The sequence below is a fragment of the Labrus bergylta genome, chromosome 8 (assembly GCF_963930695.1).
Source record: "Labrus bergylta chromosome 8, fLabBer1.1, whole genome shotgun sequence".
Classification (NCBI taxonomy): domain Eukaryota; kingdom Metazoa; phylum Chordata; class Actinopteri; order Labriformes; family Labridae; genus Labrus; species Labrus bergylta.
The window spans coordinates 28,123,084-28,411,441 of record NC_089202.1 but is presented as its reverse complement, the minus strand read 5'-3'; the positions used below and the strand labels follow the sequence as shown (position 1 = coordinate 28,411,441).

The 288,358-nt window shown below is 41.5% G+C and overlaps 1 protein-coding gene across 13 annotated transcripts; it reads right to left on the bottom strand.

Moving 5' to 3' along the window:
- Window positions 1-113,547: 113,547 nt before the first annotated feature.
- adgrb1a (adhesion G protein-coupled receptor B1a) lies at window positions 113,548-266,992 on the bottom strand. Of its 13 annotated transcripts, none has more exons than XM_020637016.3 (32): window positions 266,404-266,991; window positions 222,785-223,742; window positions 190,482-190,640; window positions 189,640-189,744; window positions 186,358-186,525; window positions 185,749-185,928; window positions 184,912-185,076; window positions 183,085-183,249; window positions 182,886-182,987; window positions 182,664-182,770; window positions 181,448-181,642; window positions 180,873-180,941; window positions 179,465-179,573; window positions 176,705-176,848; window positions 170,993-171,068; window positions 167,780-167,882; window positions 167,618-167,661; window positions 152,108-152,234; window positions 141,996-142,099; window positions 141,717-141,819; window positions 141,268-141,418; window positions 141,103-141,172; window positions 140,551-140,617; window positions 138,140-138,225; window positions 135,786-135,866; window positions 126,250-126,421; window positions 124,878-124,973; window positions 124,740-124,779; window positions 121,280-121,944; window positions 119,131-119,166; window positions 118,787-118,945; window positions 113,548-115,338 (listed from the first exon to the last, which is right to left on the bottom strand). In XM_020637016.3, the coding sequence occupies exons 2-32, from the start codon at window positions 223,515-223,517 to the stop codon at window positions 115,144-115,146; spliced, it is 4,776 nt and encodes a 1,591-aa protein (XP_020492672.1). In that variant the 5' UTR covers window positions 223,518-223,742; window positions 266,404-266,991; the 3' UTR covers window positions 113,548-115,143. The 13 variants fall into 13 exon arrangements, with proteins under 13 accessions (XP_020492672.1, XP_020492673.1, XP_020492669.1 ...); XM_020637017.3 differs by having other exon boundaries at window positions 135,786-135,845; XM_020637013.3 differs by lacking the exon at window positions 135,786-135,866 and adding an exon at window positions 130,973-131,071.
- Window positions 266,993-288,358: the final 21,366 nt, after the last annotated feature.

Sequence of the window (288,358 nt, the reverse complement as noted above, 5' to 3'; positions counted from 1 at the left end):
TCTTATTAGATAACCAATGTTTAATTGTTCCCACTAACAGCCAACGTAGCAAAAGTCAAAGAAACGACATTACAAAGCAGCAACATTTGTTTTTAGTGGATAACTTTTAACAAAAATAATGTTTGGTTCTCACAGTTGTGCTCGTACTCAGCTCAAGTTGAGTCTATTTTCAACGGCGCTCGCTGCAAGTAGTTTTGTAGAACTCAAAATCAGTCTTGGTCTCAAGACTGGTCTCAAAACCACCTTTGGAATGTCTCGGCCTCGTCTTGGAATCAAAAGCAATTTAAATCAGTCTTGTCTCAATCTCGGACTGGGCACACTCAGGAAATCAAGACCACCACTGACAGTCTATCTTTCAATGTCATCACTGTGGTTAGAAGGAAGCGCCCCTTTATAAAGAACAGATAACTTCAGTTCATTTGTAGTAAGATTTGTATTCCCTGGGTGACGGCCGCAAACTTAAAAAAAAAAGCTCTCCACGCCCGCTACACACAAGATGATGATTTTTCATTGATATTTATGGTCTTGATCCCTAAATGTCTTTGTCTATTATAACCAATCTTGACGATTACATACACTATAGTTTGTTTAATTTCTTCTTTCAAGTTATCTCTTCATAGAAGACAAAAGTGTGAATTGGTTTTGTCGTTTGCGTCTTACAGTATCTCATTTCTCAAAAGTAGGTCACATACTTGCACAACTCCATTATATGTATTCTTGTTGTTGAAAAAGCCAGGATTGAGGACTATATGTGGAGTTTCAACGCTCTTCTTCAAAACCACTGACATTAGACCGCATCAGGTCAATGCTCAACTTCATGAACGACTCTCCCTTCAATGTCTCACAGAAGATTTCACCCTCACACACAGGTGTGACAGAAAGTGAAAAAAACAAGGGAACCGAGTCGATGGCTGCTGAAACATCGTGTCCCTGTAAGCACCTTTGCTAAAAGCATCGGTTATTGAGTGTTCTGTGTCCTCGTGCAGCTGAAACAAATGAAGCCAGACCTGTGGAGCGGGTTCACTTTGTCCTGATTAATCAGTTCATTTGCCAGATGACTTTGCGCACCTTCATTACCAACAGACAGTCTTTAAAGATCTTGTTGATTTTCTCCTGCACAATCGAAGCTCTCCAGCCAACACCAACACGTCCTGGTTCTGTCTCTGGATTTGAATTTGGTTTGATATAAACGTTATATTTACTTGTAGATTGAATGACTGACATAAAGCCTAACATCAAGATCTAAAGAAAATCTACATGAATGTTAACTCTGAATAAAATGTCCATATTCAGTCTGTTTTGTTAGGCGTTGTATTTTGGGGCGGCAGTAGCTCAGTCCGTAGGGACTTTGTTTAGGAACCGGAGGGTCGCTGGCTCAAGTTCCGATGTGGACCAGCATATGGAAGTTGGTCTGATAGCTGGAGAGGTGCCATGGTACATCGTTAAAAATTAAGAGCATGAAATTGTAATGTTTACAATTTTCAACTATTTAAAAATGGTTTGTTTACTGACTTTCTATCCTACTCCCTGTTGTTTCCTGTTCTTCTCCTACTTTCAGTCCTCAGAGACCTGCCATCTGCAGTTCAGCTTGAGCTGGTTTATGTGTTTGAGTGTGTGGTTATGGATTAATGGAAACAAAAACCGCCACTTTACCTAAAAGCAAAGCCAACTTAAGACTGACGGGTAAATTGAGTTCTAAATCATCCTTGAATCTGAAATCTGACATTTTAAAAAGTCTGAAACTTTGGGTGCTTTGGGGTGCAGTGTCAGAAATGCAGTACTGTTATGCAAGGTTGACCGAGCTGTTTCTGAAGATTATTGTTGATGCTCAATGATGCATTCCATTTTGTTATCACAACGAGATTTTAACTATTTTAATTTTCAGGGGCTTTAAAAAGAAAAAAATCGATAAATGCTGACGTCAAACTGCTTTTTTAGCAAGGTCAGGACCAACAACCGCTTCGGTGGATTAATATAGTTATGTTGGTGAAATTCCCTCGTGTTTATGTCTGCAAACTGTTGCTGAAGAAGAAGTGAACTTACATTTACAATTAGAAGTTACATGCACACATACACACAAACAAAGCAATGCAATACATTCAACAATTTCACAAACACTGTCTCTCCTCCTACACATATCATCTCTGCGACACTGTCTCTCCCACACACACACACACACACACACACACACTTACATCTACTTAGTTTGCACACAACTTCTGTGGAAGGGCAGGGATGTCTCGGTGCAGGGGTTGTTGTGGGGAACGAGTGTATGCGGCCCAGTTTTGTGTGGGAGAGGCGAGCAAGCACGAACATCTGTTATGTTGCTGTATAATCAGCGGAGCGGCGTGGGCGGGCGGATATGAGAAAAACTTTCGCAGGGAGAGAACGATACCGAGATTCAGCGTGTTCCATCACATCCACGGGGCCCGTCGCTGAGTTTTTTTATGACTGTTATCACACAAATGGGGGTTTTTACGTGAGGAGGTGGGACTCCACTTTATGAGTGATAAGAGGGTGCCTGTTCACAGGGAGAAAAAAAAACAGCCGTTAACATCCTCCACTGTTTGCTTTTGTCATCGCAGCAGTGGGCTCCGCTGCTCGCTGTTTCTCACTTTGACTTAAGAATATCCCTGACAACACGGTGATGCATGACCTGCTCCGTGTTCCTATAGTCTCATGCAGCACAATGGCTCTCTGGAGAGACAAGGCAGACAGAGCATGGAAAAGGAGAGGAAAAGACGGAGAGGGTTAAGTCTGATGAGGATGACCCAAATTAGACGTTGAGTGATGCAAATATGTGTTTATGTGCTTGTCTGAAAGCATTTGATTTTGTGTTTGTCTCTTGATGTGTGTGTGTGTGTGTGTGTGTGTGTGTGTGTGTGTGTGTGTGTGTGTGTGTGCTTGTGCATGCTTGAGTGTAATGGCGCCAGGCCCTCGGGCTACAGGCTACAATCCAAATGAGATCTGAGAAACTGTATGTCAAGCCAGCTATTCATCAAACATAACAGCAGAAAAAAAGGCGTGATTGAATGGCGGCGATAGCAATCTTCAATCATCGAGTGTAGGAGGCCACTTTGTGGGGTTTTCATCCTCACAATATGTGACATACAGCTCTGTCGAGTGAATATGATGATGTGTGAATAGATCTTCAGAGAGGGGAGCTGCTGTAATGGTTGCAGTGTAATTGACAGTTCATAATGGCGTCCACGGAGGTGCAGCGGATATTGTAAAGTCTTCAGTATCAACAAAATGAAGCTGCGAGCTTCTAGAAACACAGCTGCTGACTGAAGAGGGTTCAAACAACTTTTCACGCCGGGCCAATCGCTGCCAACACAATCTGCAAATGAGCAATTATGTCAGCCAGAACTATCCCTGCTAAACAAATGTACAAAAGCAACAATAAGGCTACAACACTTCTATGTTCAGATCCAATGCAGGACGTATGAGTGAGGGTTACGTAAGTACAGTAAAGAATAAGCGTTTTGGAAAAGTTTTGGGGACGTCTGATTCTGGTTGTTTTTTTCCTGAGGGAACAAATGTGTTTTGTTTAAAGTCTTGATCCTCTACACAATAAAAAGGAAATGTCTGTTCACTCCAATCCCCCCCCCCCCCGAGACTGAAGATGACTGAGGGACTAAATCACAAAAGGATTGCACGGCCCTTCGTGCAAAATGAGACAAACATGCAGTCGTACACACAAAACAAAACGCAAAGACTTCCATTCTCCTCTGACAGCGCTGCGGAGCAAACAGCGAACTCTGTGCACCATTAAACGACACTTCACGTCCCTTTTAATGCACATCAGCTCAATGCAAAATAACTTCTTACCCTGCAGTCATGTAGTGTCCAACAATGTTTTTTGTATTGCACTTGAACATCATTAGCTCGATGTCTTTTGTCCATAAGACCTTGAGACACACAAATCCAAAACTAACATTTTAAAGGCTTAATATGCGATTGTTCACACTTAAATGTAGAAATCAAATATATCCTCTGAAAATAACTCTGTGAGTCATGACTGTCTACAATGGGTGTAACACCCGAGTCCCACTGTCTGTGATGTTTTCAGAGTTTTCAGAGTCCTATCTTCACTTTGTTTACATCGCCCGGACAGCCGGCTGACTCCTCCCCTCGTGTATAAAAGTTGTTTAATTGAGGGACTAGAGAAAAGAAGAATAACATACTGTACTCACTGCTTAACTGTGTTTCTAGATCACGCTCATTTCAGGTAAATTTACATGCAGTGTGAAGATACCAGCATAATAAAGATCGCTAGCATTAGCATGCTAACACAACAATGCACCGCGAGTTGTTTTGGTTTCATGCTGGTGCTCAAGGGCGACATCTGCTGGATCCAAAAAGCATATAAAGCCTTTAATAAGGAGTGTGTATGGGACCTTTCTGAGACAGCCTCAAGTGGACACTGGAGGAACTGCAGGGTTTTGCACTTTCATTTACCTTCAACCCCTTATTCATTTCATAATGGCGTCTTTAAAAACCCCTCACTTCAGTCCTGCCTGAAACGGTCAGTTTTGGCCGCTGTCTCTGAAAGGCCCTCATCCCCATGTGCCTGCTTGTAATTGGCCGGCTGTCTGGAAGCCTTCCGGGGCGCAGAATGCTGCAGGGTGTCCAGGGGAGGGTGGCTGTAAAATGTCCCAGTGGAGTGAGGTTGAGTGTGTGAACACAGCAGGACATTTTCAATGAGCAGGCGATGGTGATGAAGTTTTTATCACCTTTTTCTATATATATGTGAGACTCCTGTTATTTCTCATGCAAGCTCACAGTCACACTGGCATTACTCATGCAAGGCTCAGACTGCAGGAGTTGGGTTTCCTCAAGCAGATTAAACTCTCCAACAGCTCCCAGACTCATCGGGACCACCCTAATAATATCAAACTTCTTTTGATATTTTGGATTTAAATCCTCTATAAGCGGGACCACGTCAGAGGAGACTAAGCCGCTGATGGTGTTTACAAGGAAGCTTCCCCATTTTGTTTTCATCTGCCTCCTCCTGAGGTCACACAAGTTCAAATGGGAATCGAGTGAGGTAATACTTTGCTCCCTTGTGTGTATGATATGCCATAATGTTTTATCTATTATAGTGTGTGTGCATGTCTAAGATGAGGGACATATATTTGAAGTGTATTCTTATGTGCCTGATGCTCACTGATTATTAAAACTGATCAGAATTGCTTCACATTTTGAGTGTCAGCTCTTACTGTGACCCTTCAATAGAATAAAGCCATTGTTACAGTAACAGCACCATTTCTGCTCGTTGCCCTTAAAGAGGTTATAAGTCTGCAGTCAGAAGGCTTGTTGGTTTTTAAGCATGCACTGAGGAACCTTTGAACAGAGATCATTAAACCTTAGGAAGATGTGAATATATCAAAATGCATAACCTGAAAGAGCAAGGTGTTGTTTCTGTCTGGCAAGATTTAGGATTTTTGTCACCGTGCAGGCAAAAGTATCCCAAACCAGATTTTTTTTTTCATTATTGCTTATATGTTGCTCTATTCTGAATTTTTTTGACAGTTTGACAAACGGTCACATGGAATCTGATCCTCACGAATCAGATTTGAACCACCTCCACCTTCCTTACATGGTCTTAAATCAGATACAGGTCAGATCTTTTTTGTTGCGACCTCAGTCTCAACAGCCAGTTGTAAATGCATGCGATTTTGACGTCGCTCCTCCCTTCTCTTGCCTCGGGAGTCTCTGTAGTTGTCTCGGTACCACATTGAAAACGTAATGTGAACAGCCATGCCATAAAAACTTGCTTTGTAAACATAGTCTTGAGCTCATGGTTCAAGATAGTTCAGCTTTGATTGTCACTGCAGAGGGGACACTGAGGTAAAGATGTTTTCATTTCATATGAGCTTTAATTTCTTAAAGGAGCAATATGTAACTCTGACACCTATCGTTTAAAAAGGGTACTGCGGTCCAAATTCCAAACATTGAAGAGAACTGTCTCCCTCCTCCCTAGAGTCAATGAGCATGCAGGTTGCCATGTCATGGACACTGAAGCTTCACTTTATCCAGCTCTGCACCTTTCTGTATTCTAAACTCTCTCCATTTTTCAAAAGCATCTCCAATATTGATCCTAGTTTGAGCACGTTTCTGCTCGTGGAGCTTATTAGAAACATGCAGAGGCTTTTTAGGTCGGGTACAATCACTTCTATCTGAACCACTTCTCTTGACTCGCTTCCATCGCTGCAACACCTGTTGACCTGATAACTGCTCTCATATCTGGCAAACCGAGGGGGCGTCCAAAACGGCCGTGTGGGGGTGCCTTAAAACCTCCTACCTTCTCTGGTCTAAACAAATCCAGAGCATTCAGGAGCAGAATCTAAAGTTAGAAGGAGGACATACTGGCTGCTGCATCGTTGTCAGAGACATCAGATCTTCAGCATAGGGATGCGTGATGGTATAGGCAGCAGTAGAGCAGCAACTCCTGTGTTCTGCAAGGAAATTGTATTTCATCAATGGAGACCTGTGACTTTAAAGAGAGCTTATATCCCCTTACATAATGGCCTTTCTCTATAGGGATATTTTCTGTGATGGTGTAAGACACTTAGAAAAACAATCGGAACCTGTCAGTGGCAAAACAAACAAGAACATTTATCGGACGTATATTGTTCGGGTGCATTTCCCCCCAGGGATCATTTTGCAGCCATTTTCACGGCTGATAGCCGAAGCAATCTACTGGAAACATAAACAATACCGAAATTACCCCCGATGGTTCGGTTTGCATATTTCCTTTAAGTGTGATCAAGCTATGCTGCAGACTTACACATGAATGCATAGATTAGTGGAGCCCTGTTGTAAGTAACCATGCACCACAAGTGCCCTCTTTAATCATGTCCCAACCACAAAACAAACGCGTGTTTTCCTTTTCTCACATTTTATTTCACTGAAGTCTGAGCAGCCCTGACATATCTCTGCCGGTTCAGTCTGGAATCTGTTTATATTGTGCTCAAGAGTAAATGTAAGGCTTTATTAAAAAAAAAAAAAACATCGTCGCTCAGGAGAGCTGCTGCGTCTGTGGATCCTGTATTTCATAATAACAGCTGAAGTCTCTTTAATATTAAAGCTGAGTCACTCTGCGGCTCCCTTTTGCCTCCAAACCAGTCAGAGGTTAATGAGAAGTGTTCTCCCGCAGCCTCTCACATTTTCCTACCGATGATACTCTGCGGTCACATTATTGTGTTATTGTGCTGTTAGGATGCACGACGAGCCCGAGCAAGCGGAGTGCCTCTGCACAGCGCCGCCAATAATGTCAGTCCTGTCAGCGTGTGTTGTTTTTGTCCTCTGAGGTTCAGTGGGTGGTGTTTCTCACTTCTCTGGTTCAGTCTCTGAGGCAGCCGAGCCATAAAGTTGTGGATGTTTTCCCCTAAAAGACAAATTAGTCATCATCCTCATCTACAGCAAACCTGAAATAAATACATGTGGTTGAATCTTTGGTCAAAGAACGAGACCAACTTCATCAACCGGAGCGTTAAAGTGTGGAAGCGTTCTGACACATGGGCGCGTGTCGGACCTCATTACAGGGTCATTCAGCACATTAACCCTCATTAGATGCTGGTTCATTTGGTCTCATTAACCAGCAGGGGCAACTGAGGACACGGCAGAACAGGCTGGGTATGAATCCATCACTGACTCTGCAGATGTTAATCCTCAAACTTGACACCTTTATATGCAATTCCTTTGGAAGTACGTTGTTCTATTCAATAAACCTCTTTACATCCTGATAGAACAAATATCTGTGGCCTGTTGCACCAGCTGTGTATTAGTTCTGTCCTATTTTTTTTCTAGACCCTTTGATAAAACTGTAATTCACACATACTCCGTGCGCGCCGCAGTCCGTCAGCGCCACGGTTTTGCTCCGTCCATTCACGCTGGATCCGTTTCTGGGACGTCAGCACAGCGGAGCGCACCCATGACACATCACAGGACAACTACAAGATCCCGCGGGAATAAAGAGAAAAACATGCAACCAGCATGTTGCTTTGTCTTTCTGAAGATGCATTGTTGTTAATCCAGTTCCTGTTTTGACGTAATGTTGATAAAGTGATGAAAAATACGATCGCGAGTCCGTATATTGTGTTTTATTTTGAAATTGACCGGATGCTCTGTGCGTTTCCTCGTCTGACTTCCTGTCCGGGCTGTCATATTCTGTCCAGTTTGACGTGTTCCTGCAGTGTACTCCGGCGAAAATAGACTCGCTGCGTATTTGAAACGAACCAATCAGACGCCTCCCTGTCTCCCTGCTCGCTCTCTGACCCTTAGGTGAACTAGCCCACATGAGACAGAGTTTATACTGTGAATTTAATTACCACTGAATGAGACATGAGACGACGTAGTTTCTACACAATGCAAGAGATGAGCTGAGGTCCCCTTCTGGAGCGATGGCGCTTGTGTAAGTGAGGCGCCGTGGCTTTTAAGTAGCAAAGAGGGGAGGGGATGGTGTAGACGGAGCACTGACGGAATGCTACTTTCAAAATCATGCTAGTTTTCGAAAATTACCAACCCTGCCTTTAAGTTGTGTCCCGGGCTTGACATCACCACGCCATCCCGCCAAATGCTGGTGGATTTCAGCAGTGCCATGTACCAGATAACACTCAATAGCCACTTTGGGGATTTGGATTTTACACATGTATTTTAATTGTAGTCATCTCAAAAGGCATCTGAAATAATGAATGAATTGCTATGTCACACTACGGCACTACATCTCCCATGAGCACTACCTGCACACTGTGTTTGCTCATTAGTCCAGCCGTCTGCTTTGCTCTTGCCTCCCTAGTGTCCAACAACTCTGTAGCTCGTGTGGAGAACATGCTGCTGATGTAATCCAGAGGAGCTAAGTGGAAGCACATGAAAGGTGTAACAAAATCCAGAGAGCAGAAAACACACAAGAGACAAACCTGAGGATGAAACCGAAAAGAAGAAAAGATTCTTCAGCGAAAAAGTTGAAGTCCGGTCGAGAATGTGTCGTATCTGCTCCAGCCAAGATAATCATGTACAGTTCAAACCTGCAGCACTTTTATTATATGCAATAAGCTTTCTCTTTTTATGTCTTTGTCTTCATAGACTGCATGTTTCATAAAAAGACTCTTTACGCTCAACCTTCTCACAGCCAATTATTCGATAATGAACTGTTAGTGTTGTCTTGATTTGGATGTGTAGAGTGGTCATTTACAATTAAAAGGGTTGAACATCTAGTTGAGGTAATGTTTGGCACAGTGGCAGATGAGCATGTCAAGCCCTGGTGCAAAAAAAGAAGGCATTTACAAGTTATTTTTTTTTTCCTCTTTATGAAATATGTGTCTTATGTTGAGGTCAGACTACATACTTTACAAAACATTTATTGACAGATCTTGTGGATGATCTAAACCAATGAGAGCACAGAGCACTCTGCACAAGCAAAATGCATGAGATAAACAAACAAAATGGAGATGCATTAGAAGAATGAAGTTGGTGGAATATGGAATGAGACAGAGAAAAGTTTGTCGAGCTCTGGCAACAACAGTTTTTTTTCGATTTACAGTCTTTTTATAACATTTATTTAACCACAAAATAAACTTGTTGAGACTAAAAATCTCTTTTTTAAGAGTGTCCTGGCCACGACACAAGCAACGAGCAGCCACACATACAAATATAAAAAAAAGAAATCACCATTAGTCAATAAAATACGCAAATAACAAATTTAAACGGCAAATGTTTGAAGATCATCCACAAACACATCAAACATCCAGATGTGTCTGCCTCCAAGTCATTTAACATCCTCCAAAAAAGCATCCAATGAGAGCAGCTTGTTACATTTTCAGCTCTTTCAGTCTTCCTTTCTGGTGCCGTCTAGCCCCGCCCCTCTCACTTCGTCGGCCGTGATGATTGGTCAGGTACCACTGTTTCATCATAGACATAAAGATTGGGTAGGCCAACCTTGGGGTTAGGAATGTCTCAGTCATTTTTAAACTATATTTACAGACTAACATGTCAATCTACCTAACCCCCAAACCCTAAATCCGAACTCTGATTTGAGAGTTGAAGTCAATGAAGCCAGATTCATCATATTGATTTTTTTACAATTATTTGAAAGCAACAAAAATAATTTGTATGGTATGATAGTGCTTATGATTTAAATTGTAATGCATCATATTTAATGAATGTGGAAAATTGTTTCACAGAGAGAGATTACACAAAACGATGACACTGCATGTTTCTTCAAACACACAAGATATTTCTTTCTTTTTTTTTTTTAACTCCTGAAGTCGTGTTTGCACAGAATGGAAATGACATTTGTTTTACAACCTCGTGTTCATTATTTGGATGAATGGAAGCGCACTACAGGGGCTCTTTGGGGAATTTAGCACCTTAATTAACACTAATTGTCTCTGCTCTGAGTTTACAAATGAGCAGAGATGAATCTTTTATTTATCTGATGTACGAAGAGCTTAGACTATAATAATAAACAACAAATTGTCAGAATAAAGAATGACAACCATGCTTATGTTTCCATATCAGCATGGGCGTCTCCAATAGGACTGACAGGGGTGGCATTGGCCCCCCTAGAAACCGGATTTGCCACCCCAAAAATCCAAAACTGTGATTGGCCTTTTGCCCTGTCAGAGGCGGGACTTATGTTAAAAACAAACTATCAGGTCTTGCCTTTGCAAAGGCTGCTGGTTGGTTTCTTTACAAATCTATGTAGCATGTTTTCTTTTGTTTGAACTTCAAATTCTAAATTAAAACTGTGCACACATATTGAATATGGGAAAGTAATGCATATGATCTTACTTGCAATTAACCAACTGACAATGTGTCGGGATCAAAACATTGCACGTCAGACAGTTTCATAACAAATCTTCTTTTTGTGTCGAAAATTAAGCTAATATTGCCATTATCTCATGTTATAAAATAGATATGATTGGTGAGGTTAGAAAGAGTATTTGTGTGTGATTGTGTTTGAGTGCACATCACACTTCAGACACTTCATTTCCCCCCCCTGCAGAAGTTGGTGCCCCTGTTGGGCCACCCCAGTCATAAAAATCTGGACACGCCCCTGCATACCAGTAAGTAATTTACAGTTATTGGTGGACAAACAAACTTTTCTTCAACACGAACATCGTAAAGGGCTCTTTCTCAATATGTGTTCTCGTCTTGTGTTCTTGCATCCCCGTGAATCACCATCTCTTGCGGTTAAAGTAATCTCCCCGTACACAGGCTCGCAGTTTTCCCAAGACAGGTTCAAATTCAAGTGATCTTGACCGTAAGCTTGCGGAGTTCTTCAAAGAACGGACTCCACAAGAAGGAAAGTCTGTCCTTTGTGTTGGAAAAGGCCCAAGAATAAGAGTCTGAATAGAATGAAAAAGTAAATGGTAAATGGACTTGAGCTTATAAAGCGCTTTTCTAGTCTTCTGACTTAAAGCGCTTTTACACCATATGTCACACCCACCCATTCACACACTGATGGTAGTGATCGCTATGTAGTACCATCCATCAGAAGTAACTAATCCCATTCATACAACACCACTGAAGCAGCGGGAACATTTCAGGGTTAAGTGTCTTCCCCAAGGACACAATGGACATGTTGCTCAGCTGAGGTTTGAACCCTCAACCTTCCGGTTGAGTAGCGTCGACTCTACCAACTGAGCCACAGCCTCCCAGTGATGTATTTGCCTTTGGTCATTACTTAGACTATATGCTCTTGTTCTTAATGCATGCTGTTTTTCAAGTTGGCTAATTTTGGAGTCCTCCTCCCGATGAATGAATGAATGCATGCATTAGAGAAGTTAAGTAAGGGATGATAAGAGCACTCCAGAGAGCGTCATGCATGTGGATGTTTGACTAAAACATGAGGCAGAACTGAAGAACTCACATCAGTAAGAGAAGAGTAGCCCGGAGGTACACGTAAATACATCCTAATGACCTCAGTGTGTATCTTTCATGATGCTTTTATGTCAAAAGTGGGATTCAATTAGTGTGCTTCATTTCCTGAAGTGCTCTAATGGATATGACGCAGTTCTATAGATATCATCTAAAGACAGTGCACTCCATAAACCTCTTTCATGATTTGGTTTAAATAAAGTATCTCCATATATATATATATTTATGATATATGTGTGTGTGTGTGTGCAGACAGCAGCAGAGGTGTGATACGTAGTGTGTTTCAGGCCTCCTGTGTTGAGGTCACCCGTGATTCTCAGGTCTGATTTGACCCACAGAAGCGTGAAGGCGGCCAGAGAGAGCGGCCTGAAAGATTTATGAGACTCTGACAGAGAGAGCGTGTTCGCCTCTTGGAGCTGTGTATGTGTCTGAACTCTCACATGTGCACAGCTGTATGTGTGTGTATGTGTGTATCTGTTTGTCAGAAATACACACACGTTTGTTTACCACCATACGTCCTGACCTTACCTGTGATAATAAATGGGGGAGGAGAATCACATTATGGAGGGTGATCTATTTTTAGCACACTAACGCAACAAGCCTGCAGTACGTGAAGTTCTGATACTGCATTGGATTAAAATAAAGACTACGTCACTAACCTGAATGATTACCTGTCAGGGGTCCAGGGCTCTTTGTCATCACATTATTACAGGAAATAAAGAGTCTTTGCGCAGTACAGCAAAAAAGTCATGTAAATATTTCCAGAGGATAAAATGTGAACGGGTACATTCACTGTGATTTCAGGCAGAGGCTGCGTTAACTTGTACGCAATGTATCCTGGTATATGAGATTCTACAGCTTTATTTGACTTCATTTACCTTTAACACTGATTGGAGGACAATAAAGTTGGAGGTATTTTAGACATTTGGTCATGTAGTTTAGCTCCAGTGTCTAGGAAGGTGGTAGCTCAGCAGATGTCATTTCACCAAGAGGTGAGTGTTTTAATTACAGTGAAGAAAACCACAGGTGGTAAGATCACAAAAACAACAAAAGGGCAAAAGAAATAAGGCAAATTAACTTGTAATTAAATCAAACTTAGTGAGTGTTAAGGCAGCACAAGCCTCACCTCTCTCTCTGCAGGAGCAAACTTCTCCTGGCTTCATAGACATCCCCGTTAACAAATGTGCTGCAGCTGGGTGTAACGTAACTCAAAAGGGTGAGTATACACTTTTCTATTACACTAAATTACACTCCAAATAAAACTTAGCTCATTCACGCAACTAAATGAAATTCAAACAACTAAATTACCTTCTACAAAATAACTCAAATATGCGAGAAATTACATCAAAAAGAGCATTTCTCAGAAAAGAAAAACTCTGAAGTTAGTTTGCCTCAGTGATGTCAGCGATGACATCATCAGTCTTTTAAATATCCAGGAAGTGCAGTAGATGTAATGTGATTACAAATAACGAAGATTAAAGTTGACACGTGGTGGATAAGGGAAGAGTCTTACCCACTTAGTTGTAGTCATTTTTAATTTTAGTTTTAGTTTTTTCTGCAATAAAGGATAATTGTCAGTTGAGACCTAAAACAGCCAGACAAAATAAAACAATAAATAAGTTCAAATACTGAGAATAAACTATCACAACCATCCACAAAAGATATGCAGGTCCTTACATTAGGTTGGCCTTAAGTTTGGTTTTCGTTATGGACATTTTTTTTTTTACATTTGAGTAAAAAAACACTCATGTCCACAAAGTCCGCCCTGACCTGGAGTCATGACTGATGACCAGCTAACATTTATTCACATGGCCTGGATCACCCGTTCATGTCGATTTGCCCTGTACAACATCAGGAAGACCAGACCTTATCTGTCAGGGCAGGCTGCACAGCTCCTGCTACTGGCTCCCCGCATCAAATTTAAAACAGCGACAAAATCGTCTCCTTACCTAAACTCTATAATCCAGGTCTACACTCCGTCCCGCCCACTACGCTCTGCCAATGAAAGGCGTCTGAACCAACCTTCACAACAGGGTCTTAAGACGACAACTAGATTGCTCTCCTCTGTCGCCCCCCGGTGGTGGAACAAACTCCATTCGATCCACAGAGTCCCTCTGCACCTTTAAGAAAAAACTAAAGACCCAGCTCTTTCATTAACACCTACAGACTTCATATTATTTAAGCCAATAGAAATAGATGTTCCTCTACTTAATGCAGAGTTGTTTGTGTGTGTGTGTGTGTGTGTATGAGAGAGAGAGAGAGAGAGAGAGAGAGAGAGAGAGAGAGAACGAGAGAGAGAGCGAGCTACAGATAGAGAAAGAGAGCTACAGAGAGAGACACTTGTGTCAGGTGTGGCCAAAGAGTCTGTTAATTAAATTCTTCTGCACAAAGTCAAGGAGCAGAATAATTAAAGCTGGTTGGAAAGGAAGAAATCTGTTCCATTAAGGGTCAAAGCTTTATGACTAAACACACTCGGCTCTCCTCTGTCGTTACCGTTCTGTTGAGGATCCTGACGTCTACTGTTGCACCGTAAAACAGAATTTCAATATCAATAAAACTGACACTGTTTCATATACAAATACAGCTCTCATGTAGCTCTCAGCCATGTTTTAAAAATGATCCAGAGGTGAGTTTAATGTCCATCCGTGCAAGAGTAAAAGACCATTGCATGGGTTATATATTCATTACAGCCAGTAATAAGTACCTTTTTATTCCACAAAGTTAACTGCTACTCCCTTAAAAACCCATACGAGCCGAACCCGTACATGTGAGTACAGTTCTCCCCACACCCCACTTCTTATTATGTCTCCTGCCAGATGCCCCATATAAGACGACAGGGCCATTAGTTTTCCCATCATGCAGTGTGGTTGCGGGGGTTGGCATATGTCAGCAGCGGCACAAAGAGCCAGCAAAACGCCTGTCAAAGGCAGGGATGGCCTTCACCAAAGTGTCCCCAATTAATTTAAGGATGGTAGAAAATGCTGATTCTTGTCAGCGCCATCTGGAGTGTGTCCCCCCCTTCGGTACCTGCACAGTGTTAGATGATCACACGTAATGTAGAAGGGCGGAGGAGGGTTGAAATAAGAAAGGTAATAACAGAACACATGCTGGGTCAGAAACTATGAAAGCTATGACTACACGAGGATCCTAACAGCTTCAGAAATATAAACCTTTTTGATCGTGATCATTTTTTAAAGGATGTGGTCGCACATCCAACTATCTCATGAAGTAGGTGAGTAGGACGAAACTATCACCTGAAATGAAAAATTCCTGCACACTACTCTTGCTAAGTATCACTAATTATTAGAAAAAAATCATTTCGGACACTCTGTGAACACACTTGACAAAGGTTCAGAGGGAGCAAAACGGTGGGATTTTTTCTAATAAATTGGTGATACTCAGCAAAAGTAGTGTGCAGGATTTTTTTCTTTTCAAGTGATTATGATAATTTTAATGCAGTCTGACTTTGGCCAATGGTCACAATTGTATGCCCAGTTCATAAACAAAGACATTAAGTTAATGCACTACGATTCAAATCTAAATGTAAGTGTAAAGAAAAGTTTGTACAACTTAATTGTATTGAAAAATGACAATGGAATAAATAACACATTCACTGCAAAAAAAAAAAAACAACCCTGGACTAACGCTGGCTAACATAAAACACCACATCCCCCTCCTCATTTCTAAAATATGGTGCCCTATACCTGTAGCCATTTATGTATTTATATATATGAAACAGTATGTGGCATGTGTACATGTGTGCAGTGTGCTGGTGATTGTAGGAGAGTGTGTGTGTGTGTGTGTGTGTGTGTGTGTGTGTGTGTGTGTGTGTGTGTGTGTGTGTGTGTGTGTGTGTGTGTGTGTGTGTGTGTGTGTGTGTGTGTGTGTGTGTGTGTGTGTGTGTACGGATAGCTAAGCAAATGCTTGGGTAATTTGTTCATGGATAAGCTAATGTTTTGCACATTTGAATAACAGTTTTTATTTGTTTCATGTTTTGTATGTGCAGTAATTTCCCATTATCCGAGACGAATAAAGAAACCTTGACCTTGATGTGGAAAAATGAGTTACTGGACCAAATTGCAGACAAAAACTAAAAAATATATTTTGAACAAAAGATCAAAAAGGGAAAGCGAAGAGTCAACAAAAAAAATCCATGAAAGGGGAAGAACACAAGAACTCAGGCAGGTAGATGTAACACTACGTGTAGGTCTAGATCAGTGATACTCAACCCTCGGCTCTTGAGCCACATTGTGGCTCTTTTAGGTCCTATTTGGTAATCCAAAGTAATTATTTAAAAAAGGGAAACATTGTCATCAGAAATTATTATTCTTCGCAATTCATGTCACTGTGCTTCCCACACATATTTTAGGAAAGAAAGAGATTTTTTGATTGTGGCTCTTGCAGTCTAACAAGGCTGAGTACCACTGGACTAGATGAATGAACTGACCACAAGAGGGAAGGATCACACAGGGGAAATCAGACACAGGGGTAATCAGACACAGGTGAGACTAACGACACAGGTGAAGACAATCAGGACAATCAGAAGGGAGGGACACCAGACAAAGAGGGGAAGTAAGACAAGATAATAAACACAAGGATAAGAAATGACAAACTAAAACAGGAAACACTAAACTAGGGAAATGCACACAGGGAAAAGAGAAACATGAGGATACAAATGAGGAAATAAAACAGGAAATCACAACTAAGCAACAACAACAAGGAACAAACAAACTACACAAAGGTAAATCATGACGGCCCTGCCTCGGAATATGAAAATATTATGTATAATTCAAGAACAACATTAGAAGTTTTCAGAAATGTTGTCTATAATCTACTTTAAAAAGACAAACTCCCAATTTCCACACGTTCACTGCCACTCAAGTCAGAATAGAACAACCCGGACAGGAAGTCAGAACAGGAAACGCACAGAGCGTCTTCGGTCTTTTTCTAAATAAAACACAATATATGGACTCACGATCATATTTTCCATCACTTTATCAAAATTATGACAAAACAGGCACCAAATGTACAACAAAACATGTTGTTTGCATCTTTTTTCTCTTTATTTTTCTGCGTAATCTTGTAGTTCTCCTGTGATGTGTGTACAGCTGCTCATGTTCGAGAATTGGACCCATTGGGGTCGTCTGACCGAACAAATCCATGGGGCTGACCGACAGTGCGTGTTTGAGTGTGTGAAAATTGGGAATAACTGGCTGTAAGACTTAAAGGCTGTGGCTTATTACAGAAAGACATAGCTGGATATAATCCACAAAATGGTGTAAAGGGAATTTAAGCCTCTACTCTTTTCTAAAAATGTGTCTAATGGGCCTTAAAAAAATAAAAAATAAAAACCTCAAAACAAGATGGAAAGACAACAGTTTATCATACATAGGGGGTTGGCATTTACAATATCAGAGGCCTCTTTCAGTAGAAATCCTACAATCAGTTTAGTCATCTTGGGTTTCAGGTGACAAAACTTATTTTAAGAGTTTATTGAGAAGTGAAGCCGCAGTGTTGCTTGACGTCATGATACATTCAACAAGAAGGCTTCAGTCAGTAGTCTTTGTAATGTATCACTGTCACGTTTCTGTACATTATTTCAGTCCTGTTATAAATGTATCATGTAAAATAATGTCCGTATTGTTACTGGGGGTTCCTTGTTTGCTAAATGTGTCTGTATGGTGTAGTGCACAGTAATTATACTTGAGAGGGCATACTTACACTGGAAACTTCAGCTGTCAAACCTTGTTAATTAACACAGTGGATGAGGAGATTAAATCAATATGTTGGTGGCAGAAACAATTTAAAGTCTGTGATTGAATATCATCAGGGACAGTAAAAAGCTGTGGGATCTCCTGCTTAATTGAGCAGGAATAATTATAACTTTCTTCGTTTTCTTTGTTCCCTCAATTACTCAGCAGATGAGAGACAACTAGGAAAAAACATATTGGTGGTGAAAATTACAAATCCAGACATAGTTAACTTGTTTATACAGTTCACAGTTTTTCACTAAATTGACATGAACCTTTTCATAATTAAAGCTTTGCTGGAATTAAGCTGTGATGGAGGGTGTAGTGCAGTGTAACATTTGGTGATCTGGTTTGTTTTTGTAAATGAAAAAGATGCATCAGTACTTTAAAAGTGAGCAGGGAACACAAACAAAGTGTTCTTTAGTCATCTTAAAGGTTTATGTTTTACAGTGTAATACTTTACCAAGTTTACTGTAAAACATGTTCAAAGTCTGTGGCAACTAAAGCATCAGCACAACAAGTGGGAGGAGCATGAGGCACTGCAAAGTGCACATGAATTCTTAAAAACAGGTCAATTCTTCTGCATTCTAATCCATCCATCCATCCATCCAAACATCCATCCAGGTTACTGCCAGATATCCATCATCCAAGCAAAGTGTTCTTACTCCTCCAGACCATTAGGGATGCATAGTCCCTTCAGTGTGCTCTTGGAAGGATCCCAGAGTCTTAAAACTCAGGAGCCTGAAAACCAGGAGCCCGTCGGCCGTCCAGGCGATGTAAACAAAGTGAAGATAGGACTCTGAAAACTCTAAAAACATCACAGACAGTGGGACTCGAGTGTTACATCCATTGTAGACAGTCATGACTCACAGAGTTATTTTCAGAGGAGATACTTGATTTCTATTATATTTAAGTGTAAAAAATTGCATATTAAGCCTTTAAAGTGATGGCTGCATTTCTCAGGGAGCTGCTCCTGCACTGCTTGCTGCTCTTTGTAGAAGCCTGAAGCTCTCAGTGGGCACATATCAATTGCACTTAATCGAGACATTGTTCCTGAAGACTGCTAACTCTGTGCCAAACAAACCGTTCTCCGAATAGTTTGAGGGCAAGGGCTTTTTTTTTCCTTCTTTTGTTTTGTTCTTTTTTTTTTTTCATCTTCAGCCCTTGCCACGCTGATTACAGCCTCCCGTAGACTCACAGAAGAGCTTGGTGTGTTTGATTGAATTTAGAGAGCAATTTGTTCAGCAAGGAGAGACACAGTATAATCCAGTCCCTGCAGACCGCCTGAGTAACTGTTTGTTTTCTATTAATTAGCATGTGTTTGTGTGTATGTGTGTGCGTTATATCGGGATACTTTGGTTTCCTCATTTGCATGTTCTCCTTCGCTTTGGGGGCACTCATTTACAAATGTGTGTGTGTGTGTCTGCATGTGTGTGTGTGTGCATGCATTTCGTTCAGGTTACGAATGCACATACATTTGTCTGTGTTGATATTCTAATCCACTCCGCTCCGCTTCACGTCTTAACCAATCAGGTTCAGATGATTTTCCGCTTTAATTTGGAACTTTCAAAGAAGTGACCAGATGTCTGAGTGTGCTCTGTCACAGATGGGCTGGCTGCCCTCACAGTCTACACTTCATTTATGCCCTTGAGGAAGATCACAAATGCATACGAGGGATGTTTTTTAAACAGTATGTTGCCGTCGTTGCATCATGCACTCTGGATTTTATGTAAATACGTCCAATGAAAACTCTTTATACTCGTTTAACCTTTAAAACTCAGAGGAAAGTGGTCCGCCAGCCTCGGCGCTGTTGTGAATTCTTATTGTGACTTGATTTATTTAAATTATCTTAAGCATCAAATCCCTACGTCCTGGACATAATGACAGTAAATAAACAAAACACATTGACAAATGTTTTAAATCTGTCAAGTTTAATCAAATTAATCATACAAAGAACATTATTTGAAAAAAAAAATTGAGGTTGAACAGTTTTTTACACCCCAGATGTTCAAACTTCCAACGACTCATGAATTCTTACTTAACGCAACAATATGTAACTTTTCTTCTTCTAGGTAGTAGTTTAAATCTGATCTAAAAGTACAATAACTTTCAAAAGGGAGAATGGCGTCTATCCATTTCCCAGCATGAAGAGCTTTTGAAAGACATTGAATACTGGACTTGAACCAGCGACCCTCGGGTCCGTAGGGACTTGGGTTGGGAACTGGAGGGTCAACAGTTCAAGTCCCAATGCGGACCAAAAATATGGAAGTTGGTAGCAGTGTGTAGCAGCCCCACTCTGACATCTCTCCACTAATACATGTCCACAGGTCCTGTTTGTGCAGGTGTGTGGCTCGGGCCTCTGTACACTCTATAACAGAGTGTAAAACTAGAATTTTCCTCAGGGATAAAAAGTATGTAAAATAAAAAAATAAAAACAATAACTCTGTATCACAGTTACCTCCTTTTTTGAATAGTTGGATCATTATCGTTGGCTTTAACTGGTTCTTGCTCAATGCTGGTTCATGTTGGTTTTGTAGTTTGTGTGGTTCATCTGTCTCTTGTGATATTTGTACATCTGGTTTCCTTTTTGTCCGCTTTTCCGCTGACCTTTTTTCTGCATTTGAGCGCCATCTAGTATACTTTTTATTTTAGATCAATCCATGCAGAAAGATGCAAGGTCATTTTCACAGGATACAGAGAAAACAACGTAATTTTTGATTACGTTGAGCAACCAGTACAACTTATTTTATTCATTTTTCAGCTCATGGTGTGATGGGACTCTGTAACAGGTGTTATGAAACTCTTTGACCTCCATTAGTCAAATGCAAGTTAGACGCAACAGAGCGACAGAAGTTTCTCTTTGCAACAAATTGCCTTTAACCGTCCAATATCAGGAGCAGATGAAGGGAATGGACTGGCAGGTGGTCCAGCTAAAATGGAGCCATTGGGTCAAATGGGCCTACGTCCTCCAGGCTGTGTTATCAGCAAATGACTGTACTTTTTAAAAGTTGGTGGCATAATAGTCGTCACAGACATTGTTGAAAAAAACGTTCCTCTACATTACAAACCTAGTATTCAGATCAGGCAGAAGTCTATGTTTTTGCATACTGTATGGAAACCTCAGTTTTGGGAACCAGGGAACCCTTTGAAATAAAAAAAATAAAAAATAAATTGATTTTAAGCACACAGGTCCAGTTAATTATCCAGAACATTCAATGGGTAGAATAGAACAAGGGCTCTGCTGATAATTGCTCACAAGAAGGTCAACTACTTTTCTGATATTTTTTTGGGGCCTACTGACTTAATAATCACAGATTTTATATTCTCCTTTTAAACTGTCCTACCTGAAACGTCATCTGCAGGAGTTTCTGTTTGTGGTGGGTGGATGGAGTTCCAGAGTGAATCTGAAGTCTTGTTGATTTGATATCCCAAATCAGTAATGTTCATTATTAATAACAGTCTCCTGAACCTTCTAATAGGTACACTATAGCTGATTTCTATGGGGATGCTGGTAAATGGTAAATGGACTTGAGCTTGTATAGCACGTTTATAGTCCCCTGACTACACCAAGCGCTTTTTACACCACATGTCACACCTACCCATTCACACACTGATGTAAAGTGTCCATCAGAAGTGACTTATCTCATTCATACACACTCATACGCCGCCAACGAAGCAGTGGGAGTAATTCAAGGCTAAGTGTCTTGCCCAAGGACACATCGGTCATGTTGCTGCAGCAGCTGGGGATCGAAACTCCCAACCTTCTGGTAGAGAGATGACTGACTCTATCAACTGAGCCACAGCCGCATCCCCCCTCCCCGACAATGACCACTGATGAAGGTCATTCAATCTACTAACATTTGGAACAGGTGGCTGTGAAGTAGTGTTAACAGTACAGCGGCATGCTACATTTAAATATATGATGTACATTGTAAGATTCGGGCCATCTAATTGTGAAGAAGCCTGTCCTGGTGTATCAAAAATTATGGTAAAATGATGGCCTTTTTATTAAAAAAATCTTATATGCGTTTGTGATGTTTGTCTGGTACTTGAGTATCCCTAAAGCGTTTATTTATGTAGCACCGTTATTGAAAGTCCTTTATCCAACAGAATACGAATGACATTTAATTTAAAGGTCTAAAGAAAGTAAACACAGCTGAACTGTTTTATGTGATCTGTGTGTTATTAAATTATCTGTGACTGCAGCTGTTTGTGTTTGTCCATAGCATTTCTATAAAAATCCAGAGTATTGTCTGTGAAATGCAGACATGCTTGTTTACATGCTTGTGTTGCTGAGCTCGGGTAACGCGAGGCTCATAAAAATAAAAATAAAAAGCCTTGTGCCGAGAGCTTGTCATAACTTTAACAGTCGCCTTCATACTGGGAGCTGCTCAGCTGCTCGGCTGCTAGCCTGCTCCCTGCAGATCTGACATGCCAGCTTGTGTTACTGTGAAGTTCTAAGTGAGCAGGAGCAGTAAAGATTCGGAATTGACCCTGACAAGTCTTACCACTAGTGACCAGGGATTCAGACTGCCAAGTTTCACAAGCTTGTTTTTCCTTAATCTCCAGGCAACTGTCACCTCTAATAAGTTTCAGTGGGAAAATAAAACTCAATGTATTTTGTTGCTCTTTTTATTTTTATTTTTGAGCCACTAGCTAAGGATGCTGATGTCAGTTTGACTCATTAATTTGTCCGTCCAAAAGCACACAGCTTGACAGCTACTGTCCAGATTGCCAAGCTGTTTGATGAAATACTGGATATCCCAAAAATGATGATTTCTAATAACTGTGGTACTCTGATTTGTATTTGTAATTAAAGTTTACGACATTGACATGATGTTTGATGAGCACATTCATGCTGCCAGTAGAAGGAACTCCATACAGGTCACCTTAATGACAAGGTGACTACACTATACCTGTAATATCATGCTCAGGGTTGAGATCCAAATTAGATTTGTACTACTGTGTTTCTCAAACCCTTTGCAACAGTGCCATGATGAAGCTTTGCCGTCTTTACAGCTTTGTACTTACACATTGCATTCATAACCACTTACATTGCTGTCCAAGTTTGTGGCTTCACGTTGTAGCCGACAATGCGGTCCCTGTTGTGCAAGCGCGTGAGGCACAGCGTTTGAACACTGTGAACACTTGTGATTAGTTCTCAGGGCGGTTATTCTTCAAATTGGCTGAATTATGGCCCTTTCTGCATAGACCTACAGACTAGCCTTCATGCCGGCACTCCTACCTTTCTCAGTAAGGGGCCGAGCAGACTGACATCTCCCCTGGCTAATACCCTCAATACTGACAAGCAGCTCATTCAACCTGACTTCAAAAATACGGGAATATCCCTTTAATTATAAAGGGACACAAAAAGATGTATGTACTGGCTCCATGGCCATGACAAATATGAGAAAGAACTATTTAAATTGAGGTAACAATGATTTATTGGAATAACGCACCCACAACCATAGCACAAACAAACTTGGAATGAATGTCAGTGTTAGGCAAGAGAGAGAGAGAGAGAGAGGGAGAGCCACCCTGGGGTTGGGCTTTTATGCCCTGCAAGCAACAGGCCCAGGTGCTCTAGATTGGACCATCCAACTCCTCAAGAACTAGGGCGACAGAATCAATTGGTAATAGCTTGACTAAGGCAGTGACCGTCACTGTACAAAGTTACATTCAAAACCGCACAAGAGGAAATGTGCCACACTGACAAGGAAAGTCACTAGCAGCAACGCAGCCCAAATAGTTAACCTTGACATTATGTCCTGCCTCTAACAAGACAGGTAACCAATCATGGTTAAAAAATGTTGGGGTGGCCAATTAGATATCCTGTAGGGGCACCCCAAAGAGCTGCCTCTGGAATTATCCACTGTCGTTACAATTTCAGGTTGCACAATTGGCTACATGCAAACATAATTTTTCAAAATGTTAAGAAGTAAACCAACACACCAAGCTTGCTTTTAGCCTTCAGCCAACCTTACAGAAGCCTTCCAGGAAATCCTAACCAACGTGCTCTTTTTCTTTGAAGTTTCTGTTCTCTTTAAGGGTGACATGTTGGGAAGTTGTGACTCAGATTCTGAACAAGAGCCAAACATAATTCACCTTTGATTCTCCTTACAGGAAGTGGCGGTAGAAGCTCGCTGATGATATGCTGACTTCAATAATACCTGACAGCCCAGCTCTGCACCCGTTTGTGTCTGCTGCCTTCACAGACACTCTGAAGTATACGTAACATGTCACACAGAACGCCATTGGCAGTATACCTTCTAGTGTCAGCGCCGCCTGATTCAGACTTTTAGAGAAGAGAGACCACACGGCAGCTCTGGGACCAAGAGACGGGAGAATACACAGTGAAAAGCTTTAAAATATAAAACCCTCAAGTCTTTCTGTAGGTTTAAAGAGAGAAGTGTTTTTATTTGATAAAAACTGTGAATATAAAAAATAAATAATGTAACATGAGAATACTTCAAACTAAAAAAAAGTTCAGCGATGTAAAAGGCTCTAAATTTAAATCAGTAGAAGTACATTCAAATCTGATGCTGCTGTTAACAGGAGGTACTATCAAAGAGAAACAATCCTGAGTAATCAGCAGAGGCTGCTGTAATCCATAATGAATGGATGCAAAGGACCACTCAGACAACGGCTGAACAGGCATATGTTTAGCCTACCATTACTGCCTGATAATAAAGGACAATTTGTGGCTTACCTAACGCAACAAAAGGCTCCTCTGGTATCGATGGTCATTATCTTTTTGAGCGACAGATTTGAAGTCACATCACCACACAATGCATAAAGTCTGTCTCCACATGCTGTGAAAGACTCTGTTGGGAGATGTGAATTTATGACAGCAAGGTGAGGAGACCATCGTTTAATAACGGGGATCTCACTGATTTTTGTCTGTTTTGTTTACAGTGAGAAAAGACGTACTGCTGTCTGCAGTGCAGGTTTGACATCACTTCATCGCTTCAGTGAGTTAGGCAGAGGCGTTTCCAGACTTTTTGGACTGTGGTGATTCCAAAGCACTTTTACACTGCATGTCACACCTACACATTCACACCCTGATGGCAGAGGTTTCTATGTAAAGTGTCCACCAGAAGTAACTAATCCCATTCAGACACATACATGCACTGCTGACGAAGTGTCTTGGCCAAGGACACATCTCACATTTGGCTGCAGGAGCTGGGGATCAAACCCCCAACCTTCCTGTTGATTGACGACCGACTCTACCAACTGAGACACAGCCGCCCCAAGATTTTTCAAAGGGGGGCCCATACCACCCCTGGACAACACGCCCCTGCTGTTAGGACCCTGTCATTCATGTTTTGCTGCACACTTCATGAATCACAAACATGATACATCTCTCCTTAAGGCGTGCATTATATTTTGTATTAATTATATTTAACATTGAATTCATTTTACATTTTCTAATCAGGTGATGTTTATCGTTGCTGTGTTGATCTTTATTTTGCATCATTTTCTTTTCCTTTAGTGTTGAATATACCTCAGACTGAACCAACGACCACAGGAAGTTCTAAATAACACAAAATGTAATAAACTGAAACTGATACTCTCAGTTTAAATGAAATAGGACTTTTTCTGGGGCTTGTTCCTTTTGATCCGAACTTGTTCCAAACTGTGACCCCAGAACCGAGTTACAGACCGAACTGTGACCTCTGTGTACGGTTACAGCCCTTAAATTCAATACAATATGAGAAACAACTTCAGGTAGAGGTGGTGCTGAGTGATGGCAACGAGACATATTCAAATCTAATATTCATACCTTTGAAATCAGTTTACATCCACACCTCAGTGCACAAGTTCATGTCAGCCTGTTTTTTTTTTTCCTTTTCCTGTAGCAGAACAAATAATATAAAGAGAAGGTGACCTTTACTACTCACACACCCACACACACACACACACACACACACACACACACACACACACACACACACACACACACACAAACACAATACCCACAACACTCCAACCCTTCTGCAGCTGAACTGCTCATTAGACTCTTTACCTCTCAAACACCTGCCACCATTCTCAGGCAAGCAACACAAAACTTGCTGCACTCTCCACACCTCTGTCAACACACTTCCTGCTTACCTGCCAACCACGCCGACGCACACTCAGAGCACACGCTCACACACCTGACTGGAGATATTACTCTTATTGGTGTATGTGCACTGGCATGCTTGTGTGATGAGGGACGAGAATGACAGCTCCATTTGGTACATATCTATTTGCATACTGCGGCTGCTGAACACACTGTACAGACAGATGGTCAGTCAGGTGGGGTTTGGCGGGAGGTGGGGGGACTAAAAGGAAGTTTTTTTTTTCTATTTTCAGTGGCTAACAAAGGTGCAGCTTTCTATTGTACTCAGCTCTGTCACACGGTTTCATGTTTCAAAATGGGATCGTGAGATTTGTGTGTTTTATCCGATTTGGCTGTATATCAACCATACGTGCCATCACTCCCATTTTTCCCAAGTTTCTCTCTCTCCCCCTTAGTTTTTTTGTATTGCTCATGGAGAACTCCTGTGATATTTTACGACTATACAACCTTTTAATGTAGGCAGCCCCCCTCCCCCCGTATTGTCCCCAATACACTGATCCAAATGATTGTCTCTAGATACCAAAATTACCTGATTGTCAATTAATCACGATACACACAAAAACAAGCACCCATTCCACAACTGTATACATTTTAACCCCTTTGTCCCCACGGCTCGGCAACCCACAATGAGATTCAAAGGGTGTGTGGAGGGCTGCAGGGTGCACACGAGGGAAGGCGAGGTGAAAGCTTGATGAAGGAGCAAGCTGGCCGAAAATGTCAGGATGGGGGAAAAACCATTACACCTCCAAGTTGAAGCTGAGCTGGACCTTCACCGAACAATTTCAGTCTATAACCAGAATGTCACGTGGACAGAATCCATGCATGTGTGTGTGTGTGGATTTTATTAAAGGGCTCTGTGGTAAAAATGTCTGTGGCCCAGCATATCTGCTCCCAATGGCTCAAGTAGTGTATGGTGTTGAGACACAGAAGAGCACACCGACGATATCAACCTTAATAAATAAAGGACGGACACAGCAAATTTTATTTCTATAGCACTCAGTTAGTGCTTCACAAGTAAAAGCAATCAAACAATTAAAACAGGATAAATCACAATGTCAGGCATGCAGGCCAAAGATTTAGGTACATTAAATGGATATCTTATAGCAATAAGAAATTCCTGATTTTATTTTGTGACTACTTTATCGACTCATTTGATTTATGGAAAATCTCGCTCTCGCTGTTATTCAAACCAGGCTATAAAAACATTTATCCCTGCTGCAAAAATTAAGATTCTAACATGGGGCCTAATGAGTCTTCCATGGCTTTTTAATTAAGCCTCAAGTGGACACTTAAGTAACTGCAGTGTGTTGCCCTTTCACATTGGCTACAATCTTTAACACCAGAGGGTGCGCCTTGATAACACCATGTGCTTTGCGGCCAGAATAATGTCAAAGCGGGGTGCTGGTGGCGCAGTGGTTAGTGTGCGTACCCCATGTATGGAGACCATGGTCCTCCCAGTGGGCGGCCCAGGTTCCAAACCAGCCTGTCTCATTTCCCGCATGTCATTCCCTACTCTCTCTCTCTCCCAGCTCGATCCACTGTTCTGTCTCTCCATTAAAGGCATAAAAAGCCCAAAAATAAATCTTTAAAGTTAAATAATGTCAATAGTGGACTGTATAGATGTTTCTTTGTTGCATTCTATAATATACCAGTGATGAGTTTTCTATTCAGCAGCCAAACAGCAGCTCAAGGTGACCGTGTTCTTGATTGTCCATATGTAAGAGGAATAATTAGGTACCCCACATGCTGCTTAACAGCACACCCCAGTCTGATGAAGCTCCTGAAATACCTGCAGAATACCAATGACCATCTGCATTAATACGTGGCGTCTGTTTTCAGAACACTGTCCTATTTGTCACGGATACTGTTTCGACATCTTTACAGCGACACACAGGGATTGAAGGTTAGCATGTTACATCGTGGAAAAACCTAGCCTCGGTTTGAGTTGAACATGGAGACAGAAGAAGAAGAAGTAAGAAACAGACTGGAATAGAGACACAAACATGAGAGACAAGTGGTGCAAGGGACGCATCCGAGTCGAATTACATCACGTTAAATTCACTTTCATCTGACCACGCATTGTGTCCTCCTGCCTTGAGGCACAGAAAGTACCATTTTTGCATATGAATTTACAACCTATGAGCCAGGACCAGGGCTGTACCCCCGTGCACACAGGCCCACTCATTACGGCTCTTATGTATTACAAGGCACAACCTCTGGCATACTGTCACAACGATCTGCACAGCAAGACCACAAAATCAACTCAACTCATGTCAGTGAGCGCAGACGAGGCGTGGTCATCAAAGACTTTGGCATGAATGTATACAGAATTCATTGGAGATGTGGAGGCCAAACGAAAGGTTGAAGGGGGGTTTTTGCAGGACCACGGAGGCTGTTGCTCTAATTCACTTAATATGCATCGTCTTTATTTCCTTCAGCTCCCTCTCGCCCTCCTCTGCTTGGCCTAGTTCCACTGTAGCAGCAACATTGTTAACATCGCCCATCCCCGTCCAGTCCTCCCACTGCGCTGAACCTCGGGGTTACAGAAATAGGTCAAGTAGTTTATGGGAGTCTATGTCAAATTGAAGTGAAATGTGAAGCTTGAAGTATCGCAGGGCAGGGTACAGTCACTTCAGGGAGGAAACAGATTCAGATTTTTCATTGTCCCACAAGGGGAAATTTGCATTCCAACAGGAGACAAGAAACACAAGGACAACATTACCATGAAACATAAACCAAAACAAATTTAAAAAATCAGACAACACAGCAAAATATAAAACCAAATAAAAACAGCGCAATAAAATCAGTCAAGAGCCCGGACCAGAATGGAAATTCAAGTTATTAAAGTGCAAAGTGGAGGTGTGCAAATGTGCAATTCAAGTGCAAAAAGCGCAACAAATACCTAACAAACATGTTGTTTAACATATTAATTGCACTTGGTAAAAATGAGACCTGGAGTCTTTTAGTCTTCCTCGCAGGAGCTCTAAAACGATAACCTGAGGGTTAAAGGTCAAACTCACTGTGAAGTATGGCTCTAGCTTTAACAGAGGGACTGTTTGTAATGTATTGTGAGTATGTAAATGTAAAGCTGCCTTTTTGTCCCATTTAATAATTTCACTGCTCCAGGCTGGTCCAAACTTTCTTGGTTTGGTTCGAAATGGAAGCCGGGGTGTTTGATTAATGGCATGTCATCTCCCATCTTTATGGTTCAGTCCCATCCAGACGAGGCGAAACCAGAAAACATCACCTCAAATTAGCCGCATGCAACTAACACTAAAAGTCCTCATCGGGGGCCACAACCTATCCAGTCAGTGATGACCCACCTCATTGGTCATCATAGTGCTGCATCATTGGGCCTCAGCCAAGCAGGTGTCAGGGCGGCCTATGGGGGTGGGGGTGGAGGGTTCTGTTCATGGTCCAGCGGAACCCATCCATCTGCTCCAAATTGACAGGCCATGAGTGCTGTGTTGGTTTGTCGTATAAATCCCCATTAGGGGCTCCATGCTACCTGTCCAAGTCTTTTATCGAGTATTTACTGGCGCCACAACAATATCAATCTAAATTGGGGTTATGAGGACGGATATCAGCAGCAGGTACCTTAATGTTAGTCCAGGTCCATCTGCATTGGGGTGTTTCTAATACAGTTTGATCTCTTGTTGTCTGCAGTCGGAGAGCTTCTCTGTTCTGCAGCAGGCATGCCAGATGAAGACGTTAATCTATTTCTGCCACCATCCATCCCCTTATTACACCCATTACCATTAGTGTTACCCACTCAGCAGCTAGAGCCCCTGAATAACACTTACTGATGGTAAATTAGAGACAAAATGTTAAAGCCAATTAGATGCTCATTTCTTTGAGTGTGCACTATTTTTAGACTTAGCTCGGGTAAGTAACAGTTACAGATCGGCCAATTGAATGAAGGGTATTGTGCTTTATGGCTCTTGTAGGCTTTCTAACAATTATTAATTAAACCACAGATGTGCTCTTAATTATGTCTTGTCCTTTTATCTTCATGCACACACTGATTTTGGTTTCAGTGTGTCTTCCTTCCTAATGACCCCCCCCTCTTCAGATCTCAACTGTTAACCATCATGATCAAATATTCATTGACATCAACCTGGTAGGGCAATCAGGCATACATCATAAAGGCTTTATATGCGATTTTTTTGCCCTTGAGCACCAGCATGAAACCAAAACCACTCGCGGTGCATTGTTGTGTTAGCATGCTAATGCTAGCGATCTTTATTATGCTGGTATCTTCACACTGCATGTAAATGTACCTGAAATGAGCGTGATCTAGAAACACAGTTAAGCAGTGAGTACAGTATGTTATTCTTCTTTTCTCTAGTCCCTCAATTAAACAACTTTTATACACGAGGGGAGGAGTCAGCCGGCCGTCCTGGCGATGTAAACAAAGTGAAGATAGGACTCTGAAAACTCTGAAAACATCACAGACAGTGGGACTCAGGTGTTACACCCATTGTAGACAGTCATGACTCACAGAGTTATTTTCAGAGGATATACTTGATTTCTACATTTAAATGTGAACAATTACATATTAAGCCTTTAAAGTGAACTGGAGGAAGTCCAGTTTTTGGATCTGTTTGCTTTGCTATCGTTCTTGAGAAATTGCATATCCATTTTGAATTTGATGCCGGCAATACGTTGCCAAAAAAGTTAGGATAGGTTCATGTTTACCACTCTGTAAAATGTCAGACACTGGCATTCAAAGGTCACTGGAGCATGTCAGCACATTTGATCTGAGATTAACATACAGCACGGTCTCCAGTTGATGTGGAGCTGCAGGAGCGAGAGCACAATGTCAATCAAATATCTGACCTCTTTAACAGAGGCCTATCACAGAGAGCCCCCCGTCTGTCTAATGCGCTCACTTAGAAAATACCAAACCAAACAAAGCCTGAGGAGAATAGAAGAGAAGTACGGATGTTGTTGTGTAGACTTCACTTTTTATGTGCTCAGTATATTTGACTGGAGGTAAGACAGAGTGAAGCGAGTGCAGCTGTAACACCGTGTGGGTAATGTTGCACTCCCTGTGGAGCTTGGGTTTGAGCAGCTTTCACAGACAGATTTGCCTCAACTACTTAAACCCTGTTCTTGATGATCCCGCCTCACCTGGGACTGTTGGCCATCCCTGCAGGGAGTTATGGGCTTTTAAATGAGTTGTCTGGTTCCTCCCCTCAGCTGAGCTCAAAAGGAGTAGAGACCACACATGTTCAAAAGAAGAGAGGTTTGACAACGTTACAAAAAATGTGCATTCCTTTCCTTTAATAGCTGAATTATGTGACTGCAAAAAGAAAAAAAAGACACAACTGATTTTGCACAATTTGATCAGCACTGGGTTGTAGCAGCTTTGTATAATTTACAGACATGAACTAGTTTACACATTTGTAACATTTAAAGCCAAAATAAGTAGGAATTAGTGCAACAGAGTGACCGCGGAAGAGAGAGAACAGATTTTAAAATTTGACCGCGGCAGGATGATTGGTTGAGAGAGGTTGTAGCAGAATCTGTCACCAGAGCAGGGAGACGGAGGACGTAGTAGAGGGAGTGTCTTAGTTGAATGAAGAGATAAATGTGTAAGAGAATAAGCACAGTCTTCAACGCTGAGTTCCATTTATGTGTTATGTAAAGCACACTTTACATTTGTATGAAACGTGCTATACAAATAATATTGAATTGATTTGTATCACTCACTATAGCTAGATGCTGACTGGCTAGTGCCATGAAGCCGTGCATACAGTGAATCTGATGAGCTGAGAGGGCTGAATACTTTCATGAGGTTAAAGACTAATGAAAGGCTTACAAACCTGTTGAACACTTATCGTTAAGAATGGTGACTGCAAGTGTGAAAAATATTCTGAAACCCGACGATAACTTCATGTGCTCAGTAACAATTTGAGCACAGCTGAAAATGAGCCGAGGCTGTAACTAAAGTAGTTCTGCTGGGAGATGCTGACGCCTCCACAGTATTAGTTATGGACCAACAAACACCACAGCATCCATTCTGTGGCACTATAAAAATCCTCTGTATGTGAAGAAGTCAAAGTTTTATAAGAGCGACCTTTACTGGAACAATGAATTTAGAGGTCACACTGCGTTAGTGGAGCAGAAAAACGAGACAGAAACTCCCTCTCAAGCTGGATTTATGCTTCTCTGTCAGGTTGCAGAAAAAACACCCATAGTTGCACAAGTTCTTTTGTTGTTGTTGTTGTTTTTTTTTTTGCATCTGTGCACCTCTGGCCAAATGTGTGTCATTTTTTTCCCCAGATGGGAAATAGCACAAAAATAGCTAATAATGGCTGGCTAATTGTTTTTCTTAAATAATGATGAATGGATTATTTTCTTTGTGAAATAACATGCCATCTTACAAGGAATTTAATAGTGAATAGGTGAATGGTACCAGGGGCGTATCGCCAGGATCTCTGGGCCCCAATTAGAAGATATCCCATTGGGCCCATCCACCGCAGACTCAGTCAGCCCTGTGACATCATGACCACATCAGAAATATACAAAAGATCCTGTAAGGCCCTGTGTACACCTAGCATTCTTCCTCCTCCTTCCTCCGTGTCTGATCATCTGTCATGCAGTAATAAGAAACGGAGCAGTGTCGCTCATACAGCGGCCGTTGTCAGCAGACTGTTAGAGACAGGATCGACGTGCAGCGCTCAGGCAGTGTTTTTCTATCCGGAAAAACGCTAAGTGGACACGGGGCCTAAGAGCTTCATATTATGGTTAAGATTATCCACCGTCAATACTTTTTGATGCCACACATTCTTAAAGAATAAAGACTCTATTAGTTTAATAATCAACACGATAGAAAAGGACTGAAGATTAAAAACAAAAAAAAAACATGAATCCATCAAAATTATGGAACTCCTGAATACTGCTATCAATGCACAAATACTGTATATTGGCAATGTTTGGTACCAAAACGGTGCAAACTATTTTTTGCAATACAGACAGTCTGTAGGATTATTTACAATTTTGATGCTTGAAACCAAATATTACCCCATAATGGGATGTCTAAACGGCCTTTCAGAAAGGACGCAGAGTAGGGCCCGGAGCAGAAGGGGAGCACACACGCCCCAAAAAGCAACAACGCCCGTTGCTAGGTGACCGAAAACAGTCACGACAGCGTCACAAGCACGACACACATTTCTGCTGCTGTTTTAAACACACCTGGTACGCCCAGACTGTTGGACATTTATTTTCAAACTAGATATTTCTCTCTGATGTGCCAGTAGGTCGGTAAACTAGAGCTCAGGAAAGTGGGACACCGTTTGCTGTGATCTGACTTCCCTCCTATTGGACGAGCAAAGTTGACATCACAGACATGGCATTGCATGTATGATGTGTCTCCCCCCTCCTGTCACCTAAGATAGGAACGAGAATTACGTTGGCAGGAAATATTTGTGGTCCTCCAGCTACCAGGGAACATTTGCTGTGATTTAGCTTGCTTGCTAGCTTCTGTTTGCTGGTGATGCAGAGTGTGTGTTCATGCGAGAGAGAGAGAGAGAGAGAGAGAGAGAGAGAGGCTTATCGACTGTGCTTGCGTTTGCATATGAGGCAACTGAAATACATGAAGATCTGACTTCAACTTCCAAGTTTTCCATAGAAACTTTACTGACAACTGATGCTCAAAAAATTACTAAACTCGTACAGTGTGATAAATCGTGTGCCAAACAATCTGACCTGACAGCGTGAGCACATAAGTCGTGAGCTTTGGTCAATGTCATAAACGATTCACTCGTACAGTGTGAGCGGACATTCGAGCACAATATATTTTTTTTAATTCATCCAGTGTATGCCAGGCCTTAATCCCTGAAAAACTCACATTGTGGTTGCTGTCAAATGAGGGACCCTATAGAGACAACAAAAAAGGTCAAACATAGACACATTAATAAGTGGCTAAAAAAAGGGATATTTAATCTCCACTCTAGTTATGAGGTAGGAATATTTACTCAGAAGTAGACTGTGCAGAACCTGATCCCCCCCAAACCAACGTCAACATCATTCAAGACCCGTTTTTAGAACACATGAGCTCCAGCTGCTGGTGTTGAAACCTTCTGATATGAAATAGGAGTGTGTAATGGCTCCTAAAAGAGGCTCAGAAACACTGAGGTCAGATGAGTTTCCTGTAAAAAGGCAGAAATGACTGCTCTTAAAGCCTGTCATTATCTGCCAGACAAAGACAACCTTTATCTCAGCCACACACTCACCTCTGTGGAGAGGATCTATATTGAGTCTGCCTCTGCATCCTATAGCACCATTATCACGACACAAAGAGCATCTTCAACACATATTCATCATTCAGCCTCAGATCGATGAAATCAATTCGACGTGGGATGAGTGATTTGACTGCAGTTTTCTCTTTTCATACACAATGGGGCCAGATCCTCTAAGAATGGATTGCACCTGCTAATAGCACCACGAACTGCGCAGAAATAGCACCCGCTATCTCCTCCGTTTTAGCACCCTGTCCACAGCAGGAGTTTGCACTGCATATGTGACGGCGCTAACACGCTCATGCAGTTGTCCTGGTCTGTGCAGTTTGCTCTTGTTTTGCGCCTGAACGTGGAGAAAAGCTGTCTGCACCTTTGCTCTGTGCGGAGCTGCACTCTAGGCTGATGAAGCTGTTTCGCATACATAAAGATGATGAGCTAGGAGGGGGAACTTTTTCAGGGTTTATTTTGATGCCAGACTTAAATTACTTTGACTGTTGCAAACAAAGCTTCTTCTCTGAAAGGAGCAAGTGTGGGGAACTCGGGGTGAAAAAAACTCCTATCCTTGTGTATAAGTGCTCCTGACCTCTACACAGATGTGGATAAAGTTTCAAGACAGTGACAGCCCTGGGATGATTTAAGCCCTGGTTATATTACTAGTTCTGATGTCAAAGTAATACCTACAGACTTTAAACGCACAGTATGTCAATTCCCCCACCAGGGGACTCTCAATAACAAAAGATGACGTGATGGCATTCGGGGAATCATTGGAGTGATTCTCTCTGCTACAAGAAAACAAACTCAGAGTGGACCATAGTGAAGACGAACGGGCAAAACAGACCTGAGGAAGATTATATGTTTAACGTTGATGTATAATTCACTTGCAGTGTTTTCTCAGCAGCACATACAGTAACAGTATGGCACCTTTCAGGAGCAGTTCCTGTTTTCTTATGCAGCAGCCTTTGAAATAACATCCGGTGTTTCCATGGCAACGCCAAACAAGTCGTGTCTGTCATGGTGGCGGCCACGACAAGACACACGTCCCATTACAACTATGATCTGAAGGATTTATCTGGCTCTGATAAGTGCTGGAAATATTATAGGTAATGAAAGTACTCAACCAAAATAAAACAGTACATTTTGAATTAATTTAGATATTTTAGTGTAAATTTGACAAATTTTAAATTTAACAGATCTTTTTTATAATCAGAGGCAGAATTGTTTTTCTGATCAATGAAAAGTTTGCAGCGGCAATGGGACATTTTTGACCACATTTTTTAACATTCCCTAATTTAACATACATGCAAAATGAGACAGGCGCACCCCGGACGCTGTCTCCTTGGCAGTGCAGTTTGCACAGATTTCTACTTTCAGCGTGCTTAGTGGAATCCACGCTATCTTTTTCTCTCGTTTGCATGTAGCATTTCATTTGCTAAAGCTGTCCCCCGACCAAAGTTTTGTAAGTTAAACTGGAATTGTCAATTTGAGTATTTGTTTAGTTTTTATTCAGTTGTATTAACCTGGCATGAATCACAGAACCAAGCTGAGAACAAGTCAACGCATCTCGGGGGAATTACTGACTTTTTTAAATGAGAGTGCTCGTTTTCACTGCCCGATCTGTTTGTGTTGGAGAGGAGGGCACCTTTGTGTCTCATTTGGACCCTAATAAACATCTCATGGACAATGAACACTGGAGAAATCCTAACCTATAAACCAGCTGGGTACCTATACTGGTGATAAAACCAGAGTTTATCACCAGGTCTGTTTGTTTTGAAGAAGAGACCTCTGCACCACCTCTGCATTAATCTCATTCAATAAGAACATTAAAGGGACATTTTAACCCTGGGGTTTTAAAGTTTACAGCCTGCTATTCTCTTTGTCTTGAATTTCGCTGTGTTTGCTAGAAAACAATATTCCAGAGATTCAACTCAAGAAACAGTCTATATCCCTCCATCCATCCATCCATCAATCAATCTGTATTTTGTATCGTGCCAATCCACGACAGATGTGATGCAAAGACATCTTGTGGTTAAATATGGGCTTAAATTTCAAGGCTTCTTGCGACCCCCCCTTCTGGGCGTCCTACCACCCCCTGGGGGATCCATACTTCCACTTTGGGAACCACTGCTCAAGAGGAAATCCTTATGATATTTACCTTTCCTCCATCATTGTTCGGTTTGGAAATAAACATTTTAAAGCTGTTTTTCAAATGCGCCCCGGAAAAGTGCAAAATTTGTTTCCGCTCTTCACAGCGCTCAGGACCCCTCCCCTCCCTCCTCCCTGTTGGCCTGGAGGGGGTTTCAGTAGGCAGGACACGTGAAAACAACAGTGGAACAGTATGGAAAACAAGTGTTCAAACACAATTAAGGCGGTGGCTGTAAAACATGCTCAGTGAGCAAAAGATGCAGCTTATCTTGCAGTTATCTCTCTGAGCTTCCACACACTGTACAACTGTACGACATGCATACAACATCTCCGATGAGTCTGCTGCTAATAAAACCTGACTGGACATTTTATGGCTGTGTAAATCCCTGAAACATGCATGTGTCTGCACATCAGGTCCACATTTGCTTCTCACTGTTTCCAACGTAAGCGTTTAGATATCCTGTGCTACAAGTGTTGCATTATTTTTGCGGATCAATAGACAATCAGCAGAGCTCTGGTGAAGCACACACTCATTACTCATCCTCTCAGCCGTGAACAAGTGAGGATGTTATAAAATTAGAAACATTTACATGAGATGATGGACAACATCTCCCCTCATGTTTTGTCTGTGCTGCATATTCATGCAAATATTCCATTATCTGATGCCAGCCTCCGTTCATTAGAGCCCGTGGGACTGCACGGCAGCTTATTACTGTGGCAGCGCTCTTCTACTGAGCATTTACGGGATCTTTATGAGTCCATTTTTCTTCCACAACTCCTGCAGAGAATATGTTGTCTCAGATTGACCTGAAGGTCCTCCCTATAAATGCATGTACGGTTACATTTGATTGGAAGTATTGATCGGGGTGCTATTATTGTTGCACAACGTTGTAATGACGTTGCATTAAGCGTAGCCAGAATGACTGAGTGGTCGCATTGTGGCTGTCTTACCAACCAGAACAAAAGTCAAGCTAGTGGAAAATCCATAAGTAGCTCTTTCTCAGAACATCGACTCCGTACTACATGACGTGATTGATTAATCAGTAGAGATCGATATATTCTGACGCAGTGTTGACTTTCCTCATCATTTGCCATTGTTTTCAGGCTGGCTGTGTCATAGCCTCTGGTCAGTGAAAATGAAACAGCTGATCCAAGTGATTCAGGTCTTCCCTCATTTAGACTGAATCAGACTGAAGGGTCTGGCAAGTCAATCTATATGTTTCTGTCATTAATCAAGACGTGCTGAAGCTTTTTTGTGCCTTTTATTGTCGAAATAGGAGAGTGGATAGAGTTGGAAATCAGAGAGAGAGAGTGGGGAATGACATGCGGGAAAGGAGCCACAGTTCGGATTTGCTTGGAGGACTATAATCCATGTACATGGGGCGCCGAACTAACCACTGCACTATCCGGCGCCCCTGAAGCACAGATTTTCAACACTACAAACATCCACACCTACAGATTTGAAAAATAAAAAATGAAACCAGAAAATTCATGGTGCATAAAATGTACGTTGTATCAATTGTTTCACCTTGAAGTTCACTGTCAAACTCAAATAAACTCACTAATATGTCGTGTTAATGTGATGTGCTTTCTTTTCACCACAGGGCTACAACAAACTCAAAGAAGATAAAAGACGTGTAACCCATGAGTTTATGGACTACTGCTTTTGAAGCCTTGAGTTTGTCTTTGTGGTGGTCGCCATCTTTAAACAGAAGAGTCCATTATTCGACGAGAGGAGGGATTCACCTACTGGCCATTGGAAAGAATGCAGATTTGTGGCTCCATTGCAGTGGCTTCCCTTTTGAAACCAAGAGGCTTTATCCATTTATCTCATGGTTCTGTTATATCCAGGTTGTCCTTCTCCATTGCCTTTGTCAAAATATTAAATACTCACCATAACCTACTGTCCGTTGCATTTACGCCTTCCATCTGCTTTTTCTGTTTCTGTTCTTGCACATCTCTGTCACTGAACTTATGCCAGTAACTCACTCTTCTTCCTTGATAAAACTAACTTTAGAGCAAGTACCTCATACAACCCCCTCTTTGAAAATACCAAACTACCCCTTCAAGATTTGCATAGCCTTGTTCCTTCAGAGCCTGGTGTAAATAACCTTTGTGAAGTGTCGAGCACAGGTCTTCTACCGTCCTGTTTTGAGCTCTTTCTGTTTAATCCAGTGAAGGTCAATGTCAGGATGCTGTCTTTGGTGCAGGAGTAGAATTTCTTCTTTGTTTAAGAGGACGGCTAGAAATTCCACAAGTGTCTGATTGGAAGTAGTTTCTTCTTTACCTTTAGCTCCAATAAGGAGACCCGAGTCATGTTCCAGTCAGTTCCACCAACTCCTCTTTATCATGGACAACACAACCCTGGGAAAATGTAACCAGCTTTCATCTTGTCCATGCATGCAATCCTTCTTGTTAAGCAACTTTACCAACCTGACGGGTACTCACCGGCCAGCACCTTTCAGATGCTCTTCTCATAGCTAATTTAGTTTCAAAGTCTACCTCGTCACTTTGGAAAAACCTTTTTAATCCACCACTCGCCCTGCGACTTGGTAGGCCCATCCCCCCATAGGTTGAGCCATAAAGTATAACCAACAAAGAGATAGATTGCTGTGATGTCTTTCTTTTATTTCAGGAGATTATTGTTGTCTCAAACCGGAGAAAGAGTAGGGATACTTGAAGTATGTTAGTATGACAGTATGAAATATGGGCAGGTCGAAATTATTGTTCATGCTTGATGGGCTGAAAATAGTTAAAGGACCAGGCTGTTGGTTAAGCCATTCAAACCTCAGATGCATATACCCATCCCCTTAAACTCTGCGTCAGAGTGGTTTGTCCAACTCTTGACTCAAAAAGAGCATAAAGTTGTTTGACCTACTTGCCAGAGTTGGAAGTACATACATTTTCACTTCTGTTTGTAGATGGCTTTAAGGTTATTTTCAGCTGTTCAAAGACAACTGAGCATGTGAGGCAACACTGAAACAAGTAAGTTAAAATGTAATTTCTGTGACAATATTTTGGTTAAATTGTACATTCCCTTCAACAAAAATTAACTCAGGAAGGAAAAGTTTCAACATAGATTTTTTTGTTTAGACAGCTGGTGCAATAGGCCATTGGTGTCCAGACAGTAGCCTTAGGTTGTAGGTCTAAGTATACATTGTGGGATCCCAAATAATTTTGGTAATCGTTTTTGTTTCTAGTTTAAGAATGCCCAATCTGTAGTTTTGGGTATAGTTGTTCCTTATGTTTCGCAAATTTAACCCCCGGACTCATTTTAAATGTTGCAGTAATATAGTGCAGACTCCATGCATCCCACTGATTGGTGGAAAACCAATTTTGACCTCTTGTATCCCTGGGGGACGATGTCATATGTTTGCATAATTTAACCTTCAAAGTGGTGGCATGATTGTTTCCCCAAACTTTTTTAAGACTTCACCCTCACGAGGGGAAATCGGGTAAGATGTTAGAGAATAAAGTCTTTCTGTCCTTTAGCACGGGGATCCTCCTCTCACTCGGCACCCATCTATTAAACCTCTTTAAGCTCTTTGGCACCATTTTCTGGATGATGAGTTATAATCCTTAGCTTGGCTTGAATTTACAGGCAAACTTCCTGTCCTGCGGGGGCTCCATGACATTTATGTCACCCCTTGCACCTCCCTCCTCTCTTCTGCTGTAACTCAACACAAGTGATCAGGAACCCATTGATTTTTTCCCCCAAAACACTCTCTACCATGCTGGTGACAGTCAGCTTGCACTTTAGTTGATAGTGCAAATACATTCCCCTGATTGTATTTCTGTTAACACTTATCGCTAACTATTCTGCAGCACCTAAAACAAAGTCATGCCTCTGCTTCTTTGAATTCCAAACTCTTGGTTTTGTCAGAGACTTTTGCAAAAGATGAACAGTCATTTGTGTGCTGATTGGGTTTTATCAGTCACAGTGTGTCCTTCGCTGACCTGCCCTATCACAGACACTCTTCAAGATGAAAAACAGAGTCTTGATTGGCAGCAGCTAAATCAACATGGATAGCTTATAACAGCCACTGCCGACCTTGTTATCTGTGCAAGCTGCTGTTTTCCAGTTGAATACTTAATATTAGAATGCTACCACTGCCTGTGTGCAGAGAGCATGCTACATTTTAACACCATGAATGCTTCTGATTTCACTCAGTTTCCAGGTACCACCTTTCCACGGAGTTTGCTTTTAGAATTAGAAAAATATCAGCATTGGCCTTCAGAAAACATTCATCAGTCAGCTCTGAACACACTCAATCACATTCTCCGTGTCTGGCTGCAGAACCAAATATCTTCCAGTCCGATCACATGACACCTGTCTCCCCTTGAGGTGGCAGGTTGATGGGTGATTCATGCTCCCGCCCACAGGAGGCAGCGCTCTTGCAGGTGGGACTCATTTGTTATAGCTGTGTCCATCCCCACAAACAGGACCGAAATAGAACCGGGGACTCAGTTTAAAATAAAGTGTAAGGGGCCTTTTAAGAGACAGTTTGTACAGAATCTAATGTTAAGTCATTTTTTTTATCCTAGAATGTATTTTTATATCTCCACAGTACACACTATGAGGTAGGTCGAGAGCTATGACATTCATATGATCTGCTTTGCCCGTTGACAAGCGATAGTACGTTGCTTGCTAATTTTGTTTTAATATAAATTGAAGTAAATGTGGAGAGTGCAAATGCTATCTTCTCATCATGTTGTACATTTGTTGATGAACCATATGTAAAACATGGTGAGGAGGGGGGCGAGGCTGGGGTGGACTCATCCTGTTTAAATTAATCCAAAAAGGGTCATATCTTTTATAATTAAAAAAAACTCTTCAGTCCTCACAGGGTTTTTTATTTATGTGGAATATTAGAGAATTTTCCAAGAAATGAAATAAATACAGGAGAGAAAGCATTTCTGGTATTGTATCTCAATTTTGAAGACGTATGTGTTCATAGAAACAAACCTACAGAGTACCTTAGAGGAAGAATGTGCAGCTTTTTGATCCAGTAGATGTAACCCTTGAGCACCAGCATGAAACTCAAACCCAACAGCTCTGCCACACTGAAACCCCCCTTGTCTCCTCCAGCGACACACCCAATAGTCCTTGGCTCGAGCTGCAATTGCCCGTGGCTTGTACTGTTGTGTTAGCGGGCTAATGTAAACACTCTTTGGTTAGCTCGTAGCTTCACATTGCATTTAAATTGACACAGAATGACCGTGATCTGTAAGCAACACAACAAGGGGACTCATGCTTCTCAGTCATTGAGGACAGTCATGACCCAGAGAACAATTTACCCAGGATTCTTATTCTTATGTGTCATTTTTTGTGACTTCATTAACAAAATATATTTTATTTTATGACCTATCTTTGTTTCCTTAAAGCTTAGGTTGCATAGAAGGGTATGAAGCATCTGAAAACACACAGAGAAAACACATCAAACAAATAAGCAAAGATCCCACTGACTATTGCCGTCACACAGTTTAAATGTTACCTCACTTTGTGTCGGTGTGCCTATGCACTGTTCATTATTTTCAGACGTGTTATAAAATGGTGTGGCTGGAGGACAGATTTTCCATCTCCCTCCCAAACAATAAGTGTAAATCTTGGCTAATACTCTGCAGGTGCTGAGCAGAGGGAGATACCATCTTCTGCTGTTTGACGGGCAGTATTATCTGCCAGGCTCAGGATGGAGAGCCAGGCAGCAATCGAAGGAGGGAATTGTGTGGAGACAGATGAGGATGGGGCGGGTTGAGGAGGAAGGGGGGTGGGGGGGGAGTAGAGATGGAGGTTTGGGAAGGGGAGGGGGTTGGGGGTGGAGATGAGGTGGTAACACCATTTATGACACACACCATTAAGCCGCCAATGAGGCAGCAGATCTCAGGCTTTGGGGATTCTCTCCCCAGACTTGACTCTTTTTGTTGCACACATTCCTCTGTCTTCCTGGCTCCAGTCTGTTTCTTTGCTCTCTATCACAATGTTAGAATCACAGGAGGTTTGTCAGCATGTTGCACCTGGCAACACATTCACACTTTGCCTGTCTTTTCTTTTCCTTTTTTAGGGGTGGGCGAATAATGAAACACATCAAGAGATACACGACACGGGACTTTCACAATATGAACAGAGGGCTGCTGATCAGCTGTAGTAGCACAGTCAGTTTGTTTATAGGATGTTAACCCTTGGATTTTTAGCATTATTTATTGCTTTGATTCATGTGAGGTTCCCTTGAGGTGCACCTTTGCACCTCAAGGGAACCTCTGCAGTGCTCGGAAAGTGAGCTGCTACCTCTCCAGCTGCCAGACCAATTTCCAGACTTGGTCCGCACAGAGACTTGAACCAGAGTTCCCAAATCAAATCCCTACAGACTGAGCTACTGACACCTCTTAACGCGTTCCCTGACTGGGAATTGAACACAGGCCGCAGCAGCGAGAGCGCTAACCCCTAGACCACCAAGTAACCTGGAATTTATTGTGTTAGTATGACTAACTGGATCTGGCCTGGAGAACTGTATCCTCCAAACACTACACAACCAGCGCCCCCCAGCACTATTTATGAACCCTAGATAAGCTGATAATAATTATGATGAACTAGAGTTAACAGGCTAAAAATATTTGCTTTCATGGTTGATCAGAGTTTTTCAAACAAATGTAAACATACATAAATGATGACACCCTGACAAAGTTGAAGAGTAAGCAAGAAAGGGTCGTGAATTTTCTAAATGGTGTCATGCTGAAATGAAGCCATTTGTTTTTGCATAAAACAGCTGCATGCTGCTTTTTGAAACTTCACTGATGATGTCGGACGTCTTCAATCAGAGAAGCTGCATGTCGTAAAACCTGAACAATTTAATAAGAATTTAATAAGCTGCTGAGTCAGGTTCTAATTATCCCTGGTTTCATCATGATGAACATTAACCTTTGAGACTATAGGCGGCCGGTTCACCCATTGCCAATATTAATAAAGATAAAAGCGCTTTTAAGTGCAGAACTAAAGTAAGACGCTGTTCATCAGTGTGAACTTGACTTTCTTTACCTTACAGAGGTGGAGTGTCTGCCGTGTCTTGTTGTGCTTCGGAGAAAGTTTGATGAAGTTTGACGCACTGGTGTTTCACTGCAAACCCTGTTGAAGGTTTTCACCTTTGACAGAAGTGCTTGCATGGAGTGGCTCCAATTTCAGAGGGTCAGCGGCTTAACATCAGTTGTGTTTTTTCCAGTGTAACCCAGCTCTGAACCAGAAACAATGCGCATGTAGCTCTTGTCTCGCAAACATACTTCCTATATGCATATTGTGAACCCATGCCTAAACCCCGCACAAGATATACTTAACATTAGCTGAATTGGACATAACCAGATTAGCAATTTAAAATATAGGTACAGATCAAGTGGCAAACTCTGGTATAAAAAATGAAGGCCAATGCAGAAGCGCAATAAACTTTAGTTCCTTGAGTGCCCACTAGAGGCTGTCTGCAAAAGCCCCATATGTCCCGTTAACACACATGTTAAATGGCCATTTTTAAAGCAGAAAAAAACATGTTTACAGCCCGGGTTAAAAATGACTTTTGTCTGAATAGTTCATGTCTTTATGGACACACAGTACGTTAACATGCACAGTTGAAGTCAAGCTACAGCTCCACTAGGCCATTTAATTGGACTACTGTCCTTGTCCTATAGTATACAAGCACCGGGAGATCATCTATTTATTCATGGTAGTAGACTCTGCTACATCAGTTGGCGATTTGACCCCTTTCAGCTTGTTTTAACTAGACCTTCTTCTGGTTGACCTTTTAAATCACATAACAAACAGTCGAGGTTCAAGTTAGCAAGCGGCAACTGGTTGAATGACCATCAGTCAACTTAGTCCCTCAGATGACACAACATGAACGCTCTCCTTTTCTGTCCAAAAACAGACAATTCTCGCTCTTATACTCGCCATGTTGGTACCTTCCTCTTGTGAACACCTTTCACTACAGAATAAATCGCTTCCCAACTGCATTATCCATGTGTGTTTGTTTGATGATTACAGTCAGACAAAAATGTTTCCATGCATTTTAAAAGTCCATTTACCAAACGATATATATTTAGGAAGGAAACTTTTGCTATCTGCTATATTAACCTTTAATATATTGTTGCATGTCAAGGCCCTGACACACCAAGGCGATCGTCAGCCGTCAGTCCTTTTTGATTGGCTGTTCGGAAGGCTTCATCTATCTCCAGCTCTCGACCACAGGTTCAGTAAAGCCCCTTGAGCATGTCTCTGTAGTATCCATACTTTCACCCATTAAGTGCGGTTTCTCCTTATTTGTCTCCTCCGCCTCTTCTTTTCTTTTTCCACCAAAAAGACCAAGGGTTGACAACGCCAGCGCCATTTTCATCTTTTTATCAGACATTACTCTCGATTAGTAGGCTACCTATAAAACGGGTGGTGTGAAAATTGTCTTCTCGTATCATAACAACGGACTACCGCCGCCTGTTGGCTTGGAGAGTTATTTCCTCTCATGCATGCGCAGAACGTACGTGGTGGTTGGTCGTCGCCTGTAGTCTTTGCGGCGTGTTCAAGTGCAACTTTTTGGCCAAGACAAAAGGGGTCGTGAGGCGACGCCACAGGCGGCCTTCATCGCAACTAGTTCTTTGCCGTCTGCTTGGTGTGTCAGAGCCTTTATACCTTTAACTTAACTAATGTTGAACAAAATAGTTAATTTAAGGCCACAGTTACATTAGAAATACATGCAGGAACTTATACCATCTACACACATATATCTGTGTATATATAATTAGGTTTGTTTCCAGTATGGTGCTTCAGGAAACAATCCAATTCAGTAGCTGAAACTTTTTTTTCTTCCTCTCCACTTATCTTCACATCCATCTGTTTTGTCCGACCAGTCTAACTGTACTGTACCGTTCACAATCAGCTTCTCCAATGTTATTTTTCTCCCCACTTTCCTTTTGTCCCTGTCTCCATCTGCTCTGCTGAGCTGGCCGTTTTTGCAAGCATAAAATCCCTGATAAAGACAGCTGTAAAAAGCCTCACTTGCTTCTGGTGAGAGCAGGAGAAAAATATGCTTGCGCTGCTTGGTTTGAGTTAAATCTATTTAGCTGCTCAGAGTTTCTTCCATTGGCCTCTATATTACAGTGCATTTGATGATGTAGCGCTATTTTAACTTGATATATAGTTTGTCAGGAAACATATTTTTTACCACGTATCTTCCATGAGAACAATGTTGTCCCTTTTTGTCCATCATTTCAGACCAACCTACCCGTTTACCAGTCCTTCCTGCCTCTTGTACCCTTGCATTTTCACACTATTGTCACTTTGCTCCATGCCCTCCTCCCATCCTGACTCAACCGACCCTCCCCTCTTTGAACATTGGCCTTCCGCTCATTAAGCCCTTCACTTTTAATAAGGCTCCAATTTCAACCTGAACCAACTTTCCCATCAAATCAAACAAATGTAGGCCTACTTGTTTCATTGTCTCCAGTATGCTTGGTTGTAGTGCAGTTTGAAGAGCAAAACAGTTCTTTCTGCTATTTCCCACTCCTTCATCTCCTTCCACAACAGATCTTTTGTTGCTTACAAATCCACCAAACAGATTTCCATTCGTGGGAAGGCAAAGCTTTTCCTAGAAAGAGGCAGGCAGTAAATAAAGCACTCCTCACTGGCCTTTCATAGGTTTGACCTTTATTTACCTCTTCTGTGAATGAGACCTTTTCCTCGAGGCGTTACTCTCCAATTCATGGCCTGAATTAGGTGGAAAAGCAACAAGAATGCTCTAAGGTGAAGTAAGTTAAAGTTCAGGGACCATTTCTTTGAGATGCATCCTAAAGACGATGTCAATCAGTTTGTCAACAGCTATTCTAAAGATTGGATTCTTCAAAGAAAAAAAAATGTACCGACTGATTTAGTTGCTTGCTTAAAAAAACAACTCAGAAATAAGGGAAATGTTTAGTCCTGCTATAAGCCTGTCCTTCCTGGACCTTAGGACTTTCTTAGCGCTCGACCTCTGATTCAGCGACTACTTTGGTGGGAACAAAGTCATCATAGCACACAGAAATCCAAAATAAATCAATTAAGATGTGATGTAGATGGTCTGATGGTTAGGCCACACCCCATGTAAGGAAGCAATAGTCCCCCAAAAGGGCTGCTTGGCTCCAAGTCCAACCTGCAGCTCCTTTCCTGCATGTTCTCTCTCATGAATGGGAATGTCCTTTTACCTTTGATTGATACTGAATAATCTGTCTTAACATTGGCTAAGTTGCATTAAGTTAAGGGCTGCATATAGGCTGAGGACTGCGATGGATGTTTGTATTTTGTCATGAAGTACGGAGCAGTTTTGGATTGGTGGTGCTTAATGAAAATCCAAGATTCACCAGAGTTCAGAGGATTGATCAACTGGGCACCATGAATGTCTGTAATGTGTTTGTTTGTCCTCTAGATGTTAAGTGTTTCACAACGTAAGTGAAGACTTGACCTGCTGGTGATGCTAGGAAAGATTTTATTGACTGTTATTGACTTTATTGTCCCCGAGGGGAAATTCTTTTTCACAGCATCGTTACTGTCCAACAGACAAGTCCCACTAAAGAACATTTGTACACAGAAAAACAGAGAATAACACAAACAAACAGAGTTAGACAACAGTCAAGAGCTTCCATTTCTGGCCTGTTCAGCGAGGCCTTTTGTTCAGGACCGTTATTACAGCAGGGAATAGGAGACCAACTACGTCTTAAGCCTCCATCATCGTAGAACCATTAGTGAAAAAAATGAGAGTCTGGAGTGCTTGGAAGTTCAAACAAAGTGTAGTGAAGGTGCTCTTTGGTGGGCTACACCAACATTCAAAAATAAGAAAAAAACAAGGCATTTTTCTGATGAAAGGAAAAAGGCTTTTTTTAAATTGGCTACTTCATTGATGTAAGTCACCAAAACTCTGATTTATAACCCACATGTAGCAGCACAAACAGCCTTCTGCAGGGTGTACAGTCCTCAGCACACAATCAGCCAATTAAATACATAGCAGGTAATTTAGAGCACCTGAGCAGGAAGTGGTTAAAGTTCACAGGTGTGAATGTGAGGGCACAATCACCAATTAACCCCCAAACACTTCCAAAAACAGTAAAAAAAATGAACTTAGTAGGTAGAAAAATGAACACATAAGGAGACACTACTGCATATGATAGGGAAACAATGTAAAAAGGGAAAGAACAAAGAAACAGATCATAGAACCACAGATCATAAAACCACAGATCATGGTGCTGCCCTGCGGCGACAAGAACCCCAGTGAGCTCAACACCACCTAAGCTGTAAGGTGTGTGTGTGTGTGTGTAGATGTGTAGCCCTACCTGCAGTTTTCAACAATGTTCTTAATTCTAACATATTGATGTTTTTAGTTATTTACTATGTACAGAATTGAATGATTATTAAACAGGACTTGTTTTACTGATAAATGAATGTACTTTGATATTTTGTAACTGCAACAGAGCACTATGAAGTCCAAGGCAGATTTCCTACTGGGACAATAAAGGTCAACGTATGTTATACACATGAACAACTACAAAATGGACTGAAGTCAATTTCTTCATTTAACCCAGGAAATACTGTGGCCTTCAGTTAAAATATATATAGAACACTTGTCTATGTAACAATAGTTCCAGTCGGTTATATGCACTTTGAAAATGCCTTGCCATGAGGTAATCCAAATGAACTTTTCTGATGGCATTTTCTCAGGAGAGTAACACACCCATAAGGAGTTTTGTAATCCAAACTTTGAGGTTGGCCATATTAAAAATGGTATCGCAACATAAACTTTCAGGTAAAACTAGAAACAAAGCAAAGAGGTGACGTTATGGAAGGCCCTTAGCCTCCTGGTAAACAGCTTCAACGCACCCACCTGTCAGCCAGATCAGGTACACCCCAAATTATGCATAACTCTCAGCTGTAATATAATCAAAACAGATGTGTTGTTAAAAAATTCAGCCCCTGTAGAGTGTGAATCAATTAAGGCTGAAGCCATTCAGACCATTTGGTTTGTTGTACCAGGCTGTCAACATGTTTACTTCTGCAGTCGAAATGAGCGTTGTCACATGGGTTATTGATAGAACGTCTGGGGCTTTTGGAGCCAGCCTCTAGTGGACACTCTAATAACTGCACTTTGTTTGCATTTCTGCTCTGGCTTCATTTAATTTTTCCACATAGGAAGATGTCGCTTGGTCTCTATCCTCTCTTCAATGTCCATCCGTACTCACTCAGAATGCATTGAGACTTACAAAGCATGTCTGTGTTTCCATGACGACCTTAGTTTAATAGGCTATCATGCCTCTCTCTGACAGCTTCACGATCATTTTTACAGAGCTATAGTCCTCCTGCTGACAAACAACTGTAAAAGGTAAAAACGTATTAAGGTTGTCAAGTCCTTGTATCACATTCTCTTCGATGGAGAGATATCATGATTTAAATGGAGCCATCTTATGGAGATGAAACAGTTATCAGTATGAATCTCCTCGGTGTTATTCACAGTATTCAGACATCGGTATGTCAAAGGGCGCAGGAGATAATAAGAATGAGATAAGAGAAAGATGCAGCATGATACAAAAACGCATAATGTAATACACCATGTCCCTGATGAGATTTTGGCTTGGCTTGTTTGGCGATGCAAAGTGTTTTTATTGACTCATCAAAGACGCATCCTCAGCTCTGTGAGAAAGCTATTAGGCTGGTCAACAATGGCAGTCTGTACCGAAAGCTGAGGGCTGAATGAGAATGAGAGCGGGGCTGTCTGAATGCCAGCTAAGCGGCTGAGGCGCTGCGACCTCATTTGGAGGGTGAACCCCTTCAAAAAGCCCATTCTTGTCAGTATTCAGCACTTGTGTGAAGCAGCGTGGACCAGCCCATCACCGCTACCAGCCCCTCAACCCCCAAAGGCATGGACCTAGTTCCAACAGAAATGATGACTTTGGCCCTCAAGCAAACACACAGCCCTCTGGACACTCAAAGCAATACACTAACCCCAGAGAAGAGAGAGGCCAGACTGTGACAGAGAGGAAGGAAAGGAAATGACAGAATGAGCAGAGTATGACAAAAAGCATTGGATTAACGTGATTAAAAAACAACAGTTCAGATATGTTCACTAAACGAAAAGCTTCTGAAACCCTTGCCAGAACATCCTAAATATTCCAAAAGTGAATTGGCAAAACATAATTTTAATAGTCTATTAATGAATCTGAACTTGTGCTGTCAATAGATACAAAGAGTTAATCATCATTAATCACATTAGAGTGGTGGTTACCAACATTTTTCTGGCTCCTGACTCCATTTTGACATCTTAAACCCAAACAGCTTTTTTTGCTAAAATAAATTTCATAATTTTTACTGTTTTAAGTTCACATTTATTTTAGACTGAATTTTGGCTTTTTAGTGTCTTTTGTTGTGGACACAGGAAGAAAGGCTGGGATGACATTTCTGCACAATAGATGACAGACAGAAACTGGCATTGTCTATGGGACACAGTTGCCTGTGTTCATTATATTTTAAAATACAATATAATTTTTTAATTAATCAATAAATAAACATTTTATGCAACACCATTTGAATTCCATGCAATCCAATGTGGGATCAGGACCCCAAGGTTGGCAAAGCCTGCATGAGATGCTGGGATTTATCACTAGCTGTAAAAAAAAAAAAAACGTGTATTCACTAAGTCAAGTTTTTAAATTCTCAAAATTTGCTACATTGAAATGTAGGAAAAGCTTCTTGATCAGCTCCTGCCACCGAGGCTAAATCAGCCGAGTTCTGAATATTTACACAAAGGATGAGGACAAAAAGAAGCTCCCTTGTTTTTGGAGTCCATAAATCCATAAATGTCCAACAAAACAAACTAACAGAAAAACCAGAAGAAAGAGAACAAAGACAAAGCATAACACAGCTGTGCATCAGCTGGTAGAGTCGTCTGTCTCTCAACAGTAAGGTTGGGGGTTCGATCCCCAGCAACATGTCTGCGGTGTGCTTGGGGAAATCACTTAACCCAGAATAGCTCCCGCTGCTTTGTTGGCTGCGTATGCATGTGTATGAATTGGATAGTTACTTGTATTCACTTTAAAAACCTTTAAACCTCTACGGTCAGTGTGTGAGAGCAGGGTGTGAACTGGTAGGTGTGGGCAGGCTCTAAACGAGCACGACTTAACACATGGAACATTTGATATATGAAGAACTGTCAAGGAAGGGAAAGCACACAGACACTAAATAGACAAGAGGTGATTGGACACAGGTGTGACAAATAAGACACAGGTGAGACTGGTGAACACTATCAAATAGGGAGGGAAACACAAAGGGAGGAAGTAACGCGAGACAAAATAAATGACCTACAAAAATAAAAGACCTTCAAAATAAAACAGGGAACACTGAAAACATAAGCCTGGAATATGAACAGGAAAAGTACACATATAGGGATAAAACAACACGTGGGAGAAACCAGACAAAATAATAAAAGGAAAACATCCGAACATAACCGTGTTCGATTAAATATAAGAAAAGGTCACAGAACCTTTAATGTTCAAATTTAGATTCAAACACATATTCCTTAAAATTTGGGACTCAAATTAAATACTTTGAAAGCGAGTGTGTATTTTATTTTCCAGATGCTTTAAAAAAAAAGTCAAAAAAAGAGAGAGACTAATTCACAGATCATGAGGCTGAATATCTTTCTGGGAGAGCAGAGGTGTCTCTGCAGTACGCTCTGCCTTCCTGTGAGCTTGCAGCAGAAGTTAGTTCAATGATTGAGTCAGTACTGTTGAAGGACACACAGAAGTCAGCATGCAGGTTCCCCACTGCATTTCACCTCGCAGCTGCTTTCCTGATGGGACTTAAGAAGTCATTTCAGCGCGCAATTCATGTTTGATGACTTTATTGATTTTTCTTCCCACTCCTCTGTGCCTCTCTTTCCATCCCTCTCTTTTCATCTCCCTCGCCTCCTCTTCTCCTCTCCGGTCTGCCGTTCCCTATTGACTCACATGCACCGCCAGATGGACACTCCCTGTTGCCCTCTGCCATCTCTCCAGCCCCCTTCCCCGTGCTGATAGCGACAGGCGACCATTTTTCAGCACTGCAAATAAAAACGTCCAGAATTGGAGACCTTTTCTTTTCATTACTATTTATTGCATCATAGCGCCGTGTGTGAAATATGCTGCTTCTATTTGAGCGTCCAAAAAAAATGTTCCTCCGCTATGTAGAGGGCGAGGTCATGAAGTGCTGCTGTACATCCACTCAGCTGAAGTCGTTACATCAGGTCATGTCTTCTTCTACCGACAGCTGACACTTACGTTTTTTTTTATCCCAAATAAGCAGCTAGCTAATGGTGAATAATGTGACCTTAATTTAAACTGTTACAAAGCACATGATGATAACTCATGTACAACAACTTCCTAACCTACTATTGATGAGTGCAATATATTATATACATGTTTGCTTTTGCTACTGAGTTAGTTATGTATTCTTTGACTTTATTTTGAAAGACTGCAACAAGATACGTGATTGCAGTGTGGAACGTTTTGATCACAAATCTAATTCTCATTGCCATTTTAAAAGTTTGGCTTAATTTTGTTGATTGAATAATAAAGACAAAAAAAAAAAAAATTGCTCGTTGGCATAAAAGATGATTGCAAGGTGGAAAGTTTTGCATTTTTTTTGTCTGATTGCATAATAAAGACAAAAAACTACAGCGGTAACAAGCAGTGATATGTTATGCAAAACAAGTTCAAGGCCTTGCACCTTGAGTCCCATGGTGATTAAGCCACGTTGAGTAATGAGCCTCTCTGAATCTAATATAGCGTTATTCTGTTATTGAAATATTCTTCAAACAATGGAACAATTTGCATTTGAATAGGTGATACTTGAAGCACTGGATGCCAAAGGTGGGAGTCCATGTGAACAGGTATTTGTCTGTTTTGTTGTTGTTTTTTTAAAGGTGCAGAGAAACTGTTCCAGTGTGAGTCATACCACCCACTGCTGGTCAAAGATGAAGAGACAAAGGAGCAGACGAGTGCCCCGACCCTGCAGAGCCATGAAAACACTGAAATACAGTGAGCTTGCTCCGTCTGAATCGATGTCGAGGACACTTTGAACTGAAGCCGGAGGCAACTAATACATACTGAGCTAGAGATGAGTGCGGATGGACAAAGAGCTCTGTGTTGGCAGAGTGTAAAAGTATGTAGGTGTAAACAGGTATAGTGAAACAATATGTATATTGTGTTGTGTTGAAGTATGAAGAAAGCTATGGGCTTGAGGGCAACAGTGAACAATTTCATGGAAGAAGGAGGGCACCTTTCAGTTCATATTAAATCAAGTATGAAATAGAATTTCTAATTGTCTTTTTAAGGGGGCAGGGAGACTGGCATGGATTTAATCTGTGATATGAGGGCATCAAATCCCAAAACCCATCGGTCCATGGACTCGTGCCTAGAAGTTATGATTTTGACCTGTCAGCGGTTGGCATCTTGGTTTGGAGTCAGATGTTGGATTGGAATGTGGAATCGGAGAGATGAGAGGAAGCAAGTAAATGTTATCAAACTATTAAGGTTTTTTCAATTAAGCCGCTGAGAGGCAGAGGCTGGGCCTCTAGTACCTTGTCTGAAGCACTTACCCAAAAAAATCACTGTGATATACGAAAAATATTTAAATATATCAAACGTGCATTAACTCATTTTCAAAGTAATCACAGTGAGCCAAAATGTGTCTCTAAATAACAGTTGTTATGAATTGGCGATATACAAATAATAATTGATTGATTGATACTCAATATACTCCCACAATAAATCATATCATAAAAAATAACCCAAAACCCATTACATATCTGTGCACCTCACAGCCAAGATAATAATCTGTGCACACCAGATGTTATGTCTGGCAATTCCAGAATCAGAAGAGATTTAATTTGAATGTATTCAAACACTTTTGTAAAAGCATTATGCACTTTTCTAAACTCATCTCATTCTTAAAGGTGACATATCCTCCTCCTTTTCAACCAGTGTAAATAAGTCTCAGAGCTCCCCAAAACATGTGTGTGAAGTTTCTTGTTCTAAATCCACTCTGATCCTGTATTTGATCATGCCTATAAACCCCTCTATTTCAGCCCTGCTCAGAACAGGCTGTTTCTGTGTCTGTACTTTTAAATATGTAAATGAGCTGTGTCTGACCACGCCCCCTCTCTGGAAGGACTTGGGTGAGTGACTCTGACTTTTTCGCTCCATGTCCTATTGTTTACGGTGAGAAGGCAGACTCAGAGGGCAGAACAAACACCTAGCTGTGGGAGTGTCACCCACCTGGGGGAGGGGCTACTGCCCTTTGTGATGTCATGAAGGGAAAACCTCCAAACGGCCTGTTTGAGCACACATTTTCTGAAAAGTGGAGCAGGCAAAAGACGGAGAGGATGGACTTTTCTAATAATTGAGGGGTTTATAGATGGACTAGGGACACATATTAGTGTTAGTACAACATGGCTAAGTGTATTTTGTATAATAATAATAATAATAATAATAATAATAATAACTTTATTTGTATAGCACCTTTTAAAAACACAGGTTTACAAAGTGCTTTGACAAACAGCAAAAACAAGAACAAAGCAAACTAAACCAAACACAGAAGAACATAAACAACAGCAAGAACAAACAAATGCAAAATACTAAAAATAATTAAATACAATTCAACAGAAAAGAACCCATATAAAAGAACCCATATAATATAATGTGTGACCTTACAACAGACCTCTGCGTAGTATTAGTCATGTGACATTTTTCTTCAAGCTGTTGAATAAAAACATATTACATTACAGGCTTGGCTTACCTTTGAGTGCCTGTACATGTTTAACTCTCAGAATCTCAGATCCTCTTACCTCTGTGCTCATGTCCTTTGATAAACACTCTTTGAGTTTCACTTTGAGCTCAGAGAAACAAACAGTCTGTGGAGGGTTGAATCTGCAGCTCTGATACACGCGATCACAGCAGTGTGTGAGCTTCAGGGAGCTGAGATCAGTCAGTCAGAGGTTTTAAAAGCAGACAGACAGGTACGTCTCATATCCAGACAGCTGAGCAGTGTCATCCTGAAGGAGAGCAGAGCGCACACACTATGCTGACACTGTCTGCTGCAGGCAACACACAAAAGAACTTGTCAGTCATTTGTGACTTCAAAATTGATTTGAATAAAATGTAAAAACAGTTCCGGACTAACATTACAAAAAAAACAAAGAGTGGGAAATGAGTTTAAAAATAAAGCGTGCTTAACTACTGCTTCGTTGGTGGTGTATAAATGTCTATGGGTGGGATAGCTTATACTGATGGTCTCTTTACATAGCAGCCTTTACCATCAGTGTGTGAATGTGTAGGTGTGACATGGGGTGTAAAAGCCCCTCAAGTGGTCAGAAGACTAGAAAAGCGCTATACAAGCTCAAGTCCATTTACTGTGAGTGATCATTGAGTGGCAGTACTTTTGTCTATCTTTTATATTTTAGGAAAAAGCTCCTGACTAGTCCATATAGTCTTGCTGAACGATGGCATCAATATGAGTCTCTCAATATGAGAGAATTCATCACTAAAGGAACTGCACTGCTATTTCTGTAGTGGGGCGGCTTAGACCCACAAGGTAAAGGGGGTCATCCTTGGCTCCTTCAGTCTGTATGCTGAAGAGTCCTTGGTGAGGATATTGAATCCCAAAATGCTCCTGAAGACTTTTCCGTTGTTAATTATTTCAGAACAACAACATACTCCATTTCCAGAACTCATGGTCTGGTCTGTTGTGTCTGTAGTTTTGATTGATTGATTTGATTGGATGATTGAGTCATGCATAAACAACATGCCCAGCTCAAAACAGGCTTACAAGACACCATTATTAATACACAGAGACCAAAGACCAGAGACAAACATGGCCAGCAACATCGATGTTAAACAACCATTCCATCCTGTCGTCATCAAGGCACCAAAACATTTCATAAATCAAAGGTGTTCTTAACTCATCATAAAGAGGACAATAGAAAAGAACATTCTCAACTTCTCCTAAATCACTGAGTTCCTCCATGTTTCTAAACTTCAACTTCAACTTCCAACTTCAAGAGCCAGAGGAAGGATCCTGTTCCTGTTGGATTCCAACTGACTGAGTGACCAAAGATCCCTGACTTCATGATAAGTTTGCTTAAAGAGGACATATTACCCCCTTTTCTACCTTTTAAAACACTCCTCTGTGGTCTAAATGAAACATCTGTGCTGTGCTTTGGTTAAAATATAACATGAATAAAGCACCAGAGGAGGTTTGTGACCCTGTATAAACCAGCTCTCTCAGAACGCTCCGTTTTGGTGTGTCTGTTTAAATGCCATGAGCCCCCCCCCCCCAAGTTTTCCCGTAGACATCACTCCTCTGTAGTGACAATAAAAATGGCCGACCTGCGCAAAGCTTTTCTCTAGGCTGGGGGTGGAGTCCATGGGTGGAGATATCAGGGGAGGGGAGGGTGTTATTTTTACCAGAATCCCACTATGACATCACAAGGAGAGCAAATATGAAACAGAGCATTTTTCTCTGTGTTGTAAGACTTATTCAGACCACAAACAAAGGACTGGATGGGTTTATTTCACATTTTGTGGATCGGTAGACACTCAGGTTACCCAAATATATGTTCAAAAACACTGTAGAAGTGGATTGTTCATAATATGTCCCTTTTAAAGTAGGATTCAGTAACACTACATTTCAACATAAGTATGTCATTTTTGGTTTCAACAAGATCCCTGGTCTTTCCAGCTGCTCCTGGTATTACGAGGCGTTGGCAGATAAAATACATAATACCTGAGGGTTTGCATGGCCTACCCTCCTCCCAGTGAAACCTGGCATGAAAGCTCCATAAAAGAAGGCGCCAAGGACCCATGTTAATCTGATGCAGAAACCTCAGAGGGCTCCTTTTGACAGGGGAAGCAGCTGCTCGACTCTAAGCTTCCTCCAGATATCTGAGCTTCTGACTCGATCTGTTAGGGTGAGCCCAGCCATGCTAAGGACCTGATTATGCAGCTTCTATGATCTCATTCTGTTGGTCACTCCCCTAAGGCTGTGACTATCCAGAGTTGAAGGGCTGGTGAGAGGACTGGAGCTGATACCAACTGTCAGAGTGAGGGGGAGACAAGATACCGCCTGGACAGGTCACCAGTCAATCACAGGGCTACAGAAATCCAACTGCTCACACACGCATGCAAGGACGCACGCACACACACACACACACACACACACACACACAGACACCCATTGGACTGTGGCAGTTTCCAACAGGTTTGCATCCAAACAGGAAGTAAAGTAAAGTACCATTTGCCCAAAAATAAAAAGTATATAAAAATTGTTTAAATGCTAAATTACATTTCAGCCTTTAATTGCATATTACAATAATTAATGGTCTGACAGCCCTGGTAGAAATGTGAAGTTTGGTTTAGTTTTTATTAGTTTTAATGAACGCTTTCGTTTTTTTGGAGTATGGGACACTAGTCAGGGAGGACCCCTGAAAGGGCCAGAAAAAGTAAACGTCATACAATAAAATAAAACACAAATGTACATGTATACATGTATTCCAATACGACAGATAAACAACCACAACCATCCACAAAACAGTTCCCAACATGGATAGGCCTAAGGAGTCTGGGCCCACCCGCTTGTACAACTGGCCCCAATATAACTTGGAGAAAATGTACTCTTAACTGATTAAACACTCTGTGTCTTGATCAATCACAACCAGCCATTGAATTAAATATGAGTATTGCAGATATGTTGTAGAAAGTGTATGCATGCACAAACTCAGCAACTTTAGTCAACTATTCCACATTGATCCCTTTTTGTTTCCTCTCATCTGTCCTTCCCTCTGTGAGATCATCTCATAAAGCAATTAAAATGCAGCAAAAACAAGTGTGCAACATGTCCTAACAATAGTTAAGATCATTATGTATCATTTTAAAATCATTGTGTGCCCATAAAGAACTTAAAGAAATGCAATGCCAACAACAAATGAGATCATCATATAAAACATGCTTCGCAGCAACCGGTTTGGCAAGAAAGCATTGTCGTACAGTATCATAAAAACCTCACAGTGAAAAGTTACAGTTGCTTCAGTCTTTCACCGACTGATTTCGTTTTTTACTCTAGAGTGAAACAAACTGATTTTTAGATGTGAACACTGGATCTGTAGAGCTCTCAGGGCTGAGGATGCATCACAGTGTGAAGTGTCTGCAGGATGAACAGTGATCTCCCTCTGTGCAGTTACAGCTCACTGACAACAGGTGGCAGTCATGAGCTGCTAGAGCAGGTCGACAAATGAGCAAAAACAGCACTAAAACATCCACTGCACAAACATAACGCACACATACAAGGGAACCCATGCAACAACAACACACTTTAACACTCTATGCATGCATTAAAAATACACATGCATTCAAAAGCACACACTCAGGAATGAGTGAGTTCAATTGAGTCTAACCCTCACTCGTCTGATTTTGTTTCCTCTGCCTTGGCCCTCTCCAGCTGCCTCTGTCCAAGGAGCCTGCAGAGATTTAGAGGATTGTGGGCAAAGAAATAGACACAAGGCTCATTGAATTGGAAACAGGAGATCAGGGATGGAGGTGGTGGTGGTGGTGGGGGGGGGGGGGGTGGTGATCCTCCTTGACCCCCTCTGTTCCAGCTTCACCCTGCAAACACTTTGAGGGGCTGTTAACCGGGAGGATCCCCAGGCAACAATAAAGCCGCTGCTCATGTTTTTTATATCCGCTCTGCTCCGACACAGAAAAGGAAACATTTATGTCTCACGGCAAAGCCACAAATACTGACATGTCACTATGTGGGATAATGAATGTGTTGGAGGGCAGAGACACCTTTTTATATTTGAAAAACAAAGAGTTTAACACCTTTTCAGACTGAGATAGATCTCTGACAGTAAAAGCCTGCAGGCCCCCATGTCTAACACGGTCAGAGTTTCCAGCTGACGTTCAATCACTTGAGTCATCTGTCAGGGTTTACAACGGCGTTCACAATGGAAAATGTTACACTCACGTCTTTTAGTAGCAGTCTTACTGGTTCTCAAAGCCTGTCTTCCTTTTGAATTAGAAAATTCCCAATAAAGACTTCCTCAACTAAGAAACAAATCCTCTCCTGAACATTAAATTAAAATGTTGCATCAACTCCCAAGTGAGGAAATGACCAAGACCACACCTCAACCACGCCTCTTCTGACATTCCTATGAATTCAAAATCAAACCCTTTCCTCCACTTTCACTCTTGCTTTTCACACCCCTCCCTCCCACCCCTATCGCTCTCTGTCTTCCTATCGTAGAGTCCTGAGGGTGGTGCCCCGTTGTGCCTGGGTGCTACAGTGGATCCCCAACGAAGCTTCCCCGAAATGGCAGCATCAAACACAAAGTTGAGCATCATCAGTTGAAAGTTTATCCATAATCAAATTGGCAAACTTCATTCTGTTGTTAGTGCGATCATGGCGAGTGGACCTAAGGGGTTTGAAACAACTTTCTTACCAGATTTTTCTAGCTCAGATGTCATCACGTCTTTGTAAATTCATATTGATCCCGGGACAGTTTAATATTCTTGTCCCAGTCTGTGAATTCACATTGTGTTTTGGCATTGTGGATGCACAGCACAGCGGGAGCTCCACACACACACACACTCACACACACAGTACTGTACTCCCCCGGTGGCTCCACTCAAACCGTCTTGCCTCTGTAAAGTTACTTTCTGAGGGGGGTCGCTCTGTCCTCCAGTTACACCTTTGGGACTTTCATATTGAAGGCAAAGTGTCACAGGGGCGTAAAAATACAGTATGGCCATTTGTTAATATTAGGTCTACAACAGGTTTTAAAAAAAACTTGAGACAGGGTCATTTTGAGCAATCTATTTCTCAGGGTTCTGGGAGCTGAGGAGACCAAGTTTTGTCATTTTGGGAATGGATTGTTTTACGATTCTTTCTCAATGTAGAATTTCAGCTGCTCAGAAGTTCAAAGGGTCTCATTTGTCTTGTTTTACGTATCGTAATGCTTTAAACATTTTCAATGGGTGACAGGTCAGGACTGCAGGATGGCTGGTTTAGCACCAAAAATCTTTTACAACAGAGCCATGCTGTTTTAAAATGTTGTTTGGCATTGTCATTGTCTGACGTATGCAATGCCTTCCCTAAAACAGAAGTTGTCTATTTGGCAGCATATACCATAAAGCCTTCACTAATGTGTGGGCCACTCATGCCATTGGCATTAATACACCCCAAGATCATCAGAGATGCAGGTTTTTGGTTCCAATGTGTAGAAAATCTTAACATTCTGCTTTTATTTAAATGTAAACAATGCCCCAACCTTTGAGGTATTTGGGTTGTAATTAAGGAAGCAAAAGTCCATAGTCTGCTTTGACAGGAAGTCAGACTTGGAAAGAGCTAACCCAGCAGAATGAGTCTGTCATAAGTGTATTAAACTGAAAATAACTGTTTTGAAACTGTGTTTCTATGATAAAGTAGAATAAATGTGACTGTATGGATCATAAATTAAAGAGAACAGTTAACCACAAACCCAAAACACATTTCAGGAAGGACACTTCCTCAGCAGCCCTTTTGGCCTCTTTATATACTTGTGTTGCTTTGCTTCCACTACATTTACATTTCCAGACTTGCTTGGGGCTGATAAAATCATTGGCAGAGCTCATGTGGGGGAGTCGTGTTTGTGTTATTGACAAAAGTCAGCGAGGCGTGTAAGGGCTGAAGGACTCAGCTGGATGTGAGCCAGTGTCCATATGTCACTTCTATTGGTGCTTACATCACAGACCCAAGCTCCAGTTACTTCTCTGCTCAGGAAGACGTAACTCTTTCACTGGACTCCACAACGACATTAAAATATGACACTGTTTTATTCCTTTATTCATTTGATGTTTGTGGCGTTTCATTAGATGGTGTTTGGGTGCTTGAACTCTACTGGCACTTATATCATCTTTACAGTTATTTCTTCACCATGCCATTTTGCAAACCCTTTCTTTTAAAGATGTATCTTTATCTATCGGAGGGACAGGTCAGGATAGAGTTGGAAGTGGGCAAACCAACCGGATGTTGGTTACTCTGACATCTCACCCTCAGCTCACGCTGCAAATTGTATCAAGCCGCACATAATCCACCTTCTCAGCCAGGATTTCATCTGCACTGTTTTTCAAGTTTACCATTATTCGTTGAAAATACAGCACATAGCAGGACAAAAAGACGTTTTCAATCGTCCTCCAAATTGTTTTTTCTTCTGAAGTCACGTTCAATCACTTGACCTTCTGTGAGATCTCATGTCTGTGAAATCTTACAACAAACTGCAGGTGTGTGCGCTCACGATCTGGCTGAGTTGTCAAGTGTGTATGTTTGGAAAATTTGTAAAAATTGGTTGAGACTCTCGTTACATAAAAGTTTTTGAAATCGTTCAAGATGTGAAAATCGTCTAGTATGTGGCCAAACATTAAATATCGGTACTTCAATTAAAATTTTAGATTTTGTTTATTCCTGACACCGTAAAAAAATACTTTCAATACTTATTATGGATTATTGATTGACAGACTTTAAGGTCATTAGTCACTAATAGGAGACTTAAAAGGAAACTGTCTTCACATTTAATCCACGAGGTCAAACTTTTGCATATATAAAATACATATATTTTTCTCTGTCTTTTCTTTTCCCATCAACTCACTCATTCACTCTACCTTTTTAACAGATTAATGCCTGTTTCATTTAACTGATAGAGGGTTACATTTTCAGTCTTTCTATTCTATTTATGTGTCGAAGTGTGTGTGTATGAATACGTGTATAGGCTACTGTATATGTGTTTTGAAATTGTGTAATTCAATTTGCTTAGCTGTTTTATTGTCTCTTAAGAGGTGAGGTCCCTTGTATAAGCCTGTTGGCTTCTTGACCTCTCCTGACACACCTTTTATGTTTTTGTTAATCCTATTTTGATGTATTCTTATATGTGTGCTAATCAATAAAAAATAAATGAATAATTATTATAATGATCATATGAATCATAAAAAAAATAGTGTAATGACAGACATCACAGTAAGACGGACCATTTTTATAGCAGCACCCTAAGGGTTAAGTAATAAGTAGGGGTTCATATATTTCTTGAAGTTAATCTTTAATAATATAGAAAGAAAAAACTATGACAAGACTAAACCGTTAATTCTTCTTTACATCTTTTGTTTTTTTTGTTTCAGCTTTTGAAACATAACTTTTTGTAACTTAACAAATATACCACATGTGAAATATCCAGCATCCACATATATTTCTCTCCCCAGTTTAACAATGTCAGCATGTGTCTGAATGTGTTTTTCTTCCAGGCACTGGTTCAGCATGAAGTCTCTCTGTAGACAACCCTCAAAACAAAGTGCTTACCTTTGTACAAATACCCCGTACCCCCTCTGGCCCTACATCCTATTAATGTTTGGGGAAGGGAGTGGGAAGAGGTGTTTTAATATGTAGAAAGTTGAGCAGGGAGAACCTTTGTGCCTCCTTCTTAGCGAGGCCTTGAAGACTTGGACACAGAGGGAGAGATGAAGAAAAGCAGACAGTCAGGTGGAGGAGGGGAGGGGGGTGCAGGTTACAGCAGTGGGAGACGATTAGCATATTGCTACAGGGACTAAGATGTGTTTACACCTCACAAAGACTGTGTATGCTTTTTTTATTTATAAGTTTGGTTCCGGGAAACGCACTTTAATGCAGAGTTTAAATGGAAAAACATCAGCAGCGACAGTGTTTGGTCATGGGAATGTGCTCCAGGTTATGTTCTGTATGAGAAAACCTTTCTGGTAAACACTTACAGGCCATGGCCCACAGTTTAAAACCCTTTTACAAACTCAACTCCAGTACAGCGTTTCATTGATGAAAATCAATATTATATTTCACGCCTCCTCTTTATTGCTGTATAAATTAAACCTAATGGAGTTTGGCACATAGCACTTTGAATTATCCAAGAATTTACTGGATGTCAGGCCTCGGCAGTGCTGCAAAATGTTTTAGTGAAGAAAAATATCTATCACACAAACTTTGTTTGAACTGCAGAATGAACCAAGGATCTCAGGGGGTTTAGGCATGGTCGTATTCAAGATTCAAGATTCAAGATTCAATTTATCCTCACGTCCATAATATACTCGCGGCATACATGAGAGTGAAACGCCAGCCTCCTCAAATCAGGAAAATGTAGGAAATCAGAGACACATACATACATATAAAGAGAACAAGATGAATGACAGAGAAAGGACGCTACACGATCAACCACATGGCACGTGACAGTCAAAAACCAAGATCTGTTAAGAATGCTTAAAGGAAGAATGTGCAACTTTGTGATCCAGTAGATGTCGCCCTTCAGTACCAGCATGAAACCAAAACAAACTGCTGTTTGGCCACGCCTCCTCCACACTGAAGCCTCCGTTCTGCTCCAGCAGCACACCTCCAACCCCCCTCCACTCGCATGGGTACAAAGGAGTTATCAACGAGAACACACCATTAAATGCAAGCAGTAGACAAAATCGTCCTTTGCTCGAGCTGCAATTGCCAGTGTCCTGCATTGTTGTGTTAGCATGCTAATGTTAGCACACTTTGGTTAGCTCGTAGCTTCATATTGCACATAAATGAACACGATATGACCATGATCTAAAAACACTTGCGTGGCGAGGTTAATGTTAGCTATATTAATATTCAGAATGTTTTATATTATACCGTTAATGTTAGTTTGAAGTCATCTCCTGAATTGTCTTCATATATTTCACATCCATTCAATCTGAAGACCATGTAAGATATTAATGTTGTCCTCTAGTTTCTGTTTCTTTTACATTTCGACAGGATTATACAACTAATGACGTCCCGTGGCAAGTTTGCAAAAATGATGCTTTCTCACCCTTTTTTACACTGCATATGGTGTAACAAATTGACTTGATTTACACCAGTGGCTCTCAACTGGTCCAGCCTCATAAAACACCACCAACTCATTAATAAGAACTCGAGACCCAAATTTGAGATATTTGTTTAATGAAAAATTGTGCAGTTTGGCCCTCAGACTGTACAAAACATGTGCCAGAACAAAGAGATTAAACAAAACAAATATGTTTTAAAAGGGATTTTTAGACTTTTTCACCCTTTTTTTCACCCAGGCACACCTTCGGGAGCCACTGAAAAGGACTCCACGACCCACTTTTGGGTCCAGACCCACCTGAGAACCCATGATTTACACCATACAATGAAATGAAAGAAAATGACTATTATAATGTTTATTTTAGATCACTCAAAAAGTGTTGTATATTCTTCTATTTTTTCAAAGTGCAAAAATCTAGTTCGGCCAACATTATGACTGGCCTGAAGGATATCTAAGGTTAAGTAGTTAATTTGAGAAGAGTGGGGTTGAAAGTGTCAAGTGTGGAGTTCTATGAATGAACATGAGTTGCTGTTTTCTTATTGACTGCAAAGAATTTCAGTCGACCGTGAGATGCAGAAAAAAAAACAATGATGAGAACGCCATTTGTCATTTGTGATGAAGCGTAATGCAGCATGATAAAGAGCTGAGACGCTGAAGAGATGATGGGGCAGCATGACAGAGCAAAAATGTTTTCATAGTGAGACTCAGACATGAAGGTTGACTGCCCAATAGCTTTATGGTTGGAGGAAGAAAAGACTCCTCAATGTCTATACAAGAAGCTTGGTTTGATGTCTAGATTTGAGTTAAGTGTGGAAAATGAGGCTTGAAGAATCGTCTGCTGTCAATCCCAATTCTTTTGTTTCTGTAGCTGTCAGCGAGGGGTATATTTGTGTATTTCAATCGCAGTTTTGTCGCTGATTGAGCTTGAGGAGACAGTCGACATCATCTTTTTAGACTTCGGAACATCCATCTGTCCATCCATTCATCTTTCCATCCATCCAACCCGGCAAATCCATCCTCTCTGCTTATCTTACAAGTAATGGTTCAGTAGGCCAGCCCAGACGTCTCCCTCAAAGGCAATGCTTTCCAGCTCCTCCTACCATTTCTAGGCATTGGTGGATAAGATATGTAATACCTCAGAGTGTGCTGGGTCTACCTTGGGGTCTCCTCCCAGTTAAACTGGCGAGAAAACTTCTAAATGGAAAGGCTCTAATCTGGTGCATACACCTCGGAGAGCTTCATTTGAAGGGGAAGTAACTGCTGTGACTTTCTGCCTCATTTTTATCCAATCATTATGCAGCATGTTGTGCCTCGCCCCAAGCTAGGTTAGCCGTTTCCAGTTCCTGAAATCACAGTTCTCGGCCAGGTTGTTTTTAAGCTTCCCTTGTTTCCTCTTTCCAGATGGGGTCCAAGCCAAAGGAGCCATGAATGTTTGAGTTTCAGAACCATGTTGGAAGGAATATGATGGTGGTGAACAGTTAAATGATTAAACATTGGAGGCGTGAAGCCCAACTCTAGGCACATTGGATGAAAGCTGTAGGTCTTAACTTCACAACTATCAACGTTATCGTAGGCTGCTATACCAGTGCAACTCATATTCCCTGTTTTACAGGATCCTTTCTCGATCTGTTGTGAAATCCATTGATCTTTTTCATGTTACAAATGTTTAATTAACAGATAGTGACAATGCCATATTTACATGACACTTGCAAAAAGCCCTCAAGCAAATATTAACCCTTATTCTTCAAAGACAGGATGATAATGAGTCGTTTCCGAGGTTCACTTTAAATTTTCATTGCCTTCGGGGGACTTTTTTTTTGTCCACATCTCTTTTCTCTGTAAAGACTGAGCAGCTCAGAGAGCAGCCTTGTTTCTACCATGTTAGAGGAAGAAAACACAGAGAAGTGACAGACTGCGGCTGCAGACTCCTCCGAGCTCCAACACAGCGAGGAATCATCCATTTATGTTGAGAAATAGAGCGATCACACTGATTTCATTTCGACAAAAGCAGATCACATTTGGGTTGGGAAAGTGATACTCCCCGTTGCCTGGTGCTCTCACACATTTCCCTCCTCGTCTTACTCAGTGTGAGAGAGAGACAAGCCCTTTGGTAGAAACGCTGCTTCTGAACGAGCCACCAGAGAACATTTCCCCTGCTGTTACCGACCCATGCTCTATCACGTTTTTGTCATGGCCGACTGCATTTGTCAATATGTGCGATGGAAGCAGTCCCAGTTTCATTGTTTCTGCTGCGACATTTTGATGGACTGGTGTTATTTGCCTGCTGTGTTTCACTCATCATTTACTTTTATCAGCATTGATTTTTTTTTGCAACACCCTCCCTCGTAAACTCCCCCCAACCTCATTGGAGTCGAAGATCAAAGCGGAAGGTCTAATGTCTTATCAGTGTGAGGGATGTAATTGTTCACTGCTGATAAAAAAGGATGACTATTTGGTGCGAATCAGAAAGGGTAATGAAAAGAGTTTAAAAGGAATTAAAAGGCTCCAATCAGAAACTAAAGCTTCCTCTTCTTCCCGTGATTCCTGCGCCGTGCGGCTGATGGATGACTTTTACACCTTTCCAAAAAGGCTTTTTATTCATCTCTGCAGAAATTGAAGTGATGCTATAACATAAATACACATAAATGACACTTGATTCACCCCTATACCCACACCCTGCGCTCCTCTGTTCTGATCCAGGCGCAGGTCTTCTCTGGCTGTCTTGGTCCTCACAGGGATTGGCAGTTTAATTAACTTCATATCTCGGTGTACTGCAGGATGCGGCTACTTTTCTGTACAAGAGGATGTACGTGTGGGAGCTGTGATTGGCCATTCTTTTTCATGAAGAACCCCTGAAGCTATCGTCGGTTTAATGTTGCAGCACAGAGAGGTACTGAGGTAGGAGGTAGAGAAGATGGAGTGTTCCAGGTGCAGATGGTTTTTTAAACTTCAGTGTTTGGGAAAAGTAGTTTGGAGTGATGCGGTTACCAAATGTGGTGATTTTGAAATTGCATCATGTAGAAAAAACTTGTTTTCAACTGACTCAGGGGTTAGGGTTACATAACACAATTAGTTTTAACCTCCTAAGCTTTGCATTGAAGGGGGTAAGATTTGCGAAATTGCACCAACAATGATTGCCTGGTGTCATGGACTGCTGAAAGGCAAATAAAGGAAGAGACTCCAAAATAACACTTAGTTATGCTGATTTAATAACAAAAACATAAATTAAAATGCAAAAATGAATGTGGTTTGGATGTCAGTAGAGTCATAAATGAATAGGTGTGTGACACGACAGGTACACTCAGTTTACTGCACATTGCACATACTGCAGAAGTTCGCTTTGTCTTTAAATTTTATTGTATTTTATTTACTACCTTTTGCACAATTTAGAATTTATACCTTATGCACAATTTAGAATTTATTACTGTAAATACTATTTATCTTATTTTTACCTTATTGGTTGTATTGCACCGCGGGACGGAGACAAACAAAATTTCGATTCCACTGTATGTCTGGCATACTTTGAAATTGACAATAAAGTTGACTTTGAGAGCCATAACCAAAAAAAAAGGTGACTACAGAAAGTCTCTGTGAGCAGACTGAGGTGGCAGCTTTTATAGTGACTGTGTGCATTGTGCCCAGGTGCTCTCAGTCAGGCCGATTGGACAGCCACGCCTATACAAATTACATCCACCTGCAACACAAGAGAAGAGAAGGCACAACCTAAAAGGCCATAGGGTCGTCACACTGGTGATAAAAAAAAAAAAAGAAAGACCAGAAAATGTGAGTAGGATTACAAAGAACTTGTGGTCATCTGCTACACATCTCTTCTGAAGCCTCGCCATGTATAAATATACTACAATAAAAGAATGTAGACGAAGTATGGCATCATGTAGAACAAACTTACTTACTGATGTTTTATGTAGTAGATGGAAGCAATGGCCCAAACCACTGGGCGACAAAAGGATGATATTTTAGTTTTTAAAAAGTGGGGTTGTATGACGTTGTTACCTGTAATTTTATTACCTACAGTAACTTGATGTTTGCTCAACTCCTGTTTGATCCATTCATCACATCAAGAATTGTCTACTGCAATAGCCTTGTGTATGGATCATCAACCAAAGTCCTCAACAGATTTCAGTACATCCAATACTCTGCATGCCCGTTTGCTCACACACTCCGGCTCCTGTGACGACATTAACCCCTGTCCTGGAGAATCTCCACTGGCTCCCAGTTCACCAACGTTCTTTTCTCCTTACCTTCAAAGCCCTCAACAATCTGGCCCCCCACACTCCTACCCCACTGATCTGCTCCACCCCAACCCTCCTACCTGCTGTATGCACTCCCCTGAAGCCAACCTTCTTCTTTCCATCACTCAGGACCAATCACCGAACCTATAAACAAGTAATTGCCTGCATGTAGCATCCATAGCTCCATGGACTCACTGACAAATGGTCAGTCGGCTTAGAAAACCAAAGTGCAATAACAAAGTGGTTTTTGGCCTTTGTAATAATAGAAAAAGAAAAGTCAAACATATTCCTCTCAAATATTATCAGCAAAATATTTATTTAATTAGATAATTAGCTTGTCCTGATTGTTAACCAGTTTCTCTCCAAAGTTATGGACATGCTGATTGGCTGAGTCTCTGAGATAAAAGGTGTTCACACAGCAGCAGTGAGAGGTCAGAGAAGGAAAGAACAGATGGCAGCCTAGACCACGCTATGAAAACATTAGGTCACTATTCATTACCAAGACATTCCCTTATTTCGACAGATGCGCTTTTCCTTGGCCACAATTCTCCAAACTCTATCGTTATCAACAAAGGCAGAGAGAGAGAGAGAGAGAGAGGAGTAGAAGAAGAGAAGGAAGTGAGAAGGGGAAAAAAATCTTTGTAATTAAACGACACTGGCTCCTAATTAAATAATGTGTGGTTTAATTAGGAAAATTATCACCGAAGCTAAATCCATCTTTGCAGATGTTCCATCAGAGGCTTTGTCGAGGATTGGACGTGGTGGGAGAGAAGCAGTCGGGGAGGCGGAGGAGGGCCAAAGAGCCACTCGTCCTTTTTTCTCAAATGTAATTTCCTCCGATTGTCCAGAATCGTCATTTTCATTAAAGGGAATAATAAATTTGAGGTAATTAGAGGACAGGTCATTCTTCAGCTGACAGCCTGACAGAGTGTGTGTGACTGAGGGTGAGATGGAACACGGCCCGCTGAGGGATAAAGTGGGGAAGATTCAAAATCAATTAGGATCACCAGTATGAAATAGCAACAGGAGAAGGTTGGCATGGGGTGAGGGATTGACAGCAGGTAGAGAAGAAACATGCGACCTAAATGGTGAATGGTAAATGGACTTGATCTTGTATAGTTATTTTCTAGTCTTCTAAAGCACCTTTACACTGCAGGTCACACCTACCCATTCACACACTGATGGCAGAGGCTGCTGTGTAAAGTGACTATTAGAAGTAACTAATCTCATTAATTCATCAGCGTCTTGCCCAAGGACACATCGGACATGTTGCTACAGGTAGCTGGGGATCGGAACCCTCAACCGGAACTGATCCACAGCCACTCCAGGCCTACAGCTCTTGGAATAAGATGTATCTATTATGTTCTATATATTCATTGTTGTTGTTTAATAAAAGTTTGTTTCATTCTATTTTTGGTCCAGACTGAAGAACCATGTGATTGTACGTGGTTAATTATGTGCTTATAAAGCTTGTTTTCTCATCCAACTAGTCAAATAGCAACTTGGTCTGTGGCCCAAAGCTTTAAAAAATGTTTTTTGTAGGTGACCCTTTACTTTCTTTTCTGGATGCTGTACTCCATTTATACAGCTTTTAGCTGCAGGGTTGTATGAGGTATTAATCTGAGTGTCACAGGACATGTATCAGCTCAGCCCCTTTTTGAGAAACTGGTTTCAATCCACCTAATCGCACATGGCTGTCGACTAGAAATGTGTGAATGCAGTGGTGATTCTAGAGCCTGTCGGGGGGCCATGGCCAAAAATCAATTGGGGGGGCCCTCCAACCAGCGTTCATCACCATCATGTCTGCCATTGTCGTGACGCTTACTCCTGTTCCTCTCGTTTCCCCTTTTTCTCTCCTGTAGACAGATCATTCCTCTTCATTTGTCTTTGTGGACTTTCATCGACAATCTTTGGTTTCCACGGCAATAATGCATGCGACGATCAGCAGGGCGACGAGAGTGAGTGCTGTCAGATGGGGGGCCCCTTAGGGAGGTTTTCTATTGTCTTTGCAAAATTTGCACTTTTTGGGCTACCGCTTTGGTTTAAAGTTTGTGAGCCCTCAGGGGCCCCCTAGTGGTCTGGGGTCCTAAGCAGTTTCTTGACTTTCCTGTTGACAAGCAACGCCGAATTGCCTCCATTTTCAGAGATATGCCAGATTACACAACAATGGAGACGGTGCTGTCTCAAAACGTTGCATTTTCGTGCATCCAAGACGCCATTGTCGTGTAAATGAGCAGCCTAAACGCGACAACTGGTGACAAGTTTTTGTCTGACATTGTTGTCGTGCAAACACGACCAAAGTGAGTCCGAAAAAGTTTGAGAACTGATGCATTCTGAGCTGTTGACCTGGAGTGGAAAAAAAACCTCCTGCTGTAATGCCTGACTGCTCATGGCCTTACGCAGCACTTATACGAGGCTGTAGAATATGATGTGCATACAGTATAAAAGGGATTAAAAAAGTTGACAATGAGCAAAGATTTACCACATAGTTCCTTCAATTCCACAAAGATGAACATATGCAACTTCATATTCATCGTTAAGCATTAAAAACCAGAGATAGGAGCATTTGTTGCTACTCGAGCAAATTAAACAAAACATAAATATGGACAGAAAATAAACTGTAAATTGCTTTTTGATTGTCCTTGACAAATTCCTCTGCTAATACCTAATATACGCTTTTTTTATGCAGCCAAAGTTTTGATAGCATTCTGTTTAAGAAGCTAATTTAAATTCCGATTGGGAAAAGATTTGCTGCCTGTTCTGGACAAGATGAGCACAGAGAAGCAAAATTGCAACGGATTCAATCTGACTATTTTTTACAGGCCATGAACGAATGCAAATGAGATGATTATGGTCCAAAAAGTCAAGTCTGTGTAAAACGCTGCGAGTGCTCTGAGCAGCCTGATTAACAATGCACCTGAATCAGTGTAACAAACAATAAAAAGACATGTCTCCCTCTCCCCGAGGAAATCAAATGTGCACACAGTGTGTAACAGCATTATATAAATTTTATTACAGTGAGAGCTCCAGAAAACTAATTTCAGCCTGGAACTGGCAGCCCCTTTCATTGTATTTATGAGGTGAAACATGTCCTGTTAAATAAAAAGCTATATATTATTTCCTTTCCGTGCCTGACTGGGTTTGTGCTCCTCCTCGTCCTCCTCCTCCTCCCTTCATGTCGGCCGCTCTGTGAGCAACCGCAGTAATCCTGTTCGTTTTTACAAAGTGTGCAGAGACACTACACTGTTCTTCATCATGAAAGCTGTGTGAGTGTGTCACTCGTTGTCTTTTCTTCTCAGAGGGGGGGGCGGCTTAACCCGCCGCGGAGCATCTGAAATCCCAATAGGTTACATCTGACAAGCTGACCGACCATAGATTTTTCTCAGTCCCCTGATGGTAGCTTAAAAGTGCTTTTATTTTCCTCCTCATCATCAAAGAGAAACCAGAGAGGAGAGGAAACTACAGCGACGCCAGACAGACCTTTTTCTCGCCAACAAAGAAGGGTCAAACCTTGTCAAATTGGCGATTCTGTTTTCCTGTTGACTGACACGACCCCTAAGCCCTTTTGGTCAGAGCGTGTTGGATTTAGGAGGATGTTCTGAGCTCAGGTTAAAGCAACAGGAGAGGAAAAATGTCTAAGTGCTGACATGAAAGCAGAACACTTACTCCAGGTGTTTGATGGCAACTTTTTCCAGTTATGTTATTTCTTCTTTTAATTATCAAGTCTCCACTGCATGACCATGTGCCACAGATTAAATCTCATTAAAATCCCATAATATCATGGCAAACATTATATGAACTACACATATGCTGCTGTTGAATGAACCAAGACATGCACAGGAGTGAGCTGACCAGTGGAACCATGGAATTGACGCCACGCCCCTTCTGCTAACTGAAGCTCACCTTTAACCTGCAAAGATCCTTCAGGTCGGTACAGTCCACAACAGAAGAGATTCTTTCAGTCTGTCTTGAGCAGACACTCACAGGTATGGAAAGTTCAGTAACTGTATTAGAAGTTTTTGTCACGTTATATTCTGCTTTTCCTCCTCTACTCTGCTAATCTTTTTTTGAACACTGCAAGGGGGCGCCGGTAACGTTACTGCCACTTTCCACATAGTCCGTCAAGCTGGACAGGAAGTCAGACAAGGGAACGCACAGAGCGCCCGGTTAGTTTAAACAAAAACAATATACTGACTCATGATCGTATTTCCCCTCACTTTTTCAACATTTCGTCAAAACAGGCACCAAACGAACAACCAATCATCCAGCCTGTTGTCTGCACGTTGTTCTCTGTATTCCCGCGTGATCTTGGAGTTCTCATGTGATGTGTGTACAGCTGCATCATGGCTGCGCTCACGCTCCAGCGGGGCAGTCCAACAGAGCAAAACCGTGACGCTGACAGAACGCAGCTTACACGCACTGTGCATGTGGAAATTGGCAGTCAGTGCGTGTGCCCCGTGTGCAGAGGCTCCTCAAAGCGGGTTGCCCGGGTTCAAAACCGACCTGTTGCTCCCTCTAGCATGACATTACTCAGTCTTGCTCTCCCCCATTTCTGACTCTATCCTCTGTCATATCTCTAATCCAAAAAATAAAGGAACACTGCACGCTGATAAAACATTTTCTTTGTTTCATTCTGAACAAAGCTACAAAGTTCAAACATGACCCACAAAGTAAATCCACTGCACGACAGAAAGAGTCTTTACACAGAGGTTTATTACCGCTGTATTGACTTAACCAGCCAATCAGAGGCTCGTCCCCGAACAGGCCCACATCCCACAATGTGTTTGTTTTATTTTACCTGAAGGTCAGCGTCAAAGCCCCAAAGTTGTTGTTGTGTTTTCTCTTTTGCCTTTTTCTCATCAATGTTTCTTCATTGTTGAATTATGTTAGCTTTTAATGCAGATGTTTAACCTTTGTGAGGAGGTAGCCTTGCCCTATGCTGAGTATGAGCTAACCTTTAAGAGCCTCAGCGTCAGACTTCCTTCATTTCCACTTTCCTCCACACGCGCTGACATTTCCAAACAATAACAGTAATAATACGACCTGGTATCTGTTACAAACTTCAACCTTTAGTCTTCAAACGTTTCTTATTTTAGTTTGGTGGCTTTTTCTTTTTTTCTTTTTTGGAGTTAATATTTCCACGTTTCATATTGTGCTTTCTGTGAATGCATTATTTTTAAAACGAGTTGCGATTGCCAACGGGGAAATGTCTCTGTCCCTGTGAGATGCCTTCTGCTTTTAGATTTCATTATTTCTGCCGGCTGCTTCTCGGACGTGATGGAAATGCATGAAACAATAGCAGGGTCATTCAAGGAAGACCACTCACAGTACCACAGGTGATAACGTTTTCTTTACTCATGTCTTATTCAACCAACAACACTAGAAAAGTCTACAGAGGCTGGACAGCTGACCTTTGTATGTATTGGTTGATTATCTATCTGTCGTAAATTGTAAATTGTATCTGTTGTGAATTGTCTATGTCAGTTCGAGCAAACGATCAGCTTTGAGTCCGATTGGACACACAGGTGCTGACAGGAAGTGACCAGAGGCAAAGCACAACATTGAGGGCAGTTCTTGAGAGCTCTAATCAGTATAGAAACCATCTTATAAGTCGTCGTTATCAAACAAAAACCATCGTCATTACCAATATTAATGTTTGAAGCCTGAGTGACGTCAGCCGTCTGTTCCTGCAGGGGGCTCTGGAGTCTCATCTGCAGCAGCCGCCATGCTGGAAATCCTGTCTCAGCCTAACTTTCAGTCAACCTAACAACAGGCTGAGAGCTGGAGCTGAGGCGGGTTTTAAACCTCTTGACAAACCGTTACATCGCGCCCACCTGTCAATCATGTCAGCTACGCGCCTAACTATGGATAACACGTATCGTTTTCAAAATTAAAAGCCGTACAGTTTGTGCCAGTGATGACAATTAGACCTATTTCATTTTTTTGTACCAGGCTGTAAACATGTTTATGTCTGCCTGTTGTGTGTATGTGACTTCCTGTGTTCTTGGAGCAAAGCCTCAAGCGGATACTCTTCCACATTGGCTTCATTTTTTAAGACCGGAGGTTGCTGCTTGGATGTTACTCAGGTCGTCAGAAGACTGTGAACAACAACATGTGAAGTTCAGCTGCTTTCTGTTTTTAAACCAATCAACCAACCATGGTTTGATCATGATGACGACGACGATGATAATAATAATAATATCACTTTATTGAATTATGCAGATGGTTGTATAGGTTTATTATTGTTCTGTTTCTAGCTTCTTTATCTATTATTTTTCATTTGCACGTTTCAAAGTAAGATCTTTTTTAAGTTTTATTTTGGGGGCTTTTTATGCCTTTATTTGAGACAGAGGACAGAGTTAGACATCGGGGAGAGAGAGAGAGTGGGGAATGACGTGCAGGAAAGTAGATAAGGCCAGATTTGAACCCGGGCTGCCGGCTTGGAGTATAATGCAGCCATCGTACATGGGGCATGCACTTTAACCTCTTCGCTACTGGCACCCCTAGAAAATAAAGATATTACTCAACCAATAAAATGTTGTTTATATTTATGCACAAAAATGGTGTTGTTGTTCAGGTGTCAGTGATGATTGTTGATCCTGCAGGGTCAGTCAGGTGAATAACTCCATTTGTGGTGAACCTTTGTGAACCTACACACATATTCAAACTGCACTTTAGATATTAAAAAGCTGCAGACAAATGAATGTGTCTAGACAACCAAATATCACAGCTTACTGAATGTACATCCTCCATTTTCTGACTCTGCTGCTGTTTTTCTCACACATTAGAAGACACAAATTTGATTTACGTGTTAAAGCGTAATAAGCAAACATATTTAAGGCTTTATATGGAATATAAAACACCACATGGTGAGTCAGACTCGATGCTCAGCGGCACGGTGCTGCAGCCTGTACAACAATGTGCTCATAATTCTACTCATGCAATGTGAGAGCACTTTTTTATTTTCGCTGCCCTTTACAAAATCAGGACGAACTGCACAAGTCTTTTATGCGCATGAATACAATTAGTTTAATTAGTTCAACCACATTTAAGATGGCAGAGCATCTCACAGTGGAAATCCCATTACGACTCGTGAATGAGCGTCTCTTCTTTAAGATTCATTTTAGATGAGTCACTCTGATAATCGCTAAGTGATTAAGAGTTCACTGGGAGCAGAGAAGAACTCAGACACAGTAATGACACAAAAAGATGGAGTCTTACCAGAGAGGTGGATTAGAGTTTCTGCTCTGACTCATTTCAGAGACACGTATCAAGTGCAGTCAAACACATTCACAAACAATCTGCCTGAAAAACATTTGATGATAAATCGAACCTCAAACTTTACACACAAATATCATATCATTTCTTACATAACTTCTATAAATACTACATAAAAACACTAAATATATTTAAAGCATGCAAGCATATACAATCAATATTATTATAAATTAGCTAAATTATGTGTAATTTCACACACCTTGTCCATGTTGTTCATGACTCCTTGTACTTGTACTTGTTGTAATCCAGAACCATTGTCGGCTTCTGGTGGACTTGCTGAATAATCAAAATCAATTCACAAAATGAAACTGAAAAAAAAAAGATAGAGGCGGGCACAAGGGTTAAGCAAAAGCATGAGCATGAATCCATGGAAATGATGATGTATCGTAGCCTCTAAGTCCTCATTGTGTCACAAAACAGGTTATTAACCTCTTCTCTAATTGTTTTAAAGAGGGCTGTCAGCGCACATTGCAATTAAGGTCAGACAGTGATGCATTTTATTTTTACCGCTTTTATCGTATGCCTTTTTGTCCCTTTAGGTGCACCATATCTAAGCCAACTCACAGACAGCATTGTCTCCTGATACACTGACCAGCTCACCTTTGAATGTCTTATTTCACTTAAAAAACTAACCTCCCAGACGGCTCAGTTGGCAGGACAAAAGTAATAATCACCTCGTGAAATCTACATTGTTTTACCATCCTCTTTAGCTGTTTTCCTTCTGATCTGTAACAAGTTCCTTTCGTCAGTGGTTAAGTAAATGTTGTAACCTTCGGTCAAACCACAAGTTCCTTATTTCTTTAAAAAAAAAAAACAGCATGTTTGCATCCAAACAGGAAGTAAAGTATCCTTATCTTAAGACATTACGGAATACAACATTTAAATTGGCCTTCTATTTTGGTTGCCATGGTTATCGAAACAGGCATCAATATCCTTTGATATCATACTGAGGTTTAAAAATCAGGTCTCATAACGACCTTATTTATATTATATTTTAACATTTCAAAATAGTGGAATTTCAAACATGTGACAAAAAATGTCAGTAATCGCAATTAACTGTGGAGTTTCAGCTTTAATTGAAATTAAATGATATAATCGATTATCAGCCCTAACTTTAAGGTATATCTGGATTCATGTCGGGAATAATCACGTCCTTGAAGCCTGTTTCATGAATTTGTGTGTGTGTGTGTGTGTGTGTGTGTGTGTGTGTGTGTGCGTGTGTGTGTGTTCTTCACACTGATACCTCAAAAAAGCAGACCATGTTATTTCAAACTAGTGATGCACAGTATCATGAGGTCAAATATTTCTGTAAATGACACAGATACAAATAATTACACAAATTCTCTCCTTCAGATCTTTACGTAAAACATCAGATTTGATCACCTCCGCTGACTCCTCTCTGATGCCGTGCACGTTTTGTTTAGCTCGCATGAATCCAGACAGCTTAAAGTTTAATTGGGATTTTTATGTCACCTGCAGGTGACAGGAGACATATTATTCCCCCTCCAACACCTGTCGTCCACCAAGGTCATCCTCAATAAGTCCCCGCACACAGAACAAGAGGGCCGCCTGATTTGCATGCATAATACAGTGTTTCTATTAATGCCTTTTCAAAAAGACCCTTTCTTCAGAGGCATAGCTGGTTATGTGTTGTAAGCTGTTGCACTCTGGTGAGAGTGTTTCTACTACAGTTCAATACTTTCCATCGCATTAGGAGATGATAGCAGCCGGATTTTGAATATTCAAAAAGTAACTTTAAACAATATGTTAAAGATATGAAAGGTAGTTAAAGTATTAAATGGAAGGAGTGGGTTGCTCCAGGCAGCGTATTTTAAGAAGGGTACTGAAGTTTGGTCACTGTGTTGGAAGAGGGTGGAATGAAATGCCAGTGTAGCTCACTGAACGTGACATTTTTTTTCTTCCAGCTTCCCTCCCCGAACATCTCAGAGCGGAAGTCAGAGCTTGTGACCTTTTCCAGATTCCTTCAGGCGTTGCTTAGAACAAAACGCCTTTTTCGATATTTTGCTGTGCATGGGAGCTAATTGAATCCAAAAGATTGCGTGTGAACCCAGGCCTGTGGTAATGAGCGCAGAGCTGCCTCGCGCACCAAAGGTCTGTAAATTGATAGAAGAGGTGGGCGATCCCTCTGACAATTTGCCGCAGACAGAGCCTCCAAAGGGCAACCTACCATCCTGCCTGATTCTCCGCAGGAGCCAAAAGGGCACAGAGGGACGAGTGTGGAGTTATATCCCCCGACCCGTCCATCCAGCTGTCTCCTCCTTCCATCATTCTCATCCTCCAGCAGGAAATTTACCAGAAATTCACTAAACAATATGAGAGGATAGGCCATAACGTATAATTTTATATTATTGCTGCATGTGCTAATATTTATTTTGTGCATCTGACTAATTAAAACAGATGGAAGCTGTCTTAAAGAGGAAATATTATCCCCCTTCTCCACCTTTTCAAACACTCCTCTGTGGTCTAAATGAAACATCTGTGCTGTGCTTTGGTCAAAATATAACATGAATAAAGCACCAGAGGAGGTTTGTGACCCTGTATAAACCAGCTCTCTCAGAACGCTCCGTTTTGGTGAGTGTGTCTCTTTAAATGCAATGACACCCCCCCACCCCCCCGAGTTTTCTCATCACTCCTCTGTAGCGAGAATAAAAATGGTGGACCTGCACAAAAGTTTTGTTCTAGGCTGGTGGTGGAGTCTATGGATGGAGATTTTTTTAGCAGAATCCCACTGTGACATCACAAGGAGAGCACATTTGAAACAGAGCATTTTTCTCTGTGTTGTAAGACTTATGCAGACCACAAACAAAGGACTGGATGGATGTATTTCACATTTTGTGGGTCAGTAGACTCTCAGGTTACCCAGATATATGTGCACAAACACTGTAGAGTATATGGAAATTGGTTGTAACCCAGCAGTGATACCACGACTGATTATTCAGCTGTCAATCATTTGTTTTAGTCGAGTCACCAAATCTTAAGTCCGAGTTGAGTCTCGAGTGCTCAAGTCAGAGTCGAGTCCCCATTATCTGAGTCCAAGTCCTCCTCTGTGTTTCCCATGAAAAAAAGAAAAAAAGTGATTCAACACAACTGTTTCATAAAACCCATCTCACACACACACACACACACACACACACACACACACACACACACACACACACACACACACACACACACACACTCATTAGTAATTGTACCTTTTAACAGGCTGCCTTTCCTGTTAAACTGGAGCAAACTGTCATTATCTGCTGAAGCGGGTCATTATAAATGCATTATATGCAAACAGAAATTACAATAAAGAGTCAGGAGGTCACTCCATTTTGAAAAAATAGTGTCAAAAGTTGTACATTAATTATCCTCATGCAAGTACAATACAATTTTTCCTACTTGTTTATGTTTATATATGGCTCTCTCTCGGGACAATTCCTTTCAATGTGCTGTAGAAAGCTGTAAAAGTGGCCTTGATAAACCAGCCCACCAACACTTGACTATAAACAACTGCTACTGATCGTCTTCCTCGGTCATCACACTTTGCTTTGACATTGACAGGACGTAAAGTTCTGCACGCACAAAGTGAAAACCACTTTCACAAACTGTTTTTAATGGCAGAGCAGAGGCTGGGATACAGTATGTGGGAACATCTGTCCCTCCGGTGCTGTAGGTGAGTAATAATGAACTGACTTTGGAGAAACACTGCCCACTCCTGAATAAAGACATAAAAATCCTATTAACAGCAGACTGCTCTCACATACAGTAAAAGCTGTAATCAGGTAGAGGATCATTGACCTTCAACTGACCTTTGTTTTACCTGTCCTAACCAACCGTTTTCCTCTGCAGGACATTGTATGCACTTTCATCAGCCTGCACAAATACCCTGCTATGATAATGCTGATTAAAGCATTAGTACACAATAGAACTATGAGAGATTTTCACAGAGATATGACTTTAACATGATGGAGTCGTGAATGTAATGCTCCAATCCCACCTAGAATTAACTTGTCACCCTGATCTGGATAAACTATTTGCATTCATGTGTGGTATTATTAAGCTTTCATGTCAAAATGCAAATAAGGAAGGGTGATTTTTGACAAATAGAGCACGTCCTCTGCATGGACAATTTATGAAGAGTGGTTACCAATTTCCACATCAGCACTCATTCACTTGAATAAAAAAAAAACTGCTCGTCCAGTGCGTAGAATGGAAAATGTTTCTCTGTTCCTTTTCCAAACACTTTGACACCAGCCGTCAGAAAAACGAAATCAGAGACCTTAGTTTGAAGACATAATATGGAGAACGACATCTGTTAAACCCAAATTCAACTGTTTTTATGAAGGTTCTTTGAAGTCATTACTTGGGCAATTTTTCTCCTTCATCAGAAAGGATACAGGAAACGTTGGGAGAAGAGACATACAGCAAAGATTTAAACCCTGAGCCACTGTGGTCAGGTCTATAGCCTCTGTACAAAGCGGCAACATCTTGAAAAATGAAGCCAATGCGGAAGTGTAAAATCCTGCAGTTTGTCGAGTGTCCGCTTGAGGCTGGCTCCAAGAAATCACATACACACCACAGCCAAAAAAAACAGCCAGTTTTAACAGCATGAATTAACATGTGTACAGCCTGGTCCAATGATACGTGTTAACCATAGTTAGGGGCGTTGCTGACATGATTGACAGGTGGGAGCAGTCTAACAGTTCCTCAAGAGGATTAAAACTCGCCTCAGCTCCAGCTCTCATAAGGCGGCCCTATGGGGCTTATAACAAACCACACATTGACCCATTAAAAGACACTAAACACCTTAACAAAACTCAAAGCAAAGGGATTTATTACAATTTCTTAAACTTAATGATAACAAAGATTAAATTAGAAAGTAATTTAACAAAACATAACAGACACTCCCTGACTGACTGGCACAGTAGTCCCAACTCAAAATGTCTCTTCTTTCTGCAGCCAGCACTGGGCTTCACCTGGGCTGGAGACAACAGGAAATGAGAAGGGACAAACAGTACAGGGACACAAACAGCCGTAACAGTTAGGTTGACTGAAAGTTAAGTTGAGACAGAATTTCCAGCATGGAGGCTGCTGCCGATGATCCTCCAGAGCCCCCTGCAGGAAGATATTGCTGACTCCACTCAGGCTTTGTCCATTAACATTTACAACCTATGCTCTGTAAACTGTACGCTAATGCAGTTTGTTGGTTGTTTTTCTGTTTTGGATTCATCAAGGCTTTAACATGTGTGCGTCAGGTTTGGTTGTTGTATCTATTTTGGGTTATGGTATGTGTTTTTATTTTTGCATCATTCCTGAAGTTGTGTGATCTTATATTGGATTTTCTTTTCTTTGCACTTGTCGTTCACTATGCAACTGACATGTTTTCCACACTTTCATCCATTTAATAATATTCACATCTACTGACACACATTTACAGAGTAATTATGTTATTTAGTATTCTGCTATACTTAATAAAATACAGGTACACATTGGAGGTGTCTGTCAGTGGAGATCAGCATTTGCAGGCTTTAAAGATGGTTGCTAAGGAGACGTGTGCAGTAATTTGGCTGTTTACAAATAAAATTCCACTGATCCTTTAATTTCTGTCTCTTATGAGGGTACAACTGTCTCAAACAAGAACAGAAGTTTCTCGCCTCACCCACTCACATGCAAGCCATACACCCAGGAATAATAAAGGCAACTACAGCATTCCTGCTTCTGTCTGGACCAAATCCCACAGAAAGACATTTTCCGAGCATGCTCTCCGCTCGTAACAGGCAGCTCTGTGAGCCGGCAGTGATTAAAATGACATCAGCACCATGGAAACTGTGCATCGTGCCATTCCCTCCAGGAAAATCACCAGCCAATCTCCAGCTGTATTTCACCCCAGATAATTCAATATGAATTTTAGTGCCACAATTAAGACCTGAGATGTGTTCTGCTGAAGAGCGGAGAGGAGAAGGCACCGGAGTGGGCCACGCGTTTAGACAAACCTGTTTGAAAATGGAGGAAAGCTCCCATAAGGAGAAACTCTGAAGAAGAAACTTCATCTGTATCATCTGCCGAAGTCGTTTGAAGCAGAAACAATTTCCAGGACTGAGCAGATTTTATAGATCAGAAAAGTTGGCCTAGAACTGTTTCACTATTCACCCCAAAAGCCGAGCAAATTGTTATTGCATTCACATAAGACTCAATTTTGAAGAAGTGGCTCATTGACGTTATTACCTGAGCGTTGGTTTTGTTTCATGAACAGTGTGGATTATATAACCTTTCCTATAAAGTAGCTGCATGATGGGAACTTAATGTGGTTCCAGAGTCTTTAACAAGTAGGTGAAACCCGGGGAAGACCATCCTTACAAATGAAAGCCGCCACAGACATGGTGATTATCTTCCCCTTCTCAGATTCATGCTGGTCTTACAAACCTTTTCAATGGATTTCAAAGAAACAGACAAATATCCAAAGTCTGAGAAAAATCACGAGAGTTCAGGGGGAGTTGGGGGGGCGCTCCCGTGATCCTGGTCGTTTGGTGTAGGGTGGTCAAAACCATCAATCCAAGATGTTTACTGGAACTCCTTTGTTTCTGGCTTGGCATTACTGTAAAATCCAACATGTTATCACAGGTCTTTAGTCTTGTGTCATGCAAACTGTTTTATTAAATGATATGAACACTGTCAACAACCAATAGGAGCTAGTCTCGCCAGCACCAATCACGACAGTGCAAAGAAGATAACACAGCCGGGAGGTAAAGGAATGTGCGGCGCTCCTGGAGTATGGAAAAGGAGGACAAACTGGTAGAATTTTAGAGAAAGATGGACTGCCTCTTTGTACCACAAACAACTGCTGTGGCTCTTGTAATGCCTGTTCTCCAGTCCTGATCAGGGATTTCATCCGTTGAGATCCCCGATGACACCCCCTGTTCTAACCGGGAATATTAACTCAATCATGGGGGGGGTATCCATATCCTGCAGCCTGCCAAAACTCCCCTTCAGTGAAGAAATCAAGATGGGGTCCAGTCACCAGACATCACAAATGTATCATCCTTTCTCAATTTGTAAAACAAAATGTTGACTCATAGTGAAGTCTCCGCAGATTGAAGCACCAGTTGGCAAATTAACAATGCAGTCGTTGCGCTGGGCATGAATTCACATCGATGAATTGTCTTTTTTTGTAGTTGCACGGCATGAGGAAGCACTTCAACTTTTGTTTGAACACGGCTTTTAGACAAGTTCTTCCTGGGAATTGAAGTGAAATTGCATATCACACGTCTTCGACCTCTCTGAGGGAGGACAAATTACTGCTCAACAAAACCCCAAGTGTCGCTCCACAGCATGCTCATTTTCAAGCTGTCAAACACCTTTGTCTGCCAGACTACACCTTGGCTCTAGAATAAAAATAAAATAAACAAATCAAACAATGAAAAATATCTGTATCACTTGTTGGCCCTTAAAGCATCATTTTAAACACTTGAGCATATTTGTAAAGCTGATGCATGCAGCATGAGTGTTGGGAATTGTGTACTTTTGTGCATTCATCCTAACAAATTGGGAAGCATGAGTTAAGATAAATCATCTTTTTGGTCCCAAAGTAAACAACAAAAAAGTCTGAGATGTCCTCCCCTTAGTCGACAGCTCCAGATCAGAGCTGGGGTTACTCCGGGTATGTCTTGCTCCAGAGGTTTCCGCTGTTGCCCCCGGCTCTCTCCTCATGAGCTTCCCTTCACTCGGCAGCTGTCTGAGAGACGGACAGCTGCTCCTCACACGACACTCTGCAAAGCCCCGGAAAATATGTTTCACTCAGACTTAATATTCACCATTTATTTGTGGACTTTTGAAATGGTAAACGGACTTGAGCTTGAAGAGCACTTTTCTAGTCTTCTGACTACTCAAAGTGCTTTTACAATGCAGGTCACACCTAAATATTTACACACTTATGGCAGAGGCTGCTTTGTAAAGTGACCATCAGAAGTAAATAATGCCATTTATTCAAATTAACACCCTGCAGACGAAGCAGCGGGGCCAACTTGAAGTGAAGTGTCTTGCCCAAGAACACATTCACCCCAGCAAATGTATTAATATATAGGTTTAAAAATCACAAAGAATAAAGCATTGATTTCTGCTCTGGGATGCTGTGGGCGTGTCAGGTGATTATGCCGAAACAACGCCTACTCCCAAGGATAACACTCCTCCTTTAACTGTCAAAAACTGCAATTCCAATTATTGCCTCCAGTGAAGATGCACTATCAATATTTAAGTAGTGCTAAATAGCGAAACTGAGGACTGTTACCTTAAAACTTGTAATAACTGAGAACCGCAGACTATCAAACACTATCAAACACTTCAAATGGCATCAATAAGAGTATGGTGTACACACTCTCACTGTAAGTTACACATGCTCTCTCTCTCTCTCTCTCTCTCTCTCTCTCTCAAAACGGATTAAAACTGTTCGACTGGCCGTCCTGTGAGTGGAATGTGTCGGGGTCACTCATCATGTTTTGTCTCTGTTTCTACACGCCCGGAAACAAATCATGTTGTCCACTTCTTTCAGACTCTGAACAACTGATCTGCCAGGTGGAAGTGTTCACACTTACAAGCTTAACGAGCGTTTGCATGATTTGAAATGGATACTTTTTCTATCTCAACTCGCTTGGAGTCACACACCACTGTAAACAACTAGTCCAGGTTCCGCTTTCCAGCCGTGACAGGGGAGGGAACCGCTTTGATTCAGTACTGTTATGTAACTGCACTATCGTCATCATCCCAGCTGACCTTTCATCACACTTCACTGTCAGTAACGTGCTAACCTCAGGTCGCCACAGCAACATCTTGTTTTTACATCTTGAACTGATGTCTGAAAAAAAACATCTGCTCTGCATTGTATGTGCTGTAAGCTGTTTGTTACTAACAATAATATTCAGAGGCAGGCATGGAGGATCTGTCCTCAGGGGAAATTACGTGTTGGATATTGATAGAGTGTAACTCATTGATCCCTCTGTCTGTGAACAGTCATTGCTGTGAGTTTATCTTTCCTCTGAGGCCCACAGAGATGTAGGCCCACAGAGTGACCAGCAGGCAGACAGACTCATTACTTCACTTTACTGTTTGTCACTGTGCTGACAGCCACGGGGAACATACCTGACATGGGATTTACACCAAGGGAAGCAGGTGAGTAGCTTCATAAAAAACTAGATTATATCTGTCAGGTGTTGTTCTGGATGGCGGTTTCAATGAAAAAAAAAACAATTACGTTCACAGCTTGCACTTTTGTATGACATTGCAATTACAGACTCTTCATCATTAAAGCCTTTTTAATGAATAAACCTGTCCAGGAAATAAAGTGTGCTGTGATATTGGTGGATCGGCTTCTGATCTGATTGGGTTGTGAATAGCAGGGTGTTATTATATTTGAGGAGAGAGGCATGAAAGCCATTGAAATACCAACTTGAAGGTCATGACCTTTTGGTTGATCTGAGCAGATGGACTGGTTTGTGATCTGAACCTTTCAGAGGGAGAGGTCGATGAGCCTGAGTGATGCTATACGCTGCACATCCAAACAAACAAACTAACTAACAAACAAGGTCGAGTCAAAGACTGGTAATGCTCTTTGTATAAAAAACATCTGTGTAACAAATCAGCCCCATTATCCACCGGAGTCTTTCCAGAAGTTTTTAGTGCTGATTCTGAAGAGAGACTTCACAGGGTCAACGTAAATTAATTTGAAAAATTACATTTTAAATGAAGTTGTGAAAGTTTCTAACATAATAAGTGTTGGGACCCTAACCCAATTAAACAACACTGAGGCAGTCTCAATGTTACTTTTTTGCCATAAATCAAGAAAATAACATGAACCCTTTATTGTTATTGCACACTGTGAAGTGTCCTCTCATAGTGATAGTCTATATTTGAAGGAATAGCGTAGTAGCAGAGAGAACTCCCATGATTCCCAGCGAGCTTCGATGTCATCTTTTGTCATTGTTTTGATTGAGAGCCCCCTGGTGGTGGAACACTGTATCTTTAACTGATACTGCAGTCATTGAAAAGACTACAGGAAATGTTGAAACTGAGAGATGTCTTTGATTTTGGACAATGGCATGCCCTTTTCAAGTTTGAGACTAGTTGGGATGGGGCATGTTTACCACTCTGCTCAACAACTTCAAACTATTTGAGGAACTAAGGAGAGCAACTTCTGTTATTTTGGAAGTTAAATGTTTTTCCATTCTTTCTTAATGTAGGATTTAAAGCTGTTCAACAGCGTCTACTTTGTCCTGTTTTATGGTTCAAAATGCTCCAACCATTTTCAACTTTGTAGCTTGTTGGAGTTCTTCTTCTTTAGTTTACAAAGCATTCACTCCGAGATGGTCGGTTTGTCCTTTTCCTCTTCTAGCTCTATTTTCTTTATTTTTCCTAAAGTCGAATTGAAGGTTGCAGTAAATAGCGGTGATGTGTGGTGTTGCAGTACAGTAAACAGGGTAACAAACTGAAGCCAATAAAATCCCTGAACTGCCCCTCTCCACTGATGGAGTCGACTCAGTGGATCTCGTTTCAGCGTGTGCCATTACATGCTGTGACAGCCTTGATAAAACTTTTAATTGCATCCCTCTGAGCTTTTCTCTGATGCCTGAGACAAATTGACTTTGGGCTAAAAGTCAGATGGTATCAGAGATTTTTCTTTACTGCAGTCCCCAGCAAATAATCCTTTGTAAATTTGATCTGCAGCCCACCAACAGCAAGTGGCTCACACAGGGGAGCAGCTTAGACCCTTATCTGCCTGCAGCTCTTTATTTACACATGTTTTTTGTTGGGGAGGGAGCAGAGCACACTGCAATTGAAAACATGCTGCATATTGATTCAAAACATTCAAAATAGAACAAAGCAAATATCATTTAAAATATATATTTGAGGTGGAAATATTTGCTCATGATAGAAAAATCAGAAATGGTTACAAATCCCACCCAACACATTACAGGTTTACTTGGAGACACAATAACAAATAAACATGAATGAAAACTAAGAATAAAGTCAAATCTTTAAAATGTTCATCCTTTTTTAAAACATTTAACTAAATCCCAAACTATGTTTTTCATGGTTTAAGAAGATTGGAAAAGCTGCACAAGGATCGGTGTAGGTATACAAATTCAAATTATACAACAAAGACCAAAAACAATCATATATCAAATGATCAATCAAAGTATCAGTGGATTTACTAAAAGCTTAAACTCTGAGGAAAATGATTGCAAAACTGGCAGAAAACTCAGCATTTGGTGATAGTTGAGTAATCTTACGTTACCAAAGAGCAGCATAAGGTTGCTGCTAACTAGCACCCGCCAACTAGCTGTAGCAAACATTAGCCCGAGGCAGACAGCAATTTTAAGCGTAGCTTACGTCGGGTAATTCTCTAATGCAATCTCAGGCATCTAGAGATTCTCAACACTGAAATTCTTTCACCACACAGAGTCATCTGGCTTTTGAAAGAGCAACACACAGCTACTGCTAACCAGCACCTGCCAGCTAGACTGAACCAATGACATGTCGGTCGTCTCTCAGGGTTCGATCCCCGGCTCCTGCAGCAACATGTCTGATGTGTTCATTGGCAAAACACCCCAAATTGCTACCGCTGCTTCATATGAATGTGTATGAATGGGATTAGTTACTTTTAATAGCAGCCGTTGCCATCAGTGTGTGAATGTGAAGGTGTGACCTGCGGTGTGAAAGCACTTTGAGTAGCCAGAAGACTAGAAAAGATCTATACAAGCTCAAATCCATTTACCAAACCATTTAGCTGCAGCTTTAAAAACTGGAATGATAAACTTTCTAAAGGTAAGGTATGCAAGGTAGAATCATCTGTGTCACTTTTACTTGTGGAACAAATCTTACTTCAGACAAACACAAACATTTGTAAAAGACAAAAGCATCGAAGGTCATGACAGTGTTGGCAAAGTGTTTTAAAATTATGTTTGGCAATAAATGATAGGTATTTCTGTTCTGTCTAATTGACATCATATCCACAATGTACAATATCACGGTTCATATCATACCAGCTTGACAGCCTGAGGCCAGTTCGATGGTGAATGAGCATATGATACACTCTGGACACAGGACCCCCATTACTGTGGGTGTTTTCCAAAGTTAAAGTGCACTTGATGTTGTGAGGGACTCTATTGAGCTATCCAGCAGGGATTGGATTGAATTCCGGGAAATGATTGTTGGGACTTAACACCCTGAGTAGCATGGAATCCAAGTTCAAGCATCTATACCCCTAGGACCTCTGGAGAAAACAAGGAGACCATTAGCACCACTCCTCCAACCCTTACAACTGATGACGCACACAAAATCACTGTAAAAGTTTAACACTCTCGGTTAGTCATTAAACACTTACAAGGTTGATATGATTATGTTAATTTGGTAAAAATGTATGACTCATACTCTTTCTGGAAACGTCTTTGCAGCCTAAACTAGATCCATTTTCTCATTGTGTAGCGTCTGACAAGCTGTTGTGACGGTTTCTGTCAAAATCATACCCTCTAATAACAATGTGGCATTGAACAAAGCTGATCCATTAATCACTGAGCCTATTGACTTTCAGTAAAGTGCTCCTGAAACACACAATCTGTGGCTGCCTCTTTTTATTTAATCCACGATGCATGGGCAACTAAAATCTGACAGCTTCAGAGCGGAAACATTACTCAGCTGTCTGTTCACTGCTTTTCTCTGCAAACTTAAAAGTGTATACTTTGGTGATGTTGTAAGAGTAATGACAGATTCTTCACATAATATCGTGAATCATCGTGTTGAACCGCAGAACGGTGGTTTGGCTAAGTGGGGTCAGGTCGATGGATGGCTGAAGGGTCTTCACATTATGACATTTTGATGCCGTCTCATCTCAGACCGGCAATTAACGCTGGCCTTTATTTAAACCCTCACAACCCTGCAAGAGAAAAGGTCTACTGCTGCCTGTACTTTTATTCTGGTTTTATTTCTTGGACTATGTTTCAATGTTTCCTGTCCTTAAAGGCTTTATATGTGATTTTTCACACTTAAATGTAATATAAATCAAGTATATCCTCTGAAAATAACTCTGTGAATAATGACTGTCTACAATGGGTGTAACACCTGAGTCCCACTGTCTGTGATGTTTTCCAAGTTTATCTGCTGGATCAAAAAATCGCATATAAAGCCTTTAAGATCTCTTCAACCTGAGCTCAAAGGGGGCCAGGTGGAGGATGGACGGCCACAGGTGACGGAGGGGGGAGTGATGCTGACGTGAGGAGATGGTATGGAAAGCACAGAGGGGGTAGGGAGGAGGGGTTATTAGGAACAATGGAAGTGAAGAGAAGTGATGAGATTGATGAACCTGGCAGTGATGCATCGGTGAAAGCCAAGTTCTGGGAAGAGCCCTCGAGATAATGAAACGTGCTATCTCCCTTTGCTATGATAATGCCAGCAGCAGTAGAAGTACTCTGGAGGGGATGGGGATGGGGATGGGGGGGCAGGACTGCATTACTCCTGAGAAACAGAGGAGATGAAAATGCCAATTACTTCTTCTCTGTTTGATATAATGTTTAAAAAGCTAAAAAAAATATAGACTGAATACAGCACGGATAGAAGGGACTGTGTTGGATTGTGTAGGCACATTGCAATTTGGAAGCATTTTGTATTTTTGAATCACATGACTGATTTTGAAGTTGAGCTGATATTCAGCTTGATGGCTCATTGTTTGCGGTGTATGGTACGGAGGGGAAAGAGACCTATCAGAATTTATGGCATGTTGGAAATTGTGGTTGTATGCCTGCATACTGCTGCACAGTAAAAGCAAAGCCTTAAGCGGATTCCTCAACTTCAGGGGTCTTCTTTTTCCTGAGTGCACCGGGTACATGTCAGCCGACGTCTAGAAGCCCCAGGAGAACAGCAGGCATGCGTGATTGATGAGTCAGTGGTACAGTTTAGGCTTGCTTGTTATAATTTGATCCCTTCTTCTCAATTATATGGTTTTTACTTTTGAGTTATTATGGGACTCAAGGACTACTTCTACTCGAAGATGTAACTGCAAATAAGAAGGACTCTTTTCTACGATGAACAAGTTTGCTTGACTGTAGCCAGAGCTCTCTGTAAAGACATTCTTTAATTAAAGCCCCGCCTCTAAATGACAAACACAACAAGGCCTTGCACTTCTTTATATGAATGATTTATTGGTTCTGTAAAAATGTGCACACTCAATTGACAAAGAGAAAGAATTCTACTTTAGGAAAAAAAACAACTCCTTCATGCATGTGGAAATCACATACTGGGAAGATGTCCAGCCCACAGGATGGGTTAGGGTGATTATTGTCTTGTCACATCAAATATGGAGAGAATGAGATCAACATGTTAACATGCAAAGACGCAGTCTGAGACGTGCAAGTTCCACTAGGAGAGGAGCAATCACAGACACACATGATTTAGACACTGACAATACAATATAATGAATATAATGACATGTTTTAATTAATATATCTGATCTTGTGAATTCATGAAATCAGGTCACATGTTAACGTTCAAAATTGAGTGATGTGATTAGGAACAAATGCTCGTTTTTCTTTTAACTCATCACAGGCTAAAAAGAATAAAAAGGGACAGTAGACGAACTAAAAGGACACTTAAAACGACCAAAGGTGTACGTTAACTAAAGGCTGTAGGTAGCTGATAAATGTATTTTTTTTGTCTTTCTCGACTGTAGCCTCCATAAATTATTATGTATTGAAACTGCAGACAAGTTCTAGTTATTTAAAGTACCCATGATACCCAAAATGAATGAGTCAAAATCACATTATATTGACTGTGGCAACACAATAGAATACTTAAGCACCCAATACTGGCAAGGCATCCATCCATTATCTATACCGCTTTTTCCCTTTTGGGCTTGCGGAGGGCCGAAGACGATCCCAGCTGTCATTGGGCGAGAGGCGAGGTTACACCCTGGACTGTTTGTTTGTCCATCACAGGGCTGACATACAGAGACAGACAACCAGACACACTCACATTCACACATACTAATTCATCTAGAGACTCTGCTTTGGAGAGTGGGAAGAAGTTAGAGTACCTGGAGGGAGCCCACACACGCCCCAATCAATCAAGGATTCAAACCAGTGACCTTATCGCTCTGAGGTAACAGAGCTAACCACTGCAGCCCCAAGACAAGGCAAGTTTATTTCTACAACACATTCCAGCAACAAGGCTAATCAAAGAGCTTCACACAAGACAGGGGTGATTTATCGTTTTTAATTATAAAAAATTGCAGTTCAAACTCCTGCACTCTGTCTAAACTGCAGGCAACATTTTGGAACTGAAACCATGCCAATGTATTTTAGCAATTTAGACAGAGTGCAGGAGATCACTTTGATGGGACTCATTCTTCTCTAACACACCTGACTTATGAACAAAATGTTTTTATTAAGCTTAAGTACAAAATACATTTTATCCCTTTAAATGTGAGGTATCAAAAAGGGTTGAAGGAAGGGGAAAAAGGACAGTATAATGCTTTTAATGGCTCAGTTGTTTCATGGAGGTGTGATATAGCAATATCACAAGGTGGACTGAGACTGTGGGGGAGGGGCCTAATGTGATATATTTTCATGGGTCCCCCTTATTCCATATACAGGTCTTACTACAGACCCTTCTGCTTCACTGATTCGATACACAAGTTGACAGTTAAATTCTGCAGCTGCTTGAAATCCAAGTCGGGGCTGTTTCTGTGGAGAAGAGCTGAGCCTCACAAACAGACAGGCCCAGGAGTTGGACTTTTAAAAACGCAACAAACGGCCATGCATGTGTGATTCATGGTATTCACGCTCCCAAGCAGAGACGCTCCGCTTTGTACTCCACATACTGTCAATGTTTTATTCAGCAGCTCACGGTGAGTGGTTGCTATCTGAATGGCACTGAGAGGTCGATGGCTCATGGAGCACCATTAGCATCCCGACCCGGGGCCGGCTGTGTGTATGCAAGTGTGCATGTGTGTGTGTGTGTGTGTGTGTGTGAGAGAGACAGAGAGAGAAAGGCCTCAGCTAAAGTCAAACATAAACATTTTCCACTGGGAGATTTATTCCATTTCTTCAATTCCACCTTTATCCAAACAGCGACTTACTGAGGCAGCGTTCTCTTTCTCATGAGCGAACAAACACAAATATATGAAATATGTATTCTCTGGTGTACAGAAACAAAACTAAAGGTCTGAAACCAGCAGCAGACTCGAGGGGCTGCAGTGTTCCCCGTGTTAAAGTGTTTCATTGGCTGTACATTTGAGATATTTCTTAGGCAAGGTGCAACAGGAAACACATTGGAGTGATTCAAATTCAAAGAGTAGCATGCATGTAAATCTGTAGCCAGCTCCATGTAACACAAGGAACATTTGACAAATGATAAAGTTATAATTTTGCACCTGTAAGGCAGAGAAACAGAAAGCTTGTGAAAAAAAAGTGTGTTATATAACATTACAGGTTGTAATTCTACATGCAATGGATTATAGTGTGGAAGGTCTGCACTGGTGGTGAGTAAAAATATGTGGGAAAAGAATTGCTCAGGAGGTGGACATATTTGGTTCAGTGGTTGATTTATTAACCAAAAAGGAACAAAAGAGCAAAAAAAACCTGGTAAACTAAATAAGGAGCAACTAGACTAAATAAACAGAGAGAAAACAGCCTCAATGGAAGGTGCCACAAACAACAATTTCCCCCCCCCAAGACTATGGCTGAGTCTTCTTTTTATCCCTCTCTTGGCCCCGCCCTAATGAGAGCAAACTATGGCAGGAGGAAGTGAAACCAAAGAACAACATTCCCGCTGAAACAAAAGTAAATCATTCAACAGCAGCAACACGTCATGGCGATGTGTCAAAGTGGAAAGCAGAAGAAAAACGGACAATAATAAACATCAAACTTATTTTGTTCAGGCTAGTTAAGAAAAAACAAGAAACCCTACGAAGTGAAGGCTCCACTCTGTCCTATTAGGCACAGGTGGCCTCACTCAGCCTAATCACTCAATGGATGGAGGTATGAAGGATCCTTTTCACAGGTTCATCCCCAAGTGTGTACTGTACACAAATATTTATCGGGACAGTAAATATCTAAAAAGACTTAATTCATTAGAATGTTAAAACTTTTGTTCTGGACCACAGCTCACCTAGCTGACTTCACTCAGATGTACTTGTTTTACAAAGTCAAGTCTACATTACACATCAACCATCAACCATCAACCATTAAGAAGAGATTTATGCCTGGTCCACATATAATAAATATTCTTTTAAACTTAGCTTTTCTGTCCGTTTTTGGACCTTCATTCGCATGAAAACTGTGCACCATGCATGTTCAACCCCAATTGGACATGGAGCAAGAAAGCCCAAGCCAGTTCTTTGTTTCTCTAACTAATTTTTCATTTATTTTTCATTCATTTATGTTTTTGTTTGTTTCCTCGCTACTCCCCACTAAGTTTCGCACTTTAATGCATTACGCTGCCACGAACACATTCACACCTTTCTAACACACTACCTGAACATAAAAATCATTGCTTGACTCTCATCTCATTTCAATGTATTTTGTCTGTATTGTCGCTCTGTATCTTTGCTATTTTGTGTCTATTTTTATTTTTATTTTTTTGTCTTTGTTTGTTCTCGCTTCAGTTGTCATGTCGATATGTTCTTGTTTCATTTTGTTCACCTTATCACCAATAAAAAAGAAAAGAAAAAAGAAAGCCCAAGCCACCAAAACCCTTCCCACCCAGAGAGGGGGCGTGGTCAGACACAGCTCATTTACATATTTAAAGGTACAGACACAGAAACAGCCTGTTCTGAGCAGGGCTGAAATAGAGGGGTTTATAGGCATGATCAAATACAGGATCAGAGTGGATTTTTGTTAAGAAACAGATCTGTTTTGGGTATCTCTGAGATTTATTTACACTTGTTGAAAAGGAGGACTTGTGAGAAATATCATAAAGTAAACAACTAGACATGAAAATAGGATTATTTAGCTTTTAAAAGCTGAGCATGAACTGTAGTGAGGATAAAGAGCGAGCTGCATCTGAACAGAGAAACAACAGAGCAGATATACGGAGAATAACTACAGCCAAGGGCAACAACAACCCAGGAGCTTCTAAGTGGCTAACTGACTGTACTGCTATACACACACACACACACACACACACACACACACACACACACACACACACACTCGCTTACACTCACATTATCACCCTGTGGGGGGGGGGACACAGAGAGATTATCTCCTCTACCAGCCACGCACATCAGCACTGACCTCTACAGAGTCCTCGGGGGAGGGTTCTGCCACGGCTGTCATTGATCTCCCAACACACACACAGCGGCTTTGATTTCCAGTGAGGGGAGGGGATCGCAATCGATACAGTACAGTTCTCTGCAGCACACTAAAAATCAGAGATAAAAAAAGGATGGGCATCTGCATCATTCAGGGTCTTGAAAGTGTCTGTAAAAGCAAACTTTACCTTTCATTACTACCAACAAAAAAGTTTAAAGATGTGCTGTTTGGGTCGTTGATCTCAAATGTGTAGAAACGTCTCATTGTTGTGTTAACCACAATGTCCAGCATCTTTTTGTGCCACCATGTTTAGTTCAAGTTCCAGTCTAACTGTAGGATAAAATCATTCCATTGTCTTATCCTAACCAAGTACTTTTGGTCAACTAAACTAACCGATTGCATTTGTAAGGTTAAGAGAACAAAAATATTTATTTAGAATATATGTGATTTTTGCAGGTGCGTTTTTTTTTTTTTGACTCGGGTGGCTCAACTGTATTCACCCTTTCATTTCCCTCTTTTCTACTTTAACTACACACATATAAAGGTCCAATATGAGATATATAGAAACTGTGAAATAAACCAGGTGAAGTATTGGGTTTTCCACATCACTGAGCCATGTTTGAATTCCTCAAACATATGTCTTTTACAGATTAGGGAAACAAACTCCCTACCTACCTACCTACCTAAATACCTAGCTACATCCTAGCCTACATATCTTCCAGTATCATCTCCATCAGACCTGAGGATGTTTCCCCATCTCCAACTGTATGTAAATGAGAAACAATGAAATCCCTTATTCTTCACCTAAAAGATCAACAGACTTATTGTGTACCAGTAAAGCATTCATAGATATGATGTTAACACTGCATAACATACATACAAATTTGCATGTCACTTAACATAGCAGCCTCTGCCATCAGTGTGTGAGTGGGTATCAATGTGTAGGTGTGACCTGCGGTGTAAAAGCGCTTTGAGTAGTCAGAAGACGAGGAAAGCGCTCAAGTCTATTTAACACGAGTGTGCTAATGTTATTAGCTTGCTAGCTCAAAGTTAGAGTAGAGAAGTACATCCATAAACTCCATTATTTAAGTTCCACTAATGCTACAGCTGTTACTTCCTACGTCATTGTGTCAGAGTGACAGGTTCAGTTCATATTTAAATGGCTACAGGTGATGTATGAATATCCAGTTTCCCTCATTAAGCCCAAAAGTAAGAGGCTAAAGTGAGGTCTGGAAACCAAATGTATCAAAGTAGAATTGTTGTTGAGCATATGTTCAATCCCTGATATATCTGATTAACCAAAACCTGGTTCTTGAACTTTCACCCAGTGCATGCTGGGATAGCTTCCAGCAAGGTTTGATCCTGGATCCTGTACAGGTAAAATGGATGAGCAGAGAATAGAATAGACATTTTATTTTAAAATCAAATTATCGCCCCTTGAATGAAAGTCCAATGCGTCTGATCTGCACCAGATTTGCACGTCTGGTTGTCTTTGTATCAGACACTAGGCTGGCGTGGAGGCAGGAAATTATCCTTTTTTTTTTAAAGATGTGATGGATGAGGGAAAACAGGGAGATGAAAAGCATCTTTGCAACAATGTGTCACATTAATCTGAGCATCTGTGGGAGCAATAAAACCTGAGTGAAGAGGAGAGCTACATATGGACAGATATGCGTCCACATGTTTCTCGGTTACTGCCCACTATAGTGCAGACATGCTCATTAAAGGGGCTATATATAAGATTTTCCAATTAGTGCCTCATTTTTGCAAACGTATATAATGGACTACTTCACAACAATTATGTTTGACACCTTATGGCAAAGTGAAAACACAGCATCTCAGTCATTACCATGTTGTGAATGTGTTACCATAAATGCAAAGTAAACCTTCAAACCTATCTGCACATCCAGCAGATATGAAACAATATATTGAAGATGTTAATTAGACTTATTTTCATGTTTTATGTTGTCAGTGTGTAAAACATCGAAAGAAGCTTTGCATGATTTTCAGCTCAAAAAACTCTTTTTTTTTTTTTATCTCATACTGTCGTTAATAAAAGCACTAATTTCAGCCTCTGCCTGAAGCAACTCTTTTCAGCTACTGTCTCTTTAAGGTCCCCCTCCTCATGTGACAACTTTCTTCTGATTGGCCAGCTGTCTGCGAGTCTTCCAGGGTGCATAACACTGTAGGGCTGCCAGGGGAGGGCTGCTCTCCAGTGCTTATAAAAGCCTGTTTGATGAGTTCACCGGCCGACGTAGAGGCTTGAAGCTGTCCAGTGAAATTCTTTGTTTCATATGTAAGTGAACTACGGCGTGATTCTGTAATGGAAAAATTCTGTTTACTGTCGAGGACACATTTTACTTAAAGCTCCCTTGAGAAATGCTATGATAATTTAATACGTACGATTCTTGTTTTGACTTTACCCAAGGATGAAGGTTTCTCACAAATAGCTAAATATCAAACATACTCAGACTTGAAGTTTCCTTGACATTACTGTTGTGCGACGTGTTGAAATGTATGACAAATTGTCTCTGATATTTGACTGCGCCTGTATCTGCAATCCTTATATAGTCATGAAGGTTTTTCTGTCAAGCATGTGTATACAAACCCAAGCATATTGTGATTACTTCGAGCTTTTCCTTCAGACTGTATTGACCCTCTGAAGCTTTGTTCCTTCTACTTGCAAGAAGAATTAAACTAAACAAAGACATTGATTGACTCATGAGCCTTTCTTTTACATTGTTAACAGAAATTTCCAGCACAATTCCCAAGCTGTTTGTCTCCCTCTGAAGACTTACTCCAACATATGTTTACCTCATGAGCTAAGACTTTGCCCTTGTTTAGTATACAGCATTGTTCCACTATAGATTAATTTTTAATGGGGATAAGCATAATAGGTCGAATAAGAAGGATTTTAATCAACTGGTTTGTTTCTTTTTTCGACAATGGAAGTTAAGGCTGAGGGTGTGTGTGGCAGCGCTGCGGGAAACAATGGATTGATTATTAACAGAAGACACAAAGTATTATTCCTTTACGTTAATGTCCCTGTTCTTTTACAGCGTACATATACTTGACAGCTTCTCATAATGTAACCACGGTATGTCCATAAACTAGTTGAACTATGGAAGCCGTACGGTAAGGGAGCCCTCGTGCTCATCAGCCTGGAAGGAGCGCACGGCGCTGGGAATAGCCACAGGGTCGTTTGGATCTCATTAAGGGGGAACAAGAGTCATCTTCGCTCAGGCAGCACAGAAGCCTAGTGACTCGTATCACTTCTGTGACTCCTAATCAGCATTATTACTACGAAAGCTTTTCTGGCACAGCTCATTCTCAAAGGCTCAATCCTCCTTTAAACCCCCAGTGGAGGCTCACAGCTGTTAGGACGGGAACATGCAGGTCAGTGGAGAGTCGGACGGGTCATTAGTGGAAAGGTTTACCTCTTGGTTTTAATGTTGGCCCTTGAATGGTAATCTTAGTTACCACTTGTTTATATGAGTTCTAATTAATCATTGATTGAATTACAACAAAAAGTTGGGATGTTAGGGTGCTGGATAGCCTAGCGGTTATGTTGTGCACCTCGTGTACAGAGGCTAAAGTCCTCGTCGCAGTGGCCTTGGGTTGGAATCTGACCAATGTACATGGTCTCTGTTCAGCTGTCCTGTCTTATAAAGGCAAAAAATGCCCCAAAAATATCTTTGGGATGTTGCGACGTTGTGTAATATGTATGGGACGATTCTCCAAACATTGTAAACCCATATTTGATTAAAAAATAGCACATTCAGTTGAAAATGTTTTAACTGAGAAAGATTATCGTTTTGGGGAACTGATGAGCCCAATTTGAATTGAATGCCTAAACTAGATTAAAACAAAAAAAATGTTGGGCATAGTGGTAGCAAAAGACAAAAGACAGATACATTGTGTAATACTTGGATGGAACATCTCACGATTATGAAGAGGCTCTAACAGGAAACAGTTTAGTAACATGATTGAGTATGAAAAGAGTGAAACCTTGACAGAAATGTGTCTCATCAGTTCCTGAAACTCTTGTGATGTGATGTCACAGAGTGCTAAACATCTCCCTGTCCCGACTTTTTATGAACGTGTTGCTGATGGCATCAAATTCAAAACAGGCACATCTTTCCAAAGACAAAGACATTTCTTGGTTTCACGATTTAATATGCTGTGCTATTTCTAATTAAATTTCAATATGTTGAACATCACACTTTTTATTTGCATTTGTTGTAGTTGCCAACCAGGACATATTGTCATAGCTTCTCAGGATTCTCAGGCACACTGTATGATATTGTCAAGGGTGTAACCAGTGTAATGTCAGTTCCTCAGCATGCCCTGCTAAAGAGTGACTAAATGAGGAGCGAAAGTGATTTGTGTACCTGCAGGGGCGACGCAAACTTGCAGCTTTTGAGACTCCTAGTGGCAGATTCAAACAGCTGTAATTATCGACTTGTGTTTGTGCTAGAAAAATGTCTGAAAAAACAGAAGTATTGGTGAGAAAGTACTCTACAGGTGTGTGACTGTGTTTTGCACCATATTCACTGCAACAACTGTGAGCATACGAGTTTCCTAATTTGTGATTTGTAAAGATGGATTTGTGCTCCTGCAATGAAGAAACTTAAGAAGGTGTAACTGTTGTGTTCTACATTCTACAAGGTTTTAACTCTAAAAGACTTAGACTTAGACTTTCTTTATTGTCATTCAAACTTGTACTTTACAGTGCAGATAAGAACGAAAGCATTTTTCCATATGACTTCAAATTTGCTGATACACGTGTGACTATTTTCTACAAGTACAAATTCCACTGCCACAGGTGCTCAGGAGTTTTGCACCAATAATACCTTCATATCTAATTTGTCTGGAGAAAACTGTGCTAACGTTCTGTCTTTCATCTTCATTGGCTAGGTATACTAACTCACAATGAATTTGACTTTCTACTTCCTTCAGCCATCGTGTCTCAAAAGAACAGGCAACTGATGACGGAGCTATTATGACTGTAGAGCTAAGCACTGTAGTTGATTTATTTTTAATGACTTTTACAATTATGCAAACAATAATAGCGATTAGGAGTTATCTATGAGAGGGGCCTGTGCTGTACGACTTGTACTTTCAGCTGCGGCACCGTGAGACGACGAGTCCCAAACCAAACAACAGGCTTCAGGTGTGTATGAAAGCACATTCTGTTCTGCTATTAGCATATCATCGTTATCTGTTTTCACTGAGACAAAAGTTCAGTTTGGCTCCCAAGTGTGATTCAAGCTCTTTTAACATTTTTCAGAAAAGCTTTGAGTGAATGTGTGTGAGTCTGTCTGTCTGTCTGTGTGTGTGTGTGTGTGTGTGTCAGTTGAGTCCCGACAGGAACATTAATCATTGACTGTGGGCAGACACAGATCAATGTGGAAAGGTTTGCGTCCAGCCCCTGCTGGGAACATTTCTCAGTCAGAGTGCTGGAGTGACAAGCTGTAAATCAGGGTTTGTCTCGAGGATCAGTGACAGTTTTAGCAGCTGTTTGTGGCGGCTGATGTCATAAACACTCCAATACTGGGAGAGAAAAAAAATCCACAATTCTTCTCACAGCTGACTTTTACTGTCACTGATGTGCAGTGGAAACCTGCAGGCTGTCGGGGCAGGGAGTGGTTGGCTGCATGTTACTCTGTTCTTTAGACTGTGAACAGAAAACTCAAACCTGTTCACAACAAAACTGACTTACATAGACTAGAATATCCCAGTTGTGATCGTATTCAGGATATGGCGTTTACATGCCCACAGAAAGACCCGAATATTCATATCCCTGTGTACATGATAAATACTAATATCCTGGTGTCGGATCTTTTTTTTTTTTTCAGCACAAACTGCAGCTATTTTAAAATCGGAGAAAAATGAGACCACTAGTGATGTTACGTTTGACACCGAGGCTTTGAAGCGTGTGTCGAGTAGGAGGGGCATTTCTATCCGAGGCCCCGTGTCGAGGCTCGTGTCATTTTCAGAGAAGCGCGTCATCGATGACAAACGAGGCCTCACTTCGAGTAGAACTACGTCATTGATTTGTTTGTGTTTCGGGTTGTGGATAAAAGGAAGCGAAACCCACTTGTCACGTCTCCTTGTGAGTTTGCGTTAGTTGGTTGTTGAGAGTTGGAGTTTTGGTTCTATTTTTTTTGGAGAAATGGAGCCTGCGAGAAAGAGGAAAACGTTTCCTGTTTGGGAGCATTTTGAGTTATCATCTCCCAATAAGGTAAACATTAAAACAAAATATTTGTTCAGTGGTTCCAAGAACCGAACTCAAGCCTCTTTTTCAACACGGCGCTGCCATAACCATTATGCTACAATACTTTCATGTATTGTCATGTTGAATCGCTTCAATTAGTTGTTATCATTTCTGTCACTATCATCATTATCTGTGTTCATTATCGACGGCTTATTATTTTGATTTGAAGGTGAAGTGCTTGGTGTGCTTTAAGGATCTTTCTTTCAATCTTTCTTTTTTCCTGGACTTGTAGTTAACATAGATCCTCAAACTTGTAGAACAATAGATTTATATAAATTGTTGTTTCATAGGCTATATCTTGATAGGAAATCATAAAAAAACAAGATCACAGAATGATAATATGATTATATTAACTAAGGTATGTTATAAAGTAATATCATGTGAATCATTATTGGTTACTGCAGTAGTACAATTCGCTATAACATGTCAGTAATGCAATGGCATGTGATGTGATCAATAATATTTTGGCTGCTCTAAATTGTTTTGCCCAGTAGGTGTCACTAGTGTACACTGTGTTAAATGAGGCCTCAAGTAATTAATCTATTTGCGATACAATTGGCCGGAAAGCCTCATTTCGCCATCACTAGAGACCACTGAAGAACCCCGTTAGGACAAGGTACACGAGGGGGAACCCTACAAACTGGCGTCAGGAGAGAGCGCACACTGGGATTGAATACACAGCCAATCAGGGGATAACGAGAACCAGGTGTGGGTAATCAGGGCGGGGCTGACACAAAAGGCGGGAACATGAGGAGCAGGATCTGAAAGCAAAGACAAGGGTGAGTAAAAAAAAAACAACAAAATAAAACAGGAAATAAAGAAATATACATGAACATTTTTCGGCATCAAAAAAGTTGAAAATTTTCATTAAACATGAGCGAGTGTATTAGACAGAGCGAACCGTGTCAGTTACTGATCAAAGAGGTGAAGAGTAGTACTGGTGGTTATGTGTGTGTGTTTATTTAGACTGATCACTGCGCTTTTTTTTGCACATCTGCTTTGGCTTTTTTTTTTTTTTTTCAACACCGGAGGTTGCTTCTTGGTCAATGACCGAATGACCGCGCTTGTGCAGGTGGTAGCAGCTGTCAGAAACCGGGGCAAGCCACAGTATTTAGCTCCAGGTCCAGTTCTCCAGGTAGCAAAGTATTCTCTAAAGGTTTCTCTAAATCAGGATACTTTAAGGGCTTATCTGAGTTTCTGAAATCGGGCTGTACTGTTCAAACGCATCAAAAACGTGACACTCCACTCCGTGTCAAGGCATCAGAGGTTTTAAAGAAGCTCATGTAAACAACACTTTAAGATATATAAAAAGTATTTATTTTATCTTGACATATGGCTTCTTACTGACTTGGTAACCTCGTGTTATTAGATCATTTTCAGTCACCCCAGCTTTACATTTGAACACTTGTTTACTGTTGTAGCCCACACACTACACTCCTTCCACGAGACCGCTGGTTTGATTCCCTATTTTCCATTCCACATAGAAAACCAGGATTAAGGGCTGAAACACATATGAGATACAGATCCTTCTGTGCTTTGTTAACATCTCGGGGAACATTGACATTGGCCTTCTGATGACTTCACCGCCTGACCTCGGGGCTTCTACTCCCTTCCTTCCTTTTTCCCTCTACAACATGTATTTGTTGAATTTCCTCTTTTCATTATTTCCTTTTTTTGCGAGTCTAGAGGATGGTAAGAGAAGTGTCAGCGGGATCATATGGACAAAGACGTACGCTGCTATTTTCAGCTGTGTCTTATTGATTTTGTTTGCAGAACACACCCATGTAGGCCCTGCAATGAAAAAGGACGCACAGATGTGTGTGTGGGAGAATCAGAGCGGGAGATGAGGGCGTATTTGTCCGCTCATGCGCAATCAGAGTAACAGCACGGCAGAAACACACTGAGCCTTTATTTCCATGTAATTGGATATAGGCCTCTCTCTCCTGCAGATTAGATTTACAGTAATTAGTCTTCCTCGTGTGGAGCGAACACAGCCAGTGTTTCTTCATTAAGCACCCTCCTTATTAACTCTGGTATAAACAATAAGGAGAACCATAACACACACATTCACATACACTCCTCATGCAGCTAATGTTTCATTTATGAACAATGTGTGTTTTTTGTCTCCTCTTTGGTGTGTTTGGGGATTAAAACGGTGAGTGTTAAAGGAGACAATGGCAGCAGGTGTGCTCCTGGTTCGAGCTGTTCTCTGTCATTGTCGCAGAGATAAGCTTGTGGCTATTACAGCACAAGGCTGCGTCCAGCAGCCAGTGCAGCTACCTCCCTTATCTTCTCCTGCTGTAATAACCTAGCAACACCGTCAGCATGGACATGGATAAGGGTGTCAATGTACAAGTGTGTGTGTGTGTGTGTGTGTGTGTGTGTGTGTGTGTGTGTGTGTGTGTGTGTGTTGATGTTTGATCAAACTGAGACTGAAACTGAGGATAGCTTGAATGTCAGAATTTCAGGATATTTCTGGTCATTTCACTTTGGCCTCTATTTCTTCATATTTTATGGTCTTAAAGCAACAGTATGCAGCAATTCAGTTTTCGGTTTTCTTTGACGACCACCAAAGGTCTTACTCCCCATTTCCACATACTCCGTGCATCCTGCGGGTCGTCAGCGGCTCGCACTACGCCGTGGATCACTGCCACTCATTGATTGTGTTTCCACAGCGAGCGGTGCGGTCCGACTCCGGAACGTGGAATCGCACAGAGCGTCTAGTAAATTTCAAAATAAAACACACCCTCACGATCGTATTTTCCCTCACTTTATAAACATTACTTCAAGAAAGACACAAATGAACGACAAATCAAAGTGAGCCAGAGGAGCAGGACACATGGAGAATGTGGAAATGAGGAGTGAAAGTTCAACTCCACCTGTTCAAAACACACGGTGCTGTCATGGCTCCCTATCATATACGACATGCATTCAGAGGGGCGGTGTCGTTAGAAACCAATTACGCAATGTGGTGACTTAGAGTTATGTTGTTACTGAGACAAACTCAAAGTCAGAGGAGAAGGCAAAGGACTGCGACAAAAGACAGGCAGAGATCAAACACACGATGGCTATAAAGAAACCCGGCTAGGAAGCAGTAGACGAGGAGGGGGATCTTACAAACTGGCATCAGGAAGGAGCGCACACTGGGATTAAATAAACAGCCAATCAGGGGATAACGAGACACAGGTGTGGACAATCAGGGCGGGGCTGACACACAAGGCGGGAACATGAGGAGCAGGATCTGAAAGCAAAGAAAAGGGCGAGTAAAAAAACTACAAAATACAAAAAACTCTATTTTTGTTTTGTTTTCTAGCATAATAACATAAAGCGTGCATGTGTTGTATTACGACATTATGTACAAGAGGTAATCATGCCTTTAGGCACGGTTAGTCCGTGCCGGCCAGCGTGGGAATGGTGCAGTGGGGGGGCCAATCGTGCTTGAGTACAGCACGGTACAGATGGCCAGTGTGACCGCGCCCTTATAGTACGTTCATCAAAACATATTTTAAAACTCCTAAAACCAGCAGGTGAAATCATTTGTAGTACAGAATTGTAGCACAGCACCTGTCTTAGCAAAAAAGGGGAAGGGCCTCATATTTGTCTTATCCTGCAGGGCCCTCCAAATCACTAAAACCGCTACTGCGTATCCGCTACTGCGTATCCGCTACTGCGTATCAAGTCACACCACCTTAAGAAAAAACTCTCACCGACAGTTAACCGACTTCCTGCAAAGCTCTATCAACAGTCAAAATCAGTAATGTTACTCATTAAATGTTTTAGTACGCTGTTGGGAGCTTCAGCCCTCTAAAGATGACGATTCAGATTTAAACTTTTAGAGCTGTAAATTTTAGTATCCGGCCAGCATATGTCAGCATGCGCCTGTGTTTATGTGTTTATGTGCTTAAGTTTCCCTCTGCTTTATTTTCCATCAGAAGTCCCGCCTAATCACTTTGCAGCTGGAGCAGCTCACAACCGACGAACATGGGACTCATAAAATAGAGAGCTGCAAAAACAGATGTCCTCATGAATTAGTGAGGCACCCATGAAAAATTAACAGATGACCTAGGACATGAAGCCAGGGGGCTCATGCTCATTTAATTCTTCCTCGTACATGCAATATGCTGCCCGGAGTCATTGTTTTTCTCTGTGTGTCCCCGTCCAGCTGCAGCAGGCCTGTTTTTAGATGTGGCAAATTAATAGTGACAGAAATGCGTCTGTGGAATAAATAACAACATGTGCTCTGGGAAAATGGCTCCATCACAATCACAGCTTAACGGCTGAAAAGTGGCTTTGGATGTTTTTAAAAAAAAGAAAGTGTGTGTCACATCTCTCTCCTGTCTGAGGTTCAGACATGTCTGAAGAGGTTATTTAAGTTATCTCAGTTACTGGCATCCCCAGCTGTAGGTTTTTAATCCACCTGTACATAAAAGGTCAATCTGATCTTTTCCCCCCTTTGTCATGATGCTTTTGATGCACTTTGAATTGTCCTTCTGCTGAAAGGTGGAGAATCCTGTAAATAAACTTACAGCTTGACACATCTGATACAAATACTTGGGACAGTCACAATTATTTGTGAAACTTCAAATTGATATGATATAATATTGTATCCACCACATAGACATTACTTGGACGGGCCTCTCTCTCTTCCAAAGTCTATTTGAAATGCCATCGCAAGCTCGAGCGCCCAAAAGAGAGTGAGAGAGAGAGAGGTCTGCAGATGCATCCCTCCCGTAAAACCAACAAACTGAGGTCAAGGTAGAGGTCAAGGTAAACTTACGTATCCCCGAGGGGCAATTTGCTTTACAGCCAGCAGTTAATAAAAGAAGAAAAGTTTGACGACCCCTGCAGAAAACTGAAGAGCATTATGATCAACAAGCCTCCACACACAGGAATCCTGAAACATCAAGTCATTTTAATTGAGTGTCTTAACCAAACCGCTGATGAAAACTGTCAAAAGAGCAGAAATATACAAAAAATAAAGCTAGAGTATGACGCTAAGTGGGACAAGCTCCGAGGAGAGGTTTAAGTATGTGTGAGAGTGATAGGATATAATAGGATATGCTATAGGATAGGATATAGGATACGATAGGGTAGGAAAGGAAAGGATACAATAGGATATGATATAGGATACAATAGGTTAGGAAAGGAAAAGATACAATAGGATATGATAAAGGACACGATATAGGATACGATAGGGTAGGAAAGGAAAGGATACAATAGGATATGATAAAGGATACGATATAGGATACAATAGGGTAGGAAAGGAAAGGATACAATAGGATATGATAAAGGATACGATATAGGATAGGGTAGGAAAGGAAAGGATACAATAGGATATGATAAAGGATACGATATAGGATACAATAGGGTAGGAAAGGAAAGGATACAATAGGATATGATAAAGGATACGATATAGGATAGGGTAGGAAAGGAAAGGATACAATAGGATATGATAAAGGATACGATACCATATCCTATCCTTTCCTATATGGTATCCTATATCCTATCCTATTGTATCCTTTCCTTTCCTACCCTATCGTATCCTATATCCTATCCTATTGTATCTGTTCCTTTCCTACCCTATTGTATCCTATTTCGTATCCTATATCATATCCTATTGTATCCTTTCCTTTCCTTTCCTATATCATATCCTATATTGTATTGTATTTATTTGATTTGGTTTAAAGGTTTTTTTTTAGCTTCATCCTTAACATGATAAAACAAAGCTTGTTTCTGAGGTGTAATAATTATCCATTTTTACTATCCAAATAAAGACAGAGCTCCAGGCAAGAAGAGAGGAAGCTGAGTCACAACACATTTTCAACCCCGCAGGCTGAAAGCCTCGCTTTGCAGCCAAAACAGAAGAACAAGCTTTAATACATTTGTTGACACATTTACCTCTGCTCTTCATGTTTCTGGTGAGTGTCTGCTCTAATTATCTGGTTAACATCTCTTTGTTTGTTGGTTCATCTGTGAGGCTACAGGGATAGTCAGAGTCCGCTCATATCGAGTGGAGGAACAAAAACTGGTATTTCATTACCCACATAGGAACACGTTGACTCATGTTTCTGCTTTCCAAAATCATACAAACCCTGAGCTTCAACTCTTACACACACAGACTTCTTATCTCAGGTAATTTAAAAAATTACTGGAAATCAAGATGGTCTTTGGTCACCTTGTACACATCCACACTACTCCCACATTTGTCAAGTGAACATGGGATTCTCACACCACAGGCCCTGAGATCCTGCAGTCTTGACCTCTGAGGGTTTCCAGTAGATTTTGGAACCAACTGTGAAGACTTCCTCCAATTAGTAAAAAAACAACGCTTTATATCAATGCTCCGTGTAGTCCCAACAACATACACAAAAGAGTGGAGAACAACATATTGACAAACAAAAAACATAATGCAGCAGTTTAATTACTTGATTGGAGATCGTAGTGGTCGCATGTATACACTCTATGCACCGTGCAGCAGTCACAGTATACAAACGTCACTCCCCCCTCCTATTGGCTCGAGGTGAATTCTCCGGAGAATATCCCACTGCTTTCTCACATCAGCTCACTCGGACTTGCTGCGGAAAAAATACTGAGGGTCCGGCAGGAGAAACTCCGGGTGAAGTCAGAGCGAAAAAATTTGGTTGTGTGCGTTGACATACACAGTACCTCCGGGAAATATCAGGAGTTTTCACTTTATCAGACCAGGCTTTCCACAGAAAGGCATTGTTTTGATGGAACAGGAAGATACAAACAAACCTTTGACACCAACTTCGAAGCACAACATTTTCAATCATATAAGTTTGTGCTAATCTCCCCTTGTTGAAACTAAGGGGCCTCAACTAAAGAACAAAAAAGAAAGATCGCAGAAAACAAAAGCAAAGCCTTCTCCTATATGTAGAACAGAAAAAGTAACGCCTGACAGACAGAATTTAAGAAGCGAAGTCTGACCTTAGCATTTCAAAAAATAAAACAGCATGGAGAGAGTCATCACCCAGACAACAAACAACTGATGTCATCAGCAAAAAGCAAAACTTGCTCTCAAACTATCATTACACAAAAAAAGAGTGTGTGCTTCAGGATATGCTGACAGCAAGTTGGTGCGCAAAATGCATGACAGCTTCGCTCCTCCTACCTACTGTATACCACACAGGACCAACAACAACGCATGTATGGATACACACTAATGCAGAGCGCACACAGCCAACCAAGCAACACACACTTCAGGACAATGTAGTGAACAATCATGGCATTTTTAGAACCCACCACCAAAAACAAGTAACATTGTTCATAAATACCATTATTAGACGTTTATTTGTAAAAACAGCCACTATGCAGAATGAGTTCATAATGATCACTGACTTAAGTGTATTTACTGACTGACCAGCAGCTCTATGCGATTCCCCAAATAAATCTGAACAACAGAGCAGCAGCACAGCGGCCTCATAGATTTTAAATCACTTACCCTCTGATCACCGCATTACATGTAAACAAAGCCCACGACGTGTATGGCTAGTTGTTGGAGCAGATGCTTCTGCTACAAATTAAGCTATGGTGTAGGTCTTCCTTTGCCGATTAACTCCAACTTTTTATTAAAAGTGAATCTATAAAAATAACTCCCATGTCCTCCACAGTAGAAGTAACATTACGTATGGCTTCCACTATGGGGAAAAAAAGCTAGCAAGCTAATTTGTGTAGCTTTAAGCAAGCTTGTGAACAGAGCTCGACATTGATCGCCCATTTTTTTTGGGCAGCTCTGGTTCCAGAAGTAAATTTCCCCATTCAAATCCTCCAATGACATTTCAGAAAATCCTCATATCAAGAGATTGACGCCTGGAACCAAGACACCAATAGAAAGGGGCAAAGGTACAAGACTTTGTACATATTTATTTCCAGAGTCAGTTACTCAGGCCATCAAGCTTCTGAACTCCAATGACGACCCTGATGACTGATAATGGGTTTTTTATTCTGGTTTTGATGATGGTTTTATGGACATTTTTTAAACATTCTCAGTCTTCTGTTGTTTCTTGATGAAGTCCTGTATTTCTGTATTTAATTCCTCTCACGATGTCTGTTGTTTCTATCGTCTGATTCTATGTGCCTGTGTTCTATGTGGTTGCTGTTTGTTTGTTTTTTTCTTCTCAAAGTGGTTCTCACCTGGCTGCGAAAAACAATTTTCCCTCGGGGACAATGAAGTAAAGTTGAAAGTTGAAGTTGAAAATTGAAAGAGTCGAGGAACTACGCATCCCACAATCCACTGCGAATGATATCCCTTCTTCTTGAATGTGACTTTTGTCGTTACAGTGTTTGCACGTGAAACATTTCCACAGCTACAGCAAACACCACCTGTTGGAGACATCACTGTGACACCCTAGGATTTTGGGTAGTGTAGTTAAATTCCCTGAGATCACAGATAAACCATGTTCTTAAATCAAGGTTGATTTCATACAAACTTGTGTGCTACAGGAGCATATACAATCCCTTCACACTCAGGAAGCTTGAGGTAAGTCTAACTGGGATGGTCAGGACATTATGGCTAATAATGAAAATGAATGGGATTTTCACTTCTGGAATCACACTGTTGTACTCTATAGTGTGCCGACGGCGGACGGGACTCGTTGAAAACATCCGCTGTGTGGGCTCAGATTGGTGACTGAACAGCTGCTTCTGGCCATCACGTCTCTTCCCCCGCAGCCTGCAGCCACATAAACACCTCGACTCACTGAAGAGATCAGCGACAAGTGTCAGGAAATGTCATCAGAGCGTCAGTCCATTAATAGCTATTGTCAGGCCTTTGTAGGACAGGGGACATGTGGAGGCTAATGCCCGCTGATGGTCTAATTAATGACGTGAGGTTAATGCGTCTGGATGGATTCTAATGATGTTACAGGCCACTTTTCTCTTACGCTACATCACCAGGCCACTGAGGGCAGTGTGACCCAAAATTAGCCTCTGAGGTGGGGAAAAATCAAGTGAAGTCATCGCAGTTCAAACTGTTATTACAGCATGACTCAGCGTGTGACGGGAGAGTCTGTGGGTGTGTTTGACACGCTCGTCATGACAGGCGTTGCTGTTCCGAACCAAAGTGCTGTGAAATCTCCAAAGGTCAGTCAGCCTTCATTTTCCAGCAGAGTCAGACGTGAACACATGGTGAGGTGAGGGCCAAAAAGTGTGTCACGTAAAAAGTTAAGTGGAAATCTATCTTTGTCATCCACAGCGACTTTTTCATCGTTGTTTTTGAGAGCTGTCTGACAGCATCTGTCTCATGTTTTGTTTGGGTCTGATTTCCAAATTTAAAGCATAGTAGGTGTATTAATGGTAAATGGACAATTTATTTAGTCTTCTGACTACTCGGAGCACTTTTACAAAGGTCACACCTAGACATTCACACCCATACAGTCGAAGTCACTCAGGCTCCATCCATGTTTATTCAGTGTATTGTTTATGCACCAAAATACAAAATAAAAAGATTGTTCATGAGTCAAATATCGAGTCTGAGTTGATTTCTGTCTGGCAACAGACAAATAAGTTGTGCAAAATTACATCAAACGGGCTTCTTCATTCACCCATATTTCATAACCATGGCCTACAAATAGGAGGGCGACCAATATCACTCTCCACCTGGAGTAATAAGGGTGTACACACTTAATGATATTTTTGGAGTAGGGGGCCTTAGTGCATTCCAAGACATTCAGGTGTACATACTGTACAAGGGATTATATGTATATACAGTATATGATTCCTCTCTCCTGTATATTTGTGGGATGTTGATGAAACCACAACATTTAGTTTTTTCCTTATTGTAAATGACAAAGTTTTAAAAATTGATCACAAAAATGAAATTGAGTCTGCGTAGAGTCTCATGGTAACATTTGTGTGTCTCATGTTCAAGCCTGTAACAGACATCTTGTTTTTGCAGATTAGTGTGTACTATACTGTGATTAAAGTGACTAAAGACAACAGTAAAAAACACATAAGAACAAAGTGATAGCACATCCAAAATGAAATGCCCCCATCTGACTCAGGGTTGCACGATGACTTTTGACTCCACCACCTACTAATTTATCACGTTAGCTATAATAATATTAGATGAATTTCTTTATGTCAAGACCTGAAGACCAAATCTCTGTGAGACGAGGGATCAATTCAATCAAGTCTTCACATGATTGACTGTTTAATATTGTTTGTAAAACTAAAGGGACTGAATGTCACTACAGGACGTAATTTATGACCGTCATCAATAAAACACCGCCCTGTAGAGGAACTGATTTTGTAGCCACAGTTTTTTGATTGACCCTTTTTTAATCAGCTCACGAAGAAATCCAAGCAGCCACATTGTTTACTTAGCAAAATAAGACATTTCATGTAGATAATGTGCACTTCGTCGAGGTATTTTGCTCAGTTATTGCTTCCATAACGTTGCTTATTGGGACTGCAGCTCTTTTGTCAGTGATGTATTATTAAAATCTGGCTTGCATTTGTCTGACGAGTTATTGCTGCTTAAATCTTTATTAGCCGTCTGCCGTCATCTTGTTGTCCAGATTGCTTCTCACTTGAGGGATGGGAAGTAATTCACAGGCCATTATAAATGTATTTATAGACACTCATATCCAATCATACACACTGCCTAAAATAATAAAAAAATGCAAGCACATCCCTAACGTTATAAACTGTGTTTCTTTCTGTGTCTCACAGATTTGGCTGTTGTTACTCTTGAATTGTCTCTGAAAGAACGTTTAAATAGGTTTTATAACAGCGCAGTATTTTACATTTCAGCCCCGCAGCGTTAGTCCCACAGGGAGAGAACTGCTTTGACCTCTGACATTACAGACCTGCTCTCAGCGGAGGATTTCAATAAAAACGGACAAATGACAACTGGCTCGACGTGTGTTTTCACAACGAGGCAGAGACGAGCACAGAGACTGACTGAGTTCATAAATATAGGACTATGGTTTCAGATTTGTTTTAGCTTAAAGGTTGTGTTCAAACTGTGTCAGAAGTTGAATTTGCCTTCAGTTAAAGTTGATTAAACCTGCACTCATTCTAAAGACCAGAAGGTGGCGACTCCACTGTTTACAAAGTGTAGCTTGATTGCATAGAAAATAAGCCTATACTTCTCATTACTTACACAGTCCACTGTGTAAGTAAAGAAGCGTCGACCTGCAGGCGCACCTTGGCATTTAGAGGCAATGAGAGCTGACACTCTTACCGGTTTAAATCATGTTACTCCAAAAACACACCGATGCATTAATCAAGCCATTCAAACCAACCTCTTTGTCCCCTGCGCCTAACTTAGCACCCAGATTGTGGGCTACACAATAAGCAAAATGTTCTCGGACACACCCCTAACCACTGTGTCCTACAGTACGTGCTTTTGACTTTGATTTGTGCCATTAAAATAGGGCCTTAGTCTTCAGAATGTGGCTAGCTTGGGTTTGAAAAACTACTACTACAATTAGCTGTCACGGCCAAACTGAAAACACTCTAAGGTGTCAGCTTTTACTTTTTTTCCAGGGAGAACATTTTGTTGAAAAGTAGCATTTAAATGAATATCAGTTACCATGAGTTTCAGACAGACTTTGCTAACAAAGCTAGCGCCATCGTTAACTGATAATATAGCATTTGTCAACCAATAACTCTTTTCTACGGATCCCCTGAGGTCCCAAAAAGTAAGGAAAATCATTATTGTGCGCACAAGATTATTAAACATTTTGGCAATTTAGGGGCTTAGTACTTTTTCAGCTGCCCCCTCTTATCCAGACATGTTCGCTCCTGTCTCCAAAAAACAAGATCACTTTACTACATGTCTTCAAACAATGATAAGAAAATAAGCAACACACTCTCACCCATGTCATGGTATTTCTGAGTTAATCCAAGGACAAACCCCTACATCCGTCTGCACTATCTTCCTTTTTCATCCTCTATACCAAAGTGGAGCAGTGACAGATCCACAGTAAAGTCAGAAAAGGAGCCAAGCTGTGAATCAGCGTTGATGACGCCCACTGACAGATTCATGACAACAGCACACCCACCATCATTCTGCATAACTGTGCCATTTAAAAGCTGCACCATTAATGACCATGACAGTGACTTCATTAGCTCAGTGTTGTAAAGTTGTAATTTGCTATTTATTGACCAGTGTTACAGGACAGCGTATGACTACTTGTCAACTGAATCATAGCTTCCTGATTGGACCCTTTTAGTAATGCAGGTTTGGCCTCCTTCAATCTACTTAAAGCTCCCATGAGGAGTTTTGAGACGGTCATGAAACTAAATAAGGTTAATGCCAACGTCTTCGTATGAGCTTGAAATCGAAATGAGATAATCAACACAAAGATTGATTACTTTTATGTGTCTGTCAGTCATGCTGTCAGACGAGGCGATTATTATCAAGCTGTCAAAACAGCCTTTTTAAAATGTGTTCACACCAAATATTCATTGTGAGTTACGAGTTAGACAATAAAAGTTGACCCCCATTTAAAAACACACTGATGCCCATACTAAACATGGACAAAGTTTCAGCTAATGAGGTAACTGTATGTTGGGGTAATCTCAGGATAAGTCTGCTAAAGGGTTTGTTCTTCCAATCACGTTCTCAGCACTGGAGAGCAGCACTCCCCCGGCAGCCTTGCAGCGTTGTGCGTGATTTCAAGTTGAATTTGAAAGGAAAAGAAATACCAGAATCCCCCTGAAGAGAATATGAAATGTAAGCAAACAATGACTGAATTTTATATCCTTTTTTAATCATACATACCGCTGTGTATCAAAATCATTGAGCGAGTTTGCTGACTTTATGGCTCTTCTTATGTCACTGCTTAAGTATGTGATACTCTAGCATCAGGGGCGTGTCCAGAGGAGTGGTCAGGGGTGACATGGGCCCCCCTTACAATCTAAGATGCCGCCCCAAAACCTCAAACTATGATTGGCTATTTTTCTTACCGGAGGAAGGACAAGTCTGTGTTGCAAGTCACTGCTTGTAGTTTTCTTTGTTAGTGTAGTGTAGATTTTGTTTTGTCAGTACTTTAAGTTGTAAATATTTACTTTGCAGACCTATTTTCACGAGAGACGTTCTTAGGAAAGGAAGGAGTCCACAAAAAACTGAACGCTAACCCCTATAGAAACTGAAGCATGAAAAACAATATTTAGCTATACACAATGTCAAGTGTTTCTAATTTCTTTCTACTCCAGAATGTGCAACATTTTACACATAAATACAGCAGAAATCAAGTATATCCTGTAAATGTCTCTCTGAGTCATGACTGTCTACAATGAGTGAGACGCCCGAGTCCCGCCAACTGTATTGTTGTCAGAGCCGTGTTTACATCATGTTTACATAGACGGGACGGCCTTGAGTATAAAGCTGTTTGAGTCCAGGACTAGAGGAAAGAACAACATAATCACTGCTTATTTGGATGTCACTTAAGTGTCTTTCAATCATTGTCATTCTGTGTCAATGTAAGTGCAATATGAAGCTACGAGCTAACAAAAGCGTGCTAACATTAGCCTGCTAACACAACAATGCAAGACTCTCGAGAACCAAGGAAAATTTCGTCCCCAGCGTGCGCTTAATAGTTCTTAATTCTGGTGCGTTCTTATTGATAACTCCTTCATGTGCACACGAGTGGAGAGGGGTTGGAGGTGTGTCGCTGGAGGAGAGCGGAGGCTTCAGGACAGTGGAGCTGTCGCCATACAGAAGTTTGTTTTGGTTTCATGCTGGTACTGGGCGACATCTACTGGATCAAAAAGTCAACATTCTTCCTATAAAATACTAAGGAGAGGTGAAAAATATGAAGCCATGAAGGTTGCAGTAGCAACAGCAATCATTTTAATCTACTTTCATCCCTGCTTAAAAGTAATTTTGATTACTGTTAAGACACAAAGGAGAAATAAATTAACTTCAGTCAGTGCTCCAGTTGGGTCACCCCATTCAAAAAAGTCTGGACACGCCCCTGACTATCATACCTGAAGCATACATTACATTGTTGTAATAACACATTCAATACAAGCAACAGACTCTACCTTGTTTTACCTCAAATAGAAAGTTAAATTTTCTAATACTGTCATTCCTACCTGTGGCCACAGGGGGCACTGTTCAGTCAAAGTGACTCGGTCTTATTTTAAAGCTCTAGTGATGAGTTTTAGCTGGATATTCAAACAGACCGAAATAAAATTTAAATACTCTAAAATAAACTAAACCACCAGAGAGATCATCAAAGCCTCGATGCCTTTGTGTGGTTTGCTAAACAGGTGCAGATTAACAGTGCCTTCCCAACTCCACAGGGGGCGCCAAAAGTTACAAAATAAACACGTCTCTGCATCCGGCTGCGATCACCATGATGAAAAAACATTTTGCGCAAACAAATCTGAGAAAAACAAGAAGAGGGAGGTTGTTTTTTTTTTTTATTGTATGCTTATATGCTTTTATTAGAAATAAGACACATTCATTTTGTGCTCTGAAAACTGTACATTAACAAAGAGGCGACCCCAGTAAAATAAAAAGGGGAGTGAGGAGGAGGTGGAGGGGGCATGTGTGGCAGGGTGGGAGTGGGTTTAAGAGGGGTCCGAGGTCAGGGTTTTTTTGACAAATACAGATCTGAGGGAGTGACTGGCGGTGATATCAAAACACACACTGTTACATTGCGATACAGAACACTCGTATAGTCCAGTACCCTGAAAGGACAGGGGAGGGGGAGGGGTCAGTATCAGAATAATCATGTTCATATTAATAATAATGAGAACAACTATCCCCAAGCACAGTAAGAAAGATATTTATAGGCTAAAATCCATTCTGTAGAACTCTGTTGAAATAATTACAATGCTGTACATCAGGACTCTGAGTGAGCCTTTGTGCTTTCTCTGTGTGCAACCCTCCAATGAACCCGAGCGCCATTAACCCAGATCATCTTCATACCATATATATTTATAGATCTACTCATATATTCATCTCCCATGACACACACATACATACACAAGTACCCTTTTCCTTTTGCATCTTCGACCATTCATTTTGCATTCACTGCACCCGGCCTGCTTGTTCGTCCAAAACAGCGTGGATGCACCGACGCCGACGTCCACGTTTTTTTTGCGGCATTGAGGTTGAGAGTGCAAAGCCCGCCGGCCCGCTCTCTGGCGTCTCTGAGGTGTCCGTCGGTTGCCATTTGGGCTCGTGTCGACACCCTTCCTTGTCACCGCAGGGCTGATTTTGCCCTCCCCCTCCCCTAGGGTCACAGAGGTTCTAGAGCCAGCAGGGTTTTCAGGAGGGGTTGTAACGTTGGGGGGGAGGGAAAACGGCATTTTAGGGGGCACATGGGTGTCTGTTTTGGTAGTCTGCCTCCTGAAACGCTTGTTGTTGTTTTCCCTTTTGAAGATAAGAATGAAAGAAAATATGTCCAGAGGCGTCTTTTCAACATCGGCGTTCATCAGGAGAAAGAGAGAGCAAGAACAGAGAGGCAACGATACTCTCAAAAGTGAAAAAAAAACAAACAAAAAACAAAACATGATCATGATTATTACGTTGTACTCGTTTAATTCAGGGGTAAACATCGCATGGTTACCGTTGCTATGCTGTTTTATTACATTACTATATGATGCACATATAGTTGCAGAATCCCGTCTCCCATGTGGGCCGTCAAGGTATCTGAGATCATACACAAAAAGATGACCAGCAGACAAAAAAACAAAACAAAAAACACCATCCAAACGTCAAAAGAAAAGAACACAGAAAGAGACGCCATGTTCCCGCCTCTTTTTTGAATCAGTTTTTCATGAATTTTTCTGATATTTCAACTTCTTCTCTCTCCTCCCTCCTCCTCCTCCTCCTCCTCCTTCTCCCCTCACGTTCTCACGGTGGGCTTCATCCAGCCCTTCGGGTAGAAGAACAGAGCAGGGCAGTGTGTGTGTGTGTGGGGGGGGTGTCTGCTTGTTTGTCTGGAAAAACAAATAGGAGACTTGTGGGGTATGAATCCGGACAGTTTTGGGTCACACCTCCGTCTGGAGGTCCATGATCTCCTGGCCCACCAGAGGGATGGTGGCGCTGTTCTTCTCCCACTCCACCGTCTGCAGCTCCAGAGGGGAGGCCGCCACCGTCTCCAGGTCCTTCCTCACCCAGGACGGGGGGGAGTGGGTCTTCCTGATGCCCTCCCACGCCCTCTTACTTGGGGTCTGCTGCTTGTCCTGAGGGGAAGAAGAAAGAGAAGAAAAAAAACTCTTGTTTTCTGAGAGAGCCACATTTATGATATAATTCAGAAGTTATATTGTGAGTTCTTCAGAAGGACCTACTTGACCTCATCTGTTTTTTTATTTTATCTTTCTGCCTTTACTACCATTCATATACAGAATGTTTCTACTCTTAAGAAAGTCTGGAGCATTTTGTCATTCAATTCAGGGCTGAAGTCAGATTTCCTGAGGTTAAAGCTGACCTAGACCCCCACCAGAAATCGCTGCAGGGAGAACTCTTACCCATAACTGTGTCTTTCCAATAGACGTGTCATTCTTCTGGAATAATCTCAAACATATTGCGTGACCTTTCCTGTGGTAATGGAAAGGATAGTCCTCTCGTTTAGTATCTTGAAAATCAGTAAGCAGGTCTCTTGTCCTCACCTTCACTATGAACTCAAATATTAGCATACTAATTGAATTTCTCTTCTTTCTAGTAAAACCACATATTACACTTTCAGCTGACACGTCCAGATGAGCATCTTATTTTAAGATATAAAAGCACAAGAACAAAAGGCTTGAATTGCTTTTAATAAGTAAATATATCTTTCCGATAGCAATTTGAATTTACTTTGTCTTGTTATCCATATTATAGGGCTTTCACACTTGCAGAAAACTCCTGAAACACTCAGGATATTTCTGTGTATGTGAACGCAAACAGCCACATTTTTCACACTGACTTCACCCGGAGTTTCACCTGCCAGACCCCCTAGGACTTTTGTTTCTGCAGCAAGTCCGACTGTACTGATGTGAGAACGCAGCAGGATATTCTCCGGAGACTTCACCTCGATCCAATAGGAAGGGGGAGTGACGTTTCTAAACTGTAACTGCTGGAACTTTGCTTGCTGCATTGGCAGATTATATAAACTTAATTACAAGCTTCTTTTTGGACCGGTCTGGTGAATGTTGCTTGTAATATGCTTCAAGAGTTGGGGTGTTTTTTTTACAATAAATTGACAAATACTCTTGCTTATTTTTTTGTTTTTTGCAGTGAAGCCAGGAGACAATGTAAAGACAAACTGTTAATGGAGTAGGGGCTTCATATACAATATTTACACCAGAGAAGTTGATATTTACAGTCAAAGGGTCTCCAGGACTATTCACATTATTTGGCTTTTTTCTTTTTTTTAACTTTATTGAACATATGGAAGCTGACAGCATGACGGTGTGACCTACGGTTGCATCATTTCAATGTAAACTAAAACTCCATCATTTCAGTTGACTTGAAATGACAACATGACGGTTGGATGCGATGTGATATAATGTGACAATTATGAAATCAAAACACCTGGAAACACCAAGCTCATTTTCTATCAAAAGCTTGGAAAGAAGATATTCTGTTTAGTTAGTGTTTGTCTTGCTTCTGCTTTCTCTTTTTGTTTCATGACAATGAATAGACCGACTGCACTCTGATCCTGGAACGTCTAAATTCATGGTGTCATGTGATCCCATCTAAGCTGGGCATAGAAATGTATGTATGACACAATAATACAAATAAAAACTTTGAAACTGTATTTCAAAAGTTATTTCTTCAGAGAGATTCAAATCTGCCTTCTCTGTAAACTTCCCGGAGTAAACTCCAGTGGTTCTTTTAATTTGCTTTATAAATAAAAGTGACCTGACTGAAGCTATGCTAAACTATGCTAAACATTTATAACCTCCAGCTTCAAAATGAGCAGTTTTCAAATCCAAATGTATAACCATTTCGAAGTACTCCTATTACCATCAACAAATCTCAGTATAATGGATGGTTGATTTCTTATTCAGCCCAAAGTTGGTTCGTGCACATAGAACTGCACAGCATGCTAACATGGGTTTAAACATGAATGTGGCTGAGACACATTCTCAAAGACACATCTTGTATCCAGCGTGGTAGGAGTTGATCTCTCTGCCTCTTCAACTTGTGCTAACACTGTGTGATTCACTCTCATTTCTGCTTCTGTATCAGCGTCAAGTTGCTGTTACCCTGACCTGAGAGGCTCCAATCTAGAGACAGTTTGACTCCAAAGCTGTTAAACAAGTGGCGATCGAAGTTTCTGCAGCAGAAGGAAATGACAACCATCTGCTGCCAAGACGGCGTTAGCGTATCAGAGTTAAAGAGAGATGGGCAAAGTCAAAGTCAAGGCCAGACTCGAGTAGATGTCGAACTGGCTTTCAGTCCAAGGTGAGAGAGGGGGATTTTATTTGGTAACTGTAAAGATTTTTTTTATTTTGAAGGGGCAAGGAGGATATCATACAAGAAAACGCAAAGGGGGTAATGGGGGTCTCTTCAATCCTTCATTAATCTGCTGTGCTGAACAACAAAAAGCACCTTATCAGGACCACCGGACTAAAGTCGTCTCTGTACGTCATCCATTTCTGACTGTAGGTTTTGTTAATTTAATGCAGCAAACTAAGGGCTTGAATCCACAAAGGATGGTGAGGCTTTACGGTGGCTTTTGAGAAAAGATTTTTAAAAAGTAGTGCAGCCAGCCAGTTGTGTATGGCTATGTATCCCAGAACATATTGCAATCAGCTTGCATTACACAATGAATGGGGATGAATTTTCAAAAGCATCACCTCACGTTCAGTGTGTGATTTCAGCAGCTGCACTCTTGGGGGAGACCGTTTGTCTGCGTTTTATATTGGTATATTGATGTATAAGACGCAGCCAACGTTTTAGAGGAAAGAATGGGTATTAAAAAAGTGTCTTTAGACTGAGAGGACTGAGGTCCAGATAGACTAGCTCCTCTCGACATTCAGATAAAAAAAACAAACAAGAGCAAACAACTTCTGGGCGTGTTTGTCGCCTGAATATCATTGGCGCTCTCTGCAGTCTGAATTAGACCTTGAGGTGAAGCAGATAGCGGGAGCAAAGTGTTGAACCGGCCGCAATCCATTCTTAGTGTATCCGGCCTTTAGAGTGCACTTAGTATTGCATGTCTATTTCAATATTAAGACACGCTGAGAATAACTGGCCAAGGCAATGAAAGAAGAGAGACATTTCTAAATAAATAACTAATGAATGAATACGCTTACAGGAACAGGAAAGCTCACCAACGACAACTTGATATCTCGACTGCCTTGTCACTTGTAAACTATAGTAAGTTACATGATTTGATAAAACCTTTAAAAATGTGTCACATTTGGAGGGACCAAGTGTGCCAGGCCTACTTTGTACATGTAGTTTGTATTCCCACCCCACAATTACGCCCCCTTGATGCCCCCCCACAGCTAATTCCTTCTGGCACTGACATTGTAAGAAGATTAAAAATGCAATCTATTTCAACGGCTGCACTCATAATTAAACAGTCAACTCCACCAAAGCGTGGCGATTTGTGTTAATGATAAGAGAAAAGGAGAACAACATTAGATATAAGGGGAGGGGAGGGGGGGGGTGGGGACAGAATAAAGTTAAACTCTTTACACTCATGTTGGTCTTGTCGCTGCTGGCAGAGGACACGCTCCATCGTTTGGCAGCTTTGGCATCAACAGGTGGAGACTCTCTATCCTTGTCTGCACTGTGAATCTTCCTGTTCAGGTCCTGAAACATGTCCTGGTGGCGTTTCCGGGTGTGCATTATCTTCTACACAGGGATATTGCATTGTTATGTATGAGGCAAACAGCACAGGCTGAAGTCACACCCAAACTTTGAATAGATCTAATAAAATGTTTGCACACATGTAGAGGTCTGAATATCTAACCAAGAGACATCAGCTGTTTTTGCTCTTAAGTCTAGAAAACTCTGGAATCAAAGAGACTAAAAATTACCTCAAAGTCAAGCTCTGCATAGCGTGATTTTCGTCTCTGGGGGGGGGAGATGAGACAGAGAGATTAAAGATGTGTTTTGACACGGCGTGCCATGTGAGCAGACAGAATGCTCCAGCGTTTAACTGTTTGAACGTGTGTCTCCACGTCAGCCAGTCAAGACAGGAAAAAGTGGTGAGTCATGAGGGAGGGAAAAAGAAAGGTTTTTCTGCTGGTCTCTTTCCTCACCCTGTTGGCGCGAGTTTGCTGCGAAACAGATTGTGACCGAATGACCTTTTTGTCACTCCATCACCGAGTGGCGAACGAGGAAGCCTGACCTTCAGGGCTCCTCGGGCTGCTGTGGCAGCTGCAGCCTCGCACGGCATTATGGAAGCGTGTTTTTTTTTTTTTTTGCCCCGGAGTGAAACGACACACCAGCAGGCAGATGTCCAGGGTGGCGAGCTGTGAGCTGAACACTGTGTCATCTCGTCCTATCACTGCTGTCTGCACCAGGAGCGAGGAGTGAAAACTAACCCTAAGAAGAGGCGGTCCCTACTTGGGGCCAGATGAGATACTTCTTGTGATGCAGTGTTTGTGTTATGAATGCGATAAAGTGGGCTTGTTGCTGTTTATTTAGTATCAAAGGGCCTACAAGAAATAAAGCTCAGTGATGCTCGGGGAAAGGGGGGAGGAGGGACTAATTAATAATCTTGATATTAATAACTGTGAATACATATTTAGTTGATTATTGTCCGGCTCCCAAGTTGACCATTTTCACACTGGGCCAACGCTGCGTCGGTCAAACACAGCTTGTGGCCAAAAAACATGCAAAACACATGAGGGTGGAGAAAGAAAAGACGACTTGTGGCTGTTGTTGACTTGATGGCTGTATTAAAAAGGAAATCAACAGATGAGGAAACGAAACAGAAAAACCGTCATGATGTGAAGTAGAACAAACATTGATATATGGATGCGGTAAGAGAAGAACGGCAGCGTAATGGCATGAACACATACAGGCAGGTTTGCTTATGATCAATATGCACAGTGAGGATGTGGAGAAGCACCAGAACTCTCATGGTAAACTCATTAACATGTCTCTTTTCAAAGCAATCATTTCAATTCATACAACAGTCACGTCGTACTCACCATTCTGCATCTCCTTTTGATATATGTACACAGTTTTATTCTCAAATGTATTCAAATCACATGTTTCATGTTTCCCCAGTCCTCTTCCAAAGATCTCTCTGTAGACTTTCTTTGTGTTTTTCCATTTTCTGTTGTGTTCTCTTTGCCGTTCTTTTTTGGAATATTTGCTTTCTGGTTTTGGGGATAAGCTAGGTAGAGGTGTTCCAACTTGACAACCATAAGAGAGGTCTTGGCTCTCTTGCTGCCCATCTGTCTACAACATTGGGTTCTGGCGGCCAATAGGGGCCAATTGGTAATCTAACTAATATCAGCGTTGTCAAAACCTGGAACTGGAATGAATGAAGACTAGGCCTTTTTGAGGCTGGTTATGATGTTTGGGCTGTGATGGCAATGTGATAAGGAAGGTGAAGGTAAAGAAGTTCTGTGTGTGAATAGGTTGGGTGGTAAGAGCTGGCGTGGACGGAGAAGGAGCTCAGGGCTGCTGGAGCTCACTGTCAGCTGTCATATGACTAACTGGACGAAACAACTGGGAAGCCATGTTCTCACTTGACAACCACAGAGAGGTCTTGGCTCTCTTGCTGCCAATCTGTCCACAAAACTGGGTTCTGGGGGGCCAATAGGGGCCAAGTGGTACGCTAGGTAGTATCAACTTTGTGTGTGTGGGAGGGGCATTGCATATCATAAATGCATTGCCTAAATCTTGCAAATACACAGCATTACAATCTACCATCTGTACAGAAAGTGTTGGCATAAGATTTAAAGTGTTTAAAGTAGGAACGTAATACTTTTGTCTAACAGTCAACAAGATCAACTGAGATCGACAGAATTTTAAGTATGGCGTGACTGTTGTAATCCTGAATTTACCGTAAAACACACATTAACAAAGGTTGGGGTGTTGAAGGGCGGTCCTGAGAATTAAGCATCAAAAGAGCAAAACAAAACTTAACATGCATGTCTGGTTTTAAGGGTGTCAGCTGTGAGTGCAGAGAGAATGAATAACTTTTGACGAGATCTTCGGTCGTCTTACCTCCAGTGAGCTCATGGACAACGTGGAGACGGTCTCACTCTTGGACATCACACCACAGTTTCCGGGGTCTCCTCCGTCACCCATACTGTTGGCCACCTGTGGGTCTCTGGGCATGCTCTGCAGGTTGTGAGCGGGCGAGTCTCTGTCAGAGCACGACACGCTGATCTGGTCGGCAGGAAGGGTCTTCAGCCCGAATCCAGGCATTGGTTCCCCGCTGACCGGGTTCACCAGGTGGACGAGTCTGGTCTGCGGCAGCTGCTCGATGCCGATGTTGTACTTGGCCGCCTGATCTTCTTTCCCCGCTTTGGACGCTTTCATCGTGCCCGTGTTGTTCGTCGGTAGGATGACGTAACCCTGGCCTTTGCCGGGACCCTCGGAGCTGCTGCCCTCGCCGTTCCCCCGCGGCAGCTCTCCGTCCAGCTGCTTGAAGAGCTCCCCGTCACAGATGTAGATGGATTTGGCCCCGGGGAGCTCGGTGCTGATTCCCTTGGCGGCGCCCTTCTCCCTGCGCAGTGTGAGGGTGTGACTGGTGTAATCGGCCACGTTCTGGAGGTGGACCTTGGCCATGCTGGCCGGCATGGTGTTGAAGTTGGAACCCTTCTGAAGGGTGAGGGTCCCAGCGGAGGCTTTCTCTTCGCCCTGAAGAGAGGAGCGCTTCACAGTGCCTGGAGGCGACAGAAAGACAAGAGACGGTCTGAGACAGAAAGCTGGAAAAAGAGAAAGTAAAGGACGGGAGGAGGGAGGAGGGCGCAGTGGCGCGCTCCATGTATCCTCCATGTAGTCCTCCAAGCAGGCGGCCCAGGTTCCACTTTCCTATCTCTCAATTAAAGGCACAAAAAGCCCAAAAATAAATCTTAAATTAAAAAAAAAAAGGAAAAGGAGAGGAGAGGGGAGTTTGAAAGTTGAAAAGTGTAGCCAACGCTGAAGAGATTTCAAACCTGCGCTCTTTCTAATAGCTAGCAAGGGATGACTCGTATTTTGCAAAGGGAAGTCAGATTGTAAGTCTGATTTTATTACCTCAGCAAACATGTTCCTAATGAGTTGATGGTCTCAATCACAAGTTTCAACACATGTCATTAAGAGTATAACAGATGATAAACCATGTTATTCTTTAGGGCTTTTCTGCATTTCACTAGATCTAATTTGGAGGAATAGGCTTACAATGTGTGTGTCTCGTTTGTCAAAATATGGACTTTTGGGCCCCAACCACCGGGGAAAAAAACCAAAAAAAAAAACCCAGGATAAACAACCAGATGGTGACGACCAAAATGCAAATCTCAAGGCTTTAAAAAGAAAGTCCTTAAGCTAAATACTTAATGGTAATTTATCGCAGTGAGCTTCTGCAGAGCGGAGCTGCAGAGTTCTTCAACCTTTTAGTGGAATTATAGAATAAACAGAGATACATCGCAGCCTTTTATGCTGTTTGACTTTATAGTTTTTACTAAATGTGTGTTTTTTTTTTAATAGGGAAAACATGGTTCATGAAGTTTGCTTTACACCACAGATTAAAAAAAACAACCCTATTAAAAATCGTTTTTGAGCATCGTAGCCAGAAGGTTACACGCTGCGTGTCCTTAAAGCTGCTGCCAGACTTCCTCAGTCAATGAGCCCGACCCAGGTTTGGACAGAGACTGGACCAACCTTCGACCAAAACTCAAGTCTGGTTCAATCAGAATCGTAAAAATGTTCATTTTCTGATGTCATATAAACATTCAAACACTGATGTTAGACCTTAGAAATCATGCTGCTGCTTCTAGTGGTAATGTCCTCTTGCCCCTTTAATATCATATATTTTGTTTTCTTGATGGCGTAATGTGTCATCATGTGTACCTCTGATGGTTTTGTGTGGGTGCTGTGGCTTTCCAGGAGGAATATGTGGGCGGATGGGTGTGTGAGAACCCTAATGTGTGTATGTTGTGCGTGTTGTGTTTTTTGTGTTGGACCCCGTCAAAAAACGAGATGTTTCACCCATCAATAAACAGAATTTCTTCTCTTCTCAATGTAAATGGGACTTTCTGGACTTTTGGAGACCCGAGGAAAGGCCGTTTTTTTTTTTTTGCACTTTTCCACATTATCTTTGTGTCTCAACCCCGGACGTGCAGCATGATTAATTCACTCCAATTTGGTTTCTCAAACAGGAGATAAAATTGGAGAAATTTTTCATATTGAACCATAGTCGGGCCGAACAGAGACAAATTACTTATGCAGACATTTCAATCCGTCTATGACTTTCGTCGGTGCAAAGTGAGACATGCATGTTGAGTTTCTCGACGCGAGGTGACCTCCACAGGTGAATCCAATCACTAATTAAGACTCTTGACCTGCTGTTGTAACGATCCTCATGCTGCACAAGTGGACATGGGATTTCAAACATCTTGTCGGCTATATACTTTTAAAGTGCAGAGATGTTAATTTCATAGTGTTCATGATTACATAATAAGCTTTTGGAACCTCGAGGAACAGCAGGTTTTTCTTTTTAACCTCCACATTACTTTTGTTTCTCAACCCCCGGAGGTGCGGCGTGATTAATTCACTCCAACTTGGCGTCAGTCTCCCCTCTTATGAAGCGTCATGTCTTAATTGTTTTCATCATTTATTATTATTATTTTTTTGTAATCCAGATGTCAACTTCTTGGGCCAAAGAACATCTGTCCACACCACCCTCATTAATGTCACCACCACGAGGAGGCGTGACGTAGTGATGCGGCGAGTGGAAATGTCAGGGAAATCTGAGCGCTGTATTTTCTGTTCAATTGAAAGAAAAAGAAAAAAATCTATATTTGTCACCGGTAATTTGTTAATTGAATCACGAGTCAGGACAACAATACATTGCCATATTGATATTTCGTCCAACCGCTACTCAACACAATCACTCTTGTGTTGCCTCCTCCTATTTGACATGAGGGAAGAAAAAAAAGACAATCATCTCACGCTGCTCTTTTTTTTTTTCCATCGGGCTTGACTGTGTCTCAATAGCTTTTATGCTCCAGATGCTTTTTCTTGATATCCTGTCTCCAGAGATAATCAGATTTTTCACTCCCAGCGGATATCAGAGCACAGCCAGTATCTGATGCGGCACTGTCGGGAGGGGACTTAATTATAGAGCAGCCGTGTAGGAGAGGCTCACACAGCACTATTCATCTGCATAGAAACTGCTCGGCACACACGTTCATCCCACTCCTATCATCCCGGGCTAAACTGCCTTATGCAGCTGTAACGTTCTGTAACTCCTTGTCAAAACAGCTCCTCGGTGAAGGGGAGGCGGCTGTGATGTTGATTGTAAGACACAGGAGCAGAACTGAGGAGGGGGGAACACGCCGCACATCTGTTCTGACAACGCTGAGAATGTTGAATCAGTCAGAATACACAAAGAGACATCTGTAGCTTTTCAATAGCATTCCCCCCAAAGTCAAATCACACGCACAAAAACAACATCAAACACACTCAACCCGGAACTTACCTGATCTGCAAGCAATATCCACGTCTTTCTCAAAGTCAGTCTGAGGACAGAGAACCATAAATGATGTATTAAAGTGTGCCGATATGTCACAATAAATCCTGAAAAAGGCGAACAAAACAAACATGAACATATTCATACCATGAGCTGAGCGTGGCCGTTCTGGAAGGATCCTCCTGAGTCTCCGTTAGCGTCCTCCTGGCGGTCCACCACTCGGCACTTGACTGCTTCCTGAACCTGAGAGGACAAGAACAGAACATGGACGTAATGCAGGTAGACACATTGTGTTCACAAATACCGACTTAAGTGGTCGTTAATAATGAAGGCTGAAAAGTCTGACGTCCTGGAAGCGGTCCCTTGAGGCTGCAACATTCATGAAAAAAAATAAAATAATACTTGAATTTTTTGACTTGTGGTTGGATGCCTCCAAAAAGCAGTCGAGATGCAGTTTACCTCTACTAATTGGTTTCCCAAAAAAGAACTGACAGCTGTAGCTGTGTCAGGGATCTAATACATTTGAAATTGTATGTTTCCTTAGACATAAAACAACGGCACGTGAACAGTAAGGGCTGTGCAAAAAATGGAGTATCTAAGATATACAGATATATATTCAAACGGGATATAAGGTAAGACAATATCGCTTACAAGTCTACATCTTTTATGTTGTGTTAAAATAAGGTTATCATTTTCTTCCGCAGAATTGCCTGTCTCTCCTCTCCCAGTCTGCTCCCCCTCTCTCTCTCAGAGCATTTTTATTTAAAACTATGTTTTGTTGTATTTCACAAACTTACTTTGACACTTTGTTATTGAGACATGCTACACACAAATATGCAGAAACAGGAACGAATGGATGTGCACTGATGGACAGACGTCAGGGTGAGGGGGCTGCACGTGGAAGAGCGCCCGAGCAGCTGGGCGTTTGCCTTGTGCTCAGGAAGTGAACTGGCACCTCCCCTCTCCAGCTACCAGACCCATTTCCATGCACCGGGACTTGAACCAGTGACACTCCAGTTCCCAACCCAGGTCCATACAGACTGAGCTGCTACAAGACTTGTGTAAATCAGTGCACTTCTAGTGATGAAGAAAAAACAGAAAACTCAAAGTTCTTGGTCTTTTTCAATTTTCTGATTACTTTTGTGCAAATTTTCTAATGGCTTGCTCTCGAATAGATTATTATTGAGATAATCATTATTATTGAGCATGGCATAAACCTTAGGGGTCCTGGAAAACTGTGGGATTCCTCCTCTGGGGATCCTTTCAGTTTGTCCAGCAGTTGTCATGGTTACGCTTTGATTGGAAGAATGGACAGAGCTACTGATGAACCAACACAGCCATTAATAAACTGCAGGTTCAAAACGTTCTGCACAAGTAATTCTTCCTGCACTTGATTCGAGAAATTCTAAAAACTCAACATCTATCAAAGCAGGACGTCAACTCGCCCTGGAGCGTTTCCAGCCTCAGATGAAAATTCAAGAAGAATGCACGTTTAAGAGCCGGTGGTCATGTGACATACCTCTCTGCGCAGGATGCAGTGCACCATGACGATGACGAAGCCTTCCAGCGAGTCAAAGACGGCAAAGAGGATCTGGAAGAGTGCAGAGCGCCGGTCTGTGATGGCGAGGACGGCCGACATCCACGTGAGGGCCAGGAGGGGCAGAACCACACAGGAGCTCCACAGCGACGCCCTGCAGGACCGGAACAGGAACGGCAGTCAGTGACGGCACCGCTTAAACAACGGCCATAGAAAGCGTTCTAAAACATTCTCTGACGATTATGCTCAAAAAGAAATTTCACATTAGCTGGTTTGTTCTGATTCTTGACACATAAGGGCAGGCTTCCATACAAAACAGTTCCAGGAGATAACCTCGATTTCTCTTTCATCCGTAAAGGCAGCAATGCTTAACACAATCTTAAAACCAAATCTCCTAATAGTTCTCTTGTTAGCATAGTGTTAGCAGCCTTCATCTCTGTCCATGCATAAATACATCACAACGGGTAATCATGTAACTATCACACACAAAAACATACATCCATAATCTGTAGATATATATGTTTATACTTCACATATATTACATGCATGTATGTTTAAGATGGCTCAGTCAAACAATATAGGGTCTATTGCCACAGGAAAGAGAGGGGAGGGAGCAAGGTGAGCAGTGGGGGGGAAACAAGTGTAATGAGGCTGAAACAGAATGCAAAGACAAACAGAGGAGGCAGAGCAGCAGAGAGAGAGAGAGAGAGAGAAAGAGAGAGAGAGAGAGAGAGGGGCAACTTTCCCGCTTGCAATATTCTGCTCCTACTGTACTCTCCGTCTTTTTAAATGGACTGGTTGCATTTGCTAAATGAATAAATCAATTACTTATCTGTGTGTGAGTTGTTTCATTCTTATTTTTTAATGTTGAGATCATTTCTGTTCAGTTGAAGACTATCCCAGAGGTGGAAAACTAGTTAAGACCTTTTTTAAGGTTTATTTTCATGGTACATGAAGCAGTGGAGAAATACCAATTAAGCCATTATTTATAAAAGGGCCACGTAATACAATTTAGCATGATATGTGGTTCTGCACTACATCACGTCATCCAGTACAGATGTGATTTTGATCAACATTATGTTAGTGCTACGATTTAACGCAACATCATGGAGGGATTCGGGTTCGGTTTGATTTGGCGCCCACCAAAGGTCTTTAAGCGTAATTGCACTTCCACTCGTCATAAAAAAAACACACGGTGTAGTGACATAGCCGGCTCGGCGTCAGACTTCCTGCCTGGACTGTTAAGCCAAGCTCTCGTTAACGTGGAAAAAGCCTGTCCAGTATTCTCTCTAGTCCGGCTTCTTGCTTGGTCACTCTCTTTTTTTTCTCTTCTTAGCTTCATCCGTCACCGTCTTTTTCCGTCTCATAGCTTCAGCCATCATATCAAACAGTACTGAGACGGGCTAACTGGCCGGCTGCCAAAGTTACATAGTGCTGAAAGCAGACGACTGAGGCGCTCTGTGGAGATGGGATGGACACCATTCTCCCTGTTGAAAGTTATTGTACAACTAGATCAACTTTGAAACTACAGCTTTAAAGCTATGTTTGACTTTTGGTACAAATCTAATGCACACCATCCCTCTTGCTTATGGTGGTATAAAAGAGGCATGAGCAACTTCTGCTATGCTACACATATATGCTGTTTGACTGCTGGGTCATGGCATGGCATGGCATGAACGCCTAGGTCAGTTTGGGTCCAATTGAGGCGAATATATGCAAGAGTAAATCGATCCCCAACAGCATAATCTACGAGTGTTGGTCCTACTTTGAGAAATGTGTACAATTTCAGTTGTACTAACATGTTTACATGTATTTTAAAAGTCCAGTTTGAGAAGGACTTATACAATAAATCTATTTTTTTTAGAGTGAGAGGATTGTCTTTTAAATTTTTGATTGTTGTTAAGATTTTAAACAGATTGGCGCCTTCTCCTGCAGTTTTACCATCCAGTCAGAGCACTTGGGTCCACCAACCACCACCCCTTTGAAATCCGGAGATCAAGACTCTAAAATAGAGGGGATGAAGCTTTCTTGGCGGCTTCTCTTAACTTATGGAACAGGTTACCTATCCACAAAAGAACCACTCAGTCCCTCGACACTTTCAAATTACTGCCGAGGAACAGTCTTTTCTTGACGGCCATTGATCCAATTTCATCTTGATTTACATTGTCCAGCAATTAATTTATTATCAATCTGTTTATGGTTTACCTACTCTTATATGTTTTAATCAAATAAATTCAACATGCACTGATTTTAAATGTTTTTTGGTTCCAATAGTGGCCAGCCCTCATTTCCACAGCATAAATATCACATTTTAACAATATGTAATGCTAACCAATGACGACAAAGTTACATTTAATTTTGTCCTATCAAAATGTGTTTTGTTTAATACGTTTTTAGTTTATTTCCACCTCTGGTATTAAATAGGGCAACAATGCTAAACTGAAGGGCTTCTTAATGTCAACCAATCAGACCACTGATCCTGTCTAAAATGTGCTGAGCTGATGTTAATCTATTGAGGGGCCTTTCCTCCCTGCCCGCAGTAACACTATGGAGATACATCTCTAACCGGTCAGAGTTAACGATGCTAAAACTGGCTAAATATGGCAGTCTTTAAATGGCTTAATGGCTGGAATCCCCCTTTTGGGCCAGTTAAGATTATTTTCAGTCTGGACCTTATTTTACATAATCATTGTTAATGACTAATACTAAAATGAGTCACTGTAGACATACCGCTACTCCATTTGCAGGGAGTACCAATCTCTGAACCCGGCAATCCATAGTTAGCAAGACAAATTCAAAGACCTAGGCTGCAATTTCACATAATTTGCATTCTTGACTGACGTGCTTAAGATTTGACACCAAAAAGCTACGTCAGGCAGCTGTAGCAAGATGGGCCAAATCTAAAAACAGTCCACTTAAAGTGCTCCTTAGCCACTGACATACTAGATCATTGAAGCTGTCTGACAACATTTGTGAAAGTATGACTTCAACAGCTGTTGCATCACTCTCTTCAGAGCCACCAGGCTCAATTGACAAAAAAAAACAGTATTTTACTGGTCTACATATGGGAGTTGCTGGTCTACCACAAGGGGAAACCTCCATGTTGGGAATGAAGTTAAAAACTATTTTGAAATGTGTATATTTGGGGGCAGGGATCGTTGACTCAAACTTGGACGCACAGTTTGCAGGGAGTCATGCCATAGCTCCATCTCTTTGTCTGCTGCTAAACTGATCGTAAGTTAGATAGAGATAACGTTTTCAACATGGCCACCGCCTTCAATGAGTTTCAAAACGCCTCTTCAGAGAGAGACTACGTCTATGTTTTATACAGTCTGTGTTCTACCACTGCTTTGATGGATTTACTGTTTGTGTTATTGTGTGACTTTGGCATTTTTAATGACACACTCAAACCATCAGGTCTTAAATAACACATAAACAAACAGGTAAAACGTAACAGTACATCAGCTCCATCAGTTCTGAGTGGTGAAATTACATTTTTTGTCAATGGAGTCGGGTTGCTTTGAACGGAGTAAAGTGGCTTACGGTTCATTCTGGTAGAAATCCTTACCTTAAGTTCTATATACAGAGAGAGATACCCAACATAGAAGTGTGATAATCAGGGTACATGTTTATTTCTATACTGTATACATATGTCTTTGTATTCCTTGAACCATTTGGCGCTTCTACAGCCCCGTCTCCACCAAGCGGTCCGGTTTGTTTCAGTACAGTTCGGTACGGTAAACCCTGAACTTGCTTGCATTTCCACAGCCAAACGTAGCCGTGTCGGCTATGTAATAGTGTGACATCACAGCAGCCCAACACAGTGTAGCCCGCTATCAATTAAGTTAAATGTTCAAGGAGAATAGGCAAACAGTAAACAAGGGACCCTTTGGAGTCGGATCTGTACCCTTTGGCACCCCAACAAAAAAGGGTACCAAAAAAGTAGGACGGTACAGATCCCTTATTTTGGTACCATTCCCAATTTTGGCGGTGGAAACGCCAATGAATGGGTACCATAGCATACCGAACTGAACCGGACCGCTTGGTGGAAACAGGGAGTAATTGCAGCCAATAGCCAGACTATCAAACATCTGTCTGGTCTGTGATGTATGTCAAAATACAGACTATTTAGAGAAATGATGAGTAACTCTTCAGTCACGGCTATTTAAAGCAAAGAGCAGCTATTTGAGGGTTGTATTTTTGGATTGCAGCGGAGAGAAAGGCTCCCTACAAAAACGAGACGGATTACTCCAGATCGTAGGAGACAACTACAAAAATGAAGGTCAAGATTGATAATGTTGGAGATGATCTACCTACAGGCACTCCTGGATATCAAAGAAAAAAACACACAAGCTGAGACGATTAAACTGTATTAACGCCCTCCGCATTCATTCCATCAGCTTTGTGACTCTGGTGATCTCTTAGGGACACGTAACATACACACACTGACACACACACACGAACACATTCTTTCCCTTCCTCATTCATGTATGCAGAATCATTTACATATACAGTTAACACACATAAGTTTTCAGGAGCCTTTCATATTGAGTGAACTCCTCCCTGCCAGGGCAAGAAAAAAAAATGACAGAGCGATAAAAAAAGGACAGAGAACCAATCAGGTGAGTGGAGAAGAGAGGAGGCATTCAGCAGAGGAGAGAACAGAGGGAAGAAGAGTTAAGGAAAAATAATTAGCGGGACTAACATGGCGTTACTGGTAGCTGTGGTGGAAACGTCAGCCGAAGAGATAACTCCGCACTTGGCACATTTGAGCGTCATATTGTACAGTGGCACTGTCATCTGACTGCAAAGTCAAATTAACACGCTGTAACATACACAAACAGATACAAATGCACCGACACACAGACTCGCACTGGTGCGTGTGCGCCACTCACAAAACAGTCACGCAAACAGTGAGTCACAGTGTTCTCGCACAATCTCTCTCTCAGGGCTACAGTCCAGCGTGGCGTTTGGCGTGTGTGCGATTTGGGGTTTTTACCTGAATGTGACTCATGGGGGTGGGGGGGAGGCAGGGACAGAGAAAAAAATCCATTGTTGGATAATAAATGTGACAAAGGATGACTTCACTCATGACTTGTTTGACGACCTGAAGGAACTCCTCTCTGTATTCCCAGTACTTCACTCACTCAGCCGTTTATTCGGCTTCCTCCAAAAGCCGTCTGTATCTCGTACCGTTCTTTAGATTTACATCTCTGTTGCTCTGATTAATGATATGCTGGATGTGGCTCACCCCAAGATCATCCCAATCTGTGCAAACTGCTTATTACGGAGCTCAAACAAACACACAAACACATCCCAAAACTCGACAACCACACATGCAAGCAACATCAGGATACATCAATATTTGTAACTAACTAAAAGAACGGAAAAAAAAAAACACGACCACAGCGGTGATGAAATACTGACTTATTACAAGCGGTAAATTATGAAAGGCAATTAAGTCATTAAAACACTGTGCCTTCTCTGAAACAGCCATTCTTTTTGGCAGAGAGCTGCAAAGTGGAGGCTGCTCTTTCGTCTATTAATGTTATGAACAATGTTCAGTGACTGGAAGTGGAAAAACGGAGTGTTTTGTGGAATCACAAGTAGAAAAGACGAGCTTTTTTTAAAATAAATGATCCGACTCTTTGACTGAAAAGAAAAAGCCAACATAATAAGACTAAACTAAACTAGTTAAGACCTTCTAATATGTCACATTTTTTTCACAAAGCAACAAAGGACGTGACTGAAAGCTTAAAAATGAATTGAACAAAAAGAAAGGCTTTTCTCAAGGTTTGATTTATGGTTTCATGAGCACCAGCATTAAACCAAAACCAAAACAAACTGCTGTTTGGCGACACCTCCGCTATTCTGAAGCCTCCGCTCTCCTCCAGCGGCACACCTCCAACCCCTCTCGAGTTGTCAATTAGAACGCACCATGATTAAGCAACATTAAGCTCAAGCGGTTGACAAAATTGTCCTGGACCCCCTGCAGTTAGCCTACAGAGCTAACAGGTCTGTAGATGATGCTGTCAACCTGGCTCTCCACTTCATCCTCAAGGTATCCGTTCTCAGCAGGAACCTACACCAAGATCCTGTTTGTGGATTTCAGCTGATTTTAACACAACAAAACGTGCCTGAGTCCACCTGCAGGTGGATCACAGACTTAGCAGGCTAATGCTAGCACACTTTGGTTAGCTCGTAGTGCATAAAGACACTCATGTGACGTCCACATAAGCAGTGAGTATGTTCTTCTTCTTTTCTCTAGTCCTTGACTAAATCAGCTTTATACAAAAGGTCGTCCCGTCCATGTAAACAAGACGTAAACACAGCTCTGACAACAATAAAGCTGGCAGGACTCGGGCGTCTCACTCATTGTAGACAGTCATGACTCAGAGAGACATTTACGGAGGATATACTTGATTTCTGCTGTATTGATGTGTAAAATATCACACATTCTGCCTTTAAGGTTCTACAGATGATCAGAAGAAGAATTTGAAGATGCTCCAAAAAAAAAAGACAATGCAGCATTGGTGAAAAAAATCCACTGTATGCAACAGAATACCTTTTCTGTTGTTAAGTTGACTGAAGAATAAAAACAGTATTGATTTTCTTAGTATCAGGCAAAAAGAAGATTCCTAGACTGTACTCTGAGCCTCCTTAAATCCCCACTTTTCTATCTATGATTTGGTAAACATGTTTCTGCAGTGTCTATGTGAGTTAAGGACTGACTACAATTCTGGAAATATTGACCGGTCATAACAAATATATATATATTTTTAACAATATGGCCTCCTGCTAAACAACAATTAAAGTTCAAGAGCTGAGAGAGAATCGATTTTTGTAGCCTCTGGACGTCTGGATTAAAAAAAAAATCACATAATAGAAGAAATTCAATTTCAAGTAAAAAGGGCAATACAGCCTCTAAATGTGGTCCTGAGGCAGTGATATTAAAAAGCAATCAAGTCCTTTGGAAATACAAGACGGTTTTTCCCTGGACTGAAGGATCGAGGGGCAAAATGTGGGTGGCTGGGTGGGTGGGTTGAGATGCATTAGGCGGAAAGAAATTAAGATCAAACGTAGAAAAACATCGTCTTGATCTGGTCCTTAAGTGAAACATTACTTCTGTACAAGATGTTCTGACAGTTTGCATCAAATTGGACTTGATGGGAAAGCTGCAGAAACCCTTTCATCTAAAAACGCTTCATTTGATTTACACGCTACCCAAACCTGTAAATGTAAGAATCAAAGCCTTTGTTAAGGAGGCAACAAACTCCAGTGTGGGTTGGAAGTTATGCCTCTGCTGTCTGTTTTAATTTTCACAGAGAATTAGCCTCTAATTTGTGGAGGAAGGAGACTCAGCAGCGAGGCCCGTCTCCAAGGTGTGTGAGCAGACCTGCCTGCTGCAGACGCTGCCGTGCTCTTAATTAGATGCTGCAGCAAATTCATTAGCTTCATTAAACATGTTTTTTATAATTTGAACCTGGAGAAACACATGCAGGGGAGGCGAGTGGGTGGAGGCATGGTCAACAAACAGAAGAAAAGTCCTTTGTCTTTTCTTTTACAGACAGCCTGAAGACCAAAAAGTCTGCACAAACATGACATTTCAAAAACCCTGTCATGCATTATTTCACTTGTTTGATTTTTTTGTCCCTCAGAGGCTGATTGGTCACAATTGGACAATTTTCAATCACAACCCTAGCTTAGTTTGAACATGATTTCTAATTTAACATTTTTTTTTGTTTTATTCTTCGTGTTTTTAACTTCAATGTAAAGCACACTGAGCTTATCTGTCATGAAATGTGTAGGCGGCAGAAGCTTAGTCTGTACGGACTTGGGTTTGGAAGCGAAGGGTCACCGGTTCAAGTCCCGGTTGCGGACCAAGTCTGGAAATTGGTCTGGTAGCTGGAAAAGTGCCAGTTGACTTCCTTTGCTTCCAAATTGTTTCTGCGTTTACAAGGATGTTAGGTGATGTGTCCCCCCCCCCCCGTCACCAGCGCCACAGGTACACCTTCATTCTGTTGGAAACACTGTAAAGAGAGTAGTGTCTAAACCCTCCCCTACATTTTTTACTTTAATTTCCATGTATACTGACCCCAATGACGGTCAAGAAGTTGCTTACAAAATTCTCAAGTCGAATTAGTTGTCGAACTCGAAATCGGTCTCGGTCCCTCAAGGCCGGTCTCAAGACCACTTTCTGAAGGTCTCGTCTCAGAATCAAAAGCATTTTTACTCTGTCTTGTCTCTGTCTCAGACTGGGCAGACTCTGGATTTTAAATCAAGACCGGTCAAGACCACCACTGATCAGCTTTTTTCAAGTCCTCGTTACTGTTTTGATAAGGAAATTATACTTTCTAAAAGAACAAATAACCCCAATTATAGTTTGATTTCTATCCTCGGGTCACGGCCGCAACCTTCCTGCTGCACACAAGATGATGATTTTTTATTGATATTTATGGTCTTGGTCTTGTCTTGTTCTGTCCCCATCTTGGTCTCGACTCGGTCTCGACCCCTAACCCTAACCCTCGACCCCTAACCCTAAATGTCTTGGTCTTGACTTGGTCTCTAAGAACTCTGGTCTCGGGTCTTGACTCTGTCTTGAGCTCGGTTAGTGTGTTTCTTGACTACAACACTAGCTCAGTTCAATCTTCTCTCATTGGCTCATGTGATTCTAACAACAAAGTCATGTGACCTTCAACACTCACCATTACTATTTAAAGCTACCAGGGGGATACTTTCATTTTGTCTTTATCTTTAGGACCTCTACATATATAGCAGTCCAACTTTTCTTCGCTGAAGTACCGCAGGTCTCACTCCCTCATGAATTATCTCATGTAAAATGTAACTGCAGTCTTACAGTGACCCACAGGAAACAGCAACAGGCATTGAAAATAACTACATAGAAAGACCCCAGTGTTCTTTCTGACACTCTGGTTTGTTATGGTAGGACAGTTACATGTAACAGTATCATTTTCAGTCCGTTTGGTGACCAGCTAAAAAGTCCCCAAAGCAGCTTCAAGCTAAGATTACAAAACCAGGACGTTACACAGTCTGCAGTGGCATTCAGACAAAATCGACCGGGCTACTCACCAGGCCTCACTGTCACACAAAGTTACTATTTTAGACGCAGGAAAAAGACTCTGATTATATCATTACCATTCTATACTTGCGCACACACACACACACACACACACACCTACAAACACATACACACACATGCACACCCACACTAGTCAAGTAAATAGCAAATATTAATATTGCTGCACTGCAACTAGAGAGTGTTATTGTAAAAAAAGAGTCTCAGTTTCTCTAAAAGCAGAGTGTGTTAAGTTCCATCAGCTAACAGGAGCTAGTATACGTTAAAAGGTCGATATTAGAGTGGGGAGATAATTATGCGGGAAGTACTAGGAAGCCAATCAGAGGTGCTTTGCTAGAGGATTCAGCAGGTTTGTTGATGGGCGGGGCTGCTACGGCTCTACGTTAAGGAGAGGAGGTGCGATGGCCAGGTCTTTTATTACCCAATCACTGACGACATGGGAGGGGGCTTCTGAGACTGATGTGTTCCTGATTGGAGAGCCCTGAGTGAGAGAGAGGGGATTCTGTGCAAAACGCAAGACAATTCAGACAGCAAAAAATAAAAACAGGTACAGTAGAACAAAGAGAATCATTGAAGAAAGAAAACATTTTTCAGAAGAGAGAAAGAAAATAACATCTGTGAATGCACCAACGATGCCAATGGAGACAGAACAGCCTGCGAGGGGTAAAGGGGAGCAAGGGTGCGAGTGGGCTCTGGGGTTTAACGGGCAAAATGTCCTATTTGTCAGCCAATTCACTCTGACGGAAATATTTTAACGTGTATGGGCTAAAAAAAAATTGTAATTAAAAGTGTATTCACAGATCTGCACATCAATTTGACTGGGGTTAAAAAAAAGTCTAAAAAAATTACGACTGGCTGAGATGAACGCTAAAAGGGTCTTTATAATTAAGACATGAGTGGTGGCAACAATATGTCCTTTCAGCGCAGCCCGGGTGTTGACGTATTTAGAGATCCAACGTTAAAAAGGAGCACTCCAACATTTTTGAAGATAATCTGCAAAACCAGAAGTCAGATGGGGCTGAGACAACGTGAAGACGGGGTCAACAGAAACTTTCCAAAGGTGTTATAATGTATTATATGGCAAGCAAGAGAGTAATATTACATCCATTGGTCTGCAGCCTCTAGGCTCAGATGTAGAAGTGCGGTGTAACAGTTTCAATTAGCGCTGACCTATTTTGAATAATTATCCCTCTCATTGCAATTATGATATAATTTGTGATATCAGGGGGAAAATGCTGTAGAAGGGTTATTTCTGAGTGTTGCAACCAAACAAAGGCTGTTTCTGAAACCACATTTGTTCATAGTCGATGATGTTATGAATTCATAGAATGCAATTTGCTGTATGCGAGAAGGGTCCGGATGTGTGCTAGATTGGCCAGAATCCTTCAGTATGATGCACGAGCTCGCTCAGCTGCCATATCGTGCATTAAGGCTCTTCAGATTTATCCACTGGCGCAGCTTTCCAGTCGGCTGACAAACGTCATAGAGTTAAAAAGTATAGGTGCACATTCAGTCATCCATGCAAGCAACTGAGCACTAGAATTCTTCTTTGCGTACTTTAATACCCCGCTGGCTGCCAATTCAACGGTACTGGAAAACTTAATTAGACAGCCAATGTTTATTTTATGCATAAGTGACTTGATTTAAACGACTTGACTCGAGATGTAACAAATCGTTAAAGGACCCACGAGATGCAAAGAGCAGTATTGATAAACTCACACGTTACAGATTTTTTCAGGGTTGCATAATTGCAGAACCGGGTCCTTAATGGGATTGGGTTTGGGTCCCTGTTTCTTACCTATAATTCAGCAGGGACCTCTCTCTATCGCACCAATCAAGTTGGGGCGGTGGGAAAATCACCTATTTGGAGTTTCCTGCCAATGTGGACCAGTCTGTAATGCCAAAGAAAAACTGAAAAATACCAGGGATGTGAGAGTCTATGCAGACTTTCTCTAAAAATGTTGGAGTGTTCCTTTAATTAAACTTCATGACTTGAAGTTACAAATCATTTTTCCACTTGAATCTCTCTTTTAAACTCTGTTATACCGAATAGCAAGACGAAGAAATGCAATTTAAAGGGACACTATGGTTTATAAAAACCATAAAAAAACCAAAAATTTTTGCAGCTTTGGCCACTGGTTCTGTTCGTAATGCCAACTTTGCATTTACCAAAGAACTTCTTTCAGCACCGTTTGTTTCAATGTGTGTGGTACAATGTCACGTACAGAACTTGGTGGTCAGAGCTACAGAAATCAAACAGGAAGTGCGTTCTTCACGGGGTCTTGCTGCTTTTAAAGCCCTGCTTCCCTTTACTCGAAAACAACCAAACAGGAGAAGAAGAAGAGAAATTAAAAAAAAAGAAGACGTGGATGGATTTACACAACTTTAACATCAATAGCAACACCTGCAAAAACAAAGAGCAGCTGGAGGAAAATGTGACATGTTGGAAACTCAAAAGAGAAAGCAATGGGATGAGTCATCATATCGCTCAGCCTGAGCAGGACCAATAACCAGACAGCCTTCCCCACATTTCTCTTCTTCTCTTTCCCTTTTTTTATTCAATGCACTGTTTAACTCTCATTCTTTATGGTCTCAGCTTGATGAGAAAACACATTCTCATCTCTTTTTTTTTTTCTTTTTTTCTTGCCTTTATCCCCATTTCCAATGTTCAGACATAAAAAAAAAAAAAATGACTGTGCAAGTCCCTCCCCCTAGCTGAGCTACCAGGCTGGTTATAGGTCGCTGTGTAAAATGGATGTGTGGTATAAGGCATACCCCGCCCTCTCCTTTAGTTTCATATCTGTAATGCCGTCTTTGGACACCAGTTTGTTAAATACGAGAATCCCAATAACCATGTTAACCTGCCAAAGAGAAGAGGCACAGGATTAAAGCAGAGCAAAGACACTTCCATTTACTTCAGAACATGCAGCTCTATCCTGATGGGAGATGGAGATGATGAAGTTCTACATAACAGCATGCTCATGAAAGTCCTCACACAAACACACACACACATATGCATGCTGTACTTACTGTAAGCTCTGATCTGTACAAATACTAGACTGTAGCACTTGAAGTGTTAGTCAAAGCAAACTCTCAAGCACTCAATGAAGGATGAGAGCTTAAATATAGATGACACTGTGCATGGCTAATATGTTACACTTTTTAAAAAGAGACAGCATGCTCGAGGAAGAAAAAAAAAACATATACATAAAATATGAGCAGTGTGGAAGCAAAGAGAAGGAGGGGGGGGGAGGGATGTCTGTGCCTGTAGTAGTTCCTACAATTTGACTGCTTTGAGGATTCCCTGTGTGTGTAAGAAAAATCTGTAGTACAAATCGCTGTGAAGTTTTTTCTGAGTGGGCCGATGCCAACTGGAGCCGTAGCTCTTTTCTAAGTGAGGCAGAAGCACTAAACAAGCTGTGCACGTGTAGGTGTAAAGGTAAGAAAGAAGACGTTGGGAAGTGATTCACTCCGACTGTCACTAATGGATTTTGATGAATCGAAACAAGGACGTCGTGTTGCCGCAGGATTTAAGGCACGGATTTAGTGCTGGTGTGTGTTAAACATCAAAGGAGTGCAGGCAGCGTTTTTATTTTTCCATTTTTGTTCCAGTATCTACGGTGGCCCTGGAGGTCAACGGCATTTCAAATGTTTTATGATTGCAAAAAAAAAATGTCACCAGATGCCAAAATATTTCATGAAACACAAAATCAAAAAAAAAAACATGAAACTAATTTTTTACTTTTTTTTTTTCAAATGTTGGATTTTTTTTTTCAATAAGTAAAATGTTTCTGATATTTTTCATGTCATATTTTCACTTTATTTATATTTATATTTGTGTTTCATGCAATATTTTTTACATTTGAAATGTTTTTTTTGTTGCATTCATGAAATATTTGTGCAATTGTCCATCAGGGCCACCGTAGTGATCTATATCAGGGACGTTCACTTTTGTTTTATTCTGACTGCAGCATGGCCAAACTGTTACAAATGTGAGGATACTCTATATGAGATGATCAGAACTACTCATATGTAGCCTGTATTAGAAAGTATTAAACCAAAACTCTGATGTAAACAGTAACTCTTAATGTAAGGAGCCAAACACAGAATTAAAGATAAACCATCAATGCAGCGATCTGAGTATTTACTTACAATTGTATTTTATTTTTTATTTTTTTAGTAATGCTTCATAAAAGAGTTTGACAGAAACAATTAGTCAATGATAATTTATTTCAAATAACATTTAACTCTTAGCAAAGATGATTATGGAAATAATAATATTTTTCATGTGCTAATCGATTTGCTTTTTGTGCATTGTGTCGCATTAAAAACTCAGGTCTAAATCCTAAACCACAGATTAATGACATTTTTCCGTCATGTTTACAGTCTGTTGATATTTGATATTGAGGTTTGGGTTGCATTGAGTTAGGAGGGGGGGGTCGCTTGTTGCCCACCCCGGATCTACATGTTTGATGAGTTCTTCCTAAAGAGCAGCATTAAGTTTGTGGAATCCTCATTACATCACAGCTGTATACTTAATCACCTCGGTTTATTTAGTCTAAATGGTCATTATGTCCTGCGTTTATTTAACAGATAAGAAGCCATTATAACAAATAAATAAAAGGAAAATAAGCTGTAAATAATAATATTTAAGGGGCAAAGATAAGCAAGGAAAGATGCAGAGAAGGACAAAGGGAAGGAAATGAGGACGGAGGGGGGGAAAGGAGGGGGGGAAAGGAGGAAGGTGACGAGGAAAGATGGAGGTGGGGAAGAAGAGGAGGGGCAAAGGAAGCGAGGTGAGAAGGATCGAGGGAAGGAAATCAGGATGTGAGCTGAGGCAGGGGCAGAGAAGAGGATAAAGTAAACCGAAAAAATATCTCATTTATATTCCTGCTAAAGTTTTTAATATTTTTTAGGCATATTTATAAAAAGCCTGACTCGCTATAGTGCATTATTTAAATTATTGTTTTTATTTTTATTTTTGAATAGAAACACAATTTTTGTTTTTGCAAGATGGTTTGGTTTTTTTAACGTCCCTAGATGGATGTTTTTTTTTATTATTATTTTAAGTATTGGTTTAGAAGCTTTGACATCATATTATATCGGTCAACATTTTTCGATGTTAGTGTCGAGGTGAAAAGGCGAAAAAAAGACACAGAAACTGGAAAGAGGAAGAGAGGAAATACCAAGACAACAGCTGCAGCAGGTCCAACAAATGCATAGAGGAGGCCTCCTTCCAGAGACAGCCAGCAGCTAAAAGATAGAGAGAGAGAGAGAGAGAGAGAGAGAGAGAGAGAGAGAGAGAGAGAGAGAGAGAGAGAGAGAGAGAGAGAGAGAAGCAGGAAGATCGAGATGTAGAAAGACGTGATTGGAGGATTTGGAGATGAAGGAGGAAGGAGGAGAGAAAGAGGGGGGGGGCAGACATGAAGGGGTTGTAAAGAGGAAGGGACAGAATGAGGTGAAAAGCAGAGAGAGAGAGAGAAAGAGAGAGAGAGAGAGCGATCGTGTGACGTGGATGAGGATGGTATGAGATAGATGAGGCAGAGAAAGGCAGAGGTTAATTTCACTGCAGATTTAAACACCAACAATGTTTTAATACCATCACCACCTAAAAAAAAAGAACGAAAAGGAGGTACATGAAGGCAGGAAGGAGGAGCCTGAGCCAACATGACGGGGTAAAACACCACAGCCATTACATATACACAGTACAAAGAAGAGGAGATCGTAGGTTGGCTTACTAGCTTGGCGTTCCATATCCCTTTGCTTTGGTGAATCCCACTGAGATCGCCACCACTAGTGCAGGGAGACCTGGTTCAGAGGGTGTAAGAAAATGGACGTCAACACACAGGAGAAGAAAGACAGAGTGCGACTGAATGATTCGCAGCAGGAAGACGGCCCCCTACCCCAGCCGAGACACAGGAAGCGCTTGCGTATGATTCGATTCCTGAGGCGGCCCGTCACCGCCATGTACGACTGCCACGCCTCCGTCAGGACCCAACAGAACGACGACAGGAAGAAGAAATGAAGAAACGCGGCGATCAGAGTGCATAGGACCTGAAACACAGAGAAGGGAGAGGAGAAGTAAGTCGCTGTCATCCAGTATGTGCTACAACGGGGGCGCAGTGGTTAGTGCGCGCGCCCCATGTATGGAGGCTGTGCTCCTCCAAGCGGGCGGCCCAGGTTCAAATCCCACCTGAGGCTCCTTCTTCTGCATGTCGTTCCCTACTCTCTCCCTCCTTGATTTCCGACTCTATCCACTGTCCTATCTCTCCATTAAAGGTAGAAAAAGCCCCAAAATAAATCTTTAAAAGAAGTATATGCTACAATGCTAAATGCTAATACTGATCCTTACCTTATTCCGTGTCTGAGTCTGTCCTATCAGAATAAGGGCGTTGGACGAGATGATGGAGAGGCAGAAGTTAATGAGGATGACCGAGCGCTCAGAACGAATGTACCTGCAGGGAAGAGATTCAAAAATAAAAAATGAATTATCACCATGTAGTTGAAGTAACACCACTGAGAAGAGTTTTTCTGTTGTAGTTCATAGTGCGATGCAGAACCAGATTTCTATTGGTCCAATGTTCAAATCAAAGTGTTGCATTGTGTCCACAGCCACGACGCTTCATCTCACCTCCACACGGACACATAGATGATGATGAGCAGCAACAATGTCAGCGAAGAAACCCCGCAGCCCACGATGAGCGTCACAGACGGCAGCTGTGTCTTATCCATGTTCTGAAAAGACAAAAAAAAAGAGGACACGGCGAGTGAGAAAAGTGTCGCGCTCACGTCTGCAGATCTCATTGACGTGATCGTGATTCAGCAGAGCTTCCTGTTTACCTGAGCTCAAAATGTCAACTTATTATGCACAAGTGTCTCAGAGTCCACACACTGACAGCGTGATGAATAGAAATGTAGCTCCTAGAACCGTCGCTGAAAACAAAGTCGGGGGGGAGAGAGAAACTTCCAGATCTGTGGCGTGTGTGCAGACATTTGACAGGAGCTGTCAGCACATGAATACAAAAAGCAGAAGAAAAAAAAAAAAGTCCCCTGCTGGCTCCATTTGTTGAGAGCTCACCTCCTAACTGGGTCACTCATGGTTCAAATGCAGTGGACTGCATTTTTCCTTACCATCACTTCAGTCTCTGTCATGCTTTTTTTTTGAGGAGGAGGAGGAGGCCACAGCGTGCAGAGTACACTGCCACGAAAGCTTTCAAGAAGCGGAAAATGAAATCCTGTATCGAACTGGAAAACACTGATTCACTAAATCTAAAAAAAAAGAAAATGTCGCAGATGTACAGAAACAAGCCGGAGAGATTTCCACCCATTGTTGCCAAATAAAGACAAAAAACATATTGATCATAAACAAATACTGTAAAATTCAGTGTATAAGACACATTCTATTTTCTCATCTCACAGGTGACATGCGCCCGGAGTAACCATCAGACCATCACCCACTGCACTGCAGCGACATGATGCATTTGGAGATTCACCCACTTTAAATTGTGGATTTCAAACGACTGCTTCTTTGTGGAAAGCGTGCAAAGAGACATAGCAGGGTTGACCAGACTAGACCAGACATGAAGTGACCACAGAAGGCAGGCAGCACGACTCTCAAGAGGTAAATCGTTTGTGTGCTTTGGGTGTTTCACAAGAACGGACATTAGCGTAGGCTGAGAGCTATCAGAAACCAGGATACTAGTACTGATCATGGATACAGGGATATGACAGGTTTCTCTGTGTGCATGTAAACGCCGTATCTGGAATACGATCAAAACCGGGATACTCAAGTCCATGTAAACACAATGTGGACTTTCGGAATGCAATTGAATCCGTCATGCAGGAAGACACTGAAAAACGTTTTTTTATTACCTTTTGGGAGAGACCATGAAAATCAGACTGTGTCTTATATAGTGGTGCAACCCATATACCAGATTTGACTGTATGAATTTAGAATGGTGAACAAAATGTTGCCAATGTGTATTTTAGACAGTTTTGCAGGAGTGAGCCTGCCATTTTTGGAAATGAAAGACGAGACGTTACCCTTTATTTGGTGCGTAGGACTTCTATTTGTGTTGCTGTCGTCTGGAAACGGGGGGTCGATGTTGTTTGATTTCCACTTAAATTACTCTGAATTTGAAAAACCTGGTTCCATGACATTCCTAGTTCAGACCCTACGAGTTATTTACGGCTACAAAAAGAGCCTGAGTCGAAGAGTGAATATAGAAGTGCTTCATAAATGCAGTTGAGGAAGCATCGTGTGATGTCACTGTGACTACAGTCATTGTTTTTTAGTCTACGGTGTAAACATGTTTGACCAATGATTTACAGCCGCACAAAGCATGGTTCTGTTTCAGGGGGAGTCATGATCCACCTCAGTAAGTAATATGCTGGAGTGACTGTGTGCTAGAATCCCAATGTGGTTGCCATGGTAATTGATTAAATACAATTATTGACCAAACACTCTTCCACTGGGTAAAAGAAGTGATTCAAGCAGACACCGGTATGAAACAGGGACTGCCGAGGGACTCGGAGCAACATACTTCTGGTCTGCTGACTGTACAGAAGGGTGATTATGGTGCTAAGTGGAGTTCACACACACACACACACACACACACACACACACTAAACACACACAAAGAGAAACACAGCAGAGAAGACCCAGCACTACAGCCTCAGAGATGCCGTGAACTCGACTAAAAGAATTTCACCGGTACAGCTTTCAGTGAGAGGCTTTTCTACCCTGACACGAATACAATTATGTGAGGAATCCAGCATGCAGACACACACACACACACACACACACACACACGATCATGCACATACGCACACACAGACAATGCACACACAGGTATCTGGTATCTACAGCTGGAGAGAAGTCAGCAAGCTGTCAGCTTTTAGTGCCTCGGCTGCAGACCAAGGTGACTTCAAGGTGAATCATGAATAAACCACGATACTGCAAATCAGCACAAATACACACATACACACACGCACACATACACCTGCCTACTGAAAATTACCTTTGAATAGTAAAAACACACACTATAGACACGACTGAAATAAAATAATAACCTGACAGCTCGACACCACTCCCCATGCTACAGCAGACATTGTCTTGGTTGCCATGGCTACATTGCAACAAGGCAGCAGAAGCAGCAGCAGCCGGGTGTATTGGTGTTTGCATAAGTCTGTTTGCTTACCCTTTTACAGCTTGTGATATTTCAGTTTGCCAATATTGATCTCTAAATATAGACACAATCATCGAAAAAGGAACGTTGATTCTCTTCTTTTCTCCAGGAACACTTTCAGGAGCTTCGCAGGAAAGAGAGAAAAAACATCCTCAGAGCTAACGTATGAACATTACATCATTACATCAGAAATATATTTAATGATCCATTTAAACAAGGTCCACATGGAGCATGTTGGCAACTTGGACCAAAGTGCCGGATCTCATCTAGTGATGATTAACTCTAGATCTTATTCTCTGAGACATTTTCACTGTTGTTGAGATTTTTCTTCTCGGGGGGGGGGGGGGGGGGGAGTTATCCACCGACTAACCAAGGCCCACTGACCGAGCATCAGTTCAATCTGATGTGGCTGTTAAAAAAAAAAGCCACCAACGTGTGTCCTTTTTCACCTTTTCAGCATCAATCAGTTTTCGATACAGAATTAAAAACAGACTTTTAATTAGCTTTAGTCACATCATTAGTGTTTTAAAGGTAAAAATGTAGAATTGTAAAACAATGTTTACACTAAAATATTTAAATTAATAAAAATTGGACTTAACCTATGTTATATATCTAGATTTTGTTGTTGTATTACAAAAAAATAATAAAAAATCAAATATTTCCAACAGTTATCAAAGACAGAGAAATCTGTAATTTCAAAGTTGAAAAGGGATGTGTCTTGTCGAGGCGGCCGCCATGACAGAGCTTCCATGACAGAAACGACATGTTTATTATTGCCAAGGAAACACGGGATGTAACGTCAAAGACCGCTGCATAAGGAAGCGGGAAATTGCTCCAGAAAGCTGCCGTGCTGTTGCTGTATGTGCTGTTATAAAAACGTCATGTAAATGATACTGTGATACATCGTCTGTAAACACATTCTCTTTTGCCCGTTCGTCTCCACTGTGATCAACTCAGAGTTGGTTTTCATCGGATATGGGGGGATGGGAGGTGGGAGGGGGGAGTAGCAGAGAGAACTCCCATGATTCCCCTCCAGCCTCAATGTCATCTTTGTGTTATTGTTTAGATTGAGAGATCGCTGCTCTGATCCTGATTAGTACGGCATTCTTTAACGTTAACTATTATGGGATTTTTTTTTTTTTTATAGGAGGAAAACTCTGAAAGCAATTCAGCTCCTGTTAAAACAATAAACAGTGTACGTGTAAGTTTAAAGCAGAGCTATGACGCCGATACATATCAGTGCTGTCACTTTTGAAAACAATCGACTTTAAGCGAATGTAGAACATGACACCTAACGTTCGAACGCATTCAAATATTATCCCAATATTCAAATGTCAAATATTGGGTTTCCATGTTTTGTTTCCTGACTTGTTAGGAGAGGAGGTTGTAAATATCTCCATCTGCAGGAGCCTGTTCAAGAAAGAACTGATGTCACCTGTGCTCAAGCTTTTTAGCACACTAATCATCAAACCCTGTTTGTCCTCATGCTAATGTAAGGTCTTAAGGCCAAGTAAAGCAAAGGGACATATAAATAGAATGAGCTGGGCTGTGGTCAGAGGGGGGACAGAAGGGCACTCTGGTAAGAGTGATTCTAACCCCCCCCCACCCTCTAGCAGGAGATAATTGGCCGAGTTTATAGCCTGTCCTGTGTCCAGGTTTTGATGCGTGTGGAGGGGCCAAGTTAATTAAATCCCTCTGATTAATCTGCACTGCAGTGAGTTCCTCCTCGAGAAAGCAAAAGGAGGGGAGAAAAGGATTACGAGTGCACTGGAATGGAAAGGATGTCTGCTGAGACGGGCAAACTTTTGCTTCCTCCTCAGCCAATGACGGCGCTCGTCTGGGTGTCTCACGCTGCGTCCAATAGGAGGAGCGCTCCGATTCCAAAATAAAGTGACCAGATTGCATTATTCCACATGAGCAGAGACGGATACGCTCCAGCTATCTCCACTTAGGAGGTCCACTGGAAGTCATTTCCTCCAGAAATCTACCAGAGGAAGCCGCTGTGAATATTAACAGTAAACAAATATGATTCTTAAAAAAGAAGATGTAGTGTTGTCAGTTACACAGACTGCGTGATCGAAACACTCATCAGAGAAATGTCACACTCACCCAGAGCTCATCCAAAAACCAGACTGATGATTTCTGACTTTACTTGTTGACTTAACATGATCTCACTAAGCTGCAATGGTCAATAAGTTGTTTTTTATCATTTAGCAACAACATTGATGATTGATTAAATATCATAATTTGACCAAAATACCAAATATTGACTGTTTATACTTTGTCTAAAATTAGTGTCCTTGCTTTTTGACATTAAACATCCATGATGAAGGGACATTTCTACTCCACAGAGAGACTAAAACAAGCACATTCATCAGCTAGGACTCTAAAGAAGGGCAACATTTTAAATCCATGGAATTAACCAATGATCAAAACAATGGTTAGTTCCATATTTTTGTATTTGCATCAAATATTAGGAGGTTCGGTAGACCCAGGACTTAAGGGCAAAGCATACATGACCTTCCTTGGGATCTTCTGAAGAACAGATTCAAGAAATAAACGTATGGAGATGTTGGTGAATGAGGCCGTTTGTCTCATGTGAAACCTACTCTCAATACTGACTTACTCCAAAACAGAATCATTTCTTTAATCTAACAAAGTTTTGGTTGGGTAAACCATAATGTTTGAAGCCTGATTGATGTCAGCCATCTGTTACTACAGAGGGCTCTGGAGGCTCATCTGCAGCAGCCGCCATGTTGGAAATCCTGTCTCAGTCTAGCTGTCAGTCTACCTCACTACAGACTGAGAGCTTCCCTTGGCTCTGAGCCTGTCATTTTTTTTTTCAAAATGTTGTGCAGGACTGTCATGGAGGTTTTTTTGTGAAACAAAATCCAAGAACTGGGGGCGCCAGTTTGTGTGCTCCATGTACAGAGGTTACATGTACCCGGGTTTGAATCCGACCTGTGGCTCCTTCTGTATGTCATTCCCAACTCTCTTTATCTTTGAAGATTCCAGACTCTATCCAATGTCCTGTCTCGCCAATAAAGGTAAAAAGGCGGGCAGAGCAAGGTAACTTGGATAGGTTTATAAAGATTCTAAATACAGTGTATGTCCGGTTCATTATAATCTATAATCACATGCTTCAGTAGACTGCAGCCCTGCAGACTTCAGTCAATCATGTTAAGTAATACTTTGTTCTTAAATTGAGATCTAATTGGACAAAGAAGCTTGTCACTCTACACACTCCTGACCGATAACCCCCCCCCCCTCCCCCCCCTTCCACAACAACAACACACAGGTCTAGCAGTGGCAGTAAAACTGGGCTCATGTTTTGGGGCTTTTGTCTTTAACTGCTGCACATCGTTTTCTCTGTTTCTCCTTCTGAAAAGCCTGCAGCGGTGTTGGACTGAGCAAAACGGACACAAGAGGTGGCAGCAAGAGAGTAAATGATGTGGGCAAGTGGAGGGGGGGGGGGAGAAGGAGAGCTAAAATATAATGCAGCATCAGAGCATGAAAAATGGTGTGATGAAATGACTAAGGGGCAGAGGGGAGGAGGGATGAGAGGAAGAGAGGAGTGAAGGGGGGGGGGAGGGATGGGGAAAAAAAAAAAAAAGGAGGCTGGGGTGTTTATCATGCCGGGGCTGTAGCAGGCTAGCTGCAGACAGAGCGGCTGGGGCCATTTAGAAGCTATGTGTTGCATTGGGAATAATTAGCATGGCAGCCATGGCTGTCACACATAATAATGGAATGTGTAGAAAGAGATGGCAGCACGAGGAGAGGAGAGGAGAGGAGAGGAGAGGAGAGGAGAGGAGAGGAGAGGAGTCGCCGTTCCTTCATGTTCTGGCAAAAGAGTTGCCACAATTTAGCTTCCTCGCTGTGCTAAACCTGCGGGCTGCAGCAGAGCTGTGAACAGGCTGTCGACTGCACAGGTGGAGACATCCTGCAGGGGGGACAGCAAACCAAGAACACCCCCACTATGCATTCCCTGATAATTATCAGCTGATGATAACATGTCACAGATGTACCAGTAGCTGAGAAAGACTTAAGCTACAGCCATGCTAACAGCTCTGCCAGGCTGTGTGCACAGTAGTACTAAAAGCCAATTGATAACCCCAATGTAGCAACATGCACTCGACGCTAACGATATGATGTTAGCGGGGGGGTAGGGGCTAAAATATGTTTCATGCTGAATGACTGAAGCCCTTCATGAAAAGCCAGGGGGTTCAGCTGCATCTCAACCACCAAGTCCTGCACTCTCTTTCATGGCAACCTCTCAATATTTTCATTGATAAAGACAAAGACATGAACAACGACCGACACCATGAACTGCTTGTGAAACATGCTTTCAGTAAACTCAATCTTTCCTAAGCATGCACTGCACAACTGTAGCGGTGGAACTGCATGCATGAAGACAAACCTTCATATCAGTTTATCTGAACATTGAGTATACCCGGCCCGCCCACTAGCACCTAATGACCGCCGCCTCAAACTGTTTGCCTTAATACCACTTTTTGGTGTATCAAGTCATCATTGCTGACATGTCCTCCTCCTCCAGCTTTTCCACACTTTTCCTTTGAACCACCTTTACCCAACCTGAGTAGTTTGGGATTCAGACAAAATCCACGAGCGAGGTACTGGACACAGTCCTAAATTATACATTTGTAATTATTCTGAAGGAAGACCAAATAAAGCCATCAGTGGGATGTTGGAAATGAATATGCAGTTATGAATTCATTAAACCACAGCTGAAAACAATAGTTTTTTTTATTTTTTTTTTATTAAAGCTTCAACTGGTGAAATTATATTTGTCAAAAAGATGTCATAGTTAAGTGTTTTTCTTTGTCCTAACTCTTCTAATAGACACATTTGATCACTAACAGCGGGACATTCACTTCTCCACCATTCTTCAAAGGTTCGACATAAAAAGACAATTTCCACTTTAATGTATATTCAATCAGTATGAAGCTGAAGATGGAGACACGACATGTGAGACTATCTTAGAAATGATCTTCAGCTGGACAACAAGTGAAGGAAAAGGTAAAACTATAATTCCAGCAAACATCTCGCCACTGCCAGCTCAGATTAAAACCCAGACGTGAAAAAAACTATTTTTGGTTTCAGGGGTTTCAAGCAAGCGGCAAAGCAGTGGTTCTCAAAAGGTGGGTCAACACCCCATAAGCAGGTCGTGGAGCCGTTTCCAGCGGGTCGTGAATGTGTGCCTGAAAAAAAAAAAAAAAGTATCAAAAAGTCTATGATGTGCTTTTTTGATGTTGACCGTCTGAGGTCCAAACAGCACTATCTGTGCAGATGTAACAACAGGACACAAAAAAGAGGACTTGCAAAAACCATGGAGTCATTGGATCAACTGGCAGAAAAAAATTTTTTTTTTGCAAATATGCTCAGAGTCAAACTAATTGGATAAAAAGTATACTACATCCCAAACACAGGATGATCATCGTCAACATGTTTGAATCACAACTAACGCCTGGCCCACACTAAAACATCTGTAAAATCTGCAAGACAACCAGTTATCATAGATGCAACCTTTGTGTTCCGATGGTGTGTGGAGAACCCTGAGATATTTCAGAACATCACACCACAAACTAATAGACTCCAACAACCAGACTCCTGACTCCAAAAAACTGGACATCTTGCAGAAATCTTACGCAACTCTAGAGCAAACAAACGCGACAGACAGGAAGGATTTGCGACCGTTTTGGAAGAAAAGGAAACAATGGAGAAAGACGTGGAGAGGGCGTGAACATCGTCTGTATGGAGATGTTACAGAGCGAGCGGGTAGGTGAGTACAAACTGATTTGCTGCTGTCGTTGTACTTCCTTCTTCAGTAAACTTGCTACCCGATTGGCTATCGTTTCGTTCACATGACAACCTCACCCCACCTCCACACACACAACAAGAGACTGGATCGTAAATATTAAACATGTATGTTATTTTTATCCTTCAGAGGTTACATACGATCACTCTCAGCCCAGGAAGATAAATCCTGACAAATCAGGACTTTTCTTCAGAATGGAAGGGGGGGGGGGTGGGGGGGGATCAGACCTGATAGTGCATTTGTACCCCCCCAGGATACATCAAATGAAGCTTTCTTGACATTCTTGGGCCGGAAACAGGCATATCGGTGTAGATCATGGGAAGTGTACACATATGAGCTTTTGTCATTTTAAATTTAATTTCCTGCGTCCACTCTATTCACAATTCTAGTGCTGAAAACACAAACAGATCACACGTCAGCCTGTTAGCATGTATCGATCCAGGCATATACCGTGTATACATATATGAAGCCATCAAAGCGTACTCACGGCCCTCCCTCCTGGTCGTCTTCTTCAAACAAAGCCACGGCTCTCTTGAACAGACGGCAACAGATCAAATATGCCTCAATCAAACCCCCGAGCAGCTATAGATCCCTGAAATCCTACGGCTTCCGCGGCCTAGCCTCCCTTGTAGGCCGTGCAGCAGCAGCAGCAGCAGGAGCAGCAGCAGCAGCGTGATCAGCACGCCGCCTCCTATGTCTTTAAGACATCCATGGTGCCCATACTGTTACCAGGGCAACTAGTGAACGAACTGCTACTGAGGCAATTTCCAGTCTAATAATAACTAATCGCAGTGAATGAAAAATTCCCAACAAAGACACACTGGCCCTTTTCCCCAAAGAAAGTGGGGCACGTTTGACTCACAGGGATGGGAAGAGGTTTTAACAGACAATTCATAACCCCCCCCCCCCCACACACACACACACACACACACACGCACACACACACACACACACACACACACAGCTGGCTCACTGTGCACAGCTGCAGAGCCGTAATGTAAAGGAAATGTGTCCTGTAGGTTACTGTAGCTAATTTGAATGTGCCTTTCTTTTCACGTTATTGGATTGCAATGCAGCACCTTCTCCACAGGGCCTTGTTACCATGGAGACACCACTGACAGTGTAATATGTTAAAATATGCTAATATGAGGAAGCCATTGTTGAAAGATCAGGAAAAATGAAGGAAAGGGGGAGTGGAGGGGGGGGGTGCATGCAGGTAAGATCCATCAGCTGAAACATGATGTTAAATCCCACTCACAATGCCATGTATGGATTCCAGTCTGTGTGTGTGTGTGTGTGTGTGTGTGTGTGTGTGTGTGTGTGAGCACCATCTTAATGCACAGGTTAGCCCATTCTGTGAGCATCCCCTCCTTTAGCACATAAATAGCCTTCCTCCTTGTCATGAAAAAAAAAAAAAAAAAAGAAGATCATTTCCTTTCGCGAGACAACATTTAGCAGCATGGCTTTGGCATGTCGAGACGGAGACAGGGGAGGAGGGGGAGGAGGGGGGGGGGGGGGAGATGGAGAGAGGGGAGGATCTGTTGATATGTAATGACAATGACGCCCTTTGGAGAGAGAAAAAAAAATAAAACAGCTGATGCATTCACACAAAATCCTCTCTGTAAAAACACACACACACACACACACACACACACACACACACACACCGTCAGCGGTAGCTCTAACGTCAACGAAGTGAAGGGAGGTTGTCGGACTTACCATTTCGGGATTTAGCCGTGCTAAAATGGCGAAGGTGGACAGTCTGTCACACACGCATTTGGTTCTGAACGAGTCGACTAGCACGGCTTTGCAGCCCCTGGCAGACCAGGATCCCAGCAGAGAGGAGCTGCACGGGAGAAAACACACACACACACACACACACAGACAGACAGACACGATCACACACACACAGGGAGAGAGAAGCGATGCGGTGAATATAAAGGCAGCTCCATAAAAAAAAAAAAAAAACACGAAAGCAGAAGAAAGCGGGTTTTAAATCCAACACAGGCTATTTAGTCCACTTTACATCTCCGCTGAGCGCACGAGAGCCGCAGAGAGAGGAGTGCACGCGGTGATGAAGAGGCTGCGAGGCGGCGTGCTGCAGCTCTGAGCCCGGACACATTTCAGCAGCACACTGCTTCCACAGCCACACATATATCCATACATCTATCTATTCATTATTATTATTATTATTATTAAGAGCATATTATTATTATTATTAGCCTGTTATTATTATTTTTATTATTATTACGTGTTAACTGGGTTTAAAATATTCCTACATCTAGTTTATAAATAACCGCCACCCATAAATAGCCTTACACCTTTTTTTTTTTATTATAACAAAACCCCCTGTGCATTCATATTTAATAAAAGGAAATTCTCTTTAACTTGTCACGCAGCGATGATGGACTCAACAAATTGGTCTAGTGGACTCTATAAGGAGTACATTCATTATTTATAGCGGCAGACAAAGTACATTTTGTGATTAATTGAGTCCAAGTATCCTAGTGTAGACACTCCTGGTCAGACATGACTACAATAGTGAGAGAAAGTTGCACAGTCAAATTATGACCTGAGTTGGAGAACTTAGTCTGACTGAAGTATTCAAACTTTAACAAAACTCTTGTTGTATTTCCACTGTGCATGATGAGTACATGATGTCGACATTCTGCTTTATGTTTAACACATGAGTCAGATTTCCAGCTCTGCAGCTCCAAAATCAAGTGAATGACAGGAACAACCAAAAAAATACCTGACGAGCAGGGGAAATGTCAGCCAGGGGTTTACACATTCACATTTTATTACACAGACATTTCAGTCTCTGCCTCTTGAACTCTGCAGCTCATTCTCATTCCAGCCGCTTCTGTGCAGCGCTGTTAGCACCCAACATGAACTGAAAACATGTCAAAAGGAAAAAGGGGCCTCTGTGACTATACTTAACTATGCCACTTAATTCAATTCAATTCAATTTATTTTGTATAGCATCAACTCATAACAAGTGTTATCTCAAGACACTTTACAAAAAGCAGGTAAAATACCTTACTCATTGTCTGTTAACATTACAAAAAGCAGGTAAAAAGACCTTACTCATTGTTATGTTACAAAAAGCAGGTAAAAGACCTTACTCATTGTTATGTTACAAAAAGCAGGTAAAAGACCTTACTTATTGCTATATTACAAAGACCCGGCCTATCCATCATGAGCACTTTAGCAAAGCAGCAAAAGTTACAGTGGTAAGAAAAAACTGCCTTATTGAACAACCCCGATCTGAGTGATGTCTGCTCTGCGTTTGATCGACGTTCAACCAAGGAGACGCACAGCTACGGCAACACCATTTAGACAAATCACACGCATAACTACACGCAGCTTATCGTCTTTTAGGATCGGATTGTGGAAAAGAAAATCCAACAGGTGACTTCAGTGAGTAACGAGAACATTCATAGAATTCAAAAGTAGATTTGAAAGTACCATATTTCTCCTTTAAATGTGGTTGTGTATACAGTTGGTGAGCATGTGTCGGCTAATGGTGGCTAAGTGATGAACAAACATGGAATTAAAACTTATTTTATGATTCAATAACACCTGTGCTGTATGCTTATATCAGTCGGCTGAAAAAATCTCTGTGCACATAAGCAAACAGCTGTGTAATGTTTTCTGTTCTCCAGTGTGTTCTTCTTCACTCTTTAGCTGATAATGTCATTCCATCCAACTAAACATAGCATTAATAGAAAGGCCAATATTCTCACTACAGCATCTTGTTGTTCTTTTTATGTCATGTCCTGCCTCAGGAGACCCCCCCCCCCCCCCCCCCGCTCCCGTTCAACAGGGAAAGGAAACATCCAGATCAGGAGGATTTGAGGGGCAGACATTTTCAGGAGTGCATATGTGAACTCTGCTCATGACAAAGGTTCTTCATGAGTGATTTATTTGACTGTTAAATAAAAGCAGGATGATATATATATATTTTTTTGAAAACAAAACTTACATACTGGACAAAATCAGTGAAGAGATATGAGGTTCTGCTTTGTCCACAGGGGGCGCCAAAGTTGAAAAATCAGCCAATCAGATTTCTAGGTGGGCCACCCCTCTGGACACGCCCCTGATATTAGTGCTTGACAAATGTTTGATTTGCAATCTCAGAACTTTTTCTTGAATTGTCGACACAAAGCTTTCTAAAAATGTAACTTTGAAAGTAACTTTAACGATAAATGATGAATTTGTCTTATAATAATAATTATTACTATTATTATTATTTTGAATTCTCTTTTCGAGCACTCCTCTAGTTTCACAAGTAGAAATTGTTTTTAAAATTCTAAGTCAGAGCATCGTGTTTTGATTTATCGTGCCATCACTAATGACTGTAAACTTTTACTTGACAACATGTACAGAGTAACTTTCAGCAGTAAATCCAGAAAAACTGAAACATGATTTAGTTTAAAGCCAGAACAACAAAACATAAAGAAAGACATGGGACTTTTCAGGTCATCGAGGTCAAAGTTTGAAGATGTTCATGAGAGCGGTTTGACATGATGCTGCTGCAGGGTTCAATTATTTGACATGTCTCGTAATTAGACAGAAAACAAAGCTTGCGACATAGAGCGGCCTGTCATTGCTCTGCTTCAGTGCACACAGAGGTTCAGCAAATAAGTCCAATCGATGAAAAAAAGCATCAAGATAACCAATTAAACACAGGAAGCAACAGGCGGCCGACTTAGAGTCCCCTCAAACAAATTTATATCCACTTGATTGACTTTGAATTTACATCGGCTTGATGAGCAGCACGTCGGTTTTTGACTCAAACTTGGAATCTAAATTAGTTTGTCAGGCTGTGGCAGACACTTGGAATGTCAATCATCCCGCAGCTCTTTTGGAAAAAGCTTCCGAGAAATCTAGAGACTGAATTCAGGCCTCAAAATACAGTTATCGATTAAGAACAGTGAGACACTTATTGAAGCATTTTTGGTTCTTTAACGAGTCATATATCACCTGCTAGCTTTAGTCACACTTCAGAGCAGAAGTGATATTACTTACAGTGCTTTCACACTTGCGCCAAACTGCAACTTCCTGAAGTTTTCAGGAGCTGTTTTCACATATGCACTCCTGATTATCTAGATAATGTCAGGATGACTACTCCAGATGACCAACAGAAAACAGTCCGTCGTCACGTTTGGGAGAAGGGGGTGGTGAAGTTTTTATGCAACCGCTGCACGACTATAGACTGTATGCACAGCCGAGGAATCTCTGAGCATGTAATAAAGTGCTTCGTTCTGTTTACTGTTCACTGTTAACATGTTCCTCTCCACTTTTTGTTGGCATAGTGATTGTGTCAAACTACACATAGCATTGATAAAAAGGCAGAAATGATCATTACAGCATCCTATAGCAGACTCTGTTACTTCACCCACCACTTTCTTGTTCATCTTCTACGTCATGTCTTGCCTCCTGAGACCCCCCACCCCTCCCGTCCAACAGGGAGAGTCTCCCTCTGTGAGGGACATATGTGGACAACCAACTAGGGACATTTCAGAGGCAGTCAGTCTGAACATGTTCTCAATATTGTTACACCCCACCATAAGGCGGCCCTACGGGGCTAACAGCAAACCATACACTGACCCATTAAAAGATACTAACCACCTTAACAAAAGTCAAAACAAAGGGATTTATTACAATATGACACACTAAATGATAACAAAGATCAAAAGAGAAACAAAAGACAATCCCTGACTGGGCAGCACAGCAGTCCCAACTCAAAATGCCTCTCTTCTCTGCAGCCAGCACTGAGGCCAGGTGTACCTCGTTGTGCAATTAGTAGCTTCACGTGGGCTGGAGACAACAGAAGGGGAGAAGGGACACAGGGCAAAGGGAAACATACAGCCGTAGCTATATTAACAAGATCATTTGGAAGGCTTAAGTTCATCTAATTTAATTGAGTTATACAACTCAAACATACTCAAAGAAGTTGATAGCAATATAATTTCATTAGCGGTCAAAATGCTTAGTCATTTTGGGTCCATCTTGATGATGGATATGTTAAATGGACTTGAGCTTGTATATTTATTTTCTTGTCTTCTGACTACTCAAAGCGCTTTTACACGACAGGTCACACCTTCACATTCACACACTGGTGGAAGTGCTGCTCTGTAAAGTCACCATCAGAAGTAACGAATCCCATTCATGCACATTCAGGCGCCACCGCCGACGCAGCGGGAGCAATTCATTTTGAAGTGTCTTGCCCAAGGACATATCGGACATGTGGCTGCAGGAGCTGGGGATCGAACCCCCAACCTTCCGGTTGAGAGATGACAGCCTCTATCACTGGGCCACAGCCGCCCCATGTATTTGTTAATTTGTTCTCAATTCATGTACATTCATGTGTTTAAGTTATGAGTTAATATTCTTAAATGGTTTAAGACAATACATCAATACATCAGACAATGTAACAGTCTTCACCCTCGCACATCCATCGGTTGCATGACTGGACAGAAATAGAAGCTACAGATTGTGTTTGTCTGCTTGTGAATGTGTTTGGTAGCGTGTTTCTGTGATGTGTTTGTGTGGATTAGCAGCACGAGGTGACTCAGTGTTGACATTAGAACATCACCTCTAACAGAAATCCAATATATTAGGACTCGGTGCAGTTCTGTGTATGGCTGATGTGATCAGGCGTGTGTGTGTGTGTGTGTGTGTGTGTGTGTGTGTGTGTGTGTGTGTGTGTGTGTGTGTGTGTGTGGCAAATTGTGGCCTGCAGACAGCCTCACCCCATCGTCTAATTGGATAATTTAGGTGCTGCTCCAGCAGCCCTGCATGGAAGAATGTCCTCCGCCAAGAACAGGCCACATGGATGAAAAGCCGGCTGCCAGATCAGCACAGAGGAAATATAGAAACATAAAGCTATGAGGAGGAGGGCTCCTGCTTAATGTTCACACGTCCGTTTTTTAAAAGCATACAAGCAGGTATAATCTGTTGTGCAGCAAAATTCAAAAATTGGAAAAAAGATAAATTTAAGCAAATATCTGAAGTTTGAAACTCCCATAATGCTCTAAAATGACATCAGCTTTATTTAGTACCGTTTATTATTCATCAAGTGAGTCATGACTTCTGATAGAAATGTACACTTAATGTGACAGTGAACAGCACTGATTTTACATGAGATATAATCATAGTCAGTATGACGCAGCCTGTGAAAATATGTGTGTCATGATGTCATCGAGGATGTCTGAGTTTATCAGAAAAACTCAGAATTACATACTGCAGAAAATGTCAAGTTGCATTATGGGAATTGTAGGATGCCGAGTGTTTGAAAGTTGACCCATATACAAGGGGCTTTAAGTCAGAATGTCTCAGCCTCTGCTGCTTCATTTTTGACTGTTTGGTCTTTTGCAAAAATAGTGGACTGCAATTTTTATTGAGCCTTTTTAATCTTCCAGCCACTTAAAAAAAAAAAAAAGCTTTGCACTACATTCAGCTCACCCGCTCTCTCAAACATCCATATGCAGAGGGCTTAAGTTTTCCTGAAGGATGCCAAAAGCTCATCACAAGCTACTTTGTGCAGCTGGAAGTTTTCAGGGGATTGAACAGTTGACTTCCAAGCTACTGGACGCCCCCGCTTGACCTCCTGAACCGCAGCTACGTCATCAGCTCACAGGTCTCCAAACTTGTCAATCCCTTTGGATTGAGATTTGAACATTACAGGATATGAGTGGTCATCATCTGTACCAAAGAAATCTCCAGTCTCGACTCCCTGCTGATAAAGCTATTCTCACTTCTATCCTTTGAAATTTATTTAAGATTCATTTAAAGGCTGCAAAATCAATTTTAATATATATTTCATAGAATAGTGCGAGTATTTATTAAGTGCAGTACAGTGACAGACCCGGAGAGGTTTATTTCCTTCAGTTTTATGCAGCATTTAATCATATTTAAGCTCACAGTAGACCCTCCGCCAGATATTTATTCAAAGAGTAGGTGGAGATAAAAACAGAGCTGAAAGGATATATGACACTGACATTTTTAGGATGGACACAAATATAACTCCAGTTAGATGCAAATGTTTGGCTCTTTATCTGCAGTCTATTTAAATCTGCTGTGAGAAGTTTTGTGCGGGTTAAGAAACACACAGATATTAATATCAATGCCTCTTTATGACCTACAGGAGCAAACAAGACTTTTTCAAATGCCCGAAGCTGCTGACAGCTGGAGGTAGGCCTCGGTGTTAAGAATGTAGCCGATGTGGAAGAGCAAAACCCTGCAGTACCTTAAGTGTCCACTTGAGACTGGCTGCAAAAGCCCCAGAAGTCACATACACACCCATGTTAAAACGCCCATTTTGACAGCAAGAATAAAAAACATGTTCACAGCCTGGTTCAAAAAGGCCAATAGAGACTTTGGTCAGTATCTACTGGTGTACACTGTACGGGGGGTTACTGTTTTTAATAAGTCATCTGTTATGATTGTATTAGGGCTCAATATGCATCATTTGGGTCCTGACTGATATGACTAAAAGCAGATGGCTTGTAGGTATTTGATGCTTCAGGCCCGCCTCAGCTGGCCGTCTTTGCCTGTTTCAAGGCGAAGGCCATCTTTGGGTTAGGGGGTTAGTTTTGGGACGAGGTTAATGCTTGGAGCATTAGGTACACAGGCTCTGGTTATTTGGGTTAGCGGTTGGTTAGGGTTGCATTGCAGCAGGCGGAGAGGAAGCACGAGTAGCACGGCGTGTGAGCGCACAACAGGTGCTCCACATACACACAAACTGAGGCATGCACACACAGAGCACTGTTCCACGCTTCCAGCTTCAATGTCACAAGACTTTGTCCATTTTTCCTTGCCGCTGTCTCGCTTAGTGCTGCGCTCATGATGGATTAACGTTAGGTCTTTGTAAATTATTCAACAAAGAGCAAGGTCTAGACCTGCTCTTCAGTAAAGTGTCTTGAGATAACATTTGTTATGAATTGGGCACTCTTCAAATAAAGATTGATTGATTGTGTATTTAACAATACATCCGATGGTGGATTGGGGGTGGACATCGTGCATTGCACATTGCAGAGCCGGTGTGAGTGGCAGCTTCTAAGCGCCATTTGGATGACATCACTGCGACTATGTTCATGTTTAAAACAGTCTATGTGTCAGACATATTGATTAAAGGCACGCTGCAGAAACAGACATTATTTGTGTTAAATAAAATACTACTAACACATGTACAGGACAAAAATCCCCAAAAAGATAAAATACTGCTTTGTCCACAGGGGGCGCCAAAATCGACACAAACTGAAAAGTTCCTCACAAGAGCTTGAAGGAAAACGCAGCACAGGACAGGGAGCATAAGAGTGGTTGGAAGACTGACCCCAGAGCCTAGCCTTTGGCTTTATTGTTAGAGAGAGGCCAAACATTCAGAACAAAGTGGGAACATTTCAAACAAAAGCAGTTTAAGGTACGATATGAATTCAGCCCATGTTTTCAAATCCTAGCTGTAGCAAAGGGTGGATACATCATAGATCAGCGAACCCTTGTCAGTCAAAAGGAGTGTAATGACTGGGTCAGTGGGTTCAGAATGTGATGAGGTAAACACTTTGAAAATTAAATATCTTGGTATCCTGTCAGACACAGGTAAGCGTTTTATTCATTCATCACCGTCCTGTGCTCTGAAAACAGCTGGTGAGCTGTCTGCCACATGAGCAAGGATGGATTAGCATGATTTGAATGTAAATGCAGCACTATGAGAGCAGTCTGTTCTCTGCACTGCAGCCCCTTTTCTGCTCTGAAGTAAACAAACATGCCCCCCTGCCCACTGAACCTCACCCTCTCTGCAATAATTGCATTACAGTAATTGATTGAAACTCAAGTGCGCCGCGTTCGGCTCAAACGTCTTTGATGAACTGAAGCAGCTCGTCAGCATCAGCGCTGACTCAAACTAACAGCGACATCGTGGTGGATTTGTTTTTATGATCAGAAGCAAAGGCTGGTTAGTGACTGCAGCCTGCTCAACAATGATTAGTCTGTGAAAAAAATAAATATCCCTTCTCCTCTGAATGTGTGCAAAAAAAAAAATCCCTGCTGTTCTACTCTGTTGTGACTGTTTGAAATGATACACGTTTTGTCTTTTGTAACGCATCTAGAGCAACCCCAACCTGAATATGAATTATTTAAAGTAACTAGCCTGCTTTGATCACTGATAGAATGAACACAGTGCTGTAGTCTGAAAGCAGCGCTGACAGCAGTGTGTAGAGGATAAGTGGAAGTGGCAACACGAGTTAATTATACAGAAACTGTAATGCAGAAAATTAAAATACAGAGGCCTTATATAGGCTATATGATGCAAAGACTTAAAGGGGACATGTTATGAAAAATCATTACATTTAAAGAGACACACACACCAAAACGGAGCGTTCTGAGAGAGCTGGTTACAGGGTCACAAACCTCCTCTGGTGCTTGATTCATGTTATATTTTGATGTATTTAGACCACAAGGGACTGTTTGAAAAGGTGGAGAAGGGGGATAATATGTCCTCTTTAAAGTTATTGCATATCAATATTGTTCTCCTTTTTCTACACAGCTGTTTCTTTTTCAGTGTGTATCAGCTGAAGTACAAAACAATGCAGTTCCTCAAGTATCCACCTGGGGCTATAGCTCCAAAATCCATGGAAAAATTAAAACGTCACAGCCTAGTTTAAAAACACATTTGGTCTAACTATATCATGTCTCTATTGGTTTAGCCTGTCCTGGGTACAGTATATATCCATGCTAAGGTTGAAGCATAGTTACAGGCATGGCCAAAAGTTTGATTGCTATATTTGCATGATGTTGCCCATCTCTCCCTTTGCTAATCTCCTTTTACGGACTCTACATATAAAATGTAGAAACTGTATACTAGGGTTCTGTTATTTCAGCATGTGAAGTGGTCTGGTTTCCATTTGTAGTACATTTGTAGTCTGAGTTGTATTGACCAATTACGTTTCAGCAAGCTGTGGTGAAAGCAGAAAAAAACAAAGAAGGAAAAGGAAGTATTGCCTGGAAGACATTTAACCCTAACCACTGGCTTTATCTGAATTACTGAGACATTGTTCCCAGAAGACGTACGTCATCTTCGGACGATGATTGCCGATGGGTTCAGATATTGCTCTCTTCTCTTTTGAAGCCAACAGAACAATTGGACAAATCCTCTATTCTTTTGGAGTGTTAGATTTATGAGATCTTCTCTGAGACTGCACTCACAATCTTCAGGGCAGCAGCAGACTGATGTCAGAACAGATTTAGTGATAAAGGTATTTATACATCAGGGGAGACACACTGTAAACTAAACTAAGTAATAATGTCAGAGTGAGTGAGAGGGAGGGAGACAGAAAGAAGCTGTTGAGGAATCGTGTTATTGATTTCAGGAGATTGAAGCGTGGTGGAAGTGAAGGGCCAGAGCTGCTTCACGGCTCTTATCAACATGACAAGGACGCTCCCTCAGATTCCAATTTCTCTCTGAAATATTAACTCATTAATCATCGCGGCTGTCCAAGGTGGATTTTAATTTTGCGAAGAACACCCACCTTACCCCTCCCCACCTACCCCGGCATTAAACCCAAACACACTGAAATTAGATTTCTTATGTCCTTTCTATGTTTCTTTCACTTTCTGTCCTCCATTTCCTCCCATGCACGACTTTGGTGGGGACATCACAGAGGTCATGAGGGTCAACTTCATCAGAATCCCATATTATGGTTGTAATGTATCATGGTAACATGTTCCATTTAAACTGCTTTCTAAAGGGCCCGCATTGGTAGGTTGCAGTAGCAGCTGGTGCTCCCAGGGTGCAATAGTACACCTGAGTCTGTTAGCATGATGCAAACACATCATGGGAAAATAATCTATAGAAATGTATTTTGATATGAACCAGTCTGTGCAGTTTTGCAAATGAATAAATGCGCTCTAGAGACTTTTTTATGTCTCTTGTAACTGGCTGAAAAAAAAACACATTTATTCTGCTTAATTAATTTGCATGTAGCCCTAAAGGGGATTCCTTCCCTTTGGGAGCAAGTAGCACACTTGAGTAGGGCCCTGTGTCCACATAGCGTTTTTTTTCCGGGCAGAAAAGCGCTGGCTGTGCACTCGGGAGTGTTTGCATAAAGCCTTTTATTCACTGAGAGGAAAAGCGCTGTACATCCGTCCGTCCGTCCGTCCGACACATGCTCCGTTACTTTTTACTGCATGTTTTGTGATGAGACACGAAGCAAAGAGGATGTGGGTACCAGACACAAGCCTTAGGTGGCAAAAATACACCGGTGACGTCAACAGCACCTTTCTGATTTTCAACTTGAGTGCTCGGAGTGGCCGCACAAAAAAGGCGGAGAGCTTGAAAGAAAGGGAGCTGGGTGCTGAGTTTCACCTCCAGGCAGCCGCTTTGCTCTTCGAACGCTCTCTACTCATTGAAAAAAGACGTTGGTGCTGGACCTGGGGCCTTACTGCAGTCGACAGCGTTGGTTTCATTTTGCAACACTTGGTGAAGAAACAGCAATCGTACATTTTTAAAATAGTGTTGTTGGGTAATTATAAAGGAAGTGATGAGTTTTCACTTTAAACACTGAAACAGAAGCATTTCAGAGATTATAGGATTGACTTATAAGGAAACCCCAGCACTTAAAAAAAATGTTTTCAGCCAACAATACAGCCTGTTTCCTAAATTTTAAAATTCTGTTTTCATCTTCACTGTTCTGCTGCTCCAACTTATTATTCTTGTATTTTTCAGCCATGAAAGCTAAACTAAAAAAAAAAACAAGAAAGACTACAAGGAAGTGAGGAAGAGACAAACCTCCTAAACCAATAAAACTGTGATATGCAAAGTGTGTGCTGCTGAACTTTAGTGTACTTTGAGGTACGTCAAGAGTTGCCAAAACTTTATCAATATCATTCCATCACTGTGGGTTATTTTTCAAAAACAACTCACCACAAATGACTGCAGCAGCATTAGATTTTTTCTGTTAGATATTCATCAGGAAAAAAAACCAAAACAGCTCCATAAAATGACATAAGAACTTTTTGTTGCTTGTCAGAGGAGAAAATGGAGCTAACCATTCAGAAAAAGTGACAGCTATGAAAAGATTTGACAAAGTAAACAGAGCAGAAAGAAGTCATCGGCGCCCTGAGCAAAGTCTGACAGGACTGAATCTGACAAAAGAAACATTGGACTTGGCTTAATATGGCTTAAAAGATGTTAGTGCTTCTGGATGTAAAATATCCATCACAGTCACTGATGTACTGGGCATCCCCGGTATTTGTATAATCTCTGTTATACATAAGAGACAACAGGAAAGAGCTATAAACAATATCAGACCTCTCAATAGTGCTTCAACAGATTGGCTTAAATTGTCTATCATGATATCTGCAGCAATTCCATCGCCAGGGGGCTTTCATTCCAAACAATAACAAAAGATGACATCGAGGCTTGTGGGGAATCATGGGAGTTCTCTCCGCTACTCCACCCCTCCACCCTCGATGAAAACAAACTCTGAGTTGAGCATCGTCAAGACGACAGGGCAAAACCGACCTGAGGAAGAGAATATGTTTACCAACGAGCTAATGTATCCGAGTATAATTTACATGACGATTTTATCACAGCAGCTCATAAAGCAACATTACGGCAGCATGTTAGATGACTTTCTGCACCTGGTAAAGCTGCTAAACATGAGACAACGATGCACCGATAACAACAAAACCCAATGTCATGTCCAGTCTGCTATGAATGACATCTGCAGGGATGGATTGTACACTCCCCTTCTTGCTCCGTCACCCTCTCCTCTTCTGTTTCTCAAACAAACAAACAAATAATTAATCAATCTTTGAGGAAAATTGTGTTCATTGATTATTTTAATATTGTATGCCTCAACACAAATAAACAACCTCCTCTATTAGAAACTGTAGAACCGCTCTGTGATCAGGAAAGCCACCCTGATCACAGAGGACCCCTCTCACCCCCCCCTTACATAGATAAATATTAATGTTTGAAGCCTGAGTGACGTCACCCATCTGTTCCTGCAGGGGGCTCTGGAGGCTCATCGGCAGCAGCCGCCATGCTGGAAATCCTGTCTCAGTCTAACTTTTAGTGAACCTAACGACAGGCTGAGAGCTGGAGATGAGGCGGGTTTTAAGCCTCTTGTTACATCACGCCCACCTGTCCATCATGTCAGCTACACGCCTGACTATGGACAACACTTATCGTTCATAATATGAAAAAGGGATGCGTTCTAAAAAAAAACTCACCCCCGTACAGTGTGTACCGATGAAGACAATAACTAATCAGACCTATTTCCTTTTTTTGTACCAGGCTGTAAAACGGTCTATTTTGCCTGTTGTGTGTATGTGACTTCTGCGGCCTGAAGTGGACCATCGATGAACTGCAGGATTTTGCACTTCAGCATTGGCTTCATTTTCATTCAACACCTGAGGTTGGCAGCTTGTGATGTAGTCATTGCCAAAGTGTGGCAACCAATCTGTGCAGTTTGTGACACTGATGAAAACAACCGCAGAGTAGAACTAACTGCAAATATCAAGTGGATGAAACATTTCTTGTTCATGTTAATAAATGGCTTCTAACAAAGGCCTCTTTCTGTTTGTATAAGTCATAAAAGCCTTCATTCAGGGTTAACAGTGGCTCAGAGGTTGACATAATACTGCTTGTAGCAATTAAATACGAGGGGTTGTGGCCTGCGTCATCTGTCATTCTTCAGACTATATTTAGAGCAGGCTGTCACATGGACATCCATTCAGTTTTTTTTTTTTCTTCATTTAGTCAGACTTTCTTACCAAATGGACTCAGGCTCTACGTTTTCACTCTTCATCTCGCTCCAGGTCTTTTATGTGCCACGTCAAACTTCTTCTAATCCCTTCACCGAGACCTTGGATGTTTCGCTCTACATCTACATAACACAAGTGTACACATCCATCTAAATGCAAATACCCAAACCCTGCATTGCCATAATGCTGAAAAATGTTTGCCTCTTTCTTTCTCTCTCTCCCTCACTCAGAGTTTACTCTACACCGTGCCTCAGACTATTTTCTTGTCCAAAACAAATAGAACACTTAGGCGAGCAAATGAGTCGTGCTTGAATCTGGCCGCGGATGTTGTAAAACTTAAACGTTTTTACTTTTCTTTTCTTCTATTCTATCACGCTTTCCTCTCTCTCCTTCTCTTTACACTCTCTGTTTAACATGTGTGAGCATAGGCAGGAAGGAAGCTTTGAGCGACACTTTTAATTTTACACATTCTGGATCCGTGTCGTAGCAGTGATAGTGTGAGGTGGGCCCGCCCGCCCCCCTCCCCCCCCCCCCCCCGACAGGAGCTGCAGAGCTGTCCGACACACTCAGCACCTTTCACTGGAGAGCAGTGCACTGACTCTGTAGAGATAAAAAAAAAAAAAAAGATAAACACTTTGGGATGGAACTTTTAAACTAATCTAAATCTGCGACTCTAACTGCTATAACTACTCATACTTATTCAGAGAACCAGTCATACACATAGCAGCAGCACTCTGCACCGCTCTGCCTGTATGCTGTTGAATAATTAAAGATGGAATCTGGACCACTCAGTGTCAGCTCAGCTCCCTACAATGATACAGTCTGACCGGATGTCTGTGGGGAGAGGGGAACTGATATGAGACAATTTAACCCTTACAAATCTGTCATGGAAACCATCTGCAAGTTGTTTTGCTTGTTGTGATAATTATTTTTGGGGCATTTTCAAATTCTTCATATCACTCAGCATCTTTACAACCTAAGCTAAAAAAAAAAGAAGAAGGAAAACAACAAACCCAGCTTACTGAAGGGAGCCGTGAAGTTCATTCATTATCGATCTCATGTATTTAGAGTCACCAGTTGATCGAACGAGTATGTTTATGTGGGAAGAAGCTGCACTGCCCAGAGTGACCTATGCATGCACACACAGAAAACGCAAACTCTGCACAGAAAGGTTGACTTTCCGGCCAGGGGATTCCAAACCAGGACGATCTTCTGTGAGGTGATGGTGTTAACATGGCCTGCAGGAAATTAGCAAGTATGTGCTGGGTGATAGCATTGTTAAAAAAATTAAAATCAATGTTACTTAAAGGCACTTTAAAAAAAAAAAGCAGATCTGGACCTTACTCTTTGTAACTTAAGGGGGCGGCAGTAGTTCAGTCTGTAGGGACTTGGGTTGGGAACCGGAGAGTCGATGGCTCAAGTCTCGGTGCAGACCACATCTGGAAATTGCATGTGTGTGTGTATTTCAGCCTGTGTGTGTAGCATGTTTAATAACAGAGTGTAGAACTGAATTTACCCTCGCAGACTCCACACAAAGTATTTCTTCTTCTTTTCTTGCTTTTTCATTATTTACAGAGAGCCTAAATGAGTCCACCATAAACAAAGTAACCAGGGCAACGAAATACATCCTTTAAACAGGCAGAAACTTTACATTTGTGTGACGCTTAGATTGGGATAATAGTGTCCTCATATTTTAGAATAATTTAAAGAATAGATTATACAATACATTGTTGCCCCTGGCAAGATTCGGGGGAAACCCCTTTTAAATTGTAAAATGAAACCTAAAGGAATAATCAACAAACCTAGAACGAAATTAAACAAATAAATGAAAAGGTTATCTTTCCACCGCTAAAATAATGAAATCTATAAGTGTTAAAGTCGATATTTTAGATCAGTTTCATCGCGAAAATAAAGACATCAATCTACCGAGGCGGCCCACAGGAGAACCCTATTTCACAAAGTTAAACACACCATGTTTGTTAAACGTTAGACAAAAAATTAAAATGGATGGCAAGGGGAATTTGCTGCCATTTCAATAATTCTAACTAGTCTGAAGCTCATTTTGAAGTATACAGTTTGCATTGCATTGGTCCCCATATAGGCCAAAACTTCCAGACAATCAACGGGGAAAAATGCAGGTAAAGTTTCCATCCACTGCTTTTTGCACAAAGTTATGAGTATAACAAAGTAATTAAATCATTTAAAGTAATTAAAGTAATTAAATCATTGATGAATAAAGGAATCAATGAAATTGTTCCATTAAAGAGTAGCCGTTTGATTTTAAACCACAGAACATTTTGATAGAAATACATATTAGTTCCATGTACCTAACTGGAGACAGGTACAGTCTCCTCATTGCTCAACCATCTGATGATTTCATCTCTCACAGGTCCGAACATTAGAGCTTCAGGGTGTTTGCGTGGTCACTTGACAAAACAACAATGTAGAAGATCTTACCTGTCGCTCTCATCCCAGGATATACAGGTCTGGTTGGCTGTTCCCTGGAGGACGGGGAAGAGATGAAAAAGCAAATGATGAACATAAAAATGGTAAATTTGCCATCAACATTTAAAAAATAATAATAATACTGAATAATAGTGAATGTTTTCGGTGACTTACGTTGTACAGGTGAGAAAACTCGACCACAACAGGAGCAGAGAGGGAAGCAGGGGTGGGCTTGATGGTCACTGACAACACCTTGGAGTTCATGACTGTGCTGTTTCTGAGAGGACAAAGAAAACAGATGGTCAGTCACTAATCTAATCCTAGCCACAGTGGTGCTGTGAGCTAAACGCTAAGAGTATTTAGACACAATAATGAAAAGGCTAAAGCAAAGCTGTTGATGAGCAATTATTTGAGTACAGGAAGCATTCTGCTGCAAAGCATGCTGCCTTTTCACTGGCCCGCTGTGACTCATGGCGTAGATTGTCCTTTAGTTTGGTAAAGGTCACACGAGAGTCCATTTCAGCAGAGTCACTTTAACCAGGAACAATATCTACTCGGCCAATGAATAAGGTTCAAAGAGAAATGAGCTTCAGTTACTTAAAGAGCAACAAAACATGTGACTGCATAGTGACTCTTATTTCTCTAACATACCTTGTGCTTTTTAGAATGAACCAAAGACTTGGCTGCAACAGTGAAGCAAATACAGGTGTGCCTTTTTTTGTGGGGGGTTAGGGGGGGCCTGCCTTGTCATTGGATGATGTACTGATTTGCATATCCAAGAATTATCATATAAGTATCTAGAGAGAGACATCAGGCCATATTTCAAGTAAAATATGATATATCATTAGCTACTACCAGAAAACAGCTAACATCAGCATTCAGCCGCTTCAAGTTAAACATTTCTGTGTCACATGAATCACGCAGAAATACAATGTCTATGAAGCGACCACCATCAGCACAGTACCATAAACATTGTATTTTTTAGCTAGCCAACATGAAGTAAACCACTAGCTAGCACGACTGCGGTCTAATTCTGAAAAGAAAACCTTCTTGTATGTCACTTGGGCTCAAAATCGAGATGGCTCAAATGCTAACTCAAGGCTACTAAGCAGTGCTCCACAAACCAATGGCTGTGGCTATGTGATGCTTATATTAAATGAATGGATTAAACATGTAATTGTTCTCGAGAATCTATAAGTCATTTATTTAAATCAGGTCTTTAGCCTAGCACTAACATTTTTTCATTAGCATTTTTTTTGAGGTATTGTGTTTGAGTGTCTCCCTGCCTGTTTAGTATGCATTGCATTTTTTTGCTTTTCATAGGCACTATCAATCATGTGGAATGAGACAATAAGAGAAAAAGTGAATTGCCGTTGGATGACGAAAGCTTCCACTCGGCCAAACGTGTTCAACAGCCTATGCCCCGTTTTCCGGTTCCTTGCACTATCACTGTATCCTCTATGCACAATCACCCTCTCAACACTCCAAAACACAATCAGTCAGCCTAAATGTTTGTGTCATCCAGTCTCTTGCCTCAAACTCATCTTTTTTTTTTGTCCCTTGAGGGTGGGAATCAAATGCAGAAAAAGGAGAGGAGGAAGAAAAAAAAGAAGAATGAGAAGAGGAGCTGAGAAATATGGAGAGCAGCAGTAATCCAAAGATTCAGAACAAACATGTGGGAGGACTGAAAAGAGCGAGCGTCTGCTTCATTTCCCTGTTTCCGTATTGTACCAGTTCATTTTGTGACTTTACCGTATTACCATAATGGAGAGCTCCTCAACGCTCTCTCTTCTCTCTACACACATTCTATACCCCACACACACACACACACACACAACTATACAGACCTACACATCCACTGCTGTGTTACAATGTATGTTAATAATCATGCAAGCAGCAACTTCCTCAAAGAAATCCCTTTACTCATGGAGATAAAAGACATTCATGGGGCCACCCACTGCTACAGTGCTGCATCCAATCCTTGTTTCCTGTTTAAGTGGAACCATCCGCTGCAGCCCGGATGATGTAAAATTCTCTGACAACCAAAAGCTTTTTAATGTGCGCCTGGTTTATTCATGCACGTTTTAAAAAATTCCAACATTGCGTAATCAGTGTTGGTAAATGTGTGTAATCTTAATACTTAAATGATGACTGTGTCGTACCCTAAACCACCGCTGTCCTCATCCATGCACGGCCTTCCCCCGGCCTCCACCTCGGTGGCAAGGAAGTGTGGACAACAGGAACGCGAGGAATACAAAGGAGAAATCCTCCCTGCATATTATCCCTTTTGAAAAGCGTCTTGAGATAACAGTTGTTATGAATTGGCGCTATACAAATAATGATTGATTGATTATTTTTCATCACTTCCTCACTTCACTCCCATGTCCACTTTTAGTAACGATGCTTCTGAGTTCAGTTTCAGGGAGCATTCTGGACTCAAGAAAATCTTAGCTACATTGACCATATCTCCATGCTGGCCATTCACCTCTGAGGATACGCTCATGGACCGAGCGTCACAGCTGATAAAGGAGTTATGTTGTACTGCTGTGGCTGCAAGTCATGTAAATGGGAAAAGGTAATCTGATAAATCCAGTGTTTCCCACACATATGTGATACCTGGACTGGCAGCCAAAGTGCACTTGCAGCAATTTTATGCATTTATTTATTTATCCATGTACAAGATTGCCATCCACCATTTCTAAACTCCAGTCGCTCTCTGCTTTGCATCTAATAACCTGCAGTGCCTGACACATGTTCTGCAGGTGATTCAACAAAAAGAGAGAGAGAGATGACTTCTTGTACGTCCCTCCTGTCGATGAATTGATTTAGTTGTGATGTCTCATGTAAAATACGACCCTCGATCTTATTCAGTCATTTTAATAGTGTTGAGCTTTTTAAGATTTCCAGCACGTTCAGTTTTACTTCTTCTAAGGCATCCTCGGACAAAAAGGAAAAAAAAATACATCTCTCTGTAAGAGTCCTGTAAATTATTCCTTGTGTCATGGGGTACTGATGGCCTAGCGGTTAGGTAGCACCCCATTAAGGAACTCTACAGTCCTGCAAGCGGGCAGCCTGTGTTTGAGTCTGACCGGCTGCTCCTTTCCCGCATGTCTTTCCCCACTCTGATTTACTACACTGCACTGCCCTTTCAAAAAAAAGGCCCAAAAGTGAACCTGAGGGAAAATAAAAAAATGTGAAAACCTTAGGGCTTGTGTTCCCTGAACCAAATTGTAAAATTGATTTGTTTAAATTCTTGTTACCCCATTAATCACACTCTCTGGTTGACTTAAACTAAACTCCCCTCTCCAAGTCTCCCAAATGTTTATGGTGTGTTGTGACGAAAGAAAACATTCCAGTTGCAGATTCCAGAGCAGCGAGCAGCCTTACCTCTGCAGATTCAGAATACTGCCCAGGTTTCTGTACAGAACGATGCCGGTCACAAATGTCGAGGACTCATCTGCATCTGTGTGGGGAGAGAAAACAGAGGAACACACAGAGAGAGCAGGGAGGTCAGAGGCAGATATGACAGGAGGAGTGTTTAGAAGAGTGACACTGGATGGGTTTGTCTCTGGTCAGCTACAGAGGAGAATGCAGGTCAGCCTGACTGCCGTCACTCCTCCAGCCCCCAAGAGCTCTTTAAACTGGAACTGGCCTACATGACTAGTCAGCTATAAAAACTGTCTATGACACTGCTTTGCAGTCTCTCTCTCTCTCCCCACATACACACACACACACACTCACATGCATGCACACACACTCAAAAACAGATGTATAACTAACACTGCTAATTTCTCTAATCTCCACAGCGGCAGATTGTAGCAGCAAAGCCCGACACTGTCCTCACCCCGGAAAGAGAAACCAAACAAACTGAAAGCTATAGTCTGACTACTATAAGTCTCTCTTTCAGTGGAGGAGATGAAAAAGATTGTGTGGGCTGAGAAGCCTCAGATGAAATATGAGAACATGTTGTGTGGGTGTGTGTGTTTATGTAGGGGACTCTCCTATAAGAAGCTGGGAACTATTTCTGTTTTCAACTGAATTGGGGGATGTATTACTTGACGATCTGAATTACAATGTTCGTGATTGTGCTGGAGTTAAGCGTATATGGGACGGCTGTGGTTCAGTTGGTAGAGTCGGTTGGGGGGGGGGGGGGTCAGGGGGTCAGGGGGTTGGATCTCCAGCTCCTGCAGCCACGTGCCCAATGTGTCTTTGGGCAAGACACTTAAAACCACAAGTTGCCCCCAAATGACTCGTCTGCGGTGTATGAAATGAATGTGTAGGTGTGACATGCCGTGTAAAAGTGCTTTGAGCAGGGGCGCTGGTGGTGCAGTGGTTAGTGCGCACGCCCCATGTATGGAAGCTGTAGTCTTCTAAGCGGGCGGCTCAGGTTCCAATCCAACCTGTGGCTCCTTTCCCGCATGTCATGTCATTCCCCACTCTCTGTCTCCCTGGTTTCCAACTCTATCCACTGTCCTATCTCTCAAATAAAGGCACAAAAAGCCCAAAAATAAATCTTAAAAAAAAGAAAGTAGTCGAGTAGTCAGATCCAGTAGCAGATCCATACATCCATGGGGGGGAGCCTCCTACACTTCGTAGCACCAGCATCGGAGGACATTTGTCAAACTTGAGTTGCTGGACTACATGAAGGTGCAGACAGGCCCCGGGGGGGGGGGCGAGGGGGAGGTCTTCTCTTTCCCACTGCAGTGTCAACGATGAAGAAAAAAATCCACACAAACACACACACAGCTCCATCTGGGCCATGTGAAGACATCCAGCTCTTCTGCTCCAGCTCACTACACGGCAGCCCGAGAGCAAGCTGAGCTGTGCCAGACAGCAGGCAGAGGCTGTAGCTCCCAGGCAACAGCTGAGCTCCCGTGGGCATCAGGGGAGAACCGAACAAGATGTGTGTGTGAGTGTGTTTGCGTCTGTGTATGTGTGTGTGTGTGAGAGAGAGAGAGAGGGGGGTTGAAGTATAATGTGTCCTGCTCATCCACTCTTTGGCTGGCCCATCCAATATGCTCAGCCAGATTGTCTGTGCCCTACAAGAGCGAGCCTGGAGGGACTCTAACCAGTGATTCAATAAGTCATGTGTCTGTGTGCAAGAAACAGAAAAGTTCAGAGCGGAATTTCTGCCTCTTTACATTTTGTGTGATGTACGTACTGCATAGTTGTTTGCATGTGTGAATCTGCCCATGCATCGTGTATAAGCTTCCTCACTTACATGGCTTCAAGTATGTTACAAGCAGGCAAAACTAAACTCCCCGACCCAAAGCACAAACTCTGAAACACGTTGTCCGGCTCAGTCTAAATTCCTGCTCCAAACTCGTCACTTTGCAAGGGGATGGTCAGTCATACTTCAACACTTCAGCACCAGTCAGTGTTGGGAGGAAGTGGACTAGAAAACCCGCGAGTGCACTTGTTCCCAACTAATACACTCCATTACCTCTGAACCAGAACACACATGCCAGAAACGGAGTAAACATCATACAAGTTTAACTTCTCTCTGTCGGCTTTCATTTTGATCAAGCGCAGAAAGCCTCTCCCTGCAGTTAAATCGAGTCTTAAAGACAAAAACAAAAGAGCCTGAGGTGAAGTTCCAGCAAAAAGAAAAGGAAAAGATCACTTTGTTTTAGGTTTATTTAACCCATATCGTTCCACTGTAAATAATCATACACAGTTTATTTCATGAGTGTCTTTACTTCTGCATGGGGCGGCAGTAGCTCAGTCTTTACAGACTGAGGTTTTGGAACTGGAGGGTTCCCCGGGTTTCCAGTCCCGATGGGGACCAAGTCTGAAAACTGGTAGCTGAAGAGGTGCCAGTTCACTTCCTGAGCACTGTCTTTGTGCCGTCGAGCAAGGCACCAAACACCCTAACTGCTCAGGTGCTCTTTCATGTGCAGACACTCACTCTGACATCTTGTCATTAGTTCATCCTGTTTGTGCATGTGTGTGTATTTCAGCCTGTGTGTGTGTGTGTAGCATGGCTCAATAACAAAGTGTCCACTTGTGTGATTATTAAAGAACCTACTAAAGAAGGTGGGTACTGTTGTCACCTCTGTGGAACTTTAACTTGAACTTAATGCAGACTCAATATTCCCTGCGATGGATTACGACTGGGCCTCAAGAGGCTCTCATTGCATAACGTACAAATCCTTAAAAAAAACAATGGTTAACAATTTGATATAACAAATCCAAACATCTACAACTGCGTAGCCTTCACTGAAAGTATTTGAAAAGAGGCATTCATGATTTGTTGTTTGGGAGCTGAGACGTTAAGCTTTAGATCATGCATTGTTTTTTTCTCAGAGCACAGACAACCAAATCGTCGCTTGGAGACATCGTTAGAAAGTGACAAGTTAAATGTCTTAAAGCTTCTACATTAGCACGTCCAATAAATAGATTCATGTGATTAACATTTCCAATTGATCTGGATTACTTTTTTCTCCTACCTCTGAGTGAGTTTCATTTAAAGCAGTTGTTTTCTTTGTTGAATGTTTCCACATTGCACTGAGGAGGCAAATCTAATTTTCCCAGTAGCACTTCCAACACGTTTTTTATTTAATGTTCAGGAGCATCAAAGAAGCCACATTTCCCGCCTTCCCTTTGTAGCCAGCAAAGTATGCAATTTGTTTGTTGTTGGTTTTTTGACATTCTAATTAAAACAAAAAAAAAAAGGGCTTATTTCAGAACATGTCTGAAGGCGTGAGAAGGGCCGGCGATCGATCAGTGTAAACAAGGCATCAGAGAGCCATTTTAATCCTTGTAAGCAGGTCCAAGCTGTGTGCACAAAGAGGGGGCCGGCTGCTGCTGTGACATTTCCACTGTGGAGACACATCTCCCAGCTGGGGAGGAAATTGTCTCTAATTGCTACTGATTGGCTCCTGTTGACTCCTGATTAGGAGTGACGGCCTCATTAGCATGCGAGCAGTACAGCGTTGTCTTAAATGGCCAAAAACCATCTAGACTGACAAATAACCCTGTACTGCTGCTGAAGACCGTGTACCCATCACCCGCCTGCGATGAGGAGTGCAGATCAGTCTCTGATGACCAAATGTACCTCTCTATTCATTAAAATGAACGTTGGTGTTGGATGATACTGAAACTTGAAGACCTACAGTGTGTAGCTTGCAATTTTTTTTTAAATCACAACACAGGACATGAACTCCCTCCCGTGTAATATGAAATCACAGCATCTATTATGTCAACTCTAATGTTGCGCGAATGTAATAGATGAAATTGTGGAATGTACCTTTAAGACATACTGTGTTGCTAAGTTACTAGAAGAGCGACTTCACTAGAAGGTGCTTTGTTTTTATCCTTGACGTTAATTTGTGCGGCGCTTCTGATGCCTGAGCTCAGAGCTCCTACTTTTCTTTTGCCTCTCAACTCAACAGTGACGCGAGGGTTTGTGTGGACACTGTTTTGCTCTGATATAATAGTAGTTGAACAACAGGGCTTTGTAGGGTTGATGTGCAGTGTAGTAAACGACGAGCATTGTGGAAAACCCCAAACTCGTGTGGTTGTGCACTTCTGTCAGCCTTATTGTCTCAGGTGAGAATTCCCTAATAATGTATCGCTGCCTCTGATGGCAACATGAATTGAGCGTCACTTGTCACCACTATCTGCTCAGACATACGGTTTGATCCATGTAGCATTTTGAGCTAATTTTGTTCAAGCCCTAATGGTCATAAAGTTTTGTTGTTGAGTTCAATATGCTTCTGTTTTGCATCTAATTGAGTAGAAGAGCAAGGGCAGCAAATTGTTCACCTCGTCCCCCTTATCAATGGAACAGTGCACTTTAAGTTATGTGAGCTAGGTTAGCTAATGGTATGAAGGCTACAGAGTTAAATGGTGCCTTAGGATCGTGCTCTGACTGTAGATTCAGCAGCAAATATTACTTTTTCATTTGTGACACTTAACAATTCTTGTATTCTCCATTTTCTTTTGCTGTTGTAAAACCACAGAGTTCTACGATTATAAAAATATAAGAATGGAAATGCTCCAGTTTGAAAAAATCAGTGCCATCAAATAGCTGAGGAAAATGTGCTTTTTATTAACATTTTATGAAATAGTTCTGTCCTCATTGAAGACGACGTGCCTTTTTAGTTGCACAGCTGCTGAACAGCGGGGGGAGGAGAAATGATTTTCTTTTTTCTTTTGCATGCTTTATTTTCAACATTAAACACAGCCGTCTCTGCGTGCGTTTGTCTGAGCGGTGCTTTGCTTTGCAGATTAATGGCAGTAAACACTGTTTTATAAATCAACTGCAGCTCCCTTTTTTCTGCTCTTGCTGTCTTGGTGCCCCCCCCCCAACCAAACACACACACATGCACAGATTGAAGCACACACGTTCTTGAATAGTCGCACAGATTGCAGACAGGCATGCTGTAATCAGTATTTGGGGAACATGTTTTGCTCTAAAAGATAAATTAATAAATCAACCGACAGACTTATTATATTGTCGGATATTAAATTAATTTTGAGGTGCTCTGAACAAGCTGTCACTTTTTTTTCAGGAGTTAAAAGCAGTTTCTGCATAATGTCACTTGTCTTTGTTCTCTCTGGTTTTAGTTGTGTTTGTCAGGCATTAAGTCAAATTCCTTTGACACATTGAAAAGAACATGAGCTTAACAAATTGCTTCATGAACAACCAAACAGATAAAGCAAATAGCACACCATAGACCAATCCCCCCCAAGGTTATTGGCAAAAAGCAGACCAAGTTTAATACGAATAAAGATGGGGGAGTCAAGGCGTAAACAAAACACTTTAGTTTTTTGTTCATTTAGTTTGAGGACGTTTTGGTCCATCCAGTCTTTTGATATAAAGTCTAATCATGGTGGTGATGACTGAGGGCTGTAGCATTTGTAAGGGAAATATATCAAGGTTTCATCTGCAAAACAGTCAAATGAGCTTCTGTGCTTTACTGATAAGGAAGGAGAGAAGAAGAGGCACCAGTACAGAGCCCTGAGGAACCCCACAAGTAAATGTTTCAGGTTGGACTTAAAGAAATGTACTGCTCTTCCCTGGATCCCTTCATCAAGTCTACTGGGAGATAAATTGTCATCTGCTGTGTCAAATGTGTGTGTTACACATCTCACCTGGCTTTCCTGTGGACAGGATGTTCTTGGCGATTGTGACTCGGTCCTCAGAGCTGCGAGCCCAGTCCACCATGCCCCTCCAGCCCTTCATCGGGAAGCTGATGTCTGCGTGACCAACCACTGGACGCTTGTGGATGCTCAAAACTGTAAAACAGAAAAGGTGAAACTTCAAATACCTTTTGAACCAAAAGTTGAATCCACAATGACATTCTGTTCCAGCACATTTTTTATTCTACCCCTGCCCTGTAATTCTCATTGTCTTACTGCCACAACACTATGATGTTTATTTATACTTGACGTGTGGTTTGGTCAATTTGCACATTGGTCTTCTTTCATTCTTGTATATTATTTTTCTTCCTTTTTTAATCCTCCTTTCTTTTTCTTTTTTTTGATCTCTATCCTTTGTTTCTTTACCTCTTTTCTATCTGTATTATTATCTGTCTATATATGTGTCTCACATGCCTCTTGTTGCTGTGCAGTCGGGCTAACACGTGTGGGCTAACAAGACGATGGAAGCAGGTGTTTTGAGGCTTTCAATCAACTGCAGATGTTTCTGTGAGTAGTCCGTTGAGTTAATGTGCATAAAGTGATCGTCTATGTGTTAGTTTACATACGCCTACGAGGTAATCAATTGTTTCGTAGTCCATTTATAGTGTCGATTATAAATCTTGCAGGCAGTTCACCTTTAAAGATCTGTAAAAAAAAAGATGTTACAAAATTACTCTATTGACTTAGATGCCACTCTTTTAAAGTATAAAAAGCTTTCATAAAGTCATAAAAAAAGACAAAAATAACCGGGAAACAGTCCGAGTTCACGTCTGGTGAATCCCTACATCCTGACTACTTTGATAAGTTGGAGGAGGAAACTCTGATGTAACTATATGCTGGGAGATGACGGAGCATTCCTGTGTGTGTTCTTATGTTCGAGGTGTGGGAGGGAGGAGGAGGTCAGCCGACCCTGGGGAGGAAACTCTGCCAGTGTGGGCGGCTGTTTGGCTCCAGACAGCGAGGTGGCATCGCTATAAACAGGACCTCTCATTTGGCCTCAATTCCCACGTACTCTCCCTCGACTCAGCTCAAACTCTGCCTGGGTTTTATCTGCAGGTCACAGAGAGCAGCACAGCCTCTGTGATGACTACATAACATCAACCCCCCAACCTCCCCCCCATTGTTTTTGAGAAGACAGAGCATTTACACTTGCCTGGCCTGTGGGAGGAGACAGCAGGTGGGTCTGAATGTGGATTTATATTCCCATGACACATATGTAAAGACCAACTGCCATGGGGAGTGATACTTTTCATCCATGGGTTTTAACATAAAGATAGAGCTACAGGAAGAGAGATTGTGAAGTGCATGGACAACAATATCTAATTATTAAAAACGGGGGGTGGTCTCTAACCTTAACACAACAAGGTAAAACAGGTAAAGGAACAACATATTATGTGTGTGTGTGTGTGTGTGTGTGTGTGTGTACCTGCGAGGGACATTTCATGTGCAATTCAATACTATTTGTTACATGATGTTTGATGTTTTTACATATGTTGTATTTGTTACCTTCCAAAAGTTAGCCTAAAGCTAACTCTGGTGCAATGCATCTAATGGTTACATTTATTTTTTAATTGCACATGGTCCCTTACAAATAAAGTTGAATTGAATTGAATATGCTATGATCCCAAAGAAACATTTTCAGTGTGAAGGATACGTGTTACTCTGAGAAACTTTGAGTTCAAGTTGAAGCTGTACAACAAAATGTGGGAGGAAGATGCTGCAGCAGCATTACTACAGTGTGTCCAAAGGAAAAAAAATAGCTAGGGAGGTAATTATAAAAAGTAATTAAGTTAATTATCGCATGTTGTATTGGATACTTTACAAAAATAAATATTCATCCCAAAAGGAAAGAAAAGAAAAGAAAGATAAAAATACGTAAAACACATTCCACCAAGGAACAGGAACTACAGCGGGAAAAAAAATAATCATAAAATCTACCTCATGGGCTTATGAGAAAAACTTTAGTATGTATGCAGTATGGGGAGTGCAGGATTAATATAAGAGACTACAGTTATGATCTCAACCTCTTCATCTTAGATTTTGACGAGTGATGACCTTCTTAATCTGTGGAGAACAAGTCCCTCATATGTGTGGCAGTTATTCTGCTCAGTTATAGGATATTAAATGCGTCATGACTCTTTGACTGGCAATAAAGCAAAAAATCATCAAAAACACCCTGTAAAAATACACTTTTGAGTGATGACTTTGAGGGAGTTGTTCTCTTTCTTTAGCATGAACCCCTCTCTCTCTCTTAAATGTGTAGCCCTGCCACCACTTGGAGGAAGATCACCGAATCCACTTTGAGATGTGTCACTTGAAATTGATGGCAGAATCTTGTTTTTTAGATATTTCTCATCACTTGTCTGCTCTCCTTCTCAGGGACACAAGCAGAGAGGGATGAGGGAAGTGGAGGCAGGAGGGGAGGGGCTGAGGGATGAAGGAAGTGTGTCAAAAGAGAGCAGTTGTTTTGATCTGAAATCTGCTCTGTAAGTGATTTTATCTGAAGGTTATCATTTATTATGTATTTTTATGACCCCTTTGTTTCTATCCGTGCCGTAAAGAGCCTTTAGCCTCCTGCCCTCCGTCGGCAGTCAGCCATTGTAGTTTGAAGACGCATCTTCAGAGTCGGAGGAAATCAAATGTGTGATAAGAGTGTATGTTTTGATGAGAAGAGATAGCTGTGAAGATCTCCTGGATGGACATAAGGCTGACCTAGGTTATCTGTGACTTCATACGTGTCTTGAAAATCTTTCATCCTCAGGCCGATGACGTCCACAAAGTCCTCGACCAGACGAAACAGCTCTTTGATGTTCGGCCCCAGCTGAGAACAAAACAGAGAAACACATGGAGGTAGAATGAAAGAGAGAGGATTATAGATTTGAGGCGGACGCTCTCTTCTATTGCTGATGCACTTTACACACAAACACTGTGCGTTTGGCAAACATGACACCACGTCGCTTATTCCAAATAACTTTTTCATTACATCTTGTCTACCGCTGTCTTACTTTTCATCACATCAGAGTTTGAAGTTAATAAAAATAAGACACCAAAAAAACATTAACCCTCAGCAAAACATGATGAGTGTTTGAGACATTAAAGGAGCAATATGTAACTCTGACATCTAGTGTTTAAAAAGGGTACTGCAGGCTAAATTCAAAACATTTGAGAGAGCCGTCTCCCCCGTCCCCTCCTCCCCAGATCTGATGTGAAGTAGGTTATCCAGCTCTGCGTCGGTCTGTAAACCTTTCTGTGTTCTAACCTCTCTCCATTATGTCCTTGTGTGTTTGGGGGGTGCGGGGGGGACCCCGAGGACAGCCGATTGGGAAGCAAGTTGACTAAAAAGAAAGCACAAATACAGCAGCACGTCTCCTGATCACCCTGTTTAAAATCTGTGGCCCATGTTCATGCCGACTCCACAACTTTATCCACAGTTTATTTTACATTTTGTTAATTTTTTTGTATACAATTGTCCAAAATTTGCAGATTTTCGTCTTCTGCCGTGTTTGTTTGATCTAAAGTTACAAATCCATCGATGTGTGGTGTGCTGATTTAGCCATACCCTTGCTCTCCACACACTATAGGAACAAAACTGTTTAATCTATCATCATGTGTGGGGTCTCTCGTATTTTCAGCATCTGTTAATTTTTTAAAAATCTTTAAGTGTGCCAGACTTTAACTTTAATAATTATAGTAATAACTGGAAGAACAAACTTATTCTATCTGGTGCAATAAGAAAAACAATCCTCTGTCCTCTATCCTAATTTAAGGGTGCCAATGTTCTGTAGCCTGCACGGTGACACTCCTGAGCAATGGTGGGGCGGCTGGATGGAAGCAAAGATAGCGACGCACAAGTGGCTGAGTGCAGCAGATGGATGAGTGGGTGCTTGTGTTGACTCGCCTTCTCATTAGCTGTAGCTATTTCTGTCCTCTCTTCTCTGCCTCTACCACTGTCAGTCCACAAAAAGACACAGGTGGGCTGTTACCCCAACTGTGTCTTTGTCATGCTGTCAAACTCATCAATGCTGCAGGCTCCGGTGGACGTTATTATTACTGTAGTTACTAGAAAAAGATGTAATTACAGATGAAGAGACAATGGTACAAAGAGAGGTTTGATACTGACCAGTTGTGCTTCCTCCCATCGCTCTCTGTTCTCCTCCATCAACAGATTGCTGACTGACTGCACAAAGTTCTGGAAAAATAATGGGAAAGGTTTCTCATCAAACAAGAAAAATCTCAAGTTATGCGTTTGATCCACCAAGATATTTCACACCATCCGCTTGGAATTCACTTCAAAGCACTTTAAAGATTAAGATGGTATCTTTTGGCCATTTTAGATCCTTAATTATGGACTTCTTAACCTCTGATTGCACATATTTTAATTGATTTTGATGTCAACATTGCTTATTAATTTTACGTCTTTTTTTACTATTCTTTTTTTTCTCCATGTAATATTTATCTTTTCATTTTTTATCTTGCATTCTAATATTTTTATCTGCTCGACTTCGTTGTAAACGAGGGTCATGCTCTCAATGATTTTCAAGGATGAATTAAAATTGAATCAACATTAACAATGTTAAGACTGTGAATAAAAAATAAAATATCTTAGCTTTTTACCGACACAGTGATATTTCTTGGGGCAAAGAATAATGGCAACAAAGCAGTAAACTACAAGTAAACAAATGTGTTTTTATTCACCCTCATGTCTGCTCCGCTGGGACTGTAGTACGCCCTCCTGAAGATCTCGGTCATATTCTTCAGAACGTCCACGATGGCCAACAGATCGCCACTGTAGCTGGTCCCGTCGCTGGACGTCACCCGCAGCTTGGTCATCACCTCTGAAACTCCATCTCCCACAAGGCCACGCTGTGCTTTGGATAAGTGCTCTCGTGTCTAAGAAAGAGAGAGAGAGTGGTTTATGTTAGGTTCTGTTGATGATTACAATTTGAGAATGAAGCATTCCTTTTTTTTTTAATAATTCACAACAGTTTGAGCGCTGAGTCTCTCACGTAGCAGCTTCATGGTGCAGGACTGGTGGTGAACACGTTGGCAATATAACAGAGCCTGCAGGCTTTTCCACCTAATATAATAAACAGACGTCTGTGTCGTTCATTATCAGCGTGTCTGAAAACCCCCAAACTATGTCTACATATTAATATTTTGCATGGAAGAGGAATCCTAATGGGCTTTCTAAGTAACATGTTTTCATTTTTAAATTACCTCACAGTTTGGACTTCATGTACAGGGGTGTGTCCAGAGTGATGACATGGACTCAATTGAAATCTGATTGGCCACCCCGGTGCCACTCCAAAATCAACTATCGGTTCTTTGCCTTCACAGAGACGGCACTGATGTCAAAATAGATTTTTTTGGGATGTTGTGTAACAGGCTGATAATAGCTTCCTTTGCATTTCTTTTAATCTGAAGTGTAAGAATTGTGCTTTTGCTCTTATAGAAGGAGCTGCTCCATCTCGTCTGAACGTCGTCATGGAGACGATTTGTGGACACTTCTTACAGTTCAGTCTGAACGTCCACGAAATGTGAGACTGTTCAAGCTGAGAAAGTTTAAAGTGCCCAACCATATTTCTTGATCAGTGATGTGGATCTGCACTATCAATCTGACATCCAATAAGTAAATTACTTCAATCGATTTAAGATCGGATCTTTCCCCTCTCTATTCCTTTCTCTGATGCTGTAGGACATACAATATTAATCGGAGCCTGTCACTAGCAAACTCATGAACATAGTGGACCTATTTAATAATGGTGCAATAGCAGAGGGGGGGATTAGCAGAAATCTACTGGAATAGCTAAACAATTAAGAAGTTAAGATATGATTTATTTAGCAAGATATATACAAAAAAAACAAGATTAAAGGACCAGAATTCTTCTTTAAGGCTATTGTGAGTACTCACCAAAGTTTGTATACTGCGATAGTCATTGGATATACATTTCATATAGGTAGGATTCTCCCAGTAGGCCACACCCTCGTCATCCAGGGAGCAGCGGCGAAGGATAAGCCCTGCAAGGAGACACATTAACACGGGATTCATATCACTACATCTGTTTGTAATCTAACTTTTGAAATGAGCTGCATCCCCTGCTGACTTCAGAATAAGGTAAGGTTGTGAGCTCACCCACGGCATTGGGAGGACAGCGTACTGCCGCTGTGTCCCCTGCTGGCGTCATCTTCCACACTACATTGGAGAAGTTGTCCTCGCCACATATTTCATGAGGTTCTGCTCCGAGAAAAGACGAGATGAGCCTCACAGAAATGTTTGTTGTGATGTGATGTTGGTTACAGTAGAAGAAGAGCTGTTTTTCCTTTTCACTGACCTGGACATCTCTTCTCGTTGCAGCGTCGGACCTCTTCTCGATCTCCAGGGCAAGGCTGACCCCCAGAAAAGGGCCCATAACAAATCCTGTTCCTCTGCTGGCTGCCCCCTCCACAGGTTTTAGAACAGCCCGACCACAGAGACCACGGCTGCCACTTCCCATCCACTGACAGAATGCATACAACATGTGAGTGTTAGAAAGGACAGGAGAGATCACACTGAAACACACAATATTAAAAAAATAAAGCAAAGGGGCGCCGGGAGCCAAGGGGTTCGTGCGCACACCCTATATACAGAGGCTGTAGTCCTCTAAGCGGAGGGCCCGGGTTCAAATCTGACCTGTGGCTCCTTTCTCCACTCTCTCTCTCTCTCCCCAGTTTCTAACTCTATCCACGGTCCTGTTCTAAAATAAAGGCATTAGAAGCCCAAAAATAAACCTTAAATAAATTAAATATAAAGTCGGTGTTTTCATGATTTGTAGCTCATTGAGTCAGTTATTGTAGATCATGTATTTATTTCCCTGGAGCATTAATATTAACTGGCACAGATCTTAGGCGTCATTGATTATTCAAAGCGTTCTAAAATTAATGAAAGCTGTTGGCAGATTTGAAGGCAGGGAAGCACGTTTATTTATTTATACCCCTGTGAAACACTTTTAAAGAAAGTATAAATAATACAGGATTTTATAGTTGAAATGCTTAAAATGATTACAATCACAGAACTTTTATCAAATCAAACACAAACAGTAAAACGTCTCGTTCATTTTTCTGTAGTGTGCTTCATGCCTTGACACATATGGACTATGTGAGCTTTTGAATGCTGCTCTAATGTACAGTAGTTGGTCATTACACACTGCCCACACTAAATCAGCACCATGGACAGCACCCACTGGTGTGTTCAATACAATCATCAGATTTTACATTTGTCCAGAGGACTTTTAGGCCATGCATGATTTGTGATTTATTTCTGCCTCTGCAGAGGGATTCTTATCTGATTGTTTTTGAGGTAAACGGTAAACCAACCAGGTGTTGAAGAGAAGGATGAGGTTAAGCAAACTGGTTCAGGTGCAACTGATTCTACTCGACCTAAAAAGCCTCTGCATGGGGGGGGCTGGTGGTACATTAGTTAGTGCGCTTGCCCCGTGTGTGGAGGCTGTAGGCCTCCAAGCGGGCGGCCCAGGTTTGAGTCCAACCTGTGACTCCTTTCCAGCATGTCAATACTCACTCGCTCTCTCCCTGATTTCTGGTTCCATCCACTGCTGTCATATCTCTCCAATAAAGGCACAAAAAGCCAAAAAGAAAAATCTTAAAAAAAAAAAAAAAAAAAAAAGCCTCTGCATTTTTCTAACAGAAACGTGCTCAAACTAGGATCAATATTGGAGATGCTTTAGAATAAATGGAGAGAGGTTATAACTCAGAAAGGTTTAAGACGGATGCAGAGCTGGATAAACACTGAAGCTTCAGGGTCCACCACATGACAACCTGCATGCACATCCACTCTAGAGAGGAGGGTGTTGGGGGAGACAGCTCTTTCCAATGATTTGAATTTGGACTGCAGTACCAATTTGAAACGCTAGGTGTCAGAGTTCAATATTGGTCCGTTTAGTAAAGCCTGGAAATACTGGAAAGACAGCAGGGCCTCCTTCACATTTCAAGACCCCCAAAACCGCACATCGCTTTCAACTTCATTGAACTACATTACCTCATATCATATCAAGCAGTGATTGTATTTGGCTGAACTTGACTTTCACTTGGAGTGACAGTGGGAGGAAAGACTTCTAAACAGAAGCAAATATTCAGGTTTTGCTTTGTCTGTGTGACTTTCTTACCTGGACAATCCCCGAGGAAGCAGTCAACAGTCTCCAGCCACTCTCCTCTGCACTCCGAGCCTCCGTACGAGGGTCCGTTACACTCCCTGGTTCTCTGCATGGTCCCATTGGAGCAGGAGGCTGAACATGAGCTCCAGCTGGACCACTCGTTCCAAACTCCATCCACTGAGACAGCCAAAGTCACCAAGACAAGACAACACAAAAAATAGATTTGATATGTTAGATTCTTTGTATACAACAGCTTACATACCACCTAATGTGTAGCATTTCATAAGAACACCTTCTTTTGGCACATGGTGTACACTGTTTAATAAACCTCCGTTAAGTATGTTCATAAGGGTTCAGAAGGCTTCAAAATTTGATAATACATTTTCACCCAAAATACAGATTCAAACTATTTTAGCCTCTAAGGATCAGCTGTAACTTTTAGATATAGGGATAGTTCCTTCATATGAACCCTTGAGTTCTTCATGAGTCCATCTTTTCACTTGAAGTATAAAAAGTATAGCTGAAGAGAGATGTTGATTTCTGCCCACTCTCTCATCTCCCCACCACATTTGGCTAATTCCTGCACAAAGTGGGTGTGATTTTTTTCTTGGCCTTGGAAAGTTACAACATTTACTGGATCCAACCTCCCACTACAGTGCAAGGGGGTGGGAGGGGTTTGAAGCGCTATTAGCAAAATGCAACAGTTTGCTGAGGCACACTTAAGATCCTTTTTTACAGTATTTGCATTGAGGGATTGTTTTGTGCTTTGTTTTTTATGGAAGCATTTGGCATGCAATGTAAGATTTACTGAAGGTAACTTATATTTAGTGTCATTTGTGTGTTGCTCACCTGGACAGACCGCTATGTTGCAGAATTTGGTTTGTTTCTCGGGGCCCTCACAGACATCTCCCCCAAACTGGGGGGGCGTGCAGGTCCGTGTTCGAGACCTGTAACCTCGGCCACAGGTCGACGAACACAAACTCCACGGCGACCACTCGTCCCAAGCGCCGTGCACTGCAATCAGAGCAGCTAGGGTATGATTTATAGACAGACAAACACAAGCCCACTTAACACCACCAAAAACACAAGAGAACGTCATTTAGTCACTGAACTGTGTTGACTTTTATAAACGACTCTGCTGTATGGCTTAACTAGGATTTTCTATACATTGCTCATCTATAATACTGCTCTCTAAGTTGAGGAGTCTCCCTGCCTGTCTGCATGAAGGAGTGCCTGATGACACAATTAAGTCTCTGCTATTCTATCATTCTAACATGCGGGGAAAAGGTTTTTCTGTAAGGTGAGAGTCCAGGTCTTCCCCATGGGGCAATGGATGTGCTAAGTGGCTGAGGAAGAGAGTCAGATGTGGCTTGTATGGGTGAGGTAGGGTCCAGGGAGAGGGCTGGGCGAGAGCGCAGGAATGTTGGCTGTAGACCCGGGGTTGGTGTGAGAGCTTACCTGGACAGACAGCAGAGTTGTTGCAAGGTCTCTGCTCTCGCAGTGGCCCGCTACACTGGGTGCTGTAGGAGGAGGACACACAGAAACGAGTGCGACTCTGCCAGCCCTCCCCACACGTGGCAGAACACACACTCCACGCTGACCACTCCTCACCTGAAGCTGAGTCTACTGAGGAGGTATAGGGCGGGTAAAGGAAAGCAGGATAGAGGGAGAAAAAGGAAGGAAAAGGAAAGGAGAGGGCCATAACTAATTATCATGCAGGATGCAGCCTCTGAGGCCAAAAGAGGAAGGGTTGTGGTGTGATCAAGGGTAGATTCTAGCTGTGAGACATTTTAGGGGCCGCCTCCTTCAAAAGCCTCATACTCACAAACCGGTGGATGAAGCCGTCCTGTTCTAAAGGTCATACAAATCATTTTGAGAAATTAAGTCTTATTTGGAGACTGGTTGTCAATTTTTGACGTTCAGATTCAAAACTTTTAAAAGACATTAATAGGACCTTGAAAGATGACCTAAATACTCTGAGGACCAGCTCATGGAATGGAGATGTCAGTCAATCGAAGTAATCTTTAAAGCCTTCCTACATAGGGTCCTTCAAATGAGGCGGACCCTGCAATGCACTCCAGCTTTCTTCTGCTTGTCCTTCTTCATCTGTAGGGCTCTGATGTCATATCCTTTGCATTGACTTCCGAAGGGAAGTGAATGCCACTGGCTGAGGATATGTCAGTCGTCTTTTCAATGTGCCACGACTGCTGATTGGATGGGTTGGTTGACCCATTAATGGGGATACTGAGCAGCAGTCACAGCTGGGAAAGCAGGGAGTAGAGAACTTAACAGGATGTGGGGAATCAATTAGCAAGTTAAAGTGATACTCCACACAAAGTGGACCTTTTTGTACAAAAACCTGCCCCTGTAGACTTGAAATGTTTGTCTTTTACTTCAGTGTATATCCAATACATTGTATTTTCCCTGTAAAACCCTAATTTAACTGAACAGCAAAGAATATTTGTTCATGTATTCCATTTTTATTAACTCTAATAATACTGAGTGCCATGCATTTTAAAACACAAATATTTTTTTTAGGAAAATAAAATGAGATTATTTTGCATTTTGCATGTCAGTATTGTTCGAGATGTCATGTTTGAGAACACTCCCTGAACTCAGGCCTACTCGTGGTACCTACAGTCTCTAAATGTACTATGGGAGGTAGAGCCTTCAGTTATCAGGTCTCTCTCCTCTGGAATCAAATACCAGTCAGGGTCCAGGAGGAAGACACATTCTGTATTTTTAAGAATAGACTTAAAACATTCCTTAATGATAAATCTTATAGTTAGGACTGGCTCAGGTATAGACCAGCTCCTAGTTATGCTGCTTTACGCTTAGACTACCAGGGGAACTGGCACCTTGAGCTCCTATCTCTCCCTCTATCTATCTCTCTCTCTCTTTGTCTCCCCCTCTCTTTGTGCTCACAAATAGTATAACTGCATGTGGCTTTCTGTAAATCTTCGTAATTAACCCCATATTTTCCTGGGAGATCCTGAGCTCTCATGCCTTGTAGGATCCTTGGATTGTTTCCCCCTCCCCTCTGTTTGTCCCTATTGTAACATAACAATGAGTAAGGTCTTCTACCTGCTTTACGTAAAGTGTCTCCAGATTACATTTGTTATGGCGCTATACAAATAAAGATTGAGTATCATATAGTTGCTAGCATCATTGGGGTTTTCCGCATGTTAACCTGCCACCCACAGATCAGTGATAACAGTGCTGAACATAATAAAGTATGCCTACATCAATTAACCATTTTTGAAAAACTAGTAACCTTAATCAAGTAGTACACTGCCCCTGCTATTTCAGAGGTTCTACGATAGAGTGTTCCCCTATAGGTGTCTAAAATTGCCCAAGGTCTTAGCTAGTGTCGTAGAGCTGGACACACTTCTTGGGAGAGAACTGTGGCTCGCTGTAAACATTACATAGTGCGGAAAGCAGGTAAATCTGGGTGCTCTGTGGAAAGGGAATAGATGCTTTGTACCTGTTGAAAGTTTTTTTTTTTTCTTTTACAATTTATTCACTTGAAACTACAATTTATGCTGTAAAATGTACATATTGCTGCTTTAAACACCCCAATCATTTACAGAAGGGAAACATATCGGAGAGCATTATCTCTCCCGCTCTATTTCTCTGCAGCAGTGCATCTGATCGTCAGTAACTCGATTTGTGGAAGCGAAAAGGAAAGGTACATGAGGTGACGGTCAAGAGAAAATTCTTCACCAAAGGTTCCCATTGGAAATAATTCTCTCACACCGATGATTAAAACACATAAAAGGAACAGCTAGGATCAGATAATCATTCAGGAAAATAGGACAGACGTGAGATACTAGTGACTTCTGACCCTCAACCACCAAATTCAGTTCATCAAAGCTGGTTAGGATTGGCTGCACCAAGAACACAACAAGATACTTGAAAATGTTCAGTCCATGTGATCCTGAGATATCCTGTTCACTTAATTCACATTATCAAAATGTCAAAAAAGGGATTTTCCAGGGTTTTACATCGTTTATTTTTACCCTTTCAGATAAAACTATTAATAATGTTGAGTCACTCTTAGGGTGTGCAATTTTAAGTGAAGATTTTTTGAAGGAGTCATGGGGAACTTAACTTTTAATTTTTTATACTCTCAATCTGCCTAATTCTTCCTTGACTCAAAGTGAATGGTTTTACCAAATGTGAAGGTGTTTCCTTCAGGAGTTCTTAAGATATCGCTTTCACATGAATGGTCTGGAAGGACAGATGGATTGACAGACAACCTAGAAACCACCAGCCGCAGTATTCACTCCTTAGTTATTCTGCTAAAGTAGGCTAAACACATCCCGATTGTCATTTCATGCGACATAGACCGGTATCTTAGAAAATAAACTTTCTGGCCCAACGTTATCTTCAAGTCTACAGAGGCATATGCTTGCTACTTCTTATTTTGGGTGGGGTATCACTTTAACGGAAAGGGAAGACTCCATTGAATAAAGTGTTTAACAGACAGGGCACAGTGTCCTGTGATGACCTCACATAAAGTACAGTTGCACTATGTCCAGTCAGGGTCCATGTTGGAATCAGTCCACTGCGGACGAGGCACCACTTTGGGAGATTTTGATAGATGTGTACATAGCTACTGAGTGCACCTCTCTCTACTGGTACTGGTATCAGTATGTGTATATTGTGTACAAGTGTGGTGGTCACCCAAGCTGCCACAGTGACTGATGCATGGGATCCCTCTGCGTCCCGTTGTCTTACCTGTCTGAGGGCTCTGCGGTCCGCTGCGGGGCTTGTCTACGTCGTCGCGCTTGCGGCTGTCCACCGAGCGAAGCGATTGGCTGCGAGAGAGATGGCGACCTTTGCCTAAAGGGGGGATGAGGCAAGGCCAGGGGGGAGGAGGGGGGCGGGGGGTTAGCAAACCAGACCTCCTTCATTTTTAATGGCTCATATTTTGGGACACAACCGTGACGTGATTGGTCACCCAGAACAGCATCAGCCAAACTTGGGACTTTTGTTTGTGCTGTTGGTCTAAGTGTGCTGTAAGTGTGTGAATTGATGTGTCAGCTTGGTGTGTGATAATTTTTGTGAGTTTACAAATCTCTCTGATGGCGCGACTCGCAGGAAAAAACACATCAACACAATCTACAGTAATGACAACCTGCAGTTTGAACTATTTGAGAGAAAGAAACATACTGTTAGTTCTGCGCAAAAGAAAGAAAGCTTCAACAATCAAGTGAAAAGCTCCAACACTTCTTGGTTAATAACGCCTCCAATGTAATTTCCTGTGTCTTTTAGCCATTTTCTGAGAGTTATAATTTTTGACATTCTGTGCATGCATGGTCTTCAGAACCATGTCATTATTTCTTTTCATCGATCAAAGTCCCCTTTCCAACATGCACTCCTTAAGTCAAAGCACTGACTTATAGAGGACGGACACACAAGCAGATGTACACGGTGTAAGACAGAAAATAGCTGCAAACACACACTTTTGCACACACACTCAAGATTTAACCACAAAAGCGTGAAAGTGGCACTCGCTGGCTGACATGGATGTGAGGTACAACGTGGACCACAAACACGCAGAAGAATGAGGAGCTCACCCGTGCAGGCCTGAGAGTTGCAGGGTCGGCCCTCCTCGACAACCCCCTCGCACAGGTACGAGTCCTCTGGGGGAGACTGGCAGGACCGAGTCCGGATTTGAATCCCGCCTCCGCACTCGCTGCTGCAATGTGCCCACTGACCCCATACGCTCCAGCCACCTAGAAATACAAAAAAGCAGTGGTCATTCATGAAGCACAAAGTAGAGATTGTAAAAAAGATGGACTGAACAGCAGCAGGATATGTTTGATCGTTGGAATAGTTGAAGTAATTCAGCAGCACTTCTTCTCAATAATATGGTGTCTGTTTTGGATTAATTGAAAATAGGTAATACAAACACTGATCTTGCATGGTTGCCTCCTGCAACAAGGCCATATTAACTTGTCCTATGTTCTATAATGCATTTATCTGACGCTTTTATCCAAAGCGACACATCAGAGAATAAGTACAATACAAGCAAGGATCTAGAAAGGAGAAAACAACGTCAGTAAGTGCAAACAAACAGCTTTAAGTCCAATTGGGACACACAGGTGCTGACAGGAAGTGACCAGAGGCAAATCACAACATCGACATTATCAGCATTATCAATATCATTAATGATATAATATCATGACTGTAAGTGCATAGGTTTGCATGCTGGATCTTTAGCTTTTTCTTAAAGGTGCAAAGGGACTCTACAGATCCATTTGACTTTGGTAGTTCATTCCACCACCGGGGGGCGATAGAGGAGAAGAGTCTAGTGAGAGACTTGGGAGGTTTTTTAATTTGATACGAGCAGTGACTGGGAGCCAGCTGAGGGAGATGAACAGCACAGTGGACAGGTGCTGTTTTAAGTTGTGCTGCTGCATTTTGGATCACCTGCAGGGGTTTGATTGTGCATGCAGGAAGTAAGGAGTTGCAATTGTCAATATATGTGTTATGTAACACATGACCTCAATAATTATACAAATTTGTATAATTGCTGCAAGAATGGAAAAATGGTCCACATTACAAGTTTACAAAAATGAATTTTTTAAATGCTTCTAAAGGTTTAAACCAAAAAAAATGAATTAACAGTTTTTTTTAAACATGTTGCAGCATCAAATTCAAATTTGGTAAAAATGCCTTTACCGCAATATCCCAAATATTTAGGAAAAGGACATCTACTTCAGAAGAGGATTAAAAAAACACATTCCAACCGAGATTAGTCCCTTTTATTATCGAAGGGTTTAAAAGGTTTAAAATGACATCCTGAGAACTGTTCTTTTATTGCTCTGCCTAAATCTAAATGTATTCTTTAACATTTTTTTTTAAATGTTGCTTTATCTGTTTTTGATCATCAGCTGGAGTTAGGAAGGTTTGCTCCTCCCACAGGAAGGCATTTCAAGCAGAGCAGCCAGAGTTCAGCCTTTGTGAACAAATATCTTATCGCTTCATCGTACAGTACATACAGGATCAGTGCAGGTAAACTTTAAAGGTTGAGGCTGAGTAAAAGAGTGCAAATAGATGCCCGAGTGCCCTATAATGAATATTCGAAACATGTCTACATGAATGGGGAAAAGAACATCAAAATGTTACAGGAAAAAGATGAACTTGACAGAATCAAGCTTAAGAAAAACCCTCCAAATACTACTTCAACTCTTGTGACCCTAAGGGCGCAATCGCATGCTTTGAAGTGTGGCGCACATGTCTTTGTTATTCTCCACCGGATGCAGTAGGCGCGGTATTTTCCTGCTATTTAAAAACATTTGTGAAGTGGGCACATAAAGGTTAGTTCACAACGTATTAAGGCTGAGCCTTAAACACACACATCAGCATTCCCATTTCTCCCACTGATGAGGAGACACACACGAGTTCATAACAGACCTCCAGTCTGCCCGTTGGACACACAAGGAAGCAACGCTCCCTCTGCTCAGTTCAATATCGTCGCGTTTGCTGATACATTCAAAATGACTTTCTGGAGGGTAAGAGGTGCTGGGAGACGGCAAACTTTTGTTTCCCTTGTCTCCCATCTTCCTTTCGGGCATGAGGCTTATCTGTTGATGTCAGAACCAAAAGACACCAACACCACTACCACTTTAGACGCCGGCTTCACCTCAAGTACAATCCTGCTCGAGCTGCACATGACAAAAAACTGCAGCTAAGGCCGACACCAGGCGTTCCACTCCCTCCAACGCTGTTTTCTGTGTAATGAGTTCCACCGACAATCATGACCTCATATATTAATACAGACTGACCAGTGTCCATTAGAGAATGGAGCCAAGGACTCCAGCAGAGAAAAAAAAAAGAAAGACATGTTTATTTGATGTTGAGCACACAGAACATTAGTTAACTGATAGCATGTCTGCATGAATGAGGATTCACTTTTATGTACTTTGTGTGCACTTCAATAAAGACTGATAACCTCTGTGACAATTGCAACGCGCCAGCTTGCAGGCACCCCAGGGAAACAGAGCTGACACTCTGATTGGTTTGATTCATGTTACACCCAAAACACACCTATGTACAATCAAGCAACTTCATCCGACCTCTTTGCTCTCTGTGCCTCACTTTGCACCCAGATTGTGCGCTGTGTTACGAGCAAAATATACTTGGACATGCCTTAAATCACTTTGCATCAAGCGTTTTTTTTTTACTTGCCAATGGGGTGTAGACCGTTAAAATCAGGCCCCAAATCTGCAACCTGTTGGCTAGCTGGTTTTATTGCAAACACGTAGATAGCTGTAAACATGCAATGTGCTACATGTGAATACAAACCTGAGAATTTGTGTTTTAATCTGATAACGCTACATTTATCTGCCCAATTTGGGATCCAAATGGCATATTCTGTTTAAATGGCAGGTATTAAAATTGTCTGATTTTTTACAGATAATCTCTCACAAACCATCCATTTAAGATCAAATTTAACTGAAATTTGTTGAAAAGTGGCGCCTCTACATCTGGGATAAAAAGAGCTCTCCAACAACAGTCCACTGCACTGAACACCGCAGACTGCTGCAACCTGAATCCAGACAGGAGATATGCGGGAAAGTTGTTTCCCCCGTTAGAACAGGCGTGATGAATGTCACTGTCATTGTCAAATTCCCTGTTTGACCATTTCTGATTTAACGCGCTCCATTAAGATGTGTGCCGATATGAGGAGGAGCGGGTAAAAAAGCTGCCCAATGGCTCTTTCTTTCTGTGTCCTGCATGCTCATGAATGTTTAATGGAACAGACAGCTGCCTTTCAGCCCCCACAGGCGACGACAAATATGTATTAATCTGCATGAATAGAACATGAAGCTGGCCGGCATCCAGACACACACCATTTTAATTACTCGCAAGTCAATTTCCTTTGGGGTGAGGGCCAGTACGAGGGAGGGCGTCGCGGAGGGCACTTGATTTAGTCGAAGGAGTCAGATGTGCAAACACGCGCACACACCCACACACACACACACACACACACACACACATTCCTCCACAGCTGTGTCTAATTCCACCAAGTCAGCGTGATGAGTCAAGCCTTTCAGATTAAAAGCGACAGATTCCAATGAAAAAAAAAGTTCACATGTGTAAACAATGTCCTTTCCCTTCAGAAATGAAATTAGCAGGCACCAGTGATCACAGTCAATATCGGTTTGTTTACAGATGACTGATCGAGGGTGGGTTGAGTGTTTACTTGTGGCCGTGAGATTGGATTTACTCAGGTTTCTGTGTCCACACTCAATCAGTGCGTCACCACAAATTGACAATATTATCCACTGGAAAAGCAAACCGGCAACAAAACAAGCACAAACTAACAAACAGCACCTGATTGGAGCGTTAACATGGTTATTTTAACCGCCAGTACAAACATGAAGCCGCTTTCAGTTAACAGACCAAATCAATAACTCCACAAATCAATACCACAAGTCTCTATGAGTACAATAGGCTATCGGGCTCTCTAAGCATGTTGCTATGGCGATCGAAGCAACATGTGCATCCAGAGACTACAAAGTAATACATGGGGTTATTTTCAGGGTTTGAGGTCAAGGGTTCACTTCTTACCAGGTTAAATCCACTAACAAGCACCTGAGCAGGTAAAGGTCACAGGTCAACGTATCATAACGAAACGCCCACTTATAATTTCATTCTCCTGATCCCACAGCTTCCAAGGACAGAAAGTGTTCAGTTTGTTGTCTTCCTCTGCCGTTTTCTCGACAAGAGCTGAGCTTTCTCAATACATTATTTAGGAACGCTTCCTTAGTCAAAACACAAGTGTTCTGTTGTTAAAATATGAATATGAACTTGTTCTTTCAGCTGCATCGTACATCTGTGGTCGTTTTCTCCCAAAAAAAGACCTAAATGAGATAATTCTATTTTGAAGATGGGAATGTTGGGAGAAATGTTCTATACATTCAAACACATACGTTTTTCTTTTTTACTCAATCACAAACGTTGCAGAACCAGATTCTAACTTTCTTTTGTGCAGTAGTCTATTCATTTTTTTTTCTGGAGTCGATTTTGGACCAAGTGGCAAACTGTAGTGTTGCAAATTGAAACGCAAAACAAAATGTAGTTCCTTGAGTAGTCCACTTGAGGCTGGCTCTGAAAGCTCCGCAATTCACATTCGCACCCATTCAAAAATGCCCATTTTGACAGCAGAAATAAACATGTTCACGGCCTGGTAAAAAACAAACATTTTTCTTTAGCGGCACACACTGCAGAGCGGGTAATTTTTGTTATACCTCATGTATTTCAATTTCACAACCAATCAGAGTTATGTATAATTAGGGGCGTGACTTATCTTTGTCAGGAAGCTTAAAGCCCGCCTCAGCTGCATCTCTGAGCCTGTTACCAGTTCGACCAAGGTTTGGTTGCAACAGCATTTACAATAAAGCTTCAAAACAACATTTAGGAAAACATCGGGTGATGTCACTGAGCATGCGTCCATATGTTATACACTCTATTTTTTTGGACACTATATCACTGAATTTAATCCACAGACTGGACAGGTTGGACAGTAAGTACAATGATAGAGAGACTTGTGTCTGTTTTAATTGGGTCTGATTTATACTGCTGCTGTTGTCCTTGTGTATGTTGTCCTTCGCTGTGCTTCTGCTGCAAAACAATTTCCCCTTGTAGGACAATAACAACAATCTGCATCTATACTATTTTTGTAGGCAGTATTTAGCACTAAATAAGAATTTTCTCTGACTATATTAATCATGTTGGGGTCATTTTTTTAATGGCTTGATTACTTGTCGTCCAAGCTAGTTTGTTTTTTATTGAGATTGTTCATATGTGTTCTTAGTGACAAATGTCTTTGCAGAAATCCTCCATTTACACATAACGATGAATAAAATAGTGAATGAATACAATAGTAACGCATATATAGACTGTCACTGAATGTAAAGATTACTTTAAGGCTCCAAGAGGAACCGTTAAAACATTTTTACATTTGTATGACCTCACAACTTTCTTTGATCTGCAAAAGATTGATTTAATGAAACCTGGATCATTTCTCCTGTGTTATGTGGAGACATGTTTTTTTTTATTTATAGTACTCTTGTGTGGACTTGTCACATGTATTATAGATTGTAAGGCTACAGGACGCCTTCTTTGAGTGCATGCATCCCAGTCCACTCACCAGAAGCATAAGGCCATTACCATGACAACAAGTTCCCTGTGTCATTCAGTGACGTACAAAGTTTTTCCCTAGCGCGTGAAGCAACATGTCAAAAGGGAAGAAATGAAAAGATGAACGGACCTGACAGGCTCGAGCTCCATGTTCAGTTTTGTACGTCTATCGTTTTAATTAAAGAGTCAACAGGTGTCATTAGACGGCGTCAAGAACTATGAATGAGTTTATTCTTCTAACAACGATTGTGTGAACAAAACCTAACACACATTTTTCTCCCAAAACTATTAAAAGCAAACTAACCATCTGTAGTCTTTCACCAGGCGACACGTTCATCCATCACCATGAACAAGCACACTGTCCCGCTGACCCAAATACTCATGACAGCTCCAAATGTTCATCTATCCGCCACAGAAAGTAGATCCTAATAAAATCACCAACGTCTGCGGTTAGAGGGACTTGTTTATGACTACAGATGCCACCCATTGTGGGAGACTTCCTTTTAAATGCAGCTACATGCTGTTCATACTCTATATGCCTTCAAGGTATTGTACGGTCTGGGTCATTGGTTCTCAACAGGGGGTCGGGGTCCTCTTAGGTGGGAGTGTCGGAGATCTCGGGGTGAGCGCCAGGCTCTGTCTGCTCTGAGGTTGTAAAAATTGGAATTTTTAGAAGTTTTTAATTAAATCTTATCAAAACATTGAATTTACACAAAGGTATGCAAGTGTTTACACATATTCTGATGGGATTTTATCATAATTATAGTATTTGATGTTGATTTTTAAAAGCAGTGGGCCACTGTTTTTCATAAGTGTTTTTTTTTCTTAAGAGGAAAAGAACGTAAGGAATTCCCTCACAACACATTTTTAACTTCAGATCAATAGAAATCGGAGAAAACCGACTACTTTTCAAATCTTACAGCCACCCCAACCCCTCTGATGACTCGCTCTGTTACATTGCAGGTGTTCACGATTGCAGGTGCAGATCTTCGTCTGTGTCGAGGTGGCATATTATGATTCTGCCTATGCGGTTATACTCGTTCACTGTTTCCAGATTTTGTCATGACTCTTCAAAGACCACCAGGTGCCTGTGACTTAGGGAACCTGCTGAGCATATGACGTACAGTAGGTGTCAAGGTTCTCCTTTAACTCAGTCAGTACTGTCCCATAAAATAAACAAAGACATGGCATGAACAATTCACTGTTTCAGGATTCCCTAAAACCATCATTGATACGGGTCAGATTTGACCCAATGTATACAACGCAGATCACACTTACCCATTCACACACTGATATCAGAGGCTGCTATGTAAAAAAATGACCTTCAGAAGTAACAACTCCCATTCACACACAATCATACGACACCGACGAGGCAGCAGAAGCCATTTGTTAAGTGTCTCAGCAAAGGACACATCAGACTTATGGCTGCAGGAGCTGGGGATCGAACCCCCAACCTTCAATTCTGAGGGACGACTGACTCTACCAACTGAGCCACAGCCACCCGACTTAAAAATGACACTTAGGGTGTTTTATCAAAGGTCAAATGGATCACATGACCCCAACAGTATGTAAGAGTTCAGTACCAAAGAGGGAATGGAAAAGTCAGGTGTTTTGTTGACTTTCAAGACAGAAAATAATCTATTGATTTATTAACTCTAGCCCTAAAATGTTATTACATGATGCCCAAATGAATTTATGAAGTCATTCTAACACTTGGATAAGTTATTGGACGCTCATGGGAGAAACGGACAGATGATGTATAGCCAGATGTGCAAAATGTCATAGCACAGAAAAATACAAACGAAACACAGTCAATGTATTTCACCACTAGAAGAAGGAAACATCAGAACAAACAATGCACGCTAGCACTGCCCAACAGTAAGACATTTATTGTGTGTAGGTCTACTTGTCTCTGAATGACTCAATCATTGGAAACAGTTTAAATTCTGACAGGTACGCCTGCTAAATGTATCAATTTCAGTGCTAAAAAGAAAATGTGTAATTGCCTTGTAGCTACCAACGTTGGACATCACCAATAATAGAGCTTCCTATTTGCTCTCTCATCACAGAGCAGCCAGTCTGCGCAGCGTGAATCAAAAGCATTTTTGGGGGGAACAAAGGGGAGCCTGATGCAGCAGAATAACCTTCATCTGCTCTCTTCAATCATCCCTGAGTTTATTGTGGACAAATATGCTTTATGAATACCGGGGGAGATTAACTGCCGTTTAGAGCAAAGGACAGAAGCTCCTTCTGTCAAATGATGGCTCTGGCAAGGCGAGAGAGAGAGAGAGAGAGAGAGAGAGAGAGAGAGAGAGAGAGAGAGAGAGAGAGAGAGAGAGAGAGAGAAAGAGGGGGTGGGGTCCATTTACAGATAAGACAAAATGGCAAGAATTAACTTTTTTCCTCTTTCCTGCCCCATAATCAGACTCCAGGAGAGGGAGCGAAAATGGGAGGCGAATAATGCAGTGTTGTCTTTCTCCCTCTGCAAGGACGTTTCATTATGTTCTCAATAATTCAGAAGGGGGGGGGGGGGGGGGGGGGTCTTTTGTCCCCTGGTAGCAGGAAGTGGCTGCAGAGTCCAAGTCACCTCAATAATCCTTCAACTCATCTTCAGACTTCACTTTAAAAAAAAAAGTTGGCTTTAGTTTGACCTCTCAGCTTTTCCAAAAACACACTTATTCCCCTTTTATTATTCCATGTCTGCACTGTGTGGATTTACGGTTCACTGGGTGCATGCATTGTGAGTTTTTTTTTGTGAACTTTCTCAAAGTCACCTTCGCCTCCTGTTTGGAGAGGTGGCACACAGAGTGGACGGGCATCTCCTCTTACAGCTCCAGTTTCTGCAGCTTTGAAATCATCAATAGCTGCCACTAAACCCCCGTCCCAGACCCCACACACACAGTCACATACCGAGAGAGAGAGAGAGAGAGAGAGAGAGAGAGAGAGAGAGAGAGAGAGAGAGAGAGAGAGAGAGAGAGAGAGAGAGAGAGAGAGAAAGAAAGAGAGAGAGAGCTCTAGGGTTAGGGTTACTGCAGATTTATTGATTGAGAAGTGTGCCGCGATGGGAGAAAGGATGCAGGGAAATATGACGTTGAAGATGTCAACTGTTGCGACGACGAGCCGGGGGGAGCTGTGGGGGGGGAACAGAGGAGGGGGTCGAGGAAGAATGTAATAAAAAGACAGAGACAAGAGGGCAGAGGGAGAAAATAATCATGAAAACATGAAATGCAGGCGAGGGAACGGGGCGATTGGTTCACACAGAGCTGCTGGGCTGAATGAAGGATAAGGCGAGTGCTGACACCCAGAGGACAGAAGCAGTCAACTGCACGGTGGAGATAACAGGCGGTGAAAGGAGAGAGCGCGCGGTGGGGTGGGGATGGGGGAAGAGGAGAGAGAGAGAGAGAGCGAGATGAAGGGAGACAGGAGCAGAGAGGGGGAAAAAAATGTTGGGACAGATAAGAGGAGAGGTGGAAATGAAAAGAGCAGTCAGCTTATGTCAGAGCGAACAGAAGGCGACATGAATGAAAATGCTCACGTGTGAGCGTTTTCATGAAAGACAGAGAATCGTCTTTTGTCATTTCCTTTATTTTATCTACCTATTTTCTGCAGGGCGAGTTGGCATTCACTGTTTATTCTTTCTTAGAGATTAAAAAGCTGTTGAATTCAAGCAGCTCTGAATAGCAGCGGCAACAAATGCAATTATAAAGCAAACACCTTTATTTGATTTTGTTCTTATGCCTGCATTTTTTACTTAATTAATTTTTTAATTGTCTTGTTGCATGTTCACTGATTTTTTCTGGCGGATAAAAAACGATTGCCTGCAGTTCCATCGGAGTCAACTGTTGGGATGGGATGCAATAGAAGAATGTAAATATATAAAATCCAGATCGATGCACTTTCAGCCTGCCGAGGACTTGTTCAGTTGTCACCATTTACAGAGTCTCCAGGCTGCAGTGAAGATCTGAGAAACAAACCTGAGAGTTATACGCAGTTACCTCAGTCTCCATCATCAAATGAGCAGCTTTTGTTTCAATCAATTCTTTTTGAAATTGTATAGTGCCAACTCATGAATATGATCACTTGACATTCTCTATCATTATTAACTGAGAGCCAACACCAGTCCAAAATACCTTACACTATTATATTATGTTACAAAAGAGCAGGTTAAAAGACCTTGCTCTTTGTTATGTGATCTACAAACACTCGACATTACATCCATCATGAGCACTAAGCAACATTTAGGAAAGTGACAGTGGCAAAGGAAGAGGCAGAAACCTCGAGCAGGCGTCTGCTGAGACTGTGCTGGGGTTGGAAAGTGGGATAGATGGAGATGCGGAATCATAATTAAAAAAAAAAATGACAGAGGAAGAAGATATACTTTATTAACCCGCGAGGGGAAATCAATTTTACACTCTGTTATTGAGATATGCTACACACAGGCTGAAGGCCACACAAACAGGATGGACATGCACTGATGTCAGAGTGAGGGGGCTGCCCACAGCGAGCACTTCTGAACTGGTGGAACGCGGGTTTGGTGCCTTGCTCAAGAGCAATGCTGCAGTGCTTTGTAATTCTAGCACCTCTACAGCTACTTCCAGATTTGGTCCACACCGGGACTTGAACCAATGACCCTCCGGTTCCCAGCCCAAGACCCCACAGATTGAGCTACTTCCACCCTAAAGATCAATGGATCAACAAAGAAAAATGCCGTTTTCAACAAAACAAGATGCACTAAAAATCTAATGAATGCAAGATAGAAAACGTTCTGTGAAATTTCCTGTAGAGGAGCCAAATATCCCCAGTCACAGATTCCCAGTGTTGCTGTTTGTTTTCCATCTTCTATAGAAATGCAAACTGTATTATTGTATATTTTCAGTTTAAAATACCTCTTGCTTTCCATCCAGTGTGCTGAAATAAACTAAACCAGATTGATGGAAGGCTCACTGCTCTGTCTCTCAGGCAACCCGTGTTTTCAGTGTGACGTTTTTTTATGGAAAGCATACTCTTTGGTTTTGCAGAAACATCGTCCCTGAGTTTGCAGACTGTATCCTTAAAAAAAATATATAAAAGGGCAAATAAAAACAAGGGCATCCCATCCCATCCCATCGATCAGTCTCCTCCTCCTGTGGAGCGAGAAAGCTTAACCTGTGGGTGAACTCACCAAAGAGCACCCAGCACCCAATCAGCTCCCCCGAAGGGTCATTGGTGACATTAAGACAGCAGCCACCAACAAATCAGGCCCTCACTCGGCCCCAGGATGTAATCTCTGTCACACCTGATTCTCTCAGTGCTTTATACGAGCTTACCTCCTGCTTCTATTTGTCTTAAACTACTGCTTTGAGATTAAAGTCGCTGATCTTTCACAACAAATGAAATTGGCACAAATGAGCAAATTTAGTGAAGCATCAGTATTCTTTAATAAGAATTTTTTTTGGAGGGGGATAGTCTCTCACAGATGGTCCAGGATGCGCATCTTGGTGTGTTAGCTTGATGCTTACATTGAATGAAACTCTGTTTTAAATGGATCACTGTAAAGTTCACACAGGAAATTGTTTATTCTATTTTACTAAATGGGAGTATGAGAGATCATTTGTTAAGTCGAGAGATGCTTAGTCATCCACAGCTGTACACATTCAGAGAAAATGAATCATCATTTGAGGAATCTACTGAGGAGTTTTGGTGCCCAAATGATACCTTCAAATGCAACCCAAGCCATGCATCCATCCGACATCCAGCCCACAACTGACACACATACTTCCTGTGAGTAAAGTGATAAAAAATGATTTGCGGATCTCGCGCAAAGTTTTTTTTTTTTTTCACAACGAGGCGATGTTTGAATGTTGTTAAGGCGGCTACCTTAACTATGACGCACAGCGAGAAACACAGAAGCAGTCGGCTTTGACTTCTTAACACTGTATGAGAATTTTCATACAGTGTTGGAATGGATGGAAGTAAAAGCCATCTAGTGCTTCGTATATTGATCGGTAACAATTTTTGCTGTCTTGTTTTTTAAAAGATTACCGAGTACCAGACTTCGCTGACCTCATAGCTGGCAGCATGGGTAGGATGAATGAATTCAACCCAAATGAGCTGCAAATCAAGGCGGCGTGTCACGACTCCTGTCACTCATTTAGACTAGAAAGTGAACAGGATGGGATGCTACAGTGTTTAGGCTTTTTAAAAAAAGCCCGTTTTGAAATCATATGTTTATCTTGTAACTATTTGGTTCAGTTGCTACACTCACACTTGAAAGTGTAAAGTGTTGACATATTGCGCTATTATTCACATTGCTGTTTTCCTTCCTCGAGTGGCTGACATGTCAAACTGTCAGAAGGCATTTACTGACGCGTGCACCACCAAAGTTCTTCATACTTTAACCTGCGTGTCAGTCAAATCCATGCTGTGTAAAAAAAAGATAAACAGAGGAAAAAACAAGGAACAAAGCGCTTTAATTCCAGTCCTTATCCATTCACAAAACCAATCTAACTATTAATCCCACAATCTCCAGCAGAATGTCGACTCAGCGCTCCCGCTTCGCCGTCTCCTTAACCACATCAGCCGGGGAACACAAACCATTCCACCCCTCACCTTCCACGGCAGCAACCATCTCTAAAACTCTCTGCCCCAAAACCCATTGTCTCTAAATACATATCATGTGGGCCGCTCTTTGGGTTTCAGGTGAGGGTCAGCCAACCAGACATTTCAATTCCGAAGATGGATGCCCCATTTCAGAGGGAACGATAAGAAAAGGCTCAAAAGGTCTTTCACCGCAGGGATCAGATGCTTTTCTTACTTTTCCTCCAGCCTGACTGACAGCTCGCAGAAAATAGGGTTTTTATCCTTCTTAATACACATCCATCTTTGGCTGAGATGACGCCTGATAAAAACCTGCCTGCTCTGAAGCCATGACTCCACGAGCTTGTCAAACAAGTCACTGCAATTATTCTGGAAGTCTCTGCTGGCTCGGCTCCAAATTCAGCTATTTTTTTTTTTTTTTTATCTCTCTTGATTTCCCCAGAAGAGGCCGTTTACAGGTTGCCCTTCTCTCAGTACCCCGATGCACTGGTATCAGGTTAAAAATGTTCCTATGGGAACTGTCAGAGTCCCTGTGTCTATTCCTCCATTGAATTGAGTGGATTCCCCAACACTCCTGAACCCTCCCCCATATGGCTATTAAGACTGAAAATCGCCCCCGCTGTGCTCTGCTGTGTCCATAGCACTCTGCCTCTTCTTCATTTACTCCGCAGATGATGCATGCGTCATTGTTTTTCTTCTCAGCGTTTCTCCAAGTAACTTTGGGAGCACACGTAACTGCATCCATTTAAAAACCCGTACGGCATGCTACAGTATGTGAAATATATTCAGAGGCATTCAGGGGATCGCTAACCTGTAAGCCTCGTCTTCACTGGCACGCATACAAACAGATGCAAGCGTGCACAACACACACACACATTCACACACACAGATCTCTGAGCAATGCGGTTTAGTCTTCCCACGCTTTATAACACTCTCATACATCAGAAGCCCTTGTCTCCCCACACAGTGTGGGATGGTGACTGCATTGTGACTCAGAGACAAAGACACGGAGCGAGAGGAACAGAGAGAGAGGAGTGGATGAGGAGGTGGCAGGGGGGCTGCAGGGGGCTCATCCCGGTGGGCTGTAGAGGAAGAACCGCACAGTCCACTGTGGGTGATGTGCATACCGCTGCAGAATAATACAGACAGAGGCACACAGCTCCAAACTCCACTTTGGTAAATGTATGAACCGCCCTTATTTGTCCAGACGCTAAGTTGATATTCTAACTTCTTCATTACAGACTTGTCATTTTGGGGCCCTGAACACTTTTAGAAGTAGAACCATCACAAAAGAACCTCTCGGCGACTGAAATCAAACGTGTGTTTCTTAAACACTTTTTAAAAGTACCACTATGGTCCAAAGGTAATATTCAAGTTAATTCATATGAAATAAAGATCCACAGTTCAGTCTTTGGTCTTTCTCCAAATAAATGCCTTTAAAAGATGGGGGTCGTCTCATAATAAGAAGGGCTCGACCAATATGGGATTTTTGGCAACGATACCGATATCTTTCTTAGATCTTATCCTCGATCTTTCAAGATCAATTGATATAGATATAGATATACAGACACATTTATAGCCATGATCCGTCGAATGTCATATGTCATATGTTATTGTTATATCGGCTGATATAATCGGCCGGTCGATTAATCGGTCGGGCTCTAATAATTAGCGTCTTCTCATATTCGGAAAACAAAACGGTAAATCCTTGAGCACAACTTATTTTTTCTAAGCTATAGGTTTCTGAGGTCTGATTGACTATGGTTCTACTTTGTAACTTTCACTGTATCTTCAAAGTAAATTCACTCTCAACCTGAAAGCAACATAAAAAAATGTCATAAAATAAAGTCAATATATCTTTTGTCATATACTTTTAGTTCCTATTTTACAATCTCACTGACAACCTGTTGCCATTTCCAAGTTGTCAAAAGTTACAGTTTGCCGTCCTAACATGCATCTCCAAACAACTGATTCAATAAGAAAAAAATTGTTAAGATGTTATTTTTATATGTATTGCTTTCTAGCTGCTTGCTGACTGATGCAATATTGTCTTAATGTTAGTGCCACAGACAAAGCGGCAAGGAAAAACTCAATTTTAACAAACAGAAACCTTGAGCAGAATCAGACCAGACAGAGAGATTAAGAGTGATTTGATGGCAGCATTTCTAAAGAAATCTTCAGTGTCTGGATAGTTAAACATGTTTTAAATATCACCTGGACACTCTGACAATATGAGTAGTATGAGTTCCAAGTTTTCATCAAGACACATGCCAAAAGTTTAATAGCACTCCTGTCTACATAATTGTACTTTGTGTTTACGCCCAAAGCAGTGAAATACAAAGCCTGTCTTTTTTCCATTAAGTTTGCACTTATGTCTGATCCAAGTCTGACTCACCAGACTCAAGTAAAAGTTGTCCATTGTTCATTTCAATTTGATAAATACCACCTCTTCTTGACGAGACTCACGTTTGTGATATTTAATCATCAGAACAAGTCATGCTGCCAAATTACAACACATTAATAAATAAATAAATCTCTTCAGATCCATTTGTTTTTGAGTTTCATTCAAAATAGCGCCAAGAAAATACTACACAGTGTGAAAGTAATCATACAAAAACAGAAACTTATTTGGCAGCATGGCAACTGGTGTAACAAATAAAAAACGAAACAACTGATTGAACCTTTAAAAGAAGATTCAGCATCATTCAGCAAACTACTGAATGGTTTGACATTGCATGTACAAAAGAGATTTTTTGTCACTGAATAATGTCCTTGACTTTGATGGGGGGGTAGTCAAGGTAATCTGAGAGTCTTAGAGATGTGTTACTACCATTAAAAACTTTCAAACACTGGTGCTAGACATTTAATTTAATATCTACTGCAGCCCGACCAATATGGGAATTTTGGGGCCGATAGCGATACCAGTATTTGGGAGAGAAAATGTCAATACCGATATATCTTTCTTAGGTCTATCGTCTTTTTATTTTTTTTATTTTTTTTTTATACAAAAAGCAAGCAAGCACACAAAGATATTAAAACTGGCATTTTTGAATGTGGTTTATATGTGACTTTCGGGACTCTTGGATCCAGCCTCAAGTAGACCCTCAACGGACTACAGGATTTTGCAATTCCTTATTTGCTTCATTTTTTAACACAGGAGGTTGCTGCTTGGTAAAAAACCATATGCCCACCCAGGTGCATGCTGGACCTCTACCGTCCTACCTGTCGATATATGGGGTAACCTCAGGTGAACCCAAGGTAACACAAATACCAAACAAAACAATAACGCTAATTATTATGCTAAAATTAAATATAAGTTATTTGCTAAAGTATGTTTTCTAAATACAGAAATAGTCCATTCTTTTTTTAAAAAACATTAATTATTAGTTAAGGAAATACACAACAACAAAGCAGAGTGAGAGAGACGTAGCTTTCTTACAGTCACAAACTCTTTTTGCATTTTGTTTTTCTGTTAAATAAACAACCAATCAGATTCCACCACAAATACTTTCTTTATGTAGGAAACACTGACATTACATTTAATTACAGCAGCGTAGGGTCAGCCAAACTGTCTAAATCTGATAACGTGGTGTTCCCTAACTCCTTACTGCTCTCAAACTCCACCCTTTTGTAAAAACAGAATCAATCCGAACTAAAAAATAAATAAATAAAGGAAGCCATAAAAAAAACAGACTCTAGGCTTAATACATTCTAACATGAATAGAACATGGACCTTAAAGCTCCATCACAGTCGCTGTGTCCACCTCTTATATACATGCAATGGTCACCAGTTTGTAACTGTTCCTAAATTATTCCAGAGGATACTTACATGAAGTACAAAGCCAGCTCCAATTCAAAATGGTTTGCTTGTCTGGGGTGGAAAAACCTGACTGGGCAATGTGCCCTGACTTAAACCTTTCCAACACCTTTGGGTGAAACTGGAACGCTGACTAAGAATGAGGCATTTTCAGCCATGCAGCATTTTGGACCTTAGTAACACTATTGTGGCTGAATGGGAACAAAAAACCCTGCAGCAAGGTTCCCCCATTGATTTCTAAATTGGCTGAAATTATTATATATGTGTGCAGGAGCCAGTCTTGATTCCATAAATACTCATTATTGCACTAAATGTTTGGCCGAACAAATTATCAACAAATCATCTCCATTAGGTGTGAATGGGCTTCAAGCTATTTTTTTATACCAGTGTTCAGTGGAAGAAACTTCCAACTGTAGCGCCAAAGTGGAGCGGACAAAAAGCTGAAAACACTTCATCTATATTTATGTGAATGTTTTCCGACATAAGCGGAGGCTTGTGTGTGAAAATATTGGCTCGACTTCACACCTCAGAGTGTAAAAACCAATGCAAAGCTTTGTTTTGTCTGTATGTGGAACATTTCCTTCATTTGCAAAGAATTTAAATATGCACAGCAAGTCCGCTTCCATATTGGGCACAGCAGAACTGTGGCAGTACTGAACATAAGCCTTGAAATGCACAACAAGACTGAGAAATTAGAGGAGGCTTTTCAAAAGACATTTGGTAAAAGCTGAATGATCTGTTATAAGTCAGTGTAGTCTTGAGTCATTCGATTCTCTATGTAGCACCTGGATGAACCCTCCTGTCTGCATGAACAATACTTCCCATGTTTTGCTGTGTCTGTCATGAACTGTTATTCTGTTAGCAGCAGCTGAAGCGACAAGGCATGTGTTTTTAAAGAGCTTTCTAAAACAGACAAACTGCTATTCTGCCTTCTTCTTCTCAAGACTCTAGTGGGACAAAAAAAAAACACCACAATTGATGGAAAGGAATCGTATATGAAAGGGTGGAACCTGATGAAAGGCCTTCTAAATTCAACTGTTCATTCTGTTGGAGACAAACTGCGTTCTGTAACGACACAATTTTATGCTTTTGTCCAAAATAAGAATAAAAAAAGAGTTTACACGAAAGTGCTCTGAAGACTGAACACGTCTTGGATGACATTTTGAATGTTTGGATTTGATTTCAGTTTCCTTTCTTCAAATAAATCATTATCTTTTATTTTCACTGGCTGAAAAATAGCAACAACATGGAATAAGGAAAAGCAGGCAGAGACCCTGTCTGTCTGTTTTGTGACAGGAAATCAACACTTTAGATTTTGACACTCAACAGAATCAACAAAAATAGAAAAAGAGAATAATGTACGACAAAAGCCTTGAAGTCACAATGAAATCCATTCAGGAAATGCTCCTACCAAAAGATACAGTAAATGGTAGAAATGTGGGAAATGATTAAAAAGGGTTGTGCCATTATAGTGTCCACAAGCTATAACCAATATGGCAGTCTGGGTTGTCACAATACCATAATTTAAGCATCAATACAATAGAAGAAATTCTAAAAATTGTCCGAAACTGAACCTCGTTATACCTTCTAGGAGCTAGGTTTGAGATGCATCTCGTAATGTATGCCTACGTTGGAACTATCTCAGCTCGTGCAACATTAACTCTTGGAGACTGTAAGAAAAAAAGTTACCTTAAACACCTTTGTGACAAAAAATGGCCTCATGTTTCTCCAAGGGTTAAATGTGAGTAGTGTGTAAACTTTGTCCTAAACTGCCATGGATATCATCATGATAGAGGCAAGTGATATATGAGACACAAAGTCAGAGAGTTCATAGTATGAGTTTAATGGCAACAATGCCTACAGTGTATTTAATGGGACAAATGACCTAAGATAACTCTTTGATTTGGCCCTCCTAGAGTAAGTTTACCTCCTCCCTGTTGGCAGAAGAATCAACTCTGCATGAAGAAAGTGGGGAAGGTCTTCCAAGGTGGCCTTTTGCCTGCTAGGCAGCTCTTATTTGAAAAACATGGCCAAGACATTCAAGACAATGCCAACAATTAGGAGTCATTGCACCATTTAATAAATTGGTATTCCTGCTTATAGATTGTTTTTATACAATCGTTTCTGTGTTGTAGTTTTACTTAAAGGAGCGATATGCGACATTTGACACATCAATATATCAGAAATTAAGTTTACCTCCGTAAATGTCTCTCTGAGTCATGGATGTCTACAATGAGTGAGAAGCGCAAGTCTCGCTGGCTGTGCTGTTGTTTATGTCATGTTCACATGGACGGGACGGCCTTGCGTATAAAAACTGTTTTAGTCAAGGACTAGAGAGAAGAAGAAGAACATACTCACTGCTTATTTGGATGTCACATATGCGTTTTGAAATCATGGTCATTCTGTGTCAATTTTCATACAATGTGAAGCTGCAAGCTAACAAAAGTGTGCTAACATGAGCCTGCTAACACAACAATGCAGGTCTCAGGCAATTTGCAGCTCGAGTAAAGGACAATTTTGTCCGCTGCTTGCGCTTAATGGAGCTTAATTATGATGGGTTCTAATTGATAACTCCTTAGTGCCAACGTGAGTGGAGAGGGGTTGGAGGTGTGCTGCTGGAGGAGAGCGGAGGATTCACAATAGCGGCGGTGTTTCCTCAAGGGCGACATCTTCTAGATTAAAAAAGTCGCAAAAGTCGTTAAAAAGTCCTTTAACTATTAAGTTAGGTACTTAAGTAATAATTATTGATGTGGTTGTGTCAATACTTTCCTAGTTTGTGAACAATGAAGTACATCTATATATCAATCTATTGATCTGTGTACTACCATCACTGGCTTTGACCCTCCTGTAAAGAACCTGTATGTGACATCTTTAATTCAACCTGTAGAATAAAGCATGAATCTGCTTCATTATTTGCAAGAAAAAAATGTTTTTTGGTGGATTTAAATAGCAGAGAAGAACAGATTAAGATCATTTATTAGTAATCTTTGTGTTTTTTCACATTATGCAGAGAGAAGAACTAAAGTCTAGAGGGGAGAAACAATTTAATTTAGCCAAAGCATCTGAACAGATTTACTCTCCGTGGAGCCTCTGGGCTTTTGAGCTGAAATAAGAGATTTTGTTCTTAGGGATGCCTGAAATTAATTGATTGTAATTTTTTGCTTGAGATTGGACTGAGCAGTATAATCTGTAGCAGATATGAAAGCAGTAAAAAGATAAGGAGTCTATCAAGCGCGTAAATGAGAAACTGTGAAATGGCAGCCTAATCATGTTGTGATGCTCTGATGAGAAATAAATGAGGGTAAATAAATCAATCCAAGCTGAGAGGGGGGGGGGGACGCAACTCCTAGAAGTTGATTATAAAGTCATTGAATTAAACACAGAGTGAAATGAGATACATGAATAACTTTTATCATAGTGATCATGCTCTCTTTTGGTTACCTCTGACTTGGAGGTTACGTTTTCAACATTTGACTGAAGAAGAACCCATGACATTTGGTCTGGATTTCAATAAAACTCACAAGAATGTCCATCCAGCCATTATCTATAATACTGCTTTTCACGTTCAAGTCGCAGGGGGGGCTGGAGCCGATCCCAGCTGTCATTGGGCGAGAGGCGGGGTTACACTCTGGACTGTTTGCCAGCCAATCACAGAGCTGACATATAGAGACAGACAGCCAGCCACACTCACATTCACACCTACAGGCAAGTGAGAGTCACCAATTAACCTAACGAGCATGTGTTTGGACTGTGGGAGGAAGTCTGAGTACCCGCAGAGAACCCACGCATGCACATGGAGAACACGCAAACTCCACACGGAGAGACTTCTGTCCAACGGGGATAAAATGTTTACAGGAATCTGTCAGCCATCATGTGAGTTTGTGTAGAAAAGCAGCTTCTCCCCTCTGTTTTCATCAGCCCTGGACTCTTAACATAAAGGAATGTTTTATTTGTGTTTGAAGGTGTTTCCAACAGCATCTTTATTTTATATGAGGGCTTATAGGCTTGTAAAACCTAACTAAGGCTTACACTTGCAGAGCAGATTGTCAAACCAAAACAAACGCTCTCCACAGACACACCTCCTTCTTTAGTCCACAGTCACGTCAGTGAAATAATTACTTCAAATTTGCCAACAGATGGTCGCCTGTCACATGACATTACATGTGTGATCTGTAACAGGAGGTCAAACGTTGCCGGAAATCTCACCTGGAAGAATCCACTACAGAACTGTTAAAAACTGTGTGAGGCGCAAAGGTGAGAAGGGAAATGGAAAAGTGGCAAGACCGCAAACAGGATGAGAGTTCTTTCTTCTAAAAGTGAATGTTACCACATGTTTTTGACTGGCATTCAGAGCCAGATACGTACCTGCTAAGTATCTCTGGTGCATTTACGATGCATTGACACATCTAAGATTTTGTCCTTAAAAATGTCATGTATAACGGTTGCCAATAAAAGGAGCGAGTGCATCGGCCTCTTGTGTGGAGTTATTGTCTTCCAACTCTAGGGAAAGTCAGGACGAAAATCTTGTATTATAAATCCCTAACAAAAAAGGTACTGAGTCACTGAGTCGTCACGCTGACTGCGGTTACACTCACTGACAATAACTGGGCACAGAGCTGAGAAAGGCCAGATAGGACAAACAAAAAAGCTTTGGTACAGCAAGATACATTTCACATTTGATTTTGACACGAGAAATTTAAGATGAACTTTTAGCTTCAGAAAAAAAAGGTCTGACTGTTTTGTTCTTCAGATTTCTTCCTCTTGTGTGTTGTAAGAGGAGCACATGGAAACGTGTCTGCTCTGATGAGCTCTTCTCGTGTGTGTGTGTGTGTCTGTGTGTCTGTGTGTGTGTGTGTGTCTGTGTGTGTCCTATGTCTTGTGGGTGAGAGCTGTGACAGTGTGTCACCTCTGGGTGTCATTCCAGGATACCGCCAAGGAGAGCAGCCTTTACAGCCTTTCCTGCAGAGCCACCGCCTGCTCTTAACAAGGACACACAGATGCACTAACACACACACACACACACACACTCACACCAATAAGGCAGTTTTTTTCCCATCCTGCTCCGGCCGCACAGCAGCAGTAAACTTGTACATTTAAGAGTGCTCTGAGTCATTTGTCTTCATTGTCCGAGTCATCACATCTGAGCAATGACAGTGAGACAGTTGGACCGGCTTTGAAATGTCCTCGCAGCCTGCAAGGAGACCGGCAACGTGAAACACACACAGTCTCCATTGTCTCACTCTCACACACACACACACACACACACACACACACACACACACACACACAATTTCACCCTTGGAAGGCATGACACAGGTCCCTCAATAATAGAGCACTTTTCTGAAGGGGAAAAATGGTTTCAAATCTCTCAGAATCTACCCAATCCTTCCCCCCCAAAAAAAAGCGTGTGATGGAGTGTAGAATAGAGAGAGGAAAAAGAAAGCGAGCAAAGGAAACAGTGATGAGCTGCCTGTTAGAAAACAGAGGTATCACAATCCCCTGAATTACTGTCGACCATTCTCCTCCTGCAGACACACATGACTGATGAGGGAGGGGAAAAAAAAAGTTCAACTTGCTTTTTCTTTAATCCTCACTTTTCTTTACGACTGGAAATTAATGGTCTCTCACATCGGACAATGTTACACACACACACACCTATACATTTGTCAGCTGGCCGTGCTCATCCTAGAGCAGTGCTTTTTATCATCAGCCGGTAAGTAGCGGCAGTAAAATTGCTTAATTAAAGCATGAATGTTTAATAAACCCCTCGGGGCCGCGTGCAGAGGGGAGCTGAGATATCGGCCGTCCGTTGATTGGCGGCCTGGAGGAAGGAGACGGACCATCCCTCAACTCGCTCCGCACTGACTTTTAAGTTCAAGTGAGTACTTTGACAGGGAACAGGTTGAAGTCGGCAAAGGCCAGAAACTTAATGAGCGGGGAGGTCGCTGCCTTGAACTTCTTTTTAAATGTTAAGTTGTTCACTTCTGTGGTGGCGGTGGAGTGTCAGCGTCTGAGCTAATAGAGTGACCTTTTAGCCCAAGCTGCTTCTCCTTTGATCTTCATTACTTTTTATATACAGGCTCACTCACAAGTCCTGGCTGTGTATGCTAATGTCAATAAGAAGACAATCCCAGAGAATGCAATCAGCTATAGCATGACATGGGGGGAAATCTGATTTAAAACTAATAAATAAAAACAAGACAAAAAGTCGACAGCCATGCTAGTATCTGTGAGGCTGTACTCAAAGCAGACCACACTGCTTCATCCTGATATTTAACCCTCATTTTTAAGAAACATTTTATATTAACCGAGTAGATCTAACAACGAGTGGGACTATAGGAAATATAGAGTTGAAAATTTAACAGTAACATCCATTGTTGTAAGGCTTATCTTTTTGCATATTCTTAAAGTCTTGTTTTTAACAGTGTGAAGCACTTTGAGTTACTCTTTGTGTGAATGGTGCTTTATAAATGAACTTGCCTTGCAACTCTCCAATAGAAATGGTCTGATAATGCCCCTGTTTTTTTACTCATTGAAACATATTTTCATATCATATCATAAATCGTAAACGATACAGGAACTTGAGCTTGTGTACCGCTTGTCTGGTCTTCTTTAGGTCACAGTTAACCATTCACACACTGACGGCAGAGGCTCTTAAGTAAAGAGTCCATCACTAATCATTTATACGCCAAGGACGTAGCAGTGAGAGCAATTTGAGGTTAAGTGTCTTGCCCAAGGACACATCGATAAAGTCGGTCGTCTCTCAACCGAGAGGTTGGGGGTTCCCCAACTCCTGCAGCAACATGTCCTTGAGCAAGATACTTAACTCCAGTGTGTATGAATGGGATTAGTTACTTCTGATGGTCACTTAACATTCGCAGCCTCTGCCATCAGTGTGTCAATGTGTAGGTGTGACCTGCGGTGTAAAAGCAGTTTGAGTAGTCAGAAGACTAGAAAAGAACTACACAAGCTCAAGTACATTTACCATTCACATGTGGCAGCAAGTGTTGGGGATCTTTAAAAATAAAGAAAACAGAATGAAAATATATCTTTCTCAAACATGGCACCTGCCATCATAGAAACGTAAACTTAACTCATTAACGATCTACGGTTCAATTTTCTGAAAATAGGCGATTCCTCAATTCCACTGCTGGAGAATCCAGATCCCTACACCCGTTTGTGGGTATTTTTTACAACAGAGAAGATGGAGACGCATTGTCCATATTTATATATAGTCTAAGTTTCAGTCATACAGGACCAAAACGCTGGGCTGACCAATAAATCAGCATTGCTGATCCAAGAACTGTGCCATTCCCACTGGTACATTATTGGTACGTAATGGATACGATTCAGGATTGTAAGTTTTTCAAAAAAGCTGCTTCCTCGCTACATTTGAGAATAATTATGAGTTAATCTCAGGATTCTAATTTAGCTATGAAATAACCATCCTGAGCTGAGACCGATTGACAACACAATGAGGTGAGGTAAGCAGATTAACAGAAACAATAGCGATGCTCGTAATCACATCCAGAAATGTCTAATAATTACACTCGTCACTAATGGGGTGAACAGAAAATAAGATCATGCTCATTTGATAATTATTTCCTGTGCTGCATCCCACACCTCCAAATAAAAACTTCCCAAACAGGCTACGATGCCCCCTGTAGGCGGAGTGACCTCTACACCAGCATGGAGCATCTCGCTGCCATCGCCCTTCAGTTTATTCCTGCCCACATGGCGCCCCATGTGGTGAACACCACGACGCGCTCCCTCTACACACACACACACACACACACACACACACACACACACACACACGCAGGAACACCTACATACAGAATCAGCTCTATTCCCTCCCTCAGTCAGCCACCCACATGTAGTCACGAGGGACCTGTGCGTGGTTACACCGGTATGTGCACTACTCTCTGGTGTGACATTTCACCATGTGTGTGTGTGTGTGTGTGCGTCACTGCTGCATACTAGTGTGTGTATGCAGGTGCTTGGGTCCACGCATATGATTGTGTGGAGGAGCCAATGCATCAGTTTCGCTTTAGGACTCCTCAGTGCTCCTTATGGAGGCGTGTTGGAAATCCCTTAGTTTAGCAACATTACGGCCCAGCCGGGCGGAGGCTCGCAGGGAGAGACGCAGCACTAACATCCATCTTCCTCAAGACGCAGCTGGCTGCCAGCTACTGGGGAAAAGAAGTGCAAGTCAGGAGGGTTTTATGAGTATTTTTCCTTCTTCTTCTCTCCCCACACTGTCACCGTTTTAGACCGGTCTGCTCCTTTTTTATTTCTTAACCCCTCCATCACATCAATACGACAGCCCTGATTAGACTGTGATAAAAACCTCAACAATTGAGTATCTCAACCCTGCCAAGGCTTTTTGCCAGAGCTGACTGACCAAGTGGAGACAGTGTAGTTAGAGAAAAGAGTCCTCTATCCGTCAGTTTTTTCACACATACAGCAGGTTCTACTGCACTCACAAAAAAACAGCTGTCTGGCTGGTCTGAGGCCAGCAACAACATGCTGGAAGAGCCAAAAATCACAACTGATTTTTGCAAGCCAATTTCAGCACTGATATTAAAGAGTTGCACAAATTAAATAAATACACATTTGATTAGAATCCCCTTTAATGTGGTTATTAAGGCTCTGCACATCTCCACAGACACTCGGCTAAACCTCACTTCAGGTTGATGGTGTGCAGAGCTCTGCAGAACACCATTTACATGAATCAGTGGTTAAAGTGTCACACGATGACGACTGACATCAAAAGCAATGGAAGAGTTTTTGACATGTCAAACAAAGGTTTGAGGTCTAATAAAGTTATATGTCATATACAGTCACCTGTGTTGGTTTATCATGGGTGTGCAGAGCCTATAAACATGTGTTAAGGAAATTAGAAGAAGATGTACTACGTATACCAACAGGATCCTATGGACATGTACTACTGGAGAGGTGTCAGAGTGAGGGGGCTGCCCACAGCGAGCTCTCCTGAACTGGTGGGTGTTCAATGCCTTGCTCAAGGGCACCTCGGCAGCACTAAGGAAGTGACCTGGCACCTCTCCAGCTACCAGACCATTTTCCAAAGTTGGTCAGCACCGGATGTGGATGCTTTTAGCTTGGCTGCTTAAACTACTTACTACCACATTTGACTCAAACATAGTTCTATTTTAAAGGCTTTCTATGTGATTTTTCACACTTAAATGTAAAAGAAATCAAGTATATCCTCTGAAAATAACTCTGTGAGTCATGACTGTCTACAATGGGTGTAATACCCGAGTCCCACTGTCTGTGATGCTTTCAGAGTTTTCAGAGTCCTATCTTCAGTTTGTTTACATCGCCCGGACAGCCGGCTGACTCCTCCCCTTGCGTGTAAAAGTTGTTTAATTGAGGGACTAGAGAAAAGAAGAATAACATACTGTACTCACTGCTTAACTGTGTTTCTAGATCACGCTCATTTCAGGTAAATTTACATTTGCATAATAAAGATCACTAGCATTAGCATGCTAACACAACAATGCACAGCGAGTTGTTTTGGTTTCATGCTGGTGCTCAAGGGCGACATCTGCTGGATCAATTGCATATAAAGCCTTTAATGAAAAAAAAGTATTTTGTAAATTGTCCTTTGTCTCCCTTTGTGTCTGTCTGCAGCTTTGTGATGTTGCTGACTGTCTCAGCTAGGAAAAGAGGTTCTTAGTCTCAATGGGACCAACCTGCTTAATTAAATATTCAATTAAAAACGCAGTTGTGCACTAACATACAAATACAGTTCAGTGACCGCAGCCTACTGCTGGTGTCAGTGGTCAAACAGAAAAATAGCCCACATGTTGGTTGCTGTCAGGTTTTTTTTTGCCTGGACCTGACACACACTCCCCATGACAGGGACCTTTACAACTCACACACACTCACGCCTACGAGTCATAGCTTGTGTGACAGCTGAGTCACTGTCACTGGCCTGAATCTGGATTTGGGGAAGATAAAAAAGCCAAACAAAAGAACTTGTGGCCACAAAAGAAAGCTATTAAAAAAAGAGAAGAAGAAGAGAACATTCAGATGCGACTTGTGTGGATGTTTTCCCTCCAGTTTTCATCGCGATGATAGACAAAGAAAACTCTTAAAGTACACCTTGGTGATTTGGTAGTTCTTGTCAAAGGCAGACTGGATCAAATCAGGTTTGTTAGTTCAAGCAGGAACCAGTATCTACATTAAATAGTCTGCAGAGAGCCGAGATCAGAAAAAGAGAGGGAACAAGAACATGAGATGCAAATGGATGTAGGCTCCATTTTGAGGTCAATATGCTCAACACTTGTAGCATGAAAGTCAACTTTATTCACAAATTAGGCCGACGCGTTTTGGTCTAAATGCTTGGTCCCATGATAAAAGCCAGGGTCCCCTGATGAAGGCCACATGCCGATGTTCGTCAGTCTAATTTGGTAATAAAGTTGACTTTCATACTACAAGTGATGCTCGAGCATTTCGACCTCTTCAAGCCTTTTACTCTTCTTAGTTCACACTTTTTTTTAGTTGGTGAAGTTGTGCCAGAAAATCCTGCTCTGCGACGACACTGGTTTCATAAGACAACATTTTCCTGATGAGGAAAATCACAAAATTTTTATTTTGTGATGTATAATATCAACTTTCAAGTGTAAGGATTTTTAATTTATTCAGTTTGTAACGTTGACATCTTTTTTCATGCAGAGAGGCGACACTGCCTTCTCTTCTTTGTCTCAGTGCCTATTCAGTCTGAGCGGCGGTGTCCTTGTTTTGTAATTTTTTCAATGACTAATAAATAGTTCACACATTAAGTGACTGAGATGCTGAATGATATTTAGAGTGCATGAACAAGGCAACCGAGGCGCGACCCTTCACGATGCTTGGGTATGGATGAAAACTCTCCTCTTTCACCTTCACTTGCTGGCTTTCTAAAAACTATCACCATGGTGTCTGTTTTGTTCAGCGTGAGTCATGTGCTTTCTCATCTCCACACATCTCCCTCATCCATCCTTTAATCACTCACTGCCTCCACTGCTGTCAACTGAGGGCAACAAATGAATCCCTTTTTTTCGCTCCGTGCCACACCACGTTTGGTGACATAACACCACATCCACACACATTGGAGGAGTATACCAGAAAAGGGTTTTCATGCACAATACTTCGAGACCGACACTACCAATGGAAACTATTTGGTCTCAAAACCTTTTACTTTGACCATTTGAATGTCAGAACATTCCAGAAATAGCCCTTAAATCATCGTGTCCTCTCATCTTAAAGGTTAAAGATTTCTCACATATAGCACCCGAGCTGTGTGCACACTGTGAGCCATGGGTGTATGGGAGCATGGGCCAATGATCATTAGCTGCAATTAAAGTATTCGAGCATGATCATCATTTCTTAATGATGTTTTTTTTTTGTTTTTTTTAAAGCGTCTCATTGCAAATATTTAGTGATGAAATTAGCTTTCCGGGATATTTGCTTTCCCTGCTATTCAGGGATGCAGCTGAAATTCATAGTTGAAAGCAGAGAGATGTATTGGTTTAAAATCATTTCACCCTTTAAATGTGATCAAAGGTCACATCAGAATCGATACAGATTAAGCTCTTCCCATTGATGATTTTATTGACAAAGAAAAACAGATCATCTAGCTGTGCTCTATCTGTAACACCAGAGGTCAAACTCACTCATAGTGCGACATCTGGTATTGTATTTTCAATAGAATTGAAACAACGATCCTATCAGTCTAAAAAAAAAATCAATATACTAACCTAACCATTCACCCCTAAAAACACAGAGGTTGACCCCTCGGTGGATTGTTTTCATATTAAGATGCATTCCAATTTGAACGTTATGGGTTTTTATTTTATTTTTGGAATAACATGTGCTGTGTCTCTGTCTCTTGACCCGTCATCATTGTCCTAGACAAAGAAGGTTATCATTGTGATGGTCTGACGATAATGTAAGAATGTGCAACTTTTTGACCCTGTAGATGTCGCCCTTGAGCATGAAACCAAAACAAACTGCTGTTTGGCGACACCTCTGCCATACTAAATCCTCCGCTCTCCTACAGCGACACACCTCCAACCCCTCTCCCCCTCGCGTTTGCACAAAGGTGTTATCAAATTGGAATGCACCATAATGAAGCACTAAGCACAAGCTGCGGACAAACATGCCCTCGCCTCGGGCTGCATTGTTTTGGTAGGTCTGTTGGGTCTAGATAATATAACAATGAGAAAGGTGTTTTACCTGCTCTTTTGAAATGTGTCTTGAAAAAACATGCATTGGCACTAATCATATAAAGATTCATTGATTCATTGATTCAGTGATTTAGCCTCAGGTAATCTGAATCTCCTTTCAGAGGGGGGAGCTTTAATTCACCGCAGAGAGGATGCTGAAGACACTGAACGATGTCCCGGACCTTAGATGTTACTCTTTTATAAGAGGTGTAAGACAAATCTGGTGAGTTAATGCTGGTGATTTGACCGGCCAATTTAAAACGTGTTCTATGTATTATTCATTCATCTAATCAGTATTCACGAAAGGCTACCAAACCAGGTGGATACAGCAAAGGAAAGGACAGATGGACCATGAAATTGTAAATGAGTGTCATTAATTTACCCCCCTCCATTGATATTGAATGTGAATCAGTTGTCAATGACATCACTGAAGTACTTATGACTTTGACAAGACATCAACGAGTACAGTCTAAACTTGCTGTTTTGGTAAATGTGTTTGTCACCCAATATATTTGATGTAAGAAGTAATGGTATGGAAAAAGGACAGTGAAAACATTTAAGTGCAGATCTATGGAATGCAAACTTTCTGCAAAGAACATCATATATATATAAGACATGCCTGCCAAAACTTCTTCACCCCAAACTCCCCCCCTTCCTTCATAAAGGGCACACTTCTTCCTGCAGTCGCATGGAACATTGGCACTGGAGGTAAATTGTAATGTGCAGCTCGACCCAATATGGACGTACAACTTGTGATACTGGCCTGAAAAAATTGGCTAAAATGAACAGAAATGTCAGGCTGAAGGAAAGGAAACGGAAAATTCAATGTATTATCAAGCTGCTCTTAGGGGCACCAGGGTAAGCTTTCAGAGTCCACACAGGGAGCAGCCTTAATATAAAGTTTCAATTTAAAAAGAATCCAACTTTTTCTCTGTCCTTTCAGTGATAAGCTGCTCGGACAGGAATAGAAAAGTTGTACTTTCATTAAAGGCCCAAAATGTAAACTATCTACTGAATGAAAAGATACAAATACCTTACTATATGATCAGACGTTAAGGAAACACGCTATGTGGAAGTGCTGGTCTGTTTTTGAATTGACCAGAGAAGGTAGGCGGTTTTAAGGCACCCCCACACGGCCGTTGTTGGGAGTCCTTCTTGAAAGAATGAACTCGCAAGCTCACGAGAACAAGCGACAGACAAACAGTTTGAATCCTCATCTGTTAGGGGAGCAGCAGCCCCACAAAGTCTGCACAAACTACTTGTCTAGCCCCTCTATGCAGTGGACACGAGCAGAGCCCTCAAGTGCTGACAGCAGGTCTCGCCCTCCATCTGCCACTGGGCAGAACCTTCTGTCCTTCTGCAGAGAGGAGAGTGAAAGAGGCTGGGAGACAGTGGGTAATGTATGAACTCCTGGAACCATAAAGTTCCAGCTGCAAATCACCTGACACAAACAAGCGCCACTCGTCCTCGTAAAGCCCGCTTCACTTTGTCAACTCACCCTTTCAGCTCCTGTCAGCCTCACCACTCCTCTTTATTCTCCCCCGTTCTCTCTCATCTCGGTGTCTATTGTCTCGCTTTCATTCATCACTGACAACAATCACCTGTCTGTTCGCCACTCCACTGCACAGCATGCCATATAAACAGCCTGGATCCCACACCTTTCCCCGTAAAAGAACCCATTTCATCTCCTCCACCTTCTTTTTTAATTCTCATCCAAAAATGAGATTCAACTAGTCACCTGTCCAGTAAAATATCCACAGACTGCATGCAGCCTCTGTTCGAGCTCATGACAGGGTTCCAGCCAGTCATTGACTCTGAACCTGGGTTTTCATCTACTCATATGGGCTGTAGCCAACACAGAGACATAGAGAGAAGAAAAAATCTATAATGTGTCTTTCTCCTTCTATCTCTTAAGGAGCTAACAGTGGATGGTATATTTCTTTTTATTTTTCACACCTTGAGGCACAAACAGCCCACAACCCGCTGTCGAGCACCATAAGCGGGATTACATAAGTGCGATAACTAGCAGGAGAGGAGGCCGGGGTGGCGAGGGGATATTAGCCGCTCTGGAGACTGTGAGGAGGATAAGGCAGGAGATACCCACCGCAACATCTTCTCTGCTTGGTTGGCTTCCCACGACTGGCTCAGTGTCAGCCCACTATCAGCCCCGCGGAGGGAAGGATGGGGGAGGCATGGTGGCTCAGAGGAGAAGGTGGAGGAGGAGGAGGAGGAGGAGGAGGAGGAGGAGATAGAATAAAGACCACAGGCTGATTAGGCGACAGAGAGAGGCAGAGGCAGGAGGGAGAGATAGATGGTGGAAAGGTTAGAGGGAGAAAGGGTAGCTGAGAAATGTTCCATCCCTCTGGCCATAGTCCTGACGATGCCAGGATAGAGATGTCAGACCACATCCCGTCTGCCGAGGGAGGGGAAGGAGAGCCAGGATCAAGCAGCAGACAATTAGACTTCAAGCCACAGTCCCTTATCCAATGACATTTCTGCCTCTCTCCTTCTATCTTCCCTCTTTTGTCTTTCTTTACACCATTCTCCCATCCCTGTCCTGAGCATCCCCAGAGCTATCCAATGTCAGCACTTGATTCTCCTCTGTTTTCACAGGCTTCCCGGAGGCCGATCGAGTGTCCCCATCCCAGACTGCAGAGGGACGGGGATTCAGTGTTGACCTCGCAAGGTCACAGAGCTCGCTTCCATCAAATGAAACCCTAAACCTTCCATTTGCAGTCTTTCAGTCCCTCTTTCTCTCTTCGACTTCAGCCAAAGCACTCCACTTGCTTTTGAGCCAATGTCACACAATTATCCTCACTTTTCACAAATCACACACATTTTCCACCGGGTTTGATGGCTACTGAAGATGCAATTTCTCTGTCATTTTGCTGAGTGCAGGCTAAACCTCCAAGGGTCACCTTTTTGAGGTCAGAATTTTTTTCAGAATCGTTTCTTTCAGGCAAGGCCGTTCTTTCCATAAAAACTGAAAGGAGGAACAGATGTTTGGTCATCTTAACATTTAGACAACAGCTGGAAACAAAGCAGTTGATGTATTAAAGGAAGTGCTTAAAAGTTTTAATTGGGATTCATCACAGTAGAGGGTCTTTGTTTTAACAGGATAGATTTAAAGAGACAAGAAAGGGTGTGAGAGGGTGGAAGAAAACGTGCACCAAACTGCATCAAATCAAAGAACTGTAGTCTTTGTACATGTGCGCCTGCTCTACCAACTGAGCTAAACCAGCACCCATTTGGAGGCTGTGATTAATCCTCTCTAATCATATTTTTAATGTTGGTATTTACTTACTACTACTTAAAATTCATCAAAACTTAAAATGTGCCTTATTGAAATTTAAATAAAGCTACTACCAGCCTGTTGCAACATAGCCCAAATATTTGATTTTGGGCTGGAACATCAGCTTTCAATTGGCCATCCACTGGATCCACTTGATCTGGCAGAATCACCTGAGCCCATTCAGCTTCTCGTGCTCACCACTACGCATACAGAGGCACCGATTATGCAAACATTATGAATGAAAACACAGGACCACTCAGAAGATTGCGTTTACTCTTTGCACAATTTAAGCCAGATGTTGCCACTCACCCCAACTTAAGTTCATATAAGCATAATGTTAGGCCTCCTATCACTGCCTTAGAATTCAAGATGATGAATAGCTTATCTAGTGCAAACTTTTTATTCCTCTGCATAGATCTTATCCATCGTCAAGCGACAGCTCTGAAGTCAAATGGCCTCATCGTAATGCAATAACTACATCTCCACGTGCTGTGAATGACATGATCCCTTTAAATGTCCAAGATAATGCAGCTCATGGAGGAGACATTGTTTCGTATTTGGGCTCTGTCATTTCATGACATTGATCTTTTGTCTGCTTTTTTTCCACTGTAAAAAGTTAGATGAGGATCTGTTTTGTTTGAACATGAAGTTGGAAAATCATTTGATTCATTTACATTAAAAATGATTAACTTGTCAACAGTGATAGGCCTAGTAAAGATTAAAGCATGTGAACGATGGGATCCCTTTGTAGGTTGTATTCACAAGCATTTCCTTTTTTCTGTTGAACAACCAGAAAGCTTCTCCACTCACCATTTATCTCAGCGTCTTTTCCAATCTCCCTCACGCTGGGTAAACAGTTTTCCAGGTATACTCCATTGTGATAACAGCTATCCCCCTCGCTGAGCTGCGGCGGGGGCTCCCAGCACGTGCACGGAGTCTGCATGATGCCACAGGGCCTGTTAGACGTGCTGGAAGCAAGGCAGTCCTCGAGCCACTGACACAGCATCTGACAGGCGGCCATGCTTGGATTGCGCTTTCCCACCACGAGGAACTCCGTTTTGAAGTCCCCGTTGCCTTCTGTGACGGGTGTGCCTGCCCGAGGGAGTCCCTTCCTCATTTGGAGGAACTGCTTTCCGGCCTCCAGGAAGGCCACGGGAGCGGAAGCATCGCACAGCCTCACTACCTCGTTAAAGCTCTCCATGCCCAGGTAGGTACGTGTGGTTTCCAGGAAGGAATCATATTGGAATGTGCGAAGTTGTAATGGTATGCAGTCCTTGGTGGGTTTGGTGACCTTGAGGAAGATTGTGTAGCGCCGGGGATCCGGGTTCTGCAAGGTCCAAGAACAAGGAGTGGTGGGGAACACTGACGATGACAGGAAGAAGCCAAAGAAGCGGCTCTGGACTAAAGTTGAACAGGAGTCAGACTCTGGACCCGACGGCGCTGCCTGACATGGACCCTGCATTAGCAGCAAAGGGACGACGTACAGTAGTAGCACCGGGAGAAGCCATCTTCTTTGGCCAGGAATCCAATCTGTGCTGGTCATGATTTGCAGATGAAGAGAAGGCGATGGTGTCACAGGTTGATTGCCGGTTCCCTTGATTCAAAGGACTCCTCTTCCAGCTGTGCAGGGCAAAGGAAGAAGATATGAAGGAGGAGGAGGGGGGAGAGGAGAAGGATGCGGTGTAGAAGGAGGGGGAGGAAGGTCGCTCTCAAAGATCCAGCAATCGGCCCATGGCTGCATCAGTCGACCCCCGAGATTCACACGAACCTGTGAAATTGAAGAGACAAAGATATGAATTAGACTTTGTATCTTATCAGACAACGGAATGGGATTACACAGATCCTATTTATCTCCAAAATGAGAAATCTCTATCAGCTACTGTTTACTGATTGCGCTAAAATGAGAGTGGCGGCAGTGACTCGAGCCCTGGAGGACAAAAAAAAAAAAAGTTGAATAGAAGCAGAGGGAGGAAGGAGGGGGCAGGTAGTTTAGTTAAGTTTTTCTTTATTATGCAAGTTCACAGCGGTCGCTTCCTGGGAGACAATTGCTGTCCTCACATGTCTGCTCCCATATTTCATCCGTCAGCTCATTACTTTGTCCAATTAAAGGACTATTAATTACAAAAAAGGCAACACGTGCAGTCATTTGTTAAACCACTTCAAGGATGAGTCTCAGACAGCAATGCCGAGATCAATGTCTGTCTATTTTTTTTTTTTTGCTTATTAAACCCAAAACAATTTGCTGTATTTTTTAAAGATGTATTTTTGAGCTATTTATGCCTTTATTGTAGAGATAGGAGAACGGATAGAGTCAGAAATCAGGGAGAGTAGGGAATGACATGCACGAAAGGGGCCAAAGGTCGGCTTCAAACCCGGTCCGCCCGCTTAGAGGACTATAGCCTCCGTACATGGGGCATGTGCACCAACCACTAGGCAACCGGCGTCCCCCAATTAGCTGTAATTGTGTCTTTGAATACACATTCAAAAGATGATCGCAGTATATATTTTCCTCTTTATGTGTCTTTTATTATACACAGGTGAGTCCTCTTGCCTAGCACTGTGGTTATAGCTCCAGTGCCTAAATCTACTTAAACTTTGAACTTGTGGTTATAAAGTTGGTGCTAGATTGACTGGATCACAATATCAATACAACGTTTATTACGTTTATTGCAGCTGCTTTGATCAATATTTTTTAATATTCTCTGACTCAAATGGAGGATTGAAGACAAAATTAATGTTTACTCTCTCCTTTCACCATTTTCTTGTTTTTTTGATCGCCCTAAAAATGTTATAGATGCAACTTTTATTTTCAACTCATTTGGTTCTCTGCACTCTTGCATTGATAATCAGCCATTATTCCTCTACGTAAAGCATCCCTGAAAGGCAGGGCTAACATTTGGAGAAGAGGCTCACATGATAAAAAAAAACCAAAAAAAAAACATGTATGAAACATGTGTGAGCCTCTGAGGAACACAAACAAGATAAAAGAAGTGCCGAACATCCGTGTGAACACAGAGCTGGGAACAACAAACCCAGAGAGAGTTTTACTTCTCTCTTAGAGCGCACTAACACGATGCCCAGCTACTCTGTAGCGTGCTTAAACACAATTATCCCCCCTCCCCATTACCCTGCTGGCCTGCACTCACACTGCTCCAGGACTAGCTGGGCCTAAGCACAGTTACCTCTTGTAGCCTACATAACATTGCAATGAACGTGATCATGAAGCATGCATAGTTTACAATACAGACGGACTCAAACAATAAAAAAATATACAAAATGGACGCGCAGTCGAGTCCGTTTCCGCACATCAGTGAACAACACAGAGAACGTGACAGCTACTTTACTGACTTTGTAGCTTATTTTGAGTAATTTTTGTCAGATACAGACAGTACACTCAGGGACTTCTCGATGATAGAAGGCTGTCCCACGTTGTGTACCTGTGCTTGTGCTCGTGCATGAGCTGTACCGTGCTGAAGCACACCTCTTCCAAGCGTGCCAGGGCCAAGGAAGTGTAGCGTTCTTAAGCATGGATCTTGAGTACTCACACTAGTGAAACGAACTGGACTTTGAGGGTGAAGTGAGCTTGGGCACGGTGTGACTAGACCCTTAGGATGTCTTTAGTCTCACTTGAAAAACAGACACAAAGAATAACAATAAAGTGATGCAAAAACACAAGTATCAGAATCCGCCATTGGCTAAATGTTATTTTAAGCATTTATATTTTCCCAGATTCTCACAATTGCTGCATCTCTATTATTCAGTTGACCTTCTATAAATTCAGTTTAATCTAAAGAGCAGACAAGCTAATCAAACCCCAAGTTTTATGAATAAAATTAGAGGTTCATTTAAAGGCAAAAAGTCCTCAAGGCAGCCAGACGACTAAACAGAAAAACATTGGAGCCCACCAGCCTCTCCTCAAAGTCCTTTTTTCAGACAGACTCAAATTAGTTCCACCTAGTATCCCCTTTGAGTCAATGACAAGTACAACTTGATCTCTGTCCAGCTCCTTGATAGAAAGATTTCCGGCTGTACTGAACCACTGTGTGCAGTGTTGTCAAGGATACCATCATAGTGAAGCCTGTGACTGATCAATCACAATGATCTGCAGGCCTGACAGACAGAGAGAGCCTGTGAGAGTGTTATGTTGAGAGGCATTACAGCGGGATGGAGTTAAAGATAAGTTGTCATAAACCAATAAAGATAAGTCGACAGACACAATAAGATACAATCCGAACAGAAAATCCATCTACAGCAGGCCTTAAGGGGAGAGTGTATCGTCTCCACTCAATGAATTTCTTTTCTAAACAAACTTAATTAAGCAAACTTTAATCAAGCTGTGCATCTGGCCTCGTCAACAACTGCATTTCTTTCTTAACTGATAACAAGTTCATTTAGGGAGCTGTTTCAAGCAGCTCAAGAGCCTCATATCTCACAAATCAGAACAATAAATTAATACTTTTTTATTTCAGCGGGGAACCCAAAAACTGTTTTCCTGCTAGATTTATTTTGCAGTCAGTCAACAACGTGCAGTTTGTGTGCAGCTCTTTCTAATACAATCAGTTTTTTACGAGTTTGGAGTTCTGGTTACAACCTAAGCCGTAGTCGAATTCTCAGCCTACAGTCAGGTTGATTTTTATGAAGTACAGACCCACAGCTCGCAACCAATTTGCTTAGAGTCGTGGTACCCACCACTGCTGGTCACTTGTTGTCCCTAATTCTTTTCAATCAAACCGGCACTCCACAAGGTTCATTTACTGTACATAAATTGGACAAAAGAAGTCGATTGTTGGACAAACTCGGATTGGATTTCATGGTCAGATGTGAAAGAAAATGTCAGCAGTGTGGGAGTATTGCAGCGTCTTAAGGAGAGATCAGCATCATGCATTGCTTTGTGCAGAATATGTAGAAATCCTTGGATGAGCAGTTTACAGAGTCAAGTGGCAAACATCAGAGTAAGGAAGAAAAACTATGACTCAAGCATGTTGTTTAAGCTAACATTTAGGGCTACAATCACCTGCCTCTGGAGGCGGCGACATCCAGACAAGTCCATCCAGAGTGGAGTGGAATTAAAAATATGTGTCTTACATCAACAGAGCGCCCTTTCCCTTTTGTGTGTCTAAAATAACCCTGGATTAATTCATGTGTGTCATTTCTCACAACCCTAAAGCCACGGCGCGTCTCTCTATGTAATATCAGTTACCATCAAAGGCCTCTCTTCCGGCACACTGATTGATCTTGTCTCATTTCATCTCAGTCGGACTGATGTCTCATTCTTCCTCGTTCCATTTCCCCCCCGCCCTGGGCCTGGCAGTTTTTTTTAAGTTACCCCTCGCAGGGAAATGCATCCTGGGGGAAACTGCCGCGGCCTCTTTCAGCAGACGGGCCTGACAGTAATGAAATGAATAGAGCTTTAACAGAGGATAAAGAGCTGTTCTTTATCGACAGCTCCGCCTCATTTATCTCCAGGCCCCCCCCCCACACACACACCACACCCCCACCTCCTCCTGCTCCTACTAACCTGCCACCAGGGGAGTCCCATCACCTAACATGCCGCGCTCTATCTGAACTTCCTGCTCATGTCAAGCCTCCCCTCATTGCTAACACCAACCAATACCCGCCCCCCGCACCTCCGCCTCCGCCTACCTACCTCCCACCCTGAAACACTCACACAGACAGACGCCCCCCCCCGTCCTGTATCGACCGATCGTCTATGAGAAGCCAACAGATGGAGAGCAGCTATTAACACGCTTTCATCTGCTCTGCAGCCGAGGAGAATAGGATGTGGCAGTGAAAGGAGAGATATGATCCCGAGGTGCGCAGTGGCAGTCTGCTGAATGAAATCTAACCCCGAGATTAAACTTGATGTTCCCCCATCAATTAATCAATGCAACTCTTTGAGCCTCTGCGGTTACATGCTGTATTAGATTTTTTAAAAGGCACAGAGGGAGGTTTTTTACAGCTCACAGAATAACACTGAGCTGGAGAAAGCACACAATACAGGAAGGTGGAAGTAAGCGAATATAGATGTATTTGTAATGGTTTTTTTTGCAGAGTTGACATCAAATGTGCTATATTAGACAACGTTCTAGCCACCCCTCTATAAGGCATTATTAAAGGCCGGAGAAGTAGCTGCAGTGCGCTTGCAGGACTGAGAGGTTCAGGAGATCCTTTGTCCTCACAGCCATTAGACATAACACACAGGACAACGGCATCAGCTCATGACTTGAGCTGTGGGTGGAATGTCACCGCCTGCCTTCCTCCTCAGCACTCGCTTGCCCCGGGAAACGGTGCAGTGATAAGAACTATAAAGAACTGTGGACACTCCTAGGATTTTATTTATGTGTTAATTTATCTATGCATATTTAGATTATTCAAGACTCTCTTTTTTTGTAGTCCGGTTTTTAACAATTAGCATCGTCTTTTTCACAGTTTCTTCAATGTTTTAACTTCTATGTGTGAGTTATGGGATACACCTGTATAGACCTGAGTACATCTATCCATCTATATTTTTGAGATGTTTGCTTTAGAAGGCTGCATTGCGACTGATTTCCTTGAGGTGGAATTCAAAGCCCTCAAAAACATACTGCGGCTTCGAGACCTTGTTTCCACTCACATTTGTGTACATAGGTGAGTCAAAAGGAAGACTATTCATTCCTCTGGTAATCTCCATGATATGTGATGTGCCCAACCGATATGTGATTTTTGTGGCTGATGTCAATATTGGTGTATTTAAGGTGTCCTGCAGCACCCTCGGGACCCCTACCTCCTGCGCCCATGAATCAGAGCCTCATTTTGGGATGTTAGCCGGAGACATTTTGTAACTTTTTAGTAGCTATAAGTTGTTTACACCACACACTTTGAAATCACACATGTTAACATTAGAACTTCACAGAACAGTATTTCCTGTATTTTTGCTGCAAGCTGCTGGTTTATTCAGATTAAGAGTGAGAGAGTTCCTGGCTGTGTGAAAATGTTAGTATTCTGAAGCTGTGGAATATTTCATTCCTTTCAGCCCTATGGCTGGAACAGCAAGCAATTAAAAGAACAAAGGTGTTGCATTAGCCAGCAGCCTAGAAGCAAGAGTCCATGTAAACAAGCCCAACAGGCGCTCTCTCTGTGACTGAGTCAGAACAATGGCCCAATCACAGGGAAGCAACAGTCCCCTCAGACAGAGATGTAGACGAGGAGAGAGATAGAGGCAAAGACAAAGGGAGCACTGATGAGAAAATGATAGAGTCGCACGGAGCATCACTTCTCACATCAGCAGCGCAGGGATTACAGGCTGATTAGCAGGGACCTGCTGCCACACGCCGCCGTGTAAACTACAAGGCAAAAAGCCACGGGGGCTGCAGGCAGACGAGTTCCCTCTGCTCTGAAGTACAAATTGTATAAATGCTCCTCTGTGGGATTGAATTCTGCCACTGCTTTGATAAATAATTTGATATCAGTTATAGCAGTTTGTGATGTCTGGACATTGATCATGGATATTTAGTGTGTTAAACATCGCTCAGGTGAGAAATCAATCACAGGAGGAGACACAGGGACAGAGACACTGATGGAAGATGAGGAGACACAGGAACATAGGGATTGATGGAAGATGAAGAGACACAGGGACAGAGACACTGATGGAAGATGAGGAGACACAGGAACAGAGACACTGATGGAAGATGAAGAGACACAGGGACAGAGACACTGATGGAAGATGAGGAGACACAGGAACAGAGACACTGATGGAAGATGAGGAGACACAGGGACAGAGACACTGATGGAAGATGAAGAGACACAGGAAGAGAGACACTGATGGAAGATGAGGAGACACAGGGACAGAGACACTGATGGAAGATGAGGAGACACAGGAACAGAGACACTGATGGAAGATGAGGAGACACAGGAACATAGGGATTGATGGAAGATGAGGAGACACAGGGACAGAGACACTGATGGAAGATGAGGAGACACAGGAACATAGGGATTGATGGAAGATGAGGAGACACAGGGACAGAGACACTGATGGAAGATGAGGAGACACAGGGACAGAGACACTGATGGAAGATGAGGAGACACAGGGACAGAGACACTGATGGACGATAAAAAATAACTCTCATTTTTTAAATCTGATGTGCAAACTTAGTCACAAGTCAGTCTACAATAAACACATGACTGGTGCTTTTGAGTCAACAGGACCATAAACAAAACTAACTCTATGTTGTGGAAGAAAAAAAACAACATAGTCCTGTTCTCCTGAAAACATGAATGTGGATCAGAGTGGTGAGTATGAGTGTAAGCATTTTCATTTAAGAGTGTAAAAAAGGAAAACATTGCATGTCCTTGTCAGTGATGTGTTTCCACGTCCTTCTCTTGGATTAAAGATATGAAAGAACATAGACTTCGATTTTTGAAGGACACAAGATGGAAGTTGTCCTTCAGCCAACAGGGTAAAAAAAAAAAAAGGTGCCGAAATCACTGCTTCACTTGCTTAAATAAATGTGCCTTTTGGTGGGAAATATGCAAGCTCTAAAGGAATGTGATGTGTATATATTTGTTCTGAATTCTTTATGTTTAGAGACATTTATGTTCAGAGACTTTTATTTTGAAATATTACTTTGAAAAGGACGTTTGCTGCTGTGTTGTCATCTAGGCTATTCTATCAGTGCAAGAAGTCTTTGAAGATCTACTAAAGAAGTTTGCATCGTGATGTAAAGCTTCTGAATCCATCTGATGACTCTGTGTTCTCTGAGCAGAACCCTGTAGTGGAACATTTTCCAAAACCAAGTTTCAGAGGGTTTAATACCCTATACAGGAATTACATGTTAGGGCAGTCGTTTTCTGCTGGGTCCTCATATAACGGATATAAATATTTCAAGCCCCATATCCCATCACACCTGTCACCATGCACACTGAAACATCATCAAATATCGATGGACTAACAAGCGGCTTTTAAAGAGGAAGGAATTCTGCAACATGAAACTATCATCATTTTTAAGATAGTCAACAGTCATTGTTTTAAACAGACTTTGTCTTTTCTACTTGACTCTCTGAAGATGAACAATTCTCAAAAAATGTGGGGAAAAAAATAATGAAAATCTTCTTTTAAGAATCATACTTCCCAGTCCTACAATCATTTCAATGACTAGTGTGGCCTTGTTTAGTGCTTCAGATCTTCTCAAGGCTTTATTGCAGCTTTAAGACTGCCACTCTTTTATTCGTTTTCAATGTCAAGCTTTGGCCTGTACTTTGTGTTAGTTGAGGAAAATGCAGGAAAACATCTCCCACACAGGTAGACTGTGGTAAAAGAAAGGCGTGTGTCTTGTGTAGATTCATTGTTAGCTTTGGGTTTATCTGGAAGTCCTCTCACAAAACTCCCCATGTATGGCTGGCAGTGCAAAACAGTCCCAGGTCCCCACTGTCATAACCTTGGACCCCCCCCCCCCTCACTTTGGGAATCACTGTTTTAGGGTATTGATTTCTCTGAACTAAAAAATCACAACAGTCCAGGAAATTCTCTCTGACTACAGCTTCCCTTCTTATAATCATGAGGCTACATCAGGAAGCTTTACAGAAGACCATAAACTCACCCAAAAAGAGGTTCCTCAGCTGACTGGCAAAGAGGTTTTGGGCTGGCAAATACTTCTTGGTAGAAAACACATTACTGCTAGTAAAGGGTGGAATTATGTAGACGATTTAAACTAATCAAAGGATTACTAACATCACATTTAACTCAGTCTTTAAAATGAACAAAAACGCTACAAAGCATGCATCATGTTCAAGTTGATTCTACTTTGGGCTGGTTTTAAAACAAGTTATGACAAGAAAAACCAATTACAACGTCCCTCATCCCAAAGTCCAACTTGGTACATCCCAGATTGCCAACACCTGGTGAAGCATGGTGCGTTTATGTACAAACGTTCATGAGAGAAACATTTTCAATTCGCTTGATAATCAAATGTTTGGTGTCCCTTTTGCATCACATGCCGTCCAGGTTGTTCATTCTGTCAGCCTGACTGTCACTGGCACTAAATGATTTATAATATCTCATTACCCAAAGCATGTTTATAATGGATACTGTGCGTGCCAAAGCAGATACAGCTCTCAGAGGATAATATCAACTGCTAGTAGACGACCTTTCCTTTGAACTAACTGTAAATCCTTTTTCTTTAAAACACAGTAAGAAATCTTTATTTCTCTTTCAAAATTCATGAATGGACTTGAGCGTGGAGGTCAAAAGAAAAAAAAACGAGCTGGAGGCAAACACGGCGGGTCTTTCTCTCAACAAACTGCTGCTGTGTCTGTACAGCTGCACCCTGATGGCTGCGACAACAGAAACCCGCGACATCTTGCAAGGCTCCTAAATTAAACGGATAATCATCTGTCTGTGCTGATGAATGTGTTTACTGTGGTAAATGTCAAAGCCTTTCTAATAAGCAGAGGGAGGACATCACACACACACACACACACACACACACACACAGGATCTTGCTCACCATTATTCAAAAACACATTTCATTACAGCTCCCACAGAGCTCAACTCGGAGTCGTACAATGAAAGTGGTGAATGTTTAATTGATGAGAAGTGACTTTGAATAAAAATTATTTAGTGGATTCAAAAAGGGAGAGTCAGAATGCACATTCTGTTTAATGTCAAAAAGGAATTTAGTCCCCATAAATCTCCTCCCCAGTCCTTTTGGAAAGCGAAAGCAGGCTTTGTGTGTGTGTGTGTGTGTGTGTGTGTGTGTGTGTGTGTGTGTTTGTGTGTGTGTTTGTAGACGATAGAAATAATTCCACCATTGTGTGGGAGGAATTTACTTTACAGTCCAAAAATCTGCGATGCAACCTGTCTCACATTGCATTAAGGAGGCAATATCCCAACTGGAACAACATCCAACTGGCTCCCGACCATTCAGGGGCGGTTCACATGCTGCTTCACAGGCCTTTTACTGTCATGGCTGTTGGATGCAACCACTAAACGCTGGTAACTTTTACAGTTTAGTTATTCGCCGTATTGCATTGAAGTTCAGCACACAACACAGGCCTCCCGAAGCTGCCAGATTCTTTTATAGCCCAGGACTTAAAAATGTTAATGAATGGATATAAGAAAAAACACATAAACAGAATGGACGTTAGTATGTGTACACACTTGAAACAAAAACAAGCTAACCAGTCGAGGCAGCAGTAGACTAACAATCCCCCTACAGTAACTGCTTTGGTGGAAGAAGCTAGCAGCTGTTTCTGAAAGGAAAAAGACCTTCCTGTACCTTCACCTGCCTGATTCACAAAACGACTGCAAAGTCAAAAAGACACCTTCTAATTCACAAATCACTACTTTTGACAGAGTACGCTGTAAGCACGTGTCAAGCTGCACAGAATACAACAAAGCCGACAGGAAGTCACACAAGGAAACAAAAAAAGAGCGTCTGGTCAATTTCAAAATAAAACACAATATACAATTCTACAATTCACTTAGCAGACGCTTTTATCCAAAGCGACGTACATCAGAGAGTAAGAACAACACAAGCAAGGATCTAGAAAAAAGGGAACAATGTGAGTAAGAGCAAACGATCAGCTTTGAGTCTGATTGGACACACAGGTGCTGACAGGAAGTGACCAGAGGCAAAGCACAACATTGAGGGCAGTTCTTGAGAGCTCTAATCAGTATAGAAACCATCTTATAAGTCGTCGTTATCAAACAAAAACCATCGTCACAACCACCATCATCATCAATAATATAAGGACGCATGATCGTATTTTCCATCATTTTATCAACGTTATATCAAAACAGGCACCAAACGAACAACGAATCATCCTCAGAAAGACAAAGCAGCATTTTTCTCTTTATTCTGTGATGTGTGTACAGCTGCTCATGGCTGCACTTACGTTCAAGAAAACGGACCCAGTGGGACAGGACACACGTCGTCTGGTGATGCTGGTGGCGCTGGTGGATCGAGGTGAGTGTGTGGAAATTGAGGGTGAGAGTAACAATCTGAGCCTATTTGTGGCAAACATAGACTTTGAGTGTACATACTTTTATCAGTTTGTTTGATAACCTGTCACAGTATGGATGACTCTGCCGCCATTATAGCCTATAAGCAGGCTGAAGGAAATGACACTTTTTGCACTTATTAGTCATCTAGATGCCAACATGTGTCAAATTGGGGCCAGGGATGTCCACTCTGATGGACCCTGAGAACAAAGCACTATCTGTTCCCTCTTCCCTGGTTATCTTCTGTACATGCACAAATAGTACTCCCTCCTCTTTTCCATTAAACGTAAAAACACATCCCTCGATTTAATAGTTTTCTTAGAAAGTGTAATAAAAAGGTGCTCATGCAGAGTGTTGTTAAAAGGTTTTTACTGACACTAACTTGGAGCCAGGAGTGACAGACATTAAAATTAACCAAGTGGAAAGGTTAAGTCTTCAATCTGATGGTTATGGTTCGCTTTTGTAGCTCTTCTATAGAGGCATCGGTTACAGTAGTTCTTCCTTGACTTTTTCTGCCAGCACCTCCCTTCTCCCCTATTTTTGCAGATGAATACAATTACGAGCCCCCCCCACCCCCCCACCCTCTCCTCACCAAACACATCAACATATATTAACATCCACAAAACACACTGAGACACGCTCTTTGCTATAATTTATCTTTATCTATCTTTATTTATCTTTGCATCATTGACAGCACAGATTACAGAAATATAGCATTTTCAGTGTGGTTCAACAAGCTGAAAAGCAAGACTTAAAAACAACTTTAAAGGCTTAATATGTGATTTTTTACACTTAAATATAATATAAATCAAGTATATCCTCTGAAAATAACTCTGTGAGTCATGACTGTCTACAATGGGTGTAACACCAGAGTCCCACTGTCTGTGATGTTTTCAGAGTTTTCAGAGTCCTATCTTCAGTTTGTTTACATCGCCCGGACGGCCGGCTGACTCCTCCCCTCACGTATAAAAGTTGTTTAATTGAGGGACTAGAGAAAAGAAGAATAACATACTGTACTCACTGCTTAACTGTGTTTCTAGAGCACGCTCATTTCAGGTAAATTTACATGCAGTGTGAAGATACCAGCATAATAAAGATCGCTAGCATTAGCATGCTAACACAACAATGCACCGTGAGTTGTTTTGGCGTCATGCTGGTGCTCAAGGGCGACATCTGCTGGATCAAAAAATCACATATAAAGCCTTTAAAACAGGAAGCAATTAAAAGTGATACTGTAATCTGTAATATCCAAATGTCTTCTCTGTTATAGATTTATTTTCAGCCACACATTTGCCTTGAAGTCTTCCTACAGAATGAGCCATGATTTGCGAGCAGTGAAAAACCTCTCTTGGCCCCCTCTGTCATAACTCTAAGCCCCCTAAGGGGTCACAAGCCCCGCTTTGGGAATCACTAGGTTACAGCATCAATCTGTTTTTGAACCAGTAATTACCTGTGCACATTAGGTTTTGAAGGTGAGAAATTATGTCAGATATTAAGAGCACATCCTCTGGGGAGGAAAATGTGTTTTTCACTTGACTCTGTGAACCTGTAGGAGCATCAGGGTCTGATTAGGAAGCTTCACCTGGGGAACATTTCTCTCATGTAAGTCATGTCAGTACATTGTTGTCATGTTCTCTTTCTCCAGATTAAATATGGACAGACACAAACAGACACAGTCATGGTCATGTTGGCTGCTAGTGGAGCAGAAACGCCGCAGTCAGTCTGTATCAGTCGACGCTCGCAGCACGGGCTGCAGACAGCAAACACACGTCAGCATTGTTTACAGCACTATAACACTCGAGCCACTGAAGCACCATGAGTGTAATTGAACATGTCTATTATTAGGTTTACTGTACAGACTGTGTGTGAACTGTCGAAGCTGAGTGGCTCCAGCTGCACGGCGCTGTGTTCCTGGGAGTGAAATGAAACAAGAAGCACACGGAGCAATTACTCCAGCCGCCACAACAGGCGGCGGCTGTACTGAAGTGGATCCAGAGTTAAATACGGCCTTAATTGGATTTTACCACGATGGGGATTTATGACATGTGTAACCCCAGATTACAGTCTTACCACATGCGGAGCAAACAGCCCAAGTGGTTTTACAAAACACATTAATGGGCTGATAATGACAAACGTCCTCGGTTTTGTTGGATTCTCACTTTTAACGCTCGACGCTGTGGTCACACAACGACTCGATAAAAAGCACGGCAAGATTGGAGTCCTGATGCATGGACCTCCATGTGTGTGTTTGTGTTATCTCTCCTTCCTAATACCCATATCTCTCAGAAGAGATTACTGATGGCAGTGTGATGGTCCTTTTTTTTTTCAAATAGCACCATAAGTCTCTGTATAATGGCCGCTTTGTTCTACGACGTAATCGCATTAATATGAAAGGCAATTGCTCTGGAAAAAGCAAATCAAATCAGGCCACATCACATTCAGATGAAAATGAGTTAATCAGAAAAGCTATGTGTTTGCACAAAAAAGGAAAGGGGATTACGACGGAAAGAGGACATCATATGCAACTGGCTGATTTCAAATGTCATTTCAACTCGGTGCCATCCAACTGTAAAATGCACTTTTTGTGCAAACCTTTGCAAGTCTGAAAGAGGAGGATTCTTAAATGGGCTGGATCAGCTGGTTTAGAGGCAGTTCCTTTATGACTTCTCCAAATGTTAAAAAAAATATGAATCCACAAGAAGGCTGAGATGGTATTTGAAAAAGCTGTTTGGATTGATTTGTATTAGAGCGCTGCACAAATCAGTTTTTCTAACTAGCCCGCCCCAACAGTTTATTATGTTACGCCTGCCACAGCTGTTTACGTTTAGTGCCAGTTATCATCACACCACTGCATGTCGTTGTCTTCATTCTTAAACTACAAGAAAGATGCTCCAAGTATCAGAATGCATGTATGCATGAGGCCTATTTTAAGCATTTAGCTCGATAAACAAGTTGGAAAAATAAAACATGGCTGCTTGTGGGACTGACTGATCTTTTATATTAATTAGTGTTATTACATTAAAGGGGTAGTTGGGGATTTTTGAACTGGGGTTGAATGTCATTTGTAATGGTAGTAGCCACAGGAGTTCTCGGCCCCTTTATGAAGAAATAGGTCGGAGTGCCGGCACCATGCTAGGCTATACATCCCTGCAGATGGTGTTATTTTACCGCATAATTAAGCTAATTTTCTGAAGTAGTAAAAAGTCCCAAACATCAATGACGATATCAGTGAAATCTATATTTAGAATTATATTGCAGTCCTTTACTTTACTGTCTGGAAGCCACTTCTTTTAAGCGATACTTTGGCACACTGGTTTTACAGATTGTACAGATTTAAATGGTATTAAGACATTTAATTTTTGCATTTTCAAATAACTGAAAACGAATATTTTTTGTACATGAATTGACTTCAATTTAATTTTCTTTTTAAAAATTCGAGAATAACAAAAAGATTATAAAATTAGAGATTCACAGATTCACTTTTTTTCAGTTCTGATCCGAAATACATATGTACCGATACTGATACAGATATTTTTTTTGATCATAATTAAATGTTTTATTGTTAATGTTGGTGAACTAAACTGTACTAAACTTAAAGGAGCCAAAAAATATATATATAAATGCATAAAATTTAAATCTTTCCAAAGATATTCATCTGAAAGTTGTGCAGGCTTTACATACAAACAGGAAGCAGCAACAACGGTCAGGTTTTCAAATTAAATCTTTTATTCTGAAGTGTAAGAACTGTACTTTATAATCACATAGAAGGAGTTGCTCCATCTCGTCTGAATGTTGTCATGGAGACGATTTGTGGACAGTCTGAACGAAGTGAGAAAGTTCGAGCTGAGTGCCCGACCATCTTTCTTCGATCTGTGATGTGGATCGGCGTCGTCAGTCTGACATCTGATATGTAAATGACGTCGATATCGGACCCGATACCGGTATAAGAAATTAAATGTTATCAGTTTCAGGTAGAGGCTGAAATTAGGGTTTTAGAAGAAGACATTAAAAGATGAATAAGGAGTTTTTTGGGCTGTAAATCCTGCAAAGCTACTCTACAGGATTCACACACCAGTATGAAAGGTGAACAGGAGGAGAATACGGGATCTTTAATAAAAAGAATCTACGGGAGAGAGGGCGCTCTGGGTGACTGTAACGACCCCGTCAGCTACAATACCAATGTTTGAATGGAATAATGTCTCCTTCTAAAGAATAAAAGATTCTCCACTTCAGCTGAAATCATTTCCCTGCCTTTAAAGCCTTTTTTTTTTTTTTTTACAACAGTCGCTCTTTCCATTCAGCTTCTTTTCAATTCAAATGAAAAGCCTCGCAGTTTTTACAACCGCCGCGTACGTCGTCGTCGTCGTCGTAGGTAATGCGTCTCTTTCAGGGCCGCCTGCCGCATCAATAGAGAACCGATTCCTGATCGGCCGCAGGTTAAGTGCTGTGGAGTGGGGGAAATGATTCAATCCATTACAGCGTTATTAACGACGTATGGGGAAGTGTGATTACATGATGAGCATGTTTTTGACTAATGCATGTTATTAATCACTCCACCATGCAAACATACACAGATTTATACACGCACATGCAAACATGCAAACATGCCACAAACAAAATACGCTTGCAGAAAACACACACACACACACACACACACACACACACACACACACACACACACACACACACACACACACACACACACAAGTAAAGGGCAGCAATGACTCAGTATAATAGCCATTTGTGAAAAAGACCTTAGCAGATGACGAGGCCACACATCATCCACACATGACCTCACAGACTGATAAAGACCGTCACCGACGCCTCTATAATCCTGCTGACAGCTCAGCAACACCTCAACAATCAGCCATACATTACTGCTGTGTGTGGACCGGCCTCATGAAGATACCACTGATAGCTTCATTCGGTTCACGTTGTTCTTTAATTAGGTTGTAGTTATTTTTTTAAATAGATCTGAAAATGCATCTCCCAATGCAAATTCTTCAATGAGAGGATTTTCTTCTTTATTTAAAACTTTGTACTTACTCAAATTAATCTCCTCAGGTTGTAAACTATTGGTCTGACAAACAAAAATGTCACCTCAGGCTCCGTCTTTTTACAACGCTCGCCTCTTTCAGTTCATTTCCTGCCGACTTCTCCTCAAAATGCTCTTCAGCACTGAAAGATATTTTTAAAAAATGCCAGGCCATTCAGAATGAAAATAAAGGCATGCAGTGGAGTTTTTTTCTTCAACATACAGAATAGCTTAATAGGCTTTATTAACACGGTAAAAAGTTCCATGCTGACCTGCTAGCAGTCTCCGTCAGTGGCTCTGCAGCCAGTTTTTACATTTTTAGCACCATCTGTTTGTCAGTGAAATAGTTTACCTCTGCAGGATTCATTGTGACCAAACTGAATGCACAATGCAGGTACATCCAGAGAGTATTTTCAGTTTGACTTTAGAGCCCCCGTGAGTGCGGTAAAGCAGGTGATGAAACAGATTTTATGTTTCTATATGACCCTAAAAAATGTTAACAAGAGATTCAGCAGTGTCGGATGGCTTGGCGGTTATGTTGTGTGCCTCATGTAGAGAAGCTATCAGTGTTTCCCCAAAGTATATCTGTGAGGGGTGATGGCCTGGTCCCCAGGTCTCTGACGTCGGGAGGGGGCGGGATGCACATTAGTACACAAATCAATGTATTTTGTTCCTTTCTTTTGTTAACATGTCGGGGTGATGAGCGACAAACCCAAATGATAGGGTAAACACTGGGCTCTAGTCCTCCACACTCTGCTGGATGTCACCCCCTACTCTCTCCTCCCAATGTTTCCTCTCTCTCATCAGCTATCCAATAAATGCAAACAAAATTGCCACACAATTCATAAAATCACAAATTGATAATATGTTTGATCATTAAAAGCAAGCAGGATGAGATTTTTGAAAAAACAACAAAAACAGTGTAAATCAATGCACATGAAATAAGCACAACATAGACATGTACAGGACAAAATCAGCAAAGATAAGACGAGCCGCTTAGTCAACAGGGGGCGCCAAAATCAACACAAATTCAAAGTTTGTAAGTTTTAGCTTTGAAAGCCTGTCGATGGCGGTCGCCATGCTGGAAATGCCACCTCACTCTAACTTTCAGTCGATCTAACGACAGGATGAGAGCTGGAGCTGAGGCGGGTTTTAAACCTCCTGACAAACCGTTACACCGCGCCCGCCTGTCACTCAAGTCAGCTTCACGCCTTCTTGTGAATGACTCATAATTCTTCATCTTCAACGGATGAGTCAAGACATGAGCTACTCAACACTCAGGCTAATCAATTTTTTGTTTTGAACCAGGCTGGAATAACCACACGGTTATTCTGCGGGCATTTCTGAATAAGTATGTATGCGACTTCCGGTGCTTTTGCGGTCAGCCTCTAGTGGACACTCGAGGAACTGCATGATTTTGCAATTCCGCATTGGCTTAATTTTTCAACACTGGAGGTTGCCACTTTGATTCAAATCAAATCCGTCTTGAAGATTTCCCTTTCAGAAAATGATCCATATCATTAATCTTAATAACTCCCTTGATGGCTTTTGAATATTATGTTTAGTCATGAACAGAAAAATTGCCAACTCAAGCTTCTGAGAATCACAGAGTACGTGTTTTGAATCATTGTTTCACCTTTATTCCAAAAGCAGGTGAATCAGTGTGTGGCTCTAAAACACTGTTTAAAAAAAGAAAGAAGGAAAGTCAGTGACAGTGTGAGAAAACCTAATAGTGGAATCAGCAGACTGTGTGTGTGTGTGTGTGTGTGTGTGTGTGTGTGTGTGTGTGTGTGTGTGTGTGTGTGTGAATGTGTGTGTCTGTGTGTGTGAGATGATTGAAAATGTGCCTTCACACCATTACGCGTCAAAATGCTCACAGCAGTATGAAAGGGCTTGTGAGAACAAAACTGTGTGCCGAGCGAGCGAGCAGACACACACTGGCTCGATTCCTTCCTTCGACTATTTCAGACACACAAATCAGATTTCACAGGTTGTGTTCCTGGGGGTTTTTCGAACGCTCCTTTCTATTTTGGGTTGGGGATGAATCACTGTAATTCACTGATAGACGGCGGAGGAAGCCTGTCACACACAATCGGCTCGTGAACAGGCTGGGAATCAGCTTTTGTGACTGCACTTGTTCCGAGCCAGCCATGCATACACCCATACACACAGACATATACACACACATAAGCCTTACTATACATGTGACTAACAGCATTAATGTTGTTACCCTTTGCTTAACCTTAACCTCAACATGCCTTATTCACATTTAGATTTACTACCAGCCACTTACATTAAGTCCTCATTCTTTAACTCAGTTTTTTCTACGCCTTGACATTTTCATTTTTACATTTTAGGAATGCGTCACTAAATTGCTTCAGCCTGCAGCAATAAAAGTGGCGCTAATGACAGCAGTGTGATCGTTCAGGGTCAATGCATCCAAAAAAAGAACGTCCGAAAGTTCTTGTTTTTATCACTGAGCGGCTCAGTTTGTTATTTTAATCAACAAGCAGTCCATCTTTATTTGTGTAATTCAAGACACTATACAAAAAAGAGCAGGTCCAGACTGTTCCCTGTGTTATATATATTTAGGACCCAACGTTAAGCCACCGTGAGCACTAAGCAACATAGAGCAAAGTAACCATGGCAACAAAGTTTCCTTTAAGAGGCAGAAAACTTGAGATGAACCAGACTCATGTTGAACAGCCATCTGACTTTATTCTGATTAAAGTCGTTTTAACATTTGCACCCCTGAAGTTTTAATAATTTCAGACCGACTGCCCTTGAATTATTCATAAATTGGTCGTCCACACATGTCCCTCATTGTGGAAGACAATCCCTGTCGGACATATGGGGGAGGGAAAGGGGTCCCAGGAGGCAATAGATGACGATGCACAACCGTTGGACGAAGCACCAGAGTCTCTTACACGATGTTATAACGATCATTCTTGCTTTTATATCATGTTTCATGATTTGGACCAGATGTAGTTTATTGCCCTATCCATTAGAAATCTGAGAATGCAAGGTTACTGAAAGTAGGGTTTCAAAGATCCGGTCAATTTTAAAATAAAACCCAATATATGAACTTGTTTTCCATCACTTCATCAACATTACGTCAAAACGGGCACCAAATGGACCACAAATCATCCTCAGAAAAAACAAGCAACACCTCGTAGTTCTCCTGTTATGTACAGCCGATCAGCTGAGCTCATGCTCCAAAAACAGACCCAGTGGGGCAAGGCGCCCGCGCCGTCCAACTAAGCTAAACGTAGCACTGATAGAAGACACGGACTATGTGGAAATTGGAAATTGACCTAAAATCTTCCTAAATGCACAGCAAAGATGCATACAAAGTGAAAGGAAGAAAGAAAGTGGATACATTTAGTGGATAACATTTTAAGATAATGTTTCCATATATCCTATTGGTTATAACCCGAATTCACAATTTTCAGGATCCACTCTGTTTATGTGGATTACTCTAAAAAGAATCTCTCTAAAATCTAGAGTGCAATCTCTTAATGTTGATTTTTTCTTGTTGAAAATGAATGTCAAACTTGCATAGTTAAGTTTCGTTTAGCGTTTATATTCAGTGAAGAGTTTGGAATATAATGGCTCAGACACAACGCCTCTCTTTGTGAGGTCTTTGTGTCGTGGAGGTTTCATTATCTTGTACTCCATACAGATGGCTTCAGGAACTACAGAGCTACATCTGTACGTGTGTGTGTGTGTGTGTGTGTGTGTGTGTGTGTGTGTGTGTGTGTGTGTGTGTGTGTGTGTGTGTTGATGGCTTTGAGAGGGAGTCAGAGATGAACACAATTTCCCTGTTATCCTCGCGCACAGCGATAAGGACTCTGAGTCCAGGCAATGCTGTAAGACCAAACACAGAAAACCAAACAAACAAGGAGAGTGTATGTGTGTGTGTGTGTGTGTGTGTGTGTGTGTGTGTGTGTGTGTGTGTGTGTGTGTGTGTGTGTGTGTGTGTGTGTGTGTGTGTGTGTGTGTTTGTGTGTGAGTGAGGTGGCGCTTTAGAAGAGAGCTCCATTGACCGTCAGTGTAGTGCTTGCGAGACTTGTAATGTTCCGACAAAAAGCCTGTTGACTCCTGAGCACTAGAAGAAAATCTAGAAATCTGAAACTTTGGCAGTCAGTGAAGGACAAATGGAAATATTGTCATTAAAGGAACATGTTGCTGTTTTTTTATGGCTGTCAATTGAGTTGAAACATCGACATGTTCGTTCGGTGAAGATGATCAGTCTGTGGGGAGGCATTACTTTTTGTATGTGAGCATGTGAGCTGTACATTTTGTTGCCTGTTGTCAATTGATCTATTTCACTAATTGCATAAACACATCACCAGAAGCGTTTTTTTTTCCTTTTACGTTCCTTAATTTCTTCAGCTTGACTGAAGATAAATGGATCCAATTTCTAAAAGCCTTTATTATTAACAAATTCCCTGCTATTGTCTTTCTGGATTTATTTTCCTTTTTCACGAGAGCCTCCTCTTATGATGACAGTTTTCATTAAAGTAAGTGACACAGGAAGAAACGTTACTTTCTACTGCAGCCTGAACACACATTTGAAATGTTGCTGCGGTTTCACTGATATTAACACATCTACAGGACGCTGAAATAACTACATGCACACTTGGTCAAAACTACGATCCTACTTGAAAATGGGAAATAGCGCAAAGACCAATGACAAATGTTGAACCTCAGAAATGTTTGAATTCGATGTCGACAACTTGATTCCACGTCGGTGGCAACCACAGACATGAAAACCACCCGAGTGAAGATCTCACAGTCAGAAAGGTTAGAATAGAATAGAATAGAATAGAATAGAATTACTTCATTGATCCCAAACTGGGAAATTGTGGTAGCTGGTAACTGGTAGCAGGGGAGTGACATGACTTCCTGTTTTGAAATCATGGACGCCCTCTTCTTTTGGCAAAAGAGGAAAGAGACCATCCAGCTTGTTGTCAGTTCACAGTCCAACAGACAACATATATGATGGTATGGGGGTGCATTAGTGCACATGGCATGGTACCATTAATATTGAACTACAGGCTATATATGTAGCATTTTGAGCAACCTGCTGCCAAAAACCAAACGAGGATAAACCACATTCTGGACGTATGACAACAGCATGGCTCTGTAGTGAAAGAGTCCGGGTGCTAAACTGGCCTTCCTGCAGTCCTGACTGGTCACCCATTGAACTTTTTTTGAGCTTTTATCGAGTGTAAAATCAGACAAAATTAAATCCTGAATTAAGCAAGTATGGTAAAACATTACAGACATGGTCTCCTTAAGTGTTGTTAAAGGACAAATTGGGGCACCAGAGTGGTGGACATGACCCTGTCCTGACTTGATTTATGTCTTGGTGGCATCAAATTCAATGGTTCATTCATTCATGAGGTTTTAATGGTTTGCAAACCATCCCATTCTCTGTATTTACATTCCACACAATCGCCCCACTTCATGATGGAATAAGGTGTGTCTCTGTTGGATCGTACAAGCTACATGTCAGGGATTGTTATTGCTCTGAAACCTTTATGAAAAGTCAGCTATTGTGTATATAATTTGTGGGACTTCTTGTGTTTTGGGATCATCAATAAAATTGAAAAATAATCTCTTTTTTTGACCATTGTTCTGCGGGATAGTTCACAAATGAAATGAAACATCGCTGTCACTTTGGAGGTTTGATAAGAAAACTGCAGTGGGGTCCGACCCTGGGAATGAAGACAGAAGCCAGCGAGGCAGCACAGACCTGCACTGTCCTTTGGTCGCCACTCAGCTGGTGTGTGTGAGCGTGTTTGTGTGTTTGTGTGTTTGTGTGTGTGTGAGCGTGTATGTGGAGGTTTCCCAGGGTTGAAGGGCTCCATTGAGACGGGCTCTCCTCTTTTGCTCTCATTGCCATGCAGAGGGGACCAGCTGCCTACACTCGGCCGTGACGGCTGAAATATTTACCACTCTGTTTACCGGGGAGGTCCTGACTGACAGGCCCAGCCCTCCCCCTCGGAGCGGCTCCTTTTCTCTTTACCTAAAAACTTCGCCCTCCCTCCCTCCCTCCCTCCCGCCCCTGCCACTTCTCCGCCTGAGCCCGTATCAGCACCCCGTTTCTTGGCGTCTTCGACTGGTTCTGTCGATAACAGACTCTTTGAGTGACACATTTTAATCCTGTCTCATTCTAATGATATTTGCGCTCCCTTCAGTGTGCCACCCGCAATCAAAATGTCACACAGAGATTTACAAGTGCGTGAGCTGCCAAACAAAGCTTATTTTAGTCTGGGTCTTAAGGGTGGGTGGGGGGGGAATCCATATATATACTACAAATCAATGGGCAAAAATTTACAGCAGGCACCTGTAGACTGGAGATTGTGAACCACTCCCATTCACACAAAAGAATAATTGACATGCATGGATCTGTACTGTGTGTCCGCGTATGTGTGTGCTCCTCTTTCTTTTATTGTGTAGTTCATCATACATGCCAACCAAGATACAGCTGATAAAATACAGCTGCTTAACGCCTTTGAATTAGGAGAACAGATTTAGAAATCAATCCGATTCAGAAAGCCACACCGACAACCCAATGAATACAACATGAGAAAAATATGTCAAGTATTCTTGATGCTCTCTCTCATAGCTCTGCGATTTCCTGAAGGGCAGATAGTACGCCAGACGAAATGCCACAGCTGAATGTAGCTGCCATTTCCCCCCCTGTTGTCCCAGAGTAAATAATGTCCCAGCGAAAGTTCAGCCAGGAAGACAATATTCTGCACGCTCGTTTTATGAATTAATTATAGTTATAATAGTATAGGTATAGTTCAAATCGCTCCTCCACGCATGCCCACTCATTTTCTCGTAATCATCACCTGGTCGCATCTACCCAATAGCTCTGCTCCACTCCCTCGTCATTAGCCGAGCATATTGCTGCTGTCTGTTTTTCAAATATGGCTTTCTCTTCCACTAGTTCATTCATGCCATCGTTAAGAGCGACACCAAGCCTTTTGCAAGTTCATCACATCACCTGAATTTCCCCCTGGGATTAATAAAGTATTTCTGATTTCTGATTCTGATATTCTTCATCCCATCAGCCTCAGATCACAGCATCAGCCATCGTCCGGTCAAACCCCAGTCTTCACAGTTTGCCTCAGATGACATCATCAACCATCTTCTCATTAACTCCAGTCTTCACAGTTCAATCAGCTTCTTCATCACGTTCGCCCAGACGACATCTTCAGCTGACACCTCCACCAGGAGTGTCTGGACTCTATTGGGGGGGGGGGGGAGTAGATCTTGCTACCGCTCAGGGCAGACGTCTTCAATCACCCTGTCACCCTGTCGAGTTCAAGAACCAAAGAATCTCTGACAATCATTCAATATCACATCATCATGTTAAGATAAATATTCATCTTTGAATCATTTATTTGTCTCTCCTGATTGAACTTTTGGTATCAGCGTTTGAAGCAATGACCCATTCAGCCAGAAGCAGATTCATGGACCGGTGATGCAAACATCTTACAATCATTTCTCACATGACCCATGCACAGAGTTTGCTGTCGATCTAAATTCAGTGTGTCCTGTTTTGGGGAGCATTAATGCGTCCTTTGTGTCCATCATGGTGAATCTTTAGAGATGAGCTTTTTTAGATGCTTGTGTCATGTCCAGACTCCAGACTGAACACATGGCACACTCAGCTGATAAAGAGTTAGTGTTATATACAATATGTCTATGTGTGTATCCAGTCTGGCTTTGAAATGTTACAACATAGACACTGGACAGAGGAGTGTGTGTGACCGGCCAATCTTTTAGTTCCAGGTTCAATCAGTCATTCAAACTTTATATACAAAGAACCATTCATACAGTTAACTCCAGTACAGATAATAGAACATGATCTGCTATCTAAGTGGGGGAAGTTGAATAAATATTTAAAGAAATAAAAAAAGTTAAAAGGACAGAGTTGGGTGTTGTCCATAACCACACAATTCAATTCGATTTCAATTCTTTGGGTCACGATTTGATATCGATATTGATCAACATGCTTCAATATCGATTTATTAATAAGCATAGATAACTCGTTACAGTACCTTCTGATATTTATTAAATAATTATCTGTGCATTATTTGTATAGGTTTAGAACAAACTGACTCAAAAATGTCTTTTAGCGTTGCTTTATTCTTTAATAAACAAAGAATTAAACACTTAAGTACAGTAGGAGGAAGTACAACGGCACCCACAGTGCCCCCAGTGGAGAGGAGCGTCATTACAACGGAAGTAATCGATCATAAGATTTCCCTGAATCGATATTGAAATGGGAGGATAATAATTGCAATGCATTGATGATTATGTATCATTATATTTTGAACCAGCCTTATAGAACAAAACAGTGAAGAACATTATAACGAAGAAAAGGAAACAACCATGAGTTTATTAAAAAAAAAGCCTTGAAGGTCAAATAGAAGGTTAATATATCCTCTGGCGGATTATATCATTTTAAATATTGCTTTGAAGGAATGGCAACATTTGAAGAGAAGATAGATGAGGGTATTAACATAAAGGATGACTGACAGTCAGATTACACTTCAAAACTTTAAAAACCGCACAAGTGTAAAGCTGTGATTTTGGAAAGTGAAGGGCACATCCCTCCCCACAATCCTCAGGGGAAATTACACCTTTTGACTGTCTCCACAGTTCAGAGTGCCAAAAGGCAGATTTCACAGCACTACCATCCTCATATGTCTTACTTGTAATTACCACTAGGAGGCTGAAATGAATGTTTTCTTTTTTTCTTGACAGTTTCACCGTAAGCCTGACAAAAAGATTTTCACTATCTTTCTTTTCCATCTTTGTCATCTCCTTCTCCTCTTCCTCCATCCATCTCCCCGCAGTAGCCGTCTATGCCACACTCGTTTTATGCGCCTGTGGGGTATTGGTGTGATTCCTCGGTGCAGAAGTGAAAAAACATGACGTGCCTTTAGGGCACAATTACCCAATGCCAGCCACTATTACCGTGGTTCCTCTACGATCACTCCCTGAGGGAAGGAGCCCAGGATCCCACACAGCACCGCCCTGCCCCCCTGAGTAATGGATTTATGATATCCCCCTCTCCATATGGAGCCGTCAGCAACATATACATAAACAAGTCACACACATCCTGGGAGCATTTCACTTCACTGCAGCCGTATGTTCAGAACTCTCTTCACCCGGCCTTAAGCATATATGTTTTTTTCTATACAGGGCCATGACCACAGACGTGTGTGTAGGCGTGATGCATTCCAGTATTTCTTTTGTGATCACACCTCGTTATACTGATGAATCAGTTATTTTACATATCTGCGTGAACAAATATGCCCTACCTCTTAATATTATAATAAAATGTTGAATGATGATTCTGGTAATTCCATAAAACCAGAGAAAAAATCAAATCTTGGCACAACCTGTTTCCAAGGCCAAGTTTTGAGAGTCAGAGTTCTTATCACCGACAGGTGATTGGTTTGGCAATAAAGCCTTGAAAAAAATAGATATGAATCATAGATAAGTATGACAGTTTAACAATTTAAAAAAAAAATCCTTCTTATCAATTTAAAATGATTTTAAACATCTCTGTTTTTCCTAAATAATCAAGATTTTTCATTGAACAATAAATTGTCAAAGTGATACTTGGGTTCTTCCGACATTTTGTCTGCAAACTTAATCCAACTTTTTTTCCAGATGTGTTTGAAGAAGGGCTGTCAGCGCTAATGTGTTAACCTTGATGTGCTTAAGGTCTGAAGTGAATGTGTTGATTCTTTTTAATCGAAATGTAGATCAGCCACAGCACCGACAGCTGCGTGTAGACCATTCATTCTCAACCTGTGGTACGCGGGATCCCTCTTGTGGAACTCTGGGAGCCTCAGGTTATTATTATTTTTTTAAATAAAGATGTATCAAGTGGTAGAAGGAAATATGAAGGTTAAAATGTTTTGCATTTGTGGCTCGGTACGATACTCTGCGGCAGATACGTCGAGCAGCAGTAGGAACCAAGGTCGACGACAGTGAACCCAGCACAAGTGCAAGAGGCCACGTTAGCAGTACCAGTGAAGCATCGGCACACTAGCAGCACACGCCGAAAAATTGCAAGAAAATCTGAGTTACATCAAGTTTTGTTTGGTTTGGAGTGGCACGGTAAAAGCCATCTCACGACATCAAACATTTCACTTTTTACCGTACGTTTTCATTTCCTTATCGACTTATCGACTTAAATTACTGTAACCTTCAGTCTACCACAAGTTCCTTTTATCTTTCAAAATAAAAGCAGCTTTGTATCCAAACAGGAAGTAAAGTACACTTAGCTTTAGACAGTACAACATACAAAATAAAAGCATATAAAAAAACGTTTTAAATTCAAAATAATGGAATTTCAAACATGTTATTGAAAATGCAGTAAATTGCCATCAACTTAGAATTTCAGCGATAAATCACAATAAAATAAGTGAATCGTTGAAAGCCCAAGTTTCAAGGCCAAAACACTATCTTGGCCGGATAGAGTATAAAATATAGAATATTTAACATTATGTTTTTAAGTTGTTGTCTGTCATTTCTGACCATTTGTAGAAAATGATCAGCATGTTGGGGTCAGAGGTTAGCGGTTATAAACCTGTTTTACTGAACTGCTTGTCATAGCATGTTGCTACTATGTTTGTAGAGGTTGATGAAGGTGTGCTGTAGCACCTTTCACACACATCACACCACTAAAGTCCTCGTGTATTATTGGATATTAAGAGAGAAATGTAGGGCTCTATGTGTGTGACAGAGTAAGTGTGTGTCCCTGGTGGCTGGCCACAGTGTGTACGGCTGATTACACACATTGACAACCTGCTTCATCACAGCACACTGGGCGCTTTGCAGCTACCTGCTCCCATCATCCTGTAGTCAGAATGTTTCTACCAACTGCTCCCTCTCGCTTGCTTTCTAAACCTTCTTACAAAACACATTTATTTTTCACTTGTCTACACTTTATTTCCACTGTGTAACCCCACACTGAAGTAATGAGCTATGGCGTTTTCATTTAAATTAATGTCTGTTTTGCTTCGTTCGTACTGATGGAAATAAAAGTTCAGCTAGTTCATAAAAACTTTTAACATTACAAGTTCTGAAAAAAAAAAAAAGTACATTTGAAGTGTTTACAAAGATAAACCAATTCTTTTTGCACAGCAAGTGGAGCATGTTGTGTTTCCCATTTCATTGGCAGTAATAGAAGACATGGTTTGGTTTGCATGAGCAGTGGCTGAATAGACGTTGACAACAGTGCCAGCTGCCGACACCCAGACTTCATCTACCAAAAATGTAATCTGCTCTCCCAACACGGGCCGAGAATTCAGAGCATCCAGAACGGCCAGATGGTAGAAAGAAAGAATGAAAGAACAACAAAAATCACTTTAGCTTCTTTATTAGACACCAGAGAGGAGAAGGAGGAGGAGGAGGAGGGGGGATAAGAGACACTTAATTTGGTATTTGTCTGTTGTCAGATTTTGTCCTCTGCTCTCTCTTTAACCAAGAGCCAAGAAAAATAATGGCTCAGTTTCAAACTGGATCTCAGTTGGCAGACGGATGTATTCTTCTTCACAGAGAGTCAGAGCGTCTAAACCTCTGTTGGTCAGCTGCCTGCAGAGATTTGAGCCCTTGTGTTGGTCAGGGTTAACAGTATGCTGACGCTGAGCCAACATACGCCTCTAAACCTCAACAGCTCAGGCAGAGGACTTCACCTGTACATGCAGAATGCAGATTTGGCCATAAACACCTGCCCAGTGGTGATTTTGGAGTCTGTTGGGGCCCAAGGCAAAACAATTCACAGGGGGCCCCTCCAAACAATGTTCATCCCCATTATAACTAGCTTATACTTCTAAGCTAGTTATGCATTAAAGTTTCTATCTAGACGAACATCATTCAGTCAGTTATGATATGAGTCAGTACTGTAAGATTGGGCCCTTTTAAGCTGTTGCACATTTTGAGCCACTCTGCTGTGGTTTTAAGTTTATCCGCCCTTGGGGGCCCCCTACTGGCTTGGGGCCCCAAGCAGTTTCCTGCCTTGACTGTATACAAGCAGCGCCTCTGCAGCTGCCATGTTGGTGTTGTTACAGAATGACATTCAGTGGGCATGCTAAGACAGCCAGTTTCAACATGCACCCACGTGTTTCTTTTAGATACTAGTGAGATTAAAAAAGTTTTTTTGGGAACATTTTTGGAGAAAAAATGGTTAATCACTTTTGAAAAAAAAGTGATCTGACATGCAGCTTTTAAGAGCCTCTGAATCAATAATTGCTGGCTGTACTCTGCCATCAGTAGTAAGTCTCCTGTTGCTTCAGGACGGAAGTGAGCCAGAAGCACATTAAAAAAACTAAAAAAAAAACCTCTCTCCCATTCCCCCTGCAGACTGGAGTCAATGACCTGAGAGGACAGCCGATAAAGCTGGGGAGGGGGAGAGAGATGACACTAACTGCTACAGATCCCGAACGGTGACAGAGGCTATCACTGTCAGAGGCTGCGTACTGACCCACGGCATCCATCACTGCAGAAAGGGAAAAAGGAAAAAGGAACGAAAAAGGGAAAGGAGTTGAGAAGAGGAGAGGATGAAGGGCAGGGGCGGGAGAGGAAAGTAGAGTGAAACCATTAAAGCTTCAGAGAAAAGGGGGCAGGAGGTGAAATCTGAGTGGAGATCGCACAAGGGAAGGAGTTGAGAGGTGATGAAAGTGAGGATCGAGGAGGAGAGATCTGAGAGAGGCAGGAAAGGAGGAGAGGAGAGCGCGAGAGAGACAAAGGAGAGGAGAGATTCGAGAGGACAGGAGAAGAGAGGAAGGGAGATGAGAGCTCAGTGAGGAGAAATTTAAAGAGCAGAAGTCAATGTGGAAGAAGAGGAATCGGAGGAAAAAGGATGAAATAAATGAAAAAGGGTGGTCAGTTGGGAGAGGGAAGGAAAGATCTCACAAATTGCACTTGCTGTTTTATTTTTAAAGTGTTTCTTTGTCGACCATTAGCGCCACATGAAAGAGCATAACAGCAAATTAACAAGTGCTAAAGTAGACCGAATATGCCGAGCTCAGTATCCAGCTGTAATGTCCTCTAAGTGGAGAAAAACAACATTGCAGACGTAATGAGGTGGAACGTGGGGAGGGGTCACAAATACATGCTTCACAGAGCTGCTCTACAACACAGCTGACAACGGCACATCTGAAAGTCAGCACTTCACCGCCACATGTTCCCCCCCCCCCCCCCCCGCCCCACTCCCGCCTTTTTTTTTTTTTAGGAGACAAAGAGTTTACCAAGACATTTACCTCAGAGAAGATAAATTGCCTGCAGGTGTTTTCAGGATATATGGGGCTTCAGTTGGGGAGGATAGCCTGAGCTTTCTCTGACAGTGACAGCCTTCGCAAACATCTGCTTTGGTGGAGACTCGCTGCAGGAAAAAACACAGTCGGCCTTTTCAATAAGCTCAGCTGTCATGAAGTCATATCGATTCTGTGATGGTGTAATGTTGTTGTCCCAGTATGGGAATTCACAATACGTTGCGGAAGCATGGCACAGCGGGAGCTCCACATACACACACATACAGACATGCACGAACACACAGCGCTGCACGCTCTCCCCCTGCTGGCTCCCCTGAAACCGTCCCGCCTCTGTTACTACCTCTGAAGACGGTACACTTTGTCCCCCCATAACACCGACGCAGGAAACACATAGTGAAAACCTCAGCTGAACACATATTTGGGGGAATTTAGCAGATAGCCTTCAGAGATTTGGCCCCAGGTTTTGGCTACCAACCTCAGCTATTTACCACATTATCTCCCCCCACACACTCTCTCATCCTGTTTTAGATTCTATCCACTGTCCTGTCCTCTCAATACAGGCATCAAAGCTGAATGAAATCAACCCTGAAGAAACAAATCAATCTTAGGGTCGAACTAGGCCCAGCGGTCAGCCGTGATTCCAATACTGTGGCAGAAATCCTCCCCGAGTCTCGATTTGAACTTTTCTTGACAGATTGGAAACTTAATTTGCCTTGAACCACTTGAAATCGACTTTGACAAACATGAGACGAGATTTGGACTTGTCCCAAAAGCCCTTAAAAAAACACCCAGGTCTAAACTACAGAAAATAGGTCATATAATAGGTCATAAGGTTTCCAATATGATCTGTGGGAGAAACAAAGACTATATATCACAGCATGAATTTGAACAGGAGAGTCCTCTTTCAAGAGGGAGAACAGGGACAAGTGTTCTTATTAGATTTATTTTTAATTTAATTTGGTGACTTCTTGCCCTTGGAGGAAATGTCAGCAGCTTGAATTGTCTCTGCGTTAATCAAATTCTGGAGGAGGGTTAGCAGCTCCTAATTGTCGGGTGAGGTCGGCTCGACTGACGATGAAATGTCACTATCATGAATTATTAGAGCAATCATGCGCTGGTAAAAAAGATGGATAAACACGTTCACATATTGGGCAGAAACCTGTTGCCCCCTTCATATTTGACATGTTATATTATCATACAATACATTTAATTTTATTGGTTATTTATTTTATTGTATTTATCTGATTCGACTGCTTTTTATCTCATCTCTGTTTTCATGCTTTTATCTCATTGGTTGTTTTTATGCTTTTATGGTCTTTATTGTATTAATTTAAATTATTGTATTGCTTGTATCTGTTTAATTTCTTGTACCTCTTTTTCATTGTTTTTATCTATTTGTATTTGTACTATCTCATTTTTTGGCTTTTATGTTGTTTTATTGCTTTTTATTGGAATTTAAATGAATGTATTTATTTAATAGGGACAATGAAATTAAACACAATTTCAATACTGAGCATGAAACGAATGCATAAGGAGTATAACTATTTCTAATGTAACGTGAGGGTCCGATGTGTGGTGAGGGATCACCCTACTCAATAATAACAATAAGTTATTATTATCTTAAGACAAACAGCAGGTTGAAGACTGATAACTTTCTCAGCAGGACTTTGTGGTCAGCCATATTGATTCCGCTACACAACAACAACACTTCCTTGTTACTCATCATGTCACACCATTAGCCAATCAGAGGCTAGGATGATTAAACTCGAGGCAAACATTATGACAAACACAGAGAGAGATCCAGTATAATTTGTTCTCAGTTACTCGGAGCTACTGAAAATATTAAAACATGTAAATATATCAATATTAACTTTGGAAACTCAAATATGTAAATAGCTCACTTTATATATGTTTTTAACTTATTTTTAACTTAACTTAAAGTTAAGAGTTTAACTAAACTCAAATATATTCACTTCACTTCAATCTTACATTTATTTCCAACTCTTGTCCCTCGTTGGGCCTTTGGGTACACAAACAGCAAAAATGGTCAACATTCGATCACATAAAACCCCATAACACTATATGAGGAAACTTTCAAAAACATGTACAACAATATGCAATACACCAATTTAAATGACAGATTTAAGATACTTTTTAAAAGTGGGTAAAGCTCTGGTTTGCATTCAGCCAGCTTTTTACGTTTTTTTGTTAAAGATTTTAAGTCAGTTTAATTTGATTTTGTGTGGTATTTTAGACATCTTTTTCAATGCTCACATCTTGTAACATTGATCGGTTGTATTGCTTTAATCTGTTTTATTGCTTTAACCTGCTTTTTTTTTAATTGCATGTATCTCTTTATTGGTTCCATCTCGTTTTCAAATCTTCTGGTCCTCTTGTTCCAATTTCATGTTGTTGGGTTCTCGTGCTGCTCGTTCTCAAACATTTCTATGACCGTTCAGTTATTTTGTTTTTTTGTGTTTCTACAATGTAGGGTTCAATGTTTTTGTAGTTATTTTAGTGTTTGGGTTCTTTTGTGTTTGCACTTTGTAGACCCCTGTTTTTACAGGTGCTACATCAATAAAGTTACAAGTACTATCATTGTGATTGATTTCAAATACAGATTTAAATCAACACACCAACATGAAGAACAGCAGCGGTGCTGAAGCACATTGCACATCTGGAGGAGTGTGCCGTTCAGTGGGGAGGGTAGTAATAACCCTGATTAGTTCCAGTTTTGATGGCTGCTCGTGGAGCTTCCAGGGGAGAGTTGAATAGAGATGGAAATCAGGGCTCAGCTACGGATGATTATCTCGCCACTCCAGATCAAAGATTTCCCTGGGCCTCATCACAGAGGATAAAGAACAGATCAGTGCACCCTGCAAGCTGCAGTACCTGTGTCTGTTTTTATTGAGGCACTCTGAAAAAGAGCAGCGGGCTGTGTGCACTCTTAAACAGAAGCAGCATGCATTTGTGTGTGTGCAGACTGAGGCACATATGCTTATCAATGTATAAGCATCAACACAAACTGAGCCGCTGAGACGATCTGTAGAACGTAATGCTTCCTTAAACGGTTCTGAGGCTCTGCTTGGAGCTATGAATATGCATGAATTAATTAATTAAGTGCCAGTAGTTAGAAAAGCACACAAAATTACAGCTGAATACATTGATAAGAACTTAAATCCTCAGCCAGAAAGAGGGTCACGACACTGCTGAGAAAGCTGTGGAGGAAGCGAAATGAACCATCTGTGCTTCTCCAGCTAGGTGTCCGCGTTCAGCATGTGGGTGGGTAGGGTGGGTGGGGGAGATGCCATGAACATGCCTACATGCATGTGACTAATTTCTGTGGCAGTTTTTCATTTTCAACTCTTGGCGCGTCAGGGGAAAAAGCTGGCGTGGTCGTGGGAAGTTGGATTTTATTTGAGATGTTAGTCATCGCTCAAAAAAAAAAGAGTGTAAACTTATCGCGGAGCCTTTGAACATGGCTTATCTCTTGGCTTTAGGGGAGGACTCGGAGCTTTTTAGCCTGCAGCGGGTTTTTTTTCCCCAATGTTCGTTTTTCCCTCTTGCAAGATCAAAGAGATATTTAAGACTACAAGACTACGTGCATTTCAAATTCAAACATTTTGGATAGAAAAAAAAACAGCTGTGAAACAATAAATGAACACGAGAGAAGAAACAGAACTGACTTTTAATGAAAGTTTGAAAATGAGGATGATTCTGCATTTTTTTTCATGGCTGGGGGTCTGTCATTTCTTATCAACAGCAGCACAGAAATACTTATTTGTGTAATGTGGCTGGTGTTAAAAATAAAAGAAGCAGCAGACGGTATTTGTTGTTATCATCTGGTACTAAAGTCTTTCACAATGTCCCATGCAGTGCAAACAGAAGCATGTGTATTAATTTGGACTCCTTGGTGTGATGAATGAGAACACTGTTGGAGTTTAGACATGAAATCAAACACAGAGTTAATATTAAAGTCATTCAAAGGGGTCATGATGGGGAAAAAAAGACAAAGCATGAAGCCGAGATGGCCAATTTTTGCACTACAGCATGGGTTGACGTTTGCCATGTGTAAATAATGAAAGACTAAGCACTCAATAACCTTTAAATGTTTCTTTAATGATGTGTTTATGATGTCTATGTTTCATGTTTCAGTGTATGACATGCTGGCATGTATGGTTGGGGATGTCTTTTTGTTCCTCTGCTCTATGTGCAAAGCGATAATCCAGAGGGGAAATAAATGTTTTAACAATACAGACATGGCTTGACAATCATCAGGCAGAACCTCTTCCTGTGCAGGGTGTTCTTTTATTTTTACTGATTGCTCTGAATACTGTTCTTTATTCTTAAATTATGTTACATATTTATTATTGTGTTATATCTGTATCGTTTTTAACCATTATTAAACAGATTTGAATGCATACTGGTTTAGAAATTGAGACTAATGGATTGAACTACCTGGTCTCTTTTTGATCCAAGGCTTGCACAGGAGCACAGCGAGGTGTGAAGGTGTTCCCTCTGCTCCTCTCACACACCCGCTAACATGAAGTTAAAAATAGCAAACAGGCAAGAGAATCCTGCTAATTGAAGTCCTTGACTCACAGTTAAGCAGCTCAGATGTGAACAGACTTTAGTTCTTACTACATTAAGGCTTTCACCAATGTTGGCTTCTAAAGCCAGCAATTTTCTGCCAGAGATATTGAAAGTCACCTGAAAGCCTCCACCTTCGCCTCAAAGCAATTTTATTTTTAGAACATGTTTACAGAGAGTGAAGGCTAGAACCAGGGATGATTTCCCTGACCTCATTTAGCGGTAAGACCTTTCTACGAAAACCAACACAAGAAAACAATTAATGACCGAGCAGAGCGCTGCAATAAACAGCATCACACAAACTTTGACAGAAATGAGACAAGATGGAGTTAAAGGGCATCAACTCTTTTTGTGTGTGTCCAGGAAGAGAGTCATACTTGAGTTTACCCAGGGTCACTGTGTTCTTCTTGGAAGTCATTTGTATGTCAGTCTTCAGCTAAAGCATGCCTGGTTGCTTTTTATTCCAAGGTCACTTCAATTCTCAGTTCGAATAGAGACAAGAAAAAGTCTTTTGACCTTAAACAAAGCGGATGCCCACAGACTGAAGCCATAAAGACCCATAAGATGGAGTCAACCTCAGAATGGCCTTATAAATAAATGTCAGGCAGTGAATTGATCTCTGCATTTAAAGAGATGACCATCCAACCACAGCATACAAATCACAGCGATGTGCTGTAAATTTTTGTGTCAGTTAAAATCCCAGAGGATTGTGTGATAAAAACTGTGTGGTTCTGTCAGACATGTAAAGGAGGAAAGGTTTACCTGCGTCTGAAAGGAAGAGTTCCAAAACTACTAATGTGCAATTTTATATACACAATTTATCAGTAAAATGTCACTTTTTAAACAAAGAAAGCTACCTAAGGTGGTTTTACAAATTGTCTTCATGCAGCAGCCTTTTCTTGTTTTCCAAGAGTAGCTTTTACTTTTTTTTGTGAGGATTCAAGGACAGCTCAGCAGTTGAGATTGAACACTAGACCCCGATTAAGCATTGCTTTTTTATATCAACTGTGTTATGATCATTATTAATATACATTATAAATTAAATGGGACCAAGTTCAGTTCTCTGTGTTATGTCTCCAGGGAAGTATGCCTATAAATAAAATGCATGAGGATCAAGTGCAGTTCCCTGTGGTACTCCACGCTTAAGGTTTACCTAGACATTACATTCAGTGCCAATCCAGAAAGTGTCTGTCTTCTAAAACAGTTGGAGGGGGCAGGTTGCTGGATGGATGTGAAGCACTTATGACTTTTGTGAAGGAGACCAGAGGTCGTGTCCTACAGTCAGCCTTAAATGTAACATTTGTATTAAGTGTAACTTTTTCTAAGTTTGATACTTTCTTAGTTTGATACCTTATCTGCATTTATTTGTAAAAACTCCAATCTCTGAATGAACAATATTCAAGGTTTTGCTGAATTGTCCAATATTTTTGTTTGGCTGTAGCACAGACAGCTTAGTCAGTTTTTGAGATTTATCAGTTACATAGAGGTCAAACTGTCTTGCTTCATACAACTCAACATGTTAAAGCAACAAACAATGCACACCATTTTCACTGCTAGGAAAAAATGGCAAATTTTGTGAGTGAACGGCCACGTAAATGAATCACCAAATATAAATCTACAACAGATGTCACAAGTTTGGAACTTTAATGTTACAGTATCCCTGCTAATTGCTTCTGAGAACAATGGTCAACTACACTTGTGACTCATCAACTAAATTCAACTACATGAAAGTACATGTCATGCTTCTGCAAGTCTCACTGGCTGTGGGTGATAACTAGAGTCTGCCTTAAATGATATATCGGATGATAGATTGGTAAATCCTTGTGTGACAAGATGTTAGCCAGCAAAATGTCTGTAACTACTTTTTTACCTATAATTACATGCAGGGACAGCTAGTATAATTGTACTAGAACTCCCTTTCTTTAACAATTAAGATGTTTAAAATGATTCTTCATATAACTTACAACAGACTGTAGTGTTAGCTAGTGTCCGATGGCAAACAAAAACAAGAAAAAAAGACAATTGTCGGTATGTGTTAGCATCAAGCTAACAAATGATGAACAAACTATCAACTTGCCCGCAAGAATCACACATTAAAGAGTGGGAATATTTTTTACATAGACCGATAATTGTTAAGCTCATGGAGCTTTGTAAGCACTGCAAATTGGAAATGCGTTACCTATGCAAGCCAGGTTGACGTCGAAAGCTTTCCAGAACATTATTTCAAGAGCAGAGCAAATTGACACCACTATCTTTTTTCTAATCCAAATGGTTTCATCCACTTCCAATCATGATTTATTGGGAAAATCTCAATAAAGCAGGTTTTTCTGATCTCAAACTCTGGGGCGACTCATTAACAGAATCATTGAAATATGCCAGTGTTTATAGCCTGCTGTTATGTTATTGCTCAAAATACAAGTAACGTTTTTAAATGGCCATTTTGTCTTTTTATGTTGCTTTAAGGACCACTTACGTGTGGGAAAATGGTTTCAATAGTTTCAGTTTTTTCTTGTCCCACCCTGATGCCAACATGTATTTGTCAGTGATTATTTTTGCCTGGATTTCTTCACTTCTATTTAATTCAAAGAATTTTATTATTCCCTCTAGGGGCAATACATTTGGAGCAGCTTGGACCTAAAGAACGAAGAGGATATGTAAGAATTTGAAGATTTAAACAAAGAGGAGGATCCACAATTGAATTCCCACAAATTAAAACAAAAGGTTACACACAGTAGTACAGTCCAAAAGCCAATCACAAAATAAATTATACCATCATCACCTTTAAATCTGAGTTAAATGCACTATGCTCCTTTCTTCTCACCATCAGCTTAATGTCTTGAGCAAAATGAGTCAGCCGTTCAGGAGGTTTTTCAAGTACCAGAAGAACAATAAACAATAATATCAAAAAAAAAGTTTTTTTTTCATTGAAAAACCTACACAGTACATTTTTGAGTTGAGGGCTCTCTGATGCTGGAGCACTAAAAGCGGATGTAGAGTTTTTAAACTGCACTGGATTTGTATTCTAATGCTCACAAATTCATTTGACAAGCTGCCAGTGTGAAACTCAGTTTATGCTTGGCTGCTCTCTCGATGGTTGTCTCCAGACAGAAGGCTCAATGTAGCACTTACCCAGCTTTTATACCTGTACAACAGGAATTATTAAGTGATCACACTGCTTCTTCCAGACTTCTATCTCTAAAGGCTTGCTATCATTTCATTCATGAATGAGCAGAGAAATAAAAGGAGTTAAAATATATCATTTGTCTGATCTGTTTGGAATTAATGTTTTCTCACTTCCTGGCAAGTGCCAAGTGTCACCCAGGCAACATCCAATCACGCTGCATGACAATCCTTGACATCACCCGAGGCATGAAAAATGTCGACTGTGCATCAGCGGTAATCCTGCCTAGTGGTTACTACATTTCTGGGGTTTTTCCAATATCTATGTGCCCACATACTCTACACCACATGTCTGTCTGCAGTTTAAAATGACCCATGTTACTATTTCTGATTGGAAACTTCTACCCATAAGATGATATTGTTGTCTGTGAATGTGTGGATTTTAATTAGACACAAAAACTTTTTTTATTAATGTTTTTGACATTTTAGGTCTTTATGACATGTTGCTCAAAGTTAATCTTTTTACTGACCATATTAGGTCTTTAAGTTGGAGGTCATTTTACAGCTTTCAACAGAACTAAATTGATTCATCCCAACATATCTATATCTGTAAGTGGGTATGAATCCACTAACCACTAACTGCCAAGTACCAACCAGCAGACTGATCTGTAAGTGTTTGTAAACATAGTGGAAAATTAGCAGCTACAGAGCCAGATGTTTTCCCAGGAGGAGGAGGGGAGGTGGTGATGACCAACAACAGAGCAAAAAGAGGTTGAATATTGGACGAATGTTACGAAAGTGACTGGTAACATCATTTCAAATGGGAGGGGCAGTAGTTCAGTCCATATAGGGACTTGGGCTGTTTCAAGTCCCGGTATGGACCATAGTATGGAAAATTGGAGGTGCCTGAGCATTGCTGAGATGCCCAAACCCCCAACTGGTGCCCTGTGTGAGGCTCCATCACCCTGTAATTTCCATTAATGCATGTCAGTAACCTCCGTTGATGGCAGACTGCAACTCTGCTGGTTGTGTACAAGTCTATTAGAACCATGTACTGTATAAAACATGGACATAGTAAGTAACCATTGGTTACTGAATTGCAGTTTTGAAGCCAAAAGATTGGCAGTTATCATATTTGAAATGCTATCTTCATCTAACTTTCGGTCCACCTACTAACAGGCAAAGAAGTGGAACTGAGGCGCACATTAAGCCTCCTGGCAGCTAGCTCGTCAGTCAAATCAACCCCACTCCTAATTTTTGTACAAAATTCAACCCCTATACAGTGTGTACATAAGCTATTTAAAACAAAAAACATTTTCCATACTAGGCTGTTAACGTGTTTATATATGCTATAAAAATTGACATTTTAACATGGGTGTGAAAGGATCTTCTAGGTCTTTTGGAGCCAGACTCCAGAGGACACTTAAGGAACTGCAATCTCCGCACTTTCCCATTGGCTTAATTCTTCAAAAACAGAGGTTCCCGCTTGGTGGGAACATGTCCCTAATTCTCCCTTGACTCATTACCACAGCAGATGTTTTCTTAATGCCACTGCCTGGCAGCAGATACAAAAATAAACACTATTTTCAGCTTGAGGAAAGAATGTACTGTTGTTTTGGTTGTTAAAAATCACTCAGTTGAGGGAAGTGTTGATTTCAGTGTCAAAAGAATATTTGCTTAATGTTCAAAATAGTCACAGTCCAGTTTATAAGCATCACACTGACTGTTGGCAGGAAACCAGCTACAGTCTTTGTAACAAAGTTGCCCATCCATCCACCCAAACTGTGGGCTCTAATGGCCATTACGGGTTGAGCAAGAGGGCTGAGGCGTGAATGTAGCCATTGAGACACTTCTTGGTGAAGCTTTGTGGCTGTTTTATGGTTGTCAGCCTAAGTTCCTGTCTCATTCCGCACATTGGCCAAGCCTCATTAAGCATCCTTCCCTCGCTCCTTGTTTGGGCCCTGATTAGAGGAGCCAATGGCGTTGCAGAATCTGGTCAACCTCCAAGTCGCTCTAGGCAAAGATATTCTCTGTCAGGAGGCCTGTAGGTACTTTCAGGACAGGGATGTTTGCATGTTTCACCTTCAAAGTGCCTCGTTTCGAAGTGTCTGAGTCTCCTGTTTGTGCTGACTGATTGAGTATTTAGTCAAATGCATGGTGGGTGTCACACACAAAGCGATGTGTGGCGCTCAGAGGCAGCAGAATAGCACCGTCTGTCTATGTCAGCCTGCGCTGTGCCTACAGTCCCTCTCTATCCTCCTTTTAATCCATCTTCTATCATCCCGCTGACTGTCTCCTCGTCACCCATCTATTCATCTCGGCCCTTTCAATGACTCCCTCTGTTTCCGCACCTCACTGTCTCCTCTTCCTCCCTCTGATGTCACAAATTCAGATATGAGCTTCTCTGATAGCACCCTCAGCCTTGGACACTGTGGCCTTGTTTGGAAGGGGGAGTGATCAGAGGATGAGAAGATGGAGGGAAGGGGAGAGAGTCAACGGCGCAGGGATTTTTCCGAGGCAGCGGGGGGAATGTAAGATGCAGAAACAAAGGAGGACATCTAGGTTAAAAAAGCACGCATGAATGCCTCTGAAAAGGCCTGTGTTGTGTTGCCGACTTGTCTCATCCCTGTGACTTGGAGCCAGCCGTGCCTGTCAGGGCTCTACTGTTGAGTCTATTTCTGTTATCTGCCCTCTTTCTTGCGGATAAAACAGTTGACTGCTAATATCCGCACCTGGGGGCGAGGGAGCGTTCTCAGACCCTGAACCTGGCACTGCCCCAGTGATACATGTGCTGTCTTTAAAGCAGACAAGTCCGGCGCCTGACTCCACTTTGATTCTTGCAGCAGGTCTCATATGAATTTAATGTCAATGTGATGTACTTTTCATGCAACAAAACAGCTGTGGTATGGTTGTAGTTTTCACTTGTTTCAGGATGTTAATGTGTATGCACAAGGCTTTGATTTAAACATTTGAATAGAGGTAAAAAGTTCAAACCACTGGATACAGTGACACTTTGAGGAATGCAAACAATTTTCACTTTTTTTTAAAGCATGATGAGCTGCATTGTTTGCTTAATGGACATCCTGTGATATGCATAGTCTGTTTAAAACATGGATGTAGTCTCATTGACGTCACCATTCGTTTCTTAAGCTGTAATTTGAAGTCAAACGATAGCTGTCGCCATATTAGACATGCTGCAAACGAATAAACTTTCAGTCTAACTAGTAGTAAGCAAAGAGGCTAAGCTGAGATATACCTAAAGCCTCCAGGCAAACAGCAACAACATGTCCACCAGCCAGTCAGATCAGACACGCCCCTTATTATAAGATCATTATGTAATCACAATGGATGAGTTATAAAAGTAAATCAACCTCCTTTCAACGCTTTTGAAGCAGTCTGTTCTGCTGTCTAAAGGATCATTTTGACATGGGTGTCATTGGGACTTCAGGGTCGTTTGGAGACAGCCTCAAGTGGACACTCCAGGACTTGCAGTGTTTTATACTTCCAAATTTCCTTATTTTTTGTAACACCAGAGGTTAATGCTTGGTAATATAAAAGGAGGGGGTCTACAATGTTGCCATAAGTTTTGAGGTAACAGGGTCATATAACTTGTTTTTTGCTGCTCCCTTGTTGTGAATATAAACTAAGTTTTTTTATTATTCTCAGTTTTGTTTGTAAGTTGTTTGTTGACTGGGATAATCTTCAAACTCCTGAATGTATGTAAGTCAAGTTCAAACCCCCTTCTCTTTCAGTTCTGCAATCCTTTTCTTTTTTTTTTTACTCTTTTTTCTCTCCAATGTTGTACAATTCCCCTGTTTCGGATTGTTCATTTTGCCACATCAACATCTGCAAATCAATCCAAGTATTTCTTCTATTTTTATTTTTTTCTCAAAGTGTTTTGAGGGCAATCCTAACCCGGACATTTATTAATCTTAATAAACTGACATGAAACAATATATATGTTAAATGGTTATTGCGAGCCTATAGTTACAGCAAATTAAGCTGACTTGAGTTTTGTCTATGGAGAGTTTTTTATGCATCGATACTAGAGCGGGTAATATGTTTAACATCGAGGTTCTGCTCTTGTGTTTGTCAGAATCAAAGGTAATCAACAATAAAGAGATCACATTGTGATTTGCCAACAAAACTCAGACACCTAAAGGAGCACAGACATAGGTGAATCAGAAAAAGAAGGAAAAAGCTGGATTCAACATAAGACAGCAGAATGATGCTCAGAGGGGCACCAAGTATAAAGGGTACTTTTATGTATTTTAATCTGTAAATTCCTGATGTAAAAGCAATGTTGGGTTGTTTTAAACAGCTGCAAATCCAAAAGAATGTCATTTATCTCTGTTCAAGGAGAGAGTTCATTGCTTTGAAATCGTTTAAACTTTCTTTCTGAGGCTGTAATGTATGCAATAATCGTTTCAAGTACTGATTCATATCTGTAGATATCACGCATGCCTTTAATGTTAAGTATGGTAACAGTAAACCCTGGTATCTACGGTTTGCTCTTTCTTCATTGCCCCTTATATCAAGTACATGCAACACAACAGTAACAGCAAGATAAGGGACACTGCATCGTCCATTTTAGAACCCAAATTAGCTTCAAACGGTTTGCTTTTTTAGCAGGCGTTTAGAGAACCGTGTCCTCACCTGTTGAGATTTCTTTTGCATGCAAATATTCAGTATGACAGCGTGTTTTCAGCTCCGTCCCTTAGTATGAAAAGTAACATTATGCTGCTATAAATCAACAGTTATCAGGGGAGAAGCTAATGGAGAGTCCACCTGATGTATACAAGGGATGAGCATATGTGCTTTTGCAGCGCCCCCAATTGTATGATCGTGTACCAGGACTAAATTCGACCAAGAGACATTTTCATACAGTCAACAAAGCAGGAAACAAACATACTAAGAAACAGGAAATCCAAACAAAAAAATCAGTGTTTTGAAAGTCTTTCACAAACAGCAGCCTTCCTTGCCTGCATCTTTGTCATCAGTCTGTGTGCACATGCAGCGTGCCTCAGATTGGACTTCAGTGAGCTTTGCTGCAGCAGGAGGAGAGATGAGGGAGGCTCCTTGCACCAGAAGGGGACACTGAATGACAACCCATTTTGTGGCGAATAGGACTGCTGGCCATCAGTGAGCGATACCAAGCTGACTGAAAGTGCGCCACAGCAATAGGCTCAGAGCGTTCATCTGCCTACTCCACTGCAAAGAAATCAGCTATGTGCCTCCTTCAGCAGCATTAGTGGGAATTGAATCCCTCCCTGCCTCCTCCTGTGTTTTCCTATACACAATTTGAGCACATCATAGACGAGCAAATGAAAAAAAAAAGATGCAAAAGGTGACTCATTATTTTGTTAATGGCAATAAAGTCATTAAACACTAAACAAATGTATATTTAAAGGGTTTAAAGTTTATGTAAGGTGATAGTAAAATAAAACAAACTCATGTTTTTCTTCTCTCTCTCGTTCCCCTCCGGCTTTATCTGTCGCCACTCTTCCACAGTCTCAGGGGAAGATTTAGACATTAGTTGCCATAAATACGACAAAACTCTGAGGGTCATGCTCCAGGTTGGCACGAGGGTTGCCCAGACACGCTGCAAAACTGCAGCAACAGTCAAAAACATTGCCTTGCGATTCAGATTTGCTTACAGGCGACGTTACACACTGCTTAAAAAAAGAAGCAATTCTCCGATTTGAATATCCTTGTCTTTTTCTTTACTTCCCCTATGGGATCTAAAGATTTTTTTTTTTTTTTACTCGGATACATACTTAAGCAATATGTGAAACCAATTAAAATTAATAATATGTGTTTCGACTGTCCAGGTAGAACAAACGGCTGCGTATTTTACGAGTGCCGATGTTTACATTTTCACTTTTTATTCTAAAAATGTCTTAAATTAGGTGCTTAATGATGTGCTGCACCTTTGCAAATGGAATGACAGCTAATTGAAGTAATGTGTTTTTGAATGAAGTTAGGCGACACCGTGTCCCTAGAGAACGTGTCTCTTTTCTTTCTTCGCGGACTGATAGAGCATCCAGACGGCGACTGTCCACCCAGCGGTGCGACTCCCTGAGCACAAACCGTTTGGGTGATGAAAAACGCAGAGCCACTCCACAACAAGGACCGGAACCCGGCAGCATTATGAAGGAGAACGCAACAAGGAGCAGTCTCCGGGATATTTGCCAACTTTTTAACAGTTTATTTTCAAATAATTTCCCCTCCAAAATGAATAATTTCGATGACAAAATCTTCTCGCAGTCACCAAAACATACACCAAGCTGTCTGAACGACGTGTGTACTGTCACTTGAAGCTGAGCAGAGCTTTCTGTGAGACTTGTTCTATACCACTTAATATTAAAATGTAAATAAGATGAGAATTTACCTTGAGTAAGTTAGCAGTCCCTTTGATGCATGCTGTCAGTGACCGGAGCTCGGTGCGTTCTCAGGGCATACACCAATTCCAAAACCCCGGGGATAATAAGTCCTAGGATAAGTCCACAAAACGCATCTTATGAAATGTTGTCTTCATAGGGAATAAAATGACGTGATCGAGATAAAAGGAGGGAAAACTCAGAGAGGAGTTCTGGATGCCCGTTAGTTCCGAGTGCTGCGCTCCCAGTGCGTAAAATGGGTTCAGAAAATCCCGAATGTATTCACCGGCGTTATTTTCTTATAGTTCCACAATGAAACGTCCCCTGCTCCTCTTTGATTTAAACAGGTGGAAATCCTTGTTTGAAAAAAGAAAATGTTGCGTTAGTTATTCCAGAAATTCTTGAGATCTGTCTAAAATAAAAGTTATTCTCCACATAGAATCCTTCCCGTCTTCTTGGTGACACAGTTCCCTCCCAAGTGAGGTGGACGTGAAGATTTAACGGAGCGGTAAAAATCAAGAGAGGGTCTTGCGCGCGTCTCAAGGCACCGCCGTCCCCAGCTCGCGGCTCTGGAGCGTCCTTGTCTGTCTGTGTGTCCGCGCGCAGCAACAGCCGGATTCCTTATTCGGATGCCCGGGGCTCGCGCTTGCTGCTGTCAAGAGACGCAAGTTGTGTCAGGAAGACTTCCTGCTAAATATTTCAAAATAATAAGAGAGAAAAAAAAAAAAGAAGAAGAGCTGCAACATGAATCACACAGACGTCTTGATCAAAGCAACACTATGAGAAGATTATTATCGCTTTTAAATTCACCATTAATCATATGTACAGGTTAAATGAATCATTTTGATTGGATAGAAACTGCCAATTTAATAGAAATAAACAATCATAACACTTAAAGGCTGCATCAGCTGTATATCATGTTTTTTTTTTTCAAGCCTGTAAAACAATTTGATTAGAAAGTGAGATGTGTAACAATAAATTTAATAGATGCATTTTAAAATGCATTTTAAAGTAAAGTAACTGCTGTGATATCATCATTGTTTCAGTAGACCTTTATGTAGGCTCAATGTATCCATTAACCTTAAAAAAACGATCCTAAAACACAAGCATACTGTAGCCTGCATTCATCACAATATTTGATACCTAGAAGCTTTTATGTTTTAAACTATACAATCTTCAATCTTCAAATTTTTAAAAACATTTAAAAATATTCATTATAGAAATAATTTTGGTCATATTTTGAACCAAAATTTGCTGCAAGAGAAAGAGAGAGAACATTCAAATTCACAGGGTTGTGAATAAAAAAGTTACATTTATCCAGCTCTTTTAACGTCTCATGAAGATGCAAACGTTACATTGACGTCTCATACAAACACACAGAGAGCAGATTTAGACAGGTGACACTGTCTTAATTGCAGAAATACAAACATGTGTCCTATATGACTTGTATTTTTCCCCATGGTATAAAAATAGGCATCTACAATGTTTGATTTTTACTAGATTCATATAAAGGTTCAAAATGATGGTGTCATGACAACCCTTCAGCCTCCAATTGTCAGCTATGTTTAGTAAGAAAATTAAAATGCCACATCTGCCTCCACTCACACTTCTGTCTGCATTTCATAAAACAGGTAAAGGTAGCTCCTGTTTTGGCGCCTGCATGTGTTTCTCTTGTGCATCATTGCAGGTCTGGAAAAAAAAAAAAAAAAGATAAAAACAACATCCAGTGAAAGAAGGCAATCCCCTCGGGACTGCTTTTATTGTGAAGAGGAAAGCCCTCAATTTCCTGCCAGATTCTGCCTTTTCTGTGTTCAAAGCTGAGGGGTTCCTCTCAATAGAAAAAAAAAAATCACCCAGCAGCCCCCTCTTCTGGAGTCAAACAGCGTCAATTGGATGTTGTGTCAGGTTGGTGGCACCGCCTACATTTGCCACACAATGAGGAAAGGCTGTAAAGGAACATGAGGTCATCTTCTCACTATGTGTTTAAGAATTTGGGCTTTACAAACCTGTATTTTATATTTAATGAGCTTACAAATAAGCCTTTACAGGATGAATTCTCAAGGCTGATTTTAAATGTCAAAAATATGGAATTCAATTACCTTCTAATAATGGGATTTCTTAAGGATAAAAAACACATTAAGGGAGATTAAATTAACATATAGATACATTTACATTAAGGATTAAATTTAGAGGTGAACACAACAGTCTCCAGGTGCTCTGAGTGTCCACACTACCAGCAGATACACTGTAAAAACTCAAATCTAAGCAAATCTCTAAAAAAGAAAAAACGTTCACCTGACAAGTCCAAATTGACCTCTTATTTAAGTGAAAAATAAGACCTGAATTGCTTGTAATCAGTAAAATATCTGCAAATACATCAAGCAAAATGTACTTGTCTTTTGGAATGATCTTAATTTAAGAAATATAAAAAGTCAGTCTGGTTCTGCCCCAGGTTTCCGCCTGTTAAAGAAAGATTTTCATTACTGCTGCTACTTTGCTAAATGTTGTTTAAAGTGTTTTGCTCGTGGTGGTTTAATGTTGGGCCTTTTTGTAAAGTGGTAAGTTGCTAAGTTTCTCGAAATGCACGCACTTATTTTTTACTTAAACAATCTATAAATAAACCTTTTCACTACAATCCTGATCCTAATGTAGCTTCAAATATCCTTACAGGGAGACCTAGCTAAGAAGTGCCACAAAGATAAGCACACTATGTATTCACACGCTAAATCAGAGGGAGCGTTGAAAAGGGTAAAATGTTTAATGAAGTCCAGAGTTCGGTACACAGCAAAGGCAAAAACAGTCGGCAAACAAATCCAGAGGAGTAGGCTAAATGCTGGGTCGAAAAACAGGCAGCGATTAAACACACTACAGCTATAAGAAATCTGCTAGGACGAGGTACACGATGGAAACACTACAAACTGGGAGCACGCACTGGGATTAAATACACAGCCAATCAGGGGAGACACAGGTGTGGGTAATCAGGGCGGGGCTGACACAACATGAGGAGCAGGATCTGAAAAGACTGGCTGGAATAGACACCATTCTGCCTGTTGATAGTTATTGTGCTATTAGATTCACTTAGATACAACTTTTCTAAAGTTGACAAGTTACGTATTGTTGCTTTAAGAAGATTTTGTCTATCTGACATTACCAGAGAACTTTTTTATATTAATTTCATGCAGCTCTTTCAAACAGTTTAAATAAGTCTCAGATCTCCCTGTATTTGATTATGCCTATAAACCCCTCTATTTCAGCACTGTTCAGAACAGGCTGTTTCTGTGTCTGTAGCTTTAAATGCAAATAAGCTGTGTTTGACCACGCCCCCTCTCTGGAAGGACTTGTTGTGTGGCTTTTGCTTTCTTTCTCCATGTCTTATTGTTTACGATGAGAAGGCAGACTCAGAGGGCAGAACAAACACCTAGCTGTGGGAGTGTCGCCCACCTGGGGGAGGGGTTACTGCCCTTTGTGTTGTCATAAAGGGAAAATCTCTAAACAGCCTGTTTGAGCACACATTTTCTGAAAAGTGGAGCAGGCTAAAGACAGAGAGGATGGACTTTTCTCTTAATTGGGGGGTTTGTAGACATAATGGGGACACATGTAAGTGTGCAAAAATATGGTAAAGTTGCGTTTTCCAGATTTTCAAAATAAATAAACACAGAACACAATGAATAAACACTGAAAACCGTCTTGCATTGGATTAATGCAAACATAAATGTAAATAAAAAAAGACTTGTAATGCATCCTGACAGTCATTTTGGAAATGCCACCCTGCCTCTGTTGACTTCCATCACTTCTTAAACCATCCTGCTGTTGCCCATGAGGATACATTTTGCAGCAGAAGTTTATGTAACTGGTGAGTGTTATTTTGGCAACACTCTGAGGCCAGCACAGCGAACTGGAATAAATGGGGTGTAAATAATGTGCAGCGATTTGAATCTCACCTTGAACAGGAATTGCGATAAATGTCGTTAGAGACAGTCATCAGTATTACATCATGCGCTGCCATACGGCCCGGAGGTGTTAATGGCAAAAGAAGGTCAGTCTGCCGGCCCGTAGGAAGGTTTTTCCTTAAGCATGTTGGACTCAGTTTGACGGTTCTGCCCTGCACAAAGAGGCTTCAAAGACAGAGTCTCCTGTCAGTGTCATTTTCCAAATACATAATCAATAAGGATTCAAATAAAAAAGATCGAGCAGGGTGGGAAAGTCAGACACCAAAACAACATTAAAACAAGGGTTTATAAGGTTTTATACCACATACATTGTATTATCTTACGCTGTTGCAAGTGAATCTCTGCACTCCAGCTGTCTGGCTGGTCTGCTCCATGCTGCGCTCTGAGAACGCAGCCTGTGGGTGTTGACGGACGAGGGTGCACAGAGCCGTAGCGGAGCGGACGTGCAATGCACACGTGTGTATCTGGTGGAAGTTCTGGGTTACACTGACTATACGTCTTTCCAGGATTTCTCTCGCTCCATTGTAGGTTCATGTTGCTGCAGATTGCCTGCTTCTGCAAACCTGTCTGTCTCCACCTGCTACATCTATTCATATCAGGCATATGTCTATTATGATTTGTATTATTGTTAATATAAATCTCAGAGTTCCTTAATGTTTATATTAAACGGATCTTTAGATTACGGTAATTTACTGTTTCTGCTAATACAAAACATACTTCTACTTTTATTACTGGGATTGTGGCCATATTGTGTTAATTTGCTGCTCTTGTTTTTGTTTCTCTGTTTTCTGCAAACCCAAAACAATCACAGCAGATGGCGGTACAACATGAGTCTGGTTCTGCCCCAGGTTTCCGCCTGTTAAAGAAAGATTTTCATTACCGCTGCTCGTGGTGGTTTCATGTTGGGCCTTTTTGTAAAGATAACATGTGATGAATCGGCGCTATATGTGATGAATTGGCGCTATATACACATACAAATTGATTGATTGATGATTGATTGATTGAGTGAATGATTTGTAACTTGTCTCTCTGTATACATTGGTTCCCAAACTGGGGGTTGGGACCCACTAAGGGGGTCATGAGACACTGTGAGGGGAGGTCGCAAGATTCCTTACAAAAACATACAAAAATGGAAAATGGTTTAAAATTGCATATTTTACCCGTTATTGTAAAAATATATACATAAAAGTTGTACAAGACATTACGTTTGTTTGGCTTCTTACAATAAATTACAAACATAATTTGACAGTATTTGGGCTATTGTGTGGTGTTCTCATGCCAGTGATTGGATAGGCCTCATAGTGTACTGAGCTTGAAAAAAAGAGCATTTAGTTTTGCTGCTCCCTCTGCATGGAACTTTCTCCAAAATATCTTGAAAATTTTGCTTGAAGCCTTGTGGCTGGATCTTAAAAGACAAAAAATGTGAGTCAATTGGACAGTGCCTGATGTGTTTCTGAATTGTAATTTATCTTCACGACTCTGCACTTTATCTACGAACCGATTTGCACATTCTAAATGTTGTTTTCTCTTAATGTATTGTTTGTAAACTGTTTCTTAATCATGTAATATTTATTATGACGTGTGCTGCTGCCCTCTTGGCCAGGTCACCCTTGTGAAAGAGATCTTGATCTCAATGGGATAATTAAACGTTAAATAAAATTGTTTTAAAATAAGTGTGCATGGCTGTGCACAATGTTAAATGTTTTAACCACCACCAGGGACAATGGGGGTCCCCAGTCTCTAGCACCGTTAAATTGGGGGTCATGGTCTGAAAAGTTCAGGAACCCCTGCTCTATGATTAGTTTATAGGAATATATTGCCCTGGGATGTTACAAGCTAGTTGTTCTGCTGTCATCATGGACAGTACATGGACATGTCTCACATTGTCTTTTAGAGAGACGATTCAGGATTGGTGTCTGACTCCTGTTTTACCTGTGCTCCATTTTGGTTTATTCCTACTCAATGGTTGTCACTGTACATGTGTGCTATTTTTTTTTCCCTTCTGTCATTGAACTTCATTTTACTGAATCATTTTCAATGAGAAACTTGGCTTGGGAAATTGAACCCTGATGACAGCCTTGAGAGGACTTGAAAATATGTTGATGAAAATAACGAGTTTTTCTTGCTGAGGGCCTGCATTGCTTTGGAAGTTCCTGAAGAGTTATTTGATTTGAGACCTTTAAGAACCAGATAAAACACTCCACAAATAGTAGGTTTAATTAAAAAGAGGTTTTATGGAATGGATTCAACCACTCACTGCAAAGGTCACATTGGTACAAAGCTGACTTCTCTAACAGACCATTTTCACATCAGACTGTTATAGAAAGTCACAGGTAGACTTTATAACATTATGGTGGTTCTGTACTATGAGGTGTCATATACGAAGCTTATAATAAGACAGTGTGCACAATACTCAACTATGGACTGAGCTTCCTGAAATGAATATCCAGCTTTGTTTAATGCTCTTCATGTTTGTGAATTGACATAATCACAGTATCTGTTATGAAAGAGATTATTTTGTATGGCTCTGCTAAAGAAGGATCCACCAGAACTGCATGATTTTATCAAGTTTTTATACCAACATTAAGGAGTAGTTTAAGGGTCTGGATTCACACAGTGAATTGGATCATGACGACCCAAATGCAGCCAAAAGACCTATTATTGATGCCACCAGTTGCAATCTTCAACTTCTGTTATAACTGTCTGTAAAAGTCAGACGATCGGGCAAACCAAAGATGTGGCAAGGCAAAGGAAGTTTATTGATATAACAACATTCAGACACGAGGCAAATCACAGTGCTTTACAGGGAAAATAGGAAAACTTTGAAAACATACATAAAGACGGAAAAAAGTGCAGTTCGAAGACGGTTGCCATATTGAAAACACTGTCTCAAACTAACTTTTGTTCCATCTTATAACTAGAAAAGAGGCGGGATAAAGGCAGGACTAACAAACAGCTGAAACAGGACTTCTTGCAGTCATATCAGTCATGCAGCTATTTAGGCAAACCTCTTAACCTTCATAAAATCAAAATGGATGAGTTATAAAAAAATCTTTCCTTGTGCACATTGTGTGCACTATTCAGACCAAAATCATATTTTATTTCACCAGGCTGTGAAGATGTTTATTTCTGCTGAAAAAATGGGTGTTTGTGACTTCAAGGGCTTTTGGAGTCAGCCTCAAGTGGACAGTGGAGAAACTTGAAAAAGGGTAAACTTTTTTTTTTCTTTATTAGTTTAAAGTCAATTCAATTCAGTCAATTGGTCCCAGATGATCTAAGGAGGCTTTATAGAAAAAAAAAGGCTCATTTACAAGAACCAGTGGCATTGTTTGTCGTAACTTCTAACTAATGATAATAACCATCGTGGTGGTGTGTAACTGCCTCAGGAGTGAGAAACTCAGACAGCTCCAAAACTGCTTCAACGTCTGGATCAGCACCATGGAGAGCTCCTCTGTGTGCAGCTCAGTCAGCACCTCTGTTCACTACTGAATTTATGAGCAGAAAACAATGAGACTTTATGACAACAGTTATGACAGCTTAAACATAACACTTTAATGTATCCACCCATCCATTTCCTTCCGCTTATCCGAGGTCGGGTCGCGGTGGCAGCAGGCGCAGTAAGTCAGCCCAGATTTCCCTCTCCCCAGCAGCGTTTTCCAGCTCCTCCTGGGGGATTCCGAGACGTTCCCAGGTCAGACAGGATATTTAATCCCTCCAGCGAGCTCTTGGTCTAACCCGGGGTCTCCTCCCAGTTGTGCATGCCCGGAAAAAACCTCCAAAGGGAGGCGTCCAGGAGGCATCCTAATCAGATGCCCGAACCACCTCAACAGGCTCCTTTTGATCCGAAGGAGTAGCAGCTCTACTCCAAGCTCCTCACCCTATCCCTAAGGCTGAGCTGAGATCATGAAGTATTGTTCATTGTTTTTTTTTCATTTTGTGTCTGAATCTCTGATGTGAGTACTGTGTTGCTTGAAGGAAGAACACGTTCAAATTTATTTTGGAATTTCAAAAGCTTCAACATAATCCCTATGGGCAAAAAATCTTGACTAAAAGTGCTTGATTTTGTCACTGAACGGCTCAGACAGGGAACTGATGTTTCCAAAAAAAAAAAAAACAGACAGATTCCTAGGCAATTAGAATTCAGTGATTTTTGTTGTTTGGTCCAGATTCTGTTTTGAATTCAGAAACAGTACTTAGATCTCTCCTTTACCACCACAATCCATTGACAAAACAACCATTTGAATTATCACAGAATTGTAACTGCTGACTACCGCTGCTGTAAGTGTTTTGGAGGTTTGTGTTTTTTACCTTTAAAACCAAATAAATGTCTGCAGAGATGATTTGAGCATGTGTAGTTAAACCACTACAATATATAGAGGAGCATGAAGACTTACTTTTCTGTTTGAGTGATGATTAAAAAAAACACTAAACAGCACCACTAACTTGTTTTAGTGAAATAATTAAACTTATTTATCTAAAGGCAGGTTCAAATAAAGTTCAAATACAAATACAGTCATTAAAACATTTTTTTTTTTTTTCACGATCAATCAATAACAATCAAATGCAGCACAACTCACTAAAGCCTAACCTGCCGGGCTCTGGATGCTATTACCAATGGACAGACAGAGCAGGAGAGAACGTCTTAAAGAAAGTCTTGTATTAATCTACCAAAAGTATTAAAAACTCACCTCTCAGAGTGGAGCCAGCTCCAATCGTTGACATAAAAGAAGTCTGCCTGTTCGTCACTAAATTCCACAGCTGAATAGTGACCTGATGAAAGCCTTAGACGGCGGGTTATGGGGGGTCATGAAAATCATTAGGAGATAGAATAACTGTAGTCAGCGCGCACTGCAGCACCCTGACCCCGAAGCCTCATGGACAAACAGCAGTAATAGTTTTCTATCAGTCTTCTCGGGCTGTCTTTCTGAGAGCTGTAGATGATATGTGTTGAAGTATTACCTTGTCTTCCCACACAAACACACACACACACACACACACACACACACACACACACACACACACACACACACACTCACACACTATAGATACACACTTCTACCTTTGCCTTGAGCACGACCACACAGCTGGGAAATCCTTCTGATGTGAAACCCACTGAGATCTGAGAGGCGAGAGCACAAACAAATACATCTTCACTCCTTCACTGTCATTGTCTCCACTTCAATCAAACACAGAGAGGCATGTGTAAGTACACGTTAGGACAACCACACACACACATCTCAAGAAGACCACTTAGCAAACAGTGTTGCCAGGGCTTCGTATGAGCAAGCTGTTTCACACATGAATTTTTCATGTCGGGGTTGAGCTGGATGACTGAGGTGTTGACGCCTCCAAACCTCTTCTAAAAAAAAAAAAATGACAACGTCTGATCCTGTTTGCAAACATATTTGAACTAATTTTGAGCTTTAGAATAAACCTTGATTTTTCTCTAAATGCTTGCCGACATTCCTTCTTTTTTGCTGCACTCATGAAGCAATCAGATTCTTATGTATCCTCGCCATGAACTGCATTCACAGCGGGCTGAGGGTGCATTTTCTGAGGGCTCTTTGTGTCGGAATTATGTTCAGCTAAAGTCCAACAGCACGGGAGGACAGAGGGAGAGAGAGAGAGCACAGGGATGAGTGCGGGGGGAAAGCAGCTGTGTTAGCAGCTGAACTAATAAAAGAGCATTTAAAAAAGACACACCCCATCTCCTAATGCCTCACTCTGACACCGAGGAATTAACGAGCCCGACGTTCCCAGGAATTCATTAATGCTTGGCATGAGTGAATATTGCTATTAAACATCATTTAAAATAGTACAAAGCCAGGATGTAAATGTTTCCCGTCGTCCTATTTTTGCAGGGAAAATGAAGCTGTAATTTTAGGCACATTGGCTTTAATTGCCGCCATACGTCATGCTGTGACATGATTTTATGACCTCATTGTGGTGATGCAGTAGTGTTTTTGCTAGTGTGGATAAATGTCATGTCAAACTTGGAAAAAAAGGCAGGGTTCACTCGGGTTGAAAGTGCTCTGAGTAAATGTAATCTATTCAAACAACAGGCGCTCGACATCTGGAAAAAATATGCTTTTTTTAAAACTCATTTATTCCACATTTTTAGAGACACAATTGCTAAGACAAAGACAAATATATAACACTAAAGAGCATCACCCCTGCATATAAACAGATCACTTGCTGAATGTATAACCTCATTGACTGTGGGGGGCTTCTTGTGTACGCAAGTTGTTGCAAGAGTGTGTGTCTGCAATATGATGAATAGTATTGGTTATGAATTGCCAGTGAGTCTCACACAGAGGCTTTACCAGGGCATCACATCTTGCTTTATTAGGAGTTGCCTGTGTGTCTTTGGCAAGCTATATTATCATTAAACATATTTACTTTCAGGGAGATGACTTGATCCACGATCAGTAGATCAGTGCAGACTCTATGATCGCTCTGCCCCTCCTGCTCCTGCTCTCTGTGACTGACACACACGAGGCCCCACGTCTCTCCTACAAAAAATCACTGATTGACGTTGGGCTCGGTTAAAGAGGACATATTATCCCCCTTTTCTACCTTTTCAAACAGTCCCCCTGTGGTCTAAATGAAACATCTGTGCTGTGCTTTGTTCATAATCATAATCAAGCCCCAGAGGAGGTTTGTGACCCTGTATAAACCAGCTCTCTCAGAATGCTCCGTTTTGGTGTGTGTCTCTTTAAATGCAATGAGCCCCCTCTGAGTTTTAGGATAAGATAGGATAGGATAATACTTTATTGATCCCCAGAGGGGAAATTCGGGCGTTACAGCAGCACAGACAAGAAAGCTCAAAATACACATTAAACAGAATAGATAAAATAAATAAAAATAAAAACAGGGGGTATATACAAGTACAAAATGAATGATGAAGTTAACTGGGGGGAATTGAGAATTGAGACAGTATTTGCAGAGAATGACAAGATAAAGTGATGATTAAAGTGACTTGGTATGATAAAATAGCAGCAAGTAATGTAAACAGCAGAGAAGAGAGGCAGTGTTGTACCACAGTAATGCAGAGTGCAGTTATATAATATAATGTAGTATAATATAATATAATATAATATAGTGCAATATGAACAATAAAGTGTAATGTAATGAAATGTTATATAATATAGACTAGTATAATAATATAATAAAAATATATAGAATGTGCAGTATTTGTATATATATATTGATGCTAAATAATAATAATAATAATAATAATAATAATACAGTATAATAATACAATAATACAATGTTAGTAATTTCCCAGTAGACATCACTCCTCTGTAGAGAGAATAAAAATGGCGGACCTGTGCAAACGTTTTGCTCTAGGCTGGGGGTGGAGTCTATGGGTGGAGATATCAGGGGAGGGGAGGGGATTTTTTTTTTTTTTTTTACCAGAATCCCACTGTGACATCACAAGTTGAGAAAATTTGAAACGGAGCATTTTTCTCTGTGTTGTAAGACTTATGCAGACCACAAACAAAGGACTGGATGAGTTTATTTCACATGTTGTGGGTCAGTAGACTCTCAGGTTACCCAAATATACGTTCAAGAACACTGTAGAAGTGAATTCATTTTCATTATATGTCCCCTTTAATGTTTATTGCAACAGCAAAACATTTTGAGTTTGGTGTCCAGGCTTTAACTTCATCACAACTACCCACAGATCTGTTTTGCATGCAGAAAATGGAGGAAAGATACCCTAAACCCCAGTGTCAGCGCCGGCATGTTGATTCTGTGTTGGTGGTGGGGTTAAAGGTAGTAGTGCAGTACTGGAGTAGGTCAACGCTGACACTGACAGAGGGAGAGACCGATTGTCTTGAAGATTAAAGCTCCTGTGGGGAGTGTTTGGCTGGTGATTGGAACAGCCATGTGTTGGACAGACTCAGGCTTGTAGCTCCCTACAGGAGCCTGATTTGAGAACTGTAGGAGGGAAACGACCTGCAGGACCTCAAACAAACAAAAAGTTCCTCACAGGAGCTTTTAATTGGCTGCCAAAGTGGGAGGACGCGTTTGACAGGTGATCATATCGGAATCTATGCAGCTCAAGTCACCTCCCTGAACTAGCCTGCCTCACTCCACTTATCCTCTCGTGATAAAAAGGTTTTCTCCCCAGTCATTACTGTGTGAATCCAGAACAAAGAAGAATGTGTATTAATATATTCCCCTTAGCTTCCTTTATCATTTAAGTGTTAATTAAGGTGCAAAAATCCCACGAGAACTCCTGCAGATCTCTTTCATTCGTTCAAATGTTAAACCAAGGTTGCGAGGAAAATGTCTTTCCTCTTCAGCGTTTTTGGCTCAGATGTTTTGATTTAAGAATGCGTAAAGCAACAATGACGAGCCAGTCCGGCCACATCGATAAGCAGCTGGAAGCTCTGTGACGTCTTTTACATCCAAAAGTGTACCAGATGGATGGTGAAATGAAGTAAATGCACATCTAAATGAGCAGATTGAGAGTCCACAAACAGAACACAGAGTTCATTGAATGGTGTGATAAGGAAGAAGACTGTTTAAAACATATGGTACAGTTCAACCTTCATGGCCACACAATCTGGTAACCTCTTGGATCGGTGTGTTTGACGGCGCTCTCCACCACCACCACCACCATCAACAGATCAAAACGTTTCGGAAATTCTTCATGTTCAGCCACATACATCAGAGAGTCTGAGTGTGAAACCAAACAGAAATAAGAGCAGTGACCTCATTTAGGATCCGAGCTGCCTGAGGGTGGGAGCTCCCTCCTGAGCCTCTCTGTGTATCAGGCGGCTGTGAGTTAAGCCTAGCTTAGCACAAAATCGAGGAGCAAGTAAAACAGTGTCAGCCTGTCTTTACAGCAACACCACGAAGGGATGGACTGTATTCCAGGCCAACTGTCAAGCACGACCTGAGTGCTCACATCGTGCTAAATCAGGATGGAACGTTGACAACTGTCAATAATGTTTTGGAAGTTGAAGTCAGCATCACCAACAAAACACAACCTTACTAGCGAGCTAAACCTTAATAAAGGTTTCAACAAATAGCCGTTTCCATAGCAGCTGGATATTCCTGACAATGTTGCTCTCGTTTATTTGTTGCCTTATCACAAATAAGAAAGTCACACACCCGGGTAGGAGCAGCTGATCGAGCCATGATCAGCCCTTGTGTCCCCCTCTACATTGCACTGCAAACGACTTGGGATCGAGCTGAAATTCAGTCTACAAATAATTTGTGCGACTCAAAAATCCGGTCAGACACGGGCTGAATTCGCACAGTGTGTGCCCGGCCCCAAGAGAGCAAGACCAGCTTCTCCTCCTGCGTTCAGCTTTCCTGATGGACACCAACCTCCTGAAGCTATCTCTGTACTGCACACACAGATGGAATTGATATTGATTTTTTTCTTTTGTGACCAAGTTTAACAGCAAACAAGCATATTTTCCTTAAAAATGCTGCTCGAATCGCATCTCAAGCTTTCTGGTCTTTTTTCTATTAGAAGAAAATTACCCTCGTTGCTCTGTGTACACATGCAGGTTGTGCTGTATGACTCCAGAGACTGCAGAACGCTGTTATCTGCATTGCACACCATTACCAGACATGACTAATTCAGCATGTGGCCAAAAGACTCTAAATGTGCGATTAAATATTTAAAAGGGCCACAGACTATCCACCCACCTCACACTGGCCTTTTGCTTTGCAGCATTTATGCAGAAAAAACACAGAAACGCTGGGGATTTCCACCTTACTTGAACATACTGCAGTTCTCGGGGCTTGCCCTTGTCATCTTTGAGAAGTGCACCTGGTCAAGTGTCCTATGGGATATAATAAATGCATGTGAACTTTATACACAGAATGCCACAGTGTCCCATAGCAGGCCCATCATCCTCTTTGTACACATGTAATCTGTTTTCTCTCTCTTGCAGTTTTGCCTAAATTGTTTGTTTGGTGTGAACTGTATTGGCTATCTAATCTCTGAATGCAGCCCCATGTCATTTGGATTTTGTACAGCTTGTGCTGGATAACACCGTCAGGGACATTAAACCCAATTTGAGTGTGACCTTTTTTTGCTGCTTTTATCTGAAAGACTCAGGGAAAAGACTGTCTCTCTTGTTGTGAGGACTTTCATGAGTCCGCTCAGCAGCTATTCAGAAATGAGCTTCCCCCCACCCTGCTTCATATGCCAAATTGTCCACACCTTTGCACATGGCGAAAGAACCTTTTTAAATTCAGATGCAGCCACATCCCCTGTATCTTTAATCACACTGTGCTATTTTTAAAAAGGCCCACTGTTGTACAAGGCTTATTTTAAGTGAAACATTGATCCTCTGTGTCGGGATACATTCAGGCCTTGTCGAGCTCCAGCCTGCTGAGCTGGGATCTGGCTCCAGTCCAGTTCCACTGTAGCTGGGGTGTTCACTGTGTGGGGGGGCGGAGGCTGGGACCATCCAAGCCAGAGAAATCATCACTGCTCACATCTCATCCCCCAGCCATGTTTCTGCTGAGAGAGGAGAAAAGGGGCGCCAGAGATGTGAATATGTGTCAGCTTATGGAGCATAGAGGGAATAATGTGATTGTACCAGTGTATGTGTGTGTATGTATGTGTGTGTGTGTGTGTGGGGAGAGATTGTGACTGGGGATATCTGCACTCATGCACTGAACGAAGGCAAGCCTTTTCCAAAGACACAGCAGCAACTGTTAGGGCGAGCTGCCTTCCCTCTTTAGCTTCTGACAATCCTGCATTCAAAAATGTGACAGGCGACTGTAGAGGTTATTATGGTACTTTAGAGTATGACTGTGTCCATAAACCACATACTACGTAAAACAAGTGGCATGCAATTACTCTGTCTGAATAGGTCTAATTTGTTAATAAAGTTGATCTTGCTGGAGTTTTTTTGACCTCTCCTAAGCCTTTCACTCTTCATGCACCTTGGTGAAGTTGTGCCAGAAAATCCTCTGCTTCAGAAACCACATACTAACATACTGCCTACTACATACTCAAACAGTATATACTGCATACTACCACCGTTAGTCTGCTGTTAGCAACATACTAAGCTAGGAGCATGGTACTTATTTACGATCTGAGCTACGTTGGATAAGCTAGCGTGATCATGGCTATGGAGAAATGTTTAATATAATTTATTAACGCGTAAAAAATAACACACAGTTTCACAGCAGAAATAAACAGGTTTATTAGGAATTTCTAACACAGCTCAACTGTTTAACAGTTTGGTACAGTAAGCTGTCTGCTTTGCTTAACCTTAGCTACGATCGCGGAAACTTCACCTGTCCACCAAGTGTGTGGTGTTGGTACCTGTCGAGGAAATTACTAAGAACTTGACTGCACACACGCAATGACTCATGAGACTCATATGGCTTAAGTTGAAGAACGTTTATACATACACGAATACTCCGGAGCAGAGATGGAGTAGCAAGAACACGTCTGAAGCTGTGTCCCTGCTATGCCAATTCTCCCAGACTCTCCCAATGCTTTGCTATATATCAAAATGACATTATTGACGTCAGGGTCATACTGACCTAAACTAATCTGTGATGTCAATTTGGAACAGACACGAAGTCTTTCTAGTCACAGCTGAACTCTATCAGGTCTGACTGACATCAGAGAACAGTGAATAAACATGATGACGTCTGTACACTTAAATATAAATACATAGGTCCAAAAAATCCAGTGCGCAGTGCCCTTTTGATATGTTTTGAAGCCAAATATGGGGAAATATGATGGGTTATAATACCAAATTCCCTTAAAAAAATATACAGTTGAAGCTCATAGGATAACAGGTTATGGGATCAAAACAGGTGTTTAAGATTATAATAAAGATAATGTCTTACCCAACAATGGTGATAAAATGCTGTACTAAAATAGTCATTTTTATAATGTTTTGCCCTTTAGAAACATGAAAAACATTCTCTTCACTTTCCTGACGATGAATTTCTGCCAGTACAGAACCATGATGCCTCTAGTCAGCGGGTGAGAATCCCATGAAAACCTTTTGGATATCCTGCCCCTCCCTCTGCAGTGACCTGGAGTTTAAGTTCACCTGCGTAAAATCTGCAAAACGTTCTTCCTCGTTCTCCGGGAAAAGGAATTGTAAACATGTGGAGTCAAAATCACTCTATAATCCATTTTCTTTTGACCAAGATCTTTCAGAAGGTAATCTGCAAACAGATGCATCCAAATAAATGAGGAATTGAAAGAATCAGCAAAATCAAGAATGAAGGGTCAATAATCTGGAGTTTCGTTCCCACTGATTCCTAAGCTAATATGTGTTAACCCTTAAATGTGTAATAACTAGTTTGGACTGTTATTGGCAGGATCTTGTTTGTCACTTCTTTCCCTCTGCCATCAATCACCACGCCTGCTGGTTCACATTAGGTGGCGTGTTTATGTCCTTGAGAGCTTTTGCCTCTTTTGATTATTACTGCCACATTTTTTTTCATCAGCGTCTGCTCCCAGTCTGGATCCCGCCCGACCACTTTTGAATAGATGATCATTTTCCAAGGTGCTTTGAAGGTCTCCTGAGGTGGAGGGGAAGTTGCTCTCAAGGAGACGCTGAATTCTATGCACGCATGCTGCATGTGCATGATTCTGTGCCACTCTCAGGTATTACATTTCACAGATACTGGGCTTGTTGTCGGCGGTTTCTCTACACGAAACATAAAGGATGACAAATTTAAAAATATGTAAGCATTCCATAATTCACTTTAATTCAACATTCGTAATGGTTGGCTGAATTATTCACGAGAAATATCACGGCTGCATGATTGAAGGTGAACAGATATTTGTAGGTTTTCTACTCAGAACTGGTGATAAAAAAACATTTTCTGCTCCTAATTGCACCTTCAGAATACATATTTTCTCTATATAATTATAAAAAAAAAATGCACAGGTGCACATGTAATGCACAGGTCACCTGCAGCCAGATGTTGTCCATGCCCCAAAACACCAAAGTCCCATTTAGTTATAAACGGAGGCTGACGTCACGCTTTTAACTCCATTGCTATGCAAACTCTTTATCCACTTCCATATACCAGACCCTCCTTCAGCCCTGTGTGGTACTTAGGAAATATTTTTACAGGATTAAGTCACAACAGATTAAACCAGACTGTCAGGCTGTATTATTCAGTAGTTTGACATGACTGAAAAATCTGCTGTAGCCTTAAAATGTAACTTTCTTTGCAGTTCTGCTTCAACTACTGCTGCTGAACATCAGGATGTTGTGTTTGATCAAAGAGAACAACATGTAGAGGATTTGCAAGAAAGCGGTGAAATGAGTCCCTTGTTTCACAGTGTTGACCAGAGCAGACAGATGTGTTTAGTTTAATTCGGTTCCGTTGCAGAATCTGTACACCAGTTTGTGAATTAAAAAATCTATATTTATGAAAATCAATCAGTTTAATGTATTTATGTTCCCTTGATCCTTGGTATTTACTGTAAAATGGGCTGTACAGTATGTAAAATCCGCCGCCAGAGGGCTCTCAATAAAAACAGCCAGAAAGAGAAATGCTATTGTAACACAACAATACTCAAATGAAATGCTATCTGAGGTGTGAATGAATCTAGTAATATCAGGCAAACAGTGATGAATACCTGATGAAGGTCTAATACCAAAAACGTGGCCAATAAATGTTTGTTTGCAAGTTAGAGAGTGTGCGGGAGTTTATTAAAAAGTCAACATCGTCTAATATTTACTAGGGTCTCCTTGCATGAAGGCAGGAACCTTCAGCAACACATATTTCAGTCAGATTTTGAGTGTGGTGCCAATGACACAGCCGCCATATTTCACAAGATGGTAGAAAGATGAATCTGTTTCCGAGGTTCTTCTCCTTCTAGCGAGGGTATTTCTTTTATCAAACCATTTTGAAATGGAGTTGTTCACTTTTAAATAGGAAGATATAACATCAAGTGGAAATATCAGTGATGACATCTAATATGGAAAAAAATCCATGGGTTTAACTGTAATCAGTGCCTTTGCTTGAAAACGCAGAGCTAAATAGACTCAGAGCTTAAACTTCTGAGGCGTTGGCTGCTGCCTTTCAACGCACAATTTCAGCAAGGCAGCTGAAGGCAAATAAAGTGAGTATTAGGCAAGCTGCAGAAAGCTCATTTTCCACGTATGGCTGTGGATAGAGAATGCTCAGAGGTCAGAATTAACTGCAGAGCGGAGGCTGTTTACTTCCCCCCTATTCCTCTCGTATGCTGAGTTTGTCAGTCAGCTGTAACCCATTGGATGTTTTCCTTCCCCGCAGATCAGAGGAGCGGGCTCAAACACACAGACTACACTTGAATTGACCCCCTGCAGCGGTGAAGGTCACAGTCCTGGAAACCCTGTGCATGTTGCTCCACGCGTTCAAGTCAGGATGGCTGCGAGTAATGTTCACTCAGAGATAACATGCTGGAAAAATGACCCACATTCTGCTGAACACACAGATACACACACACACACACACACACACACACACATACACACACACACACACACACACATAAGCACTGACATCACACATATGCACACCAAAACAGCATATGTGCTCCCTTGCCCAGTAAGATGCTGTTACCCTACAGCTACAGCATTTAGCAAACATTTGACACTAACCCTCATATCGTTCAGTAGACGGAATAGTCTGATATTTTACTAAATACATTTGTATATGGTTAAATGTTTGATTATATTACCCATCTATTAAATGATTTTGAAAGCAGCATTCCCTCAGTGCGCCGTCTGCACCCAACCCCCTCCCCTCTTTGCTCCCTCCGAAGCCACGCCCCTCACTTACATGCACAAGCTCCGTTGCTCCAGAAGCGAACCTCAGCTCATTGTGTAGAGTCATGTCTCATTCAGCTGTAAGAAAACGTTAAACTTTATCATAATTAATGTAAAAAAAAAAAAAACCTTGACTATTTTACTACTCACAACGTACAACGACAAACTCACAGTATAGACTTAAACATTGTTTGCACGTTTTGTCTCTTTATTCCCGCGTGATCTTATAGTTCTCCTGTGATGAAGACGCAGAGCCCTACTGGCTGTTCCAAAGTCCAGGCTAAAAACCTAAAGGGGACAGGGCCTTTGCTGTTAGAGCCCCCCTGACTTTGGAGCAGCCTGCCAGAGGAGATCAGACTTGCAGATTCAGTCCCTTGTTTTACAAAAATGCTTTTACTCTGTAATTTCATTAATTGTTTTTATTTTTTTAGTCTGATTGTGTTGTCTGCTTGTTTACTCTCTGCCTGTTGCTTTAATTGTCTCTCTGCTTTTGTTGTAAAGCACTTTCTTACTTCTATAAAGTCTGTGTACATCATGAGGCCTTCCAGATCTGTTTCAGCTTATGTAAGAAGGATATGATACTAAATCAGAGAAGGGCCTAGCAGAAACTTGGCAAGAAGTTAATTGTGGTCAAATGCAGGCTTGCAGGCAGTTATGTAAGGGCAGAGCAAATAGAACTGAGCCGGCAGGATGTGAGGATGCCAAAACATGGCTGCATATACAAAGAAAAAGCAGAAATGGCCAGTAAGAAAGAATGCATGCTGACGACTGTAAAAACTTCAGTGAATGAGCTGTGAACGAAGGTAAAACTGGCAAGAAAATGTTGAGATTGGTGTGAGACGTCTGCGGCGTTTTGAAAGTGGAAATTTTCTACAGATGGAAAGGGAGGGAAACGATGATAGATTAGGCCGCATAAAGCAGGAAAAATCTGACAACAAAGTAAATAGAAGGGGACCACTCCGGCACATGCCAACTGTTCTGCTAATCTCATGATCATTTGGGATTCCTTACCCGTCCACTAAGCATGCAGAGGTGGTTTCATTCAGAGCTGTCTCCTCAGCCTCACGTGCCTGCTGATATTTGTGGCTGCTCCTGGTCCGGGGATAGTTATGTTTGCGTTATTTTTTTTGTTTTCTGTAAGGGTCTTGGATTGGGAACAGGAGGGTTGCCGGTTCAAGTCCTGGTGCGGACCAAGTCTGGATATTGGTAGCAGTTTGTTAGCTGGAGAGGTGCCAGTTCAGCTTCCTGAGAGCACTGTCGAGGTGCCCTTCAGCAAGTCACCGAACCCTGACATCTCTCCATTAGTGCTCCTGTTTGTGCATGTGTGTGTAGCATATTCGACTATTTCCACCCGGGGATTGATAAAGTATATCTTCTTCTACTTCTTCTTCTTCCTCATTCCCTACCTGTTTGCATCCTTCTACTGCTCAGATTATGCTTGAGCAAGTCTACAACAGGTAGCAAGCTGTATGCACAATAATGCAGAAGAGTTGACAACAATCCTCTTTTTGACGCTTTTTATGCACCAGTAGGGAGGAGGCAGGCTTTACTTTTACAGTTTCAGGCTTTCTGAAAGACTTTGTAACCAGGCTGCAGAGAAATGCTCCCATTCAACCTAAAAAAGTATAGGTCCATCCCCAGTGATATTTGGGGATATAGCCTGATTTGCAATCGGCATTCCCAAAGCGTTGGGTGTGGTTGAGGTTCAGGGGTAAACTGAAACTCCACAAGTGTTAATCTGGGATATCTCTAGTTCCAGTCTAGCATACATGCTGCCGCTTTCCAATCAATACACATCACATCACTTAGCAACGGAGCAGGTTTCAGTTTAAAAAAAAGAGGAACATTAACAGCCACAGGACAAGAGGGAAATGTGATGTCGCTGAAAATACTTTTTCTCGTCTTGAATATGTTTGCTTTTTGCTGGTAAGAAGGTGGATAATTAAGGTAATTAAGATTTCAGTAAAATCTGCCTCGGTGTCCTGTCGCTCAATGTGGTTGTCATGGTCACAATGAGTGCCAGAGTGGTACAATGAAAAAGTTGATCCAACATCGACTCAGATGGCAGTGACTCATTGCCATGCCTGTTTTTGAGAGCTGAAGCGTCCCCCCCCCCCTTAAAGAGCCTTTAAGCTTCTCTCCTGCCGTCGTGGAGCGCTGAAACAAACGGCTGTCAACTGGTCTCTCCCTCCTGTGTGTTGAAACAATGATCACATTTAACACCCATCTTGTGGTCTTGTTTGGCCCCATGCTTTGAAGCTCAGGTATTTTTTTTTCCATTTGTCCATATTGGTCGTCAGTGACTTTTAAAAAATCACCCACGCAGTTCCTAATGTTGACGAATGAAAGCGGGCTAATGATTGATTTTTTAAAATTATTTTGTACAGTTAGCCGCAAGTCTGGAACAGGCAACTTAAGTCACTAATGACAATCCTCAAAGCTAGCTAGCATCATAATATAGCTTCACATTCAATAAGGACATGGTGACCGACCATGACCTCATGGAGGGGAGTTTGCCCCAATTCAGGGGCTGCAGTCTTCAGAGTACACATTTGAAGGCTGTTTACATCACAGCAGTGCGTTGCAAAGCTGTCCCATTTCAAAGGCTGATTCACATGCGTGCGTCCTTCTTTTGAAGGCAAACAAAGGATGGTGAATGGTAAATGGACTTGAGCTTGTTTAGCACTTTTGTAGTCTTCTGACTACTCAAAGCACTTTTACACCGCAGGTCACACCTACACATGCACACACTGTTGGCAGAGGTTTCTATGTAAAGAGTCCATCAGTATTAACTCATCCATTCATACACATTCACAAGCCACCGGCAAAGCAACAGAAGCAACTTGGGGTTAATATGTGCGACTGGAGGAGCTGGGGATCGAACTCCCGACCTTCTGGTTGAAATACGACAGACCCTACAACAGAGCCACATCCACAGCTACCCTGATCCATCCTGTGCATCCTACATATGCTAAGATTCATTGTGTAGACCTTTCTCAGATTTTGACATTGCAATAACAAATTGGTATTTAGCAATCTCTAACAGACTAAAGATGGGTTGATAAAAGAAACAAAACACAAAGAAATGGAGGCATAAACATGAGATGAATAGAAAGCATAACAAGTCACAAGTCCAACCAGGAATAACCAGAATCATCCTTTTCTACACATGACTAAGTCTTTTATAGGTAACAGAAAGTTTGACTTTCATTCATGTATTGGGGCATAAATATAATTAA

Excerpts from the sequence above, each read along its gene's own strand:
- adgrb1a (XM_020637013.3), bottom strand. The coding sequence starts at position 223,517 with ATGACCAGCACAGATTGGATTCCTGGCCAAAGAAGATGGCTTCTCCCG. Across the intron at positions 185,077-185,748 it reads CAACATAGCGGTCTGTCCAG|TGGATGGAGTTTGGAACGAG; the intron begins GTGAGCAACACA and ends TGGCTGTCTCAG. Across the intron at positions 183,250-184,911 it reads CTTCCTCGGGGATTGTCCAG|TGGATGGGAAGTGGCAGCCG; the intron begins GTAAGAAAGTCA and ends GCATTCTGTCAG.